At 37.1% G+C, this 288,358-nt stretch overlaps 1 protein-coding gene across 17 annotated transcripts; it reads left to right on the top strand.

Moving 5' to 3' along the window:
• Positions 1-84,889: 84,889 nt before the first annotated feature.
• Positions 84,890-240,985, top strand: HTR1F (5-hydroxytryptamine receptor 1F). Of its 17 annotated transcripts, none has more exons than XM_038581173.1 (7): positions 84,890-84,971; positions 99,222-99,316; positions 109,160-109,283; positions 140,631-140,814; positions 197,624-197,710; positions 198,482-198,655; positions 238,679-240,984. In XM_038581173.1, exon 7 carries the CDS (start codon positions 238,726-238,728, stop codon positions 239,824-239,826), a length of 1,101 nt encoding a protein of 366 aa, XP_038437101.1. In that variant the 5' UTR covers positions 84,890-84,971; positions 99,222-99,316; positions 109,160-109,283; positions 140,631-140,814; positions 197,624-197,710; positions 198,482-198,655; positions 238,679-238,725; the 3' UTR covers positions 239,827-240,984. The 17 variants fall into 17 exon arrangements, 12 of the variants coding, with proteins under 12 accessions (XP_038437101.1, XP_038437105.1, XP_038437106.1 ...); XM_038581171.1 differs by lacking the exon at positions 84,890-84,971 and adding an exon at positions 85,223-85,472; XM_038581177.1 differs by lacking the exon at positions 109,160-109,283.
• The last annotated feature ends 47,373 nt before the right edge of the window (positions 240,986-288,358 follow it).

Here is a 288,358-nt window from a genome sequence, read left to right as displayed (position 1 = left end):
TGAGGGGGAAATACATCGCAATACAAGCATCCATTCAAAAACTGGAAAGAACTCAAATACAAAAGCTAACCTTACACATGAAGGAGCTAGAGAAAAAACAGCAAATAGATCCTACACCCAGCAGAAGAAGAGAGTTAATTAAGATTCGAGCAGAACTCAACAACAATGAGACCAGAAGAACTGTGGAACAGATCAACAAAACCAGGAGTTGGTTCTTTGAAAGAATTAATAAGATAGATCAACCATTAGCCAGCCATTAGCCATTATGAAAAAGAAGAGAGAGAAGACTCAAATTTATAAAACTATGAATGAGAAAGGAGAGATCACTACCAACACCAAGGAAATACAAACGATTTTAAAAACATATTATGAACAGATATACGCCAATAAATTAGGCAATCTAGAAGAAATGGACGCATTCCTGGAAAGCCACAAACTACCAAAACTGGAACAGGAAGAAATAGAAAACCTGAACAGGCCAATAACCCGGGAGGAAATTGAAGCAGTCATCAAAAACCTCCCATGACACAAAAGTCCAGGGCCAGATGGCTTCCCTGGGGAATTCTATCAAACGTTTAAAGAAGAATCCATACCTATTCTACTAAAGCTGTCTGGAAAGATAGAAAGAGATGGAGTACTTCCAAATTCGTTCTATGAGGCCAGCATCACCTTAATTCCAAAACCAGACAAAGACCCCACCAAAAAGGAGAATTACAGACCAATATCCCTGATGAACATGGATGCAAAAATTCTCAACAAGATACTAGCCAATCGGATCCAACAGTACATTAAGAAAATTATTCACATGACCAAGTAGGATTTATCCCCGGGACACAAGGCTGGTTCAACACTCGTAAAACAATCAATGTGATTCATCATATCAGCAAGAGAAAAACCAAGAACCATATGATCCTCTCATTAGATGCAGATAAAGCATTTGGCAAAATACAGCATCCATTCCTGATCAAAACTATTCAGAGCGTAGAGATAGAGGGAACATAACTCAACATCTTAAAAGCCATCTACGAAAAGCCCACAGCAAATATCATTCTCAATGGGGAAGCACTGGGAGCCTTTCCCCTAAGATCAGGAACAAGACAGGGATGTCCACTCTCACCACTGCTATTCAACATAGTACTGGAAGTCCTGCCTCAGCGATCAGACAACAAAAAGCAATAAAGGCATTCAAATTGGCAAAGAAGAAGTCAAACTCTCCCTCTTCGCTGATGACATGATAATCGACCTAGAAACCCCAAAAGCCTCCACCCCAAGATTGCTAGAACTCATATAGCAATTCGTCAGTGTGGCAGGATACAAAATCAATGCCCAGAAATCAATGGCATTTCTCTACACTAACAATGAGCCTGAAGAAAGAGAAATTAAGGAGTCAATCCCATTTACAATTGCACCCAAAAGCATAAGATACCTAGGAATAAACCTAACCAAAGAGGTAAAGGATCTATGCCCTAAAAACTATAGAACACTTCTGAAAGAAACTGAGGAAGACAGAAAGAGATGGAAAAATATTCCATGCTCATGGATTGGCAGAATTAATATTGTGAAAATGTCAATGTTACCCAGGGCAATTTACACGTTTAATGCAATCCCTATCAAAATACCATGGACTTTCCTCAGACAGTTAGAAAAAATTATTTAAAGATTTGTGTGGAAGCAGAAAAGACCCCGAATAGCCAGGGTAATTAAAAAACAAAAAACATATCTGGGGGCCTCACACAGCTAGATTTCAGGTTGTACTACAAAGCTGTGGTCATCAAGACAGTGTGCTACTGGCACAAAAACAGACACGTAGATCAATGGAACAGAATAGAGAACCCAGAAGTGGGCCCTGAACTTTATGGTCAACTAATATTTGATAAAGGAGGAAAGACTATCCACTGGAAGAAAGTCAGTCTCTTCAATAAATGGTGCTGGGAAATAGGACATCCACATGCAGAAGAATGAAACTAGACCACTCTCTTGCACCATACACAAAGATACACTCAAAATGGATGAAAGATCTAAATGTGAGACAAGATTCCATCAAAATCCTAGAGGAGAACACAGGCAACACCCTTTTTGAACTTGGCCACAATAACTTCTTGCAAGTTACATCCACGAAGGCAAAAGAAACAAAAGCAAAAATGAACTATTGGGACTTCATCAAGAAAAGAAACTTTTGCACAGCAAAGGATACAGTCAACAAAACTAAAAGACAACCTACAGAATGGGAGAAGATACTTGCAAATGACGTATCAGATAAAGGGCTAGTTTCCCAGATCTGTAAAGAACTTCTTAAACTCAACACCAAAGAAACAAACAATCCAATCATGAAATGGGCAAAAGACATGAACAGAAATCTCACAGAGGAAGACATAGACATGGCCAACACGCACATGAGAAAATGCTCTGCATCACTTGCCATCAGGGAAATACAAATCAAAACCACAATGAGATACCACCTCACACCAATGAGAATGGGGAAAACTAACAAGGCAGGAAACCACAAATGTTGGAGAGGTTGTGGAGAAGGGGGAACCCTCTTGCACTGTTGGTGGGAATGTGAACTGGTGCAGCCACTCTGGAAAACTGTGTGGAGGTTCCTCAAAGAGTTAAAAATAGACCTGCCCTATGACCCAGCAATTGCACTGTTGGGGATTTACCCCAAAGATTCAGATGCAATGAAACGCCGGGACACCTGCACCCCAGTGTTTATAGCACCAATGTCCACAATAGCCAAACTGTGGCAGGAGCCTCGGTGTCCAACGAAAGATGAATGGATAAAGAAGATGTGGTTTATGTATACAATGGAATATTCCTCAGCCATTAGAAATGACAAATACCCACCATTTGCTTTGACGTGGATGGAACTGGAGGGTATTATGCTCAGTGAAGTAAATCAATCGGAGAAGGACAAACATTATAAGTTCTCATTCATTTGGGGAATATAAATAATAGTGAAAGGGAATATAAGGGAAGGGAGAAGAAATGTATGGGAAATATGAGAAAAGGAGACAGAACATAGAGACTCCTAACTCTGGGAAACGAACTAGGGGTGATGGAAGGGGAGGAGGGCGGGGGTGGGGGTGAATGGGTGACGGGCACTGAGGGGGGCACTTGACGGGATGAGCACTGGGTGTTATTCTGTATGTTGGTAAATTGAACACCAATAAAAAATAAATTTATTATTAAAAAAATAAAAAAATAAAATAAAATACCTAGGAATGAATTCATCCAAGTAGGTGAAAGGATTCTGCCCCAACAGAGACCTCTTATGTTCATGACTTGTAATATTTAATATTGTTAAGACATCCATACTATTCAAGCAATCTATAGATTCAATGCAATCCCTGTTAGAGTTCCAATGGTATTATTTACAAAAATAGAAACAAAGTATTAAAATTCATATAGAATAAAAGGCCCCCAAATAGCCAAAGTAATCTTAAGAATAAGACAGCTGGATGCATCATACTTTTTTATTTCAAAATATATTTTAGGGATCCCTGGGTGGCGCAGTGGTTTGACGCCTGCCTTTGGCCCAGGGCGCGATCCTGGAGATCCGGGATCGAATCCCACATCGGGCTCCCAGTGCATGGAGCCTGCTTCTCCCTCTGCCTATGTCTCTGCCTCTCTCTCTCTCTCTCTGTGTGTGTGTGACTATCATAAATAAATTTAAAAAATGTAAAAATATATATATATATTTTTTAAAGCTATAAATTAAAACAGAACAGTACTGGTATAAAAACACATAGACCATATATATGACCAAACATATATAGAACAGAAAAGATCCCAGAAATAAGTCTATACACATATAGTCAATTGATTTTTGACAAAAGTGCCAAGAATACACAATGGGTAAACTACAGTGTCTTCAAGAAATGGTAAAAAACAAAAAACAAAACAAAACAAAAAACTGTACATCCACAACCAAAAGAATCAACTTAGTCCTTCCTTATCTTTCACCATATACAAAAATCAATGCAAAATGGACTAGAGATTTAAATCTAAGACCTGGAACTGTGAAACTTTTAGAGGAAAACCAAAGAGAAAAAATTTCATGACATTGGGCTTGGCAAGGATTTCTATGATAGGATACCAAAACTACAAGCATCAGAAAGCAAGATTAGCAAGATATTATTATTTGATTAATAATATCAAATTAAAAAGTTTCTGCAGGGATCCCTGCATGGCTCAGCGGTTTAGCACCTGCCTTTGGCCCAGGGCATGATCCTGTGGTCTTGGGATCAAGTCCCACATCCGGCTCCCTGCATGGAGCCTGTCTCTCCCTCTGCCTGTGTCTCTGCCTCTCTCTGTGTGTGTCTCTCATGAATAAATAAATAAAATCTTTTTTAAAAAGTTTCTGCACCTCAAAAGGAGCCCTTCAAAAAAGTGAAAAGGCAACCTGCAGAATAGGAGAAAACATTTGCAAACTCCTGATAAGTGATTAATATCTAAGGCACAAAAGAAACTCCCACAACTCAATAGCAAAAACACAAATAATCCAATTAAAATTAAAAAGTCCAATAATCCAATTAAAAAGTGGGGAAGGACTGAAGAGACATTTCTCCAAAAATGACATACAAATGCTGGCAGGCATATGAAAAGATGCTGAACTTTACTAATCATCAGGAAAGTGCAATTCAAAACCACAATGAAATAATATTCATCTTAACATGTGTGAAGGGTTATCATATCTGATAAGGGGTTGACATGCAAAATCTGTAAAGAACATAATTTTAAAATTGTTTTAAATAAGATTCAAAATGTAAGATCTCAAAATAAAATTTTTGCCTGTAGATTTCTAGGCTCAGACGCAATCAGAAGTTAACAATTTAGATTGTATGGAAAGAGTTCTTGAGATTTGCAAACTAAGATCCTGAGAACAAAGATTTTCAACAAAATCATTATAAGCTCTGGTTTCCAGGTTTGGTAAAATTGTGCTTAATAGGCAATGTATAGATGAGGTACCTTAAGGAATCTTAGTTATCAGGTTTAGCTCTATCTCAGACCTGTAGAAATTTTTTTCCTTAGAAACATTATAGCTATGATCGTAAAATACTTATGGAATAGTCACAATATACCAGGCACTGTGCCATAAAATATACATTAATGTTTTCATTTACTCCTCAAATCAATCTTTTTATAGAGCTACTATTATTACCTCATTTTATATGTGGGGGCAAGGAGACTTTTTAAAGATTAAGTAACCCGCCCAATATCTGTTTGCAGAGTCCCCAGCCAACAACTCTTAAGAGGCAAAGTTGAGGACACAGTAGTCTTCAGCATAGTACTTTTCATTCAAATATTCAAATCTAAAATTCTAAGTAATGATCAGATATTTCTAAACTCTCACCAAGTATGAAGGCACAGAATGGTCCACCTATAGTTTCCTCCATGGTTTACTAGTACATCCTTAGAGACCACTCTAGATCATATTAGCTTTCCTTTTACATGAAAAGCCCCTGTTTATTTGCAGGCAGTGTAAATCCTCCCCATTTCTCTCTTAAAATGTGATTTCTTACCCTTCAGGAAGTCTGATTCTGATGTTTGCTAATGTCTCTAAAATGAGGCAATAAAGGTGAAAAGTAGAAAACGTTAAAGGCATCAAGATAAAGAACACCAGACCTGGGGAAGAGGTAGAGGTCAACAGAAAATGAATAAAAGCAAGGACCTAAGAAGAAAATGCGATTATTAACAAAAAATATTCTAAAATATTGGCTTAGTGCTGATCCAGGCAATGATATCTAAAATTAGGTTTATGCTTTCGTTTGTTGATCCCTGAGTCATGTACAGAATATAATTATTTATGGGGTTGGATCAGAGGTTAGCAGAGGCTCCTTAAAATGAAGTTCAAATCAGCTCTTTTTTCCTCAGACTTACCGTCCAGAAGATTATTCCTGTTTGTGAAGCTTAATATTCTTTACCTTAAGGTGTTAGGGTATTTTACAAATTTCTTTTTCTTTTCTGCTTAATGTAAAATTATAAGAGCATTTGAGGCTCTTGTTACATGAAAACGCCATCCCTAGCAAAAAACATACTATAACTTATTAATGCATTGATCTTCCTATTTTACAATAACAGCTATATATTACAGAAGACATTTCAATCTTACTTGCTTCATTAAGCCTGGAGTCCATGTTCACTGATATATTTTTTCACTCAGCTTATAATCTTAATTATTAACTTAATATTCTATATTTTTAATATCACAAATACAATAAGGTAGATGTGAATCTTTTTATTATTCAGAGAACACCTAGTTTACATAAAGATTCATTATAACTAATAGCTCTTTACAAAGGTAGTACTAATAACCTACAGCAATAGGATTTATGTTCCCTATGAAGTCACAAAGAATCCTTAGTTGTATAACAAGAATTCTTCTTAAGTTAAAAGAGTGAATGGTAGACTGGGTTTCACATGACAGCAATGACTGAGGATGTGAAAATTTCTTGAGGATGTATTAGAATTTTAGCTGTTTTTAGAAGGTTATAACCATGAGCAGTTAAAGCAAATGGAATCATTTATTCAATTAAAAAATATGGAACTCTATACTCTGTTCTAGGTACTACACAAATGGAATGATATGGAGATAAAAAAAGAATTCTTACCTGAAAATCTATGATAGAAGATAACAATTTCAGTCCAATTTGACAAATGCAATGAGTAGAATTCAAGATGCTTTGAGAGAAAAGAATTAATAAATACTGGATTCCTAATCCAGTATTTATGTTTTGGGGGGAGGTAGGGTTGGACAGGATCCACTTAAGTATGTGTGACCCTTCCTACATGTAACATTGATTGTAAGCTTCACATGTACATGGTAAATTTTTTTGGTCTGTTTTGTTCATTTATTCCCAGTGCCTACAACCGCACCTGTGTATATATCAGTTGCTCAAAACTCTATTTGGTGGAAATATATTACTTTTCCTTTTGATACTGTACTAATTCTTTTGTATGATTGAATCTACCTACTAATATTACAAACCTTGGGACCTATATATAGTTGTTCATCAGAATGGGGGAAAATATAAATATTTATACTCAACCAAGCAACCAATAACTTTTGGAAATATCTCATGAAGCAGAAAATATTCTTGAGCCATTATTATTTTAGTCCCATTCAAGAACATACTTAGAAATACAGGGGCACCTGGGTGGCACAGTTGGTTAAGCATCCAGCTCTTGGTTTCCACTCATGTCATGATCTCAGAGTCATGAGATCGAGCCCATGTCAGGCTCTGAGCTCAGTGTGGAGTCTGTTTGAGATTCTCTCTCTTTCTCCCTCTGCCTCTCCCACTCATGCTTGCTCATATTCTCTAAAATAAGTCTTTAAAAATAAATTATAAATACAAAACCAGAACTGCACAGTTTCTTTGAGGTTTGTAGATAAGATATTAGAGAAAACCTACAAAAACTGAGCTCCCCTTGCAACTACAGAGCAGAGAGTTCATAGAGGTCTCCAAAAGGAAAGGACAAAGTCATTAGCCAGGTATTTGCCACTGTTTTACATTTTTTATAGTTTTTTTCTGTTAGGTGTTAATATAAATTGGAATGGAAGAGATAGTTTTCAAAATGATCAAAACTTTCTTCCTAAATGCCAGGAGAATAATTACTATACATCCTCCTGGTCCCTATTGAAAACAAGATTCCTTAATAGAAATACATGAGGCAGGCAAGGAGGGATGAGCAAAATTGGTGAAGGAGCAGGACGTACAGGCTTCCAGTCATAGAACAAATAAATTACAAGGATGAAAGGTACAACATGGAGAATATAGTCAACAGTATCATAATAGTATCGTATGGTGACATGGTAACTACACTTGGGATGAGCATAGTATAATGTATAGACTGGTCAGATTACTGTTAAGTTGTACCCCTGAAACTAAGATAATATTGTTAAACCATACTTCAATAGAGAAATAAAAACAGAATCTAAGATATGTCTAAGTATATAACAATATAATATTATCCTTAAAAGCATTTTCATTGTGTATAAAACATCAAAAAGTTTAAAATTTCAATCTCATAATGAAACCCACTGAATGCATATTTTTAGCACATTTTAATATTACAATATATCCTGTCAAATATTTTAAAAGAACTTTTAAAGGCTGAAAATATATGAGCCCTGCTAGCATCATAGAAATATAAAGAAACATGAAATGGTTGAATATACAATGGTCAAGTAGCCTTCCCTTTTGATAACTATTTTTAGCTGTAATGGGAAATATGGTTTAAGACTACATTTCTGCTGTAGTTAGGTCATCATGGCCTTATAAAAACTGATTTTCTTTTTGAATTTAGAAATTGTAAGAGTTCTCCCTACCTACCTGGAGTTCACCTGTCATTTCTCCTGACTATCCCATTTTTATTCATGACATATATTCACTTTAGAAAGTATCAGACAAAACTGATAGTTGCCTTTTAGATAACATTTTCTAATTAAATGTTGAAATAGAATCTAAGTTGAAAAAATATTCATCTAACTAGGTATTTGGTATGCTCTTGACACTTTTGAAACTAAAGCTAGAATAACTGAAATGTCTTATCAGTCATATGCTTGGTAACACTGTTATTATGCTAATTTAAATAAAGGAAGTGAAAATAAATCTCTTATGGGTGCATATAATGTCTTCATGTAGAAGAAAAAAAACCCATATTCTTATCTGCTATATTAGACCACTGGATTTTTCATGACATCCTAGGGGCATATAAAACATAAAATGTATGATCAATGAAATTTAGCTTTATATTTTATTACATTAAAGTAGTTTTCCTGATCGCATATAAGTTTTAACAGAAAATCCTTGAGTTTAGGAATTTCAGATATTTAATCTAAATTTTTTTTAAAAAGTCCACACTTGCTATGACCTTAGTTAACTTGTAATTCTGTCCTAAAAATTCTTCAATGACTCATTAGATCTTTTCTGCTCAAATTCCACTTTACCATCTAATTAAGAAAGTCCTAACTATAGGTCATCACACCCAAGACAATAAAAACAGGTTTCTGCCATCTGTAGTTAGAAAAGTTATTTTTTTCAGTCCTTTAGTAAACCACATTTAGCAAGCAAACAATTTATGTTGATTCTATGGTCAGTAATGAGTTTCTGTTTGTATCAAAAGTCATCATCGTCCATGATGAAAAATTGCTCTTCAAGTATGCAATTCTTCAAAACATGAAGAACATAGCTGGTTTTTATAGGCTGCTCATGAAGCTCTCCGTTGGATTTCTAGTTAAGCCAGAGTAGTCTCAAAATGAATGAGGAAATCAAAAGGTAGTTCCTAGGACAAACTCCAGGCTGTATGATTTTTTTTTTATTCACTTTTTTATTCCTAGACAAGCGAGACAAACTTTTTTAACCAAGTGAACTGGAAATCAGAATCAATGGAGTAACATTTCATTGTTGCCAGCCTCTACCCTCCCATTTCTCCATTTCTCTGGCTCTCTGGATCTCAGGATTTTCCTGACTAAATATCTGTCATCCCTGACTTCACTCTGATTAAGCCAGTCTTTATCCTATGTGTGTTATTTTCTTGTACAACTCCATAATTCAGTGGTTTGATCTCATACTTCAGGTATTTTGATACATTAAAAACATTAGTTTTCTCCACACAATTTTTATCTCCTCCTTATAAGTAGAAACTGACAAAATCATAATATTAATGGAAAAGATAAGACACAAACCATTCAAGCCTACTAAATCCATTTCACTAACCAGCTGACAAAAAGTTTTCAGAAATACATAGAATGCTTTATTGGAGCACCATTTCTTATCAAAGGAAAATGGAATTTGGAATAATAGCATCCTATCCCAAAGCAATATTGAAAACTATGTGCCCTAATGTATATAGACATTTAACACAGAAATAGCATCTAAATCTCCAGCAATGTTGATATGCAAAATTTAACCTTTAAGTAATAAGCATATTAGAACCACCATCTAGGATACTAAGCTAGAGTAAATTCAAAGTTCAAATGAATTCATCACTTGTTTCTTTGTAGGAGTTAATAGCCAATTCCTTAATCTTCTGAGTAGATACTACAGCTTGTACTTTCAAAGTTCTCTTACCCTCAACACACTTACATGTAAGAGCTCAAATTCCTGTTGTATTCACTTGACATTTCCAATTGTGTGTGATTAATTATGTGTAGACAGCCTTCTTCTATCCCATCATGTTCTGTTGCTAGTTGTCAATTTTTAGTCAGTTGCTTTTCCTTGCTATTGTTGCTATTTGTTTATGGAGTACTTTTGACTTGTCTTTATCAAACCATCAAGAAATCACATCAGAAACTCTGGGAACAACTGCATAAACTCCTTATCAACATGGTAAAAATAATTAAGTTTTAGAAGTGAAGTGTTACATCATTTGTGAAATATTTTTCATCTTTACAAATCAATTTTAGGAAAACCATTATCTAAATAGATGAGAATAATTTGTTCTTCAGAGAGCTTATTTTAAAAGCAATACTAGGGATCCCTGGGTGGCGCCGCGGTTTGGCGCCTGCCTTTGGCCCAGGGCGCGATCCTGGAGACCGGGGATCGAATCCCACGTCGGGCTCCCGGTGCATGGAGCCTACTTCTCCCTCTGCCTCTGTCTGTCTCTCTCTCTCTCTCTCTCTCTGTGACTATCATAAATAAAAAAAAAAAAGAAAAGCAATACTAAATGGTACTGTAAGATATAGTAATATATATTATAAAAATGAATAGCATATGTATTCTTCAATTAATTTTTTTTTTAGTAGAAGCATTCTTCAATTAATTTCAAAATGTGCTAAGCAAACAACTTAGTCTAAAAGAGCATATAATACTGTTCAAACTAAAGTCTTCCTTCTTTCAGGCATGAACAATTTTTCAATCTATGGAAAAACAATGCATATTAAGGGATGTGTTAACAATACCAGTGATTGTTTACTCATATGTATTGGGCTACAATAATCGACAACTATTTTATCATGTTTGCTGATAGGGAAATATTTATGTATTTAAATTCTTTTCAAAAGTGTTCACTTATCTATACTTAAACTGAAAATCCTCTGTGGTTGGAGAAAGCAAAGAGGCAGAGTATAAAACCCTCCTTAAAAGGAAAGATCCAGTGGTACCAACTTGATATATTTTTCCCTGTGAGCTAGGACAAAAAAATAAATGACCAAGTTAGCTCACCAGAATTATATTGAGCATTTTTCTTCCTTTAAGTTTATTTCTCTGAAAGTAGGGGAGATTTAGGATGTCATATATGTTCTGGTTTCACGATATATTTTATTCTAAATTTATCATTTGCTTGTCATTTTACAAGTCCACATAAATTAAAACCATGATTTTGAAAGACTAAAAACTGTATACCACATTACACCACATTTCCTTTTCTTTTTCCAGCTCCTGGAGTTCATGAAATACTCCCCCATTCTAATGGCAGTTCTGTCCTCCTCCTCCTTAGAAAAACAACTACCTGTAACTCACTTCCTTCTAATCATCTACTAGAGGGAAAGAGGATCTTATGTAAATTGTTCACCCAATGACTTTACCCTTAAGAAGCTTTCCTTGCATGATGTTTAACAGGAATCAACAAAGTAAGGAAAATAGGAAGATCTTAGATTTGAGCTTTCTGTAATTCAGATTTTTTTTCTCTTGACTCTTATAGTGTCTAATAGTTCTCATTTAAAATCAGATAAGAAATTCATGTAAAGACAGTTTTGTGATCTATTACCACAACTCTTGTTACAACATGCCACTAGATAATGCAGTGCAAGTTTGTCAATTAAATAATTTCAGGTTTGACAAATATTCCCTTAGAGATATCCAATTACACCCTAATTTCACACTTATCCTTACAACTATACTTGTCCATTTTTTCATGCTATATTTACAAAGCACTATTATCTGATGAGAAACATTTAATGAAATAGACATTAAACAAGCAAGTTTCTCCAGCAAGAGATAGTATTACTTTGTTCCTGAAAAACTCAATATTCATGCAGATCTTGAGGAAATATCAAAACATTTGTACAGGGTGGACATTTTGAGATAATTCTGATGTTTCTGGAGCTAAACTGCCATGAGCACTATTGAATAAAGTAGATGAAGCCAGGGAAACTCACTTCCTAGTACTGAGCTTTTCATCCAATCTCTGTTAAACCTCAAAAGCAATATTTTATTCAAGAAACAAAGGCAGAAATTAAACTTACCAAGATTTTAAAAAGGTAAAGGGTTTCAAGGCCCTATGGTCAAAGCAGGGTCCAGACGCATGATATTAAAGATTTGAAAGCTGAACTCAAATTTTACAAATAGACTTGGAATTCAAAGTTCAAATAAGACTCACAATCTGAAAGACAGATAATGGTTTCACAGGAATTCTTTTAATAAAAACTTTTGCCTATTTGTATTTTTAAAGGCATATTAATTTGTCCTCCATTCTTTAAGATTTTTCCTCTCAGAATTATTGTGCATTCTTAGGTCTTCAAAAGTCGCTTGTTGGGATCCCAGGGTGGCTCAGCAGTTTAGCACCCGCCTCTGCCCAGGGCGTGATCCTGGAGTTCCGGGATTGAGTCCCACTCCCTGCATGGAGCCTGCTTCTCCCTCTGTCTCTGTCTCTCTCTCTCTCTGTGTCTCTCATGAATAAATAACAAAAAAAAATCAACAACAACAACAACAACAACAAAACACAGAAAGTCACTTGCTGGTGATGCTCCAACCTATTTACTGATCTAAACCACATTTTTGGAAATCTAAATGCTAAATGTTCTGTTCAATCTTTTCCATTTAATGTTTTATTATTTCAAATGCAGGATATCTAAAATAGTCACCTACTCCTCCTAATGTCTTTCTCCATTGAGATCACAAACATATTGTTACCAAAATTTAAACTTCCGGGTCATTTATAAATCAATTCACTTCTCAGTACTCAATCAATAAACTATTTCAAAAGTCCTATCAATTAGCTTCCCAACTACCTTAGGTTGATTTCCCTACAAGCAGAACCTGAGACAAATGTGGGCACATGTGGTTTATGTTGGCAGTGTTCTCAGGAGAAAGGAAGCAAAGGAAGGTGAAAAAGCTGGGGAAAGTACTAAGCAAGGAAGGCTTCAGCTAAAGTCTAGCTTCACCTTGATCTCCTGCCACCTATGGAGTCTGAATTATGGCACAGGATTGGCCCCACCTTGAAGCAAAGTTCCTGTCTTTATATCTCCAGGTCAGTCACTGGTTGTATGGAAGGCACATAACCTCTGGGAAGGAAGCTTATATTCTGCCAAGAGCAAATCTATAGAGAAGGCAGCAGCTGTGAGTCATTAGCAGCCAACACTCAACAGCTGGAGATGGATGCTCCCACCCCATAACTTGGATTTGGATGGAGCATTAGTGCCCATTACTATACTCAAGTAAATTTTTTGGATCATAATATATTTGACTCAAAACTCTGTCACTTTATATGGAAGAAATTGAGAAGATTAGTAATGGACTTAGAGGGTATTTCTCCTAATGCTCTTTCACAGTTCATAAAATTTCAGTATTTGTAAAGCTGTTTTTCCACTGTGCTGTAACATGTATAAAAATGTCAACTACAACCATAGGTATCTTTTACTAACACTTTAGAGGTCATAATGTAGGTCAAGCTACTGTTTGAATTCTGATTTTGCAGATCAAGGAATTATTGCATAAGCTCAAATGCATGCATGTATGCATGCTTATACACATATTTCAACAAGTACACATACACACAAGCTGGTTTGGATGCAACTTTTTGGGACTTCCTGCATGGCCAATAAGAGATTGGATGAAACAAAATGGAAGGGCAAAGGAGTTAGCTCTCTGTGAGGTAAATTTTGATTAATGCAAGATGGGAAAATTTGCTTCCACTCTTGTTCTAGTAGGTTACTTCTGGAGCAAGGGGTAGTACCTCCTTGAATCTCTTCTAGGATAGTACTTTGGACCAAGTGAACATGCCTGCAGAGTGACTTGCTGTAGCTCTTTGGGGCTCCTTGTGAAACAGTGTCAAATGCAATAATGTGTTACATTGCATTGCTTCTTTGCCTCACTTCTCTTTTATGCTTATCCTCACTGCCCTGGCTGTGCTCTTCCCAAATCAAGTAAGAGAATTTTATCCTGGTCTCAAGTTCTGCTTTTCTTTTTCTACTCCAAGTGTTTGTCCATAATCAGTATCAGAATGAGAAAAAAAAAATCAATACACTGCTTCCTTCTTTGAGAAATTCTTATTAAAAAAAAAAAAAGGAAAAATGTGCTCAGATCATGGTTGATATGCATTCTGGTAGAAGTTCCTTATACTATTGTAGACTGGTAACCAAGTGGCTAGTAGTCTGTGGGTTACCCTTTGAGAAGCACATGGTTTCAGAGGATAAAGATGTGAGTGAGCACACATGCGTGCACACACACAAATATGCCATACCTTACCCAACTGATAGCAAAGCAGAAGTAGCTTTACTGGAGAATTTACCTATTTATGTACCTTTTATACAAAACCTAGAAAGATCAAATATTTCACTCCAATTTAAAAATCATGTCATGTTTGAAATCCACTGCTCTTTCTTGATTTTCTGGACACATTTTTCTTATCTGCTTACCATGGGACTCCAGGGATAAATTTATTGTAGTAGGTATTCTATGGCTTTTAGGATCGTGAAATATATGGTTTTGGCATATGTTTACATAGAATCCTTCTTTAGATAGCAAAATAAGAAAACAAGGCAGTGCTCATTTACCCCTATTTGAATTTAATTGTCAAAACACTCATTTAAAAATCATATATACACCTAAGACAAAGGATTAAAATTGATTATATGCCAAAAGTTCTCCAACTATAATTATAATCACAATGATGTCAGATTTTTTAAGGTATCAATGATTTGATGTGCAATTTTCCTCCTGAACCAGCACCATTTTCACTTTCAATGTAGAAATATATGGTAATATAACAAGTAGTGATGCTGGCCAAATTAAAGATTACTTTTTGGCATACTTTAATTAAAATATTTCTACAATTACAAACACAGCTGTAACCCCAAATTTCCCTCCATAGTTTATTCCTTCTCTGTCTCCTATTTTAAGCACCAAGATTTAGATTTGTATGCAAATGGGTTTCATATGTGTTACACATATGCTTCTATGTTAGATTGTGAAGAATGAAAAATTTATATACATTTTATTGTTATTATTTTTCTACAGTCTATGTAATATTTTGGACATTCAAGATAATAAATGAATATACTATCGTTTTTAAAAAAATATAATCCCTGAGAAAACTTGGTTTCCATTTTCTCCTCTATCATAAACAATGATTCTTTAAGCATCCCTACACATGTATTCTTTGCAGAATTACTCAAAGATCCCAAAAGGTGATTTCTGTGGCAGGTGATGTGGACATTTTCAACCTAATCAAATATTACCAAGTTGCTTTCCAGAGCCCACCTACATTTAAAAGTGAAATGATCAAAATTCATCAATTCAGAGTATTTAAGACTTAAGTGATCTAGTAGTATAATTTTTTTAAGATTTTATTTGTTTATTCATGAGAGACACAGAGAGAGGCAGAGACAAAGGCAGAGGGAGAAGCAAGCTCCATGCTGGAAGGCCAATGTGGGACTCCATCTTAGGACCCCAGGATTATGACCTGAGCCAAAGGCAGACGCTCAACCGTTGAGCCACCCAGGCATCCCATAGTAGCATAATTTTTAAATCCTTATCCTATTTCGATCAATTTATACATTTTACTATTTATAAAGACTATGCCATTTCCAATGATTTCATGTAAAGAAGACCTGATCAGTATTTATAGAATTAGTATTATTTTGAGAGCCCCATTCATTTACATATCATGTCCATAAATTTCATGTGAGGATGATTATGAGAAGTTTTTCCAGTGCCCCCAACTGTTCCATGTATAGCTTTTGAAACTCTGTGTGAAAAAGTGAAGCCATTCTATTAATGCTGAGCAAAATAAGTCAGAGAAAGACAAGTAACATGAATTCATTCATATGTGGAATTTATGAAACAAAACAAACGTGCAACGGGAAAGGGAAAAAAAACTAAGGCGACCAAGAAACAGATTCTTAACTGTAGGGAACTAAGGGTTACCAGAGGGGAATGGGGGAGGGCATGGATTAGATAGGTGATGGGGATTAAGGAGAGCACTTGTGATGAGCACCGGCTGTTGTATGGAAGTAACTAATCACTATATTGCACACCTGAAATTGCTATTACTCTGTGTTAACTGGAATTTAAATAAAAAACATAAAAAAAATCAGCTGGGGGGAAAAGTTAAGCTGCTCTAAAAGTTGTAGAGCTTACGAATTTTTTAAATTTTAAAAACAATAATGATTTATTTTAGAAACGTAAAAAATAGGGGGAAGGGAGGAGGAGCAGGGCCCTCCCCTCACCCGGCCCCACCCACTCCCCCGGATCACTTCCGAACCATCCCGAACACCTAGGAATCCGACCTGAGATTTAAAGAGAGGACAGCCGGACGCTACAGAGAGAAGGGTTTTTGCTTCTAACCAGGTAGGAAGGTGGAAAAAAATATAAAAAGAATTGAGTGGGGAGAATCCCTGGGAGGAGCCGGGCTAAGGGGGGCGGGAGCCTCGGGACAGGAGAGGAGATGCGGGAACTTCAACCATCCGCGTGGATTCTCCCCCGACGGGAAGCGCTCAGCAGGGGAACGGGCAGGGGGCGGGGACCGTCCAGCCTCCGGGGTCACTGCGACAGGAGGGCGCCGGGGAGGGCGCACCCACACCGGGGACCTCGGTCGGGGCTGCAGCGCGCCGGGCGGGGCCTCGGGAGAAGCCGGTGGGTCAGGCGGGGGCTGGGGGGGGGGGGGGGCTGCGCGCTGCTGCCTTCGGGAGCCGCGGCGGTGAGCGCGATCCCAGCAGCCCAGGCCCCAGGTCTCAGGGCGGAGGCGGGGAGGGCACAGGACAGCGAGGACCCTCCTGCCGCTGGGCGCCCCCAAACTGCGCTGATCCCACCTCACACCAGTGAGAATGGGGAACATTACCAAGGCAGGAAACCACAAATGTTGGGGAGGATGCGGAGAAAGGGGAACCCTCCTGCCCTGTTGGTGGGAATGTGACCTGGTGCAGCCGCTCTGGGAAACTGTGTGGAGGCTCCTCAAAGAGTTAAAAACAGAGTTAGCCTATGACCCAGCAATTGCCCTACAGGGATTTACCCCAAAGATACAGATGCAGTGAAACGCCGGGACACCTGCACCCCGATGTTTCTAGCAGCAATGGCCACGATAGCCAAACTGTGGAAGGAGCCTCGGTGTCCAACGAAAGATGAATGGATAAAGAAGATGTGGTCTATGTATACAATGGAATATTACTCAGCTATTAGAAATGACAAATACCCACCATTTGCTTCAACGTGGATGGAACTGGAGGGTATTATGCTGAGTGAAGTCAGTCGGAGAAGGACAATCATCATATGGTTTCACTCATAGGGTGAATATAAGAAATAGTGAAAAGGATTATAGGGGAAAGGAGGGGAACAGAGTGGGAAAAATTAGAGAGGGAGACAGAACATGAGAGACTCCTAACTCTCATGTTCATGGGAAATGAACAAGGGGTAGTGGAGGGGGGGGAGGTGGGCGGGGGGATAAGGTGACTGGGTGAGGGACACTGACGGGGGCACTTGGCAGGATGAGCACTGGGTGTTATACTATATGTTGGCAAATCGAACTCCAATAAAAAAAAATATTGAAAAAAAGAAACCCAGTAGCATTTGGTAGTTTTCATGAAGAAAAGAAAGATAATTGATAGGATCTAGCTATAAAGTGACATAAATGGTGTGCGCCTGGGTGGCTCAGTGGTTGAGCCTCTGCGTTTGGCTCAGGTTGTGACCCCAGGATCCTGGGATCAAGTCCCACATCAGGCTCCCTGCAGGGAGCCTGCTTCTCCCTTTGCCTATGTCTCTGCCCCTCTCTCTCTCTCATCAATCAATAAATAAAATCTTTAAAATACAAATTGTCATAAATGGAAAAAATCATTGTTAATATAATGGAGGTGTGTGTTCCTATGTAGATTTTTTTACAGTGTGGAAATGTGTTTAATTTCAGTTGCTGATGGACTTCCAGTATAAAATAATGTTCAGATTGTAATTGCTATGCTGAAGGTCTATTTTTTCAATTTTTTTATGTTTCAAGTTTACTTAAATTCTACTTGGCATGTGGTGTAATATTGGTTTCAGGAATGAAGGTCTTTTATTTTATGTGTGGTCTCACTTCTTTGATAAAAGCTGTTTCTCCCCATTTCCTAATTAGAGTTAAAAAAAAAACTGTTGCTAATTGAGTATACATCAAATGTACAGATGCAAAATATTTTCATTCAAGAGATAACCCCTGTAAGGTTAATAAAGGGTTATCAGATCTGAGTAGCAAATTAAAGAGAAATTCATGAATAAAACTTAGTGTACTGGGCTGAATGTGGACCTCCCAAAAATATATCAATATACTAACCCCTAAAGACTGTGGGTAGGAAAAAGTATTTGCACTTGCAAGTAAGTTAAGAATTTTAAGATGAGGATGTGAGAAGATCCTGTATGATGCAGATGGGTCCTAATTCCAATGACAGATCCTTGGAAGCGATCAGAGTGGAGGCAATGTGATCATAAGTCCGTGAATATGGACAGCCACCAGAAGCTGAAAGAGGCAAGAAACAGATTGTCCTCTGTATCCTCCAGAGGAAGGGCAGCCCTACTGACTCCTTAATTTGAGGCTTTTGGCCTCCACAACTGTGAGAATAAATTTCTGTTGTAAGTGACCAAGTTTATAATAATTTGGTACCCAGTTACAGGAACTAATACATTAACCTTTCTGGGTAAAGATCTGAATATCTAAGGTCAAGATAACATTAGAATAATTATCCTGTGGCCAGTAGAAACACCAGACTTATTTTAGCAAATCAGAATTTATTGCATGTTATCTAAAGAATTGCTTTGACAAATGAGTAACTGCCTTAAGATCACACTTTGCTTAATTAAGTTGGCTCTGAATGAATGCTTCCATTTGGGATTTTTCTTATATGCCTTAACAACGTGGTTCCTCCAATGCTGGTCATGAGGGATTTTCAAGGTCAGGAGTTCTATAAAACAAAAGATTGTGCAGAAATATTCATGAAAAGTTGGCATAAAAAAGCACATGAATAATCAGAATATAAAAATGGATCTAAAAGGCAAAACAAAAACACATTTTACAGATGTTTTATTTATTTATTTTTTTTTTTTTTGGTGAAATCTTCATTTGCCAATACAATAACAGAATAGAGACTAATGAGTTATACATGTTAACTTTGGACCTGACCTAGGACCTGACCTTTTCACTTCCAAATTCAGTTCTCAATTTTTCTGGGGTTGCTTTTCAGAGTACATCATAATACTTTCTTTTGAAATCTTTAACTTCTTGTACTAGATGCCTAGGACTATTGTACCCAGTTATCACAAACCAGATGACCTAAGACAACAGAAAGGTATTATTTCACCATTCTAGAGGAACAAGAATGTTGAAACAATGGTGTTGGCAGGGTTTGCTTTTTCCCTCAAATTCTGAGAAATTCTTGCCTTTTCTTGGCTTATAGATGGATCACTCCAATCTCTACTTCCATAGTCACATGGCTTTCTCTCTGTTGTCTCTATGTACAAATTCCCCTCTTTTTATCAAAATGCAGGGCATTAGAGTAGGGCTCATCTTAATCCAGTATAAACTGCTTTTAATTTGAATATATCTGCAAAGACCTTATTTACAAATATATTAATCAGGATTCTCAGAGGAAGTGAATCAATAGAATAGGTGTATACATAGGGAAAAGATTTATTTTAAAGAATTGGCTCAGGCAGCCCCAGTGGCCCAGCGGTTTAGCGCTGCCTTCAGCCCAGGGTATGATCCTGGAGACCTGGGATCCAGTCCCACGTCAGGCTCCCTGCATGGAGCCTGCTTCTCCCTCTGCCCACCCCCCTCTCCCCCTCTCTCTGTCATGAATAAAAAAAAAAAAAAAAGAAAAGAACTGGCTCATGAGATCATAGCTAGCAAATCTAAAACCCTCAGGGTGAGCCAGCAGCCTGGAGACCAGAGAAAAACCAATACCACATTTCAAGTTAGAAGGCTGTCTTTGGCAAAATTTCCTCTTGCTCAGGAGAGTTCATTCTTTCTTCCCCGCTACTCTCCCAATTCAAGCCTTCAGGTGACTGGATTAGGCCTATCCTAATTATGGAGGGCATCTACTCAACATTCACCAATATAAGTGATGATCTCATTCAAAACAACTTCACAGAAACATTCAGAATAATGTTTGGGCCGCCTATCTTGGCCTGCGGCTCAGCCAAGTTGACACATAAAAGTAACCACAACAAATAAGGCCCCATTCCTAGGACCTGGGCATTAGGACTTGACCATATTTTTGGAGAGATGGAATTCAACTCAACACTTATGTACATATATATGTAATGTCAATAACCTTTTCTTTAATCTTGTTATAAAATATTCCTTTGCTGCTGGAAATAGAGGTAAAAGTAACCTATTTGTAACAGTCCTGGATTTATAAAAGGTAAGGAATTTAAAGGTTCTATTTATTTTAGTCTGATCTGTAATCGAGTCATTCTTACTATGGGAAGAAATTATTCACTTGCTATGTCTGTGTCCTCATTACAGCCTTATTTGAGCTTGTATTAGACTAGATTAGCCATTTACTCCATACTGATGTCCTCACTGCTTCTATACACAATCAGTTGTGTTTTGTTTCCAATCCTTCATTTATTGAACAAATCACTGGAGTGAAAAGGAAGGTATAGGACCTTGCTCTCACGGACCTTATATTCTCCTAAAGTTAGACAATAAACAGAAGATGAATAAATTCATAGTGTAATTTCTGATAGCAATTAAGAACAAGGGAAGAACAAAAAATGTGGGTTGCTAAAGAGTATATTGAAGTGGGAATCTGTAGAGCAATATTCGATTATGATATCTGGGAAAGCTTTTCTGAAATGGAGCCTGACAGTTCAGTCAAAAAATGAATGACAGGAAGGAGCACTGATCTGAATGTTTGGACATGAAGACTTTGGATAGAGAAACCAACAACTGCAGAAATCCTAAGGGTTGAAGGAGCTTGGTGAGTAGCAGGGACAGAAGGACCACAAGTATGGCTGGGACATATTGAGTGAATGGGAGAGGGGTCTGATAGGAAGCCAAATCCAGGCAAGGATAAGAGTTGGGATTTTTTTTTCTATTTTTGTTAGGATTTTATTTTAATCAAACATTACTTGATTTATGTTTTAAAAATATGTGTTCTAAAATCCCTAAACTTTTTGATGGAGGTAGGATTGAGGGGGCAACAATAGATCCAGGAAGATCCATGGCAAATGTTTTACATTAACTTGGGAATGTGCTCATGATTTGAAATACGGTGGTAACAATAGAAATGTTTGGTCATCTTAAAATAATGAAAACTTAGGAGAAAAAGCTTCATGAATCCAGATAGGTGAAAGTGGTCTCTTTCCCACAATAAACTCTATATACCTACTAACATCTTAAGTGGAAGTCTTTTGGAAATCCCAATACAGACTTTGTTTAAACTTCACAAGGGTAAAGTGTACCCAGTATTGGAGGGTAGTCCTTTGCGTTTCATTGTATGATGATTACATGTCATCTGTCAATATTTAACCTATGGATTTGACTATAAGTTTACTTGGACCTATTCTTCTTGATAGTAAAATTGTAATAAAATGTGTAATTTATCCTAAAGTGCAAATTGGGAATAATGACTTTATTTTCCAAGTGTCAATTTGAATAAGGATCCTCTAATCACAGATGTAGTCCAGTCGTTGGTTATAAACAGCTTGAAAGTTAAAAGTGAGTTTAGAATATATTGGGCCTGTCAGGTTTTCTATTTCTTTCTGTTCCACTTTTGGTTATTTGTGGTTTTCCAGAAATGCATCCATTTCTTCTAGATTGCCTAATTTATTAGCATATAGCCATTTGAAATACGTTTTTAAAATCGTTTGTATTTCCTTGGTATTGGTTGTGATCTCTCCTCTTTCATTTGTGATTTTATTTGAGTCTTTTTTCTTTTTAATAAGGCTGGCTAGATGTTCATCTATCTTATTAATTCTTTCAGAGAACCAAGCCCTGGTTTTGTCAATTTGTTCTACAGTTCTTCTGGTCTCTATTTCATTGAGTTCTGCTCAAATCTTTATTATCTCTTTTTCCACTTGCTGTAGGTTTTATTTGCTGTTCTTTCTCCAGTTCCTTTAGATATGAGGTTATTTCTGTTTTTGAGTTTTTTCCAATTTTTTGAGGGAGGCTTGTATTGGAATGTATTTCCCTCTTAGGTCCACCTTTGCTGTATCCCAAAGATTTTGAATGGTTGTATCTTCATTTTAATTAGTTTCCATGAATCTTTTTAATTCTCCTCTAATTTCCTTGTTGACCCATTTATCTTTAACTTCCATGTGTTTGAGTTTTTTCCCCAAATTTCTTCTTGTGATTGAGTTCTAGTTTCAAAGCACTGTGGTCTGAAAATATGAAGGGGACAATCCCAATCTTTTGGTATCAGTTGAGACCTGATTTGTGACCCAGTATGTGGTCTATTCTGGAGAAAGTTCCATGTGCACTTGAGAAGAATGTGTATTCAGTTGTTTGGATATAGAGTTCTGTAAATATCTATGAAATCCATCTGGTCCAGGGTACCATCAAGGCCCTTGTTCTTTGGTGATGTTCTGCTTAGAAGATCTGTCATTTGCAGAAAGTCCCATGTTGAAATCTCCCACTATTAGTGTACTATTATCCAAGTATGTCTTTACTTTGATTATTAATTGATATAATTGGCAGCTCCCACATTAGCATAAATATTCATGATTGGTAGGTCTCGTTGGATAGACTCTTTAAGTATGATATAGTGTCCCTCTTCATATCTTACTATAGTCTTTGGGATAAACTTTAAGTTATCTGATATGAGGATTGCTAACCCAGCTTTCTTTTGAGGACCATTTGAATGGTAAATTGTTCTCCAACCTTTATTTTTCAGGCTGGAGGTGTCCTTAGGTCTAAAATGAGTCTCTTGTAGACAGCAAATAGGTAGGTCTTGCTTTTTTATCCAGTCTGAAACCCTGCATATTTTGATGGGATAATTTAGACTATTCATGTTCAGAGTAGCTATTGAAATATGTGAATGTAGTGTCATTGTATTACCTATTCAGTTCCTGTTTTTGTGGATTGTTTCTTTGGGTTTATTCTTTCTTTTACAGGGTCCCCCTTAATTTCTTGCAGAGCTGTTTTAGTGTCACATATTCTTTCAGTTTCTGCCTATCTTGGAAGCTCTTTATCTCTCCTTCTATTCCGAATGACAGCTTGCTGGATAAAGTATTCTTGGATGCAGGTTCTTCTCATTTAGGACCCTGAATATATCCTGCCAGCCCGTTCTGGCCTGCCATGTCTCTGGAGAGGTCTGCTGTTAATCTGTGATTTCTCCCCATATAAGTTAAGAATCTCTTGTCTCTCACTTCTTTAAGGATCTTCTCTTTATCTTTGGAATTTGCAAGTTTTACTATTAAATGTCAAGGTGTTGAATGGTTTTTATTGATTTTGAGGGGGAACTGCTCTATCTCCTGGATCTGAATGCCTGTTTCCCTCCCCAAGTTAGGGACGTTCTCAGCTATGATTTGTTCAAATATGCTTTCTGGTCCTCTGTCCCTCTCAGTGCCCTCTGGAACCCCAATTAAACATAGATTTTTCTTTATGAGGCATCATTTATTTCCCTAACCTTTCCTCAGGGTCTTTTAATATTTTTTTCTCTTTTTTTCCCCAGCTTCCTTCCTTGCCATCAATTTGTCTTCTATGTCGCTCACTCTCTCTTCCACTTTATTAACCCTAGTCTTTGGACCTCCAGTTGGATTGCATCTCATTTAATTGATTTTTAATTTCAGCCTGATTAGATCTAAATTTTGCAGTAACAAAGTCTCTAGAGTTCCTAATGCTTTTTTCCAGAGCCACCAGTAACTTTATAATTGTGCTTCTGAATTGGCTCTGACTTCAAATTGTAATCCATATTCGTAACTCTGTGGCAGAAAGTACTGTTTCTGATTCTTCTTTTGTGGTGAGTTCTTCCTTCTAGTCATTTTGGTCAGTGCAGAGTGGTTGTATGAGTGCACTGAGTAAAAAATGTCAACTACGACCTAAGTAAATTCCACCCCAGATGATTCTGATGAGGTCAGAGACCAGAAAATGAAAAAGAAGGTCAGAACAAAATAAAAAAGGAGCACTAAAGTGAAAAACAAACTTTAAAATGAAATAGTAAAAAAGAAAAGGCCAAGAATCCCAAAGAAAAAAAAAAGAAAAGAGAAAAAAGCAAAAGGAAAAAGGAAAATAGAAAAAAAAAAAAGAAAGAAAGAAAGAAAAAAAGGGGGGGTGGGAAATGGCAGTGGTGAAGAAGTTATGGTGGAGGGAGAATGTAGTCTACCTGAGGGGTCTTAGAGGGTGATCCTCTTGGTTCTGAGTATTATAAGTTCTGTATGTTAGAAGATGCTCAGTCCCAAATTTACATAGACCAGAAATATTTATAGAGAGCCCCAACACTGACCACCAAAACATAAATGAGATTAAAGAGGGGGGCAGGAATAGAGAATATAATCTAACAGAATGAACCAGCATGGTATCCCACTTGGTTCTGGGTGCATGCTGGTCATGTTTTAGAAGGTATGACCTCCACCATTGTAGAACAAAAGGAGGCAGAGAAAACAAAAAACACAAAACCAAAGCCCATATCTCATATATCTCCCAAAATTAAATTGAGTATGTTGAAGGGAATCTAGAAGTGGAAAATATATCTAAGACCTGTAATTGTAGAAATATGAAAGTCAAAAAGGAAGAAACTTGAAGAGTTGGTAAAATATTGTAGTTAAGGTGGGGAAAAAAAGAAAACATATTACAAATCTTTAGGCTGCTATAAAAACGAGTTGTACTGGGAAAAGGGGGAAAAAGAGTGGGGTACCCTCTGGTTCTATATAGTGTAAATCCCTTGACTTCCCCTGGAGCCTTCCCAGCGCTGCGTCCAGAACTTGCTCTTCCCCTGTCCTCCAGCTGGTTTTCTGGGGAGAGGGGTCCGCTGTGCTGATTCGCAGGTGTGTGCACTGGAGGAGATGACTGCGCCCCTGGCGGGAACCAGACTCAGCGGGAGCCGTTTACCCCGTGAGGCCTCTGTCCCCTGGGGCCCCGCCCCTCCCAAGCAGGCGGTGACACAGGAGGAAAGACACCACTGATGGCGGCCAGGTCTCCAGCCCTGGGGCCAGCTCCCCCAGTAAGCACCCTCAGCTCCCAGTCTGCACTGGCCTAGGTGCTCCCGGGGTGGGGGCGCGGACCTACACAGCTTGGGCACCCAGCGGCAGGAGAGGCCTCACTGTCCCTGCCTCTGCCTGCCCGGGGGGACCTCAGGATGGGGGCTGTGTCCCCTTAGTGCCCTGGGATCTGGGGCCTGTGCTGCTGGAATCGAGCTCCCGGAGCCACAGCTCCTGAAGGGAGCAGGCGCAGCAGCCCCGCCTGTAGCCCCCCAGCCCCCGCCTGACCCACCGGCTTCTCCCGAGGCCCCGCCCGGCGCGCTGCAGCCCCGACCGAGGTCCCCGGTGTGGGTGCGCCCTCCCCGGCGCCCTCCCGTCGCAGTGACCCCGGAGGCTGGACGGTCCCCGCCCCTCCTGCGCTTCTGCCCGTTTCCCGGCTGAGCGCTTCCGTCGGGAAGGATCCACGCGGAGTTTTAAAGTTCCCGCATCTCCCGGTTGGGGCTCTCCTGTCCGGAGGCTCCTGACGCCCCCCTTAGCCAGGCTCCTCCGGGTGCCCCTACCCACTCGATTCTTCTTTATTTTATTTTTTTCTGCCTTCCTACCTTGTTAGAAGCGAAAAGCCTTCCCTCTGTAGCGTCCAACTGTTCTCACTTTAAATCTCAGGTCAAATCATAGGTGTTCGGGAAAGTTCGGAAGTTACCCGGGGGAGTGGGTGGGGCCGGGTGAGGTGAGGACCCTGCTCCTCCACCAGCTTGCCCTGCCTCCAGCAATGCTACTGGGTTTCAAATCTGTCCCTCCCATATCCTTATCTCTGTAGTGGCCTTTTCCTTAAAAACTGCAAATCTGCCATTTCATTTGCCTTCATTCCCCTGCTTCACAACCAGTCATTTATAGAGTCCTATGTCTTACCTTCTTAACGTCTCTGGAATCCGTTATATTCTCTCCAGCTGTCCTCCTTATTTTCCTGCTGCTTGATGGATTCAGATAACGGTCACCGTTTATTTGATTAATTGCAAAGGACCATCTGAGATTCCTAGTTCACATAAGGACCGAGGACTTCTTGCACACCGTCACCTTTTACTGACCCTTTTGCAAAATACTAATAAACTTACTCCATTCCCTGACTTAGAAGGCTCCTAGGGTTCCACGCCTGTAGGCTGGAGTGCAAATTATTCTTTATTAATTATTCTTCACAATCTCTTGCAAAACCTCCAAATCTCTCTGCCACCCACCACCTCCAGCTAAACAGGGGCATACACTATTGCCCAGGAATTCCAGATTATTTCACTCCCGGCTTTCCAATTTGGAATACACCACACTATCCGCTATCTGTTCTCCTTGCTTAAGGATAAACTCCTGCTCATCTTTCAGTAAACAATTCAAATATCTCTCACTCTATGACATCTGCTCCATCAGTTCTTACTGATGATGCTGAACTCTTACAAAACTGGGACTAACAATCAAATGTTTCTCATCTGCAGTTGATTCACAACTTTTGGAGTTCCAGAGGTGAAATCTGAAACTGGCCACAGCACACAGAGTTCAAAAAGAAGCTGAAGAAAGTGGTAGTTTTATAAAAAGTGAAGGAACTTACAAATACAGCTTGTCTCTCCTGACTGCAAGACCCACAAACCTGTACCCCCGCCCACCAGAATCTTGACTTTATATAGAAGGCTTTAAGGGGTTTAGTCTTGTATATAGTGCAGGTGATCTCAATAACACATTACTCTTTCAAGGCTGCATCCCCCTTGAAGTGCTCCCCACTGTGGATATGGTAGGCAGAGAGATACTTTCCAAGGAAGGGGGTGGGGGTGGGGTGGAGCCCATGATTGCCTGGGTCCAGCTCCAAGGTCAACTGGCAGTCATGTCCTCTGAATGACCTCCTCTAACACCTGTATGGCCTGTTGTTGAAGTGTTGGAAATAACTTCATTCCAGCTTTATAATTATTTAACCAATGCATGAGTCCTCAAGAATCTTCCCAATGATCGAAGATGCCAAGGTCCTTCCTAAAAGAGAAATACCTGATATTTCAGGAAGCTACAAGAATCTGCCCCAGTGCTGTGGTCAACATTAATTCTTTTTTTTTTTTTAAGATGTTATTTATTTTTTAGAGAGAGAGAGATTGAACACATTGATGTCAAGATCCATATAGAATTATTTGGTGCATTTTATTGTTTTATTCAAGACTATTTTCAATAGAAAAGGTTTTTTTCCCCCTTTGCCTCAGAGCCCTTGTCAAGTTGCTGCTACCTATTAAAGTCAAATGTAAATGCAAACACCCACTGAGTAATAATAGTGGTCTGCAGACCCAGAGAGTACTTCAAAAGCATATCAAATACAGTGAAAACATTTTTTATGAAAATATTTCATTGGGACTTCAAGTTTAAATAAGAAATCAGAGGAACCTAAGTTTGGTAGGATCCTAAAAAACTTGAAATTTAATCTTTTAACACTTAAAAGAAATAAAGGTACTTTTTTCCTTATATAGTCATGTAAGAACTAATAAAACTAAAATAATGAGAAAGATGTGTTCATATATTCTAAAACCAGTAGGTTGTATTTAACATTATGATTGAATTTTCTATACATAATTTTGCGTAAACTCAAATGAGTAATTACGAGTTGATATATTTAGGGACGCCTGGGTGGCTCATAGGTTGAATGTCTGCCTTCACCCCAGGTGTGATCCCAGGATCCTCAGATGGAGTCCCACATGGGGCTCCCTGCATGGAACCTGCTTCTCCCTCTGCCTGTGTCTCTGCCTCTTTCTCTGTGTGTCTCTCATGAATAAATAAATAAAATCTTAAAAAAAAAAAAAGAGTTGATATATTTAAAAATGAAAGAAAATTTACCTTTTGGGTTAAAAATAATGATATATGGGCAGCCCGGGTTGCTCAGCGGTTTAGCGCCGCCTTCAGCCCAGGGTGTGATTCTGGAGACCTGGGATCGAGTCCCACATCAGGCTCCTTGCATGGAGCCTACTTCTCCCTCTGCCTGTGTCTCTGCCTCTCTCTCTCTCTCTCTCTCTCTCTCAATCTCTGTGTGTCTCTCATGAATAAATAAATTTAAAATCTTTTTAAAAAATAAAAATAATGATATGTATTATATATCTGATTACATGTGTTATATGTTTATAAAATATATTTATATAAGACATAAATATGCATGCATTTTGAATACGTATAATGAATACATATTCATTTGCTGAGTTCTAAAATCCAAGGTGTTTTATATAATCTAAAATGTTCTAAAGAGATCAAATTTCTGAATTTATATTATAAAATTATTCCCATGATTGACAATGCAGACTTTAACATGTACAAGATATATTAACTCTCCTTGTAGTAGATGTTATAATAACATGGTCTATATAAAAGGACAAGATACTAATTTTTAAGCTGATACCAAATGGTATAATATTTTTGAAATGTGTGACCTGATATGAAGTCTTCATCCTCAAAAACATTTCTGAAAGACATGAATTAAATAAATAAAGAGACATTTACTTTTCTTGGTATTCATGGAACAACTGACTGGCTGGCAAGGAAGTAGGCAATGCTGTTTTCAAATCAGTTCAATCAATGAACTGATTTGAAAACAATCTTCACAGACAATGGCTATTGAGGAGATAAATTTAAAAAGGAAGTCAGAGGATGTCTGGGTGGCTCAGTGGAGTAAGTGATTAAGCATCTGTCATTGGCTCAGGTCGTGATCCAAGGGTCCTGGGATTGAGCTCCCATTGGGTTTCCCAGCTCAGTGGGGAACCTGCTTGTGTTCTCTGGCTCTCTCTCTCTGTCAAATAAATAAACAAAATCTTTTTTTTTTTTAAAAAGGAAATTAGGAAAAAAAAAAAAAACAGGATTTGAAGGTCATGGAATTTGCCAAACTTTTCTTTTTGAAGAAACATTCTACTTTGAATATTCTTTCATTCAAGTTGTAGTATGGATTGATATAGATATGTAGTTTATTTGGGCTTTCATTACTTATATATGTGCATATACATAAATATTATAAAAATAGTTTTACGGTGAATATTTCTTATTTTCACAAAGATCTTCAGGTATTAAGTATAAAACAATAGAGAAAAAAGTATGTTTTATTTTGTTTTATTTTTTATTTTTCCTCTGAAGGGAAATATTTAAAATCAGAAATACCTAAGTAAGATACGTTTTGCTGTGATAGGGAAACTCTATCTCCAGAATTAAGAAAATAAAAATTTAACTGAACAGTACATCTGGACCCTCAGAGCAACTTTGATTATTTATTATTCACAATCCCTAAATTGCAGAGGAAATAAAAATGGCAGAGACAAATTTAGCAGCTCAGTAGTTGGGATCAAGTTGCTTTGTCATCAAAATGGAATATATTGGTAGCCTGACATGAACAATAAAAATGCTCACTCCCTGGGGCACCTGGGTGGCTCAGTCGAATAACTGTCTTACTCAATTTCAGATCAAGTCATGATCTCAGGATCATGAGATCGAGTCCTGCATCTGGCTCCATGCTAAGCACACAGTCAGCTTGAGATCTTCTCTCTCCCTCTTCCATCTCTGCCCCTCCCCTCATCCCTCATTCACATTCATGCATTCTCTCTCTCTCTCTCTCTCTCTCAAATAAATAAAATCCTAAAAAAAAATATTCACCCCTTGGTGAGATTTGGCCTTCTGAGTTAAACTGGAAATTGTACGAAGCAGATAAAAATGTACTATTTGTCCAGTTAGGGTTTCAATCTAAATAACAGCAACTTTACAACTTTTACCATAGAGCTTTAGAAGTATGGGAATTTGTAATTCACATGGATATACATTATCTCATTATTCAGAAACTCACAAAGTATACCATGGAGTAATTAATCATATTCACTTATATAAATCATGTTAAATTGTCAAAATAATTCATTAATGCCTTTCTATCCCATACACCTAAGACACTGTCTCATGCCAAGAGCTGGGCCCTTCCTTTGTTCATGTGTATGGGATTTAGAACAGTAACCCCACAATTAGAAGACACCTATTATTTGTTTTGAATGAACTGGATGACTAGGAAAAATTCTAATCCCATTCTTAAGCTATATATCTCCTACTTATGCAAATGATGATGCAAGTATGGACTTTACAGAGGGGACTAAAGACTTGGAAATACAAAGAAATACTAGAAAATTACAGAGATATTCTACTAAAAGTAAAATAGATGCCTGTGTTCCACCCTGAGCATTTATGATTCAGGAAGATGGAAGAGGCAGTAAGTGCATTTTAAACAATAGTCCCACATGATTTTGAGGTCATTTTTAAGGTGATCAAAGCAAAATATTTGTTCAAAGAGGCTATACTACTGTATTCATCATTTTAATAAACAACAGAGAAGATGTGAGATACATTCAACTAAAATATTTTGGCCTTACCCAATTTGTGCGTTATCAGTTGCAGTGAACTTAAAATTCTTCTAAGTTGTGTCTAAAACAAATTTTGATAATTAAAAAATATAGACCTCTGAAAAATATATAGACCTTTAATCAAAATATGACTTATGTTTTCTAGGAGGTTTAATACTAAGAACAGTCAGTTATCCTGTTCTTTTAGGTTGGAATCTCAACCTAATAGAAAGCTGGTAATTGTAAATCAAAAGTCTGAATTGGCCAATACCTGCCAGGACTTTATCTTTCAAAAGGCCACATACATAAGAAAGTTGGGATACTCAGAATTCCTTCCTACACACTTTTGTATCCTTCTATATTAGAGATAATCTACTAAAGGGACCACAGGCATTGCCAGGATTGCCTTTGAGATTTTCAGAGGGGAGAAGGCACAGAAAGAAGGTGGAGGAAAGGAATTGCATAGCATCACCATTCCTGTTGGGTCAAAATTCTCAGACAAGTGGACTGAAAAATATTTCTTGTAATATCACTACATGTTTTATTGCAAACTTAAAGCAAGAAGACTACTAGGATCTGGCATTAAAAATTATTCTGAAAAAAAATTATTCTGGTCTTGGAGTGTCTGGGTGACTCAGTTGGTTAAGTATCTGACTTGGTTCCCCACTCACTGGGGACTCTGCTTATTCCTCTTCTTCTCTCTCTGCCCCTTCCCCTCCACTTATGCTCTCTTGCTCTCTCTCTCTCTCTCTTGCTCCCTCAAATAAGTAAATAAATAGAATCTTTTTTAAAAAAATATTCTGGGGGTGCCTGTGTGGCACAGTTGGTTAAGCATCTGACTCTTGGTTTCAGCTCAGGTCTGAACTCAGGATCTCTCTGCTCTCTCCCTTCTGTCCCTCCCCACTGCGTGCTCTCTCTCTCTTTCCCTGCCCATCCCCTTTGTGCACTCCACTCTCACCCTCTCTCTCTTTGAAATTAATTAATTAATTAAAAAAATATTCTGGTCTGAATAAGATTTCCTCCCAGCTTTGAGAAAGGAGATAAGAAGTGTTTTATGAAACAATATTACTTCTACTGAGAATTGAGAAAGAAAATTTTTAGAAAAATAATTCTATCAGAATTTAGGTTTAAAAACAAAGCTGAAAAACTTCCAGGTTTACTCCTATAGAGATGCAAAAATGATGTCTAAGAAAGGAATATAATGCGCAGGGCCAGGAAGGTGAAATCAGAGGTGTTGGAGATGGCAGAGAAATTGGGCTGATACAGCCTCAGTCCTCAATAAATACCTTCTACACACAATCCCATAGCTGCTCCCACAACTAGACGTATAACAATTTATTCCATTGCCTTCATTCCACCTATATAACAAGGAACAAGTGTTATATAAAACTGTAATAGTTTGTTTAGTAAAGGCATGATAAACCAAATAATTTCCATCCTCACATGATGAATATTAGACAAGCCTCTCTCTCAATGTGTATATTTCTGTTGTCTTAATTATACAGTTTAGGATATATCAGGAACTGTGCTCTGGTTTACAAATAGCACCTCATTAACCATGTATTTCATCTGCCATTCACCCATTATTTTTTGGTGACAACCCAATATCTACCTATGGTAATTGCATGCTGGTAATTTATTTTTAATATCTTTCAGCTGGTTTGGCTGGAATTTTAAAATAGATAATAACAGCATTGAGTCTTACAACAATGTGATTTTTTCCCTTTCTATTAGATACAAAATGACTACCTTTTGTGAAATAGAGAAATGAGAAAAAGAATTTTCTAAGACATTTGAACATATTAGAAAAAGACATTTAACAAATGATTAGCTTTTGAGTGCTAAATCTGTCACCCAGTTGTTGCCTGAATGTATGTCGTATTATTTCATCCTTCTAAGTAGAACATCAATTTAGTCCCTTTTTTCAAGTAAATGAAATATTAAATAATATTAATTTCCTAGAAAACCAACCAATTTTAACTCTTACTTTTTTTTTATTTTTATTTTCACCATTTTGGTTGCTTTCTAATATACAATGGCTAGTGTTAACTAGGAGGAAAAGGTAGTAAAACAAAGAGAAATTATTAAACTATTAAGCAGGGCTGTAAGAGACATGAGGTTGTGACAATACATGTTAGAGATCTTTTGTGTGTACCATTAACAAAAATGAAGCATATTAAATCAGAAGTTTATGGATCTATTAAAGACATCATCTTTAATATCTCCTTTTTAACCAGATTTTATTCTCTTGATCAGTGCTTTAATATCTTTAGTTAAGGGATCCCTGGGTGGCGCAGCGGTTTGGCGCCTACCTTTGGCCCAGGGCGCGATCCTGGAGACCCCGGATCGAATCCCACGTCAGGCTCCCGGTGCATGGAGCCTGCTTCTCCCTCTGCCTATGTCTCTGCCTCTCTCTCTCTCTCTCTCTCTATGTGACTATCATAAATAAATAAAATTAAAAAAAAATTTTTTTTTAAAAATAAAAATAATATCTTTAGTTAAGATCTCTCTTCAGATCTCAAAACACATATATAATCGTCTGCTAACATCTCCATGTAGACATCACAGAGGCACCTTGAATTAACACAGACACATCTAAACCAGTTATCCTCCTTCTCCTCCATTGACTTCCAAATCAGTTTGAAAAAACTTTTTTTAAGGGTGATCATCTCTAATATATTTGATTAGTCCATTTCTTTAGCAACATATTTTATTGTACTTTCTGCAATACATATTTACCATTTAAAAATGTCTTCCCTGCAAGACTATGAGCTATTAATGTAAAGTGTTGTTTTCCAAACATTGTGGAAATGTGTGCTTCATGATATGTGTTTATTAATCACATTTCATATCTTTTTGAAAATTCATCCCCAAATTATAACAACAAAATCATGGTACACTCTCTAAGTGTTGAAATGGACTTTTGTGTATGTGTGTTTGTTTTAGACATTGTGCTTATATATACATTTTCATGATATTAAAATGTTGAATTATAACATATCAAAGTCATTGGAAGTTGAAAAATAATGCTAAAAATGCTTTAATGACAATTGGTAGAATGAGTGTCTGGTTTTGTTTGTAAACTCAGCATATGGAATATAGCCTTGGGATTTTCTTGTTACCAACTTCTCTTTTTTCTTTTTGGGTTATGTTCCTATATAAATGTCATGATAATGTTCAAGGCAATTACTGTAAAGAGTATTGCCAAGATGTTTCACTATATCATAATATTTATATAAATTTGAATCCCCACACTTCTGTCTTTCATAGTTTGATTTTAGTTTGTGTGAGGGCTGCAAAATAATGTTTGTCGATCTTCTTTGAAGAAAGTATAGACTTACTATTCACAGCTAAATTTAAACAGTAGGTAAGAGCCAGCCACTTTATAAATTAAAAACAACCTTTCATTTAATAGGAATCTGTAGAAAATTGGTAGATATAAGATCTATTTGTCGTTAAGTTTCTTTTCAAAATACAATTGAGTCTATTTGCCTCATCACTCAACTTTATTAGTATTATAAGAGAATTATTAGCAATTTGTCTTTCATGTAAACACTAATATTTTTGTGATACATGAATATTTGTTTCTGGGATAGTCTACTACTGAGCTTCCTCTATACTTTAGACAATGAATGGTATTTTTTTGACTTGGTAGTTAGGCAAGAAACCTTATTTTGCAAAAAAATACCTATACCAAGAAACAACATATGCCTCAGAGAGAAGTTAATTGTATGAAAGAATTATTCTTTGACTTTCTAACAACACAAGGAGAAAACAAGACAATCAAAATTATTTTTCAGATTAATGTTTTGTACTGGTATATTTCCATTACTTCTTCAAGCATATTTCTTTTACCATTGAGATTGCTTCAAAGTTTCTTAGTACCTCTCTTAAGGATTTTATATTGTTTGGGTTTGTATTTTATATTATATTACAGAGAATTTAAACAGGTGTAGAGTAAATTAGATTGCCTAACAAATTCCTGTGTATCCTTCCCCAAAATGCAAAAATTATCTCTGTTTATAATTCTTGTTCCTCTGTAAATCCTTCCACTTCCTACTTCCTAACATGGCAACAATGGTAATGACGATGATGATTATAGTGATTTGGGGGGGACTAGCATGTATACCTATTGAAATGCACCAATTGTAAATGTACAATTTTGAAAAATGGATGCCCCTGTAAAGGACATAGGTCTATCACATTTCTGTCTTCCTAGAAATTTTCCCCATCCTTTTACAGCCAATCTAGCCATCAGAGGCAACCACTCTTCAAATTTTCCAATCAGATTACTATTGTCTGTTCCAGGACTTCACATAAATGTAATTATATATTATGTATCCTTTTGTCTATGGCTTTTTTTCTTTAGTATTTTTTCTGTGAGATTCTATGTTGATGTGTATTACTAGTTCATTCTTTGTCATTGCTGAGTAGTGTTCCATTTTATAAATATGCAAAAATGTATTTAATTCCTTCCTTTATTGATGATTGTTTGGGTTGTTTCCTGTTTTCATCTATGTATAAAACCACAAGTTTCATTCTTGAGCAAGACTTGCTGTGGACACATGTTTTTATTTTTCTTGGATAGACAATTAAAAATGAAATTGTGGGGTCAAAAGTAGGTGTGTATTTAACTTATCATGAAACTACCAAATCATTTTTTCAAATCACTATGTCATTTTATTTTCAAAGCATGAGACACTGGTTCTCCACATTTCCACCAGCATTTCATGTGGTTAGTCTTTTTACTTTTAGCCATTTTGATAGGTGTGTAATGGGATTTCATGGTGATCTTAGTTTACATTTTCTTAACCAATGGTATGCAATTTTTCTCGTGCTTTTTGGCTATTTTTATCTTCCTTTGGGAAATATCTGTTCGAATATTTGCCCATTTTTATTTGTATTTTTCTATTACAATATTATTGAGCTAAAGAAGTTTTTGATACATATATTATAGATACAGGTCCTTTGTCAGATATGTTTTGCAAATATTTCCTGTCAGTCTTTAACTAGCCTATTCATTTTTCTCTTACTGGTGTCTTTTAACAATCTGACATAATGTTAAGTAAATGGTTTTTTTTTTTTAATTTTTTCAGTGTGTTTAAGAAATCTTTACCAAATTAAAAAAGAAAAAGAAAGAAAATCTCCTATGTTTCCCTCTAAAAGCTTTATAATTTTGGCTTTTATGGGATGCCTGGCTGGCTCAGCAATTGAGCTTCTATAATTTTGGCTTTTATGGAATGCCCGGGTGGCTCAGCAGTTGAGTTGGTACCTTCAGCTCAGAGCGTGATCCCAGATTCTGGGATTGAGTCCTACATCAGCTCCCTGCGAGGAGCCTGCTTCTCCCTCTGCCTATGTCTCTGCCCCTCCCTCTCTGTCTCTCATGAATAAATAAATAAATAAATAAATCTTTTAAAAAAATGGCTTTTATATTTTTTTCATTTTTCAATTGCTTCCTTCTCATATATGGAAATATACTTGATTTTATATATTCATCTTATATCTTGAGACCTTGCTAAATATTTATCAGTTCTAAAAATTGCTCATATTTAATTTTTTATTGCTATGTAAACAATCTTATATGTGACAGAGACAATTTTATATTTTCTTTCAAATCTGTATGCCCTCTATTTATATATATGAGCACTATTTAATGTTATTCAGTTTACTTATAGAAAATATTTGATAACAGTTTTAAACAAATGTAAATCTATAAAAATTCTGAAAGCTATCTTGGAGCTATCCGTAGAATTCTAGTATTCCAACTTTGTCCAATCATTCCTTTGAAGCTCTATAGGCACATTAAGTACTAAATAATAGTGAAATATTGATTGAATAATGTTATTTTATTTGCACACAAAAATCAAAGTGTTTTTAAATTCAATCTATTAGGCCAGCATTTAGGACATATAGTTCAGAGTACCATTTTATTTTTTGGAACTTGCTTCAGCAGATGAAATTGATCCACTTTATTCTTTCCCAAAGTTGTTCCCCACAGATACAGCTTCTGTGGGAATAAAGAATTTAGTAATCTTAAATCTTAGGAATCCAAAATGCCAATAGTATCGAAGTTGAGAAGCTCTGCTGTAATGGAAGTTATCCAGAGGCTTAAGGAGATTAGGATGTTAGACACTGGATTTATCATGGAAGGCTGTTCACCCATTCACTAAGTCTATGCCCTGGAAGGGTTTAGAAGAAACTCTTTTTACTGCTTATAACAATGAGAAATACATTTGTGAGGGAAACCACAGTATCCTTGTAAATCTCCATGGTGACTATTCTCTGTATACCAGAAAGGACAAAGGGAGCTGCTATTATCAAAATACTCTCCCTGAATTCAGGGAGAATGATGAAATTCCAGAATGGCAAGAACTTAGTGGTAACACTTAACTGCCAAAAAAAAAAAAAAAAAGAACATGGTTATCATAATAAGCACCAGAATTAAGGACAGCATCAGAATATTTTGACCTGCATAGATCTTTAGCTTTGACCAATTTATCATGTCTCTAGAACTGAAATAGGTGGGCACTCCACTAAAGTCTTATTTAATTTATATATAGAAAAGGTCTAGGATAGCCTGGGTAGCTCAGTGGTTTCGCACGGCCTTCAGCCCAGGGCCTAATCCTGGGGACCTGGGATGGGGTCCCACGTTGGGCTCCCTGCATGGAGCCTGCTTCTCCCTCTGCCTGTGTCTCTGCCTCTCTTTCTGTGTATGGCATGAATAAATAAATAAAATCTTAAAATAAAAAATAAATTATTAAAAAAAAAGGTCTAGATCTGGCGAACAACTTGTATTACCACACGAGATAGTCATAGCCCTTCCAGAATCCCCACAGACTTTAGTAGTTTACATACCTAGAGCCCATTAAATGAAAGAGAATTAGGGGGGATGCCTGGATGGCTCAGCGGTTGAGCATCTGCCTTTGGCTCAGGGCATGATCCTGGGGTCCGGGATCAAGTCCTGCATGGAACCTGCTTCTCTCATTTCCCTTTCTGCCTCACTCTGTGTGTCTCTCATGAATAAATAAATAAAATCTTTAAAAAAGAAAAAAAAAGGAAGAAAGAAAGAGAATTAGGATCCACTTGAGGATATCCTAATACAAATCCAAAAATTTGTACTGCAAATTTTCTTTTTTGCCTCTCCAAGTTTACTGAGGTAGCTGCACATTAGAGAGATGGACTAATCAGCATTTCAGTTTACTGGTCATTGGTTCTGAACTGACACTAATTCCTCGGGGACTCAAAATGGTATTATGGTCCAACAGTCAAAATAAGGACTGACAGACATCAGGTGATCAATGGGAATTTTTCACTCAACTGCAGAGTGTTTTACTGTTTCTTATATCATGCATTCTTAACAGTTAGGTTTTTCCTACCATTCAATTTTCCAGTTAAATGTCTATCTTATGAATATTATCTTCCACAATATCAATATTACAACTATTTCCCACAGGCATCAATGTTGAATTGATAATTTTAAAATGATATCCTCCTCCACAACTATGAACATACATGCTCACTCATAGCAGATTCATCTTAAGAACACAAAGTGTTGTCAAAAGTAATTCTATTTGCTTGAAACAAACAAGCAGCAAATAACCTCCCTTCAGATTTTATTTTCTTTTAGATGTTTCAAGAGTAATAATTATTAACATAGATCCTCTGTTGAATCCTCAGATGATTTGTTTTGTTGGTTCCCAAGTGTAAATAGAATAAAAGAATAGCTAAAGCATGAATCTTTAGAGTCTCAAAAAATTGTCTTTTATCTAATGACACATGCTTTAAAAATTCATCTAGTGTCCTAAAACTATAAATATTATCTTGCTTTCTTTGATATAAGGGAAAACTTCTATATGGAGCATATATTTCTGTTTGGTATTTTTCCAAATCATAGTTAAACTGTTGCATTGTAGCTACTGGTTTTATATTCCATCCTAATAAATGCAACCACAGAAGCATCAAGTGTGTAGAAAATATGGCTGCTTTTCCACAGTTAATGATATCAGTAGAAGTAAGTGAGTCCTCTGGGGAGAAGCAGGCAATCCACTCCCAGGTTTCAGAGATAGATTATTGAACAAAGAAGCCAGTCGTGAGATAAGAATAGAGAAGCACTAGTTAGTTCAGTCTCTAAATCTACTCAATTCCGGTAACAAGGCTTTTTATTTGGCATGAAGAGAAGGATATCCTACAATACTACTAATCATGTTAAATCACAAGTATCTATTCACATCTTAGACAACTTGGTTCAGAAAGCAGTTTTCCTGCCATTTACCACTGCAGAGAAGCAAGTGTTCATGACTTGAGAGGGGCTAAGACCAAAAAGTGGCCAGACAGAGGAAGGATTGGGGCCAGGGCCTCTTGGAGCACCTTGATTCCAGCAGGCAGATTGCCACATGTCAGAGAGGAACATGAGAAAAGAGTGGGGGGAACAAAACACACTGGACTTCTTCAACTTTGCCGAGGGCTCATTACATGTCTTTGACTGTAGTGATAGAATACACTTACCTGGGAAGCTTTGTGTCCCATCTCACAGAATTATTGTTATTTTTTTAAAGATTTTACTTATTTATTCATAAGAGACAGAAAGAGAGGGCGGGGGGGCAGAGACACAGGCAGAGAGAGAAGCAGGCTCCATACAGGGAGCCTGATGTGGGACTTGATCCCCGGCCCCCAGGATCAGGCCCTGGGCTAAAGGTGGCGCTAAACCGCTGAGCCACCAGGGCTGCCCTCATTTCAGAGAATTAAATCAGAATCTCTACAAGCAAGGCCCAGTCATTAGGATTTTTAAAAGCTCCTTGGTGAACCTAAAGCACAGCTTGGCTTAAGAGCTCCTGGGCCCAGTTGTGGTCATGTTACCCTTAGAGACTTGTCCTTGAGAGAGTAAGTGCAACAAATGACAGCTACCACTAGAACATTTGGATAATTGTGTCTCCTCCTCCCTCTAGATTAGGATTGGCTTGTCTCTCAAAGAAGCAAATTTTGGCCTGGAGCTAAGGGTTTTAGGCTTTCTTAATTGTTCTAAGGTGAGCCTCACTTTTCTGTTTCAATATTTCATCTCACTATGCAGTACTACCTTTAAAATACATAGTGGATCCAGTTTGACTTTTTTTTTTTTTTTTTACCATCCAGCTTTCTGAGTATATTTTCTAGTATTTTCTGAAATCAAAACTAATAATAGAAGATACCACTATATCCTCTAATTTATTAGTTAGCCACCTTATGGACCAATAGTAAACATAACATGGCAGACAACATGCAACAAGACCTCAAGGGTGGTTTAGGATAACAGCGGAAATCCAACCAGACCAATGCCAGTATCCAAGGCATTTGGAAAAGTCTAAGACAAAAAATTCTCCAAGCGAATGTCTGGTAGGAAGGAAAAAAGAGAGAAAGATGAGCTATTGCAGCCACAGAACACAAGGAGCATAAGAAGGATGGGGGATTTAGGACTGTGACATTTGTATGTGTAGATATAGCAGAAGCCAAGCTACCAGGGCTACATAAGACAGGTGCTGCATCCCAGGAAGTAGTTCTAAAGGAGACAGATTACTAAAATAGGCCTTTAGAGTAGGCAAGGAGATAGATTTGGGGTAGAGCAGTATGTTAATCAGGCAAAGGTATTGTCTGCAATGGAGTAATCCAAAATTAAAATAAAATCCAGAGTTTGAAGAATTCCACTAAAAACATAGCCTTGATTTTTTTTGTAGTTTTAGCCATTTTGTAATTTTGGCCATAATGTAGAACCTAAGAGTACAATCTCTGGAGCCCAGAATACCTGAATTTAAATTCCAGAACTGCTTTTTTTTTTTTAACTCATTTTAATTTATTCCTTATCTGTAAAATGAATGAAGCAACATACCAATCTCCTGTTATTTTTTTTAATTTTTATTTATTTATGATAGTCACACAGAGAGAGAGAGAGAGAGGCAGAGACACAGGAAGAGGGAGAAGCAGGCTCCAGGCACCGGGATCCCAGGTCTCCAGGATCGCACCCTGGGCCAAAGGCAGGCGCCAAACCGCTGCGCCACCCAGGGATCCCAATCTCCTGTTATTTTGACATAAATAACATTTTAAAATTTAAGCATATCTGAGGATTAAAATGGTCTAAAGACATGGTACCAATCTCCTTTTATTATCTTTAACATGTCTCTAAGTTTTTCCCTTCCCTGGGGACAAAAAGACCAAAAAAAAGAAAAAAGAAAGAAAGGAAGGAGAAAGAAAGAAAGAAAGAAAGAAAGAAAGAAAGAAAGAAAGAAAGAAAGAAAGAAAGAAAGAAAGAGAAGAAAAAAGAAAGAAAGAACAAGAAAGAAAGAAAGAAAGAAAGAAAGAAAGAAAGAAGAAAAAAGAAAGACAAAGAAAGAAAGAAAGAAAGAAAGAAAGAAAGAAAGAAAGAAAGAAGCTTTTTTAAAAATTGCTAACAAGTTTGAAATTCTATACTATATTGCCCAATTCAGGGCTCTCAGGCATTAAAGACACTTTGGTTGCTGTGATCTATTTTTCCATAGGCAGGGTCCATAGGGAGTTCATCTTCAGGTTTTATTATTTCTTACGAAAAAAATACAGGCTCAGTCTTTAGTATCTAATGTAATCATAGATTTGTCTATATCTTGGAGCAAATATATGAAGAATATTTTAGATAGGAGAAGAATTTGCTATCTTATTTTGCTCAAACTAAAAAAATAAAAATAAGTGGCAGGCTCTTTCCATTCTGAAAACAAATCCTACAGTTTGCCTTTTAGTCACATTTAGTGAACAGAGATATATGCAGAACATTCTGTCCTTCAAGCTCAAATGGCCTATTTCAATTTGTATAGATCTACTTTGGTTACAAAATTAGCATTCACTCCTCACAGGCACACACACACTTTTTCTTAAAACATGAGGATAAAATCTCAGGAACCTAGCTGTATGATCCTGTATTGCAAATTGTTAAAACTTCATATTACACAATGTCTCAACATCCCCACACGCAGCCTGTGAGCAAACCCCACCCAGGTGACCGGTGGTAGTGAAGTGATAAGGCTTGACCCTGCCACAAGTTTCCCTTCTTGCTCTCCCCTGTGTCCTAGGGACATTCAAATATACCAACAAAATCCCTTCATGCATTTTGCTTTTGTACTCCCCCCTGACTGCCACAACACCACTTGCCCATGGGTCCCAATTCTTTTTTGGGCTCCTTGAATTTCCTCCTATGTGGCCCCTCTCCACGGTGTGCTATTCCTTTCTCTTCTAGAACCCTGAGTATAATAAATCTCTTTCACTTTCATAGCTTCTCCACGGTATTATTTCATGTCTGCATCAAACTAATCATCAAACAACCCTGTGATTAAGTAACATTATTATTCCTCACCACACCGATCCCCACCCTCCGCTTCATCGAGGAGCTGAGTCCATCTGGTGAACACCCCTTCCCTGCATTCCTTTCCTACAGGTCCTCTCCAGCTGTCTACTGTTATTCCATGGTTTCCAGTTTCAAGAGATGAGATAAAGCAACAGTGGCCAACAGTGAATTCATCAGCTTGGCTCTAAGTTCAGTATCTCCAGAATCTCTTTTGCCCTGTATAATATGACTCTTTCTTGCAGAATTACTGTAAATTATTATGCTAAAAGAACATCTCATTTCTCCACTGTGAGTTGAATTTAAAACAAGTCATTTCTTTTATTTTAACTTAGTGTCCCGCCCTGGAAAGCAAAATAAAAACCCTGGCCTGTTACATGAAACAGGGGATTCAATCATTTATTCATTTATTTTTGTTAGAACACAATAAATAATGAAATACTCTAACACATTTTGCCTCATGTCATAAATATTAATAGTGCACATTCCAAGGAGTCAGATAAACATAGATACATAATAAACAACTTATGATCTTAATACTTTAATAGCAGAAATTATTTCTGTCGTTTTTAGTGTATTGATTGACATTCTGAACTCATTAACAAAATGTTTTGTGCTCTGAACTCATGTTTCCATCAAAAATGAAAACAAAATATAACAATATGAGAGCAAAAGCTTGGGGCACATTTAGATGTGAAGAGTTACTTAATAGCTCATCTAAAGTTCAGTACTAGTATATACTGCTTCCTTCTATGAGAAAAAAATGGAGGAAAATAAGTAATATTTTATTTTTTTATAAAGAAAGACATAAAGGAGAAAAAATTAGCTAGAATTTTAGAAGTACCCATTTTTTTAGCATTATTTTCCAGCTATAAATTGTTCAAACAAAATTTCTTCAAGACTGGGTTTTTTTATAGATCATTCACACTGGACAAATAATAGGCTGTGTTAACAATTTTAATCTATAAGGCATTAATTTTTTATTTTAACATACTGTGCCTTTTCAAGTACTTTGAAATAAACCATTACTATAAAAAATTTTTTAACAGCCATATTCTATGGCCTTTATTTAATCTAATAAACTAGATCAACTCATTTATTCATTCAACAAATAATTACAAATCATCTGCTGCTATGCCTGGTATTATCCTTTATCTAATACTTCAATGATGCATTATTGGGCTTCAAGATGCTGCCTGGGGCTAACCCAAAAAATCGTAAATTGATAGATAAATCCAAATTTTCAATCAACAATTTAAAATGAGATGAAAGACCGTGCATTTGTGCTGCCCTGATAGCACTCCCTAGATAAGTTTACAGAGTTCAATCAGGTAGACCCAAAAATTTCTGTTATAGCCTATCAGAGTAAGTCCTTCGATTGATCATAGGGCAGAGCTGTATACAGACTCTTTATTTCAAGCTCAAATTGCTTCTTTCAAACCACACATTAGAGGAGGAAAACAGGGAATGTTTGATAGATCTACTTTAAGTCATTTTCCCCACCCACCTGTAAAAACCCACAACTTCGCAAAGTGTACTTCTGTGATCTCTTCCTTTTCTCTTATTCCACAGCTGTCCACATTCCTTACTGGTGACACATTACTTCTATAGATTACTTAATATTTCCATTGGATCCTCATCCTAGGAATCATGCTGTTTTCATAAGATGACTTTGTCAATTGCTATTCTGATCTATTATGTGGTTATTTTACATGTGTCTCATACTTTTTTTTGAGTGACAGAGGGATTCATAGTAAGGTATATTTCATTTATTTTTTGCTCCAAAGAACTACATACAACCCCTATTTTCTAAATGTGGTAGCTGAAAATCAGAGGGATTAATAAGACTAACACACAGATGTTAGTAAAATGAAGTGGAATTAGACTCAAATTATCCTTATTTGAGTTTAATTATTTCTCTTTACTTCTTGATGCTTCTTCTACAGTATGGTGGGTATGTGAAAACCCATAGAATAAATGATATGTAGAGATGAGAAAGAACCCAAATAGAATAGCAAAGTGAGAGTTCATCACTAGCAGCATGAGCCACCCCAGGCCAGCACACCTGCTAAGGAGGAGTAAAAGATCAAAGACCCCCTACCTTTTTTGGCCTGCAGGCTCATAAAATTTCTCCACAATAGAGCCTATGTTTCTTTTCAGGCGTATTGGTCATTTTAATTCAACCTCTACAGGGGTATTGGGAAGCAGCTGATCTCCAAGGTATTGAAGCTTTTAGAAATTCAAAAACTCCATTGCCAGTTTGGATGGTTGGCAAGTTCTGAGTAAGAACTAGCTCACTCCCGACAATTTATCAATCATGTAAACTAACGGCACACCTTATGCTAAGAGCAGGACAATAATAAATCAATGGGAAGGACATTACCAAGAGCAGGTTCTGCTTCTGCAAATATATGTTATGCTTACTACAAATCTATACAAAAAAGATTTACAACCACTTTGTATATTTTAGGAAATTCTAAAGAAATGTGACAATACAACCTAAAGTTTAGATGTTGCTTTGCTTTCTGTCTTTATTCTCAAGTTATTTATTTAATTTAAAACAATGTTTTTGGCTAGAGCTTCATGTTTCAGAAGCTTTGTGTAATGTACAAAGGCATTATTTTTTTGGCAAAAAATAAAAATGGAGAAGAATTGTTTAGGAATGAATATTGTAGTTATTCCAAAGAAAGTACAAATTAATTTATAACTTAAGAATTTTTAATTTGCAGATTCTTAATACTCACTATCTTGCAGAGTCATAAATGTATTAGTAGTAAAAAACAGTTGAGCCAGATTAGCAAAGAAATTTGGCTGCAGTAAAAATTTGATGCTCACAGAGGATCTGCTGTTGTTTAGATTTCAACAAAATATCACTCTGTTTCACAAAAGGACAGTCTCTTTCTATCATGGAACCTTGACTTATGTGAAAAATAAATTTTACCCCAATACAGAAATTTATAATAAATGTTAATTATGTGGTAGTATAGTTTTTGATAAATTATAAATGATGTATAGAAATTACAGAACTTGTTTTTAGTAAATATAGCAAGAACTTAAACACCTCTCTTCCATATCAAGGTCAGGTAAGAAAAAGAAAGGAAAGGAAGGAGTAATGGGCTGAAAGATGGGGAGATAAAGTTGAAAAACAAAGCATAAGATGTTAAAAAAGAGAGAGAAAAAATGAGAGAAGGAAAATAATCAGATGACTGGAAGGAAAAAGGACTATATATAAAGAGTCCCATGTTTGAGGAGAGGAAGATAAATACCACCACTAGAAAAATCATGACTCCCCCAGGTATCTGGGCCAGGGCAGGTTTACTAATCTTCTTGCCCTGGTCCATCAAAGAAGACTGGTCTTCTTCTCATATCATTCATCAAAATCTCCTGACTCTAGCCAGATTTCTTCAATTTCCAAATCTAGATATTTTCCTTGAGATTCTCTTCGTTGCCTGTTTGGACAAAAATGCTTATTTCCTCTCCAGTGATGACAATTTGTCAAGCTCAGGAGCCAAAAAAATATGACTCCCAACTTTAATTTGCTGTAACCCCAAATACTGTTACATTGTAAGCCACTCCACTGCCTCTACTGATAAAAGTGATTCCTAGAAAATATCATCTATGATTGGCTTTTTCTGCTGCATGTGACCTACAGAGAGCATCAGATCCCCATTGGGACACTCCTATCATGAAACAAATGCTTATACGTGTATAGATCACTAAAGTAGGATCATCCTCAATGACTGAATCTTTGCTTCTGAAAACTCCCTGTGATACTAGAATATAGTTCAAGATGTTTGGAATGCACAGTCTTGGAATAGGATTACTGGGAGGAGAAAAGATGGAGAGTAAGCATAGGTTGGTCACATTTTTTTTTTTTTTTTTTTTTTTGCCAATTGAGATATTTTATTTTCAAGAATGTAAATTTTTCTTTTTTTTTTTTTTCAAGAATGTAAATTTTTCATTGCATACTCCTGCTTATTGGCATCCAGTCCTCTAAGGTGAAGTCTCAAATACTCATATACTTAATATGAGTCTCAAATACTCATATACTTAATATGACCTCACAGGCCCCGCAGGATGTGGCCCTTGGTTGACATCCCAGACCATTTCTATCTGTACAATACATTGTTCTCTTCATTTCTGTCTAGGATCTGTGCACATACATGCTGAGTCCTTCACATGAAAATGTGCTTCCCTTCTTTTGCCACATTCTCCAGAGTCCAGTTTAAATATCACTTCTTCACAGAGCTAAAATATCACTTCTAGACATTACCTCATCTCTGTTCAGATTAGTCAGGCTTCCTTTATTACATATTGTGATAGAACCATGTACTTTTCCTTCATAGCATTTTGAAACAGTACAGTGTGTGTGTGTGTGTGTGTATGCATGAGAAATTAGATAATGTCTGTTTCTTACTTAAATTACACGCTCCATGAAGAAAGAAATCAAGTCTGATATCTTCATCATTGTACTCCTATTGTCTTGGGAATAATTCACATATGGTAGATGCTAAAAATAACTTGTTGAATGACCAAAGCAGTGAATTAATTCTTTACAGATTAACCATTACTGCCACTTTCAACTCCTTATAAAAGCTCATTTAGCACCAAGTAATAAATAAGAACTTAATCCTAGCACAAAAGAGTTTAAAACTAAAATTCAAACAGCTCAACAAAAAAATTTATTTATATTTTTCATCCTATTAACTAGGGAAATCTTAATTATGTACTTGAAATTAATCTAATATCTATTTTTTTCTGCACTTAGGGATTGATTGTTCCAGATACAAGATGTAGTCCTTTCAAAAGAATATACAATTCTTCGGACATTGGCTGTAAATATCCCGAAATGGCATAGGAACCAGTTTTCATTAGGCCAGGATCCTGCTTCCTAGTGATAAGAACTGTATGTAAAAGGAATCAATCCTGTCATAAATTTCTAATAGTAGATAAAAGAAGTTTTGATTTTATACTGCAAATTTGTTACTTCCTCAGATTGCGTCCATAATTTCCCTAGGCCTGTTTTGTCTTGTTACTTGACACCAAAAGTTAGAGTGTGTGTTATTTATTTATTTATTTATTTATTTATTTATTTATTTATTTATTTGTTCATTTATTTGGGTGGGTGTAATGGACACTGGAAAACTAAGATGTTAAGCCTCAAGCATGGATTTCTACAGTAAAATTTAATTAAACTTTCAGATTGAACATGATGTAGGAAATATCATATGCCAGGCTGTATACCCCAATAAAATGACAAAAAACATGCATTTGGTGTGGTTATTGAGCTACTGTATCATTACGTCTTTTGTGGTTCTACTGTTAAGAAGTAGAATGAATATTTGACGGTTTTAGCCAACTGGCACTACCTTCCAATGATGTAGTTTATTTTCAATTGACATCCAATCTGTCATGGTCAAAGAAGTTCAGACATCATACAACAACAATTAAACTCAAGAAAATATAAGCTACACATACTTAAAAATACAATCAGCCATTTATGTCATGTTTAAATATTACTATAAACATGTAAACCAGAGCATTGTTATAAACATTAATATTAATCAATCTATCTTTCCCACATTAAAAAAAAATAACACTTTATGGGCAGCCTGGGTGGCTCAGTGATTTAGCGCCGCCTTAGGCCCAGGGCGCGATCCTGGAGACCCCGATCTAGTTGCGAGTTGGGCTCCCTGCATGGAGCCTGCTTCTCCCTCTGCCGGTGTCCCTGCCTCTCTCTCTCTCTCTCTCTCTCTCATGAATAAACAAATAAAATCTTTTAAAAAACCCAAAACACTTTATGTTTTAATTTATTCTTGTAACATGATACTATTTTGGGGATTCGCAATAACGATTTCAGAAGATCGTTCATATATTTAGATAATAACCAAAAAGGGAGTGAAAGATGCCTAATATTTAAAGCTTTAGAACACTTATGTCTTAAATATCCTGACATATAATCTATCACAATGCAAGTAGCTTACCAATTGCTAAAAGCTCACCAATGCTAAAAAGGACCAAGATAATAAAGGAATTCTAAAATCTATCCACTCATCACATAAAAGGATCTCTAATCTATTTGGATGTTGTACCCCCACGAACAGATAATTATTTTTAATAGAAGTGGTTCTATGGACTCTAAGAACTAGTGAGCTGACAACAGTGATAGTACTGTGCTAATAACCTGCCCTCAAATTTGTATTTTAGATTACTGGAATGAGCAGTATTTCTCTCTCCTGGGATTTAACATTCGGTTCTTGTGCTGATGCTGTGGGTTTTGCTATAACTTTTGTTTCCCATTTGGTATGAGTCTAATTACAAGAGAACTCACAAAAATAATTTTACTGAAGAGAAGACACTGATCATAGCAACCTAAATATGAGATCATTTTATTCAGGCATTTATAAATCATCTCTTGAATGACTGCAGGGTTAAGAGCAGAATGCATTTGCTGATTGTGGTTAATGGTCAATCCATATTTGTCATGTCTGTGTTCTCATCGTATGCCTTTGGATCTAAAGCCCGAAGTACGTTGAAATGTTTCAAATTACGTACATTAATGTATTTTAAATCCATATTCTTATCAGTAAATGCACAGAAATTCTAGCAGCAGTCTCCCTGATGATAAACATAGAAATAATCTAATGAAATTCTACCAAAATAGGAGTTTCAACAAACAAATGAGTTTAGAATTAATACTATGTTGCTGAGGAAGAATTGGAACATTAAACTATTAATTTAATTTTTGGACACTGATGAACAATTTCATTATGTAATCATTAAGAAAGAATAAAATTAAATTAAAATTAATGACTGTTTAAAGATTTAAATTAAGAGGTACAGTTAAAAAGATGTCAAACAAAATATTTAAGCAAATAATACTAGCCAGTGAAAAAAATTTCCTAAAAACATCAAAAATGCATTCAGAGAAATTAAAAAATAAACATTAAAACAAGCCTAATTGCTAAGCTAATTTATGTTTTGAAAATTGTTTTCAATTTCAGTATTATTTTAGAAAAACAACAAATGAATGTTAATTACCTGTAAGAATAAGGAAATTGTCACATTGATTTATTCTCATATATCATTCCCTAAAACATTATTTTCTGAAAGCAAGGGTGTTTTAATATTCATTATTTGTATCTTTGCCTCCCATAATAACTGAGGTATAATTGAAAATATTTTTGCTATTTTTTTAACACTATTGGAAACAGACTGGCTAACTAGCCTCTCTGAAATCAACATTTTGAGTCATGCATATCCCAGTTTCTCTTGAATGACATTCTTTTAAAGTCAAGTTATTCTTTCTCTTTACTCCATTTTTTGGAAAAATTATTAATCCATTCCACGAATTTGCATTTCCATTTTGGTTGGTTAACTTGTCTTTGAAAGTTGAATGAAACCTTTATTCTACTGTTTAGAGATTAGATTTATTCTTCTTAGACAGGTTTTCTTTTGTTTTGTTCTTAATACACCTTTCATGACTCTTATTCTAAATCAAAGATTCCTTATCATTCATCTATAAACTTATAGTAATGTCTTCTTCACTCCAATTATCCTTATTTGCCTTTCTCTGATATTACTTTGCTACTAATATATTCTGGGCAAAATAGTTAAACTACATTTTATTAAAAAGTGGAACATAAATTTCTTTTTGTTTCAATATCCTTCTGGTTTATTCCCAAATATTGTTGTGGCATATCAATGTATTTAATTAATAAAAATTGCAGGGTGAATCTGGTTTTTAAAACAGTCATCATTTTCTTGTGCGCTCACACCTGTGCATTTGTGTGTGTACCACATCTCTATCAGTGGACACTTAGGTTGCTTCCATGACTTGGGTATTGTAAATAATGCTGCAACAAACATAGGGGTGCATATATCTTTTTGAATTAGTGTTTTCATTTTCTTTGGGTGAATATCCAGCAGTGGAATTACTGGATTGTGTGGTATTTTTATTTTAACTTTTTGAGGAACCCCCACACTATTTTTCACAGTGATTGAACCAATTTACATTCCCACCAATAGTGCATGAGGGTTCCTTTTTCTCCACATCTTCACCAACGTTTTTATCTCTTGTCTTTCATGTTAGCAATTCTGACAGGTATAGGGTGATATCTCACTGTGGTTTTGATTTGCATTTCCCTGATGATGAATGATGTTGTGCATCTTTTCATTTGGCCATCTGTAGGTCTTCTCTGGAGAAATGCCTATCTAGGTCCTCTGGATTTTTAAATAAGATATATATATATATATATTGGTGTTGGGTTGTAGAAGTTCTTAACACATTTTGGAACCTAACTCCTTATCAGATAGGTCATTTGCAAATATATTCTCCCATTCAGTAGGTTGCCTTTTAGTTTTGTTGATTATTTCCTTGCTATGCAGAAGTTCTTTACTTTTATGTAGCCCCAAGAGTTTATTTTTGCTTCTGTTTCTCTTGCCTTAGGACCCATATCTAGAGGAGATCTTGCCATTTTTTTACAGGAATGGATCTAGAGGGTATTAATGTTAAATGGAATAAGTTAGATGAAAAGACAAATACTATATGATTTCACCTCATATGCAGAATCTTAAAAAACAAAACGAATAAACGAACTATTAAAAGGCAGAATCACACCTATATATACAGAGAACAAATTAATGGTTGCCAGAGGAAAGGGGGATGAAATGCACAAGACTAGAGATCCCTGGGTGGCACAGCGGTTTAGCGTCTGCCTTTGGCCCAGGCGCGATCCTGGAGTCCCCGGATCGAGTCCCGTATCGCGTTCCCGGCATGGAGCCTGCTTCTCCCTCCTCCTGTGTCTCTGCCTCTTTCTCTCTCTATATATATGTCTATCATGAATAAATAAGTCTTTTAAAAATCAATCTTTAAAAAAAAAAAGAAATGCACAAGACTGTATGAAAAAGAGTGGAAGATACAGCTTTCCAGTTATACAATGATAGGTCATAGGAACAAAAGGGACAGCACGGAAAATATAATCAATGATACTGTAACAGCATTTTATGGGGACAGATGGTAAATACACTTGTGAGCAAAGCATAATGTCTATGTTGAATCACTACATTGTATATCTGAAGCTAATGTAACATTGTATGTCAATCATGTAATCAAAAAATTATGGTAGTATAAAAAAGGAAGAATTAGGAAAGCTTCCTGGTGGAGGTGGCTACTAATTGGAGTTTTTAATTACAAGAGTGGTATGCATTGTGCTTGAAGCATTCATTTTGTAAAATGGTAATAATACCTACATCAGAGACTTGTTTTGAGGATTAAAACAAGATAATATCTGTGGAGTGCTTTGCTCACTGCCTAGCCTATTGGTCCCAAAAACAGTACCTGGCACATGCATGGAAAGTATGGGATATGATACTTATGGTGGCAATGGCAATAGTCAGATTTGGAGAAGAGGATTCCAGATGTTGGAAAAAACCTAAGGAAACATTTTGAAAACTGCAAAGTGTTTCAGTTAAGGATTAGAGAAATTTGTTGTAGCTAGACCATACTATAGAAGAAACTGATTAATTCAATCATATTTAGTAAAGTAATAACATCATGTTATAATGTTTCAGAAGTGGCACATTATGGAGAAAAAGATCAATAGATATTCAAGGAAAAGAAAATTTATTGGAACCAAACTTAAATCCACAAAAAAATAGTAAAATACTTTTAATATTACTAATACTTTTTAAGTCAATACTTTTAATTCCGGTCCACAGTCTCATTTATTTTTTTCATAAATGAGCAGTTAAGAATTATAAGGTTAAGTTACAAAAGAAATTGTGTATGGACATGTATGTGTACATTCTGCAAAATGGGAACATAACAGTACCTACTTCATATGTTTATTATAGAGATTAAGTAAGTTAATCACCATAAAGTACTCAAAACAGTGTTGGACACATAGTAACTTTTTCCATAAACATTAGCTACAATTTATAATGGTGCATTAAATATTCATTAAATTATCCCAAACTTCCATATTATGAAATGCATATAAGCAATTATATAGACTTTTCATTGAAATATTTGTAATTATTTTGTGGCCCATCAGCTTCACAGAATTTTTGCTTTGCTTTCCATGCTATGAGTATTTCTATGATATCTGGTTTCATTAAGACATGATCTGTGCCTATTTAAACCCCACGTACTCTTCAAGGTACATCTAAATGCTACTTCTTCCATGAGTTTTTATGCTTTCAACCCCAACATCCTCCTCAACCACTATCAGTAGCACAATGTCATTCCTAACCCATTAGGAAAAAATATATTCATTAGATGGTCTCATTCAGTTTTCTCTTCCCTTTTAGCTCCTAATTTGATTAGAAAATTCCTTGGGATCAATAGTCACTTCCTATCTCATTTTTGTATTTCTGATAATAATGAGCTGTCCTTTGGTGGACAAAATCTTGTAAATAAGACTGTTTTATGTTTAGTATAATTAACATGATTGACTTTCAGGAAGAGCAGCTGAAAACAACAAAGCAGAACCAAATTTTAACTGGAAGGGAGCAGGTTTTCATTCTGTAAAGAAAAACACACACACACACACACACACAAACATGTCAGGCCATCTGTTGAGGACTGAATCATTTTCCCCCAACATTCATATGTTGAAGTGCTATTCCTCAATGCCTCAGAGTGGGACTGTGTTTCAAGGTACGGCCTTTAAAGAGATAATTAAGGTTAAATGAAGTCACAAAGGTGAGCTCTACTCTAATATGGCTGGTGTTTTTAGAAGTGAAAGAGACACAAGTGATGTGTGCACACAAAGGTACAACCATGTAAGGACAAAGCAGTTAGAAGGCAGCTCTCTGAAAGCCATGGGGAGAGGCCTCACAGGAAGCTAATCTTGTCAGCTCCTTGAGGTAAGACTTCCTTTATTGGTTGTGCCTCCTCCCCCAAATCCATACAATAAAGTCCTAACCCTCAGCACCTTAGAACGTGGCCTTATTTGGAAACAGGGCCCTGGCAAATATAATTAGCTAAGATGAGGTCTTCCTGGAGAAGGGTGGACCTCTAATCTGATATGACTTGCCATCCCTGTAAAAAGGGAAACAGGCACAGAGAGATATACAGATGGAGGAAAATCTTCCATGTGGAAAAAAATTCTTAGGGAGAGTTGTGCCACCAAAAGCCAAGGAACCACCAGAAGGTGGTAGAGCCTCAGAAAGAGCCAACCTTGCTTTTAGCTCAGATTTATGGCCTCTAGAACTCAGGGACAATAAATTTCTGTTGCTTCAGCCTTTCAGTTTTGTCATTTTGTTACAATGGCCAGAGCAAACAAAAGCACAACTTGTAGTCATCTTTATATAAGAAGAACATTTATTGTAAAGCACTTTGCTGCTGATAATCTGTGGAAGCCTAGTCTGAAATTGACTGTTGAATCTAATATACAACAATGGAGCCAGAGAAGAAATTAGTATTCTAAGAGAAAAAGAAAAAAGTGAGTGTGAAGTTTCTCAGGAGTTCAAAATAAGGACGATTAATCCCTCATTTCTCTAGTTTCCCTTCCATTAGTTTGAGATGTTCCTTTATGATTAGAAATGGTAGAGTAACAACTGCAAAAACCATACAACTGAAGGAGCTGGGATTTAGATATTCCTCTGTCCCACTTTTAACCTTCCATATTGCCTTCATGCCACTGGAAGCATGCTTGAGAACTCACTGGTAGATGTGGCATTGCAACATAAGATAAAGGAAAAGCAAAATTTACTGAATTGGCTTTTGCTGAGGAATTTCAAAGAGCATAGTTGTAACTGGTTGTAGGGAATCTACATAATAATTTAACTTTTAATCTTAGAAGAGGCATTTGCCTACCCATTGACTCAACATTGAACTAATGGGTAAATAAGTGGATGAATGAGTAGATGCCTAACTATAAATTGTATTTATGAAGTCAGGCTGGCCAACCAGAGACCATCAGATAATATTTGGGTATTCTTTTTGAGATAGTCAGAATCAGGAATTCTGTTTTCTATTCACTTCCTCCAAAATTATTTACAGTGAAGCTAACAAAGCTTATGATGACTTGGGGCTCTTTATCTGTAACAGCCCCTTAGGAGAGACCCTAACAATGTGTTCCTTTGGTCAAATGCTTTTTTGAATATGTGGGGGGGGGGTTGTATTATTTTTGTCTTAAAGAAGGTCCTCAAAATTGTGTATGTTTCTGAATCCATCTCTGCCTCTCAGACAGCACATTCATACTCTCTGTCAAGAATGAGGGCTTAGACCTTCCTGGTTGTAGCTTCAGGGAAATGAAGGTGCAGAACCTACCTGAGCAAAGCTAAATCTTGGTCCATTAAATAGCTGATGGGCTCACTCATGGGTGACAGAGAGCTAAAAGAAGTGCCAGTCTATCAAGCACTGCCCCAGAAACTGCCAGTGAACTCTTTGACTACGTTAAAAGTTGTTCGGCACCCAAGCCACATACTCTTTCCCTTGGTAATTTAGTCAGTGATGTTTCTTCACTTCTGCTAATAGGAATTATATGTCAGAAAAGTTGAGTTGAGGATAGAGAGGAAAGATTAGGGGAGAGAGTTAGGGAGAGAATAAAAGGTAAGGAAATGCTCTAGGGTAAGACTGTCTTAATTAAACCTAACATCAAGATTTAATTATTAATAACAGTGTATGTTCTCATTCATTTGGGGAATATAAAAAATAATGAAAGGGAATAAAGGGGAAAGGAGAAAAAATGAGTGGGAAATATCAGAAAGGGAGACAGAACATGAGAGACTCCTAACTCTGGGAAACCAACAAGGGGTGGTAGAAAGGGAGGTGGGTGGGGGGTGGGGGTGACTGGGTGACGGGCACTGAGGGGGGCACTTGGGATGAGCACTGGCTGTTATGCTATATGTTGGCAAATTGAACTCCAATAAAAAATAAAAAATAAAAAATAAGAAAATAACTTTTAATAGAAAAACAAATTTAAAATCTCACAATAAAAATCTAGAAACTTCAATACATACTCAAAGCATTCCATAATAATCAGTGAAAATTTGACTACGAGTATCAAACCTAAAATCACTTTTTAAATTCTATTTATCCTGTTTCTAAACCCCATCCATACCCCAAATCCAGAAAACTGTATTGTTTCCCTATTCTTTCTACATTTCCATAAAATAAGATCACATTAGATGACTCATCTTTCCTTAAATATTTAATACAATGTCTTTCAAATTAGCTTTGGGGATAAGTCTATTCTTCTTTGGACCTGAAGCATATATTTTTTGATGAATCACTGTAGCTTAAATTGGGTATTTATCTGTTATATTTAAATATCTATAATTTTCTAAAGAGCTCCTTAGGATATAATCTAACTTGACAACCATTCAGAAATTCATCACTATGATTCATTAACTCTCCTTCAGTGAAAAATAGATTTATTCCTTTTGATTTTACAAACTGAAAAGTCTGTCCTATTAAGCTTTAAATTTAAATAACTAGTTTTTCAATAGTATGCTAACTAGTATGTGCAATAAGTGTGCCAAACTTCGACTAATGCCTAATACTAAGAGAAATTTCTTGACAATAGATTTCTTATTTAAATCTCAATTACTAACCTTCATGTGCAACAAGATAGATATACCCTTATGGAAAAAAATGTCCTTACGTATACAACAAAGAAATCAAAATGTTTCTTTCAATGGGTTGTAGCTTTCTTTGTTTCTATTAGGAATAACTGATCATCAGGGTGGTGCCAGAAGAAGGGCTCAATTTTCAGGAAATTGCACCTGTGATTTCAGCTGCTGCAGGTCAGTGGCAAACACTCCAGCTGAAATTGCAGAAGCTATAAAACTGTTGACAGCAGAACTCAATTTTATTGCTTTCACATTCCAGAGTGAGCATCACAGGAATAGGGTTTAACTGATTGCAACTCAGGCTGTAGACACTACTATCAGAGGGAGCCATAATATTTTGATATTCCTTTTCGGTTTTGTCATTAATTTTTATTTGAATAATAATCATTACCTTTTTTGAGGTCTTACTGTGTATCAGGAATCATACTAGAGGTTTTACATGTTATTTATGATTCATAGATGAATAAAGTGAAGCCAATAGGAGATAAATAATCTACCCAAATCATCAAGCCTTTTCCCATCTACATGGTGATTTAAATCAGCCGGCTAAATGGGAAATCCTATTATACTATAACCATTTCCATATAAGATGGTCCCTGGACCAGCAGCAATGACTTCACTTGGAAGCTTATAAATCTCAGACACTATCCTAGACCCATTGGATCAAACCTTCATTTTAACATGTTCCTCACATGAGTCATGCCCATCCAATTCACAAAGCACTACACAAGATTCTATGTCATTGAAAAAAAAATTCAAGAAACCCTTTCGGATATCCTTTAACTCTACAGCAAATTAAAATTAGTGGCTTACTTGTAAACATTTACAAAAACATTCTAGCATTCCTACCTTCAGGTGTATACATAATGGAAAAATTAAAAGAAAGTGCTTGAGAGAAGGAGCATATTGGAGAGCATTGCTAGGAAGTAAGGCATATCAGATCTGTCCTAGTCAAAATTCAAAGATGTTGCATAGCATAGTATCCAAATCTCAGCAGCATGCATTTACCAGCAGAAATAGTTATATAATTGTCAGATGTTTTATTTAAAGATCAACTAAATGTGTTGACATTTGTTTATTCATTCATCTGTTTAACAAGCGTCTGCTGAAGGCATGTAAGAGTGAGTGCAAAATTTCACCAGCATTAGAATCACCTGGAGGACTTGTTAAAACAAATTGCTAGGCCCCACCCCCAGAGTTTCTTTTCCTTTTTCTTTTTTTAAGACTTTATTTATTTATTTGACAGAGAGAGTGAGTGCACAAGCAGGGGAAGGAGCAGAGGGAGAAGGAGAAGCAGGCTCCCCCTGAGCAGGAGCCTGAGATGGGCTGGATCCAGGACCCTGGGATCATGACATGAGCAGAAGGCAGACACAATCTGCTGAGCCCCCAGGCGCCCCAAGAGTTCCTGATGCTGTACTCAGGTGATGCTGGTGCTGCTTAGCCAGAACCTGCACTTTGAGAACTACTGACTTCAAAGCGTCAAGCATTTTACTAGGGATTCGGATGATTATAATGATGAATAACATACTGTTCTTTCTTCTAGAAACCTAAACTTATGTTGGGCAGCTATAATGACTACACAAATATGTGTAAAGTACAAAGTGATCATCGAAGATGAGTGAGTGACAAAATAAATACTACCAGTATTAAAGAAAAAGATATACTTACTACCAGCCAGAAGATTGAAGTGGGATTTGGAGAGGAACCAATACGCTTGTAACAAACTGTGGGTAGAACTTGGACTACTAGAATTTTGGGGGAAAGGAATTCTTGGGGTAAAGAATTTTTGAATATTTCTATGAAGATACATAATTATAAGACAATAAAACAGAGAATAGTTTAATTCTCCATTGTAGTTTTGAGAATGGAAAATAAGAAAACAAGATTGGAAAAATATGCTACAGAGAATTAGTGACCAGTGAAACTAAATGCACTGGACATTTATTATAAGACGTGCAGTGCAAATTAATAGTTAACAGAGTAGAAATATAATAATTTCTGTGTCTTGGGAAGTACAATCCAAAAGCCATCTTGCCTAAATTCTTACAGCTAAAATTTGTCAGAGGTGGGATTCTAAACAGTGGTCCTCCTGACTTTAAAATTTTTCTTTCTGTTCTTCCACTTTCTAAATGTTTTAGGAGAAGGGGGAAAAAGAAGGATACAGTGGTAACTAAATGTAGCAAGTTCAAGGGCAGGGTGCATAGAAATATTTAGATAGGCAGATGGATGAGAAGAGACAGGAAACTGCTTGTAAACTGAAGGAGAAAGAAAAGGAAAAGATGAGAACTTAATGGCAAGTAGTACTCAAAAAGACAGGAAAGAAGATAAGTGACACAAGTGGCTGGCTGACCTATGGAAAGGAAGGCAGCTTATGGTCCCACAGTAATAGAAGGAAAGCAGAAGTGAAGATGCAGATCATCTTTACCATGTAACAAATACAGATGAAAAAGATACACAGAAACTTCCAATAAGATTGTTTATCTGAAAGGGTCTCCCATTCTTAACAAAGTGCAACAGGAGGACATTTGGAAAGGATAAAGATGAAAAAGTAAACATTACAAGGTTGAGGAATTTAGAGAATTTAAAATAGAGATGTTTGCAATAGAAGGGGCCAATTGTGATTCGTTTGCATTATTTTTTTTTTTACTCCAAAGAAATTATGTTCCTATAATTCAACTACTAGTTTAAAATATCCTACATTCCATGCTCACCACCCCATCACCCTGATTTCCATCACCCTGCTCTGTATTTGGATTTATCCTGTTAATTCACTTGTTTCCTATCTGTCCACCATCACTAATTCATATAATTTAAGAAAGTAGATACCTCGTCTCTTTCCCACCATGTATCCCCAGTGCCAAAAACAAAATTTAGTACATGCTATAAGCTCAAACAAACAATACTTGTTAGATGAATAAATGTTATTTATTTATCCTAATAAAGCATTCTCGGATGTTGGAGATTGGTATAACCCACTATTAAAATGGTGGAGAGTCTGATTAAAGGGAAAAAAGGAAGGAGGAGGAGAAGATAATGGGTAAATTATTTAAAGTACAACAGATATATCATGGGAAAGTCTGATGAGGGAGACAGAAGAATTTAATGCGGAAGTTACTTTCAGATAACTTTGATAGTGATTATCAAAATCTAGTCCAGTGCCAGCAGGATCAGCATCACCTGGGTGCTTGTTAGAAATTCAAATTATCAGCCCCACTTGAGCACTACTGAATCAGAAACATTGAGACTGAATATTTTAGGTGGTTTGCAATTGCTTCTCAGCCTTCTGGCTAAGTTAAGTATCTGTTGCAAAATAAAGTTTGAGAACCATACCTTTACCATGATGATAGTGCCTAATGACAAGCTTGCATTTCAAAGAAATTGTACGTATATCATGAATAATATTCTATAAAAAGCATGCATTTCACAAGTCTCCCTCTGCTGAAGGTACTCAAGACAAAACTAGATGACTACTTTCTGAGTTTGTTGAAGACAGAGTTAATGAACCTACAAGTCGGGCTCTGAGTATGTCAGTGGGAGTTTTACATTACTGAATAACCTTCCAGTTTTGAAAGTCAGTGATTCTAAAAGCTTTTACCCTACATTTAGTGAACCATAGATAAGCACTTTAAATGGAACTTCTTCAAATCTGCTCTTTTTACTTGAAAACTCATTTCTCTACAAATTATAGTCATCTCCATTAGCTGAGAACTCACAATTGAGCTGAACTAAACTGATTTCATTACATTTATATAGAGATAAAATTATCACATATGTCATATATCTCAGTATATTCCCCAGTTCAAGGAAAATGTGTGCGGTGCCTCCAATTTTTCCACTTAAACATTGCCAATCAGGACAACAAAATACCCCACCCTGTAATATTCTTTGAGAAGAGGTGGAACTAAGTAAATGCAAGAATGTCAATCTCATACCTGGAAATCAGAAACAAATCTCCAGGACCTCATCTAACAGGTATTGGGAGTTTGATTAGATTCCTGTGCCAATGAAGTATGGCTTTGCTATCCAAAAAAAAAGAAAAATGTCTGTTTAAGATTTTTAACAGCTTATCAAAAGATCTACATTCCACCACAGATGAAATATCTGCCAGACACATCAGACTGATCGAAAAAATAAAATAAACAAGTGCCACATTGTATTCTCTAATGAATTATCTTAGCAAAGAAATCCAGAGAGTAGCAAAGTGAAATTTAATTTGATGTCATGGGGCAGCCCGGGTGGCTCAGCAGTTTAGCGCTGCCTTTGGCCCAGGGGATGATCCTGGAGACCCAGAATCGAGTCCCACGTTGGGCTCCCTGCGTGAAGCCTGCTTCTCCCTTTGCCTGTGTCTGTGTCTCTGCCTCTCTCTCTCTCTCTCTCTCTCTCTCTCTGTCTCTCTCTCTCATGAATAAATAAGTAAAATATTAAAAAATAAATAAATTGGTGTCATGACTGAGGCAGATTATGAAAGGACTCGGAATTAGAGGTTGGAGGTGTTAGGGAGAGAAACGGGAAGAGTGTTCTAATGAATGATCTCATGAGAGAAGACTAAATTGAGTCACAGATAAGAGGCCAAAAACTTGGGGCACCCAGGGTGGCTCAGTGGTGATTCTCTGCCTTTGGCTCAGGTCATGATCCTGGGGTCCTGGGATCAAGTCTCACATCGGGCTCCCTGCATGGAGCCTGCTTCTTCTTCTGCCTATGTCTCTGCCTCTCTCTATGTCTCTCATGAATAAATAAAATCTTAAATAAATAAATAAATAAATAAATACATACATACAAGCCAAAAACCAGACAGAAAAAGCTTCATTTGGTGTAAATAGTTGGGACTAGTAGGAGCCACCTGGGTGGCTTCGTTGGTTAAGCATCCAACTTTTCATTTCAGATCAGGTCATGATCCCAGGGTCAGGAGATTAAGCCCCACATCTGGCTCTATGCTCAGCAGGGAGTCTGCTTGAGATTCTCTCTCTAATAATAAAATAAATCCTTAAAAAATAGTTGGGACAAACAGTAATACTTCTATGAAGTTTCACAATCAGATACTTTTAGTCTGGTTGTTCTGTCCTGTGTGTTTCTGAAAAGAACTACATGATCCTGAAAGGCTATGGTTATAGCAACTCAGATTTACAAAATAAAAGTAATCCAAATTATCTGGGACTTCCTCTATCTATATTTGAGGGAAGAACTATATCCTCATATTGTGCTTGGGGTTAGGAGGATTCACTTACACAGAAGAGGGTTTGAGTTCATCAGAGATAGTCTCACAGCTCTTGTCTAGAAAGTGTTAGAAAATTTAAATCAACAAGGTGCTCAGAATATGCTGGCCTGAGCTGAAAGGAGGGTAAAATGTAAGATGCACTATTTTGTACTCTTGAGTCCACTCCATAAAACTGGATTTAATATACATTTGCTAGAAAGTTTAATAGGTACAAATTGTAACATTTTTATTCTACAAATGATTATAGTAAAAACTCAAGTAAGTTATCTATGACCTGTCATTTAGCTATGCAGAAGAAAGAAAACCAACGTATTCTATATATGCATTCCAAACTATTTAAAGTGAAAATTGGTTAATCACCCAGTCACCAAACATGAGGTTTACAATGTACTTAGTGTGCCTTGTGTACTTACACCCACACACAGTGGGATTCCTCAATATTTACTTCTTTTTTTTTATCAGTATACCTGTCTGTAATAAAAATATGTGATTGCTTTTCCAATATAATTCTCTTTAAAGAACATCCACTCTTCTAAATTTATCTCTCAAAAACCTAAAAGAACTTAAAACTGAAAGTATGAAATGCTGTTATTTTGCATTTATGAGATATTCTTCACATGTTGTGGTCCTAACTGTTATGACAATTTGTAGTCCTCACTATTTGCTTATGCTCAGACCTTAAGAGAAAAAAGATCTGGATATTGAATTTGTCTGGTAGGCTTACAATAGCCACAGATGTTGGTACTAATCATATAACAGTATAGCACGGTTAGTCATCTCAATGAAATAACAAAAATATTATTTTGTTTTCCAAGTAAAATTAAGTGCAATTATATAGTGATATAGAACTAATATAGGATTGATACGGAATATGATTGAATAACACTTTTCCTGCTTCCTCTTGTGCTTCCTCTTTCAAGTTTAAGTAATGAATTAGTACCTTTTAAATAGTGTTTTCTTCATTGTTGATAAAGTATTCCTGAAATAAAATAAAACTTCCAGAATTCTAACCAACCAAAGAAATTATACATTATGAATTTAACTGTCAGTGGAATTTTTCATCATTTTGTTTCTCTTTTAGATAACTTTTTCTCATCCCCAAAGTAATACATACACTTATTTGGAAAACTTAGGGCAAAGCCTCAAGAGTAAATAATATTTAAATCAAGAAGTAAGGAAAAAAATAAAAAAAAAATAAAAAAAAATTAAAAAAAATCAAGAAGTAAGGAAATAATCCCACATAGAAAGGAAACAATTGCTTAATCACTTCAGTCCTGCTCACAGGCCGTTAGCTTAGAAACTGCTGGGAAAGGATGTGTTTATTAGGCTGAAGAACTGAGCTGAGCAGCAAATAATGTATCTGATTATTAAAAGTAAAACTTTAACATGTATGTTGTAAATTTCTCTTATTTTAATTGTCAAATAATATACAGCATTAGACAGTTTCTACAGAATTTCCCAAATTAGTCAAATATAGAGTTCATAACTTCTCATAACAGGAGACTCCAGGTAGAAAAATCACTAGGAATTGCTGGTTTTTTAAGCCACACTACATTTTTTAAAGATTAAAAGAATGACCATTTCAAAACTATATCAAAGCAAATATGAATCTAGCATAAGCAGCTGAGTTACTATCTACATGGCAAATACAATAATAATGTTTCTATGCCTCTAGAGAGAAGTATATCAAGGATACCATTGGAAGTTGATGTAGGTTCAAAGATACATACATATACATATACATATGCATGCAGATACATATATAAATATACACGCAGACAGACAAATCACACTCTGATAACTTCTCTCATCTTGATGGTCAGTTTGTGCTCTGCCTTGGGTACCTGATTGATAGAGAACTTGGAGATTCGAAGGGGGAGTCCAGGGTGTCAGGATATTTATTTGTGTGGGAAGGAAAAGGAACAATGACGACAATGTGAAGAGAACTTTTTAAGTGTTCAAATATATGTTCAGTATTCAAATACTACAGCAGCACAAAGCAGCTTCTCAGAGAAAAATCTTGGAGAATGAGTTGCTAATTTTTTTCTTCTACTTACTTTAGGATTATTTGGGTCTTCATTTTTTGTTTATGTACAGTGGAAGCCTAGAACATTAAGATTACATTAAAAAATTAGAACATAGACTTTAATTTTTTCAGTAATGTTTTCTCTGTAGAATTTTTGTTACATTTTATTAGATTTCCTCTCAGTTAATATTTTTCATGTAACTACAAATAGCATCTTTAACATTTTATTTTTAACTTGTATTTTAGTTAGAGAATAGTTATTTAGCTATTTTATACTTCTTACTATAATCCTATGAAGAATTTTCTAATAAATACTCTTAGGCAGTGATAAAATTAAAGTACAAGAGAAAAATTAAAGTGAAACTTTACTAAAAGAACTCCCCCTCAATAGAGAAAAAAAATTGTTTGTAAACCCTAGAGTATGATACCTTATTTGTAAGATACTCTCTTTGAAAGAATTTTTGTCATCCAGAGAAAAAGGTTCTTATAACTAATAAGCATATTCCCCGTTAGCATAACTGGAACATCCTCGACCTATTCATATGGATGACATTACGTTTCTAATAGTAATTCTAATTTCACTGGTTCTTTCCCCTATCTTGTAATATGAGAATTTCAACAATTTGAAAATGGCTCATCCCACATTCCCTCCCTCCAGCTCAGTTATTCTGCTGTGTCCAGAGGGCTCACAGTTATTATGCAGTCCAGCCAGTTCCTGCTAGATGCTGCCATTGCCCTCCCTCGGTGTGCTACAGGTCTGCAAGGACACTTCCAGACACCAAGAAGATTTTGTGCACAGTCTTGGGAGAACTCCTCTCTGACCTGTGTTTTCCACTCTGGTAACATCTCAAAACCTTCATGCTTATGCATCAACATTTTTGAGAGCTTTAGTTGTAACTCCTCTGTACTTCATAGAACTCAGCAGGGAGTGAGTCAAAAAAGAAGTCTAAATAATAGCAACGACAATAGTCCCAACTAACTATTGAGATACATGCTAATAATCACCCCAATTTCCCTATTTATGTCCAAGTGATCAGGTATTTTATATAAATACACATGATATTATCTATGATATAAAATGTGTGTGTTTGTATGAGACATGGTATTGCATGAAACTAAAACAGCAGATTTTTTTTTAAACTAACAAATTTGTATTGAAATCCAAAAGCTCATGCAAGAAAAAAGGGAAACCTCCCACTTAGGCAAAGATTTACACACTGCATATACACACATTACACACATGTGCAAAACAGACATTCTTATCACTTGTATTCCATAATTTGAAAGATATTGCTATGACTTTACCTCATAATTTCCATCAAATTAATGTCTGAAGTTCTAACATTTAGATTTATCTGTCCGAAGCTTGTACACTCATGTTACACTGAAAATGAAACGATTGGTTACAAGCACCCTGAGCTACTGTGGTAGGAGGGATATTGAAAAGACTGACAGAGGAAGAGTGTTGCCAGCCATATGGTAGCTCAAAGAGGGATTCTTCTGCTCTGCTGAGTCAGGGTCTCTTCTTGAACGGTAGTGCAGAAGTCTAAGGGTTGTGCCAACTCCACCACGTGAGTAGAATGCAGCGGCAGTTCCAGGGTCACTGAGTGCTTATATGAAGTGAAAAGAGAACACTCTTAACATGCGTAAGCAGAAATAAAGTCAACACTGTGAAACATGCAGCAGGCATTTTTCAGAGCAAATTGGAGGGAACTAATGTCCTCTAGATTTCCTTGGATAGCACTCTGGCATTTACATTGAACTTTTAATTTCTGCACTAACTGGCAATATAAGGGCACTTTCTCCTGAAAATCCGTTAAAACTACAGTAAAGAGATTTTTAAAGACATAAATAACCTGATAAGCATGGAGGGACAGCAAAGGATACAGCAAAGACAAAGGTGAGAACAGATGATTGGATACAGAGTATCTAAGAAAGCTAAACTTTAATTGACAAGTGAAGAAAGTTTACACCACTGAGTGCTCAAACATGTCATGGGTCTATAGCACTAGATACCTCAGCAACTAGGGGGGCAGGGAAGCAAAATGTCAGGAGGATTAGGTGAAAGTTGTTTGAGTAGCATTTAGATGAGCATTTCATATTTCTGGATAAGACTCCCTCCCTCAATTCTTCACCCTCACTATTTTTTTCTGGAATATATTCACTAGAGAAGATAGAATGAAGAGTCCGTGTAGTAAATTATGCTAGATACAGTTGAGGCTCTGTATTCTATCCAAAAATAGAATTAGTGAATATAGGAAATTTGACCCTAAATCCCTTCTACAACCTGACTCTCAAAAGGTTGATGTCCAAACAGCCTCCACATAGAATAATGGGAAAATTTTCACAGGCAAATCTGACAAACCTAAGAGATAGTACCTAAAAAGGCAGATATAAAGAGTTTCCAACAAATTTCTCATCTAGATTACTTAGAATAAGTTTTTCTCAATATGCCCATTATTTGAAAAATAAAAGATAATGGGTGTTGACAAGGATGTGAAGAAGTTGAAACTCTTGTGTACTACTGGTGGCAATGTAAAATGGTGCAGCCATTATGGAAAACACTATGGCGTTTCCTTAATGGATTACAAATGGAATTACCACATGATCTGGCAATCCTACTTCTGGGTAATTATTTTTGCAAAGAATAATGTTCCATTTTATGTGAATAGACTACATTTTGTTTCACTCACCAAGGGAAAAAATAATGAAATATTAGCAAAGTACTTAGACATTAAGGAACATTTTCTTAAAAACCAGTATTAATAAGAAAAAATCAAACTGATATTATGATTTATCTATAAAGAGAATAGGCCACTTAAGAAATAAAAATCCAAACAACTAATGATAAACATAGAGGAAGATGTTCCACTTTGGTATTATTCAAGGAAATGCAAATTAAAACAACAAATGTATATAGTATTTCAGTTATCAACTTAGAAAAATGAAAGTGCAATTGCATTAACGCTGACAAATGAAAGGGATGAAAATGTCTTAGATCTTGTTGGTGGTACTCCAAATTGATATACTTTTTTTTTTTTTGGAGAATATATAGTATCCCTCTAATAAAACAACTCAAAAATAAAAATAAGTGCTTAAGAATATATTTACAAAGGTGTTTGCAGAAATATTTCTGAGGTGACAAAAAATTCTTGACAGCCCATCAATTAGATAATAATTATACAATTATATAATAGTTATTCTATACACTATTATGGGCTTATAACAAGGTATCTTTGGGAAAAGAACTTTATTTTTTATTTAGAGGAATATTGATATCAACACTGATTCAGAGCAAAGAATATTACCAGAGTCAAGGGAGTCATTTCAGAATCATAAGCAATTGATTGATCAGTAGTATATAATATTTCTATACATCTATGTGCCTAATAATAATGCTCCAAAATACAGAAGCAAAAACTGGTAAAACTTCAAAGGAAAAGAGATAAATCCGTAACTGTAGCCAGAGATGTCAATATTCCTTTTTCAATAGTTGAAATGACAAGTAAGCAGAAAAATCAATAAGTTACAGAAGACTTGAACAATATTAATAATGAACCTAACTTAGTGATATAACTAAGAATGTTCCATCCAACAATAGAAGAATACACATTTTTTTAAGTGTATATGGAACATTTACCAAGATACACTATGTTCTAAACCATAAACTAGTCTCAAAAATTTAAAGAGATTCAAATTATGTAAATATTGTATTATAACAGTGTAATTAAATCAATAGTACAAACATATCTGGAAAATCACCAAATATTTGAAAATGAAATAATATATTTATAAATAGACCTTAAGTAGAGAAGAAATCAAAAGCTAAGTGAGGAAGTATGTTGAACTGAATGAAAATGAAAATACAACATACCAAAATATGTGAAATGCCACTAAAGCAGTACTTGGGAGGAGGGGGAATTTATAGCACTAAATGGTATATTTATTTAAAAAGAAGGAAGGTCACATGTCAATGATTGTAACAACCACTTTGGGAAACTAGAAGCTGAAGAGGAAATATCCAAAATGAGAAAAGTAGCAATAATGAAAATTGAAGCAGATATCAATGAAATAGTAAACAGAAAAACAATACAGAAAATGATGAACCCCAAAACTGGTTCTTTGAGATTAATAAGATAGGTAAACTATTCACCAGACTTGTTAGAAACAAAAGAGACTTAACAATAACCAGAAGTAGGAGACTTATCATTACTTCACAATCTACAGAGGCTAAAGTGATAAAAGAAATATTTTGAACAAATTTATGTCAATAAATTTGACATTTTAGATGAAATGGAACAATTCCTTAAAAGACAAAAGTTAGCATGGCTAATTGAAGAAGAAATAGAGGGCAGCCCCAGTGGCACAGCGGTTTAGCGTTACCTGCAGCCCAGGGCGTGATCCTGGAGACCCTGGATCGAGTCCCATGTCAGGCTCTCTGTATGATGCCTGCTTCTCCCTCTGCCTGTGTCTCTGCTCCCCTCTCTCTCTCTGTCTCTATGAATAAATAAATAAAATCTTTAAAAAAAATGAAGAAATAGATAAACTAAACCTGTATCAAACAAATAAATGCAAAATTAAGCCAAGGTGAGATACCACTGCACAGCTGTTTAAAAAGCCAGCTGTTATCAATTCTTATGAGGATGTGGAGCAACAGGTACTTTCATACCCTGCTGTTAGGAATATTAAATGGTACACTCACTTTGAAAAACAATGTGGCAGTTCTGTAAAGAGTTCAAAAACATACCTAATGTAATGATTCAACCTTTCAGGTATTTATCATAGAAGAGAAATGAAAGCATCATATGGCTACATAAAGACTTTCACATGAATATTCAGGGGAGCTTTATTTTTGATAGCCCAAAACTGGAAACAATTCAAACATTTATCAACATTTGAATGAGCAAAGAATAACAAACTGTGGTATATATAATAGAATGCTATTTAGCAATAAAGTGAATGAACTTTATTCACACACACTACAACATGATATATCCTGAAATAATTATGCTGAGTGAAATAAGCCAGACAAAACAGTATATTGTTTTGTAGGAAATGGAAGTGACAGAAAGGAGATTTATGATAGCCAGAGAAAGGAGCAGAGAGGAGGATAGGATAAAAATTACCAAGGAGAAGGAGAAAATTTTTAGGGGCCAGAGAACATTACTTTGTTTGTGAGTTTCACAGGCATATACATAATATCAAAACTTATCACTTTGTACACCTTGAATATGTGCAGTTCATTATGTGTTAATTATAGCTTAAAAGTGTGTCTGCATGAGTGTGAGTGTCACTCGTGAAGCTATGACACTGTTGTCATAAATATGTGGTTTATATACACATGAAGGTCATATATACACATTCCACATGTATGTATGTATATTCCTACATATGATAAACATATATAATTTACGGGATGTGATATATATGTTGTTTATATATGGACACCATGCCACAGCTCAGTGGATACCATGACAGAAAGGCCAGTTGGGACTATGATATCAAGAGATATTCCTTGCCGTCATCTTTGGAGATCTTGCCTCAAAAAAATACTTTCTCGGGATCCCTGGGTGGCGCAGCGGTTTGGCGCCTGCCTTTGGCCCAGGGCGTGATCCTGGAGACCCGGGATCGAATCCCACATCAGGCTCCCGGTGCATGGAGCCTGCTTCTCCCTCTGCCTATGTCTCTGCCTCTCTCTCCTTCTCTCTCTGTGACTATCATAAATAAATAAAAATTAAAAAAAAAAAAAATACTTTCTCTCTTCAAAGATTTGTTTATCCTGGAAACCATGATATCCAAAACAGCTAAAGCCAGACTTCAAGCTAGTGGACGTGGAGAATAACTCTATATGTGATAGGAAAGAAGGAATTCTCCCCTCTGAATAGACAGTGGAAATTCCTGAATAAAATATCAGAACCACATGCAAGGTTTCCAATTGTGTTAAGCTGAAGTCAAAATTCTAAATACGGCCGAATTATTATACTACCGCAATTCTGTGTTGAAAGTCCTATTTCAGGTTTTAGCCTTATAGAATAATATGAATACATTATATACATGAATCCAGAGCCTCAGAAGACATCAAAAAAAAAAAAAAAGAAAAATAAACCTTCCTGATATGCTTAGAAAGAAAATCAGTACCATTAAAAATTATGTATAATTTACATAGCCAAGGGCAAGGCAAAATGGTGGAGGAGCAGGGTCCCCAAGTCACCTGTCCTTACTAACTTATCTAGATAACTTTCAAATCATCCTGAATACCTACAAATTCGACCTGAGATTTAAAGAGAGAACAGCTGGAACACTACAGAGAGAAGAGTTTTTGCTTCTAACAAGTACAATTCGTTTTTAGCCACTCTGCTCTGAGCAAAATGACCAGAAAGAAAAACTCACCACAAAAGAAAAAATCAGAAACACTACTCTCTGCCACAGAGTTACAGAATTTGAATTACAATTCGATGTCAGAAAACCAATTTAGAAGGACAATTATAAAGCCACTGGAGACTCTAGAAAAAAGCATAAAGGATTCAAGAGACTTCAACTGCAGAATTTAGATCTAATCAGGCCGAAATTAAAAATCAATTAAATGAGATGTAAACCAAACTGGAGTTCCTAACAATGAGGATTAATGAGGTAAAAGAAAGAGTGAGTGACATAGAAAACAAGTTGATGGCAAAGAAGGAAGCTGAGGACAAAAGAGAAAAACAATTAGAAGACCATTTGGAAAGGTTAAGGGAAATAAATGACAGCCTCAGAAGGAAAAAATCTACATTTAATTGGGGTTCCAGAGGGTACCAAGAGGGACAGAGGTCCAGAAAGCATATTTGAACAAATCATAGAAGAGAATTCCCCTAATTTGGGGAGGGAAACACAGTAATGGAAGTTCTAGCCACAGCAATCAGGCAAGAAAAATAAATAAAAGGCATCCAAATTGGTAAGAAAGAAGTAAATTTTTCACAACTTTCAGATGACATCATACTACATATAAAAACCCCCTAGATTCCACCAAAAAAACTGCTAGAACTGGGATGTCTGGGTGGCTCAGTGATTGAGCATCTACCTTTAGCTCAGAGCATGATCCCAGTTCCAGGGATCAAGTCCCACATCGGGCTCCCTGCAGGGAGCCTTCTTCTCCCTCTGTCTATGTTTTTGCCTCTCTCTGTGAGTCTCTTATGAAAAAATAAATAAAATATATTTTTTAAAAACCACTAGAACTGATAAATGAATTCAGGTAAGGTTGCAGGATACAATATTAATATACAGAAATCTGCTGCATTTTGGTACACTAATAATAAAGAAGCAGAAAGAGAAATTAAGAAAATAATCCCATTTATAATTGTCCCAATAATAACGAAATGCCTATGAATAATCTTACCCAAGGAGGTGAAAGACCTGTACTCTGAAAACTATAAAACATTGATAAGAGAAATTGAAGATGACACAATTATATAGATATTCCATGCTTATGGATTGGTTTAACAAATATTATGAAGATGTCCATATTACCCTAAGCAATTTTCAGATTTGATGCAATCCTACCAAAATATAAATAACACTTTTCACAAAACTAGAAAGAGTAAGCCTAAAATTTGTATGGAACTACAAATGACCCTGAATAGCCAGAGCACCCTTGAAAAAGGAGAACAAAGCTGCAGGTATTACAATACCAGATTTCCAGATATATTACAAAGCTGTAATAATCAAAACAGTATGGTAGTGGCACAAAAATAGACAGATGTACAGAACAAAATAGAAAACCCAGAAATAAACCCACAGTTACACGGTCAATTAATTTATTACAAAGGGGGTAAGGATATGTAATGGGAAAAAGATAGTCTCTTCAACAAATTGTGCTGGGAAAACTGAACATTTATATGCAGAAGAATGAAACTAGACCACTTTCTTACACCATACTCAAAAATAAACTCAAACTAGATTGAGAACTTAAATGTAATTCCTGAAGCCATAAAAATCCTAGGAGAGAGAACAGGCAATAAATTCCCTGACAGTGACATTTTTAAAAATTTATTTATATATTCATAGAGACATAGAGAGAGGCAGAGACATAGGCAGATGGAGAAGCAGGCTCCCCATGGGGAGCCCAGTGCAGGACTTGATCCTGGACCCCGGAATCACGACCTGAGCCAAAGGCTGATCCTCAACTACTGAGCCACCCAGGCATCCCCATAATAACATTTCTCTATACATGTCTCCTGAGGCAAGGGAAACAAAAGCAAAAATAAACAATTGGGACTACATCAAATAAAAAGTTTCTGCACATCAAAGGAAAACAACAAAACTAAAAGGCAACCTACTGAATGGGAGAAGGCATTTGCAAATGAAACATTTGATAAAAGGTTAGTATCCCAAATTTATAAAGAATTCAACACTAATCCGATTAAAAATGGTCAGAAGACATAAACCGACATTTCTTCAAAGAAGTCATCCAGATAGCCAACAGACACATGAAAAAATGCTCAGCATCACTCATCATCAGGGAAATGCAAATCAAAACCACAATGAGATATCACCTCACGCCTGTCAGAATGGCTAAAATTGAAAACACAAGAAACAATAGGTGTTGCCAAGAATGTGGAGAAAAATGAACCCTCATGTACTGTTGGCAGGAATGTAAACTGGTGCAGCCACTGTGGAAAACAGTATAAATGTTCTTCAAAAAATTAAAAATAGGGATCCCTGGGTGGCTCAGTGGTTTGGCACCTGCTTTTGGCCCAGGGCACGATCCTGGAGTCCCGGGATCGAGTCCCATGTCGGGCTCCCTGTATGGAGCCTGCTTCTCCCTCTGCCTGTGTCTCTGCCTCTCTCTCTCTTTCTGTGTCTATTATGAATAAATAAATAAATAAATAAATAAATAAATAAATAAATAAATAAATCTTTTTTAAAAAATTAAAAATAGAATTATCATTTGATCCAGTAATTCCATTACTGTATATTTACCCAAAGAAAATGAAAAAGATATATGCACCCTATGTTTAATGCATCATTATTTACAATAGCCAAATAATAGAAGCAGCCCAACTGTCCACTGATAGATGAATGGATAAAGAAGTGGCCCATATTTATATATATTGGATATTAGCCATAAAAAAGAATGAAATCTCACCATTTGAGACAACATGGATGAGGGTATAATGTTAAGTGAATAAGTCAGAGAAAGACAATTACCACATTATTTCATTTATACATTGAATTTAAGAAAGAAAATGAACAAAGAAAAAAGACAAAAAACAGACCCTTAACTATAGAAAACAAACTGGTGGTTACCTGAGGGGAAATGGGTGGGGAGATGGGTGAAATAGGTGAAGGGGATTAAGAGTACACTTACCATGTTGAACACTTAGCAATGTATAAAATTGTTGAATCACTATATTGTATATCATACTGGAATTTAGATAGATGTATGATAGGTAATAATAATTAGTAAGGGGGAGGAGGAAGAGGAGGATGAAGAGGAAAGGAAGGAAGGGAGGGAAGGAGGAAAGGGAAATTTAAAAAAAAGCAGAGAGGGAAAGAATGACCAAAAGAAAATGAGAGAGGTGTTGAAAATACCACAGAAAGTAAGAAAAGATATCATTCATTCATTCATTTACAAATGTTATCACAGTCTGACTTTGTGCCAGGTGGGGTTCTGAGTGCTGAGCTGCACCATGCAGCCAGCAGATAAAACACACACTTTCATGGAGTTTACAGTCTCTGTGAGTCATTTCTCACCTTGGACAAAGCAGTTTCAAATCAGTGGTCAGCACAAAATTCAAATTGCACATGTGGAACGCTGAGTGGAATGAAAAGAAGCTAATCCCTTTGTAGGCCGAAGTGTTGAGAAGCATCATCTTGAAGCAGGCAGAGAGTAGCTAGTTGTGGAGGGTCCAATCACAGGCCGTCTTTGATTTGTAAGATGCTAATGATCATTTTTAGGCTGTGGGACAAGAGAACACAAGAAAGAAACATTTAAAAATACAGGCAAGGAAAGGGGACAGAAATTATTGCTTGGAGTTCCTAGAAGAGGTGGGATAAGTTTGATTCAAGAGCACAAATGGAGAAGTCTGCCTTGAATAAGAAGAGGATGTGAAAACAAGGAGGTGGTTGGCAAGGTGGAGTATGGGGATCTGTTCCATGGTCTTGCAGAGCCATGCTCACATGTATATTTTACTGTTGTGATTATTTTTAAGTGCTTTTCTCCATGATGAGCGTGAGCTGTGTGCAACCAGCAGTGGTGCATATCATCTGTCCAATAATGAGAGCGGCGCCTGGAACATAGTACATGCTTAACAAATATGCATCGATAACAGAATGCTCCCAAAGCAAGAGTAAGTACTCCTGACTTACAGGACTATATTCTAAAGATAAAGGACTTTCCAAATAACTTCAATTAGTTCTAACTTTCTTTCTTTCTTTTTTTTAAGATTTTATTTTATTTATTCATAGAGACAGAGAGAGAGAGAGTGAGGCAGAGACACTGGCAGAGGGAGAAGCAGGCACCACACAGAGAGCCTGAGTGGGACTCGATCCCGGGTCTCCAGGATCACGCCCTGGGCTGCAGGCGGCGCTAAACCGCTGCGCCACCGGGGCTGCCCCAGTTCTAACTTTATTTCCATGAGGCTTCAGGAGTTAGTAAATAAATAAAATACTTCAGAGTTATTGTGGGATTTTCTTTCTAGATCTTATTAAGCTTTCTTGCCATCATAGCTGTAAATAAATATACACAGAACTCTATTTGCATTCAACCTTCACCCATGATAATTATCATCTGTCTTCACTAATGGTCCCTCCAAATGGGAACAGCTTATCTGCAGTTACCTCTCTCAATAATGTGAAAGTATTTATGTTATGAGACTTCAGGATTAACAGTACAACTTAGGCCACTAATAGGCCACTAATCTTCCCAAAGCATACATAAATACAGAAATCTCATAGAGTCCTTTGTATTGATGATAAATCAGAACTGTCATTTAGTTAAGAGTTCTCTAGTGACTCACATAATCAATATTGTCTATGAAAGAATGAGATTAAAAATGCAAATCAAGTCTTTCCCTTTATATAACTAAGCACACTATTGCAATTACCATTCCTGCCCTTTCTTCCCCAAACGTCTCTAATCATATCAACAAAGAATAGTTCATGACTCAATGAATAAGAATAAAATGCCTTACTTTTGGAAATCCTATTTCAGAGAGACCTCAAACAGCTTCAAAGTTTAAGTGACTGAACTTTTTTTCATCCTTAGTTGAAAACTTTGTTTTCAGTTCTGAAGGAGGGGACAATAAGAAATAAAACGTGAATGTGTAGTCACTACCATTGACCTCTACGGAAGAGATTATACCCTTTAGTAAGAATAAATTCTTGACATTTTGTACCACATTTTAAATCCAATTACAACAAAATATTAATGTTATGATGGTTTCTAAGTTCTTACCAATGACTCACTTAATTCACATGGTTGTTAGGAATACAAAATTTGCTCTGTGACTGTTGGCTCTAAAATATGTTATTCTGTTACATCCCCAATTGATCCTTTTGTATATATGTATCTATTAGGAATTTGTTCCACTGTGACAGAAAACCCAATTTATAATGATTTATACTAACAAGGGTTTATTTTTATCACATAAGGAGTTTGAAAGTAGGATAGCTGTAGAGGGTTCAGCTGCTAAGTAACATTGTCAGGGAATTGCTCTATCTCTCTGCTGTGCCATCTATAGTGTATTGATTTGTTTCTCATTAATCATAGATTATGATCACAATATACCCGCTGCAGGTCTGTCTATTTTCAAGGTAGAAAAAATGAGGACCAAATATGTAGGGCACCACTGTTCCTTATTTTAAGAAAGGAAAAGCCTTTGCAGAAGTCCCTCCATATACTATCATTTTGGTTTCACTGGCCACTCTTAGCTGCAAGACAAACCAGGAAAGCAGAGAACGGTATTCTAGAAATTGGATTAAACCAAACATTATGCATTGCCAAGGGTTGTGTTCATTGCTGTCTCAGACAAAATAAGAGAACAATCACAGAAAAAAAAGAAGATGGGTTTGGGGTAGACAATTAATAACGTCTGTCACAATACATAATAAAGTCTATTGTCTAGAATGTTTAGACAATATGATTTGACTTTTCCTTACTTTTTCTAGTTAAAAAAAGAGTTTAGGTAGTAACAGCTCTACTATAATCTCAAAAGCAAGGACTGTGAATTCCTCCATTTTGCTACAACACAGATACAATAACTGACATAGCAGATATCCAAAACACATTGGATGGATGAATGGATAAATAAATGAATGGATGAGTAAATCCATTTGTGAGTTACTGATTTCCAAAAACTTGAATGCCATGACATCATTTGGTACCAAAATTATACTGAATAATAGATGCTTTATGATATATTGTGTAGTTGTGATCCCCTCATGTCTTTAACTTCTCTTTTATTTATTGTATTTTTCCAGCTTTCTTGTGATGTAACTGATATGTAACACTGTGTAAGTTTAAGGTGTGCAACATGTTGATCTAAGACACTTATATATGGCAAAGTGATTGCTGCTACAGTATTAGCTAATACCTCCATCATGTCACACAGCTACCATTTCTTTTATGTAGTGAGAACATTTAGGATTACTCTCTTAACAACTTGCAAGTATATATTAAGTTTTCTTAACTACAACTGTGTTGCACATTAGATCCTCAGAACTTATTTAACTTATTCAAAATGTTGTACTCTTTGATCAACGTCTCTCCATTTCCCCCAGTCTATAATCTCTGATAACTATCATTCTAGTCTTTTTCTATGAGTTCAGCTTTTTCAGATTCCACAAATAAGTGAAATCATGTGGTATTTGTCTTTCTCTGTTTGACTTATTTCACTTAGCATAAGGCTGTTAAGGTCCATCCATGTTGTTGCAAATGGCAAGATTTCCTTCTTTGTTATGGCTGAATAATATTTCATTGCGTATAGATCATAATTTCTTTATCCATTCATCCATCCAGATACTTAGGTTGTTTTCATATCAACATTATTGTTGTGAATAATGCTACAATAAACATAAGAGTGCAGCTATCCCTTCAATATCCTATTTTCATTTCCTTTAGATATATACCCAGACATGGGATTGCTGGATAATATGGTAGTTTTATTTTGAATTTTTTGAGGAACCTCCACATCATTTTCCATAGTGTCTGTAACAGTTTTACATCCTCACCAATGCACAAGTTTTTCCTTTGCTCTACATTCTTGTCAACACTTCCTTTCCTTTTTCATACCATTCTAACAGGTGGTTTTGATTTGCATTTGCTTGATGATTAGTGATGTTGAAAGTCTTTTCATGTCCTGATGACCATTTGTATAAGACATCTGCCCATTTTTTAATCACATCATTTGAGTTTTTACTAATGAGTTATGTGATTTCCTTATATATTTTGGACATTAACCTCTTATCAAATATATAATTTGCAAATATTTTCTCTCATTCTATAGATTCCTTTTCATTTTGTTGATGGTCTTCTTTGCTGTGCAGAACCTTTTAGTTTGATGTTGTCTCATTTGTTTATTTTTGCTTTTGTTCCCTTTCCTTTGGGGGTCCAATCGCCTCCCCCAAAAAAATCATTGCCAAGAGCCATGTCAAGAAACTTAGACCCTATGCTTTCTTCTAGGAGTTTTATGGTTTCAAGTCTTTAACCCATTTTGAGTTGAGTTATGTGTATGTTGTAAGACAGGAGTCTCGTTTCATTCTTTTGTATGTTGCTATCTTGTTTTTCCAGCACTGTTTAGTGAAGAGATTATCTTTTCCCCATTTTATATTCTGGCTCATCATAAATTAATCTGATCTTTATTTTCTTCCCTTTACTAACTTTGGACTGAGTTTGTTCTTCTTGCATATTTTTAACTTCTGCAAAGCCACGTGAAATTTAAAGGCAGTGTCTTTTCTCAAAAGGGAAAAGCTGAGTTATTTGGATATTAAATGTATTAAGGATGAACCATGAAGTAAGTGTTCACAGTAAATGGAAGGAAATGAGGAAAGATAAGAGGGGTGGGGATGCAAGGGGCTGTGTGGGGAAGGAAAGTAACAGAAAGGAAGCACTCAAGCTATCAAAAGATTGTCAGAGTTTGAATGGCAGCCAGAGGTCCAAAAGTGAAAGGCAACATCATCCAAAGTCCTGGAAAAAAACAAAAAATTTAAGTTAATTTAGATGTGTCTTCTTCAGTTTAAAAACAAAACCAGAATTCTATTAGTCTTTGATAATAAAGTATAATGGAAAAGGATCTTAATTATACAAGGGCATTAGAGCTCTTTAAATAATACTCAGAATGATTTTCTATCTTTTTAAACAGTACCAAATAGCATGAAGCAGGTAAAGATTTTCTTTTCCCTGTAAGTCCTTTTCTTTATTGACCAATCCCCTTAACCTTCCAGCTTTGCCAAAGGGAGTCATTGGTTAGATTGAGAAAAGGCCCCGAGATTGCCTAGTATCAAACTAAGAAAATCTCAATAGGAAAAGTAAGGAAAGTTTTGCACCATCTTCTGAACTCCATAGGAGCCTATGATAGATAAAAATAAATGTATTCTTTCTGGAAACAGCTACTTCCACAAGTTGGCCAACAGTGCAAATGAGAAGCGTTTTTTTGTTTTTGTTTTTGTTTGTTTGTTTGTTTTTTTTTTGGCAGTAATTTTTCAGAGATTTTAATTTTTAGAGGAAAAAAAGAAAGTTGAAAAGAATCCCATAATCTATTGCTCTTGACCACACAAGAAAAGACTTGTTAAACTGATGGGACAGTGCCCTCCTAGTGTGCAGTTGTTTTAATTTCAAGGCAAATATTAGGAGAAAACAAACAGCACCATAAATATCATAGTTCTTTGCAAATACAAACCAGTCAAGTAATGGCAAATTCAATGAAATCATAAAAATTTAAAGCAGAATGAGACCTTAGAGACCAATAAATCTACCTTCCTCATTTTAATGGAGACTAAACTCATATTTAAAGCTACATTTAAAGCCCCGGTGGCGCAGCGGTTGGGCGCCGCCTGAAGCCTGGGGTGTGATCCTGAGGACCAGGGATCGAGTCCCACGTCAGGCTCCCTGCATGGAGCCTGCTTCTTCCTCTGCCTGTGTCTCTGTCACTCTCTCTGTGTGTCTATGAATAAATAAATAAAATCTTTTAAAAAAATAAAAATAAAAATAAATAAAGCTACATTAACTGAATGGCAGAGGTCAAACTAAACTCAGATATCCATTGGCATGTGATTAATCCAATTCATCATGTTGTAAATTTTTGGAAAGTATGACTACCCTTGAGTTTATCATCATGATCATCAGACACATATGCAAATTGATATGTAAATAGTTTAGTTAATCCAAAAGTTTGACAGATTTTCATGGACTACTTTGATTTGCCAAATGGCTAACATGATTATGAATTTTAAAACTGTCCAAATTAAATGGGTGTTCTTGGCTTTTATTATGCATAAATTATAATGAATATAAAAAATTAATGTGTGGAAGTTTATGTATATACTTGCCTCTTAAATTCTAATATGCATAATATAGACATTAAACCTAGGGTGAAGTCTGTCAGAGCCATGCTGCGGTTGGTGAATATCAAAGATATGGCTATTTGCTTTCGAGTTAATTGCAAATAACTTTTGTATGAAATAGAAAAGCATTGCTAAATTTTTGCATTCATTTAAAATCAGTCCAAATTGGGTATGTAGTTGCCACAGACTAGATTTTAAAAGTTGATATTTCCATTGAAATGCTATGCGCTAATTATCTGAAATGGTATGTGCTAATCACATGCATTGTCCTACAATATCAACTTCTCTAATTGTGTATCAAATGTTTCCTAATTATATGGTATTATATGAAGGATGGTATGATAAATATTATGGCTATGTTTTTATTTAATTAGTAATATGCAATTCCTGGAAATTAGTGGGGTGTTTGCTCTTTAAAAGAGTTTCTCTGTATATTTTATTCAGAAAATTAGCTGAATGTTATCTTATTGAACATAGCAAAGCATGTCTGAAATTTTTTATTTTATTTTATTTTATTTTTTTTTTTTGAAATTTTTTATTTTAATGAAACTATAGCTATCTCATTTGTGAAGTTATAATCATGTTTTCCAAAATTTCAACATTATATACTTTTATATTCTTTGGTAACCTGTTGTAATTCTTAAATAATTAATATTTAAACAACAATAATATACTTATTTTAATGCTTTTCTGCTTCAAAAATAAGTTTAATATTCATTTTGAATGAGACAAGAAGATGTGCTCTTTTCTCACACCATATACAAAGACATATCAAAATGGATTAAATACCTAAAAATAAGAGCTACAAATCTAAAACTTTCTTAGAAGAAAATAGAAGCCTTCTTGGATATGACATCAAAAGCAAGAGTTTTTTGCTTGTTTGTTTTACTGCAATACACAATTTATTGGAGAGTTAAATTGCTCATCTGGATTAGTGTCACATGGTGTTTTAATTTTGACTTTATCAAAATTTTAAACATTAAGGAATACCAACCAAGAAAGTTTTTTTTTTTTTTTTAAGATTTTATTTATTTATTCATAGAGACAGAGAGAGAGTCAGAAACACAGGCAGAGGGAGAAGCAGGCATCATACAGAGAACCTGACGTGGGACTCGATCCAGGGTCTTCAGGATCACGCCCTGGGCTGCAGGCGGCGCTAAACCGCTGCGCCACTGGGGCTGCCCCCAACCAAGAAAGTTTAATAAGCAACCCAAAGAATGGGAAAAAAATTAGGAATATTAGGAAATATTAGTTTTTATACATAAAATATATTAGTTAATACTAATGTTAGTATAAATATTAGTTTATATATAGAGAAACTCTTACAACTCAATAATAAAAAGACCAAATAATACAACTAAAAATTGTTGTAAAGGAACATAAAAATTGGCAAAAGAACTGAATGAATACTTCCCCAAAGATATACAAATGGCTAGTAAGCACATGAAAATATGCTCAGCATCATTAATCATTAGGAAATTACAACAAATTACAATGAAGTATAATAAATGATAACAGGATAGACACTGTCTGAGGCATCATACAAGAAAAATAATTAAATGTTTGGGAGAGTATCCCTCCCAGTATAAAGACATACTGTAAAACAAATTCATAAATACTATTACGTATATAAATATATGCTTTTTAAAGGCAATATAAGGAAGTATTTATAATTAAAAATGATTAAAAGTTTTTCTCTCCTTGAAAATTAAAAGCTTTATCGGTGCACCCAATTTCAAAGAAACTTGGCTACTTTACCAGATATTTTTTAGTAGGACTCCAGTTATAACAGCAGGCTTACTCATAGTAATCAACTACTGCACTGGGTTTTCTAATTTGACCTTTGGACTATTACTACCAAGGCACATTAAATGGTTATAGAACTGACATGGAGCTTTGAGCAAATGGTATTAAAATCCTTTGAGAATTGTGCTTAATTAAGCAATAATACTTTATCAACAGCTTTACCAAGCTGTTAGCCAGTTCATCTAATTTCACATTCATACGAAGCATACATACAAAAATAATAAACATATTAATTTTTAAGTAATCACAATTTGTTCTCCATCAAGGACACATATTAATCAATCTCCTAAATACTAATGTTTTGGGGTAATTTTGTTCTATTTTGAACACATGGAGTCTACATTTTTGTCTTAGTAAATTTCCAATAGTAGATATTAATTACAGTAGAGCCTGTTTTACATATATGATTACAGGCATCTGGGTGGCACAGTCAGTTAAGCATCTGACTCTTGGTTTTGTCTCAGGTCGTGGTCTCATGGTTCTGAGATAGAGCCCCGTGTGGGGCTTCATGCTAGTCTGCTTGAGATGCTCTCACTCTCTCCCTCTCCCTCTGCCCCTCCTGCTCCTGCTCTCTCTTTCTCTCTCAAATAAATAAATAAATCTTACATACACACACATGCACATACACAAATATTTGTTAGGAAAAAAAATAACTGGCAACAATCTAGCATAGGGTTTTACCTTGATTTTTCAAAAGCATCCTTATTTTTACTAGCATCATCTCTATCACTCCATCTATGTAAAAATAACCAGCAGGACATTGTGGGGACAAGAGAGGACGCCATGTTTATCTCAAGTACACACTGGTTTTTGCTCAGTGTTGCCATTCAATACTCCAGTTGACTGAGTTGTCACTGCTACAGATGCATGTAAAGCACCCTTTCTGGCCGACCAGAAGCTGTATATGCAAATTACATTTCTATGAAATATCTTCACTTTAAAATTTGGTTTATATGTGTTGACATGATAAGATTCTGATCAAAAGATTCGTAACCTTGAAGATATTTCATAACATGCGAAAACCTGTTTTTTTTTTCTAATTTCCTTGATAATTTTCTTCACCTAAATTTTATCTTCTGCTGTGCAATACTTTACTCTTTCTGTGAAAGTTTATATAGTATATCCCAGTATACTCAGGATAACTTCTAGAGTTAGATAGATTCAGCATTAATCCCACTGGGACTTCTAGGAAGCTGAAATTGGGAGAAATTAAATTAGGTCATCAAACTGGTTAATGGCTAGAAGAAACTGAGTCAGGTTAGTTGAGCTCTAGTGCAAGGCTCCTTCATGATTCTTATGTGTAGTTTTCTCATGAATACAGAGAGATAACTACCATTTTCCTGTTGCCTTAACAAATACAGACTAAATGAGAAATTGTGAAATGGTATTGAAAAGAATAAGACTAATATAAATAATGGTTTAAAGATAAAACACAATTATAAAATAACTGAGAATGGCACCAAAATCATTAAGAAACATAGATGTATTCGTATTATCTCTTAGTTGGAGGCGTAGAATATATAGCAATTTCATGTTGCTCCTATCTCTTTAACTAAATGTGACCAAGTTATTCTTCCACCAAACCATCATAGTAGACTAATAACTACTTGTTTTTATACTCACACACTCTTCAACTTTTTTGCCCATTCATATAACACATAGTATGCAAAGCACCATGCTGCTATTCTTTCAGTTGTAGAACCAAAGAACAATTTGGCAATGGATATCATTTAAGTGTTTATGTTTAACTTGTTCACTACTCTTCTGTCAATAAACTAACTGTGCCCAATTTACTTATGGTAAGATTGTTCCATAGGGACAGACCTGCAACCTTTTGGTTACGTGGTCTTCCTGCCATATCATATTGCACCTGTTTGGAAAATAACTCATGAATTTAGCTAACTAGAATGAGGATTTTAATGATTTATGTATAAAAGAACCAATCTAAACTATAAACCCACTTTTTCTGTTGGTGTTTTAGGTATTACAGTATTCTCCTGAGAGTTGCTTAGGCACATTTTCTACTTATAAGAAAATAAGCATTATTTTATGATAGGGATTATTTCCCAATCCATTCTTCTCCTGCATGTTACAGAGTTTTTCAATTATACATATTCAACCTCTTCAATAAATGCCTTTTTATTTGACTACTTTCCAAATGAACTGAGCAATTATCTTATTAATTTAATGAATGAATGGAGTCAATCTAAATTATTATGCAAAAAATAAAATACTTTCCCCATAAACTCAGAGAGAGTTTGCTTATTTGATTGCTTTAATTTATATTATAAGTTTTCACTTTATCAGCAATATTTTTTCCAAAATAGAAAAAAAAAAAACAGTACTTAAAATAATGCTCCTAAAAAGTGGCCTTCTGATGTGATGGAATGAGTCAGTGGATCTTACTTGTGAGGTTTATGAGGTCAGGTTTATCTTCTGTAGCAAGCCAAATAACTGTAGGTTATTTGTAGGTAGCCAAATAACGAAGGAAAATATAAGCCATTAAAGGCAGGTTACATTATGTAAGCCTGCGCTATTTGTGTTAATTCTGCCTACACTACTTATATGTTTTTACAACTTCTCAGCTTTTTCCTTAATTTTACACTTTAAGTCTGGCTTTTGTAGTCATTGGAACTGCAGTCAGTTTAATTGAAAGGAATAAGGGAGCTTCAACTTAGTCTTAAACTGAGACCAATCAATATTATCAAAATAGTGCAATCTGTCCCTAATGAAAATCTCCTTTCCAGAAAAATCTCAAGAAATAGACTGTTAGTGTCTTGCCTATTAATACATGCCCCTGCATATTTAAGGTTAAAAACAAACAAGGCTTTTACGCACTGACAATTTCTGGATCGTTCATCTAAGCTTTTGAAAAGAACCTGTCTGTGATGATTTAATTCATCTTAACCTGAAAGCAGGAACTTAATAACTGACTGAGTTTCTGGTCTTTTGCCCACTGAAGCAAAGAGCATAGATACCCATCCTCTAGTTATTCAGAGTAACACTCACTGAGTGCTGTGATTGTGTCTTGCCTACTTGGGGTAAGTATCTGTGAACTGAATAGCAAATGGAGTAGCTCTGGGGCACAACATCCTGTTGCAAGGTGCATTTTAATCACTAATACCTAAGCAAGTTTGTTTGCTGCAGTAGCAATAGCAGAAACATCTGCAACTTTAGATTCCCCTTTGTATCAATGGTAAGGTCTTTCCCACATCTTCACTTAATACGTATCATTTACTCCTCCGGTAAACTTTAGAGTTGGTAGCTCCAATTGCACAAATCCCTCCGCATCTGGAAACATCTCTCTGTGTAGAAGGTGGGTACATTCCCCATCTGTTTGTTGAGTGGCTTAACCTTAGACTCTTCCCATGGCTGTCATCTACAAGATTTGTTACAAATTACCCTGGATACAAGTGTAAAATCAAGGTGGTCAATATTGTATCTCCTGGGGAAATTACTGTGTTCTATTAGGAAAGCTATAAATCTTAACTTCTTCTATGATTATTATCACTCTGCTTTCCTAAATGAGTAGCCATTACCACAGAGTCATTTATTTATAGGGACAAGGGCTGAAACTGTGCAAATCATGGCACAGAGAATCCAGTTCCCTTGTTTCAGAATTATGTGACATAATAAAAACATAAAATAAATGCCACTGATAATGTGAAATCATTACCCACAATGATTTGGCTAACATTTCTTGACTATTAAGTGCCAAGCACTACGTTTATTTTTTTTATACAGCATCTCATTTAAATATGTGATTCCAAAGAACAAAGATGACTTCACCAATGGAAGAAAGATGGGCTGGAAAGCAGGTTTTATCTATAAGGAAGATGATCTACGGAAGGCGGAAAGTATTGAGAAGTGGGAGAGCAAAAAGGATCTTCAGTAACAGGAGTTCCTTTCTGGGGGAAAAGGATATAGAAGTCCAGGGTGAACCAGTCCAGGGAGGGGCAACCAGTGAACTGCGGGGGTGGTGCTCTCTACAAAGCATGGATCCTTCCTTGCACTGGAGATCCCTTCTAGTGCTGGAGAACTGCCTCCTCCGAGAAGCATTCAAGTTTCTAAGGGAGTTCCTGGTAGGCAACAGCTGAAGAGACTGTCTCCCGGGCTATAAAACATCAATCTGGAAAAATGACCGAAGACCAGCCACAGGAAAGGGCAAGATTTTTTCTCAAGGTCACATCCAGATTGAAACACTAGAAATGTATTCTAAGGCACTTGGAGAATAAACCCCAGTGGATGCCTTAGAATAAAATCTGGAATACACTCAGGTCCCCATTACCCTGCCTATCTCCTTTGTCACCCTTCCCCACCCCAATTATTTTTGAGGAAATGCCTGCTTTGTGAAATTGCGGGGAAACAGATCTCAAAGGGTGGTTCTCCATCCCAGTCCTGAAGACGCCTGCCTCTAACTCCCCCTTCTTTCCCGATCTGACCTCACCTCATTCCTAGCCACTCGATCAAAGGAGAGAGAGAGCGCGAGAGACTTGGAAGGAGAACCAACCACCAGGAAAAGCCAAGACTAAAGTCGTTGGCTGTTCACGTCATTTCCAGATTCCGTGAAGAGATCACCTCCAAGGTATCGCACAAGTTAGAGACGGCACTTTGCCCTCCCCGCGCCCTCCGCCAAGCACCGGTGGAAGACGAGGGAGGAGACGGCTGGGAGGAGAGGGAGGAAAGGGCTACAGCGCGGGAAGCACGACGAGAGCGGGCGCTGGGGGCGGGGACGGAGGCGGGGACGGAGGCGGGGACGGAGGCCGGGACAGAGGAGCCGCGCGACCGGACGCGGTGCCTCCCGGCTCGGGCCTGCGGCGGGGCGGCGCTCCGGGTGAGTGAGCGGCCCAGCGGGGCGGCGGCGCGGGGAGCCCGGGCAGGGTCGGCCCCCGCGGGAGGCCCGGGCAGCCCTGCGGGGCTGGAGCGCGACTCCTTCCCGACTCCTGTTTGGGGCGAACGCGGCGCGGGACGGCCACGGCGGCCTCGGCGCGCTCCGCCCGAGCCCCTGCGCTCCGGGGGCGAAGTTGCGGGGAGCGGTGCGGGCCCGGGCGGAGCTGCCGCTGCAGGCTGGGCGCGAGGGGCGCGACCCGGCCCAGGGGCGCCGGGGGAGGGTCCGAGGGCGCGACACCCCGCTTCGGGGCGTACTTCCGGCTCGTGAGGACCGGCCGCCGCCGGAATCCAGCCCCGCGAGGGCAGTGGAGTCCTCGAACCTGTCCGCGGGTGGGATGGCTCCGGGGAAACGGTCAGACAAACGTGAGGACCCGGGAGGAGGCGTAGGTCGGAAAGAAGGGCTGCAGTTTTCGAACTTGATTTCCCGCAGGTACAAACCACTGAGGTAAGGAGCAGGAGAGGGCTTCCACCTGGCGTCCGGCAAGGTGCTGGGGGGGCGGGGGGGCGGGGGGTGCAGGTCCTCCCCTACGGCCCGAGGCGCCTGGGGGGAGCGGGGGGTGCAGGTCCTCCCCTACGGCCCGAGGCGCCTGGGGGGAGCGGGGGGTGCAGGTCCTCCCCTACGGCCCGAGGCGCCTGGGGGGAGCGGGGGGTGCAGGTCCTCCCCTACGGCCCGAGGCGCCTGGGGGGGAGCGAGGGGAGGGCAGTGGAGCGAAGGAGAAAGGGGATCTGAGTGAGGATTGATATTCAAGGGTTCTGGTCCCCGGAGAGGCCAGGAGAGCGGATCTGTGAGCCTGGAAAGTTAGGAAATGAAACGCAGGAGATGGGAGAATATACACAGGGTGCCTCAAATGCTGAATTGGGGTTTGGGGTTTATTTACACTTTCACGAAAGAGGCGGCCCCTGATAGCGCACTGGCTGAGAGCTAATCCACGCACTTTGGAAGGAACCTTGAGACTTCATTTTCTGCATGTATTTTCCTGGCACTTTGACGATTGTAATGTAATTAAGCTGATTTGTTTACTGGACATTTAAGATGTCATAAGCAGGAAGAGTCACCAGCCACTCACATCAATTTTTCTGGAATATCTATGTAATCATTTCAGTTTGACGAAATTTTAGTGGGTGTGTTATACCAAAAGCCAGGAAAATGAAACAGATTCGAGATGGATTTCACTCTGGTTCCATTTATACACAGATCTTGAATTTGATGTGGCGATCAAAAATCTAACTCCTTAAGTTTGAATTGCCCCTTTTGTCAATGTATTTGTTGAGGAAGGAGTCCAGAAAACTGCCGGTTTTCACTGTGATGTGGGAGTGTCAAGAGCTAGAACAAACCGGAGGAAGATTTTCCATCCCCCTGGGCTTCCATTGCTGTTCCTCCTTCTCTGTCCCTTTCTCCTCTCCAAACTCATAAGCAGGTTTGAGCATCATCAGTATGTGTCTCCTCCGAAGCAAGTATAGCTCTTGCTCGTCTCCACCCCATTCAAATCTGTGTATCAGAGTTGGTCTTGACAATGAAAACAGTTATTCACTGTTTCCAATCAGAAGTGTTTTTCTATGCTTTGGGTATGGTTCATTATGCTCAGATATTTATAGAACAAATTTTATACTTCCTGGTATCCGCTTAGAAGTTCTCAGATGCGAAAATTAACTTATTTTTGTCCAAAAAATTTTAATGTATTTTTCCACACCTTCTTTAGTCAGTATGAATCATTTGTCAAGCCTGGTCCACTGAGGCTTATTACAGAGCTAATGAGCTTAGTTGTATCAAGGGTTTGTTCCCTTTCAACAGTTTATAAAGAACTCTAAGAATGGCACTTTTGAGTGCAAAAATTTGCACTCAATGCAAGTTTTGAGACTTTAATTCATTAGGCAAGTTTTATAGATGCGTGGAATTGAGCAATAGCACATTTGTAAAAGCAGCTTTTTGAGTTTTAAATAAATGTACTACTTCATTTTACTTCATTTTACTTCATTCTACTACTTCACTCGTTTTATAAAGTTCTTAAGCATATTGTTCTTTTAGAGATTATCAGAAAGCTGCTAATAAAAATAATACACCACAACTTTCTTAGCATTTTTTTTTGTTTTTAGTCAAAACTTGGGTACATATCTCTTTTAAAAGACTTACAAAATTATAATTCTTAACTGGAAATTAGAGGAGTGATTGTTTGAATTTTCTTATCTAGGAAGTGTGATCCCTTTTAATGAACTATTACTGAAATCACTTCAAAGATTTTTAAAGGGCACTTTCCAGGATATTAGTAATAAATGGCTAGTGTAAAGCAACACAGATATGGTAATATTTGAAAGGCCATGGCAGGATTCTTTTTTTTCAATATGAATTTAGGAAGTGGGAGTAAACAAGATGTAGTGTGTTGCTTTCTTATTGCTATTAATTGAAAGCACTAACAATCTTTAGGTGATGGAGTCCTGAGACCCATGGGGAAGCATCTGTAGTGATCTGATATAGAACCACAGTGCCTGTACCCCACCATGAGAAACCTTGCTTTTTTCTACCCCCTCAGCCTTAAATTATACAGGCAAGAGATACTCATGTCTGGTCTGAAAGTGATGAGCTTTTGAAGTGCTGTAGGGAAACTCATAATTGGCATCTGTAACAGAAATTATTATGTCCACTTAAGAGGTGCCTGGGTGGTGCTGTCGTTAAGCTCCTATCTCTTGATTTCAGCTGGGGTTGTGATCTCAGGGTCATGATCTCTGGGTGAGATCTAGCCCGGTGTGGGGTTCCATGCTCAGCACAGAATCTGCTTGAGATTCTCTTCTCCTCTCCCTCTATCCCTGCCCCACCTCAAATAAATTAATTAATTAATTAATTAATTAATTATTACTTCCACTTGAAAAGGTGCAAAAAGAAATGTCAGAACCTAGGACCAAACATAAATAAGCAAAAATTATATCAGTGAGTGAAGTAAGGTAGGGAGGGGGGAGGGGCTGTATTGATCTGATAATTTTTCCAATTTCTTGATGGTGTTTCCAGCTCTCAGAAGTAATAGATGACCTTTTAACTCATGACGTGGCATTTCTGTTTTCTTCTATGTACAGTAGGAGGCCATTAAAGCATTTCTAATGAGGAACAGTTTTACCAGGATCTTCTTGGTATTGTGTTGAAATAATTTGTTTAAGGACAAGAGGGAAAGGCCATTAGGAAGCTACTAGTTTCCTAGCCTTGTCTTTGACCAGAGTGATAGCAATGGATATACCAAATCCTGGATATATTTGAAGGTAAAGGTGACAAGACTTCATAATGTATGAGACGTGATCTCTGACAGAAGGAAAGGAATCAAGCTGATGCATAGATGTATGACCAGAACAGTGGAAAGAATGCAACTGTCACTAACTAATATGGGAAGCATAAAGAGAAGCAGTTAAGTTTTGAGCAGCCTGTTAGATCTTCAGATGCAGGTTCACAAGAGTAGTTGGGACAGAGCTCCGGGAAAAAGTCAGAGTTGGAGATAAAAAATGTCTAAATCACTACTGTGTAAATGATATTTAGAACAATGAGACTTTATAAAATGATTTAAGGAGAGAATTATTTAAAGCATCAGACTGAGGAAAGAGCTCTAGAACAATCCAAAATATGAGCACTGAAAAGAGTAGGAGCCAGAAAAGTAACTCAGAAGGAGCAGTCTGAAATAGGGGGAAACCCAGAAGAGGGTAGTATCAGGGAAGCCAGAAGAAGAAAGTATCTTAAGAAGAAATGAGATCACCTATATCCAGGATGCTGAAGAGTTAAATTATGTGAAGACACAGAATTACTTTGAAATTTTATTTGGTCTTGGTAAGAGCTATTTCAGCTGAAATGGTGGTGATAAAAGATTGACCGATAAGGATTGAACAAAGACTGGTGATTCCAGTCCAAGGAATTTATCTTACAAATATATTTGCACTTAGGAAAGATAATTTATGTTCCAAGAAACTCCCCGTAGATTTTTATACAGGTCAACAATTGAAAACAATAAATACCTGTAAATGGAAAACAAGTCAGATAAACTATGTACATTCATTCGATGGAATACTGTCCAGCTGTTAAAATTATTAAGGCAGCTTTCTATGTCCTAACATGAAAAGATTTTTAAAGTATATTGAAGAGAAAAAATTGCAATCTGGTGTGCATGGTATATTATCATTCGTTAAAGAACAAAGAAAAATAAACCTGTGTATGAAATAATATATTTAAAAAATGGGTACTAGTTGTTGCTTATAGGGAGGAAAACTGAGCAGTAGGGTACAATAACAGGAGGGAGATGAAGTCTTCTGTATACTTTAATATCTTTGTTATGTGCACACAGTTATTCAAAATACCAAATCAAATTTTATATACAAATCTGAAAAAATATGTAATTTAAAGTAATAAAGAGAAAAAAGAAGAACGGGAGGTGAGAAGTGAAAAATCTATAAAATAGCTCTTTCAGATAAGAGGATTAAAAGTAGCTAGAGCAGGCCATGGAGATTTTGTTTTTAAAACAGGAAATTTAATGTTGGAAATAGACCAATGAGAATGAACCAGCAGAAGAAAGAGATTATTTAAAAAAGAGAGCGAGAACAATTATGGGAGTAAAGTCAATTATTTGTAGTGTATAAAATATAGAATTCCAGACCTAGTGAGGGAGAGAACTAGTGAGACTAGGAATAGGGATAGTGCCTTTTCCTACAAAACCCCCGTTCTGTATCAGTCCTTTGGTCATCCTCTTATATTGCTAGAGCTAAGTGCTGCCTTGGACATTTGTATAAACTCTCCAAATTGATTCTACCATAAAGTCTTAGTTCTAATGTCATTTGGACACTTAGCCTCTCATCAAAACTTTTTTCTTAACTATTGGTTGGCATTTTTTTTTAACCATTGGTTGGCATTCTCTCCAGTTCTCTAAGGCAGCCTGAGCCCAGCTTGCCACCTGTCTCTGCCCCTGCCCTCTTTGCTCTCAGAATGATTCTTCTTGAGGAATTCAGACGCTCCCAGAAATGAAGCTCCCTCCCCTCTTCTAACTCTTGTATATTTAGCTGCTTAGCTAACTCTCCTCTGCTCCAATCCTAATAGTCAAGCTGACCTCCTTCTCTGCTCTGGATTCTACAATCCAGGATTGTGGAGCAATCCAATCCAGAGCAATGGATTCCCCCATTGCATCTGAACCTTGCTTCAATAACCATTCTTTTTATCACCTGCAGCTTTAACTTCTTCTTCATGTAATGACTCCATCTATTACATTTATTAAAATCATATTACTCCCAGGACGCCTGGGTGGCCCAGAGGTTGAGTGTCTGCCTTGGGCTCAAGGCATGATCCCCAGAGATCGGGTCCCACATCGGGTTCCCTGCAAGGAGCCTTCTTCTCCCTCTGCCTGTGTCTGCCTCTCTCTGTGTGTGTGTCTCTCATGAATAAATAAAGTCTTTTTAAAAAATCATATCACTCTCATCCTTACAGCAAGCATACAGAAAAGACTGTCATGATCCTGAATAATCCCTATATTTAGTCCTATTGACTCCTTTTCTCAGCCAGCTTCTAGAAAAAAAACTTATTTTTATTTCTTGCCACAATCCCCTCCACTCCCACTAACTCCTTCCCACCATGCTGACTTCCACTCCCACCACCCCATGAAGCTCCTGTGGCCACTGTCACCATATTTTTAAACCATGGGCTACTGATCACTGAAACCTTAGCTTGCTAGGCTCCGTAGGAGTAGTTGACAAAGTTAGTCATTTTTTTTTTAAGATTTTATTTATTCATGAGAGACACACAGAGAGAGAGGCAGAGACAAAGGCAGAGGGAGAAGCAGGCTCCATGCAGGAAGCCCGACGTGGGACTTGATCCCGAGTCTCCAGGATCAGGCCCTGGACTGAAGGCAACGCTAAACCGCTGAGCCACCCGGGCTGCCCCATAAAGTTAGTCATTAAACATTCATGTCTTCCCTTCCATTAGAGTCAAAGTTAACTTTCTTGCTCTTAAAGTTAGTGACAGCACTTTCTTGGTCCAGTTTGTCTTTGAATTTTACTTCTTCATTCATTTGGTGATCCTCTTCCACTGTCTATCCTTCGTTCTCTTCTCCATTCACTGCCATTTTTCTTATTCTCCTTTGGTCAAAGATCCCTTTGAGAATCTAAAAACAAAAAGGAACAAACTACTATGGCATAATAATGCATGTAGATACAAATATTTACAGATAATTTTGAGGTATTAGGAATCCTTCCTAAATTTTTTGATAAAATATCAATACCTACTGTGATTTCATTTACCTCCAAATGAGATGATGGGTCCTGGTTATTTCAAATGTGAGGACGAATTTCAGTTTTAACATTGCCTAATGGTTCTCTTTTGCTGTATCCACATCCGAACACATACTACCTTCATGAGTTTTTGATACCTTCACACTACATGATTTCTTCACATAATTTCTCTTTAATTTGAATCACATCTTAAGATATAAATAATGTTCTTATCACTGTTGTTAGTGTAAAATCAATATTACTGCCACAAATAACAGGCAATAATTTAAAAATGATATGGAAAAAAAGTAGTGATCTTATTAAATTTTAATCAGGTACTTATTGCCAGCTAAAAGCTTTGAGCCTGAGGCCAGCATATAAGGGAGATAGCAAAAGTTAATAACAAATCTTCAACAAACTGCCACTCTCTCAAGGGCTTAATCCAAAGTGAAAGAACACTGAAAAGGAAATAAATTCCTTACTTTGTGATACAGTGTTATTTAATGCCATGATCTAGTGCAAGTAAAGTCATGTTATACAGCACCCATGGGACTTGTACTTGGGACAATTTCCCTTTCTTCTACATATGCAACCCAAACCTCCTCATTAAGCTACAGACCTGGAGATCACCATATGGACAGATAAATGACCTCAGGGTCCAGCTAACAGGTGCACAATTAAACTCATCTTCTTTCTCCCCTAAATGTATAAATCTCTTATATTCTATATCCCATCAGAGAAACTTTTGGATTCCTTTTTTAAAGTTTTTCTGAAAAAAAAATTTAAAAAAATAAAGTTTTTCTGCATACCCAGCCAAATCCAATCAATCTGATGGGTCTCTTGAATCTAATTTCCTGATCATCCATTAACTTACTTTAACTTGATATGCCTGGCCTGGACCTTTTTAAGTACCTTTAACCCCATATCCCTGGACTAAGCTTTGTCCCCATGAGTCATTTGTCCCATACGGTCACCAAATTAATTTTAGAGATTGGCTGTCCGATGCTTAAAATCCTTTGGTGGCTTCCCATTTTCTTCTTCTAGAGCTCACTCTCCTAACCCTCCTTTACCTGGATTGCTGCTCCAGCTCCCTTCCTACCACTCTTCCTTGCCAACCTCTGGTTCAGCAGTAGGGAACCTCTCAGACTCATCTGACATATGAGGTTTTTCCACTCTGTTCCTTACTTAGCTCTGGATGTCCTTCCTTCTACCTGGAAAATTTTTAGTCATTTGCCAAAATCCACATTTATTTCTTTTCCTTTCCAGACGCTTACTTTAGCCAGAAAACAACGTACCCCTGAACCCTGGTTATGAACCTTTAGCAACGAACCTACAGCTTCTGTGCTGCACTCACCAGGGTATTTGTATTTTATTTATTTACATATGTCTTCTCTCCAATTAGACCAGTGAGTCCTCGAATGCCAGAAATCAGTCTTTTTTCATCTGTTTCTGCTGACTTAATGAACCCTCATGTTTGGCACAAGGGGCATCAAAGACAAACTTCTCTGACTCCCTTGTTGCTTGTGGTGGAAGTGGTTGTAAACAAGCCATGGCACTGAACACTTCACAGATCCCCTTGGGTGGGAGAGATTTTCGAAAAATCATTTCAAAAACGTCTCTTTCTCTATACAGTGGTGTCTCTAAGATATTTCACTCTTTTGAACTATTTAATTAAATTAATTAGATTAAATTGCCAAAAAAGTCAGAGAAGCTTCCAACATAATCTGCTATACCCACAATCTCCAAAACAGATGGCTGTTTTTCTCATATAATGAAACCTCAAGGGAAGAATATTATATAATCTCACTCAATAGCCTGCTTTAGTGTTCAACTATTTTTAGTTTTTTAGACAATATAAATTTATGTTGCTATAGTTGCTCTACTTTTTATAAAGTGGACAGTATGTGGTTGCATTTTCCTCATATCAAATTTTCATCTATTTCAAAACAATGTCAACTAATATTGAAGGAAAGTATCTCAATTAAATCAGGATTCATTGATACTTATTCTTTTTTTGCAAAAGTCTGCCTCTTAGCTATTTAAGAGGTCTTTGGCTCCAGTTCAACTTGTATCTTTCCTCTCTTTTTATTTCTCCATCTTGTAACTAATATATATCAGTGTATTCACATGCTCATAGTGAGAACTGATGGAATAAAATCATCCATGAGATAGAGATTTATATAAATAGAAACCAGTATCTACACTAAAATAGTCAAGGTCATGTGCAAATACTCAGCTATCAAAAGTCCTAATTTTAGAATCATGTTTTTTAATCTTGCAACGCTTCACTTTTTGAGGCATTTGTCATATTTTTAAAAGTCTGTTTCTACAGATTTATATTCTTATGATTTTGTCTTCTGATTGCCACAGCAAGCACAATTCCTGACTACTGCATTAATAGCTAACACAATTTCAGGAAAAGCCTGATCTGGCTCATGCTTACAAGCACAGGTGGTTTAGTCATATGATACAAGTAATAATTAATATGTTAGTTGTATATTTTCATAACTTCTTATTAAATAGTGTTTGAAATAATGAGCTCCAGATTTGGAAAGTGGTCATTTCAACACTCTGCGTGTCATTCGGTGCAGCCACTGCCACACAACACTAATAACTCCAGGCATCTTGTAGCTGTTCTTTGGCATCTTGGCAACTGTGCTTGACAAAGCAAGGACCCATCAATCTTGACAATTCTAGTTGAAGTAAAAGCAATGGAGCTCTCTATTCTTACCTTGCATAACTAAAGTCTAGATTGTGATTTTGACCCTTCCTGTTTTAAGAAAAAATAGCTTGAATTTTAAATGCTCAAAGAACCATTTTCTCTCAAATTCATCTAGGGATCTTCCTTACCCCTCTTTGCTGATTACTTCCAATTAGCCACATTGTTCGTCCAAAAACAGAAGAGAGAAACTAATATTCCTCCCTTCATAGGCATAATCCTGGAAAGGGCTTTCAAATGAATGGGTTAAAGTTCTGATAAACTTCATTTTTTGTCCTCAAGAAGGTTACCAAGGTTTAGCAAAAATCTATGCAAGTTTCCTTCCAATGCTTATTGTCTCTATATATTCTGTCACTTAAAAGCATTTGCAACCTTTCATTAAACATTCTTGCTACCTCAGGACCTAAGTGGAGAAAAGTCTGTCAAGACTGTTGCACTTTTTAAAAAGTATCACGTGTATAGTATAAAAGTATATATATATATATATATATATATATATATATATATATAGTATAAAAGTATCAAGTGTTTCACACCATTGTAAACTTGTAGACAGGCAGAAATTCTGCAGTGGCTAAGGAAATTGGATTAAAACCACTATCACATGTTGGAACATTAGAGCTTTTGGAAAAGCATCTAATTTAATGTAAGATACACATATGCAGAATTCACAGTAAAACAGTAGGGAAGTGTTTTCTGAACGGATAAATATATGATTGTCTGTAGCATAAAAATGGTATTGGACTCACAAAATGAAAATGTCAAGTAGAAGGAATGCTCTTGCCCTGGACACAAATTCATTGAGTAGAAGAAAAATCAACAAAATCAGAACTATATATAATTCCATGAGTGTAATCAAAATGGCTTGCAAACTAACTGTTTGATAGTTTTTATAGTTGCTTTCCAATGTTTTATTGTATATTATTTTCATATCCAGGCAGGAATGATTATGCCCATTTTACAGAAGAAATAAGTGATACCCAGAGACTTTAAATATTTTGTCCTAAATTCTGGGACTGGCTCGGTGGGGGGAAACAAATCCACATTTCACTTTAATCCAATCATCTCTCAACTGTAGAATATGTTGCCCTTTGACCCTAAAGTATTTGAGAAAAAACTGCATCCTCCTCTGAATTCTTTTTTAAGGTACATTTTATCATTTTCATTGTTAGGTTTAAAACAAAAATGAATTGCAAAAAATTTTTTTTTAAAGATTTTATTTATTTATTCATGAGAGACACACAGAGAGAGAGAGGGGCAGAGACACACGCAGAGTGAGAAGCAGGCTCCATGCAGGCAGCCCAACGCAGGACTCGATCCTGGGTCTCCAGGATCAGGCCCTGTGCTAAAGGCAGTGCTACACCACTGAGCCACCCCGGCTGCCCTGAATTGCAAAATCTACACTTAAAACTGAAAAGTATTTTCTCTCATACTACATTCTTTACAGATGCTTCCAATATATAAAAATATGATATTATTCTAATTATATTTTCATCATTATTGAAAACATGAATATATAAAACTAAAGAAAAAGAGTAAAAAGAAAAAGAAAAAAAAACAAAAGTCTCTGTAATTATATTTTCACAAGAATTGAGTATTACAGCTTAGTTTTTTACAAACTTTTGCTGAATTGATAGCCAAAATTATATATCTCTTGTTGATATTGGTGTATTTTTCCTTTGATTACTTATAAGATTGAATCTAATTTTTTAAATTTTTATGGTCATTTGAATTTCTACTTTTTGAATTATCCGTGCTTTTTTTGCTTTTACTATGGATATGTTTATGTTTTTCCAAAGCTTTGTTTGTCATATGCTATAAATTTTCCCTTTTGTTGGTACCTTTGAACTTGTTCCATGGTAATTACTGATGGCACTTAGGTTTAAATTTTATGTAGTTTGACATTTCAGTTTTTTGCCTTGGTTTGGTTTAGCTTCCTGAAACCAGAAGTAAGTTTACAACTTTCCATTCCAAGATCAGTTGGATATACATTGATATTTTCCAATATTTTTTATCTTATTTTCTAGTTAGCTCTTTGATCAACCCTTAATTCATTTTTATTTATCATGTATGACCTTTTCTTCCTAAAGATTTACCCTGTTGCCTCAATACCATCTTTTAAAAAGTCATTTTATCTTCATTGGTATGAAATATTAAATCTGTCACCTACTAGATGCTTCTCTTTGCAGTGATCAGTTGTGTCTAGTTGCTGTCTCTCATTGTTACAACACCTGCATTACTTTTAGTTATTGTGAATTGTGCATTATTTTAGCAAATGTATGGCAAAGGTTTTCTATCATTCTTCCTCACAATTTTACATATTTTTCCTTAGTGAGCATGGCCAATTTTCTGAGATATCAAATAAGTTAAGATTTTTATTGGAATAAGCATTTTAAATACATTTAGTGGGGAAAGACTAACTGGATTTCCCATGAAAGAATATGATATCTCTCCATTTACTTAAGACTGATTTCATATTGTGAATAAAGTTTTATAATAGACTTCTCATGAGTTCTACACATTTCTTATTTGGATTTTTCCTAAGTATTTTATGTTATGGAATAGTAAGATGACATGATTATTTCTTATCACATCTTCATGTGGTTATTAAGGTTAGTTCACAGAAAAGTGCTAAAACAAATGCTCATTTATTTTTATTCATTTATCTTTAATCTATTTAATTTTCTAAGTTTTTTGTTAAATAAATAGACTTTTTATTCTCTTGGCTATTTAAAATAGGCAGTAATATATTCAGAATCCAGAAATTTTGTCTGGTTTATGTTTTAAGCAAAAACAATAGTATATAATTCATAAATCTATTCCATTAGAACTACTAAATATCATTCTCGATAGTACAAACCAAATAGTGTACCATTGAATTCTAATGTTCTTCTTTAATTTATAAGTTATTTTGAAGAAGCAATTATGAGTGACAAAGTTTTAGGTTTTTGTGTTTAAAATTTTCAATTCATGGTTATTCTTAGTATTATATTGTGTCAGAAAATGTGGCCAGCATGATTTCTATTTGAGATGCTTATGTAAGGTCTTGGGGATTTTTGGTTTATATATGTTTAGCTTGTGTAAAATATCACTGCACACTTGAAAGAATGAATTATGTGCTATATATGGCACTAAAATTTAGCACTATTTATATCACTTCTCTTGTTATTTTATATGATTAATCTGTTACTTGTTTATAGAGATCCATTAAAGTTTCCTTCTACAATTGTAGTTGTCTATTTGCCAGTGGACACTAAACTTACTATTTGGATATTGTGGTGCTTGATTATTGGGCACTTAAAGATATATGGTTGTCTAGTTTTCCTACATGAAATTTACTTTCTCTTTTTCCTTCATTGAATTCATCTTGTTTAATATTAGCCTTATTGTCTTTCTTTTCTTTAGGTTTGCCTCAAGTTGTTGGCCTGAATCATTTTAAATTGAATTTTTCTTACAAGGAAAATATTATTAGCTTTTATTTTTACCCAATCTGGACATTCAATCTGGATACTTTTCCCCTTTTAATAGATGAGCTTACCTTACATTTGTGATTAGCTACTTTAAATATAACATTCCATTGTACCTAGACCAAAAAAATTTCAGCGTTTCCTTCTTTCTTCTTTTGTCACAATCTTTTGATATTGATGGATAATTTCTTAATTAGTTTATTCTTTTCAGTATCATGGCCAAGTGGAGTTGATATGCAATCTATTAGAAATTGATATAAATCACTGTTTAAATTTCTTATCATTTCTAAGATTGTGTAGCCTGATAGAAGTGAAGGGAACAAATGGTTTGATTATTTTCAGGACATTTGATAGAGATGTGTTGTGAAAAGAAGCATTCCTACAAAGTGCTCAAACTGCTTGATTCAATAGCTCTTGGCACAACTAAACATTTAAGTTGCAATTTTAAAAGGGGGCATGGTAGGACTATGAATACATTAGAGGAAAAAAGGAAATTGATGGGTTTTATTTTGTAATAGTGGGAAGTCTTTGAAGCATGAAGGACATGACAATAATGTTTCAAATGTCAACAGATGAAAACTCAGTTCTGGAAGATATATAATAGTAAAGGAAAGAGATTAATGTTAAAATTATTTCTAACAATGCTTTTGGATGAAAATGTTTTGAAACTAGTGGTATTCTGGTAAATGTTTATCAACCAACAAGGAGGGAGAGCAAGAGCCCACATTTGTAGAGTTTTCATAGTGCCAACAGTATAGATGCTTCTGACATAATCAGTTCCAAATTACCAAAGTGAACTCACTGAACACAGTTGGGAAGAAATGTACCTGATGACTTACAGCCAGTGGGGACTAACTCCAGCATACCTCTAGTGTAATCTTAGTAACATTTCTAAAAATGATTACCAGGCTATGAAAGACCTAACTGGTAAAAAAATAAAGGGTATTTTGTACCTGGTGGTAGGTAGTTTCATATATAAAGTATTGAAGAGTGATGCAATCCAAGACCATTGAAACCATTAGAATCAGAAGCTGATGGGCTTCAATCCCAGCGTCACCACCTAGTGTGTGATTTTATGCAAAATAACCTAATTTATCTAAGCCTTACTATATTCATCTGTAAAATTCTGAATAATGAAAGCTATTTCGCAGGCATCTTGTGATGACTAAAAGATACAATAACTAAGAATGTAGCTGATATATAAGTAAATAATAATAATTTTTTCTCCATCTTCTGTGCTACTCATTTCCTTTTTCCTGTCCTTACTCATTGGAATGTAGTAAAATGAGGTCAGAGTTGATGCAATATAATTAGTAAGGAAATGGGTCATGTCTCTAGTGTTGGCACACCTAACACCTATGTAGCAACCTGAAAAATGGCTTTTAGAAGCACCTGGGTGGTGCAGTTGGTTAAGTGTCTGACTCTTGGTTTCATTTCATCTCAGGCCATTATGTCAGGGTCATGAGATTGAGCCCCATGTCTAGCTCCATGTTCTGCTTGAGACTCTTTCCCTCTCCCTTTGCCCTTCCCCCTACACTGCTGTCTCCCTCTCTCTCTCTCTTAAATAAGTAAAATAATCTTTTCAAAAAAATGGCTTTTATATAGGAAGGAGAATTCTTGAGAAATGCAGACACCACAGGAAGAATTCAAGAAGATTTACCTACATTTGTTTTCTTTTCCATATTTGAAGTGTTAAAATAAGCACAAGACTTTGAAGAAGCAAGGGGACGGGACAATAGCACATGGATAAGGTTTATGACTCAGTGCTGTTGCTTATCATTTGCAGCCTCTATGGTGAAGGAAAAGGAGACAAAGAATGTGGAAAGGGTATTGAGTGGATCAACCTATTGTATTTGCCACAAAAATACAATTCTGCAAAAGGTAAAAATAATATGTTATGGGAATGCATGGGAGAAAATAAATTTTGGCTATAATAAACAGGAAAAGACTTAAAAGCCTGACATTTAAAATGATACTTGCAGGATTTTGATCAATGGAAATTGTCAGATTTGGGGTATTTTCAGTGAATCAAATAACAAAAAAATGAATTAACACAAAAGTATAAGATTTCTTTTAATGAAAAAGCAAGTAACCTAATATATTTCAAATACAAACTAGACCCAGGGTAGGATTAGGAAATATACTTCAAAAATAGCTTGGTATGTGATCAACAAATGAGCCTATGGCAGAGTTTCTATTTTGTAGAAATATAACTGTAGAAATAAATATAATTCTATTTTGCAGAAATATAATTCTATTTTGCTGCTTTATATATGTTTCTATTTAATTCCCAAATCAATACTAAAAAGAAAACATCATCTCATTTTATGGAAAAGGAAACTACTGACAATTATACATGGATGGTATAGGGATACAACTTATCAGCAGAGAGACATTGAAATGTTTTTCATTTCAATGGTGCTTTTGCCCTTTCTGCTATATAAAACAAAAGTTATCTAGGTAGGTATTTCAGGACTATTATCCAAGCTTTCATTGAGGAATAAGTTAGCCAACCTACTCTCTTTCAGTGATTAGCTTGGATTAATTTTTTGAGTTTCATTTGCAGAGAACCATGCCTTGAGGTATTTGAAGCATGACAAGAGAATGGGATTAAGCAAAAGACATGTGCAAATATGATTCTAGTGGAGAAGAAGGACTTAGCTGAGTGGCTAGGGAGATATCATTCTCTTCTAATTGTTCTTATTGAAATCATCAGGGACCTCCAAATTGATAAATTCAGAAAACAGCCTTCAATTTTCATCCTATCTTATTGCTTGGCAGTAGTTGCTATAATTTATAGAAGTTCTCTTTTTTAAAAAACCACTTTACTGGGGTGCAATTGGCATATAAAAAGCTGTATTTAGGTATGTATACAACGTGATATGTTTTAAGATAAGTACATGTGTGAAAACATCACCACAATCTATGCCATAAACATATCCATCAATTCCAAAAGTTTTATCTTGCCCTCTTTATTTTTTTTGGTAATAAGGACGCTTAACAAAATATTCAGAAATAAACCTAACTGGGGCACCTGGGTGGCTCAGTCACGTAAGTGGCTGGCTCTTGATTTTGGCTCAGGTCATGATCTCAGGGTGATTGGCATACGAAAACACATTTAATTTTTGTATGCTGATTTTGTATTCCGCAACTTTGCTGAATTCATTTTTTAGTTCTAATAGGGGTTTTGTTGTATGTGTGTGAAATCCTTAGGATTTTCTACATATAAGATTGTGTCATCTGCAAACAGAGGTAATTTTACTTCTTCTTCTCAGCTTTGGATTCCTTTCTTTTTCTTGCCTGATTGTCCCGGCTAAGACTTCTAGTACTATGTTGAATAGAAACGACAAGAGCAGGCATCCTAGTCTTGCTCCAGATTTTAGAGGAAAAGCTTTCGGTTTGTCACCATTGAGTATGATGTTAGCTGTGAGTTTTTTGTATAAGACCTTTATTGTGTTGAGGTAAATTCCTTTTATACCTAATTTGTTGAGAGTTTTTATCATGAAAGTGTATTGATTTTGTCAAATGCTTTTTCTGCATCTGTTGAGATGATTATGTAATTTTTAGCCTTCATTCTTCTAATATAGTATCACACTGATTCATTGGCATATGTTAAACCATCTTTGTATCTCAGGTATAAACCCCACTTGGTCCATGTATATGATCCTTATAATGTACTGTTGAATTTGATTTGTGAATATTTTGTTGAAGAATTTTGCATCTACATTCATCAGAGAAATTGGCAAATTTTCTTTCTTTATGGTATCTTTTATTAGGCTTTGATATCAGGGTGATGCTGGCCTCATAAAATGAGTCTGGAAGTGTTTCCTCTTCTATTTTTAGCAGAGTTTAAGAAAGATTGGTATTAATTTTTTTAATGTTTGGTAGCATTAACTAGGGAAGTCATCTGGTCCTGGGCTTTTTCTTTGATAGAATATTTTTTATTTCTTATTCCATTTCCTTATTTGTTATTCATCTATTCATGCTATTTCTTTTTTTTTTTAGCATTTTTTTTATTGGTGTTCAATTTACAAACATACAGAATAACCCCCAGTACCCGTCACCCAAACACTCCCACCCCCCACCCTCCTCCCCTTCTACCACCCCTAGTTCATTTCCCAGAGTTAGCAGTCTTTACGTTATGTCTCCCTTTCTGATATTTCCCACACATTTCTTCTCCCTTCCCTTATATTCCCTTTCACTATTATTTATATTCCCCACATGAATGAGAATATATAATGTTTGTCCTTCTCCGACTGACTTACTTCACTCAGCATAATCCCCTCCAGTTCCATCTATTTCTTTTTTTTTTTTTTTTAATTTTTATTTATTTATGATAGTCACAGAGAGAGAGAGAGAGAGGCAGAGACACAGGCAGAGGGAGAAGCAGGCTCCATGCACCGGGAGCCCGACGTGGGATTCGATCCCGGGTCTCCAGGATCGCGCCCTGGGCCAAAGGCAGGCGCCAAACCGCTGCGCCACCCAGGGATCCCCCATCTATTTCTTTTTGATTCAGTCTTGTTCTATTACAGGTCTTTATGAATTTATCCATTTATTTTACATTTCTAATTCATTGGTTATAATTATTCACAGTAGCCTCTTATGATCATTTTTTTTTAATTTCTGGGGCATCACTTGTAATATCTCTTTTGTTTTTTATTTTATTTAAGAGTCTTCTCTCTTTTTTCTTGATTGGTCTAACTAAAGATTTGTCAGTTTGTTGATCTTTTCATAAAAACCAACTCAGTGATTTTTTTCTATTTTTTTTTACTATTTATTTCATTTATTATTGCTCTAACCTTTTTATTTATTTATTCTGCTAACTTTAGGATGTTTGTTCTATCTTTTTTAATTCCTTGAGAAGTAGAGTTAAATTGTTTAAGATCTTTTTTATTTTTTAATATAGACATTTATTACTATATAATTCTCTCTTCCTACTGCTTTGCTGTACTCTATGATTTTGGTATATTGTGTTTTTATTTTCATTTGTTTCAAGATAGTTTCTAAGTTTCCCTTTGATTTCATTTTTGACTCAATGGTTGTTTAAGAGTGTATTAACTTCCATGCATTTGTGGATTTTCTCATTTTCCTTTTGTTATTGTAGTCTTCTGATATTATGGCTGGAAAAGATACTTAGAATGATTTTACCCTTCTTAAATTTGTTGAGATTTGTTTTATGACCTAGCATGTAATCTGTCCTGGAAGCTATTCTACATGCACTCAAGAAGAATGTTTATTCTGCTGTTGGGTAAAACATTTTGTACATGTCCATTAGTTCCATTTATTCTAATGTTGTTCAAATGATGTTTTACCTTACTGATTGTCTCCGTTATTGATTGTGGAGTACTGAAGTCTTCTACTATCATTATATCATATTATATTATATATCTTTAATCAAATTTTTGTGGTTATAGTTATCCTTTGTGCTCTTATTTTTTTATTGGAGTTCGATGTGCCAACTATATGTATAACACCCATTTCTCATCCGGCCAGGGACACTATATCATACCTAAAGGGTCTATGCAACAAGAAGACCTAACAAACATGAATATTCATGCCCCTAATGTAGGAGCTGCCAAGTATATCAATCAATTAATATTCAAAGTAAAGACCTACTTAGATAATAATACACTAATAGTAGGAGATTTCAACATGGTACTTTCTGCAAATGACAGATATTCTAGGCAGAACATCACTAAAGAAACAAGGGCCTTAAATGATACACTGGACCGGATGGATTTCACAGATATCTACAGAACTTTACATCAGAACACAACTGAATACACATTCGTCTTTTCCTTGACTTTTAACTGTTCTTTCTATAGAATTTGTTTTTTTTTTTTTTTTTAATTTTTGAAGGGTAATTCTTGAAAGGCAATAGGTTTGGCAAAAGCAAGGAGGAAGAGGAGTGATAAAATCAAGTACCTTGGGCAGCCCGGGTAGCTCAGCGGTTTAGCGCCGCCTTCAGCCGATGGTGTGATCCTGGAGACCTGGAATCGAGTTCCATGTCAGGTTCCCTGCATGGAGCCTGCTTCTCCCTCTGCCTGTGTCTCTGCCTCTCTTTTTCTCTCTGTGTGTGTCTCTTATGAATAAATAAATAAAATCTTAAAAAAAAAAATCTGCCAGTCTGAATTTCTCAACTGAGAACAACCTAGCAATCACATTTTCAACAAAATCTTCCTAGAATCTCTCTACAAATTGTTTTTCAACTTACTGGCCTTTCACCACTCCTATTTGTATATATTTATATTTGAACTTATTACTATTTAGGTGTAGATTATATATAAAAATATCTCTCCCACCCTCATTATGCCATGGTCTTCTGAAAGGCAAGGAATATGTCTTTAATTATGGTGTACTCAGTAACTACTAACTAAAATAAGGTATAAAAAAGCATCATATGCATATTTAATAAGCAAATGAAAATTCAGTGAATTAATACTCCCTGGGCGTCTTATTAATAGTATCACTCTATTAAAGTCTGTAAACATTTTGCATCTCTGTTTAATTTACCAGCAAAGAGCTCTAATTTTTAGCTTCCTTAAAATCTCAAAATTGTATCAAAATAATAAAATGAATTACAGAAATGTTTTGTAAACAAAAAGTATTATATGCACAAAGTAGACCAGTTTGAATGTTATGAGTCCATAATTTTTCTGAAGTTCCAAATAGCTACACAAATGCATGCAGGCACATTCACGTCTATACACAAATGAAATTAAATGCTGCCAGATTCATCATCCTTACTGATTCCTACATTTCCCAATGTATAGGAAAAGTATTGGTTTTGCTGATTTGGTAGCCCTGCAACTGAATACTACCAGAGGACGTATTAACTTCATTCAACTAGCTTTCTTAATTTTCTTATACTACATCATTATTGTCCTCTTAGACTTTAGGTTCCTGAATATGGAAAGTGCATCTTTATATGATACATATCATTATATACAAATAGTCAATAAAAGTCATCTTTAGTAGTGATAATGATTTTCTGAATGGTTATAAACAGGATTGGAAGTAATAAAAAAAAAAACTGATACACAGCAAGAAGAGTCAAGCAGTAGTCCTTTATCATCCATATCCATTACAAAACTACTATGCAAAATAGTATGCATTTTAGCTAGCAAAACATTTACAACTCCTTGAAACTATATTAGGTGGGAGTGCTACACTTGTTGAATTGCTGAGAGCTCTGGCTTTTTGTGTTCTGTTCTATATGAGCTAAGCAATGCTTTTGACATCATGCAAACTGTTAAATTTTACAAATGAGATGCACAGCTGGAATGTGACTCAACCTCTGCTCTGGCAATCTTTGGATACCTTCACTCCAAGTGACCTAAAGGAAATTTTAATCTAAAAAGTTAAAGAAGGACAACCCAGGTGGCTCAGCAGTTTAGCGCCGCCTTCAGCCTGGGGCCTGATCCTGGGGACCTGGGATCGAGTCCCACCTCAGGTTCCCAGCACGGAACCTCTTCTCCCTCTGCCTATGTCTCTGCCTCTCTCTCTCTGTGTCTCTCATGAATAAATAAATAAAATCTTTAAAAAACAAAAATAAAAATAAAAAGCATAAAAAATAATAAGTTAAAGAAGACAAAGGGTAAGATTTCTAAGGTGTTTCAAAATATACGTCAAATTTTTCATCATTCATTGCGTTTGCAGATGCTGCTTCGGTACTACTGCTCATGTTGCTGATGAAGCCATGCTATATAAAGCACAGCTCTGTCAAATCCAGGAGAACTAATAGAAAGATATTCTTTGTCAGACAAGGGATTGACAAGCATTTTTTCTCTGAAAACTCTCTGATAACCTTGAGAATGGCACCCTGCTTTTATAGGATCCCAAAGAGACACCAGTATCAGGAAGGAAAACAAGAGTTTTTGTGATTTACTTTTGGTTGCTTTAAAGAATTATACAAATGGCAGTGTAACTCTGGGAATTCTGTACATATTTATTTGCTTCATGTTTGAAGAGCTCTCAACAGAGAAACCTTAGCTGAGATGTAAATGAATGAATCAGAGAATCTGTAAAGAGCTGTACTAAGTACATGCATATGTAAGACACATCTTCAGACTTTTTTCCACATATTGACAGTACTGATACCAAATGACAGAGTCCAGAGAGTTTGTGATAGGAACTTTAAAAATAATCCATGTACAAGGCAATAGGACTGATGGCAGAATGACAGTGAAGAGTCAACCCACTGTTTAACACAACAAGGTTGCATATTTCCTGTATGTTGAAGGAAAATCTGGACAATTCTGTATTTGAAACATCCTGTCAGTACTGCACCATGAAGGCTGCTCACAGAGTAAGGCAACTCCAGAAGCAGAAGGATCTGTGGAACACAAGAAATTTTGGAAGATGACAGCATAGACTTAAATGTCATCCCAGATCTCCACAGGAGACCTGAAACCCCACCATGCCAAATAATGGGCTCTTAGGCTCCTCCACTACCAGTCCTCCTTCAGCCCCCTCTTCCCTACTCCCCTTTCTCTTCCTCACTCTAGTTATGCTTTCCCATGTTTGTGTATCCCACAGACATTCCATGGAGTCTATAAGCTAAACCAATAATCAACTAGTGAAGAAGTCTAGAGCAAAATATTTAAGGAGGCATTTACTCTCAGGACTCTGTATGTACCTCCTTAAGTTTTGCTCACTAGGAACCTTATTGTTTCATCTCACTTCCATATGCGAGGAAAGGATATAATGGAATGTCTTAGTTCAAGATGCTATAACAACATACCATAGACGTGGTGGTTTACAAGCAACAGAAATTTATTTCTAACAATTCTAGAGGCAAGGAAGTCTCAGATCAAAGTAGTCACAGATTCAGTATCTAGAGCTTGTTTCCTGGTTTACAGATGGTTGTCTTCCTTCTTCTAATCCTCTCAGGGAAGAGGAGAAGAGGGAGCTTTCTGGGCTCTTTTTTAAAGGACACTAATCTCATTCATGAGGGTTCCACCCTCATACCTAATCACTTCCCAAAGGCCCCACCTTCTAATACCATCACATTGAGGATCAGGTTTCAACATAATGAATTTGGGGGAGACATAAATATTCAGTCTTTAGCACGGAGTAACTTTGGAATCCTCTCTGTATGCACTGCAGGAATTTGACTAGCTTTAACAATTTATTGAAACTTATAGAACCTTATCATCAGATTTATTGGTTTTTGTTGCTTTCTGGCTTCAATCTTGGCCTAATATTCGAAGGAACAAGAAAAATATCCTTTAACTTCTTGTTCCCGATAGAACAACATAGAGAGTTTAATTCAGGTTTTTCACTGTTATAAACAGCTCAGTCTCATATGCATACTATTTTACTTCATTTAAATTATTTCTGCATGATAAATATCCAGCAGTAGTATTACTAGTCAAATAATATGAACATTATTGGGACATGTTGCTTATTGCCAAGATTCTTTTGAAAAGAATTTGACAAATTGTTATTGTAAATTTGTATGGTTGTATTCATTTCTCCACAACCTGATTCACATAAAAGAATTTAATTGCTAATCCAATTGGCATAAGACAATAAGATTTTATTCTCAACCCTTGAATATTTTTATATATTTGTGTCAATTGGTTTATCTTTTGGCTTATTTTCATAGGGCAGTTTTATTTTTCATCCAGATTTGTGAGTTTGGATCTTTTAGGTTCATAGAAGGATGCTAGAATTTTAGTAAATTATCTCATTAACTAGACTCTTATTTTTCTTCTTTTTTTCCTTTGAAATCACTATTATAGTGTTATTCCTTTTCAAAGTATCTTCTGGTTTTGTTTTGTTTTTTTTTTCCCTGCTCATGCTGGTTATGGCAAATTGTAGAAAGAAATATAACTGGAAAATTAAATAATTTATTTATTAATAAAAAAACTTTATGATTAACCAGTATCCCCATCATGCCAACATATAAGATCATAAAGTTTTAATGTTTGTAATAATAAAAGAACATTAGCTCTATGAAGTAAAATGTTTTTATATTTTATAAATATCCTAAAATGAGATTCAGTATTAATTACTGTTTCTACCAAAATCCATGCTTAAGATTGACAAACTACAGACTTTAGTAAAATTAAGACAAATTTAATATTGAATGTGAAAAACTTAATTCAAATTTATTGGACCTCTTTTCAAGGATATTGCACTGAAAATTTTAATTTTTAACTTTAATATTCTGCTTTTTTTACATTTCTGTATAGATATTTTAATTTCCTTTTGAGCAGTAGAAATACTTCAACCCAACTTTGGGAAGTAATAATAATGAGCAAGACTAAATCTTAAAATCTGATAGACAAAAGTGAAATAAATAGACATGAATAGATATTTTAATAACATTAGTTTCCTAGAATTATGAACCATTTTACCATGATTTATAATTAAATTCAGAGAATGGGATGTATTGCTTACTGCTATTTCCAAGATGTTGAGAAATATGCATTAAGATAGTCACATATCATCAAAGGTGCAATTAGATATTTGGAAATAGAGTAATATGTTGCTTTAGAATAGTTACTTAATAGCACTTCATAAAAAGATGGATAAAAAAGATGGATCATATTTTTACATTGTTTAAATTTAAGAAGTAAAATGTAAGGAATAAGTTTGAGAGTTGATACTGGTACACTTGGTTTAAATGAACCTCATAAATGTGTTATTATTTTTAGTTACTATTAATGTTACTAGTTTCTATCTTAAAGGCAAAGGAATAAACCCAGAATAAAGTGGCTAAGATTTACAAATTTGACCAGCAGTAGTATTTATTACCCTATTTGTGTTTTGTAAGTTTTGCATGACCATTTGAATACTAATTCAGGTAAAACTAATAAATTTATCTTGAATGATACTAAATATGACCAAATCAAAAGTCAGTGTAAGCACTCTGGAACATGCCAAATAAAACAATTTTTTTTAAATCAAAGGTTATATTCATTGATTTCCTGATTAATACAAGCAATAATAGGATTGCCAATTTTAAAACAAAGGCTTAAAATAAGTTATATTTATACAATCCTTATATTTTTCAAGTTACTTCCAAAGATTTTATCAACTCTGTGAATTAGGAAAGACCAAAATTATTGGCTACTTTTTTTTTCCCATGAGAAATTGACCCCAGCTGACATAGCTAGCAACCTTATGGTATTCTATCCTTAATCCCACAAAGCGTGAATGTAGTATGCTATTAACTCATTCTGTATTAAATGTTAATGATTTGATGTCCCACACCTGCTAGAAAAGAGCCCTCCCATAATCCCAAAAATCTCAAATATTTGTGATTGCCTTTCCGTTTTTGATAGCACTAGTCTTGCTCCCCTGTGTAGAATAGTTTCATAAGGAGCAGGTCAATGAATTCATTCTCTCAAATGTCATAATTAAATTTGTTCCCAGTTCTCTATCTTATCCAATGTCTGGTAAATATTGTTATAAATGTTCATTACAAAAAGAATAGCCAAATATCCTTATTTAGTATGCATTGCATAACACAGCTATTACAGTTTATATTTTCTCTCTCTCTCACCACACACACATACACACACACACACACACACATACACACACACCTTTTTCTCTTCTTTGATTTCTAAACCTGATGTTTCACTTTTAAAAGTGGCTATTGGTGGGGGAGGAAGTGGAAGGACTACATCAGTACATCAGAGACAGGGTATATTTTGGCTGGAAAAGTTTTGGGAGAATATAAAAGAAATAATTTCATTTATTTTTTTTAAGGAGAAGCTAAGAAGAGAGGGTGAGATTAAGTGGACTGTGAGCCTCTCGCTGACTTCTCACAAGAGCAGGAACGTGAGGAGGCAGAGTGGTGATAAAAACCAGTGATTCAATCTATCACAATATGGTGAGCATTCTCAGATTTAAATGATGAAGAAAAATAAGTTGTGAATTAAGGAGAATATGATTTAAAAAACAATGTAGTAAATCAAAGAACTAAAAGCAGAAGTGACAATGGGGATTATGAGAGTCATGAATACTGTTTCTAGGAAGGGCCACCACCACTGACTAATTGGTTCACTAATGGTGAGTAGTGTTTAAAGGTGCAAGGAAGATAGCCCCAAGAATCTACTGGAAGCAGCTAGAACTTAGGATGTTGCTAAGAGAACATTTGAGTGAGTGAACATGAATGAAAGAAAAAGTAAATTAAGAAAAATTCTTCTAGAAAATGAAAAAGACACAAAATACAGTATCAGAAAGAAAACCAAAGAATATCAGATTCTTAATAATTTTAATAATCATCATCACTTTGAAGATCCGATTTTTCATTTGGAGAGATGAAGTTCTCATTAATAGAATAACAAGTCGGTTTTAACTCTTACCTCTCCATATTTCTGAGACTATTAGATGTCATGGTCAAAGTATTTTAATCACACCCCCTGCTTATCTTACTCAGACTGCTTACTGCCCAGTGTGACGGGACCATTCATAGCTTACCTATGCAATACACAGTCTGCACAACCCATACACATACCTCTGATCCTAAGCATAAATGAGAAATCAAACCACACAACACATGGTGTGGTCTCACCACACAACAAATGGTGTGGTCTCAGGAAAAGCAATGGATTAAGAGTCATAAGATCTTAGATCTATATACCTAGCTGGCTGACATTATTCAAATCAGTCTCTCTGAATCCCTGTGTGTTTATTAGCAAAATGATCATAATAACATTTACCTTCCAAACCTTACACAGTTGTCTGAGTTAATCAAATAATATTTCATAAAATTTCAAGTTTTAAAGAAATACATGTTATTATTTAGGATATATTTTTTTAAGACTGTATTTATTTATCATGAGAGACACACAGAGAGGCAGAGACACAGGCAGAGGGAGAATCAGTCTCCACGCAGGAAGCCCGATGAGGGACTTGATCCCAGGACCCCAGGATCATGCCCTGAGCCAAAGGCAGATGCTCAACCATTGAGCCACCCAGGCGTCCCTATTATTTAGGATATTAATGCACTATTAGATAACTCTGTTGCCATATATATATGGATTTTAATAGTTGTTAACAAACAGTCTGGCATACTATATCATGTAAGCTACAATTCCAAACTAGAAGTATTTATTTAATAAATGAACAATTTTTTTTTGCTAAATGGATAGCCAAAATATTACTGTCTATGAAATTACTTTAAAGTTTATACTAATTTGTAATTCTATATATTAGATTTTTAAAGCCCAGTGGTTCCCAGTTTCCTTAATATTCTTTTAAAAAGTTTTTTATTTTCCCAGGGTATTGATTCTCAGTGTTGATAGAGAATATCAACAATTTATAGGCCCATGCAGTCTACTTTGCAGTTTATTGTCCTTTTCAGGACCTCAAGATGTAGGAAATGCTCTTGGAATCTCAGTCCTTTTCCCTTCTTTACCTACATTCATATTATCTCAACTTTTCCCATGGCTTAAAAAATTTACATATACAGAGGTTTTCCAAATTTATAGCCTCAGTTCTGAATTCTCCATGACCTCTAGACTTAGACACCACATGGCCCTGCACCATCTTTGTATATCCAGTCTATATCTCCAGATAACTTCTCAGTGTTCTATCTAAAATTGTTTCTCCCAATTTTCCCTATTTTTCTTAGAGTGTCACTAAATCCTCAGTTGCTTAAGTCAAAAATATGGGTGTCATTCGTGACCCCTTCCTTTCCCTCTCATCCTCATTCAATCCATCATCAAGTCCTACTGATTCTACTATAATATATATCCCTTATCATGTCCTATAAAATCTACATGATCATATTCCTGGCCACTATTTTAAGCTCATCTATGTAAAATAGGCCTTTTTACTTGGCACTCTTCATAGCACAAAGTCTTCTTGGATATTATATTTCTATTTATGTGGGTTTCTTATTGTCTCTCTCCCCTATTAGGAAAGGACTTGTCCAGTTTTATTCTCAGGTCCATACATACAGTACTGCCTGGCACAATAATACTTGTGAATGAATTAATTCAATTGTATGAATTCATCAGTGGAAACAGTCTTGGAATCTATGGGAATCAGATTAAACAGCTGTATATGATCATCAGTGTGCTAGGTGTGCTTCCATAAATCTAGTCTTTGTTTACAAAATACATCCTTGGCATCCCTTTTGAATACAGAGAACCAAAAATATATTGATTCAAAGATATAATTCTGCCTATTTTCAGCTCAGGTTAATTCTGTATGGAAGCTCTCAAAAACTAAAAAAGGGAAAGCCATTTTTGTTTCTGTTTGAATTCTTCATCTCTCCAACTTCCATCCCTACCTCCTGAATATTTATACTTAGGAACAATATACTTCTTTCCTTTCATAGCCAAAAATGATGTTTAGACTTGATGATATGATCATAAAAAGTAATGTTATGCCAAATCCTTTCAAATTGTGCAATAGCTAAAGCACATAAAAATATGTCATGATGGAAAAATCTGTTCTCCTACTCTTCAAATCTCTTATTTGCCCCAACAACTTTTCAGACAAGAGCCATAATAAATTAACTTTGCAGTGGATTCACATCCACAAAAGTAGTGTCTGCTTCAAAGCTTTAAGTTGTATTTGATATATTTAAATAATCCCAAATAATAACCCCCAGAGTTGTCTGGACCTGACTGATAATGAATTTTATAGCTTAGTATATATAGTGTTCATTTGCTTGGGCTTGCAATAAATTAACTACCAATAAATGTATGAAATGTGGTATGGTAAAATCTCTGGTTTCTCTCTTCTGAATTTATATGAGTAATTACTAAAGCATGTCTCATTGTTTTCAGGTCAAACTTAACCTCCTGATCATGGTACTTGTACCTCCACCCATATCCTATATGTTGGTTGATGGTATCTTTTATATTCAGTCTCCCAAACCAGAAGATTCATTTCTTAATGCCCAGCTTTCCTTCATTTCATATACCTATTGGGTCACCATATCCTCTCAGTTCTACTTACAAAATATCTCTGGCATCTCTTCCCTTTTCTCCAGCACTGTGACTTCTTCAAAAGATTGACCATTCTAGTCTCACAGAGGTGTTTTTACCTGGTGTCTGACTGTACCACACCTTCCCTGTAAAACCAGAGAGGGGTCATCTCAGAATCATGTCCCTAAGAAGCAGTAAGGTTTGGAAATGGTAGGTGGAGAGATGCTACTTTGAGATAGGAAATTCTACCAAAAAAAAAAAAAAAAAAACGTAAGTAATGATAGGAGACAGGCAGAGTTTCAGATCCTATCTTTGTCTCTACCAGTGGCCATCCCAGGCAAGCCCCTCTCTGGAACTTAATATAACCATATTTGACTTTGAGATGATAATTCACACTTCATAGGATTATTGTAAAAATTATATAAGATCGTGTTACTAAAAGATATTCATTGACATGTATTCTATGTTTCTGCAAATTCTCTTCTAGAATAGCTGGAAGCTATATCCCTTCATGCTGTTGTCTTGCTCTGTATATATCAGTGATTCTTTCTCAGGATGCCTTGGGTGGCTCAGGAATCAAGTCCTGCATTGGGCTTCCTAAGAGGAACCTCCTGTGCCTATGTCTCTGCCTCTCTCTCTCTCTCTGTCTCTCATGAATAATAAATAAAATATTTTTTAAAATGTCTCTCTAGGTGAGAAACAAAAATACACATTTTTTTCAGCATTCTCTCCCCTAGCCTTGCATATTTTTCCAAGCTCACTTCTGACACTTTTTCTTAGCTGCTTGACTTTCTTTTTTCACTCCTTTGTACCCACATGACCAGTCTCTCCAATTAGAATGCCTCTCACCACTTTCTGCTTTATGTCCAGTGAATGCCCAGTAGTTTCAGATAAAGTTCTTTATAAAGTTTTGTCAGCCTAGGCCTCATCCCAGTTAGTTTTTCTCAGCTAGTATTCCCCTTACACTTTGATATGTCTCTATAAGCATATATCTTGTCATATTGATACTGTTTATATACTCTTTGTCTTACCCACTATCAAATAAATTCTTTGAATGGATGACAGTACCACACCACCTAAAATATGCTTGAGGTTCATAAATAATGAATGGCCAATGGAAGGTGTTATTATCATTATTCCTGTTCCCTCTATCTATTGAAAAATTTATTTCCAAGATTTTGTCAAACCATACTACCTATTTTAACTCTATATCATAAACAAATATTATTTTTATGTAAAGCTATTTTCATGTAATTCTGAACATCAAGATTTAAAAGCCTAAACAAATACTCAAATACTCACTCTGGTATGTCTGGGTTTCTCATTTGCATAAAAATAATGTTCTGCAATGAGATTTTAAGATTAGAAATTTCCGAGGGGGCAGGGCAAGCTGGCGCAGGAGTAGGGTCCTCACCTGACCCGGCCCTGCCCACTCACCTAGATAACTTCCAAACATCCCGAACACCTATGAATTCGACCTGAGATTTAAAGAGAGAATGGTTGGACGCTACAGAGGGAAGGCTTTTCGCTTCTAACAAGATAGGAAGGCAGAAAAAAATAAAATAAAGAAGAATCGAGTGGGGGAGGGGCATCACGAGGAGCCGGGCTAAGGGGGGTGGCAGGAGCCTCGGGACAGGAGAGCCCCGCCCGGAGATGCGGGAACTTTAAAAATCCACACGGATCCTTCCCGGGGGGAAAGTGCTCAGCAGAGAAATAGGGCAGAAGCGCAGGAGGGGCGGGGATGCCTCCAGTCTCCCGGGGTCACTGGGAGAGGAGGGCGCCGGGGAGAGCGCACCCACACTGTAGCCAATCTCGGGAAAGGGCTGGACCGCTGCCAGGCAGGTCCTGGGGTGAAGCCGGTCAGTCAGTGGGGGGCTCTGGGCAGAGGGGTCTATGCCCTGCTGCCTTTGGGAGCTGCGCCCGGGAGAGCAATTCCAGTAGTGCAGGCTCTGGATCCCAAGGCGCCAGGGACACAGACCCTGAGCCTGCGCTACCCCTGGGACAAGTGGAGGTGGGGAGGGCCCAGGACAGCAAGGACTCTCCTGCCACTGGGCACCCCCGAGCTGTACAGGTCAGCGCCCCCACTTGGGGAGCACGTAGAGCAGTGTGGACTGGGAGCTGCGGGTGCTTACTGGGGGAGCTGACTTCAGGGCTAGAGACCTGGATTCCACCAGTGTTGTTGATCCTCCTTGTGTCACCCTGTGCCTGGGGCGAGGGGGGGCGGCGAGGGGACAGGGGCCTCACCGGATAAACAGCTCCAACTGAGCCCCCGGCAGAGGGGCAGTCATCTCCACCCCCCCACCCCGTGCATACACCTGAGAGCACAGCAGGCCCCTCCCCTCAGAAAACCAGCTGGAAGGACAGAGGAAGAGCAAGTTCTCGACCAAGCAGCGCTGGAAGGCTCCAGGGGAAATCAAGGGATTTACACTATATAGAACCAGAAGGTACCCCCATCCCCCTCTTTTTTCATTTTTATAGCAGCCTAAAAATTTCCAATATTTTTTCTCTTTTCCCACCTTAACTACAATATTTTACCAACTCTTCATTTTTAAGTTTCTTCCTTTTTGACTTTCATATTTCTACAATTACAGGTCTTAGATATATTTTCCACTTCTAGATTCCCTTCAACATAATTTAATTTTGGGAGATATATGAGATACAGGCTTTGGTTTTGTGTTTTTTGTTTTCTCTGCCTCCTTTTGTTCTACAATGGTGGAGGTCATACCTTCTAAAACATGACCAGCATGCACCCAGAACCAAGTGGGATACCATGCTGGTTCATTCTGTTAGATTATATTCTCTATTCCTGCCCCCCTCTTTAATCTCATTTATGTTTTGGTGGTCAGTGTTGGGGCTCTCTATAAATATTTCTGGTCTATGTAAATTTGGGACTGAGCATCTTCTAATATGCTTAGAACTTAATATACTCAGAACCAAGAGGATAGCCCTTTAGGACCTCTCAGGTAGACTACATTCTCCCTCCACTATAACTTCTTCACCACTGCCATTTCCTGGTCCGTCCCACCCCCCACCCCCACCCCCCGCCCTTTATCTCCTCTTTTTTTTTCTCTCTTTTTTTTTCCTCTTTATTTGTGCTTTTTCTCTTCTCTTTTTCTTTTCTCTTTTTTTTTTCTCCCTTGGGATTCTTGGCCTTTTCTTTTTTGCTATTTTCTTTTAAAGTTTGTTTTTCACTTTAGTGCTCCTTTTGTTTTATTCTGTTATGACCTTCTTTTTCATTTTCTGGTCTCTGACCTCATCAGAGTAATCTAGGGTGGAATTTAACTTAGGTCGTAGTTGACATTTTTAACTCACCGCACTCATACAACCACTCTGCACTGACCAAAATGACTAGAAGGAAGAACTAACCAGAAAAGAAAGAATCAGAACCAGTACTCTCTGCCCCAGAGTTACGAATATGGATTACAATTCGAAGTCAGAGCCAATTCAGAAGCACAATTATAAAGTTACTGGTGGCTCTGGAAAAAAGCATTAAGAACTCTAGAGACTTTGTTACTGCAGAATTTAGATCTAATCAGGCTGAAATTAAAAATCAATTAAATGAGATGCAATCCAACTGGAGGTCTGAATGACTAGGGTTAATTACGTGGAAGAGAGAATGAGTGACATAGAAAACAAGTTGATGGCAAGGAAGGAAGCTGGGGAAAAAGAGAAAAAAAAAATTAAAAGACCCTGAGGAAAGGTTAAGGGAAATAAATGACAGCCTCAGAAGGAAAAATCTACGTTTAATTGGGGTTCCAGAGGGCGCTGAAAGGGACAGAGGACCAGAAAGCATATTTGAACAAATCATAGCTGAGAATGTCCCTTACCTGGGGAAGGAAACAGGCATTCAGATCCAGGAGATAGAGCAGTTCCCCCCCAAAATCAATAAAAACCATTCAACACCTCAATATTTAATAGTGAAATTTGCAAATTCCAAAGATAAAGAGAAAAGCCTTAAAGCAGTGAGGGACAAGAGATTCTTAACTTATATGGGGAGAAATCCCAGATTAATAGCAGACTTCTCCACAGAGACATGGCAGGCCAGAATGGGCTGACAGCATATATTCAGGGTACTAAATGAGAAGAACATGCAGCCAGGAATACTTTATCCAGCAAGCTGTCATTCAGAATAGAAGGAGAAATAAAGAGCTTCCAGGATAGGCAGAAACTGAAAGAATATGTGACCACCAAACTGGCTCTGCAAGAAATATTAAGGAGGACCCTATAAAAGACAGAAGAAGCCCAAAGAAACAGTTCTCAGAAACAGGGACTGAATAGGTATTATGATGACAGTACATTCATATCTTTCAATAGTTACTCTGAATATGAATGGGTTAAATGATCCCATCAAAAGACACAGGGTTTCAGACTGGATAAAAAAAGCAAGACCTATCTATTTGCTGTCTACAAGAGACTCATTTTAGACCTAAGGACACCTAGAGCCTGAAAATGAAAAGGTGGAGAACCATTTACCATTCAAGTGGTCCTCAAAAGAAAGCAGGGGTAGCCATCCTCATATCCGATAAATTAAGTTTATCCCAAAGACTGTAGTAAGAGATGGAGAGGGACACTATATCATACCTAAAGGGTCTATCCAACAAGAAGACCTAACAAACATGAATATTTATCCCCCAAATGTGGGAGCTGCCAAGTATATCAATTAATATTCAAAGTAAAGGCATACTTAGATAATAACACACTAATAGTAGGAGATTTCAACATGGTACTTTCTGCAAATGACAGATGTTCTAAGCAGAACATGAACCAAAGAAACAAGGGCCTTAAAGATACCCTGGACCAGATGGATTTCACAGATATTTACAGAACTTTCCACCGAATGCTACTGAATACACATTCTTCTCAAGTGCACATGGAACTTTCTCAGAATAGACCACGTATTGGGTCACAAATCACTCTCAACTGATACCAAAAGATTGGGTTGTCCCCTGCATATTTTCAGACCACAATGCTTTGAAACTAGAACTCAATGATAAGAATAAATTTGGAAGAAATTCAAACACATATATTTAAAGAGCATCTTACTAAAAGATGAATGGGCCAATCAGGAAATTAGATAAGAATTAAAAAGATTCATGGAAACTAATGAAGATACAGCCATTCAAAGTCTTTGGGATACAGCTAAAGCAGTCCTAAGAGGGAAATAAATCAAAATACAAGCCTCCCTCAAAAACTTGGAAAAAACTCAAATACACAAGGTATTTGGAATGCATTTGGAGAAAGAACAGCACATAAAGCCTACACCAACCAGAAGAAGAGCGATAATAAAGATTCGAGCAGAAATCAATGATATAGAGACCAGAACTACAGAGCAGATCAACAAAACCAGGAGTTGGTTCTTTGAAAGAATTAATAAGATAGATAAACATCTAGCCAGCCTTATTAAAAAGAAAAAAGACTCAAATTAATAAAATAATGAATGACAAGGAATAGATCACAACCAATACCAAGGAAATTTAAACAATTTTAAAAATGTATTATGAGCTATAAGCCAACAAATTAGGCAATCTAGAAGAAATGGAGGCGTTTCTGGAAAACTACAAATAACCAAACAGAAACAGAATCATCTTTCTTGAACAGAAAGATAAAGAAAACCTGCACAGGCCAATAACCAGTGAGGAAGTTGAAGCAGTCATCAAAAACCTCCCAAAACACAAAAGTCCAGGGCTAGATGGTAAACATTAACAAGACAGGAAACAACAAATGTTGGAGAGGATGTGGAGGAAGAGGAACCCTCTTGCACTGTTGGGAATGTGAACTGGTGCAGGCACTCTGGAAAACTGTGTGGAGGTTCCTCAAAGAATTAAAAATAGAGCTGCACTATGACCCAGCAATTGCCCTGCTGGGGATTTACCCCAAAGATGCAGATGCAGTGAAATGCTGGGACACCTGCACCCTGATGTTTATAGCAGCGATGTCCACAATAGCCAAACTGTGGAAGGAATTTGGTGTCCATCGACAGGTGAATGGATAAAGAAGATGTGGTCTATATATACAATGGAATATTACTCAGCCATCAGAAATGATGAGTACCCACCATTTGCTTCGACGTGGATGGAACTGGAGGATTTTATGCTGAGTGAAGTAAGTCAATCGGAGAATGACAAACATTACATGGTTTCACTCATATGGGGAATATAAAAAATAATGAAAGGGATTATAGGGGAAAGTAGAGAAATTAGTGTGAAATATCAGAGAGGGTGGACAAAACATGAGAGACTCCTAACCCTGGGAAACTAACAAGGGGTAGTGGAAGGGGAGGTGGGCAGGGGGATGAGGTGACTTGTGAAGGGCACTGAGGGGGGCACTTGATGCGATGAGTACTGGGTATTATACTATGTGTTGGAAAATCGAACTTCAGTTTAAAAATTAAAAAAATAGAAATTTCAAAGTCCTGGTTTTTTTTAAAAAATCGCCCTTAGTAAAAATTAATCATATTTTAGGCACTTTATTTAAATAAATTAGAAAACATTAAAGCATAATTTCATCAACCTTCAAAATAATCCCTCACCTTTTATTCCCAAATTTCTTTCATATTACAAATTGGTGCTGAAAGAGGTATCTTCCTTTATAGCCTTGAGAAATACTTCTTCCTTGGAAAAGGATGAGGTGATGTGGGAATAACCAGCATCCCCCTATTGTACCACATTTAGCCTCAAGGCCAAAGGTGACCACACACATCCACAATCTGTATCTTTCTCTCCTAGGATAACTTAATGAACTTCTATGGTTCCCTGCACTGGGTCTTCATCACTAAGGAAAAGGTCAGAGAGAGAAAAGTATTTGAGCCTCTAGCCAGCAAGCCTAATATATGGTAGATCTAGACCATAATGTTTGAAGAATTTTTATAATATTATATGGGGAGGAGTAGGGTAATTGTACGGTCTCTTCCCATACATGTGATGTGTTTATATTTTTACATTATTTTAAGATCTTTTTATAAATCTTGCCGTATCTCCTAAGAAATTTGGTAGGTTATCTATGTTTTTACATTCTTCGGTTTGTGTATGAAAATTTTCAAGAACCCACTCTATAAAATAAACGACAAAGTGAGGAACTTGTACTTTGTACTTCCTGACAGAACATGAGTTGAGTGTCATTCAAGTTCAATTAGTGAATCATTAAAAATATTAGTCTCATGCCTGGGGAAGATAAGAATATCTTTAGCTCCTTTTCATTACTTTAAAAGGAATTTTCTAACAAAGTTTAAGTATAAATATGACTCTTAATTATCTATAGCAATGGGGAATGGAAAATTTAAACCTATAGATAATCAAAAATTTTATTTAATGAGCACATTACACATTTCTTCCCAATGAGCTTCTTAATGCTGCTCAGGGTTGAGAATTAACTAGTGTGAATTCTATCTTTTTGTATTTGACACTTCACCCATGGAGGATGAAGTCATCAGTGGTAAATTAGGCACTCAATAGAGAGTAGACAGAAAAGATTGAAACCAGAAACCAAAGGACTTAAATCACCCAGAAAATTCACATCTAGTCCCTGAAATTTTAAAATAAAATAATTTTTCATTTTGGTTTTATTACAGCAATGAACATTCTAAGAAGTAAATACAAAACATTTTGAGTGTGTGGATTTTCTATAAAAGATTATCTCTTATCATTTGAAAGTATAGATTAGTATCTTTGATTCAACTTTCTGAATCAAACAGTGAAAAAACTATTTCATACTGTCTGAGGTCCATTCCTTCCTGAGCAACAAAACAGAGAAAAAGAAAAAGAAATTTTCTGTTTTCCTTTTGGTTTTTTCAGGTGCTTTTCATCAACAGAAAACCATTTGTAGGTATGGTCCCATTTCAAAGGTAGACAAGTAACAGTTTTTATTTGTGGTGTAAAGTCAGCATGCAAAAAAAAGTTGATAAGATCTTTCCAGATGATATCTTTGGTTCTACCCATCCCTTTGAAAAGACTCACCACCCAGCCAGCCGGTAAAGTCCAGGAAACCTGCAACCACACATAGCTTCCTCCACAGACTCCCCAACACTTCCTACTGCCTATTGCACAACTTCAGTTGTGTCTTGAAACTCTGATAATTTGGTTGGGTGACTTCATGAGAATTAGCCACTAATTTCTGAAGGGGTATTCATTTTCATTTACTATCATTTGAGGATAAGTAATATTCTATATTTGCATGTAACATGCAGAATCTGAAATATTTTCAACAGAACTGTAAATATAATCTCAGCGAAAAGATTAACTATTCCTAGTTTAATATTTGTAACCCCAAAATAGTAGTCTAACATATATAATAGTATTCCCCTAATTTAAACACACTTAACTTTTAATCTTATTTATAAAATAAATCAAGTCATATTAAAAGATTTTAAAAATGAATTTTAAATTTTAAAGTGAAAATAATTTGGCAGAACATATTTTTTTAAAAAAACTCTCCCTGGTCATTTAAATATTTAATATAGACACAAGTTTTTTGTAGTGTTTTACTCTAGAAAATGATTCTAGAGGTATTATAAGCCCCTTAAATCATGTGCAAAAATGTGCATATCCTTGCAGATAATATTTTTGGGGAAAATATAAAATAGCTTACCTCAGAACCATGGCATAAAGTCCGTTTATTATTTCTAAACTCCTCTATGTGTGCAGGTTTTTAAATATAAAAATTATCCATGTGTATGGACTCAATGAAATGTATAAGAATATCAAAGAGTCTATCAGCATATGCTCATAGATATGTTTTCAGAACAGCAGGAATACTCTTGGCCATAAGAGTATAAGAGTATTTACATAAGGTAAATGATATGTATTATAATGATACAATTTTATTACTCATTAGCTCATTTTATTATGCTCAGGTTTATCATTATAACAATATTAATTACTCATGACTTCTCTTGTCCACTTTATGGAAAGAAATTCCTATTTATTGAGAATCCAAATATCTTGAAATTAATAGTAGTAGTAAAATAGATTTGAGAGGATCCATTTAATGAGTATTTAGTGATATCTCACTAAATTTTGGTTGCTTTATTTTAAAATACCCAAAAATATCTTGAGGTTTAAAAAGTGAATGTGCAGTAGAGCTACAAATGTGAGCACCAGCATTATATTGCCACCTATGTCTTGAATTAGGAGACTGATGGACTTGCTCCAGATAATTTGTATGAAAAAGTTTGGGGATAAAAATTAGATCATGTAGCAAAAATGCTTTTCCATGTTTCTTTTTCTAGTTGGTGTTTATGGCACATTTGAAGTAGAAATGGGTCTTAAACATGAGATAAAGTTTCATAAAAGAAAAGGACTGTATCCTATTTGGTGCAGTATTCTCAGAATCTGACATTCAACAAATAATTGGTTAATGAGAAAACAATCAATTGGACAATATATACAGTAAATCAATAGTTATCCTTCTGATTCCTGCACACAGTAGGCACATTGTGTGACCTAAGAAGAGCCTAAATAACTAGATGTTCTTATATAAATGAGAGGAATTTGCTGTTATGATGGACAAATATCATGATACAGAAAAGTGAAACCTAGTTGGAATGCACAAATATTTTGGCCTACCAAGTACCAGTAGTGATAAAAATATTAGTAACTAAGTTTTATAGGGTCCTTGTACTTTAAAGGATATTAAGAAAAATTATATAAACAAAGCAAGGGAGCATGATTTTAATATCTAACAGGCACACTCCAAATTATTTAATAATCTAGAGAATGCGCTTTGTCAAAACGCTGCTGTTCATGAAAATTCCAGATTTGGTTACATGTTAACTTGCAGATGTTTTTCCAACAGAGAAATAATTTCTGTTTTCTGAAGAAAAACAAACCAAACTGTAATGGATTATTACCCAATAGGACATTAATCAGTGTTGAATCCTACCTAGATCTTGTCCTAATAATGTTTCAAATACCCAGATCCTCAAAATGCTGTGAGTCAGCCCTGCCATCTGATTGGTTTATCCATTAATTAGCATGTTGATTAAAATCTTGGACCTATATTTAACTTAAATTTGTAAATGAGTCACGTTGTTAACTTCTAAAAAACTATACTTACACTGTGGATTATTGTACTATTCACCACCACATGAAAATAGGTACTAAAATCATCCACATGCACTATTATTATAACTAACAGCATGATAGGAACTGTCAACACCCCCATAGGAAAACTGAAAATTAGGGAGGTTACATGACTTTCCCAAGGTCACACAATCAGTATGAATTGCAGACTCTAATGCCACAAGCCTGTGGTCTTAACCAGTACGCTGTGACACCTGCCCCAAGGCTAGAAGAAAACTCACAGTGAATAAACTGAACTAAAATCCATGTCTTGTGTGAGTCTGAAAAACATTGTTAAAGGCAAAGTGAATTTATATAAGTACTTCCTTCATTAAATGAATGTGATGATAGATACAATTAATAATTCATATAATGCTAGAACATGTATGATGTATATGTAGACAGACATGTACATACATGCACAGAAATACTCTTTCTTGAAGGAAATGATCATGAGAGTGTATACTCTGCAAATGAAGTCATAATAGAGGCAAAAATCTTTGTCACTCTCACAGAATAAAGCTCAACCTTTTTCAGATCACCCAAAGGTTTCACATTTGACGTTATCAAGAGTTCATATTATAGCAAAATAATGTTTGAAAGTTATATTTGAGATACTCAAAACTTGTATCAAAATACCAGTAATAAAAAGCCTTTGAATGATGGATGAGTAGAAAAAAATATTTGCAAGGTTTTGGTTTCTTTGTTTACTGTTTTGTTTGGTTTTGCCTTCAAACTGGCAAACTTCAGCCTTGTATGACAGTTTAAGTGTCTTGAAATCACCATTTCTTACTTGAAGTTTCTTCTTTAGGGTGTGAGAGTCTGAATCAAGAACCCCTTTTCTTTAACTGTTAAGGAAAGGCCATTGAATGAGAGATTTTTGCATCTTGTTTAGACTGAAGTTGCAAAGGATAATACTATCTGTCTTTGTGGTGTTCTTTATCCTGGCTATAAATTGCTTGGAAAATTGCCATTATTTACACTGTTGGACTCTGATTACTTGAAAATCGTTTATAAATAAAAGCATTTAAGAGCAAACAGACTTCTGTCTCTTTTAAGTGCCTAGAATGTTCCCAAACTGGAACTTGGAAAAATAAAAATAAAAGCATTAACTGTTTTCCTCTTAAAGCTGTTTCCCAAATGTTGCCCCTGTGCTTACTATATCAAAACAACCTAATCCACCTGTTAAAAAAAAAAAAAAGTATAATTCTTGGCTTTGTTCCTGACCTCATGGATCAGAACTTCTGAGTTGGGAACTACTGAGTTGGGACAGTATTACAACGAGGACTTAAAAAAAAAAGTCCTCTCTATATTCATACAACTTGGACTTCTACACAGATTCTTAACTTTTCACTCTGAAAAAGCATCCACTTACATTTTAAATAAGCAACTTAGGAATAGGAGTTCACATGCTAAATTCTATTAACTTTAGGAATGCCTGATTGGCTCAGCGGTAGAGCATCTGCCTTTGGCTCAGGGCGTGATCCCAGAATGCCTGGATCAAGTCCAGCATCGGGCCCCCTGCGGAGAGCCTGCTTCTCCCTCAGCCTCTCTCTGTGTGTCTCATGAATAAATAAATAAAGTCTTTTTAAAAAATAAAAAATAAATTCTATTAATTTTAATTTTAAAGGAAAGTTATTTTGTTCTATCTTTAAAAAATATATAGATTAGACACTTAACTCGGGAGAACATTTTGTTTTTATGTATGGCAAGAAACTACTTAGTAAAGGAGGAGGAGTCAGGATGGTGGAAGAGTAGGGTCCCCAATCACCTGTCCCCACCAAAGTACCTAGATAACCTTCAAATCATCCTGAAAATCTACGAATTCGTCCTGAGATTTAAAGAGAGACCAGCTGGAATGCTGCACTGAGTAGAGTTCGCGCTTCTATCAAGGTAGGAAGACGGGGAAAAAGAAATAAAGACACAAAAGGCCTCCGAGGGGGAGGGGCCCGCGAGGAGCCGGGCTGAGGCCGGGGCGAGTGTCCCCAGGACAGGAGAGCCCCGTCCCGGAGGAGCAGGAGCTGCACCGACCTTCCCGGGGGAAAGGGGCTCCAGGGAGGTGGAGCAGGACCCGGGAGGGCGGGGATGCCCTCGGGCTCCGGGGACACTAACAGACACCTGCGCCCCGGGAGAGTGCGCGGAGCTCCCTAAGGGCTGCAGCGCGCACGGGGGACCCGGAGCAGCTCGGGGGGCTCGGGGGCGGCTCCGCGGAGGGGGCTGCGGGGCGGGAGCAGCTCGGGGGGGGCTCGGGGGCGGCTCCTCGGAGGGGGCTGCGGGGCGGGAGCAGCTGGGGGGGCTCGGGGGGCTCGGGGGCGGCTCCGCGGAGGGGGCTGCGGGGCGGGAGCAGCTGGGGGGGCTCGGGGGCGGCTCCGCGGAGGGGGCTGCGGGGGGGAGCAGCTCGGGGGGCTCGGGGGCGGCTCCGCGGAGGGGGCTGCGGGGGGGAGCAGCTCGGGGGGCTCGGGGGCGGCTCCGCGGAGGGGGCTGCGGGGCAGGAGCAGCTCGGGGGGCTCGGGGGCGGCTCCGCGGAGGGGGCTGCGGGGCAGGAGCAGCTCGGGGGGCTCGGGGGCGGCTCCGCGGAGGAGGCTGCGGGGCAGGAGCAGCTCGGGGGGCTCGGGGGCGGCTCCGCGGAGGGGGCTGCGGGGCGGGAGCAGCTCGGGGGGCTCGGGGGCGGCACCGCGGAGGGGGCTGCAGGGCCGGAGCGCGAATCCAACAGCGCAGGCCCCGGAGCACTCGGCGCCAGGACCCAGCCCAGGATCCGGCCTCCCCCGGGACAGGCAGAGGCCGGGAGGGCCCAGGACAGCGAGGACGCTCCTGCCCCAGCTGAGCAGATCAGCGGCCCCGCCCCGAGCCTCCAGGCCCTGCAGACGGAGAGCTGCGGAGCTACTGCCGGGGCTGACTCCAGGGCTGCAGAGCTGGCCCCGCCACTGCGGTTGTTCCTCCTGGGGCCTCACGGGGTGAACAACCCCCACTGAGCCCTGCACCAGGCAGGGGCAGAGCAGCTCCCCCAAGTGCTAACACCTGAAAATCAGCACAGCAGGCCCCTCCCCCAGAAGACCAGCTAGAATGACAAGGTCCAGGGGAGGTCAAGGGACTTAAAGTATACAGAATCAGAAGATACTCCCCCATGGGTTTTTTTTTTTTCTTTTTGATTTCTGATTGCTTCCCCCACCCTTTTTTTCCTTTCTTTCTTTTTCTTTTTTCCTCTTTTTTTCTTTTATTCATCCCTTTTTCTTTTTTCTTTTTCTCTTTTCTTTCCTTCTTTCACTCCTCGCTTTTTCTCCTTTTCCCAATACAACTTGTTTTTGACCACTCTGCACTGAGCAAAATGACTAGAAGGAAAACCTCACCTCAAAAGAAAGAATCAGAAACAGTCCTCTCTCCCACAGAGTTACAAAATCTGGATTACAATTCAATGTCAGAAAGCCGATTCAGAAGCACTATTATACAGCTACTGGTGGCTCTAGAAAAAAGCCTAAAGGACTCAAGAGACTTCATGACTGCAGAATTTAGATCCAATAAGGCAGATATTAAAAATCAATTGAATGAGATGCAATCCAAACTAGAAGTCCTAACGATGAGGGTTAACGAGGTGGAAGAACGAGTGAGTGACATAGAAGACAAGTTGTTGGCAAAGAGGGAAACAGAAAAAAAGAGATAAACAAAAGACCATGAAGATAGATTAAGGGAAATAGACGACAGCCTGAGGAAGAAAAACCTGCGTTTAATTGGGGTTCCCGAGGGTGCCGAAAGGGACAAAGGGCCAGAATATGTATTTGAACAAATCATAGCTGAAAACTTTCTTAATTTGGAAAGGGAAACAGCCATTCAGATCCAAGAAATAGAGATATTTTCCCCCTAAAATCAATAAAAACCATTCAACACCTCGACATCTAATAGTGAAGCTTGAAAATTCCAAAGATAAAGAGAAGATCCTTAAAGCAGCAAGAGATAAGAAATCCCTGACTTTTATGGGGAGGAGTATTAGGGTAACAGCAGACCTCTCCACAGAGACCTGGCAGGCCAGAAAGGGCTGGCAGGATATTTTCAGGGTCGTAAATGAGAAGAACATGCAACCAAGAATACTTTATCCAGCAAGGCTCTCATTCAAAATGGAAGGAGAGATAAAGAGCTTCCAAGACAGGCAGGGACTGAAAGAATATGTGACCTCCAAACCAGCTCTGCAAGAAATTTTAAGGGGGACTCTTAAAATTCCCCTTTAAGAAGAAGTCCAGTGGAACAATCCACAAAAACAATGACTGAATAGATATCATGATAACACTAAACTCATATCTTTCAATAGTAACTCTGAATGTGAACGGGCTTAATGACCCCATCAAAGGCGCAGGGTTTCAGACTGGATGAAAAAGCAGAACCCATCTATTTGCTATCTACAAGAGACTCATTTTAGACAGAAGGACACCTACAGCCTGAAAATAAAAGGTTGGAGAACCATTTACCATTCAAATGGTCCTCAAAAGAAAGCAGGGGTAACCATCCTTATATCAGATAAACTAAAATTTACCCCGAAGACTGTAGTGAGAGATGAAGAGGGACACTATCTCATACTTAAAGGATCTATCCAACAAGAGGACTTAAAAATCCTCAATATATATGCCCCAAATGTGGGAGCTGCCAAATATTTAAACCAATTAATAACCAAAGTGAAGAAATACTTAGATAATAATACACTTATACTTGGTGACTTCAATCTAGCTCTTTCTACCCTTGATAGGTCTTCTAAGCACAACATCTCCAAAGAAATGAGAGCTTTAAATGATACACTGGACCAGATGGATTTCACAGATATCTACAGAACTTTACATCCAAACGCAACTGAATACCCATTCTTCTCAAGTGCACATGGAACTTTCTCCAGAATAGACCACAGGCTGGGTCACAAATCAGGTCTGAACTGATACCAAAAGCTTGGGATCGTCCCCTGCATATTCTCAGACCATAATGACTTGAAATTAGAACTAAGTCACAACAAGAAGTTTGGAAGGACCTCAAACATGTGGAATTTAAGGACCATTCTGCTAAAAGATGAAAGGGTCAACCAGGAAATTAAGGAAGAATTAAAAAGATTCATGGAAACTAATGAGAATGAAGATACAACCATTCAAAATCTTTGGGATGCAGCAAAAGCAGTCCTGAGGGGGACATACATCGCAATACAAGCATCCATTCAAAAACTGGAAAGAACTCAAATACAAAAGCTAACCTTACACATAAAGGAGCTAGAGAAAAAACAGCAAATAGATCCTACACCCAGCAGAAGAAGAGAGTTAATAAAGATTCGAGCAGAACTCAATTAAATAGAGACCAGAAGAACTGTGGAACAGATAAACAAAACCAGGAGTTGGTTCTTTGAAAGAATTAATAAGATAGATCAACCATTAGCCAGCCTTATTAAGAAGAAGAGAGAGAAGACTCAAATTAATAAAATCATGAATGAGAAAGGAGAGATCACTACCAACACCAAGGAAATACAAACGATTTTAAAAACATATTATGAACAGCTATACGCCTATAAATTAGGCAATCTAGAAGAAATGGACGCATTCCTAGAAAGCCACAAACTACCAAAACTGGAACAGGAAGAAATAGAAAACCTGAACAGGCCAATAACCAGGGAGGAAATTGAAGCAGTCATCAAAACCTTCCAAGACACAAGAGTCCAGGGCCAGATGGCTTCCCAGGGGAATTCTATCAACCGTGTAAAGAAGAAACCATACCTATCCTACTAAAGCTGTTTGGAAAGAGAAAGAGATGGAGTACTTCCAAATTCGTTTTATGAGGCCAGCATCACCTTAATTCCAAACCAAAGATACCACCGAAAAGGAGAATTACAGACCAATATCCCTGATGAACATGGATGCAAAAATTCTCAACAAGATACTAGCCAATAGGATCCAACAATACATTAAGAAAATTATTCACCATGACCAAGTAGGATTTATCCCCCGGACACAAGGCTGGTTCACCACTCGTAGAATAATCAACGTGATTCATCATATCAGCAAGGGAAAAACCAAGAACCATATGATCCTCTCATTAGATGCAGAGAAAGCATTTGACAAAATACAGCATCCATTCCTGATCAAAACCCTTCAGAGTGTAGGGATAGATGGAAGTTTCCTCAACATCTTAAAAGCCATCTACGAAAAGCGCACAGCAAATATCATTCTCAATGGGGAAGCACTGGGAGCCTTTCCCCTAAGATCAGGAACAAGACAGGGATGTCCACTCTCACCACTGCTATTCAACATAGTACTGGAAGTCCTAGCCTCAGCAATCAGACAACAAAAAGACATTAAAGGCATTCAAATTGGCAAAGAAGAAGTCAAACTCTCCCTCTTCACCGATGACATGATACTCTACATAGAAAACCCAAAAGCCTCCCCCCCAGACTGCTAGAACTCATACAGCAATTTGGTAGCATGGCAGGATACAAAATCAATGCCCAGAAATCAGTGGCATTTCTATACACTCACAATGAGACTGAAGAAAGAGAAATTAAGGAGTCAATCCCGTTTACAATTGCACCAAAAGCATAAGATACCTAGGAATAAACCTAACCAAAGAGGTAAAGGATCTATACCCTAAAAACTAGAGAACACTTCTGAAAGAAATTGAGGAAGACACAAAGAGATGGAAAAATATTCCATGCTCATGGATTGGCAGAATTAATATTGTGAAAATGTCAATGTTACCCAGGGCAATTTACACATTTAATGCAATCCCTATCAAAATACCATGGACTTTCTTCAGAGAGTTAGAACAAATTATTTTAAGATTTGTGTGGAATCAGAAAAGACCCCGAATAGCCAGGGGAATTTTAAAAAAGAAAACCATATCTGGGGGCATCACAATGCCAGATTTCAGGTTGTACTACAAAGCTGTGGTCATCAAGACAGTGTGGTACTGGCACAAAAACAGACACATAGATCAATGGAACAGAATCCAGAAGTGGACCTTTATGGTTAACTAATATTCAACAAAGCAGGAAATACTATCCACTGGAAAAAAGAGAGTCTCTTCAATAAATGGTGCTGGGAAAATTGGACATCCACATGCAGATGAATGAAACTAGACCACTCTCTTTCACCATACACAAGGATAAACTCAAAATGGATGAAAGATCTAAATGTGAGACAAGATTCCATCAAAATCCTAAAGGAGAACACAGTCAACACCCTTTTTGAACTCAGCCACAGTAACTTCTTGCAAGATACATCCACGAAGGCAAAAGAAACAAAAGCAAAAATGAACTATTGGGACTTCATCAAGATAAGAAGCTTTTGCACAGCAAAGGATACAGTCAACAGAACTAAAAGACAACCTACAGAATGGGAGAAGATATTTGCAAATGACCTATCAGATAAAGGGCTAGTTTCCAAGATCTATAAAGAACTTATTAAACTTAACAGCAAAGAAACGAACAATCCAATCATGAAATGGGCAAAAGACATGAAGAGAAATCTCACAGAGGAAGACATAGACATGGCCAACACGCACATGAGAAAATGCTCCGCATCACTTGCCATCAGGGAAATACAAATCAAAACCACAATGAGATCCCACCTCACACCAGTGAGAATGGGGAAAATTAACAAGGCAGGAAACCACAAATGTTGGAGATGTTGGAGCGAATGTGGAGAAAAGGGAACCCTCTTGCACTGTTGGTGGGAATGTGAACTGGTGCAGCCACTGTGGAAAACTGTGTGGAGGTTCCTCAAAGAGTTAAAAATAGACCTGCCCTACGACCCAGCAATTGCACTGTTGGGGATTTGCCCCAAATATTCAGATGCAATGAAACGCCGGGACACCTGCACCCCGATGTTTATAGCAGCGATGGCCACGATAGCCAAACTGTGGAAGGAGCCTCGGTGTCCATCGAAAGATGAATGGATAAAGAAGCTGTGGTCTATGTATACAATGGAATATTCCTCAGCCATTAGAAACGACAAATACCCACCATTTGCTTCAATATGGATGGAACTGGAGGGTATTATGCTGAGTGAAGTAAGTCAATCGGAGAAGGACAAACATTATATGTTCTCATTCATTTGGGGAATATAAATAATAGTGAAAGTGAATAGAAGGGAAGGGAGAAGAAATGTGTGGGAAATATCAGAAAGAGAGACAGAACATAAAGACTCCTAACTCTGGGAAACGAACTAGGTGTGGTGGAAGGGGAGGAGGGTGAGGGGTGGGGTTGAATGGGTGATGGGCACTGAAAGGGTCACTTGACGGGAGGGGCACTGGGTGTTATTCTGTATGTTGGCAAATTGAACACCAATGAAAAATAAATTTATTATAAAAAAATAATAAAAAAATTTTAAAAAAAGAAGCTACTTAGTAAGATGAATATCCTAACTGTTGCAAATTAGCTGATAATCATGTTCCTAATTCACTTATTGTATTTCTGGGGCAGAGGTAGTATATTTGGATATAAAGCCCAAGATGAGAGTACTCTTAATCAGTAAACTACATGTGATATGTAATTGAATTTCTAAATTAGAACTGTAAGGTGTCCTGTGTGTGTGTGTGTGTGCAGAAACACACACACAATATACTGTTACTCTAGCACATAACCAGGTATGATACTTTCTCAAGTTAAAGAATCTATATGTGCCCAATTTATATAGTAATGCAGTATTTGGTATCTACTTCAAAAAACTTGAAAGAAGACCATGCATATAAGGCAATTAGCAATTCTCTCAGCTATTTATTTTTCAATTTTCTGTACTTCCTTCCAGGACTAATTCAAGAAGTATTATACCTATCATAAAAGACTAAATGCCATTTCCCAGTTCTTATACTGAAACCAAATTCCTTCCTAACATGAACTTCATCTATGACAGATCATACATTCTCCTAAAGAAATTTCCAAATTAGGAGTAAATTGAACCATTAGTTGGATACATTTTGATTCCTTGTGAAGAAATCTTTCCCAGAACGCTTGTTAACTAATCTGTACTCTTTGAGTACACACTTTCTAAAACCAATTGGAAACATTCGTCAGGGCACTCTCAGTCCTTTGCGTTAGTTGTAGTGCACCAGAGCAAATAATCCTAGCTTGATAGTTTTAGGATCAGAAGCATTAAACCTAAACCAATACCTTCACTGTCTATCCTGATTGTTCTTCATGGTACTACCAGGCTAAAAAGGAAATATTTTTCATTCCCTTTACTATCAGCAGAGCAGTCGACATATATTTTATTGTCTGCCAGTGGATATACAGCCCCTCTGGTCAAATGGATTCCATACTAGTGCTTAGCTTCTTTTGGAATTCTTCGTGATTCTATGCAACCAACTCACAGCTTTAGGAAGAAAGCAGTAATTCTGTTGTTCCCACAGAGAACTAAAATTGTGAATTAACTCAGTATACTCATAAAAGTACCATTAGCAAAAAGATTGTCTCTCCCATTGAGATGATTGTTTTCAATATAAGGAAGGCCATTTCTTCTTCTAGTTTTTGGTTTTTTTGTGCTGAGTCACACAATAATATGTCTGAATAATTGCTCAGATTTTATTTGTTCTTCATAGAGTCACACAACTTTTATTTGGAAAATATTTTGTTATCTACCACTGATTTTTCCCCCCATTAAAACAAGTCATTGCTTTTGGATAATAGAAATATTCAGCAAGTGTTGACTTAAGAGAAGCTGTAGAATTCCTTAATGCTTTAATTTTTTAGAATTACTTAATACTTTAAATTTAATGTTTTCAACTTACTAAGGACTGATATTTATTGATATGTTAATATAGCCTATCAAATTATAACTTCAAGTTATATTTGTTATGCCCCCAACTCTGAGAAGCTGACAGCACTGCATACAAGTAAATCACAGTCTTTTGTACTCCAATATCTACTCATTCCTATCCTTAGTTCTATAATTATCAATTAATGGTAATGACTTTTAACTTTGAACTATTAATATAGTATCATTACACCAAAATAATACTGTGTAGATTATAGGGAAAGCATTTCATACAGTTAATATCAATGCATTCATCACACCTTTTTTAAACTTTTTATGCTATTTCTTTCTTTCACTTCAAGTATAATTAACATAGAATGTTATATTAGTTTCAGTTTATCCATATAATGATTCAACAGTTGTATACATTTTCTCATCAAGAGGTGTACTCTTAAACCCCTTTGTCTATTGCACCCATGCCCCACCCATCTCCCCTCTTGCAACCACCAGTTTGTTCTCGGTATTTAAGAGCCTGGATTTTTCAGTGTTACTCTTAATTAAACCCCTTTGTCTATTGCACCCATCCCCCACCCATCTCCCCTCTTGCAACCACCAGTTTGTCTCGGTATTTAAGAGCCTGGGTTTTTCAGTGTCTCTTTTTTTTCCTTTCTTGTTTGGATCTTTTTCTTAAATTTCACATATGAGTGAAATCATATGGCATTTGTCTTTCGCTGACTTATTTTATTAGCATTTATTTCTTATTTTTTAGCATCCCATGGATGGAGCCCTTAGCCCAGCTAAGCAGGGAGCCTGCCTCTACCTCTCACTTCTGCTTCTCCCCCTGCTTGTGCTCTCTGGCTTTCTGTCTCTCAAATAAATAAATTAAATCTTTTAAACAAAGAATTTGACTCAAATAACTGAACAGGCCATAAGTTCAAAGTCACACACAATAAAGGTTCAATTTTTCTCCATATTCTCATCTCTACTTTACCCTGATAGCTTCATTAATCAGCCTTCATTATCTTTTAGAAATAGTCATAGCAACTCCAAGTTCATCATTTGCTAGCCTAGCAATACCAACAGAATAGAAAACCTCTTTTCCAGGAGTTCCAGAAAAAGTCCTGAGATAGAGCATCATTGTAATTTTTTAAATATTTTTAAAATTTATTTATTCATGAGAGACACACACAGAGAGAGAGAGAGAGGCAGAGACACAGGCAGAAGGAGAAGCAGGATCCATGCAGGGATGGATCCCTCCCGATGCAGGACTCAATCCCGGGACTCCAGGATCATGCCCTGAGCCAAAGGCAGATGCTCAACCACTGACGTTGAGAAGATTTTTTACAAAGAAGGTAAACTCTAAACCTGAAAGCATCCTTGAAACCATGCTTGAATATTGCTTTGATAGCTGCTATTATCACCCATTTTAAAGTTTACACCTCCATTAATAGCTGGAAAGTATACAGTAAGACAAATTAAAATTTTTATCTTCAATTTTTTTTCGTCACAGGAGTAGACAGTGAATTTGGGTGCATCTTCATCTTAGCTCTATGGTGCACACAAACAAAGAAAGAGAGCAGCTAGTTCTTTGTTTTTACTCAAAAAGCATATCCTTTCATAGTTTGTGCCTTCTGTAAGCAAAACATTTGAGTATGTATGTACGCCCCATTAGTAATTACAACATGTTATAATTAGGGATTCCTCACTTATCTTAGGCTTCGTTTTATTACAAATTCTACAAAGTTGTGTGACAGGGCATCTTTGTTGCTTCTGGAGATGGGAATGTTCTCAGAGCCTGGGAGAATTGTCAGCTTTATTCTGACATAAATCTGAGGGTAGGAGGCAAGGATCACATCTAATGACATGTGTTCCTGTGCCCTGTTACATATTATTATTAACAATTTAACTGATTTTAACAAAATTCCTAGTATGGAATCTTGAAGTGCATGTAATAGGTTTATGGTAAAATAATTTGGTTAGCATTTTAGTATCACTTCATTCAGAGTTTGTTTGTTTTCTAGATTAAATGTAGGGTTGGTATAAAATAAATCTAATGATTAAATTTCTCATCTATATTTTGCTTTCTTGAATACTTTTTTTCAGTGATTTGTTTAAGGATATTTAAAAATCATTGCATTTTGGTCAGAAAAATAACAAATGTATCTTATAAATGTTAAAAAAGAAATAGATGAATCTTAAAGACTTCAAAAGCTTCTTGATAATTTATTATTAGATTATTTTGAAAGCATATTATATATTGGCTAATAATTTTCTAAATTCTTGCCTCATAGTCTCTTTTGTAAAAACGACATATTTTTTAAAAAATAAATGGTACTTAACCTATTACCCTGGATTAAGTTACACTGAATGTGTTTACCTCCTCCCTTGAGTTAAGGCAGATAAAATGTTTTTATAATTGAAGAATATTTTATCAAAAATCAGTTTGTTATATTTCTATTTACTTGATATTTTTCTAGAATTTATTTTATCTGTGAGAATACTATCTGGAAATACTAACTGTGATTGATTGTTGATCAATTTCTTTCAGAAAGCAAAGGTATTTATTTTGAGATTCTGGAAAGAAACCAGAATTAAGCCTCCAAAAAGGCTGACTCCAAAGGAATCTTAATAATATAATAATTCCTGATAGGAACAGACCCATTAGGGAAGAGAGATGTTAAGGGCTGAGTTAGCTGGGGTTGAAGGAAGCCACTACAATCAAAACACCAAAGCTATAATTTTCTATCTCCTCTCAATGGAAGAATGACCATTTAAGAGCCAGGATAAAGATTTTCCCTTTATTCTAAATTCCATACCTTCCAACCACTTTAGAGACTTCAATCCAGTAACTATCCCCCGTCTCTTTATCTTTGATCTCTCTCCATGATCTTTTCTCTTTTGTGCATAAGCTTTCCCTCTGTGTTCCTGGTTTATTTGTTTCTAACTATTGCCCATCCCTCTCTTTCCTTGGCATCTGTAATCCTAAGACTGATTTCGTGTGCTATTTTCCACTTTTTCATCTTTTATTTATTCCTCATCTATTACTACCATTAAACTCAAACTGCTTTTATCACAATTGCCATGGCCAGGCATCTGCCTCAGAGCATCAGCTGCTGTGATCTTCACACTGTTTGAACTCATCAGATGCTGGCTTGTTAGATTGACTACTCACTTATTCTTGAATCCTTTTCACCTCTCCACCCCCCGCTCCCTGCACACACACAGAATTTAACTATCCCTCTGATTCCATTCCCTTTTTTTCTCCATTTACCACTCAATCCACTTTGAAGTGACTTTTTCCCTATCTCTTTTTTATTGTAACCAATGAAATCACCATGCTAGCAAATCATACAGCTAGAAATTGAACACAGTTTCCCTGGTCCCAAACCCATGCTGTTTCTGTTATATGACTCTGTAAAAAATGTAATGTCACATTCATCATTTTAAATTCTCAATCTATATAGGGAATTTAATATAGACTATAAATTACTGTAGCCCTTTTTATTGATACAAAGGCAATTTTTAGAAGTCGATGCATATAAACCCAGTAAAAATCAATAAAACTACTGTAATCCTTTCTCCCTTCTTACTCTGAGACTTCCTACATGATTTTGGCTGGCACATTTATTAAAATCAATTTTATTGAGTTCTAATTCTTGCTTTTACATTTTGAAATTTTTAATTTGTTACTAAAATATAATATGCAGGGGAGGTAATTGAATGCAAAAGACTATTTTATAAAAGACTTCAAATTTGGGTTTATTTGATATCTCTAATATTTGATAGGGTATTATAAACCTATCTTAAAAATGAAACTCATAGGTAAAAGTTTCAAGTGATGAAAAGACCTTAATTAGGGCAGCCCGGGTGGTTCAGCAGTTTAGCGCCACCTTCAGCCCAGGGCGTGATCCTGGAGACCTGGGATAGAGTCCCACATCAGGTTCCCTACATGGAGCCTGCTTCTCCCTCTGCCTCTGTGTGTGTGTGTGTCTCTCATGAATACATAAATGAAAATCTTTAAATCTAAAAAAAAAAAAAAGACCTTAATTATTTGCTAATAACCATGGCCTTTAAATTTTTATTTTTAAATAAAATATTTATTAATTTTTATTAATTTTATTTAATTAATAGAGTCACAAGAAGTTGCCAAATAGAACAAAGGGGTCCCAGGTACCCTGTCAACTTGGTAGTTATATTTTACAAAACTGAAATACATTATCAAAATCAGGAAACTAGTTTTGATAAAATTCGCTTACATATTTCTTTGCCATTTTATCGAATGTGTATATTTGTGTAACTACCACCACAAACAGGATACAGAACTGTTCCAACACCATGGAGTTTCTCTCATGCTACTCCCAACTCTCCCACAACTCCTAGCTCCTGATCACCACGAGTATGTTTTCCATCTCTATAATTTTGTCATTTTGAAAGTTTATATAAATGGACTCATGTAGTATGTAAAATTTTAAGATTGGCTTTATTCACTCAACATAATGTCTTGCGATCCATTCAAATTACTGTATGTCAGTTGGGTTATTCCCTTTTATTCCTGTGAACACCCTTCATACTTTGTAGTTGAAGCATTTTAAATTGATGCACTCGATGCACTGAAATGAAAAAAAATTGAACTATGCACACATATTATGGAAATAATATATAAGGAAAGGAAACAAAATTAGGATGACTCCACCTACTTAAAACCCAAGGGTCTCTTCAGTAGGAAATTCTAGAAAGGACCTAAACCGTGCCTTAAGTAGAGTGGGTGACCTGCTGCAATGTATAATCTGAGTGGGTCTGGAAGCTTTCTTCCTAAAAAAAGAAAAAAAAACTCCTCTATGTTTGCCTTAGTCTCTGAAATCCCTATTACTAATGAATCCTTTTGAATATAGGCAATGAAAACTCTTCTTCACTTATAATTGCATTTTTTCAAAGGGCAGAGATGAACTAAAATATTAATTCATTATCCCATTAATTGTTATAGAAAATATATGAGAATACAGGTGGAGTTAAGAACTCAGTGGAACTACTAGTTTAAAGAAAATCCATTTTTTTCTATATTATTTGGAATTCTAGACTTCTATGAAACTCAATAACCTAAAAAACTAAAATGAAATAAATTTCATGTTTTGAAGATTTCCCGAGAATTTCTGCTCATACCTCACTCCTAATCATTTATTTTTCTCCTTTTAAAAATTAAAAGTTGATTAGATTATGAAAAATTCTCTTCATTACCACTAAGATTACATTGTATACTCACTTTTGGAAAGTCAAAGAATATTTTAATATTAACAATTCAATAATCCAAAAAAACAATAGCTTTCATAAAGAGACCCAATACATTGAAATGGGTTATAAAACATCATTTGAGCTATAGCAAAATTTCAAATATTTAGGATTTTGTATCAGTAAAATAGTTTCCTGGAAAACAAGCTCTAAAATAATGGCAATTTCTATGTTATTAAACTCAGAGAAATTGTAATGAAATATCACTGCATATGCGATGGCTCTAAAATTTTTGTACCCAACAGTACCCAAATTCTTTCTGGAAGAACAAGAAGCTAGAATCTCTACAGATTACAAATCAAAAAACTTTGTAATTCTCAGTCCTTATAAAACAAACTTGTGGCACTTAGTCTGTGGTGTATCAGGATATGTCTGCCTAAGGAAGAAATATATTTCCCTCCACCAGGGACCATAGTCAAGTAATTTTTAAAAGGGGATATATTCCTCTAAGAACCACACAACAGGCACACATTCAACTACAGGATTGAAAGGACATGCTGGATAGATGCTATAGTTGGGTCTTTGTAAACCTAAGTGTCATGATCAAGGTTTCCAAGTTCAGGCAAGTTTTCATGACCCTTTAACTCTGAAGCATGGCTGGCAGACTCCATTATTCAGGTGGACCTGTATAATTGAAGCCCCTGAGGTGGTTATTTCCACCTGTGTACTTGGAATGATGCCAGAAGTTTCCTGCAAGTAGTGATAATTTATATTCATTCAAGAACAACCTCAGAAATAAAAACATTAATAAAAGCAAAAGTGAAGATAACTTGTAAAACCTTTCTGTTTATGTTAGTGGTATCAATAATACAAGCCAAAATTATTTTAACTTCTTGAGGTAGCCTGCATATGCAACTCATTGATATGTTTAGCAGGATTATGTTTATGAAGTTATTTCTTGAATATTTTATATTTTTCATCCTAAAATATTAAATGTGAACAGTGCTCCTCCTGAGTGTACTTTATAGTTCTGTTTGATGTTGACACCATATCCTGTGACCAAACACAATACATTTATCGATATCACATAAGCTTATTGCTAACCCTTCACTATCTGACTTTCTTTCTCAAACAAAGGCAAGGCCTGGCATAAGTTCTACTTACAAAAGAAAAGGAAAAAGGAAATCTATTTCCATGCATTCCTCATGTTCTTATTATCTGATTTAAGTGAATATACTTGTCAGATAATTTGGACTTTTTACATATTATATTTCCCATTTTTAAGTTCTAATTTCTTTTTTAGAGATAGAATATGTTCTTTTCTCTGAAAAGATTATTTTGGCATTTTCACTCAGAAATTCATCCACTGGATTATAAATTCTAAGCATGGGTTTTAGTCATCATCAAATCCCTAGCATTTAGCACACAACAGGCAGCCAGTTCTTTTGACATTTTTTATTGGAGCACTCACTGTGTGTCTGCACTCTTGTAGGTGCTAGGAATAGGCAGTAACTCAAAGACCTCACTCTTGTGGGGTTTGATATTCCGGGCGGGTGGGGGGGGGGGTGCAAAGATAGACAGTAAATATGATCAAATAAACACACAGTGAATTATATAAAGGTGAAATAAAGACAAAGCAGGAGAAGTGAGAGAGAATGACAACTTTATAATTTATAATCTAATAAATGGGAAAAATAGGCTCATAAAAGGTCAAATGACTTTTCCAAACCAATCAGCTACATAGTAACATAGTCAGGATCCCCCTTTTTTTTAATTACTATTCCAACTTTATTATCATCACTGAATGCTGTCTTTCTACATTTGAGTGGGAGGCTCCTGTTGAGCATGAAGTTTGAATGAAAATCTTCCCGGTTAAATACAAATTCTTCATGGATAAGAATGTAATTATAATTTAACTGCATAAGAGAATATTAACTTTTGAGATAGAAATTCCAAGTTTTTCACACTAGGGTTCAATTTTATAGGAGTCTTACAGGAATTTTCTAGTGAACAGTTAAATGTTATTTTGTGGCTAATTACCCTGTTAATTTGCCTCAATTAAAAGTAAAATAAGCACATGGTAATTGTATACAGAAATGTCCATTTTTCTCAGTAAGTGAGAAAATTAATTTATTTATTTGAGAGAGAACACAAGGGGGAGGGGCAAAGGGGGATGGAGAGAGAAAATCTCAAGCAGACTCACCGCTGAGCACAGAGCCTGATGCATTGCTCTATCTCAGGAAAATGAGATCACGACCCTGAGATCATGACCTGAGCCAAAATCAAGAGTTGGATACTTAACCAAATGAACCACCCAGGTGCCCCAAGTATATAATTCCTTTTTAAAGTATGTAGTACACACACACACACACACAAACATCTAAATCCAAAATGGAGGGAAAAACTGAAAAGAAATATAAATTAAAAGATTAATGAAATACTTTTGGGGGGTTTAAGCTTTTAAATTAACAGATACTTGTAAATAGTAATAATGGTGATTGGAAAGAGGCACTTTCATCATATACTTTTGACAGGAGAGTTAATTGGCACAGATTTACCGTACTTCTATTTGACAGTAAGTATCACGTATCTAGAGCTTGTATGGAAGAATTCCACTTCTGGAAATTTATTCTTAGGAAAAAAATCTTTTAAAATCTAAGATCTTTCATAACTCATTGCAATGTACTGAGTTACAATACATTGTTTTGTTTTGGGGTTTTGAATAGTTAATATTCAAAGTTCCTTATTTTCAAGAAGAGGGAGTATCCAAGTAATCTGAATGGGAATAGAGAAATTCTTTCTCAATCTAATCAACATCTAACTTTAGAAGGGGGTGGGGAAGTGACCAGGAATGAGGCATGAGCAGAAGTTCTTGGGAAATCTTCCAAGAAATAAAATTTGTTTGGGGCATCTAGGTGGAGCAGTTGGTCATAAAATGACTAGCAGTGTTACTCATCTACCTTAATTTCCTTTGGCATATAATTTAGCATATTGACTAATACGTAATTTAACATATTGACCAAGGATTAGGACATGAACATCTTTGGGAGGCTATTTTTGGCCTGCCATATATAGCCAGCTTATACCTGAAACTATCTTTCTTGCAATGGCAGCAATCCAAATGTCAGTTCATTTTCGTAGCCTTAGCTGTGCGAGTCTATCCCACATATATATGTCATTCAGAGCAGCTGAAGAACTGGTTAGAGTTGATACATGAAATTCAGGGCTCCTCCTCTTACGTTCTCTCATTTTGGGAATCTCACCTACATAACTCAGTGATTATGGTTGACCCAAATTCTGTCCTCAGGTTCTTCAAGCCAATAAGATTGTGGATTTTGTATTGAAGTTTTAACTACCCTACATGATGAAGACCTGTGCTTGCAGTTGAAAAGTCATATACATGGGAAGCCCACTCTATGTAACTCCACTCTACCAAGTGTTGATTTCTCCCCAGTGTCTGCCTACTTTGAGGTGCCATATAGTACCTTCAGGTAGGATTTCTTTTTGCTTCAGACATAAAATATAGTTATTATCTGTGTAAAGGCTGGTATGAAAGTTAGCTTCTACCATACCAGAAGCTTTGATATTCATTTTTTAAACTGCTAATGACCAGGCAATTTCTCAATAAAATGAGGACTAAACAATTTATAAAAATAACTTCAATAAGTCAATACTCCAGTGTTCTAAAAGAACTTCAATTGACTGTCCACTGCTTCTACCTAGAATATTCAAAATAAGAGCCTCAAATGCAAAAGCAAATATTGTGTACTGAGGTGTTATCAATATATGTTCAATCTGAGGTAGTATCTGAATATGTATGTAGTTGGATAGAGATTTAAAGCTGGTAGTCAGAACATGACTTTAGATTCAGAGTCTTGCTGGAAAGAGACTAGTGATGGCAATTAATTTTGTTTATAATGCACCCATAAGCAAAATCATAAATACTTCGAATAAAAAACAGCCAGTTGCTTCAGAATGTCCTTTGAACATATTAAAACACGGCCTCATCTATACTACAGGGCACCACCAGATTTTAGCCTATGCTATAACCTTCACATTATAAGGGAATTTAGAAATTGACCTAAAGGGACACCTCAAAAAAACAGGATATTTGTTGGTTTCACTAAGCTTTCTACTATTTTGTTTCTTGTACATAAGATTTTTTTCTACTTATAAAAAGAAACAAAAACAAAAAAAAGCTTCTAATGTTATTTCCTAAAATACGGGGATTTGATTCCTTACAGTTATTCACCAGAATTTCTTAGGCCAGTGATTTCCACAAGAAAGGGAAATTGTTTGGGTTGGGATTATTTCAGGGGCATGCATGTATAAAGACAAAATGTTGATACAATATGATTGTTGGAAGAAATTAACTACTTTATAAGAAGTGTTTTGATATAGAATACAACAAAAACAACTCAGTACTAGCTTGTAATATGTCAAAAAATATTTTTCTAAACACTAGGCCATGGAATCTTTCATACCACAAAAGGAAATATCTTTGTTTGAGCTCATTTCAACCTGTGGCAGCACTTTTTCTGTGGGCCAGTGATGCTGGCTTAAAATACTTTATCATTTTCCCCTCTGATGAGAATGTGGTAGTAAAACAGCAAGTTCTTAGGAAACAGAGAGAGGTATCAAATTTTTAAATCTCTCACTGCACATTAAAACTTTCTATCTTCCTCCTTCTTTCCCTCATGTTCTCTGTTTTTTCATACACCCACACAGAAATCTTCACAACAGTTAAAATGGGAGGGGAAAATGAAACACATATTTTATTTGCTCTAACATTGAATAAAATCTTTAAGGGGAAATTTTTTTAACTTTTATTCAGTCTCTAAGTAAAATAGATTTTCCAGAAAGATGAGTTATATCCTATATCTTTGAGTCACCTCCAACAAACCAATTTACTTATGTTCCATGGACTATGCATTTCTCATTATAAGAGTTGAACATGTATGATGCAGTGAAAAATCTGTTAATTCCTTTAATACAACTTGGAGTTTCTTTGCTTAAAAAATATCAAATTCCATTTCATTCACATTACCATAGCTGTTCTCATTTTACTCACTAGAGAAAATGCAGTCTGGTTGAAATTTAAAATGGTACCTCTTTATCCAAATAATAAGGACTTTGCAATATAATTTCATTAGAAAACTTTTCCACATCTGGATTTGACTTCATAGCCTCAATTACGGGTGCCTGGATGACTCAGTGGTTGAGCGTGCCTTTGGCTCGGGTTGTGATCCTGGGGTCCTGGGATAAAGTCCCAAATCAGGCTGCCTGCGGAGAGCCTGCTTCTCCCGCTGCCTGTGTCTACCACTCTCTCTGTGTCTCCTGTGAATGAATAAATAAAATCTTTTTAAAATAAATAAATAAATCATTATTTAAAGACTTACATCTAAATATTGTCTCTGTCAGACTAACAAGATAAATGACAAGTCAAAGTAAATATAGATGTTTTGCTATGGTTTATGATTTGGTTTCTTTTTTAAACTTTCATTAGTTATGTTTCCTTTTAGTATTTTCCTCTCTGGTGTTCCATATAGCACTGCTACAGTTTGCTCTCCTCTCATCTTACAGGGTTAACTGGCCACATCATTTCATCAAATAAGATGTGTACAATTTCTGACACTTTAGAAGATGATTTTGTTGCACAGTGGTTTTTAGCTTGGAGGTTTCTCGCATTTGTTGGATCTCATTGTTTCTTCTAGCTCTTTTTCTTTTTTTGTAATAAAGTAAATGAGTTTTGCTCAGATTAACATTTAATAAATTTATAAACAATTATGAAGAACTAATTAAGTTAATTCTATAGTCTTTCTTTTCTTGTTGAGATTTAGGTTAGTATGTGATTTTCTTTTACTGTGGTGGATAAGTAACACTTGTGAAAAGATCTGCTTAGAAAAGGGAAAAGAAACAGATGGCTCATGAAGATATATTTCGATAAGAGTCAGTGCAACACAAATGTTGGTAGCAGGCTTTCTTAAAATATTTTTTTTTCTTTTACTGATTTTGATGCTTATGATTATATTTTGTTTTCTTACCTGTCTTGTTATAAAGCGGTTAACGTATCTCAAAGCATCAGGGAAAATAATTTATATAAGGAGTAGATAAAATTGAACTCCAAAATAGATTGCCTTATCAGAGAATTATAGAAAAACGTCCATCTGGTTTTAAACCTTTGTCTAAAAATACAAAGATTTTATTTATTAGTAGTACTTTCTACTCTATAGAGTACAGACTTCAATTAAGTGCATTTAAAGATCTAGCATTCTCTATGGAATTAGCATTGTTGCATTAAATATCAGTGTACATTTACTTGCAACAAACATTCTAATCCATCATCTGAACCCTATACGTATGTCTTGCCTTTTTAAACTATTACAAAATCAGGATAAATAATTCATACAGGTATATCCAGCAAACTATTGTCCAAAATGAGGGAGAAATAAAGACTTTTACAGATAAACAAAGGCTGAGTTCATTATTACACTTGTCTTACAAGAAATGTTAAAAGGAATGATTGAATTCAAATGAAAGGATGCTAGACAAAGCAGCCCCGCGGGCTCAGCGGTTTAGCGCCACCTTCAGTCGGGGCCTGATTCTGGAGACCCGGGATCGAGTCCCCACATCAGGCTCCCTACATGAAGCCTGCTTCTCTGTCGGCCTGTCTCTGCCTCCCTGTGTGTGTGTGTGTGTGTCATGAATAAATAAATAAACTCTTAAAAAGAAAAGATGCTAGGCAGCAACATGAAAGCATGTAAAAATACAAGGCTCTCTGGCAAAGGTAAATATATATAGACAAAAACCGAATCCTATAACATTGTAATAGTAAACCATAATTCACCTTAATTGTAGCATAGAATTGAAAAGATAAAAGCATTAAAATAATTGCAGCTATATTATTAGATTAATGGATACAAAATGTAAAAATATCTAATTTGTGACATTAATGACATATTATAGGGAGGATGCAAAAGAGTAGAGTTTTCACCTAACACTAGAGCATTCAAATGTATGAAACAAACATTGACAGAATTGAGAGAAGAAATAGAAAGCAATACATTAATAGCAGAAGACTTCAAAACCCCATTTTCAATAATGGATGGATCATCCAGATAAAAGCAATAAGAACACAGAGAACTTGAACAACACTATAGACCAAATGGACCTAACAGACGTATACAGACCATTCCATCCATAGTTGCAGAGTACAGATTAGTTTCAAGCATACATGGAACATTCTCCAGGATAGATCATATGTTAGGCCACAAAACAAATCTTAAAGAATTTAATATTAAGATTAAATCAAGTATCTTTTCCAACCACAATGGAATGAAACTAGAAATCAACAGCAGAAGGAAAAAGCAAAATTCACAAAGTGGAAATTAAAGAACACACTCTTGAACAACTAATGGATCAAAGAAGAAACCATAGGAAAATTTTAAAACATATTGAAACAAAATTAAAAACCCAATATACTAAAACATAGGTTGTTGCAAACGTGGTACTAATAGGCAAGTTAGTAGTGATAAACATGTAACTAGAAAAGGAGAAAGATCCCAAACTAAGAACCCAATTTTATATTTCCAGGAATTAAAAAAAGAAAAACAAACTAAGCCCAAGTTAGCATAAGGGAGGAAATAATATTCAAGCAGAAATAAATGAACTAAAGAATAGAAAAGAATAGAAAAAAGTCAACAAACTCAAACCTGATTTCCTGAAAAGATTAGCAAAATTTATAGACCCTTACCTAAGCAAACTAAGAAAAAACAAAAAAGAAAACCAAAGATAATATTAAAAAACTACAGACCAATATTACTGGTGAATATTGGTGTAAAAGTTGTCAAAAAAATCAAATTGAATTCAACATCACATTAAAAGGATTAAAACACCATAACCAAGTAGAATTTATTTTTGGAATGCAAGGATGTTTCAAAATATGAAAATCAATCAGTATAATACACCAGATTAACAGAATGATGAAACCACATGATCATCTGAACTAATGCAGAAAAAATATTTTACTAATTCAACACTCTTTCATTGCAATAATAAAAACAGGCAACAAACTAGGAAATGAAGGAAATTACCTCAGTATAATAGAGGCCACATATGAAAAGCCCATAGATATCACACTCAACAGTGAAAATCTGAAAGGTTTTCCTTTAAGATCAGAAACAAGGCAAAGATGTCCACTCTGCCACTCTATTTCATATAGTATGAGAAAATGTAGCCTGAGGAATTAGGTAAGAAAAAGAAATAAAAGACATCCAAATCAGAAAAAAGTAAAATTATCTTTGTTCGCAGATGACATAATCCTTTTGTGGAAAACCCTTTGTGGAAAAAGATTCCACCAAAAACTAAGCAAATTCCAAAAAGTTCCAGGACACAGTCAACATACACACACACACACAATTGGCTTTCTATATACTAATAATCAATAGTCTGAAAATTAAGAAAACAATGTAATTTCCAGTAGCATTAAAAAGAATAAAATATTTAGGAATAAACTTACCTTAGGAAATTAAAGACTTGAACACTGAAAATTACCAAATGTTGAAAGAAATGGAAGACACAATAAATGTAAAAATATCCATGTTCATGCATGGATTGGAAGACTTAACATTGTTAAAATGTCCATACTACCCAAAGCAAAGATTTGGTGCAATTCTTATCAAAATCCCAGTGGCAATTTCTTTCATAAATAGAACAATCTTAAAATTTATGTAGAATTTTAAGAGCCTTGAACAGCCAAAACAATCTTTAAATTTTTTTTTATTTATTTACCTGAGAGAGGGAACGAGAGAGAGAGAGAGAGAGAGAGAAAGATCAAGCACATGAGTTGAGGGGAGGGTCAGAGGGAGGAGAATCAGACTCCTCACTAAGCAGGGAGACTGATGCAGGGTTTGATCCCAGGACCTTGGGATTATGATCTGAGCTGAAGGCAGAGACTTAACTGATGGAACCACCCAGCCACTGCCAGCCAAAACAATCTTGAGAAAGAAAAACAAAGCTGGAGTTCTCACACTTCCTGATTTAAAAAAGTTTTACAAAGTACAGTAATCAAAACAATATGATACTGGCATAAAGACAGACATAGAGACCAATGGAACAGAATAGAGAGCTCAAAAGTAAACCTTCACCTACATGGACAAATGACCTTTCACTAGAGTGCAAGACTGCATAATGGGGAAGGGATAATCACTTCAACAGATGCATTGGGAAAACTGGATATTCCAAATGTGGAAAAAAGTAAAGTTAGACTTTACACCCTATACAAAAATTAAAATGAATTAAAGACCTACCTATAAGACCTAAACTCTATTTATTAGGAGATGATATAGATGAAAACTTCATGATGTTGGATTTGACCATGATTTCTTGGATGTGACAATGGCACAAGTAGTAAAAACAAAAGACTAAGCAAATGGGACGATGTAAAACTTTAAAAGTTCTATTACAAGCAAAAGAAGCAATCAACACCTCTTTTCAACAATTGAAAAGGCAATCTATGGAATGGAAAAAAATATTTTGCAAACTATATATTTGACAGGGGGTTGATAGTCAACACATATAAGGAATTCCTACAACTCAACAGCAACAACAAAATAAAACAAAGAAAAAAAACTTGAGGGGATCCCTGGGTTATTCAGTGGTTTAGTGCTTGCCTTTGGCCCAGGGTGTGATCCTGGAGACCAGGGATCAAGTCCCGCATCAGGCTCCCTGCATGGAGCCTGCTTTTCCCTCTTTCTCTCCCTCTCTCTCTCTCTCTCTCTCTCTCTCCCCTCTGTGTGTGTGTGTGTCTCATGAATAAATAAATAAAATCTTTAAAAGAAAAAAGAAAAAAACTTGATATAAAAATGAGTAAAGGATTTAAATAGGCATTTTCTTTTCTTTTTTTTTAAGTAAACTCACACCATTGTGGGGCTTAAACTTGAGACCCTGAGATCAAGAGATGGGTGCTGGACTGACTGAGCCACCCAGACACCCCTTAAATAGACATTTTCTTAAAGAACTTATACACATGGCCAATAAGTATGTGGAAAGATGCCCAATATCACTAATCATTAGGTATTTTATGAAATAAAAAATAAATATCATATTGATGAAGATGCGGAGATAATGGAACTCTTGTATACTGATGATGGGAATGTGAATGGTGTAGCTGCTATGGAAAGAGGTATGAAGATTCCTCTGAAAATTATAAATAGAACTGCCATATGATCCCACAATCTCACTTCTCAGTATTCATTCAAAAAATTTTAAAACAGGATCTTGAGATATTTGCATTTCCATGTTCATTGCAGCATTATTTATAATAGCCAAGAGCTGGAAACAATCTACATACATGTCATGGGTGGATTGATGGATAAAGAAAATGTGATATATATATATTATATTATATATATTATATATTATATAATATTATATATTATAATATATATTATATATATAATATTATATATATTATATATTATATAATATAATATATATGGAATATTATTCAACCTTTTAAAAAAAGGAAATCCTGTCATAGCTACAACATGTATGAATGATAAGGACAGTATACTAAGTGAAATAAGATAATCACAAAAAAAACCACTGTGTGATTCCAATTACATGATGTATCTTGAATTAGTAAGACTCAGAAACATGAAGTAGAATGATGGTTGCCAGAAGCTGAGGTTAGGAGGAAAGTAGAGTTGTTGTTCAATGGCTATAGACTTTCCGTTTTGCAAGGTGAAAAAGTTCTAGAGATCTGTTGCAAAACAATACACATATAGTTAACACTACTGCGGAGCGCAGTTAAAATGGTTAAGGAGAAAAATTTTATGTTTTTTATCATAATAAAAAAAATCAAACTTTCAAAAAGTAATTTTAGGCCTAGGAATATTAAATATAATGTCTAAAAAGTAAATGAGAAAACATCATTTTTTGGGGGGGGTCAGTCCATTGATTTCAGTTGAAATAGAAAAACTGATAAAGTAGAAAGAATAAAACATCTGCAATGAATTAAAATCTCTGGAAAGTAACCATAGTTTTGCCCTTTACAAATTCTAAGACATTAGCCAAACTATATTCTCTCTGCAACATGTTTTTCTTCTTTGTAATAAAAGTAAATAGGATAATGTGACTACATAGTATATTATAAGGACTGAATGAGCTAATGTGCCTGACTTATTTAGCCTAGTGCCTGTCCAGAGTAGATAATGAATTTTCTCACTCCTTCCCTTTTCTTTCCAATTCACTAAATATTTATTGGGTGTCCACTGATGCATGGCACTAGAAAACCATTCCAAAAAGATAGATAAAAGATTTTTAAATTATGTGGCAAATTATTTAAGAAAGTATTAATTTTGGGCAGCCCTGGTGGCTCAGCGGTTTAGCACAGCCTTCAGTGCAGGGTGTGATCCTGGAGACCCAGGATCCAGTCCCACACTGGGCTCCCTGCATGGAGCTTGCTTCTCCCTCTGCCTTTGTCTCTGCCTCTCTCTGTGTGTCTCTGTGTGTCTCTCATGAATAAATAAAATCTTTAAAAAAAAGAATGTTAATTTTAATGTAAAATATTGATATAAAATTATTATAAATTAATAATATAAAACAATATTAAGTTATTGCAATGTGCCAGTCACCATAAATGCATGATTGCCTTATGTCTTATCATTCTGACAACAAACATGAGGAAGACACTATTATTATTCTCATTTTACCAATAAGGAACCTAAGGTTTAGAGAATTTAACCTGTCCAAAGCTCTACCTAGTATGAGCAGAGCATCATTCTATGTCTGACTCTAAAGTTCAAGCTCCCAGCTGCCACTATACTGTATTGCTTATGGAGAGTGGGCTCAAGTGTTTAACAGCCTTACCTAGAAATATAAACCAACCAAAATGTAGCAGTCTTTATCTAAGGTAAGGATAAGGAAAAGGGGAGATAAATAAGCAAACTTCCTTCCTTCCTATTATACTTCCAAATTTCCACCTCTTTCCAGACCTCAAGTAAAATGAATTTTATGGTTTCCCCAATTTCTTTCTCAAGGAATAATTGAATCAGAAATGTTAACAAAAATGATTCCCCATAGGACAGGGATATAACAAAAGAGGATTTTGCCTTCCTCATCAGGATCAGATTTTCTATTGCTCATACTTTTGCTTCACTTAGAAGTATAGGATGAGGCAGAGACAGTATCTTTTTAAGCTTGCACATTGTATCACTGAGTAAAAATGAGGCATTTTGCTCTCAGATCTACTGTTTTGTATTGGTCTTGGTCATTACATACACACACACATATGAATATACACACAGATTTTTTTCTAATGAGGATACAGAGAAAAATAAAAATGAGGAAAATATTTGTAGGCTCTTTCTAGACATTATATAAAATTATTTATTGATAGTTGTATATATCTTTCCCTAAGTCTTTGCTTGAACTTGAATTTTATTAAAAATCTATTGTATAAGTGTCATATTGTAGTTGAGAAAAGCAACATCCAGTTTGTTAAAGCTATGAAACACAGTAGGAAGTCTGTTATTCTTTTCATCTTTCAGTTTAAAAAAATGTAATTAACACCCCCCCAAATGTTACATGAATATAGATATATAAATATTTTTAAGTAGAGAGTGGGAAACGAATTTGGATTTGTGTTTCTTAAGTATGTATGCAGTAATCATATAGAATCTTTGGAAATCAAATATGCTATGAATCTGTTCTTGGTTACCTATAGACTTCAACAAAGTTGTTCCTTTTTTTTAAATTTAGAAGTATGGTGACATTATCTGCAGTCTAAGTGGGAATGTACTGCATATCTTTTATTGTTTATCAGAGTTAAAATCATTTACCACAGTAAACCTTTTCTCAAATTTTCAATTAAAAGATTCACCTTGTGTTATTTTTAATCATATTTCAATACCTATTTTTATTTATACAACATAATTCTTAACACCAATGTATAAAATATCATTAATGTTCTGTTATTTCACTGAGTATTAACCCATAACCCTCCATAACTTCAGAGTTGCCTTACCAGTGAAATTATTTTATTTCGTGACAAGCTAATAGTTCATTAGCCAATCATGGCCCCCAACACATAGACAATACAGACACACACACAAACACACACACACACTCCTCCATGGATGCTATATTTAATTAGGTTTTTCTGTAACAGTGTCATAACAACATTCCAGCATATGTAGAATCATTCATTCATTAAAGAAAAAGATGCCAATTTCCCAAGATTCTTAAAATTTCAGTAAAAGAAACATTTCTCATGATTTTCTTCTAATGTAAAGTATTGCCAAAATTTCCATAAAATGAATTATTCAATTTTTATAAAGCTTAGCCAATATATTTATGTGTAAGTAAAATTTAGTTAGATAAGCAAGGTTTATTTAATCTCCATACTTAAAACATCAGCCTGCCTTATTTCTCACACTATTAATAACACATACATTTTAATGACAATATTTTTGTTATCTATCCATAATTTTAATATATACAGAACTTTAGGAATTTCCTTTCCAGTGATTCTAATATATTCCCTTATATTTAAAATATATACAAAATTTTACATTTAAAAATATTTTTCATATAACTAGAAGATGAAGATGTGAATACAATCTGAGGGTTAATTCCTAATAAAAATAACTTGATTACATCTGTGTTTTAAATGATTTCTGTCATATTTCAAGAAATATTAATAGATTTGCAATCTTAATCATAAAATCACTTCATTCAAAACAAATGTGTATTCTGCAACCTATTTTCATATAAAACTTTAATCAAAAGCCACTTAAATATACCTTCACTCTAAGTTGCAAAAGTGCTAACATAAACACAATTATACTCAAATAGTGGTGTTCACATACAAGATTTTTGCTTCAATAACTGTATAAGAGGAAGGTTCTTTAAAGATTCACACTCCTGCATATAACAACTCTAAACCCTGGACAAAAGAAAACAATAACAAAACTAACAACAAAATTAACCTGAAAGCTCTGGAGTATGAAAGAAGGCATGTAGACCCCAGTAGGAAAGCTAAAATGTGAAAGTTTCCATAATGGTTTGAATTCCCCATTATTGTAGATTTGGTCCAAGAGCTGGCCACAGTTATACAAGCAGCCAAGAAAAGTGACCCACTCACAAGAAATAAACAATCAACAGAAGCCAGTTCTAAGATGTATCAAAAGGGAAAATTATCAGAAAAGGAGATCTAAGAAGCTATTATAACTATATTTAATACAACAAAGGAAAATATACTCATATTGAAAACCAAGATAGAAAATCTCAGTGGAAATATGGAAAATGTTTTTAAAATCCAAATAGAAATTTTAGATTTGAAAAATAATGTCAAAAGTTAAAAATTCAATGGAAGTCCCTAATAGAATAATTGAGATGACAAAAAATAATGTAAGCTTCAAAAATAGATGGTAAATCATATCCAGTATAAAGAAAGAGGGGGAAAAATAGAAAAACACTAAATTTTCAAGAACCTGAGGAGAAAAAAACAATTAAAATAGTAAATTAATGTGCAATTAGAGTCCCAGAAGAGAGTGAAGTAGAAAAATTATATGACAAAATTATGACTGATATTCTCCCTAAAGACACAGATTTATTTATTTTATTTATTTATTTTTATTTTTTATTGGAGTTCAATTTGCCAACATATAGCAAAACACCCAGTGCTCATCCCGTCAAGTGCCCCCCTCAGTGCCCATCACCCAGTCACCCCAAACCCCCGACAGCTTCCCTTTCCACTATCCCTTGTTCATTTCCCAGTGTTAGGTGTCTCCCATGTTTTGTCACCCTCACTGATATTTTCACTCATTTTCTCTCCTTCCCTTTATTCCCTTTCACTAATTTTTATATTCCCCAAATGAATGAGTCCTTTTCCGATTGACTTATTTAACTCAGCATAATACCCTCCAGGTCCCTCCAAGTCGAAGCAAATGGTGCGAGTTTCTTGTTTCTAATGGCTGAGTAATATTCCATCGTATACATACACCACATCTTCTTTATCTATTCATATTTCAATGGACACAGAGGCTCCTTCCACAGTTTCGCTATTGCGGACATTGCTGCCCTAAACATTGGGGTGGAGGTGTCCCGGCGTTTCACTGCATCTGTATCTCTAGGGTAAATCTCCAGCAGTGCAATTACTGGGTCATAGGACAGATCTATTTTTAACTCTTTGAAGAACCTCCACACAGTTCTCCAGAGTGGCTGCACCAGTTCACATTCCCACCAAAAGTGCAAGACGGTTCCCCTTTCTCCACATCCTCTCCAACATTTGTTGTTTCCTGTCTCATTAATTTTCCCCATTCTCACAGGTGTGAGGTGGTATCTCATTGTGGTTTTGATTTGTATTTCCCTGATGGCAAGTGATGCAGAGAATTTTCCCATGTGCTTGTTGGCCATGTCTATGTCTTCCTCTGTGAGATTTCTGTTCATGTCTTTTGCCCATTTCATGATTGGATTGTTTGTTTCTTGGCTGTTGAGTTTAATAAGTTCTTTGTAGATCTTGGATACTAGCCCTTTATCTGATAGGTCATTTGCAAATATCTTCTCCCATTCTGTAGGTTGTCTTTTAGTTTGGTTGACTGTTTCTTTTGCTGTGCAGAAGCTTCTTATCTGGATGAAGTACCAATAGTTCATTTTTGCTTTTGTTTCTCTTTCCTTCATGGATGTATCTTGCAAGAAGTTACTGTGGCCAAGTTCAAAAAGGGTGTTGCCTGTGTTCTCCTCTAGGATTTTGATGGAATCTTGTCTCACATTTAGATCTTTCATCCATTTTGAGTTTATCTTTGTGTATGGTGTCAGAGAATGGTCTAGTTTCTTCTGCATTCTTCTGCATGAGGATGTCCAATTAATTTTCCCACCACCATTTACTGAAGACACTGTCTTTTTTCCAGTGGATAGTCTTTCCTGCTTTGTCGAATATTAGTTGCCCATAAAGTTAAGGGTCCACTTCTGGAATCTCTATTCTGTTCCATTGATCTATGTGTCTGTTTTTGTGCCAGTACCACGCTGTCCTGATGACCACACCTTTGTAGTACAACCTGAAATATGGCATTGTGATGCCCCCAGCTATGGTTTTCTTTTTTAATATTCCCCTGTCTATTCGGGGTCTTTTCTGATTCCACACAAATCTTAAGATGATTTGTTCCAACTCTCTGAAGAAAGTCCATGGTATTTGATAGGGATTGCATTAAATGTGTAAATTGCCCTAGGTAGCATCGACATTTTCACACTATTAATTCTTCCAATCCATGAGGATGGAATATTTTTCCATCTCTTTGTGTCTTCCTCAATTTCTTTGAGAAGTATTCTTTAGTTTTTAGGGTATAGAACCTTTACTTTTTTGGTGAGGTTTATTCCTAGGTATCATATACTATGATATGGGTGCAATTGTAAATGGGATTGACTCCTTCATTTCTCTTTATTCAGTCTCATTGTGAGTGTATAGAAATGCCACTGATTTCTGGGCATTGATTTTGTATCCTGCCACACTGCCGAATTCCTGTACGAGTTCCAGCAATCTTGGGGTGGAGTCTTTTAGGTTTTCTATGTACAGTATCAGGTCATCGGCGAAGAGGGAGAGTTTGACTTCTTCTTTGCAATTTGAATGCCTTTGATTTCTTTTTGTTACCTGATTGCTGAGGCTAGGACTTCTAGTACTATGTTGAATAGCAGTGGTGAGAGTGGACATCCCTGACTTGTCCCTGATCTTAGAGGAGAGGCTCTCAGTGCTTCCCCATTGAGAATATTTGCTGTGGGCTTTTTGTAGATGGCTTTTAAGATGCTGAGGAATGTTCCCTCTATCCCTACACTCTGAAGAGTTTTGATCAGGAATGGATGCTGTATTTTTCAAATGCTTTCTCTGCATCTATTGAGAGGATTCGATGGCTCTTGTTTCTTCTCTTGCTGATATGATCAATCACATTGATTGCTTTACGAGTGTGGAACCAGCCTTGCATTCCAGGCATAAATCCCACTTGGTCATGGTGAATAATCTTCTTAATGTATTGTTGGATCCTACTGGCTAGTATCTTGTTGAGAATTTTTGCATCCATGTTCATCAGGGATATTGGTCTATAATTCTACTTTTTGGTGGGGTCTTTGTCTGGTTTTGGAATTAAGGTGATGCTGGCCTCATAGGATGAGTTTGGAAGTACTCCATCCCTTTCTATCTTTTGGAACAGCTTTAGTAGAATAGGTATGGTTTCTTACTTAAACGTTTGATAGAATACCCCTAGGAAGCCATCTGATCCTGGACTTTTGTGTCTTCGGAGGTTTTTTGATAATGGCTTCAATTTCCTCCCTGATTATTGGCCTGTTCAGGTTTTCTATTTCTTCCTGTTCCAGTTTTGGTAGTTTGTGGCTTTCCAGGAATGCGTCCATTTCTTCTAGATTGCCTAATTTATTGGTGTATAGCTGCTCCTAATAAGTTTTTAAAATTGTTTGGATTTCCTTGGTATTTGTGGTGATCTCTCTTTTCTCATTCATGATTTTATTATTAAGTCTTTTTACTCTTCTTTTTCATAAGGCTGGCTAATGGTTTATCTATCTTATTAATTCTTTCTTATCTGATATAAGGATGGCTACCCCTGCTTTCTTTTGTGGACCATTTGAATGTTAGATCGTTCTCCAATCTTTTATTTCAGACTTTAGGTGTCCTTATGTATACAATGAGTCTATGTAAACAGTAAATAGATGGGTCTTGCTTTTTTATCCAGTCTGAAACCCTGCGCCTTTTGATGGGGTCATTAAGCCCATTCACGTTCAGAGTTACTATTGAAAGATACGAATTTAGTGTCATCATAATACCTATTCAGTCCCTGTGCTTGTGGATTATTTATTTAGGCTTCCTCTTTCTTTGAGAGTCCTCCTTCATATTTCTTGCAGAGCTGGTTTGGTGGTCACATATTCTTTCAGTTTCTGCCTATCGTGGAAGTTATTTATCTCTCTTTCTATTCTGAATGACAGCCTTGCTGGATAAAGTATTTTTGGTTGCATATTCTTCTAATTTAGGACCCTGAATATATCTTGCCAGCCCTTTCTGGCCTGCCAGGTCTCTGTGGAGAGGTGTGTTGTTATTATTATACTTCTCCCCAGAAATGTTAGGGATCTCGTGTCTCTTGCTACTTTAGGGATCTTCTCTTTATCTTTGGAATTTGCAAGTTTCACTATTAAATTCAGGTGTTGAACGGTTTTTATTGATTTTAGGGGGGGAACTCTCTATCTCCTGGATCTGAATTCTCCTGGATCTGAATGCCTGTTTCCCTCCCCAAGTTAGGGAGCTATGGACCTCTGTCCCTTTCGGCACCCTCAGGAACCCCAACTGAACGTAGATTTTTCCTTCTGAGGTTGTCATTTATTTCCCTTAACCTATCCTCATGATTTTTTCATTGTTTGTCTCTTTTTTCCTCAGCTTCCTTCCTTGCCATCAACTTGTCATCTATGTTGCTCACTCATTCTTCTACCTCGTTAACTCTCATCGTTAGGACCTCCCGTTTGGATTGCATCTCATTTAATTGATTTTTAATTTTGGCCTGATTAGATCTAAATTATGCAGTCATGAAGTCTCTTGAATCCTTTATGCTTTTTTCTAGAGCCTCCAGTAGCTTCATAATTGTGCTTCTGAATTGGCGTTCTGACATTGAATTGTAATCCAAAGTTTGTAACTCTGTGGGAGAGAGGACTGTTTCTGATTCTTTCTTTTGTGGTGAGTTTTTCCTTCTAGTCATTTTGCTCAGTGCAGAGTGGCCAAAAACAAGTTGTACTGGAAAAGGGAGAAAAAGAGAGAGAAAAGAAATAAAAGGGTGGGGGCCAAACAAACAGAAAAAAAAGAAACAAGGGGGAGTATCCTCTGAGTCTATATACTGTGAATCCCTCGACTTCCCCTGGAACTTTCTAGTGCTGCTTGGTCAAGAACTTGCTCTTCTCCTGTCCTTCTAGGTGGTCTTCTGGGGGAGGGGCCTTCTGATTCTCAGGTGTGTGCCCCTGGAGAAGCTGCCCAGCCCCCTGCCAGGTGCACGGCTCAGTGGGAGCTGTTTATCCTGTGAGGCCCCTGCTCAGTCCCAGGTACAAGGTGACACCAGGAGGAACAACAACAGTGGTGGCGGCCAGCTCTCCAGCCCTGGTGTCAGCTCCCGCAGTAACTACCGCAGCTCCCAGTCCCCAGGGGCTGGATGCTCCAGCGGCAGAAAGCACCAATCTGCATAGCTCAGCCGACCGGTGGCAGGAGCGTCCTTGCTGTCCTGTGTCCTCCCGGCTTCTGCCTGTCTCGGGGGGAGCGCAGGATCTTGGGCTGTGTCCCCCAGTGCCCTGGGCTCCGGGGCCTGCGTTGCTGGAATTGGGCTCCTGGGGCCGCGCAGCCCCCTCCGTGTGGAGCCGCTGTTGGAGCCGCCGCTGGAGATCCGGGGGCTCCAGCCCTTTCGGGCGCTAGACCCGCGGTGTGTGGTGCTCTTTCCCCAGGGCGCAGTTTCTCTGTTAGTGCCCCTGGGAGCCTGAGGGCATCCCTACCCCTCCTGGGATCCTGCCCGAGGTCCGTGCAAGCGCCTTTCCATTTGGGAGGATTGGTGAAGCTCCTGCTTCTCCGGGCCTGGGCTTTCTTGTCCTCGGGGCACTCGACGGTCGGCCTTAGCCCGGCTGCTCATGGGGCCCCTCCCCCTTGGATGCTTTTTTATAACTTTTTTTTTTTCGTCTTCCTACCTTGATAGAAGCGAACTCTTCTCACTGTTGCATTCCAGCTGTTCTCTCTTTAAATCTCAGACTGAATTCGTCAAGTTATAGATTTAGAAATCCTCAAAGCACAGTAGACTTCAGGAAATATAAATGCAAGGAAAATCATGCCTAGGAACAACATATTTGAACTCCTGAAAGCCAAAGATAAAGAGAAAATCTTGAAAGTAACCAGAGTAAACATATTACATATAAGGAAACAGTGATTGAAATACTCTAGCTTTCTTATTGAAATCTAGAGGCCAGGAATTAGGGGACAGAGAGGGATTATTTAAGAGCTGATATTAAAAAAGAAAAACAATAATAAACAACATTTAACTCACAAGTTCTATTTTCAGTGAAAACATCCTCTGAGTACAAAAGTAAAAAAGAAAAGTTTAGATAAAAGGATTTGTTGTCAGCAAACCTGTACTATAAGGAATGCTAAAGGATGTTTTCAGGCTGAAGGGAAATATTTTTGAAGAAGTGAACAGCACTGGAAATGATAAGTATCTGGATAAAATAAAAGAATATTTTTCTTCTGAAGCAAAAATGAATGTTATAATGCAGATATAACATGTATAATTGTGTCTACAAAATCCTTGTATGACTAATGATCACATTTTAAAAATACCAAGATGGTATACCTAAATCTATATAAATAACCATAATCAATGGATTAAACAGTCTGATTAAGAGGTGAAAAATGTTCACAATACATGTGAAAGAAATACCCAAATATATTCTGAGAGATACACTTTAAATATAAAAACAAAGAGAGGTACCTGGGTGGCTCAGTCAGTGAAGTGTCCAACTCTTGGCTTCAGCTCAGGTCATGATCTCAGAATCATGATTTCAGGGTCATAAGGTCAAGCCCTGTAACTGGCTCTGAACTCACTTGAGATTCTCTGCCTCTCGAGCTGCCCCTCCCCCTGATTCTGTGTTCTCTCTCTCTAAAATAAATTGGCAAATAAAATATTTTAAATAAAGAGATAAATAGAAAACCAAAGATATTTGAAAGTAAATAGAAGGAAAAAGATCTGCCATTTGCATAAGAAGTTTGGAAATACTATATTAATATTAGATAAACTAGGCTGTAAGATAAAAAATACTGCCTGAGGTAAAGAACATTTCATAATGATAGAAAAGATCATTTCATCAGAAATACATAATAATCATAAAGTATACAATAATAAGAAAGCAACAGATTACATAAAACAAATAATGGCACAATTAAAACGAGAAATAAACAGTTCTACAATCTTTGTAAAAGATTTTAAGACTCTATTCAGCAATCACTAGAACTAGAAAAAAATACTGATTAAGACATAGACAGTCTGAACAATATTACAGGACCTTGACATCACTGATATGTATAGATTATTATATACAACTGCAGAATACACAGGTTTCATTCACAGAGATATACCATAAAACAGAAAACACAACTCTCATTACACTTAAAAGGATTGAATGCATAAGGATTTGTGCTGTGATTACAATGATTAAATAACCCAATAAACAATAGGGAAAATATTGAGAGAACACTGTGCAAGAGAAGATGGTTGACAAGTTAGCACAATATTCATTAGCATTAAGAAACTGCCATTAAAATTCACAAGGAGATAACACCACACACTTATAAGGATCCTAAAATTAATTAATTATTGTATGCTGACAATACCAAGTTCTGGGGAGCATGTGGAGCAACTAGAATTTGCAAACACTGGAGTTATACAGGTAAAATGATACGATAACTGGAAAATTGTTTTACAATTTTTTAAAACATTAAAGATATACTTATTTTTCTACCTAACCATTACACTCTTATCCAAAATAGTGAAATCAGAGTCTGGTACATGAATGTTCAAGTATTTTTTTATTCACAATAGCCAAAACATGGACATGATTCAAATGTCCGTCAACAAATGGATAAACAAGAAAACAAGATATTGTATAGCCATACAGTGGAATATTACTCAGGAATAAAAAGGAGAGACTAGAAATACATTCAACAACATGGATGAATCTTGAAATTATTATGCTGAGTGTAAGAATCCAGGCTAAAAAAAATACACAACACAAGATTCCATTAATATACAATTCTAAGATATGCACACTATAGTGACAAATAAGTAAGTGGGGCACCTGGGTGGCTCAGTTGGTTAAGCATCTGCCTTCAGCTCAGGTCATGATCCCAAGGTCCTGGGAAGAGCTCCACATAGCTCCTGTTCAGTGGAGAGTCTGCTTCTCCCTCTGTCCCTCCCATGACTCATGCTCATGTGCATTCTCTCTCTCTTTCTTTCTCTCACTCTCTCTCTCTCTCTAAATGATACTTTTTTTAAATGAAAATTATAGATACCTTTTTAAATGAAAAAAAATTTTAAGTGGCTGTCTAGTCTCAGAGCAAAGGGAATTATGGACTACAAAGAAACACAAAAAAACATTGAGGAGTAATAAAAAAGTTCCATATCATGTTGATTGTTTTACAAGTGTTGAACCAACCTTGCATCCTGAGGATAAATCCCACGTGGCCATTGTGAATGATCTTCTTAATGTATTGTTAGTTCCTATTGGCTAGTACCTTGTTGAGAATTTTTACATCTGTGTTCATCAGGGATATTGGTCTATTATTCTCCTTTTTGGTGGGGTCTTTGCCTGGTTTTGGAATTAAGGTGATGCTGCCTCATAAAACAAGTTTGGAAGTATTCCATCCCTTTCTATCCTTTGGAACAGCTTTAGTAGAATAGGTATTACTTCTTCTTTAAACATTCGATAGAATTCCCCTGGGAAGCCATCTGGCCCTGGACTTTTGTGTCTTGGGAGGTTTTTGATGACTGCTTCAATTTCCTCCCTGGGTATTGGCCTGTGCAGGTTTTCTATTTCTTCTTGTTCCAGTTTCAGTAATTTGTGGTTTTCCAGAAATGCATCCATTTCTTCTAGATTGGCTAATTTATTGTGATATAGCTGCTCATAATACATTTTTAAAATCGTTTGTATTACCATTGTACTGGTTGTGATCTCTCCTCTTTCATTTGTGATTTTATTAATTTGAGCCTTTTTTGTTTTTAATAAGGCTGGCTAATGGTTTATATATCTTATTAATTCTTTCAAAGAACCAACTCCTGGTTTTATAGAACTGTTCTACAGTTCTTCTGGTCTCTATTTCATTGAGGTCCCCTCAAATCTTTATTATCTCTCTTCTTCTGCTTGGTGTAGGTTTTTCTTTTTTTTTTAATTTATGATAGTCACACAGAGAGAGACAGAGAGAGAGGCAGAGACACAGGCAGAGGGAGAAGCAGGCTCCATGCACTGGGAGCCCGACGTGGGATTCGATCCCGGGTCTCCAGGATCGCGCCCTGGGCCAAAGGCAGGTGCCAAACCACTGCGCCACCCAGGGATCCCTGCTTGGTGTAGGTTTTACTTGTTGTTCTTTCTCCAGTTCAATTAGGTGCAAGGTTACCTTGTGTATTTGAGGTTTTGCCAATTTTTTGAGGGAGGCTTGTATTGCGATGTATTTCCCTCTGAGCATCCCTTTGATATATCCCAAAGATTTTGAACAGTTGTATCTTCATTTTCATTAGTTTCCATGAATCTTTTGAATTCTTCTCTAATTCCCTGGTTGACCCATTCATCTTTACTAGGATGCTCTTTAACCTTTGTTTGAGTTTCTTCCAAATCTCTTCTTGTGATTGAATTCTAGTTTCAAAGCATTGTGGTCTGAAAATATGAAGGGGACAATCCCAATCTTTTGGTATCGGTTGAGACCTGATTTGTGACCCAGTATGTGCTCAATTCTGGAGAAAGTTCCATGTGCACCTGAGAAGAATGTGTATTCAGTTGTGTTCTGATGTAAAGTTCTGTAAATATCTGTGAAATCCATCTGGTCCAGTGTATCATTTAAGGCCCTTGTTTCTGTGGAGATGTTGTGCTTAGAACACCTGTCATTTGCAGAAAGTGTCGTGTTAAAGCCCCCAACGATTAGTGTATTATTATCTAAGTATGTCTTTACTTTGGCTATTAATTGATTGATATACTTGGCAGCTCCCACATTTGGGGCATAAATATTCATGATTGTTAGGTTCCCTTGTTGGATAGATCCTTTAAGTATGATATAGTGTCCCTCTTCATCTCTTACTACAGTCTTTGGGATAAACTTTAATTTATCTGATATAAGGATGGCTACCCCGGCTTTCTTTTGAGGACCATTTGAATGGTAAATTGTTCTCCAACCTTTCATTTTCAGGCTAGAGGTGTCCTTACATCTAAAATGAGTCTCTTGTAGACAGCAAATAGATGGGTCCTGCTTTTTAATCCAGTGAAACCCTGTGTCTTTTGATGGGATCATTTAGCACATTCAAGTTCAGAGTAACTATTGAAAGATATGAATTTAGTGTCATCATAATACCTATTCAGTCCCTGTTCTTATGGATTATTTATTTAGGCTTCCTCTTTCTTTTATAGGGTCCCCTTTAATAATTCTTCCAGAGCTAGTTTGGAGGTCAAATATTCTTCCAGTTTCTGCATGTCTTGGAAGCTCTTTATCTCTCCTTCTATTCTGAATGACAGCCTTGCTGGATAAAGTATTCTTGGCTGCAGGTTCTTCTCATTTAAGACCCTGACTATATCCTGCCAGCCCTTTCTAGCCTGCCAGGTCTCTGTGGAGGGGTCTGCTATTAATCTGATATCTTTCCCCATATAAGCTAGGGATCTCTTGTCTCCTGTTGCTTTAAGGATTTTCTCTTTATCTTTGGAATTTGCAAGTTTCACTATTAAATGCCGAGATGTTGAACAGTTTTTAATGATTTTGGGGGGTTCTTCTCTATCTCTTGGATCTGAATGCCTGTCTCCCTCCTCAAATTAGAAAAGTTATCAGTTATGATTTCTTCAAATATACTTTCTGGTCCTCTCTCCCTCTCAGCCTCTTCTGGAATCGCAATTATTTGTAAATTCTTCCTTCTGAGGGTATCATTTATTTCCTTACGCCTTTCCTCATGATCTCTTAATTGTTTTTTTCTCTTTTGTCCTCAGTTTCTTTCCTTACCATTAACTTCTCCTCCATGATGCTCACTCTTTATTCCACCTAATTAACCCTCGTCATTAGGACATCCAGTTTGGACTGCATCTCATTTAAATAATTTTTAATTTTGGCATGATTAGATCTAAATTCTGCAGTAACGGGGCAGCCCCAGTGGCACAGTGGTTTGGTGCCACCTGCAGCCTGGGGTGTGATCCTGGAGACCCGGGATCGAGTCCCACATCAGGCTCCCTGCATGGAGCCTGCTTCTCCCTCTGCCTGTGTCTCTGCCTCTCTCTCTGTGTCTATGAATAAATAAATAAAATCTTTTAAATAAATAAATAAATAAATAAATAAATAAATAAATAAATAAATTCTGCTGTAACAAAGCCTCTAGAGTCCTTTACGCTTTTTTTCCAGAGCCACCAGTAACTTTATAATTGTGCTTCTGAATTGGCTCTGACATCAAATTGTAATCCATATTCACAACTCCGTGGCAGAGAGTACTGTTTCTGCTTCTTTCTTATGTGGTGAATTCTTCCTTCTTGATTTTGGTCAGTGCAGAGTGGCTGTATGAGCAGGCCGAGTAAAAATATGTCAACTACGACATAAGTAAATTCCACCCTAGATGATTTTGATGAGGTCAGAGACCTGTAAATGAAAAAGAAGATTAGAACAAAATAAAACAAAAGGAGCACGAAAGTGAAAAACAAATCTTAAAACAAAGTAGTAAAAAGTAAAATGCCAAAAGCCCCAAAGAAGAAAAAAAAAAAAAAGAAAAAGAAAAAAGTAAAGAGGAAGGAGAGGGGATAAAAGGCGGCAGGGGGCAGGGACTGGGAGATGGTGATGGTGAAGAAGTTGTACTGGAGCTAGAATGTAGTCTACCTGAGGGGTCCTAGAGGGTGATTTTCTTGGTTCTGAGTATATTAAGTTCTATATGTTAGAAGATACTCAGTCCCAAATCTATATAAACCAGCAATGCTTGTAGAAGGTCCCAACATTGACCACCAAAACATAAACTAGATAAAAGAGGGGGGCAGAATGGGAAGGAAGAGAGAATATAATAGCACAGACTGAACCAGCATGGTATACCACTTGGTTCTGGGTGCATGTTGGTCATGTTCTAGAAGGTATTAACTTCTGCCATTGTAGAACAAAAGGAGGCACAGAAAACAAAAAAACACAAAATAAAAACCCATATCTGGTATATCTCCCAAAATTAAATTGAATATGTTGAAGGGTAGACAGAAGTGAAAAATACATCTAAGACATGTAATTTTAGAAATATAAAAGTCAAAAAGGAAAAAAAAAACTTAAAAATGAAGAGCTGGTAAAATATTGTAGTTAACGTGGGAAAAGAGAAAAAATATTGGAAATTTTTAGTCTGATATAAAAACGAATCAAAATGGAAAAAGAAAGAAAAAAGAAAAGAAAAAAAGAAAAGGACCCTCTAGTTCTACATACTATTTTCACTCAGTCCTGGAACTTTCCATCACTGCTTGGTCGAGACCTTACTTTTCCCCTGTCCTTCCAGCTGGTCTTCTGAGGGAGGGGCCTGCTGTGCTGATTCTCAGGTGTGAGCACCTGGGGAGATGCCCCCACCCCCACTGGGTACCAGGCTCAGTTTACCCCATGAGGCCCCTGTCCCCTGGCGGCCCCAAGTCTCCCAGGCACACGGTGACACCAGGAGGAATGACACCACTGGCGGTGGCCAGGTCTCCATCTGCGGCTTCAGCTCCCCCAGTAAGCACCCACAGCTCCCAATCTGCACTGGCCTAGATGCTTCCGGGGCGGGTGCACTAATATGCACAGCTCGGGGGCACCCAGCAGCAGGAGTGTCCTCGCTGTCCTGTGCCCTACCCGCCTGTGCCTGTCCCGGGGGGACCACAGGATCATGGGCTTTTTTCACTTGGAGCCCTTGGATCTGGGGCCTGAGCTGCTGGAATCACGCTCCTGGGACCCCGGCTCCTGAAGGCAACGGGGCTCAGCCACCTCGGTCTGGAGCCACCCACCTAACCCCCTGGCTTCTCCCAAATGCACCAAGGGCTGCGCTCTAGCCCTTTACCAAGATTGGCCCTCGGTGTGAGCTGCACTTTCCCCTGGGCACCCCTCCTCTCCTAGTGATCCCAGGGGACTGCAGGCATCCCTGCTTCTCTTGAGCTTCTGCCTGATTTCCCTGCTGAGTGCTTTCCATCCAGGAAAAATCCGAGAAGATTTTTAAAGTTCCTATGTCTCTGGGGTGGGGCTTTCCTGTCCTGGAGTCTCTTGCTGCCCCCATTAGCCCGGCTTCTTGCAGGGCCCCTCCCCCACTCAATCTTGTTTATATATTTTTTTCTGCCTTCCTACCTTGTTTGAAACTAAAGCTTTTCTCTCTATAGAGTTCCAGCTGTTCTCTCCTTTAATCTCAAGTCAAATCTGTAGGTGTTCAGGATGGTTTCAAAGTTATCCAGGTGAGTTTGTGGGGCCAGATGAGTTGAGAACACCTACTCCCAATGTACACGTTCAATGCAATCCCTATCAAAATACCATAGACTTTATCCACAGAGTTGGGACCAATAATCTTGAGATCTGTGGGGAATCAGAAAAGACCCCGAATAGCCAGGGAATATTGAAAAAGACCACCAGAGCTGTGGGCATCACAATGCCGGATTTCAAGCTGTGATCATCAAGACAGTATGGTACTGGCACAAAAACATACACGTAGCTCCATGGAACAGAATAGAGAACCCAGAAATGGGCCCACAATTCTATGGTCAACTAATATTCCACAAAGCAGGAAAGACTGTCCACCGGAAAAGGGACAGTCTCTTCAATAAATGGTGCTGGGAAAATTGGACATCCACATGCAGAAGAATGAAACTGGACATTCTCTGACACCACACACAAAGATACACTCAAGATGGATGAAAGTTCTAAGTGTGAGACAACAGTCCATCAAAATCCTAGAGGAGAACACAGGCAACACCCTTTTTGAACTTGGCCAGAGCAACTTCTTCCAAGATACATCTATGAAGGCAAAGGAAACAAAAGCAAAAATGAACTATTGGGACTTCATCCAGATAAAAAGCTTCTGCACAGCAAAAGGAACAGTCAACAAAACTAAAAGACAACCTACAGAATGGGAGAAGATATTTGCAAATGACCTATCAGATAAAGGGTTAGTATCCAAGATCTATAAAGAACTTAGTAAACTCAACAGCAAAGAAACCAACGATCCAATCATGAAATGGGCAAAAGATACGAATAGAAATTTCACCAAGGAAAACAGAAATGACCCACAAGCGCAGGAGAAAATGCTCCGCATCACTTACTATCAGGAAAATACAAATCAAAACCACAATGAGATACCACCTCACACAGTGAGAATGGTGAAAATTAATGAGACAGGAAACAACAAATGTTGGAGAGGATGTGGAGAAAGGGAAACCCTCTTGCACTGTTGGTGGGAATGTGAACTGGTGCAGCCACTCTGGAAAACTGTGTGGAGGTTCCTCAAAGACTTAAGAATAGAGCTATCCCTACGACCCAGCAATTGTACCACTGGGGATTTACCCCACAGATACAGATGCAGTGAAACACCAGGGACATCTGCACCTGAATATTTATAGCAACAATGTCCACAATAGCCAAACTGTGGATGGAGCCTTGGTGTCCATCAACAGGTGAATGGATAAAGAAGGTGTGGTCTATATATACAATGGAATATTACTCAGCCATCAGAAATGATGAATAACCATCATTTGCTTCAAGTGGATGGAACTGGAGGGTATTATGCTGAGGGAAGTAAGTCAATCAGAAAAGGAGAATCATCATATGGTTTCACTCATATGGGGAATATAAAAAATAGTGAAAGGGATTATAAAGGAAAGAAGGGGAACTGAGTGGGAAAAATTAGGGAGACAAAACCTGAAAGATTCCTAACTCTGGGAAATAAAGAGTTGCAGAAGGGGAGGTGGGTGGCGGATTGGGGTGACTGGGTGACGGGCACTGAGGGGGCACTTGATGGGATAAGCACTAGGTGTTATACATATGTTGGCAAATTGAATTTAAATTAAAAGAAAAGCTAAAAAAGAAAAAAGTTCCATATCTTGTAGTGTGGTTTTCAGTTGTCTAAGTCTATCAAAAATGTATCAAATTATATATTTTAAGTGGACACAGCTTACTATACATAGATTACACCTCAATAAAGTTGATTTTAGAAGAAATACACTTTTCACCAAAATTAGAATTCTTGAAAAGACACATCCCCAAAAAAAGCAAACAGAATATATCAAAAATTTAAGTTGAATTAATAAAAATTAATTTTCTTTTGATAAATTGTGGTTTTGAAAACTTCTTAAGAGTTAAATTTTGATTTAGAAATGTTAAGTGGATTATTCCATTTACATTCTTAGTGCAAAATGAACAGATCTTGTTTAAAATTTTAAGGAGAAAGGAGAAGAGTTTTACTCAAGCCAAGTTAAGACAGCAGTCCAGAATTCACAATCTTTACAAAGAAGAAAATACTCTGGGGAAGGAACATTTTGTGCAAGGCTGTATATTTTTTTCCATAAAAAGTTACAAATCATCAAGATGAAGGACATTCCAGAAAGTTACAGATTGTACCTTATAGTTTTAGAATGTGCAAGGTTGTATGACTTTGGTCTTATGGGAATGAGGGAGGGGTTTTTTGTTTTGTTTTGTTTTTATCTTTGTATTTAGAATGCTCCCTATTGGCTATTTATTTTTAATAAGGCAGATGTACATTTCTCAGGACATTTCTGTGTCCAGAGCCCATGCTCTGAGGTTTTGTGGAGTCATTTTCACCTTCACAAATATAAGTATAGCTTCCCTGGGAGCATAGGAGCAGGGCCACAAATGTGGAAAGTTGAAAATTTCCTTTATCAACAAGAATATATATTTTTAAAATATTTCTCATATTTATTCATTGGTACCTAAAATTAAAATTTGTACTAACTCTTAAAATGGTTCAGCCAAAAAAGTGTATGTGTATGTATATACATGCATTGAGGAGCATCTCCACACATGTATCAGAGAGCGAGAGAGACTGCAAAAGAGAGAGAATATATCAAAATGTTAATAATTTGTATATATAGGTGAGCTTATGTGGGTTCTCATGTTACTGTTTTTTTCATTTTTCCTCTAGTTTTGAAATTTTCAAAGTAAACAATTGAAGTAAAATATAATCATATTATATGATTATATTATAATCATATAATATTAATGAGTCTGTGCACTGAAATTTTAATACCCAGGAAACTATTTTTTTATTTTCCTTTTTTCCCCCCAGTAAATTTTAATAACCCAGGAAGTGATATGAATATATATTTCATAAAGCATGAAATTACTAAATGAATTGAGGATGAGAAAAAAATCACTGTAAGATAAAGAACATGGACTTTATGAATTTCAAAAAAATCCACATAATCCAGGCAATTTTTATATCAAGAACTCTGATTATTTAATTATTTGGGGAGTATAAAATAATGAATGGCTATGAGCATAGGCTCTGCAGCCTATTCCTTCTTGATCCCTTACTAACTATATAACTGTTTTTTAAGATTTTATTTATTTATTCATGAGGAACAGAAAGGGAGAGAATCAGAGGCAGAGGGAGAAGCAGGCTCCCCACTGAGCAAGGAGTCTGATGTGGAACTGATCCCTGGGACCATGACCTGAGCTGAAGACAGATGCTTAACCGACTGTACCACTCAGGTGCCGTTTATATAACTTTTTTTAAAACTCGGCATTCTCATATGTAAAAATGAAGAAAATAAAAGTATTTCCTCAAGGATGTTGTAAAAATTAAATGAGTTTAAAGTGTTTAACACAATTCTCTGTACAAAGTAAAAACTCAAGAAATGTTAGCATCTATAATTCCTATTATTTTAGGAGGAACTAAAGGAGATACGTTCATAAAATTGTGAATTACTAAACTTACTATACAAAAAAAAAACTATTTTTATCCTACCACATGCCATTCCCCAGTTATTTTGGAAGACTATTTCATTTTTAGATTTTAGGCTGTTCCAAAAGACTTTAGATTTCTTTTTAAGATTTTATTTTAATTCCAATTAACATAGAGTGTCATATTAATTTTGGGTGTGCAGTATAGTAATTCAACACATCCATACATCACCCTATGCTCATCACAAGTACACTCTTTTTTTTTTTTTACAAGTACACTCCTTAATCCCCATCACCTACTTAACATATCCCTCCATCACCTCCCTTCTGGTAATCATCAGTTTGTTTTCTATAATTAAGAGTTGGTTTCTTGATTTCTCTCTCTCTCTCTCTCTCTCTCTCTCATTTTTTGCCTTTGCTTGTTTTGTGTCTTAAATTCCAAAAATAAGTGAAATCATGTGGTATTTGTCTTTGACTGATTTATTTCACTTAGCATTATATTCTCTCACTCCATCTATGCCATTTCAAATAGTAAGATTTCATTCTTTTTATGGCTGAATAATATTCCATTGTTTACACACACACACACATACACACATATATATATACAATGAAATACACTTCTTTATCCATTCATCAATTGATGGACATTTAGGCTGCTGCTATATCTTGACTATTGTAAATAATGCTGCTATAAATTGGGGGGCATGTATCCCTTTGAATTAGTGATCTTGTATTCTTTGGGTAAATACTCAGTAGTGTGATTTCTGGATCATAGGGTAACTCTATTTTTAACTTTTTGAGGAACCTCCTTGCTGTTTTTCACAGTAGTTGTACCACTTTGCATTCCCACCATCAGTGCATGAGTGTTACTTTATCTCCACATCCAAGCCAATTCCAGTTATTTCTTGTGTTGTTGATTTTAGCCATTCTGACAAGTGTGAGGTGATATCTCATTATGGTTTTGATTTACAATTTCCCTGATGATCAGTGATTATGAGCATCTTTTCACTTGTTGGCCATATAGATGTCTTCTTTGAAGAAATGTCTGTTCATACCTTCTGCCCATTTTTAGTTGGATTATTTTTTGGGGGGTGTTCTTTATATATTTTGGATACTAACCCTTTATCTGATATATTATTTGCAAATATCTCTTCCCCTTCAGTAAGTTGCCTATTAGTTTTGCTGATTGTTTCCTTTGTTGTACAGAAGCTTTTTATTTTGATGAAGTCCCAATAGTTTTTGTTTTTTGTGGGTTTTTTTTTGTTTTGTTTTGTTTTGTTTTGTTTTTTTGCTTTTGATTCCCTTGCCTCAGGAGACATATCTAGAAAGAAGTTGCTCCAGCTGATGTCAAAGAAGTTTCTGTCTGTGTTGTCCTCACGGATTTTTATAGCTTCAGATTGACAGTTATTAATTTAATTAATTAATTAATTAATTAAATACCTATAGTTAGGTATTTAATCTATCGTTAGTTTATTTTTGTGTATGGTATTAGAGAATGATCCGGTTTCATTCTTTTGCATGTTGCTGTCCAGTCTTCCAAACATCATTTGTTGAAAAAAATGTTATCTTCCCATTGTATATTCTCTCCTGCTTTGTCAAAGAGTAATTGACCAGGGGGTTCCTGGGTGGCTCGGTGGTTGAGTACCTGCCTTCGGCCCAAGGCCTGATCCTGGAGACCCGGGATTGAGTCCCACGTCAGGCTCCCTGCATGGAGCTTGCTTCTTCTTCCTCTGCCTGTGTCTCTGCCTCTCTCTGTGTGTGTCTGTCATAAATAAATAAATAAAATCTTAAAAATAAAAAAAGATCAATTGACCATATAGTTGTGAGTTTATTTCTGAGTTTTCTATTCTGCTCTATGTTCTGATCTATGTGTCTATTTTTGTGCCAGGACCATACTGTTTTGATCGCTGCAGCTTTATAACTTAAAATCTGGAATTATGATTCCTCCAGATTTGCTTTTATTTTTTAAGATTGCTTTTGGCTACATGGGATCCTTTGTGGTTCCATAAAAATTTTAGGGTTTTTTGTTCTAGTTCCATGAAAAATGATGATTTTTTTATAGGGATTGTAGTAAATGTCTACATTGTTTTGGGTAGTATAGACATTTTAACAATATTTATCCTTCCAATCCATGAGCATGGAATGTCTTCTTCATTTCTTTGTATTGTCTTCATTTTCTTTCATAAGTATTTTATAGTCTTTAGAGTATAGGTCTTTCACCTATTTGGTTAGGTTTATTGTTAGGACTCTTATTATTTTTGGTACAAGTGTAAATGGGATTGTTTTCTTAATTTCCCTTTCTGATGCTTTATTATTGATGTGTAGACATGATGGATTTCTGTACTTTGATTTTGTATCCTGCAACCTTACCAAATTAATCTATTAGTTCTAGCAGGGTTTTTTGTGGAGTCTTTAGGGTTTGCTATAGGTAGTATCATGTCATCTGCAAATAGTGAAAATTTGACTTCTTCCTTACCAATTTGGATACCTTTTCTTTTGTTATCTGATTGCTGTACTAGGACTTCCAACTATGTTAAATAGCAGTGGTGAGAGTCGACATCCTGTCTTGTTCCTGATTCCTGACCTTAGGAGAAAAGCTCTGTTTTTCCCTATTAAGGATAATGTTACCTGTTTTTCATGTATGGCCTTTATTTTTTTATTTTTATTTTTTATGTATGGCCTTTATTATGTTGAGGTATGTTCCCTCTAAACCTAGTTTGTTGAGGGATTTTATCATGAGTGGGTGTTGTACTCTGTCAAATGCTTTTTCCACCTTTTTCTTATTGATGTGATGGATCACTGATTCATTTGTGAATATTGAACCAGCCTTATCTCCCAGGAATAAATCCCATTTGGTCACGGTGAATGATTTTTTTAATGTATTGCTGAATTCATTTTACTAGTATTTTGTTGAGAATTTGGGGTTTTTTTTATTCGCATGTACTGTATTTATTCATAGTTCACTCTCTAATTCAAATACAGAGCTTTTCTTAGTGGGAATTAGACAATAAGCAAGAAAATCAATGTTCAATAATTCCAGAGTGTGATGAACCCCCGAAGGAAATAAACAGGGTCTTATCATAGAAGAATACAGAGAATGTTCTTTATTTTCTTTTTTACACTTTTTTAATTTAAATTCAATTTGCCAACATATAATACCTGAGAATTTCTTGATGATAAGGTTTTTAAAACACAAAAGATCTAAGTTTATCAATGTATGCCTAGAGAACATTCTTTTCCCTCCAAATTCGAACAAATTTTCTGAGAAGATTTAGAGGTGAAAAAATGCAATATATGTAGGTTGGAGATGCTACAAGAAAATTGTTACACAGCTAAAAGAAGCTTTTGAAATAAGGAAGGTCTGTCTGAATATCCAGACTACAGCAAATTGATTGTTTTCTTGTTTCCTTTAAATGAGCTCATGTTTAAAAAAAATAAAAAATAAAAAAAATAAATGAGCTCATGTTTGATCATTTGACATTTACTATTTGATTAATAACTGAAAACTTATTGCACTCAGTAATTGCCAGCCTGATGAGTCTGACAAGTAAAATTCTGATATGAAAATGAGATTAATAATTTAAATGTGATTTAGACATGATAGCCTTTGAATTTAGATTGAAAGTCTTACATTCAGGACCTCTGTTGAAAATATAATTTAGATTTAATTAAAATAATAAAAGTGTTTTACATTTTTATTAATATATTTTATCATTCTTTTCCTGGTATCAGATTGTCAAAAGACAACTAAAACAAAGGTGATCTTATGATTTTAATGGGAAGTTTAGAACTCTGTGTTATATATGTGTTTCTCACCTTATACATACCTTTTATACTGAACTGCCTAGTGCAGACCCAGATAATATAATGTAATCATGAATAACACCTATGCTCCTTTTAAAGAGTTTGTATTATCCAGTCAATTGCCTGTAATCTCTTCATTGATGGAGTTTGTTCTTTGTGGCATCTTGAAGAAGCAAAAACAATTCAAGATAATATTCAATACATTAATACATTTGGATAATATGCATTCCTATTTTAAAATATATACTTTAAAACTTAACTTCAAAAATATACCTGAGTAAACATACATACTTGCTCGAAACTTTTCTGTTTTCACCGAACTTCATATCTACTCATATCTATTATGGATCCTCTTAGCAATCCTTTAAGGTGTAACAGGTAATTTCAGAGATTGGAGTTTTCAAGAGGCTGATGAAATTGGGAGAGAAGAAACAAAAATTCCTTAGAGAAGGATTCTAAATAATATATGCAGATAGCTCTCCCTCCAAGAGGTGTAGCTTAGCTCCTAGTAACTTGACAGTGGAGAAACCTGGCAATACCTTAACTAAGTGACCAAGATTAAATAACTAGTAGTGTCATATGGATATCACAGACCCTCTGATATGATGGGATGAAAAGGGAACTTTTCATTATTCCAAATTATTCAAAATAAAATGGGGGGGTTGTTTTGTTTTTTGAAAAAAAGTACTCACATATTGATACCAGTGCTAGGACTGAAATAGTTCCTGATGAATGTGTTCCCCCACTCTACCTCAAAGCAATAATTTCTTAATGTACAGGAAGAAAATTGGGGGCATATATATAAAAAGAATGCTGACAGTGGTGTGTATTTTAATTTACATTCAAGTTAATAAAATGACTATTTAAATTAAATCTTCAAAAAGAAGTCCTATCTAATAAACACACATATAAATCTACTGTTTTTATTAAATTAAAAATATGCAAAAAAAATTAAAAATATGCAATTCTCCCTTGTTCTTTGATCAATGCTCAATTGACTTATAAATTTGGTAGATTAATTTCCCCTAAACATTTACCAGTATTTATGAGCCTGATTAATTCAATTTCCTTAGGTTTTTTTTTTAAGATTTTATTTATTTATTCATGAGAGACACAGAGACAGACAGAGAGGCAGAGACACAGGTACAGGGAGAAGCAGGCTCCATGCAGGGAGCCTGACGGGGGACTCATCCCAGGTCTCCAGGTTCACGCCCCGGGCTGAAGGTGACACTAAACCGCTGAGACACTGGGGCTGCCCTCCTTAGATATTTTAAATTACAGTTACAAATTTTAACACATCCAAGTCTCTCCAGCATTTCTTTTTTTTTTTTTCTCTCCAGCATTTCTAACACCTAACAAGATATTTGCAAATCTAATAAACAACCTCTTAAACACTTAACTACTACTTACAAACCTAAAATGTCTAAATTTCTAAAGTATCAAATATGTAATCAATCAAATATCATATACAAATATCTTTTTTCTTACAATTATCAATTTAAAATCATAAGTACAAAATACACATCTTTTAATTATTATTTCTTGAAATCAAAATTATAACATCAAATAATCTTGAAAAACCCCAATTAAAAACCATGAGTTTAGGAGTTCCTGGTTGGCTCAATTGGTACAGTATGTGACTCTTAACCTCAGGGCTGTGAGTTCAAGCCCCATGCTGGATGTGGAGCCTATTTTAAATTGTTTTCAAAAAATTAAAAACCATAAGCTTAATATTTCAATCACATTTTTTTAAACATTTAAATTAAAACAATAGATCCAACATAACAGATTCTTTAATGTCAAATTATCTTCAACATTTACAAACTTAATAAATAAAACACACACAAGTTACATGAGGATTAGAAAACTATTCCTAAACTTAGCATAAATGTATTATAAATGTATTACTTCCATATTTTCCCTATATGTTGTAAACATTTACATACTTGTAAACATAAGATAAACATTTTCACTGATGTAAATGACCTGCGGGGTCATTTGCAGACCACAGGGGGAAAAGGCCATCCAGGCCAGATTACAGGTGTTGGTAAACCAGGACACCAGTTTATGGGAATTTGGGTTCACCTTTCAAGATGATTTAGCAGGACCTTTTTTTATAAAGGTCTTTTCTTATAAAAAATGGAACTTTCCAAATGCTCTCCTTTTCTTGCAGACACTCTACATTATTTTTAATTTTGGTGGTCCTATGCATGCTGCAAATAATCTGCTTACACCCTGTTGGTTTCTGAACCCTTGTTATGTCTTACTTCTTATCTGTCAGGCTTATGATCATTTAAGGTCATTTTATTGATACACTGCTACATCTCATTATATGTCACCTTTTTAGCTCTTCATGGATGAATGACCTTAAAATTATTTCTTCCAGTCTCCAATTTGTTATCAGATCCTTTCATTAAGATTCACTCACTAAGACAATTATTTCAGGGAATTTTTTCAACTCAGCCACTACCTTCATAACTGCTCTCATTTGTACTTAATCTCTTTGGCTACCAAACAATGCCAGGGTAGGGGGTGGAAGAAACACAGAAAATTTAAGTCAAGGTCATGTTTCTATTGAACTGCCAATCCAACACTTATTTTCCCTCTCCCATGGGATGTCTTCTCCTCTTCCCCATATCTTGTAGAAACCTAAAGGGAAAGAACTACATTAAAATCACATTAGTGTTGCAACCCCATTTCTGATATCAGCATCCTTGTTTCTTATCAGACTCCATCAATACTTCTGTGGTTTCATTTTAATATCCAGATTCACTATAATGTTTGCATGCTTTAGGATTGCCACAAAGGCAGCAAGACATTTTATTTTATTTTATTTTATTTTATTTTATTTATGTATGTATTTATTCATTCATTCATTCATTCATTCATGAGAAACAGAGAGAGAGGCAGAGACATAGGCAGAGGGAGAAACAGGCTCCATGCAGGGAGCCCGATGTGGGACTCGATCCCGGGTCTCCAGGAGAGACCTGAGCTGAAGGCAGCGCTAAACTGCTGAGCCACCCAGGCTACCCTCAGATTATTTTTATTAATTTAATCCCTTGACTTAACATGTGAACTATGTATTGATCACTTTTTTTTAAGATTTTTATTGTATTTATTCATGAGAGAGAGAAAGGTAGAGACACAGCCTCTGAGAGAGGCTCAGACACAGGCACTGAGCCACCCAGGATCCCCTGTATGAATCACTTTGTATAATTCTCTCATTTTAAATCACCTTTACTCTCATTTTTTTTAGAGTTTTATTTTTAAGTAATCTCTACACGCAACATGGGACTTGAACTCACAACCCTAAGATCAAGAGTCATATTCTCTACTGACTACACTAACTAGGCATCCCTAAATAACTTCTTCAATTACAGACTACCTATCAATTCAACGTTGTCAAACAGGAAAGCTTATTCAATTTAATTTGACAGTAAAAAAAAATTTTTTTTTTAGTTTCTTAATAGATATAATGATCCCATGGTAATATTAGTTCTTTGAACCTATGAACTCATACCTACCCTATAAAGACTTTATCTTAATGCAATAGTACCCAATTTAGTATATAGAAACCTTTGAGATCTGATGACACCACCAGTCCAGCCTCAATTCTTATTAGCCCCCTATTGCCTGCCCTCCCCTGGACACACACATACATACTCTCACAGAAGCAACAAATTTGCTTTATCCATTTTCATATTCTTTCACAACTCTACACAAGTCATTTCTTCCATTCTATCTTCCCACTTTATCCTGACGCTGCTAATTTTTGCTATTCTCGACCAACTTTGTGATGCATATTTATGCAACCCATTTATTATACTTACCTCAGTATGTTACAGTTGGATTAAAGGCATGTCTCTCCAACATTGTAAGCCTGGCATAAACTAAGTGTTCAATAATTAGTTGATAAACCAAGTGAGTGGATGGATAGATCCATATACGGATATATGGCTGGGTAAATGAATAGATGAATAAAAAAACAGATGACTGTATGACAAGATGCATATTTGAGTGGGTATAAGTAAGACAGAATAGAATTTCCTGAGACAGACTAATATTGGGAGGAGGGGCAAGACGGCGGGAGAGCAGGGTCCCCAATCACCTGTCCCCACCAAATTACCTAGATAACCTTCAAATCATCCTGAAAATCTACGAATTCGGCCTGAGATTTAAAGAGAGACCAGCTGGAATGCTACAGTGAGAAGAGTTCGCGCTTCTATCAAGGTAGGAAGACGGGGAAAAAGAAATAAAGACACAAAAGGCCTCCAAGGGGGAGGGGCCCGCGAGGAGCCGGGCTGAGGCCGGGGCGAGTGTCCCCAGGACAGGAGAGCCGCGACCCGGAGACGCAGGAGCTGCACCAACCTTCCCGGGGGAAAGGGGCTCGCGGGGAGGTGGAGCAGGACCCAGGAGGGCGGGGATGCCCTCGGGCTCCCGGGGACACTAACAGACACCTGCGCCCCAGGAGATGCGCCGAGCTCCCTAAGGGCTGCAGCGCGCACGGGGGACCCGGAGCAGCTCCGGGGGCTCGGGGGCGGCTCCGCGGAGGGGGCTGCGGGGCGGGAGCAGCTCGGGGGGCTTGGAGGCGGCTCCGCGGAGGGGGCTGCGGGGCAGGAGCAGCTCGGGGGGCTCGGGGGCGGCTCCGCGGAGGGGGCTGCGGGGCAGGAGCAGCTCGGGGGGCTCAGGGGCGGCTCCGCGGAGGGGGCTGCGGGGCGGGAGTGCGAATCCACCAGCGCAGGCCCCGGAGCACAGGGCGCCGGGACACAGCCCAGGACCCGGCCTACCCCCAGGACAGGCAGAGGCCGGGAGGGCCCAGGACAGCGAGGACGCTCCTGCCCCGAGCTGAGCAGATCAGCGGCCCCGCCCGGAGCCTCCAGGCCCTGCAGACGGAGAGCTGCGGAGCTACTGCGGGGGCTGACTCCAGGGCTCCAGAGCTGCCCCGCCACTGCGGTTGTTCCTCCTGGGGCCTCACGGGGTGAACAACCCCCACTGAGCCCTGCACCAGGCAGGGGCAGAGCAGCTCCCCCAAGTGCAAACACCTGAAAATCAGCACAGCAGGCCCCTCCCTCAGAAGACCAGCTAGACGGACAAGTTCCAGGGGAAGTCAAGGGACTTAAAGTACACAGAATCAGAAGATACTCCTCCGTGGGTTTTTCTTTTCTTTTCTTTTCTTTTTTTCTTTTTTCTTTTCTTTTTTTTTTTTTTTTTTTTTTTTTTTAATTTTTATTTATTTATGATAGTCACACAGAGAGAGAGAGAGGGAGAGACATAGGCAGAGGGAGAAGCAGGCTCCATGCACCGGGAGCCTGATGTGGGATTCGATCCCGGGTCTCCAGGATCGCGCCCTGGGCCAAAGGCAGGCGCCAAACCGCTGCGCCACCCAGGGATCCCTTTTCTTTTCTTTTCTTTTCTTTTTGATTTCTGTTTGCTTCCCCCGCCCTTTTTTCCTTTCTTTCTTTTTCTTTCTCTTTTTCTTCTCTTTTTTCTTTTTTTTCCTTCCTTTTTTTTCTCTTTTCTTTCCTTCTTTCTCTCTCTTTTTCTCCTTTTCCCAATACAACTTGTTTTTGGCCACTCTGCACTGAGCAAAATGACTAGAAGGAAAACCTCACCTCAAAAGAAAGAAACAGTCCTCTCTCCCACATAGTTACAAAATATGGATTACAATTCAATGTCAGAAAGCCAATTCAGAAGCACTATCATAAAGCTACTGGTGGCTCTAGAAAAAAGCATAAAGGACTCAAGAGACTTCATGACTGCAGAATTTAGATACAATCAGGCAGAAATTAAAAATCAATTGAATGAGATGCAATCCAAACTAGAAGTCCTAACGACGAGGGTTAACGAGGTGGAAGAACGAGTGAGTGACATAGAAGACAAGTTGATGGCAAGGAAGGAATCTGAGGAAAAAAGAGACAGACAATTAAAAGACCATGAAGACAGATTAAGGGAAATAAACGACAGCCTGAGGAAGAAAAACCTACGTTTAATTGGGATTCCCAAGGGCGCCAAAAGGGACAGAGGGCCAGAATATGTATTTGAACAAATCCTAGCTGAAAAACTCCTAATCTGGGAAGGGAAACAGGCATTCATATCCAGGAAATAGAGAGATCCCCCCCTAAAATCAATAAAAACCATTCAACACCTTGACATTAAATAGTGAAGCTTGCAAATTCCAAAGATAGAGAGAAGATCCTTAAAGCAGCAAGACACAAGAAATCCCTGACTTTTATGGGGAGGAATATTAGGGTAACAGCAGACCTCTCCACAGAGACCTGGCAGGCCAGAAAGGGCTGGCAGGATATATTCTGGGTCCTAAATGAGAAGAACATGCAACCAAGAATACTTTATCCAGCAAGGCTCTCATTCAAAATGGAAGGAGAGATAAAGAGCTTCCAAGACAGGCAGGAACTGAAAGAATATGTGACCTCCAAACCAGCTCTGCAAGAAACATTAAGGGGGACTCTTAAAATTCCCCTTTAAGAAGAAGTTCAGTGGAACAATCCACAAAAACAAGGACTGAATAGATATCATGGTGACACTAAACTCATATCTCTCAATAGTAACTCTGAACGTGAACAGGCTTAATGACCCCATCAAAAGGCGCAGGGTTTCAGACTGGATAAAAAAGCAGGACCCATCTATTTGCTGTCTACAAGAGACTCATTTTAGACATAAGGACACCTACAGCCTGAAAATAAGAGGTTGGAGAACCATTTACCATTCAAATGGTCCTCAAAAGAAAGCAGGGGTAGCCATCCTCATGTCAGATAAACTAAAATTTACCCTGGAGACTGTAGTGAGAGATGAAGAGGGACACTATCTCATACTTAAAGGATCTATCCAACAAGAGGACTTAACAATCCTCAATATATATGCCCCGAATGTGGGAGCTGCCAAATATTTAAACCAATTAATAACCAAAGTGAAGAAATACTTAGATAATAATACACTTATACTTGGTGACTTCAATCTAGCTCTTTCTATACTAGATAGGTCTTCTAAGCACAACATCTCCAAAGAAACGAGAGCTTTAAATGATACACTGGATCAGATGGATTTCACAGATATCTACAGAACTTTACATCCAAATTCAACTGAATACACATTCTTCTCAAGTGCACATGGAACTTTCTCCAGAATAGACCACATACTGGGTCACAAATCGGGTCTGAACCAATACCAAAAGATTGGGATCGTCCCCTGCATATTCTCAGACCATAAAGCCTTGAAATTAGAACTAAATCACAACAAGAAGTTTGGAAGGACCTCAAACATCATTAGTTTCCATGAATCTTTTAATTCTTCCTTAATTTCCTGGTTGTGCCTTTCATCTTTTAGCAAGATGGTCCTTAACCTCCGCATAAGAAACAAACAATCCAATCACGAAATGGGCAAAATACATGAAGAGAAATCTCACAGAGGAAGACATAGACATGGCCAACATGCACATGAGAAAATGCTCCGCATCACTTGCCATCAGGGAAATACAAATCAAAACCACAATGAGATACCACCTCACACCAGTGAGAATGGGGAAAATTAACAAGGCTTGAAACCACAAATGTTGGAGAGGATGCGGAGAAAGGGGAACCCTCTTGCATTGTTGGTGGGAATGTGAACTGGTACAGCCACTCTGGAAAACTGTGTGGAGGTTCCTCAAAGAGTTAAAAATAGACCTGCCCTACGACCCAGCAATTGCACTGTTGGGGATTTACCCCAAAGATTCAGATGCAATGAAACGCCGGGACACCTGCACCCCGATGTTTCTAGCAGCAATGGCCACTATAGCCAAACTGTGGAAGGAGCCACGGTGTCCATCGAAAGATGAATGGATAAAGAAGATGTGGTTTATGTGTACAATGGAATATTACTCAGCCATAGGAAATGACAAATACCTACCATTTGCTTCAACATGGATGGAACTGGAGGGTATTATGCTGAGTGAAGTAATTCAGTCGGAGAAGGACAAACATTATATGTTCTCATTCATTTGGGGAATATAAATAATAGTGAAAGGGAATATAAGGGAAGGGAGAATAAATGTGTGGAAAATATCAGAAAGGGAGACAGAACATAAAGACTACTAACTCTGGGAAACGAACTAGGGGTGGTGGAAGGGGAGGATGGCGGGGGCTGGGGGTGAGTGGGTGATGGGCGCTGAGGGTGACACTTGATGGGATGAGCACTGGGTGTTATTCTGTATGTTGGTAAATTGAACACCAATAAAAATTAATTTATTTAAAAAAAAGAATTTCCTGAGACAAAGGAACCCCATTTATTCTGATGACCCAAGGTTATCTAAAATGAGAGGCAGCATGTAGAACATGTAGAAGTTTCCATGAGGACCAAACATTTAATAATATCAGAATAGGAGGTATTTGCTCCCTAACTGTATTCAAACTGTATTACAAAGCTATAGTTATAAAAATAGTGTGGTCCTGGCACAAAAACAGACACATAGAACAATATAACAGAATAAAGACCCCCAAAAGAAATGCAACCTATGTGGTCAATTAATCTACAACAAAGGAGATGAGAACAATGGTGATAAGACCATCTCTTTCAAAAATAAAAAAATAGTATTGGAAAACTGGACATCTAGATGCAAAGGAGTGAAACTGGACCACTTTCTTATACCATATATGAAAATAAACTCAAAATAGGTTAAAGATTTAAATGTAAGACCAGAACTTCTAGATGAAAACAGACAGTAAACTCTTAGACATTGGTCTGAGCAATACTTTTTTTAGATCTATCTTCTCAGGTAAGGGCAACAAAAGCAAAAATTATAAATAGGACTACATCAAACTAGAAAACTTTTGCATGGTGAGGGAAACCATCAATAAGGCAAAAAGGGAATCTACTGAATGGGAGAAGATATTAGCAAATGATATAACTGATAAGAAGTAAATATCCAAAATATATAAAGAGCTCACACAACTCAAAACTTAAAAAAAAAAACGAGCAATCCAATTAAAAAATGGGCAGAGGATCAGAAATGATATTTCTCCAAAAAAGACATACAAGTGGTCAAGAGACAATGAAAAGATGCTTAACATCACTAATCACCAGAGATATGCAGATCAAAACCACCATAAGATATTTCCTCACACCTGTCAGAATGGCTATTATAAAAAATAATTAGAAATAGCAAGTGTTGGGAAGTATGTCAAGAAGAGAGAACCCTCATGCATTGTTGGTGGGAATGCAAAATACTATAGCAAATATGGAAAACAGTATGGAGTTTCCTCAAAAAGTTAAAAATAGAACTATCATACAATCCAGCAATTCCACTACTGGACATTTATCTGAAAAAAATGAAAACACTAACTCGAAAAGATACAGACACCCCTATGTTCATTGTAGCATTATGCACAATAGCCAATCTATGAAAATAATCTAACTGTCCATTAATAGATGAATGGGAAAAGAATATGCGGGATATATATATATATATATATAAAATGGAACATTATTCAGCCATAAAGAAGAATGAAATCTTGCCATTTGCAACAACATGGATGGACCTAGGGGAAGTTATGTTAAGTGAATAGGTCAGAAAAATAACAATAATGTATGAATTCACTTATATGTGGAATCTAAAAATAAAACAAATAAACAAGCCAAACAGAAACAGATTCATAGACACAGAAAACAATCTGATAGTTGCCAATGGGGAGGATTATAGGTAGGGATAAAATAAGGGAAGAGTATTAAAAGGTACAAACTTGCAGTGATAAAATGAATAAGACACAAAGATACAATGTGCCACACAGGGAATATAGTTAATAATGTGTAACAACTTTGTATGCTGACAGATAGTAGCTAGATTTATCTTGGTGATCATTTTGTAAAGTATAAAAATGTTGAGAGTGTACTATGTTGTATACCTGAAATTAACATAATATTGTATGCCAGTTGCACTTCAAATAAATAAATAACATGAAAGGTCAATATTGATACTAATTTTATGCCTAGAAAAAAAATTTATGTATTTATTCTCTTATTTTTACATTTTTATTGTTTTTAGAGGAGGGGAGGGGCAGAGAGAAAGGGAAAGAGAGAATCTTAAGTAGGCTCCATGCCCAGTACAGAGCCTGACTGAGGGCTCAATCTCCCAACCCTGAGATCATGATCTGGGCTGAAATCAAGAGTCAATGCTTAACCAACAGGGACACCTGGGCACCTGAAAATTTTTTGAAAAGAAAAAATGTTCTAATTATAGTTCTTTATATGAACTACTTATACTTGTATCTAATTATCATTCAAGAATAAATTACTGAGGTGCCTGAATGGCTCAGTTAAGCATCTGCCTTTGGCTCAGGTCATGATCTCAGGGTCCTGGGACATATCCCCATATCAGGCTCCCTGCTCAGCAGGGAGTCTGCTTCTCCCTCTCTCTCTGCCCCTCCTCGCACCCGTGTTTTCTCCCTCTCTCTTCTTTCTCTCTCTCTCTCTCTTAAAATAAAATTTTAAAAATCTTTTTAAACATAATTTTTATTTTAGGTAAATTACTGGGACACCTGGGTGGCTCAGCTGTTAAGCATCTGCCTTCAGCTCAAGGTGTGATCCTGGGGTTCTGGGATCGAGTTCCACATCGGGCTTGGTGCGTAGAGTCTGCTTCTACCTCTGCCTGTGTCTCTGCCTCTCTCTCCCCCCCTCTCTCTCTCTCTGTTGCTCATGAATAAATAAATTAAAAAATCTTTTATAAATAAATAAATTCTATATATCATTAAATTTATGTCAGATGAACTGTTTTGCTAGAATTAAAAACAATATGCTCATGTCTCCAAGTACTTATAATTCCCATTATGTTACACTATATTTTATATTATTAGTATTACCTATGAATATGATCCATGCCTCATATTATCCTCAATGGAATACTTGTGTTTCTAGAATTGGTAACTACCTATAGCCAATCTGAACACTTCAACATATCAGGAGACCGCATTTATCATTCTCTCATTGTTACTCTGCACATGGCAATGTTGAAATCTTCCCTAAAATACCTAGTAAAATACTACTTTCTAATGATGCCTCATATGTTTAAGGCAAAAAAAAAAATCATAAAGATGTTAGGAGATTAACCAACCCTGATACTACTGGGGGTCATTGACTAATACCTCTTATGTACCAGGTAAGGTAAGGTGTCAAGCAGAGGAAACCAACATCAGACATGGCTCTTACCTTCCAGGCACTGTTTCAAGAAGAATTAGACAAAATAGCTGCTTTACATTCTTACCAGGAACCGAAATGGGCTAAAAATGAAATAATAAGTGAAAAAGCCCAAATTATAACCCAGTGTGATAGGACTTCAAAGAGAGGTCAATGCAAATATGTACCAGGTGGGCTAATTGTGTAGTCTTAGCTTTTGGAACGGTAGAGCCCAAAATTCATCTTCAGTTTCCTAGTCCTAGCCTTGTTTTCATTTTAATACATAGAAATGAGGCCCAGCAATAATAAATCACTTGAAGACGTAAGGAAGTTACTTAGCCTTCATACGTTTTGTCTCATGCTGATGCTTTTCCTATAAGCACAGAGACAATGAGTAACAATCAGTTGGCATATGTCATAAAGCTAAATCATAATTCAGGCCTTAGGAGGTTAACTACTAGTAAGATTAATGTAATATATTATTGCAATATGATTCCGTTCTCTAATATTCTAGTTATTTCGAAAAAAATAAGGTGGGCAGCCCAGGTGGCTCAGCGGTTTAGCGCCGCCTTCTGTCCAGAGTGTGATCCTGGAGTCCCACATTGGGCTCCCTGCATGGAGCCGGCTTCTCCCTCTGCCTGTCTCTCTCTCTCTCAATCCCTCTCTCTCTCTCTCATTGTCTCTCATGAATAAATAAATAAATAATCTTAAAAAAAATAATAAGGTACCTACCATGTGCTAGTTTGGCTGGTGTAACTACAGAGATAGGGTAGCTGACCACTCCCCCGCCCCTTTGTGGATTCTGTATTTCATTTTACCTGTTTTTTTTAATACTTTTGATTTATACACATATTTTTATTCATTAATCTGATTTACTTACCTGCTGAAATTCTTTTTATAAAAATGTCAATTAATAACTCAGAGAAAGTCAAATTGTATTTTAAAAATAGATGTTTGAAAGGCTAATTTAGCAGTTATTTCTGTGGCAAAGCCTTGGTTTACTGTGTGTGTTTTCCCTCCTTAAGAAATAACATCAGTCCCTTTACAAGAGAACTATTTCCCTTTTTGTTCTGAAATTGTAACAAGATTTTGCTGTGAGAAACAAAACATGAAATACACTGAATATGCTTCAGGAAGTACGTACTGACATTAAATTTTCTGTAACAGAGCTAATTGCTATCATCTGTGGTCCACTTTTAGCCTTATGAATTTTTCATTCATCAAAATTAATATAAATAACACAAGAAACATTGCCTTTGACAATGCTTGCCAAGCCAAATAAAATATTAAGGAAACCAAATCAACTTATCTTCTCAGACTCAGTAACAAAGGAAAAAATGCCCTAAGTATTTTTATGTTATCAACATTGTAATATATGCATATTTTAGGTGCACTTTCCTTTGACCACAATAAATACTATCAGAATTCTATCATTAATACAGCTTTTTAAAAATGTTCACACTTGTCTATTCTTGGTGGCCAATTCCTTGGTTTTTGTCTTATTTGTAACAAAATGGAAACCTGTTAATTTACAAAGGACCTAGTTGTACATTATAAAAATTAAAACTCATCCAGGAAAGTTATACATTCAATACTCTTTTACTAAGTAAATTTTATTGTTAGCTATTTGCTCAACGGATATACTCAATATATACACCCTTGTATTCTCCAAAGGAAAAATAGGAGAAGGCCCTCAGCAGCTTTATTTGTAATAAATCAAAACTGAAAACAGCCCATGTCCATCAATAGTAGAATGGATTACTTGTGGTATATTCATATAATATACAGCAGTAAAAAAAAAACTACCATTGCATGCAATCATATGTATATCACAATTATAATGTGGAGCAAAAGAAGCCAAGTACAATAGAATACATACATGCATATCACATGTTTCCATTTATATAAAATTCAAACACCAGCAAGCTAGTACAGTGATGGAATGAGAACAGTGATTACCTTTAGTAAGGGGGAGTGATAATGTCTGGGAGGACATAGGGAACCTTTTCAGGTGCTTACAGTGTTGTTCTACAGCCTGATCTGAGAAGTGGTTTATGATATGTTTATTTTATAAAAATCCATAAAGCTGTACACTGATAATTTGTTTAATTTTTAATTAGTTATTTCATAAAAATATTTGTCCAAAAAAAAAAGAAAAGGAAATTGGTGCCATTTACATTAAGTATAATGTAATGTAATGGTCTAGACTTACCTAACATTCCCTACTCAAAACCTGACTTTTTTCTCTTTTGTCCACTGTCTCTTGATTTTTAAAACATACCTTTCTTTTCTCTCATGGGGATATAGGTTGAGATCATAGGCTGTGACAAAAATTTTGTGTGGCCCTCACAAATAAAAGTGTTATAAAACAGATTGTACAAAGATTGGATTCCTTCCATGACAATATTGACTATCATCAAAAATTCCTTAGATGGATTTCTTCTAAAGAGTGCTATAATTGTGGCTATTTTGAACAAGTAGGAGAGCAATGCAAATCCCATTCAAGAACTTGGAGGCATAACCTTTTCTATTTTTAAAGACTTTATAAGCTCAACTGTGGATTTAAGGATGCACAGTTGGGTGATAAACCACAAAGAACTACAGGGATTTGATATCTGTGGAAGTCAACAAACTGGAAGGAGAATAAGAGCCATAATTGTGATTGGGAGCAAAGAGGGGCTTCTAGGATGGATGGCAAAATCCTCTTTCTTGACCTAGATGAGGGATACAAGAGTGGTCACCTTAAAACATTGAATGGGACACCTGGGCGGCTCAGTGGTTGAGCCTCTGCCTTTGGATCAGGGTGTGATCCGGGAGAGATGGAGTCCTACATCGGGCTCCCCACAGGGAGCCTGCTTCTCCTTCTGCCTGTGTCTCTGCCTCTCTCTGTCTCTTATGAATGAATAAATAAATAAAATTTTTAAAGAACAACTCATTGAAGTATATATTTGTTTTGTGTTTGACAATAAAAATTTTAAAATAAAGTAAAATGCTTACGTTTTCACTTGAAAAAAAAAAAGTATCCTGATATAAGATTCAGGGGAAAAAGTACCAAAGACTATAGTGGCAGACTAACTTTTCAAAACTGGTCTTCTGTAACTCAGACTCATTTAAGCTGTTTATTATAGGGTCTCATGAAGCTTATTTGTCCTTTTCTATCTGTATTGATAGCAAACTATATGTTGTGTTTACTAGAAATAACACTAATTGAACAAGTCATGATAGGACTGCTATGCCAAAATTGTCTACTCACATTCAGCATTGAAAAAATCCTTTTCTGTTGACAGTCTACTGATAATGTTGCTCAGTGAGCTGTTTTAGTTTTAATTAGTAGGAATGAAGAGTTAATGACATTTTTAATCAAATGATTTGAACATAAGATTTAAGTAGCTATGTTTTCATAATAAAAAATAATAAGTTGTCCAAAACAAAATTGATTTGCAAGATCTTTTTAAGCCATAGCAAATTTTTCAGATGCTTTGAAGGTAAAAATAACCATCATGACCATTTATTCTAAAAACAACTGTTACATATCCATCATGAGAATGCACTAGTCTAGGTTAAAAGGTATGCGAGAAAGAAGGAAGAAGTAAAGTAAATAAATAACTATATTGGAAGCAAGGGAATAAAGCAAACCATAATACTAGCAGTAAACCTAGGTAAATAACAATGTGGTTTCTGAAAGACTGTTAGCATAAAAGAGGTGGAATTCAGGCACCTAGGTGGCTCAGTCTGTTAAGCATCTAACTTCGGCTGAGGTCTTGATCCCAGGGCCTGGGATGGAGCCCTGAGTGGTGGGCTCCCTGCTCAGGGGGGGACCCTGCCTCTCCTTCTCTCTCTATCTGCCACTCTCCCTGCTTGTGTTCTCTCTCTCTCTCTCTCTCTCTCTGTAAAATAAATAAATAACCTACAAAAAAAAGCAGTGGAATAAATAGCAAAGAAATAGATCATTTTTAATATGATTTTTAAATCAAAATATAGAGTCATAAATAGCCTGACTAAATATTGAGGTATAAATTAGTGTAGGTTTCTGGAAGCAATTTGAATGTGTTTTAAATTGCTTCTTTTAAGTTTGCTCTCATACACTTTTTTTTTTTTTAGGGACAGGATATCTATACATTTTTTAAAAGAATTTTTTATTGTAGTTAAATTTGCAAACATACAGCATAACACCCAGTGCTCATCCCACCAAGTGCCCCCCTCACTGCCCATCACCCAGTTACCCCAACCCCCGAACCACTTTCCCTTAAACTACCCCTTGTTCATTTCCCAGAGTTAGGTGTCTCTCATGTCCTGTCACCCTCACTGATATTTTCACTCATTTTCTCTCCTTCCCCTTTATTCCCTTTCACTATTTTTTATATTCCCCAAATGAATGAGACCATATAATGTTTGTCCTTTTCCGATTGACATATTTCACTCAGCATAATACCCTCCAGGTCCATCCACGTTGAAGCAAATGGTGGGTATTTGTCGTTTCTAATGGCTGAGTAAGATTCCATTGTATACATAAACCACATCTTCATTATCCATTCATCTTTCGATGGAAACCGAGGCTCCTTCCACAGTTTGGCTACTGTGGACATTGCTGCTAAAACATCGGGGTGCAGGTGTCCTGGCATTTTACTGCATCTGTATATTTGGGGTAAATCCCCAGCACTGCAATTGCTGGGTCATAGGGCAGTTCTAGTGTTAACTCTTTGAGGAACCTCTGCACAGTTCTCCAGAGTGGCTGCACCAGTTCACATTCCCACCAACAGTGCAAGAGGGTTCCCCTTTCTCCACTTCCTCTGCAACATTTGCTGTTTCTTGTCTTGTTAATTTTCCCCATTCTCACTGGTGTGAGGTGGGATCTCATTGTGGTTTTGATTTGTATTTCCCTGATGGCAAGTGATGCAGAGCATTTTCTCACGTGCGTGTTGGCCATGTCTATGTCTTCCTCTGTGAGATTTCTCTTCATGTCTTTTGCCCATTTCATGATTGGATTGTTTGTTTCTTTGGTGTTGAGTTTAATAAGTTCTTTATAGATCTTGGAAACTAGCCCTTTATCTGATAGGTCATTTGCAAATATCTTCTCCCATTCTGTAGGTTGTCTTTGAGTTTTGTTGACTGTATCCTTTGCTGTGCAGAAGCTTTTTATCTTGATGAAGTCCCAATAATTCATTTTTGCTTTTGTTTCTCTTGCCTTTGTAGATGTGTCTTGCAAGAGGTTGCTGTGGCCAAGTTCAAAAATGGTGTTGCCTGAGTTCTCCTCTAGGATTTTGATGGAATCTTGTCTCACATTTAGATCTTTTATGCATTTTGAGTTTATCTTTGTGTATGGTGTAAGAGAATGGTCTAGTTTCATTCTTCTGCATGAGGATGTCCAATTCTCCCACCACCATTAATTGAAGAGACTCTCTTTTTTCCAGTGGATAGTATTTCCTGCTTTGTTGAATATTAGTTAACCATAAAGGTCCACTTCTGGATTCTGTTCCATTGATCTATGTGTCTGTTTTTGTGCCAGTACCATACTGTCTTGATGATCACAGCTTTGTAGTACAACTTGAAATCTGGGATTGTGATGCCCCTGGCACTGGTTTTCTTTTTCAATATTCCCCTGGCCTTCAGGGTCTTTTCTGATTGCACACAAATTTTAAGATGATTTGTTCCAACTCTGAAGAAAGTCCATGGTATTTTGACAGTGATTGCATTAAATGTGTAAATTGCTCTGGGTAGCATTGACATTTTCACACTATTAATTCTTCCAATCCATGAGCATGGAATATTTTTCCATCTCTTTGTGTCTTCCTCAATTTCTTTCAGAAGTGTTCTGTAGTTTTTAGGGTATAGATCCTTTCCCTCTTTGGTTAGGTTTATTCCTAGGTATCATATGCTTTTGGGTGCAATTGTAAATGGGGTTGCCTCCTTAATTTCTCTTTCTTCAGTCTCATTGTGAGTGTATAGAAATGCCACTGATTTCTGGGCACTGATTTTGTACCCTGCCGCACTGCCGAATTACTGTATGAGTTCTAGCAATCTTGGGGTGGAGTCTTTTGTGTCTTCTATGTACAGTATCACGTCATCGGCGAAGAGGGAGAGTTTGACTTCTTCTTTGCCAATTTGAATGCCTTTGATTTCTTTTTGTTGCCCGATTGCTGAGGCTAGGACTTCCAGTACTATGTTGAATAGCAGTGGTGAGAGTGGACATCCCTGTCGTGTTCCTGAACTTAGGGGAAGGCTCCCAGTGTTTCCCCATGAAGAATGATATTTGCTATGGGATTTTTGTAGATGGCTTTTAAGATGCTGAAGAATATTCCCTCTATCCCTACACTCTGAAGAGTTTTGATCAGGAATGGATGCTGTATTTTGTCAAATGCTTTCTCTCTATCTATTGAAAGGATATCATTCTCGTTTTTTATCTTGTTGATATGTCTATCACGTTGATTGCTTTACGAGTGTTGAACCAGCCTTGCATCCCGGGGATAAATCCCACTTGGTCATGGTGAATAATCTTCTTAATGTATTGTTGGATCCTACTGGCTAGTATCTTGTTGAAAATTTTTGCATCTGTGTTCATCGGGGATATTGGTCTATAATTCTCCTTTTTGGTGGGGTCTTTGTCTGGTTTTGGAATTAAAGTGATGCTGGCCTCATAAAACAAGTTTGGAAGTATTCCGTCCCTTTCTATCTTTTGGAAAGCTTTAGTAAATAGGTATTGTTTCTTCTCTAAACGTTTGATAGAATTCCCCTGGGAAGCCATCTGGCCCTGGACTTTTGTATCTTGGGAGGTTTTTGATGACTGTTTCAAATACCCCCCTGGTTATCGGCCTGTTAAGGTTTTTTATTTCTTCCTGTTCCAGTTTTGATAGTTTGTGGTTTTCCAGAAATGTGTCCATTTCTTCTAGATTGCCTAATTTATTGGCATATAGCTGCTCATAATATGTTTTTAAAATCATTTGTATTTCCTTGGTATTGGTGGTGATCTCTCCTTTTTCGTTCATGATTTTATTAATTTGAGTCTTTTCTTTTTAATAAGGCTGGCTAATGGTTTATCTATCTTATTACTTCTTTCAAAGAACCAACTCCTGGTTTTGTTGATCTGTTCTACAGTTCTTCTGGTCTCTATTTCATTGAGTTCTGCTCAAATCCTTATTAAATCTCCTCTTCTGCTTAGTGTAGGTTTTTTTTTTGTTTTTTTTTTTGTTTGTTTGTTTTGTTTTTAGTGTAGGTTTTATTTGCTGTTCTTTCTCCGGTTTCTTTACTGTGAGGTTAGCTTGTGTATTTGAGTTTTTTCCAATTTTTTGACAGATGCTTGTATTGGCATGTATTTCCATCTTAGGACCACCTTTGTTGTATTCCAAAGATTTTGAATGGTTGTATCTTCATATCCATTAGTTTCCATGAATCTCTTTTATTCTTCTCTAATTTCCTGATTGGCCCATTCATCTTTTAGTAGGATACTCTTTAACCTCCATGTGTCTGAGTTTCTTCCAAATTTCTTCTTGTGGTTGCGTTCTAGTTCCAAAGCATTGTGGTCTGAAAATATGAAGGGAACAATCCCAATCATTTGGTATCAATTGAGACCTGATTTGTGACCCAGTATGTAGTCTATTCTGGAGAAAGTTCCATGTGCACTGAGAAGAATGTGTATTCAGTTGTGTTCTGATGGAAATTTCTGTAGATATCTGTGAAATCCATCCGGTCCAGTGTATCATTTAAAGCTCTTGTTTCTTTGGAGATGTTGTGCTCAGAAAATCTGTCATTTGCAGAAAGTGCTGTGTTGCAGTCTCCCAGTATTAGGTCATTATTATTTAAGTATGTCTTTACTTTGAATATTAATTGATTGATATACCTGACAGCTCCCACATTAGGGGAATAAATATTCATGATTATTAGGTCTTCTTGTTGGATAGATCCTTTAAGTATGATACAGTGTCCCTCTTCATCTCTTACTACAGTCTTTGGGATAAACTTTAATTTATCTGATATAAGGATGGCTACCCCTGCTTTCTTTTGTGGACCATTTGAATGTTAGATCGTTCTCCAATCTTTTATTTCAGACTGTAGGTGTCCTTATGTATACAATGAGTCTATGTAAACAGTAAATAGATGGGTCTTGCTTTTTTATCCAGTCTGAAACCCTACGCCTTTTGATCAGGTCATTAAGCCCATTCAAGTTCAGAGTAACTATTGAAAGATATGAATTTACGGTCATCATAATACCTATTCAGTCCCTGTGCTTGTGGATTATTTATTTAGGCTTCCTCTTTCTTTGAGAGTCCTCCTTCATATTTCTTGCAGAGCTGGTTTGATGGTCACATATTCTTTCAGTTTCTGCCTATCTTGGAAGTTCTTTATCTCTCTTTCTATTCTGAATGACAGCCTTGCTGGATAAAATATTCTTGGTTGCATATTCTTCTTATTTAGGACCCTGAATATATCTTGCCAGCCCTTTCTGGCCTGCCAGGTCTCTGTGGAGAGGTCTGTTGTTATTCTGATACTTCTCCCCATAAATGTTAAGGATCTCGTGTCTCTTGCTACTTTAGGGATCTTCTCTTTATCTTTGGAATTTGCAAGTTTCACTATTAAATTCGAGGTGTTTGACGGTTTTTATTGATTTTAGGGGGGGAACTCTCTATCTCCTGGATCTGAATGCCTGTTTCCCTTCCCAAGTTAGGGAAGTTCTCAGCTATGATTTGTTCAAATACAGTTTCTGGACCTCTGTCCCTTTCGGCGCCCTCGGGAACCCCAACTGAACGTATATTTTTCCTTCTGAGGTTGTCATTTATTTCCCTTAACCTATCCTCATGATCTTTTCATTGTTTGTCTCTTTTTTCCTCAGCTTCCTTCCTTGCCATCAACTTGTCTTCTATGTTGCTCACTCATTCTTCTACCTCTTTAATTCTCATCGTTTGGATTGCATCTCATTTAATTGATTTTTAATTTTGGCCTGATTAGATCTAAATTATGCAGTCATGAAGTCTCTTGAATCCTTTATGCTTTTTTCTAGAGCCTCCAGTAGCTTCATAATTGTGCTTCTGAATTGGCGTTCTGACATTGAATTGTAATCCAAAGTTTGTAACTCTGTGGGAGAGAGGACTGTTTCTGATTCTTTCTTTTGTGGTGAGTTTTTCCTTCTAGTTATTTTGCTCAGTGCAGGGTGGCCAAAAACAAGTTGTACTGGAAAGAGGAGAAAAAGAGAGAAAAAAGAAATAAAGGGGTGGGGGCCGAACAAACAGAAAAAAAAAAAAGACATGGGGGAGTATCCTCTGATTCTATATACTGTAAATCCCTTGACTTCCCCTGGAACTTTCCAGTGCTGCTTGGTCAATAACTTGCTTTTCCCCTGTCCTTCTAGGTGGTCTTCTGGGGGAGGGGCCTTCTGTGATGATTCTCAGGTGTGTGCCCCTGGAGGAGCTGCCCAGCCCCCTGCCAGGTGCACAGCTCAGTGGGAGCTGTTTATCCTGTGAGGCCCCTCTTCCCTGGGGCCTCACTCTGTCCCAGGCACAGGGTGACACCAGGAGGAACCACACCACGGGTGGAGGCCAGGTCTCTAGCCCTGGGGGCAGCTCTCGCAGTAACTATCGCTGTGTACTGCTTGGGATTGCCGGGTGGCAGGACAGTCCTCACCATCCTGGGCCCTCCCTGCCTCCGCCTTTCCTGGGGGAGTGAAGGATCACCTGCTGTGTCTCCTAGTGCCCTGGGATCTGGGGCCTGTTCTGCTGCAATAGCGCTCCGGGCGCGGCTCCCCAAGGCAGCAGGGCACCGCCCCCTCGGCCCGGAGCCCGCACCTGCCCCACCGGCTTCTCCCGAGGCCCCGCCGGCCGCGTGCTCCAGCCCTTCACTGAGATTTCCCGCAGCGTGGGGCGTGCTTTCTCCCCGGGGCACTTCCTCTATTAGTGACTCCGGGAAACTGGAGGCTTCACTGACCCTCCTGCCATTCGGCTCAATTTCCCTGCTAAGCGCCTTTCAGTCCAGGAAGAAACCGGTGTGGATTTTTTTAAAGTTCCTGCTTCTCTGGGGCTGGGCTCTCCGGTCCCGGAGCCTCTCGCCACCCCGCCTTAGCCCGGCCTCGTGGGGGCCTTCCCCCACTTGATTCTTTTTTTAAAAAAATATTTTATTTATTTATTAATGAAAGACAGAGGAGAGAGAAAGAGAGAGAGAGAGAGAGAGAGGGAGAAGCAGGCTCCATGCAGTGGCCTGACGTGGGACTCCATCCGGGACCCCAGGATCATGCCCTGGGCCGAAGGCGGGGGCTAAACCGCTGAGCCACCCAGGGATCCCCCCTTGATTCTTTTTTATTTTATTTTTTTTCCACCTTGTTAGAAGTGAAAACCCTTCTCTCTGTAGCGTTCCAGCTGTTCTCTCTTTAAATCTCAGGTCGAATTCATAGGTTTTCAGTATGATTTGAAAGTAATCTAGGTAAGTTGGTGGAGCCAGGTGAGTTGAGGCACCTACTCCTCTGCCATCTTACCACCATTTATATGTTTTGTGGATTGTTTCTCATACTGTGGCTTGTAATTTTACTCTGTAAGTATAAAGCCATTATCACAACTGGAGAAAATTAGCAATATATTTATATTCTTATCTAATATGCACAACAAATTTAAATCTCTCCAATTGTCAGATAAGTGCTATTTGCACCTTTAAAAAATTTTTTTGTAGTTCACTATCCAATGAGTTCAGGCATAGCATTTAACTGTTATTAGTTTTTTTTTTTCAAATAAACTTTTCATCTCTTGAAATACCTTCTATTTTTCACTCAAAGGAATTCTTGTATAGTGATCACTAACTGTGGATTAATTCAAGTTAATTGGATTAACTCAAATCTGGAATATTTTGAGTTGAGAAGGCAATTATGGTTATTCCTTCTAATTTTGATATTTTAATTTGTTAAATATTGTTATGTCTTTTAACACATGCACTGGTTTCTATGGACACCAGAAATAGTTATTCAACACATAAAATTAACTCAGTCTACCAGATGGTTACAGAAGTACAAAGTCAATTTTTTTTTTAGTACAAAGTCAATTTAAGGTAAGACTGTAAAGTACAAGGACTTTCAAAATTGATATTAGCACAGTGCTTTAGAACTTAAAATGTTCTTTGATATGTTATCTCATTTGAATCCTCAGTAGGGGATTTTAAAAATCTCTATTTTTTTAAAGGTTTTATTTATTTATTCATGAGAGAGAGAGAGAGAGAGGCAGAGACACAGGTAGAGAGAGAAGCAGGCTCCATGCAGGGAGCCTGATGTGGGACTCCATCCTAGGTCTCCCAGGATTATACCCCGGAGCCAAAAGTTGAGCTAAATTGCTGAGACATCCGGGCTGCCCTAAAAATCCCTATCTTAAACAAAAGAAGAAACTGAGCTTCAAGAGAGTTTTTTTTTTAAGATTTTATTTATTTATTCATGAGAGACACAGAGAGAAAGAGAGAGAGGTAGAGACACAGGGAGAAACAGGCTCCATGGAGGGAGCCCAACGTGGGACTCAATCCTGGGTCTCCAGGATCAGGCCCTGGGCTGAAGGCGGCGCTAAACCGCTGAGCCACCAGGGCTGCCTAGCTTCAAGAGAGTTAAAAGAATTACCAATATCTTACAGTTGGTAGGTGCATTGCGCTTGGCTTATAACATTATAAATACCTGCGGAATATTTAATTAAAGTGGGAAAATATAATACATTTTCTGACTGCAAAACCTTACTTTGGTAAGGGATTTGGTTTTATTTTTGGAAAATAACTTCTCACTACTTTTCCTTCATTTTATAATTAATTAAATTATTTATATTTCCACTGCTTTTATTTTCAAGATCTAGATTTACTGTTGGTATACCAATAAGACTTGGCTTTTCCTTATTGTTGCATTCATTGTAGCTACCAACATGGTCTGAATGGCAAATACCTTAACTATTGAACCTTGCTTTCAGGCATAGCTGATTTTTGTTAGCCTAATTTTCATTCCTAAAATCTAAATCCATCATGTCCCTGTTTACCTCTGGTCAACAAACTAATATAAAAAATAAGACATCTTATATTTCTGAACTCACACATTGCATTATTGCAATAAAAATGGATGTACCTTCACTACATTATTCCCGATAGAGCTGCTCTGGGGAGCTGTTAGACTGGGATGGTTCTTTTTCACTGCCCGCTTTCTTGGCACCTGGAAGTGATAAATACACAAAATGTGTATTTCCTTCTCCCTCTTCACAAGTCACGGTTTTCTGTTTCTTCTCCTGATGAACAGTGGTCTTGCCTATTATCTCACAGGAGGAAAAGATAAATGGGCAAATGAAGAACGAAAGGGCTAAAACCAAAGCACAAAGTGAGGAGAATCAAAACCCATGGAAGGCAGTTAATTTCAGCAGTGTTTTTAGTGGGGAGCAAGCTTACATATGCGCTATGGTAAACAGCAAGATTTATTTCCGGTATATGAATCTACTGTATAAGTGAGTTGTATCCGTCCAAGTGGAAATAGTCATTTTTAGTGATATAAGAAATCATTTAATCATGAAATTTAAAAAAGTATATAAATAAGTGATCCAAAGTCTTCTAAAATTATGATTTGGAACTGTTATAGCCATCCAAATAAAGCATATTCTATTTACAAATTTCACCATATAGCTGAAGAAAGCATTTATGTATTTTTCAATTAGAAGCAAATGAAGATTATCTAACTACAGATATGTGTATATACAATTTAAGACACAGAAAATGATTATACAAAATTATTTACTAAAGCACTAGAGGAGATTATTTACACATTGCATGAGTACCTCTGATGCAAAATTTAAAAAATCCTTTAAAATTAATGCACTGTAGAATTACCATCTGTAAAATTAACTGACATTAATGTGTATTCAAGTCATTGAGGGCTTATTTTCTCTGCACTGTTCCTGGTCTTATTTACTTTTGTATCTCCAGTATCCAGCACTATGATCCGCTTAGGTAGACATCAATAAATATCTGTTGCAAAATAAATGAATAAATGCAACAATTCAGTTGAAGTATTTGCAAATCCTGATTGGTATGTGTACAAATAGAAGGGAAAATCTGAATAAATTTGCACCATAAAGGCTCATATTCATTTTTTCTTTATTTTTTCAAAGAGCAAGTAGTTTTACAAAATATACTATTTGATATTTCCAAATGTAATATAGCATTTGGGGTTTCCAAATAGTCTAGAATACAAAGATTAATGATCAATGTTTCATAACAAGAGGCCCACAGAATAGGAGACATTTAAGTAAACTAATAATTAGAATATTATGAGTGTCTGATAGACCAAATGGGGGTGCTATGGGAACATATAAAAAAGATACATAGCTGAGACTGTGCTGAGAAATGGCAGACAGGAAAAATAATGTTCCAAGAAGTTTTGTCTATATACATATCCTAAGTTGATCTACTGTCTAAAGTAAAGTACCTGGTTTATCTAAAGTCCCTATTCAACTTAACAGTTACCACTCACTTGCAGAGAGTACCTTATAAGGGACTCATAGACATAAACGCCAAGGGTCAACTTCATGTTGAAAATCTATCAATAACCAACTTTATCCACTTAGGTACTCTCATTCCAGTAATGCCAAAGAAATATGAATATATGAATGTGATTATATTGCTGTGAAATGGACTCATATAAGCTCATGCCTTAAAATGTGAAATGAATATATCTTCTTTTTGAAAAAGCAAAGAGTAAATAATATTTTTCAAGTTAAAGTATTCATGACCTTGTAGAACTTGCATTACATATAAGTTAAGCCAGTATTATTACTTAATACCTTGCTTTGAGGCAGAGCTCCAAAAAAACCATAATTCTTAAGATAAATTATAATCTCCTCACATAAAAGAATATAAGTTATATCCAATCAATATACTTAAACAATAGGTGCTTTGTCATTTTCAATTTTGTTTTAGGCTGTTTTGCTGTCACCAACAAATTATGGTGTTCTCATATGTCATATTTTTTCCTTAATTTTAACGATTCCTCTGAACATCCAGCAGTAAATATCTATTAGTGAATTTTCTTCAAATAAGAAAGATAAGCTTACTTTGTCAGTGATAAGGAAAAGTTCAGGTGTGTATATATGTAGAATTATATTAAAAGCCAAGTATTGAACTATGGAGGATATCATGTGATATAGTAAATTAAAAACATAAGGAAAGGAATAATCAAAGATGGAAAAGGGGAAGCAAGAGAGAGTAGTAGTATTTCAACTTGTAAGAGTTCCAAGTTATAATAGGTGTCAACAGGATTTGAAATAAAAAAAGGATCATTTTAAGTTGTCAAGAAAAGAGAAAAAAGCATAATACTTGAGAGTGATGTCATTACGTATTTGGAGGATGAGTAGGGGTAGTAGATTTTAAGGGCTTAAAATAATTTTTTAAAAAGATTTACTTATTTATTTATTCGTGATAGACAGAGAGAGAGTGAGAGAGAGAGAGAGGCAGAGACAAAGACAGAGGGAGAAGCAGGCTTCATGCCAGGAATCTGACGCCCGACTCAATCCCGGGACTCCAGGATCGCGCCCTGGGCCAAAGGCAGGCACTAAGCCACTGAGCCACCCAGGGTTCCCCTAAAAGAATTTTTATATAGAGGTATAAAAGGAAGTGTAGAGAATTTCCAGGAAGAATCATGAAGGCTGCTTAGAGAAAGCTGAATAGGACATTCTTTTCTCATTTTCTTCTTTCTCTTACTGCAGGCCTGGATGACAGTGCAATAGCTGGAGCTGTGGTTGCTATCTTAGACCAAAGAGTAACGTTGAAGATAAAACCAAGAACTAAGGAAGGTAGAACAGAAAGATAAAGCTTGGATTTTTGGAGGCGCTGTGGTTCTACTCTATGGGCCCTAGATTTCAAGCTCAGCTTCTTTTATGTAAAAGAAAATTTAATTGTCATGTTTAAGGAAATATTTTTTTATTTATCTTTTACACCTGAACTTAACCATCTCACAGAGACTGATGCTCTATCTCTAGGGCTCTTAAATTTCTAGAGCATCAATAGTGAACTTCTAAAAGGAAAGACATAGGGAAACTACACTTTGATGATTTGATGATTTTTTTCTTTCACTGTTAGTGAAAGAAAAAATATATATATATGTGGTCTTGAAGAAAGATTGTATGTGAAGACAGACTGGTGATATTCTGAAGCACATGAGCTAGGTTACATGTGGCAACAAACACCACAATTTCAGTGACTTAAAATCAACATGGATGATTGGGTGCTCTTTTCCAGGTAGTCTCTCCATATCATACGATGTCTGCTTTGCACAGAAGGGAAAGAATGGGCTAGACAGTTGGGCACCAGTGTTTATTGCTGATGACACATAATCTCCCCTCACATTTCATTTGTCAGACCATGACTGACCTTAAGGGGTAGGAAAATATAGTCTTCATCATACCCAGAAGTAGAAGAGAAGTAGAGATTGGGATTAGCTATATCTACTACCCTATGAAAATGTAAAAGAATCTATGTGAAAACATTTAATGCACAATAAAAATGCTTTTACCTTTCAGTTACAAAATTTGCCTATAATTACAGCAGTGTCTCCTTATCTGCAGTTTTGCTTTCCACAGTTTCAGTTACCACAATTGACCACAGTCTTGAAGCAGATCATCCTTCTGATGTATCCCCAGAAGATCAGTAGTGGTCTAATGCTACATCATACCCATGCTAATCACCTCACTTCACCTCATCATGTAGGCATGTTACTATCTCACATCAGCATAAGAAAGGTGAGTATAGTACAATAAGATATTTTGAGAGACAGAAACCACATTCATGTAACTTTTATTACAGTATGTTGCTATAAGTTTTTCCATTTTATTTTTGTTGGCCTCTTACTGTACCTAATTTATAAAGTACACTTTATCATAGATGTGTATGTATGGGAAGAATTATAGCATATATAGGGTTTGGTACGATTTGTGTTTTCAGGCATCCACTGGGGGTCTTGCAATGTGTCCCCTACAGATATGGGGGGTTACTGTAATTAAATTTTTTAAGAAAGGTTTTCTGCCATAAAGAAAAAGATAAAAGATTTCCAGATAAGAATTTTTACAGGACTAATCTCTCTTGGCAGGTATAAGGCAATTTGAGGAATAACAAGTCTCTTTGCCTGAGAAGAAGATGAGCATTAAATTCTAAGGATTCACAGGGACCTATGTGTTTTGTTCTTTCATTCATTTAGCAGACATGGATTTGGCATCTTTAAGTACAGTTCACATAAGACTTATGGAAACTAGAGCATAGGGAAAAGGACACAGGGTATGAGAAGGGAAATGGACATAACTCTAAATATTTCTAGAATTCTCTCATAATTTCATTCAGAATATAGCAACTATATTACAGCCTTCAAATACATTTAAGCTATCCGATGCTTCTTGGAAACTAATTACATCATCATGACTAAAATATTGCAGTTCCCATTTGGGGAATTTTTAAAGTAATATTTAAATAAACAAATTAGAGTTCTCTGTGGATGGGATCCTGAGAAGACTTCCCTGACCAGATGATGCTAGTTAACTACATAAACATTTCAAACATTTCCTAGCAATAACACAACAATGTGGCTATTTTTCACAAAACACAAGATTCACTGGCATTTTAATCCAAGAGTCATCAATTTCATTCCTTTTGTTTCCTGAAAATGGTAGTTATTGAATTGCTCTAAGTAGCAGAATCTCTTATGACAGAATCAGAGCATCTTTTAAAAGAATAAATTGAGGGATCCCTGGGTGGTGCAGCGGTTTGGCGCCTGCCTTTGGCCCAGGGCACGATCCTGGAGACCCGGGATCGAATCCCACATCAGGCTCCCGGTGCATGAAGCCTGCTTCTCCCTCTGCCTATGTCTCTGCCTCTCTCTCTCTCTGTGACTATCATAAATAAATAAAATAAATAAAAGTTAAAAAAAATAAAGCTACTGGAGGCTCTAGAAAAAAGCATAAAGGATTCAAGAGACTTCATGACTGCATAATTTAGATCTAATCAGGCCAAAATTAAAAATCAATTAAATGATTTGCAATCCAAACGGGAGGTCCTAACGATGAGAATTAACAAGGTAGAAGAATGAGTGAGCAACATAGAAGACAAGTTGATGGCAAGGAAGGAATCTGAGGAAAAAAGAGACAATTAAAAGATCATGAGGATAGGTTAAGGGAAATAAATGACAGCCTCAGGAGGAAAAATCTACCTTCAATTGGGGTTCCCGAGGGCGCCGAAAGGGACAGAGGTCCAGAAACTGTATTTGAACAAATCATAGCTGAGAACTTCCCTAATCTGGGAGAGGAAACAGGCATTCAGATCCAGGAGATAGAGAGGTTGCCCCCTAAAATCAATAAAAACCGTTCAACACCTGAATTTAATAGTGAAACTTGCAAATTCCAAAGATAAAGAGAAAATCCTAAAAGCAGCAAGAGACACGAGATCCTTAACATTTATGGGGAGAAGTATCAGAATAACAACAGACCTCTCCACAGAGACCTGGCAGGCCAGAAAGGGCTGGCAGGATATATTCAGGGTCCTAAATAAGAAGAACATGCAACCAAGAATATTTTATCCAGCAAGGCTGTCATTCAGAATAGAAAGAGAGATAAAGAGCTTCCAAGATAGGCAGAAACTGAAAGAATATGTGACCACCAAACCAGCTCTGCAAGAAATATGAAGGAGAACTCTCAAAGAAAGAGGAAGCCTAAATAAATAATCCACAAGAACAGGGACTGAATAGGTAATATGATGACACTAAATTCATATCTTTCAATAGTAACTCTGAACGTGAATGGACTTAATGACCTGATCAAAAGGCGCAGGGTTTCAGACTGGATAAAAAAGCAAGACACATCTATTTGCTGTCTACAAGAGACTCATTTTAGTTGTAAGGACATCTACAGCCTGAAAATAAATGGTTGGAGAACCATTTACCATTCAAATGGTCCTCAAAAGAAAGCAGGGGTAGCCATCCTTACATCAGATAAATTAAAGTTTATCCCAAAGACTGTAGTAAGAGATGAAGAGGGACATTATATCATACTTAAAGGATCTATCCAACAAGAAGACCTAACAATCATGAATATATATGCCCCGAGTGTGGGAGCTGCCAAGTATATCAATCAATTAATTACCAAAGTTAAGACTTACTTAGATAATAACACACTTCTACTTGGTGGTTTGAACACAGCGCTTTATATAATCGACAGATCTTCTAAGCACATTTCCAAAGAAACAAGAGCTTTAAATGATACACTGGGCCAGATGGATTTCGCAGGTATCTACAGAACTTTACATCCAAACGCAACTGAATACACATTCTTCTCAAGTACACATGGGACTTTCTCTGGAATACACTACCTACTGGGTCAGAAATCAGGTCTCAACTGTTACCAAAAGATTGGGATTGTCCCCTGCATATTTTCAGACCATAATGCTTTGAAACTAGAACTAAATCACAAGAAGTTTTGGATTGACTCTCTTTGAGTGACAGTAAGACAGGGCATCTGCCAACTCAAGTTTTAAAGGATTTCAAACACATGTAGGTTAAGGACCATCCTGCTAAAAGATGAAAGGGTCAACCAGGAAATTAGAGAAGAATTAAAAAGATTCATGGAAACTAATGAGAATGAAGATACAACTGTTCAAAATCTTTGGGATACAGCAAAAGAAGTCCTGAGGGGGAAATACATCCCAAAACAAGCATCCATCCACAAATTGGAAAGAACTCAAATACAAAAGCTAACCTTCCACCTAAGGGTGCTGGAGAAACAGCAAATAGATCCTACACCTAGCAGAGGAAGAGAATTAATAAAGATTCAGCAGAACTCAATGAAATAGAGACCAGAAGAACTGTAGAACAGATCAACAAAACCAGGAGTTGGTTCTTTGAAAGAATTAATAAGCCAGGCTTATTAAAAAAATGAGAGAAAAGACTCAAATTAATAAAATCATGAATGAAAAAGGAGAGATCACCAACAATACCAAGGAAATAAAATGATCTTAAAAACATATTATGAGCAGCTATATGCCAATAAATTAGGCAATCTAGAAGAAATGGACACATTTCTGGAAAACCACAAACTATCAAAACTGGAACAGGAAGAAATAAAAAACCTTAACAGGCCGATAACCAGGGGGGTATTTGAAACAGTCATCAAAAACCTCCCAAGATACAAAAGTCCAGGGCCAGATGGCTTCCCAGGGGAATTCTATCAAACGTTTAGAGAAGAAACAATACCTATTTACTAAAGCTTTCCAAAAGATAGAAAGGGACGGAATACTTCCAAACTTGTTTTATGAGGCCAGCATCACTTTAATTCCAAAACCAGACAAAGACCCCACCAAAAAGGAGAATTATAGACCAATATCCCCGATGAACACAGATGCAAAAATTTTCAACAAGATACTAGCCAGTAGGATCCAACAATACATTAAGAAGATTATTCACCATGACCAAGTGGGATTTATCCCCGGGATGCAAGGCTGGTTCAACACTCGTAAAGCAATCAACGTGATAGACATATCAACAAGATAAAAAACGAGAATGATATCCTTTCAATAGATAGAGAGAAAGCATTTGACAAAATACAGCATCCATTCCTGATCAAAACTCTTCAGAGTGTAGGGATAGAGGGAATATTCTTCAGCATCTTAAAAGCCATCTACAAAAATCCCATAGCAAATATCATTCTTCATGGGGAAACACTGGGAGCCTTCCCCTAAGTTCAGGAACACGACAGGGATGTCCACTCTCACCACTGCTATTCAACATAGTACTGGAAGTCCTAGCCTCAGCAATCGGGCAACAAAAAGAAATCAAAGGCATTCAAATTGGCAAAGAAGAAGTCAAACTCTCCCTCTTCGCCGATGACGTGATACTGTACATAGAAGACACAAAAGACTCCACCCCAAGATTGCTAGAACTCATACAGTAATTCGGCAGTGCGGCAGGGTACAAAATCAGTGCCCAGAAATCAGTGGCATTTCTATACACTCACAATGAGACTGAAGAAAGAGAAATTAAGGAGGCAACCCCATTTACAATTGCACCCAAAAGCATATGATACCTAGGAATAAACCTAACCAAAGAGGGAAAGGATCTATACCCTAAAAACTACAGAACACTTCTGAAAGAAATTGAGGAAGACACAAAGAGATGGAAAAATATTCCATGCTCATGGATTGGAAGAATTAATAGTGTGAAAATGTCAATGCTACCCAGAGCAATTTACACATTTAATGCAATCACTGTCAAAATACCATGGACTTTCTTCAGAGTTGGAACAAATCATCTTAAAATTTGTGTGCAATCAGAAAAGACCCTGAAGGCCAGGGGAATATTGAAAAAGAAAACCAGTGCCAGGGGCATCACAATCCCAGATTTCAAGTTGTACTACAAAGCTGTGATCATCAAGACAGTATGGTACTGGCACAAAAACAGACACATAGATCAATGGAACAGAATCCAGAAGTGGACCTTTATGGTTAACTAATATTCAACAAAGCAGGAAATACTATCCACTGGAAAAAAGAGAGTCTCTTCAATTAATGGTGGTGGGAGAATTGGACATCCTCATGCAGAAGAATGAAACTAGACCATTCTCTTACACCATACACAAAGATAAACTCAAAATGCATAAAAGATCTAAATGTGAGACAAGATTCCATCAAAATCCTAGAGGAGAACTCAGGCAACACCATTTTTGAACTTGGCCACAGCAACCTCTTGCAAGACACATCTACAAAGGCAAGAGAAACAAAAGCAAAAATGAATTATTGGGACTTCATCAAGATAAAAAGCTTCTGCACAGCAAAGGATACAGTCAACAAAACTCAAAGACAACCTACAGAATGGGAGAAGATATTTGCAAATGACCTATCAGATAAAGGGCTAGTTTCCAAGATCTATAAAGAACTTATTAAACTCAACACCAAAGAAACAAACAATCCAATCATGAAATGGGCAAAAGACATGAAGAGAAATCTCACAGAGGAAGACATAGACATGGCCAACACGCACATGAGAAAATTCTCTGCATCACTTGCCATCAGGGAAATACAAATCAAAACCACAATGAGATCCCACCTCACACCAGTGAGAATGGGGAAAATTAACAAGACAAGAAACAGCAAATGTTGCAGAGGAAGTGGAGAAAGGGGAACCCTCTTGCACTGTTGGTGGGAATGTGAACTGGTGCAGCCACTCTGGAGAACTGTGCAGAGGTTCTTCAAAGAGTTAAACTAGAACTGCCCTATGACCCAGCAATTGCAGTGCTGGGGATTTACCCCAAATATACAGATGCAGTGATTCGGCTGGACATCTGTCCCCCAGTGTATATAGCAGTAATGTCCACAATAGCAAAACTGTGGAAGGAGCCTCAGTGTCCATAGAAAGATGAATGGATAAAGTAGATGTGGTATATATACAATGGAATATTACTCAGCCATTAGAAACGACAAAGAACCACCATTTTCTTCAACATGGATGGAACTAGGGGGTACCATGCTGAGTGAAGTAAGTCAGAGAAGGACAAACATATGGTCTCATTCATTTGGGGAATATAAAAAATAGTGAAAGGGAATAAAGGGGAAGGAGAGAAAATGAGTGAAAATATCAGTGAGGGTGACAAAACATGAGAGACACCTAACTCTGGGAAATGAACAAGGGGTGGTGGAAGGGGAGGTGAGCAGAGGGTGGGGTGACTGGGTGAAGGGCACCGATGAGGGCACTTGACGGGATGAACACTGGGTGTTATGCTGTATGTTGGCTAATCGAACTCCAATAAAAAAAATACACACAAAAAAACATATAAATGGTAAAATATTTGTATCCAGAATATAGAAATAGCATAGTAACCATAACAAAAAATGAATGGAAGTTGAGATAATATGAGGAGTGTAACAAAGAAGCTAACTTTTGAGATCTTTCATTTGCCAAACAATGCTATGCCATGTTGTAGCAGAAACTGTTGGTGCTCCACCTGGATCCCCTCAGATCTCTAATGTTTTTTCCGTGAAATAACACCCTCGATCCTCTACCTGCAGCATCCCTTGAGCGGAGGACTCCCCTTGAGCTCCTGGCATTGCTCTGTCCCCTGTGTAGAGAGCTAGAAGTACCTGCGAGTTTATGGCCCCATTCCCCATACCCCAAAGTGAAAGCCAGTGACTGGTGCCCGGACATGCAACCTGTGCCTTGATCAGGACAACTCTGAGGTGATATGTACACCCCAGCTTGTGAAATCAGGCTGAGGCTACCCTCAGTGAGTAGACTTTGCATTTTGGCTTCTTTCCCCAAGTCTCTTGTTGGTTTCTCCCAGGATATAACCTCCTCAGTAATCTCTTGCACAAAAATCTTCATCTCAGGGTCTGTTTCTGAGAAATCCAGTAAAAGACAAAGACTGATCAGAGAATAGAAGAAAAATATGTGATATTTCTAACCAAATGATGCAGCAAAACTTCTGAAAATAGTAAGTTATAAAACATAAGAGTTAGAGTGAATTACACAGCACAAAAATAAATAATTTAAAGTTGATTTATGCATGAAGTCATGGAACATAACAACTGAAATAAGTTTTGTTTATGGTTCAGAGCAGCTGATCCTCTTAATAATGAACTTGTTTTATGACCCACTAGAAAATACGTAAGTCCATTTGTTTGACTGATATAGATACTCATTTTATCTCAAAATCACAATGTTGATTATAGGAAATTTAGCTCTTCTTTCCCTTTATCTGTGGCCTCCATACTTTTTGTAATAAAAGTATCTTAAATAACAAGAAAAAATACTTCATAAAACTGTAGTGGTGTCTGGGTGGCACAGTTGGTTGTCTGCCTTAGGCTCAGGTCATGACCTGGGTTCGAACCACACGTCCAGCTCCCTATTCAGTGGGGAGCCTGCTTCTCCCCCTGTCCCTCTCCCTGCTATGCTCTTTTTCTCTGTCAAATAAATAAATAAAATCCTTTTAAAAAATGATAAAATATTATTTCACAAAGTTAATGGAACCTTAATTTATTCATATTTGAGAAAATGCTGGCATATATTCATATAAACTCTTAAGTGTTGGCACTTGTGTAGTATTTGAATAAAAACCAAGAAGGAGCTTGGCAAAGGAGAATTCAGTATAGAATTGGGGCAAAAGTTATCCTAAATTGACAGAATCTAGTTGACTGAAGTCCTGAGGGCCAGCAAGGGTCAGCAGCATCAGTTCTCTGGCTTCAGCTAGTCTGGTGTTTAAGTGCTTAAAGGGGATTGAATCCTGCAAAGATGACTCAAGAATGTGTGCTAGGTCAATCTCTACTTTTGAAATAGCACCGAGTCTCACTATTGATGTAGTTAAGCTATTTCTTGGCCTGATAGAGATTGCTAGTTTTCACATCCCTTTGTTTCCTTAAAATCCTTAGCTACTGAATTTTTTGCATTTCTTTATAATTCCAATGCCTCTAGTAAGTTCTGCAAGAAATTTTCTTGGGCAGATAGAGCCAGTGGGTATAGACCATGAAGATAACTGGGGCCTTAAAAATGGTTTTTCTTGTGTCCTGGAAGCTATGTTTCTTTTTTGGGGGGGACCCCTAACTACTCTTAGAGAAATGCTTACTTACCTTTACCAGTTTATTAAAAATATAACAATACAAAGATGAAGAAATACCACAGGCAAGGTCTGGGAAGGTCTTAGGTCAGGAACTTCTGTCCCTGTGGAATTAGGGTGTGCCACCTCTGGTATGGATGTGTTCACCAGCCTGGAAACTCACCATAGGGTCTCTATACTACTGAGGTTTTTATGGAGGCTTCTTCACATAGACATAATTAATTATTAACTTCATTTCTAGCCTCCTCCCTTCTGTGGAGGATGAGGGGTGGAACTCAAAGAGCCAAGTTCCTAATCAGGGCTTGGTCTTTCTGGTGACCAGCCCTCATCCAGGAACCCACCCAGTTACCTCAATAGAACAAAAGATGCTCCTAGGACTTAGGAATTTACAAGAGTCTTAGGAGCCCTGTGTCAGGAACTGGGGCAGAGACCAATATAAATATTCTCTAGTATCTCATAGTGTTCTTCAAGAAATTTGTCTATTGTATCTAAGGTGTCTAATTTGTTGGCATTATTATTCCTAATATTCTCTTAATTATCCTTTCAATATCTGTACGATTTGTATGGAAAACTTTTCTTTCAGTTCTGATATTGCTAATTTGGATTTAATCTTTTATTTTTCTTAATTAATCCAGAATTTCATCACTTGTTATCTTTTCAAAAAATCATTTTTGACTGTTAATTTTCTTTATTTTTATCTTTTTTTATGTCATTGATTTCTGCTCTTTATTATTTCCTTTTGTCCAATACTTGGATTAAGTTTGCTCTTCTTTTTCTAGTTTATTGAGTTGTAGTCCTTTTTTCCCAAGCTTTCATTTAAATTCCAGTTAGGTAACATACAGTGTAATATTAACTTCACTAGAATTTAGTGTTTCATCACTTAGATACAATACCCAGTGTTCATCATGAGTGCCTCCTTAATCCCCCTCACCTATTTCACCCATTCCCCTGCCCGGCTCCTCTCCACTAACCCTCAGTTTTCTCTCTATAGTTAAGAGTCTGATTTCTGGTTTGCCTCTCTCTTCCCCCCTCACCACCACCCCCTAAGCAAAGTAAGTCAGAGAAAGACAAATACTACATGATTTCACTCATATGTGAAATTTGAGTTGCAGTCTTAAGTCATTGATTTCTAATACAGGCAATAAGATTTAAATTTTCCTCTAAGAACTATTTAATTGTCTCCTGAAATTTTTATATATAGTATTTTTATTATCATTCATTTCAAAATATTTATACTTCCCTTACAATTCCTTATCTGACCCATGGATTATTTAGAAATGTGTTGTTCAATTTCCAAATACTTAGGGTTTTTACTAAATATCTCATGTATACTTCACAGTTGTCAGGTGTTCTGTAAATATAAATTAGACCATGGTAGAAGATTGTGTTGTTTAGATTTTCTATGTTCTTACTTTTTCTTTCTGTTTCTTTCTTTCTCTCTCTCTCTCTCTCTTTTGATTTAAATGTTTTATCATTTCCTGAGAGAAGTGTTTGTAAGTTTTTTGTATTTTTTAAGATTTATTTATTTTAGAGAGGGGGCAGTGAGTGAGCAGGGGGAAGAGGCAAAGGGAAGGGAGAGAGAGAATCTCAAGCAGACTCCCCACTGAGTGCAGAGTTTGAGGCCGGGCTCCATCTTATGTCCCTGAGATCATGACCTGAGCTGAAACCAAGAGTCCCCCACAACCAACTGAGCCACCCAAGTGCCCCAGTTTTGAGGTTTTCTAACTTTGACTATGTTGTCTATTTCTCTCTTTACACCTATAATTCTGTGTGCCTTTGAGCACACAGAATCCCCAAATAGGGTTATTGGGGACCCCTGGGTAGCTCAGCGGTTAAGCATCTGCCTTTGGCCCAGGTATAATCCTGGGGTCCTGGGATCGAGTCCCACATCAGGCTCCCTGCATGGAGCCTGCTTCTCCCTCTGCCTGTGTCTCTGCCACTCTCTCTGTGTCTCTTGTGAACAAATAAATAAAATCTTAAAAAAAAATAAAAAGAAAATACTACAGTAATAGTAATGATAATAACAACGAGTATTTATTGAAAAGACAAAAAGCTCAAATTGCCAAGCTGTGGCACTGAATCAGTATAGGAAGCATGGGAAAATTCAGAGATAATAACGCTGGCAAGTCTATGGTGCACTGATTGCATTATAGTCATGAGCTCAGGTAACCTTTCCAACAAAACAAAGATTTAGGAACTATTACTATCCCAACTATATAGATGGGGGAATTGAATTTAAAGAGCAGTTTTGAACTCAGATTTTGGCTATAGAGCCTATAGTCCTAACCACTGTATGTTCTTGCCTTCCTCAACTTGAGCTTGAGTGACTGAAAGATTGATTATGTCAAATAACATAGATGTATAATTCAAGCCAGTTAATAGTTTTGGGTGGTTGTCAAAGTCAAGAGTTTGTATTTAGACATATGTAATCTGGGTTGCATACAAAGAGAAAGGCAGAGGCATAGGAAGAGGGAGAAGCAGGCTCCATGCAGGGAGCCTGACATGGGACTCAATCCCGGGTCTCCAGAATCATGCCCTGGGCCAAAGGTGGCACTAAACCACTGAGCCACCTGGGCTGCCCAGCATTTTCTTATAAATTAAAATTATACTATACTAGAATAAATCTAATAAAGTCTTCTTCAATTTTCTTCAGCTTTGCAAATTAGAAAAAAATTAATATCGAAAATTAAAGAATTTGAAAATGTTTCAGTTACAGCGAGAAAGTGGTAGTTTGCCTAAATTCATTCTATGAGACTTCAGACAATGTTAGTATGAGAGACACAAATGTGAGATGTAAAAAGTGCATTAGCAAAAGCATTTAAGACATTGCTATGGGGATATTTCATGCTGTTTTGATAATGGGATTTTCTTAGTACGATAATTAAATTTACACTGAGATGTGATGTGAGACCACCATGGTTTAGGGAGGATTATGAGTTTTACAGATTAAATAGAAATGACTCAGTAACCTAACTAATGAAATAAGTACATATTTTGCACCACAGTACCCCAACTGAATATAAATATCATTTAAATAAGAAAAGATACCAAGTTGCAACTTGCTCGTTTTCCATCTGAAAAAATTGGCTGGGCAGCTATTTTTTTTAAAAAAAATGAGTTTGTTAAACAAAAAGTAACATTGATGTATTTCCTTTATTTCTTTATGAAAGTACTTATAAGTTCATCTTGGTCACCTAAAAACAGTGATTCTCAAGGCCTGCCTGCACATAACAATTACCTAGATAGTGTTTTAAAATCCAAGTGCCACACCCCAGATCAATTAAATCAGGATTTCTGGGACTGAGACATAGGCATCAAGATTTTTAAAAGTCCCCAGGTGATTTCAAAATGGCAGCCAGCAAATTAACAGCTGCCTTTTCAGTACCTTATGAGCCTTCTTTTACCCTTGTGAGTGGTTACTGATCTGCAATTTGGAAAATATCCTAGATGAATCACAAAAAGAAGTAGTCATTGTAAATTACCAAAAAATAGTAGCTGTCAAGGTGATTAATTTAAAAAAGAAGAAGAGAACAGCTGCTTTAAGTGGTAATTATCAAAACTGAAGTAGTCTGGATAATTCTTGGGAAAGCAAAAGTCAAAAGAAATTGACTTTAAGTGGATTTCTATGAATAAGGAAAGAGTACATGTTTGATGCATAAAGGACTTGTATCAAATTCCAGTTGTGCCACCTTAACTGTAAATAAGACAAATCACTAGACTTCTGAGCCTCCATTTCTTCATCTATGAAAGAGTCTCTTGTTTTCTTATGGGGATTTTATGAAAATAGGCACCTTGGATTCTTGTACTATAGTGGATACTCAACAAAGGTGATTTCCAATTTTTCTTTTATTCCACACCTGTGCCCTCCCTATATTCTATTCCCTGTTACTTGTTAATTGAGTATATTCAATTTAAACTAACCCACCAATGATCAGAGTGGGCCATTTGAAATCTGTCCCTTAGATGCAGCCTGACTGATAACTATGGGAGACTGGTTTCTGATGGCCATCTCTAATATTCAAGCCACCTATGCCACCTATGATCTGGAAATCAGATGAAAACCAGCTGAGACTTTCTTCAGAATTCCCAAAGTGTGTTCTTAGAACTCTAATGTCTCACAAAATGTACTTGGTGTACCACACACACACAAAACGTTTATAATAAAAATTTTAAAAAGCTAAGGAAGCAATATACTGTGGTCCCCTCTTACAGCTGCCCAACAAAACGTAGCATACTAAAGCTTCAGAGAAGTTCTATAGTAGAGATATGCTTTTAACCCATAATATCCTAAATTTGTTGACTACCCTCCCTGCAGAAGCATCAAATAACTAAAGCTGTTATTTATAAAGCCAAGTCCAAGGAGCACAACCTGAGAAATACTGCTTAATAAAAATTATTGATGACTAGTCAAAAGCCAGAAAACTCATTTTAACTTGCTCCCTCATGTCATTAGAGAATAGCCCATCCCCAGCCAACTCCAATGAAGGGACAAAGTCTAAAAGCTGTGGGGGAAGTTTTAAAGTAGATTCTGAGATGAAATGTTAAAGTAGAGATTCAGTTAGAGTTAAAGTGTAATCAAGACTGTGGCTACTTGTGCTATTGAATTTTTCTTATGACTTTAAAGTATCACAGGTAAATATAGGATCTAGTGTGTTACACAGCGTGACAACTCCTATATGGCAAAAATTATACAACTGAATTCACTGTTTTCTCATTTTGAATCTAAAAATAAATACAAAACACAGTGTAAAAGAGAGGAGATAGGATCTAAAAAGGAATGGAATGTTTACACAAATCCTACCAAATATGATAAAATGTGTTAGGGTTGCCAGACAAAATGCAGGACACCAATTTAAATTTTAGATAAACAATGAATATTTTTGTCAAAATATGCATTCCAGACATACTAAAAAAGTATTCATTGTTTATCTGAAATTCAGATTTAACTAGGCGTTCTCTTTTTTTTTTACTTGTTAAATCTGGCAACCTGAGTGTGCTAAATATCTAAACTGCGTTGAAAATAACATACATGGAATATAAGCAATGAAAATCAATGATTTTTTGGCTTTCAAATATTGACACGCCACAATTAAAAAGGGAAAGAAACTTTGATTTTTTTGCAAACAGATAATAAAAATGAGGATATGTGTAGGAATTTAAAATAGTTTATTTGGCAATGACTTAGGATGGCAATACTTACGGACAAAAATGTACAACTCATCAGCAAATAAATTTTGCAGGAACTGTTTTGAGAAATGAAGACTAATACTATGAGAAATAGCTACAAAGGCCTACTTTAAACTGCATTTTTTAAAAATCATAAACCTATAAACAGCTTTTATTTGAATGAATGCAAAATACCTGAGCATAAAACTAAAGACAAGTCAAGGAAGGCTTTCACATTAAAAAAGAAAACATGAACTTCATTATAATTGAGTCAACATTTGAGAATTGCCCTGTCAAAAAGATGCTTTTAAAAATAAAAAAGGAGTGGAGGCAGGAGGGTGGCTCAGTCAAGCATCGACTTTTGATTTCAGCTCAGGTCATGATCTGAGTCATGAGATCTCTTCCTCTGCCCTTCTGCACCCCCCTATCCCCCAACTGGCACACACTCTGTAAATAAAAAATAAATAGGGATCCCTGGGTGGCGCAGCGGTTTGGCGCCTGCCTTTGGCCCAGGGCGCGATCCTGGAGACCGGAATCGAATCCCACGTCAGGCTCCCAGTGCATGGAGCCTGCTTCTCCCTCTGCCTATGTCTCTGCCTCTCTCTCTCTCTCTGTGACTATCATAAATAAATTAAAAAATAAATAAATAAAAATAAAAAATAAATAAATAAAATCTTAAAATATAAAATAAAATTTAAAAATAAAAATAAAAAGGAGCTAAATGTATACCTGCATTGTGAATTAATTCATTATAAACATAACAGATTTTTTCCTTTTATTAAATTAGCAAGATATAAAGTAATGAGAAATTTTTTGAAAACTAAATTATATCAATTGCAGTGATTGGCATTTTATATCAATATTTATATTCAGATTTATACCAACAAAATTTTATAATATCTAATTAATGGGGGAAAACAGAAATGCAGAATATAACTGACGATTTGTTTTGTCCTTGTTAGAAAAGATCATTTTTAAATAATCAAAATTAAATTGTTTCTTAATAGTTCTTAAGCAAATGCCTCCTCCACATACACCACCACCACCAAGTTCTTTCTCCTTTTGGTTCCACAGTTAAACCTAATGATCCTTATGTACAATAAATATCACCTTAATAAAACCAACAAATGTGTTTCATTTTTTTTACTTTTTTCATAAATTCACTAGATCAAATAACTGTGATTTCATCTTTTTCAGTAGTTTGCTCAAGATTAAATACCAATTTTATATTCTAATAATGATATTTTACTAAATTTTTCAATAAATAGAGAAGATTAGCAAAAGATTTTTAACCTTTCTAACCACATAAATCTATCAAATGTGAATGATTGGTCTTCTTATTCATTGAACCATCTTTTTTTTTTTTTTTTATGATAGTTACACAGAGAGAGGCAGAGACAGGCAGAGGGAGAAGCAGGCTCCATGCACCGGGAGCCCGACATGGGATTCAATCCCAGGTCTCCAGGATCGCACCCTGGGCCAAAGGCCGGCGCCAAACCGCTGCGCCACCCAGGGATCCTGAACCATCTTTGTTTTATTTGTTTTTCATAGTTGATTATTTAATGAATAAGCTAAATTTACCCTAAGAACATTTTCTTTTGCTTCAAACATCTTTTTTGAACCAACATGCAGTGCTTCTCAATAAGGATTGCTTTTGGACATTAATCAGAAACATTTATACCATTTCTGAAAAAGTTTCATATTATAGAAATCAGTTCTTGCCACATCTCCAGAAAAGCTTCTTATAGTATATAAGAATATGAGGTAAGAAGGAGGTGTTGAGTTGTCCTGATCTGCCTAATTGCCTAAGTGGGAAGAATTTAATAAACCCAGAGTTATCCTACTAAATTTCATTTGTTCTTACAGTAAAGGCTACAGGAAGAAGATGGGACTTTTGCCATGTGTTGTGTACTCCACGGTGACACAAAACTACAGCCTGCCCCTGGCCAGGTTGCAACCCTCATTTTTGACATTTTTGTTGGCCTCAGAGTATTACCTGCAACATTTGTTCCTGTGTTGGAAATCCATGATTTTGTAGCTCAGAACTAAAAAGTGGGTTTTTGACTCCTCAAACTCATAGATTGGAAGCATTCAGGAGAGATCACTTATGCTACCGCCTCAGGGCCTGAGAACCTAATTTATCATAAATTCATGGTGTATCTGATCCAAGCCTATTTAACAATACATGTGCTTTGTCATTCTGTCTGAGTTGTAGACTCTTTGAAATCAAGGTCTGCAAATGGTTCTTATTTTTCATAGCCCCAGAGCAACTGACTTCATAGTTGTTAGGAACTCAGTAAACATTCAGAGACGAAGATTAAGAAATTAAACACATCTTTCTTCTGTTTAGCACTAGGATCTTCTTCCAGCCCTGGCCATTTTCCTGGGCTTTCCTTCCCTCCTTGCAACAGGATCCAGGAATTCAAACTACTTTCTTTTTCTTTTTTTTAATTTTTATTTATTTATGATAGTCACAGAGAGAGAGAGAGAGAGAGAGAGAGAGGCAGAGACAGGAGGAGGGAGAAGTAGGCTCCATGCCGGGAGTCCAAAGCGGGACTGATCCTGGGACTCGGATGGCTCCCTAGGCCAAAGGCAGGTGCCAAACCGCTGAGCCACCCAGGGATCCCGGGAATAGAGAATCTTAAGCAGACTCCATGCTGAACACAGAGATCTATGATCTTGAGATCATGACATGAGCAAACACCAAGAGTTGGATGTTAAACTGACTACACCACCCAGGTGCCCCAGTGACCTACATTTTATGCAAACTATAAGCTACATAATATGGTCTCCAAAAAAGATGTTCCAAATGACATTTCCTGTCATTTTTTGCACTATTCACTTTTTCACACATATTATAAAAGTAAACTTCAGTCAAAAGAGGTAGCTAGGGAATCCCTGGGTGGCTCAGCGGTTTAGCGCCTGCCTTTGGCCCAGGGCGCAATCCTGGAGTCCTGGGATCGAGTCCCACATCGGGCTCCTGGCATGGAGCCTGCTTCTCCCTCCTCCTGTGTCTCTGCCTCTCTCTCTCTCTCTGTCTACAACAAATAAATAAATCTTAAAAAAAAAAAAGAGTCTCTAAAAAAAAAAAAGAGGTAGCTAATGTCAAATTATGAAATAGAAGAATGGAAGTTGTACAGATGAGCTGGACCATACAAAGCCAAAGCAAAATGTGGGAGAGGATTCCACTTCATTCTGGACCTTCTATACAGACAAAAAAGCATTCTGATTGTTAGCTGCCTTCTTAAAAGTAAAGTCAATAGACATATTCCAAGGATAATAGATAATAATGATGTCTTGAGGAGATAACTGGAAACAATCTCTGAGTAATACAAGTTTTGCAAGACATTTTGAAGATACTAAACAAACAAATGCCAAATGTTATACCTGCAAAACACTAATTGTAAATAGCCTGTAAAAATACTAATTGTAAATAGCCTATAAAATTTAATTTAAAAATTTATCCAAGAGAGATCAAGGCAAGGAATATCCATGTATCCATTAAGTGTTCTTCAAGTCAATACCCAAAGATTATTGACTAAGGGAAGGGTAGACCTACTCAGGTTAGAGCCACATCAGCTGAAACTGCTAACACTCTATTTTCCCTTAGCTCTCCTGCATCACAGATGACCTTTTGAATTGTCTACTAAAATTTCCTTTAGGGAATTCATATTATGCCCTCCCCTTCTTAGAGTAGGACACAAAGACAGGTTTCAGAACTTCTGCATAATTAACTTCTGAATCATTTTTTCTCACACTTTTGTGAGCTTTTTTCTATTCAAAGGAGAAAATTGATTGCTACTATGGCATTTTGTTTCGATTATATGTTAAACTTCAGCTTTGATAGAAAAATAATGGTCTGTCATATGGACATTTTTTGCACTGTAATTTTTTTCATCATTTTATGACAATTGACATCTGACAGAAAATGGTAAATAAGTTAAATTTTAAGTTTAAGATAACTTAAAAGGCAAAAAAAGGCCCACTTCATTAGTAATCTAAGAATTAAAGTATTAATTGATTACTTAGATTATTTTACATGCTTTTTAAAATTCATAAGATTAAGACAAGTCTGCTTTAACAGGGTTTAGAAAATCTTTCAAATACATTAACTCATATACTCTTTTTTTGAAAGATTTTATTTATTTATTTGAAGGAAAGAGAGCATGAGCAAAGAAGGGCAGAGGAAGAGGAAAGAGAGAATCTGAAGCAGACTCTGCACTGGGCACAAAGCCCAATGGAGGTGGGGGCTTATACCCATAACTGTGAGATTATGACCTGAGCCAAAACCAAGAGACAGACACTTAATTGACTGAGCCACCCAGGTGCCCCTAACTCATATACTATTAATTTTCTGTTCATTCAATCTGTAAACAGGGTTTGCTTCCAGAATTATTTACATGATTTGTTGACTTTAAAAACTCCTATTACAGTACAGATCATTAAAATATTAACCTATGTCTATTCAAGCAATAATAAAATTTAAATAGAAATGGGTTAAATCATGTTTGTTAATTCTTCTGTTTATTATACATGTTTATGGTTTTCAAGCCCTTTTTGAGCAAAAAAGATCAATACTTTAAGAGTCAAGTATGCTAGAAACAATGTATGAGAAGAAATTTTATTTATACTTAGTTTTCTGAGTATTATTATAGACTTTCTACCATAGTAGAATACCATCATCACGTGATACCACTCAATTTTGTTTTAGAAAAGCTGTTATACTTTAGATATGTAGATCTATGCAAAGTAAGCAGTGACAGAGGTGGACAGATTCTGTAAGAAAAGTCCAAGGGGGCTCCCTTTCAACGTCAAGTTCTCAGACAGTGTAAAAGCACCAAAAATGAAAGAAAAGTTCACCCATGCCTACTACCCAACCACCACCCTCCCCCTGTGCCCCTATGTCTTTCCATCCCTCATTCAGCTCTACATGAACAGTCAGGAAACAGTCTGTGCATTTTGAAATCCTATCTCATACCCCCTGACACCCCTGTTCCCACTACTAGTTCTCTACTCCCATAGAACCCCTTACACTTTGATTTTATCTACATTTATTATACCACATGAAAAGTTGGCTCTTTTTTGTCTCTTTCATACTGTAACTGAAAGTCTCTTAAGGACAGGGACTAAAAAATTTTTTTTCTTAAGATTTTTTATTTATTCATGAGAGACAGAAAGAAAGAGAGGTAAAGACACAGACAGAGTGAGAAGCAGGCTCCCTGCAGGGAGCCCGATGCCGGACTCAATCCCAGGACCCCAGGATCACCACCTGAGCTGAAGGCAGAGGCTCAACCACTGAGCCACCTGGGTGTCCCTTTTAATCAAAATGGTCCTACCAGCATAGGGCCTAGCATGTGGGAGGCATACAGTAAAATGTTTGATTTATTGAAATCTTACATAGTAGATATGTTCTTGGCAGTGAGATTGCAGCACTGAACCAAAAAGCCTAGATCCTTGTTTTTATGAATCTCACATTCTAACAGGGGAAACAGATAATACACAGTAGAAAACTGTAAAAATTTTAAACAGGAATAAATACTATGAAGAAAAATAATGTAGTATAATGAAATAATGTGTCTAAAACTTTAATGAGGAAAAAACAGTTCTCTAGGAGGGAAACTTCCAAGCAGAGGGAACAGCAAGTCGAAAGGCCATAACCTAGGAAGGAGTTTGATTTTATCAAGTAGCAAAACTACGAAGGCCCAGGGCACCTGACTGGCTCAGCTGGTGAAGGTTGCATCTCTTGATCTTAGGGTTGTGGGTTTGAGCCCTATGTTGGGTGTAGAGATTACTTAAAAATAGAATCTTTGTTTTAAAAAAGTTTTAAAAAGGGCTGTGGCCTCAGGAATAGTAAACACACAGAAGTGACACCATAGGAGACTGAAAATGTGAGCAAGAACCAATTCATAAGGGCCATCAGGGCAATATTAAGGATCTAGACTTTATTTTAAGTGTAATGGGGAGTCAAAAATTTTGAAGAGCAGAAAAGAATCACTTAGTCATGTTTTTATTTTATTCTTTTTAAGATTTTATTTATTTACTCATGAGACACACAGAGAGAGGCAGAGACATATCCAGGGAGAAAAGCAGGCTCCTTGCAGGGAGCCTGATGTGGGACTCGATCCCAGGACCCCAGGACCACACCATGAGCCAAAGGCAGACGCTCAACCACTGAGCCATCTAGGTGCCTCTAGTCATGTTTTTAAAGACTTACTTTGCCTACAATATAAAGAATGGACTAAAAAGGCCAGGAGGACCACCTAGTATAAATAATAAAATATAAACATTCTAATTTGGGCTGACATTTACAAAAACAGATAGGAACTACCATATTCCAGTACAAGATGCTATACCAAATTCTGCCCTGTTCAGAATGGAGACAGCAGTAGGGAAACCAAGCTTTATATATCTTAGTCTTCACTACCTCAAGATTATTGCAGTGGTAAAGCTGAAGAGGGTAAGAATTAGAAAGTAAGGATAATATTTGAAGAAAATCATAGATTTGCTGAGAGCTTGCCCCTCCCCCCTTTCTATAAGGAAGTGTGTCTGGAGGTGAGGGAGGTGTAAGGGTGAGGGTGGAGGTCTCATCACCAACTGAGAGAGAAGAATTCTAAGGAGACTGCCAGGGAAACAGCCTGGAAAACCTCAACTGGAAACCCATACCTGGGAAAGCCTCAGGCTGAGAGACTCTTGTTGGACAATTGCTTCACCACAAATTAAACAAAGGTGACTGCTTTGGACATGGCTCTTCATTAGACAGTGGACAAAGAATCATTTTACAAATATCAGTTAAGGTCCTATTATATACATCAGGCACTGTTCTGGGAACTTGGAAGAGATCATTATCAACAAAACAAAGATCCCTGCACTCAAATCAATTAGACAAAAACATTTATACGAAGTAAATATATACTACAGGAAATTATAAAAGCTAAGGAAAAAGAATAAAGCTGATGAGAAAGATGAAGGGGAAAAGGTAATATAAGAAGGATGAAGAGTAAAGGTGGTTTGAAATATTAAGACATCTGGGGGCAGCCTGGGTTTAGCTCCACCTTCGGCCCAGGGCATGATCCCAGAGACACGGGATTGAGTCCCACATCGCGCTCCCTGCATGGAGCCTGCTTCTCCCTCTGCCTGTGACTCTGCCTCTCTCTTTCTCTCTGTGTCTGTCATGAATAAATAAATAAAATCTTTTTTTAAAAAAAGACATCTGGAATTAATGGTGTAGTATATATTGGCTTATTGAATTTAAATTTAAAAATAATTAAAAAAAAGAAATATTAAGTAGAGTAGTGAGACTTTAAAGCAAAGACTTAAAGGAGGTGATGGATGGGGATCCCTGGGTGGCTCAGCGGTTTAGCGCCTGCCTTTGGCCACGGGCATGATCCTGGAGGCCTGGGATTGAGTCCCACATCAGGTTCCCTGCACAGAGCCTGCTTCTCCCTCTGCCTGTGTCTGTTCCTCTCTCTCCCTCTCTCCAGGTATCTCATGAGTAAGTAAATAAAATCTTTTTTAAAAAATAAGTAAAGGAGGTGATGGGGTTAATTAACCAAGTGGTTATCTCAGGTGAGAGAAAACAGCTAGAGCAGTTGGTTCTAACTTGAGCATGTGTCCAAAACCTCTAGAGGCTTTAATATCATCCCCAAGTTTCTGATTCAGTGCCAGGGGAGGGGATGAGAATATGCATTTCTGTAAGTTCTCACTTGATGTGGATGCTGCTGGTCCAGGACCTACACTTTGAGAATAATTAACTGAGTTAGACCTAGAACAAGTCCCCTGGGTAATAACATGCCAGAAGTGTTCAGATGCTTCCTTGTAAGGATTGCTCAGTGGAAAGCTGGCCAGCTGGAGACATCCTGAAAAGATTTTTACCCTGAGGGCTGCCTTTCCAGGCTGTGGCCTGAGCAACAGAAAACCACAGGTGAAGAGAGAAATTTTGTGACCAACTGGACAAGATCACAGCTCAGCCTTGAAATTCTCACTTGACTCATTAAATTCACCCCTTTCTTCAGGTGCTACCTTCAGCTGCTACCTCCTCCAGTTATAAACTTATTTTCTGATTGGTGTTGTTATCATTTGACTTTAGCTATTTTTCTGTGAATTTCTTCATTGTTCTTCTCCCACAAAAAAAGTATATAATCCAACATTTATTTTCCTCTCTCATACCAGGGGTATAGAGCATTTGCAAATTAAAGTTGGACTGTGGCATCTGGGCAGCCCAGTCATTTAAGCATCTGACTCTCAATTTAAGCTCAGGTCATGAACTCATGAGTGGTAGGATCAAGCCCCACCTTGGGCCAGGCTCCATGCTCAGTGGAGAGTCTGCCTGAAGATTCTCTCCCTCTGCCCCTCCTCCCACTCGTGCACATGCACACCCTCTCTCACTCTAAAATAAATAAATAAATCTTTTTATTTAAAAAATAAAATTGCGCTATAATAAAAATTATGCCAAAACAGCTTAAACAATACAAAGAATCTTTTCCTGCCTTTGATCATTCCCTTCCTACTCTCTATAACTGTGCCAAATGTTCTTCTCACCCTTCATGATCCCTACCTCCTCCCCCTCAACAGATGACAATGTCTCCTCTTCAGAGAGAAGATACAGTCTATGACATATGAAAATCTTCAAGTTCCTCCCACTTTCCACCCTCCCCCAATGTGCTCACATATTCACAAGCTACACATTTATCTCCTTCACTTATCTTTGTTCCTCTGGTTTCAAATAAGATCATACAAAGTACTTAGGAAGATGTTTGACGGGATCCCTGGGTGGCGCAGTGGTTTGGCGCCTGCCTTTGGCCCAGGGCGTGATCCTGGAGACCCGGGATCGAATCCCACATCAGGCTCCCGGTGCATGGAACCTGCTTCTCCCTCTGCCTCTCTCTCTCTCTCTCTCTCTCTCTCTCTGTGTGACTATCATAAATAAATAAAAATTTAAAAAAAATTTTAAAAAAAGGAAGATGTTTGACATAAATTAATGTGCTCAGGGCCATCCAGGTGGTTCAGTTGGTTAAGGTTCTGCCTTTGGATCAGGTCATAATCTCAGGGTCCTGGGATGGAGCCCCACATAGGGCTCCTTGCTGGGTAAGGAGGCTGCTTCTCCCTCTCCCATTCCTCCTGCTTGTGCTCTCTCTCTCTCTCTGTGTCAAATAAATAAATAAGATCTTTAAAACAAAACTGATGTATGTGCTCAAATAAGTTTGCTTTTTTTTCTTTGTTAATTACTTTTGAAAAATAGGTAAATGTGGGACACCTGGGTGGCTCAGTGGTTAAGCGTCTGCCTTCAGCTCAGGTCATGACCCTGGAGTCCCAGGATCCAGTTCCACATCAGGCTACCTGCATGGAGTCTGCTTCTCCCTCTGCCTGTGTCTCTGCCTCTCTCTCTGTCTCTCATGAATAAATAAATGAAATGAATACATAAATAAAATCTTTTTTAAAAAAAGAAAAGTAGATAAATGCATCATGAGTATAAAATTTTAGGATCTCTTTCCAAATGCTTTTCCCTATTTCTATTCCCAGAGATAACCACAGTTATCAGTTTCTTGTGTATTTTTCCAGAGATACTGGATGTATAAATAAGCAACTGTACTCATACATATTCTTTATGTTTTAAAAAGAGTAAAATACCATACATACTTGTTTACCCTCTGATTTTTCCCTTTAAAATATGTTTTAGAAATCTTATGTCAGAATATAAAGAGTTTATTTGTTCATTATAAGTATGCACAATAATTTATTTATCTATATGTATTGACGGACATATTCATTTCTTATACATGAAAATATATTCATAAGATAAATTCTTAGAAATAGAATGATTGTATCAAACGTTACCACCACATTGTCTCCATGGGGTTGTACCAGTTTATGTAAGCAATGTATAAAAGAACATAATACTTTCCTCACTCTCAATCAACACAGAGTATTTTTCATTCATTATTCACTCAAATTTTTTTGACCATTATGAGCCAAATTTTGCACTAGGGCCAGGAGTTAAAGTTTCTGCTCTTACATAGCTTATATTCTAATGAGGAAAGGTGTAATAAACAAATAAATGACAATTAAGTTTATAGTTTAACTGTTCACTTTGCCTGAGAGCTTTAGTTCCCATGCTGCATAAGTACACCAGATTATGTTTGTTTTTAAAAAAATCAAATCTCTCAACCCAGACTTTCCATTTTTTTTACCTTTTGAAAAGCTTCTAAATTTTAAGTTTTTCATTAATAATCAAACCTCTTAAAGAAACACTTCATACTGACTTTCTCCAATTCTTCATCTTCTATTCATTCTTCAGTGCATTGCCTTCACCAATCCCTAGTGATTTTATAGATACACAGGGATTCAGCTAATAATAGATGAATTAAATTTCCAATCCAGATCTGCCTTCTAGATAATCCCATATCGGTTGTCTTATATGTTAGTCTCAGTGTGTTTGAAACTATTACTTTCACCGTGACCCTATCCTTTTCCCTCCCCACCAAACCTTTTCTTGTGTTTCCTCCATGTATACGATATCACCATCCAACTAGTTGCCCCTCATGGAACACAGGAATCATTCTAGCTGCTCCTTCTCCCTCAAACTTCACCACCCCCCAAATTAAGCTTTCAAACCCTATCATACACTAAAAAGGGTTTAAAACTGTTTTCTCTCCTCATCCCTTTGTTTCATTCCTTGGCTGGAGACTCATTGTCTTTCACCTAGCCTACTTAATAATCTCCTATCCTAGCCTCTACCCTTTACCTAATTCTGCTTCACATTCTCCAATGGCTCTGCATGGCCTTCAGCATTATGGTATATAAAACTCCAACTTCCTATCCAAGTTTTCAACCTAAACTGTTATATCCATTCAAACCATTCTCCTACCATACTTCTCCAGATATTGTATCTTTGCATATTGTTTCCTCTCTCAAAAGGCCTTCACAGCAACCTACTCCCCTCCACCAACTACTGACCCAGGAAACTCTTCAAGCCTTAGTTTAAATTTAAATTCCAGTGTAAGGTCTTTTCTGGTCTTCTCTGGCAGAATTGCTGCAACCTTCCATGAATGATCATGGCTTTTTTCTTACATATTTACCAATGCATGTATCACATAGTACATTTCAGGTTATAAGTACTGGCTTCATCCTCAGGCTTCATGTGGTGGCAAAGGCATTTTAAGAGACCTAAACTTAAATAATCATGGCTTAATGTTCGGTGGAAAAAATAAAAAATTCCCCTTCTTGGGAACTCCTACAAAATTACTAAGATTCACTTGTCTTTGGATGCATGCTTACTACCAAACTCATCAATGTTAGTTACAATCATTGCCAAGGAGTTACAATTTTTATTATCAGTCAAGTTCTCAACAGGAAATAGATGATAAACTCAAATTAGGAGTAATTCAAAAAGAAATGATATACAAATGGATGAATTATAAAGCTGTGATGTGGGTAGGGGAACCATACTATATACTGCTAGACACACTGTGTGTGCATCATGGCCAGGGAGGAACCTAGATGTCAGAGTCCCACGTGACCTGAATCCAGAAACAGTTCTCAATAACAATTTTCACCAATGCCACCTTGGCACACTGCACTGCTGTTGAGCAGCAGGCAGCTATTGCTCCTGTCTTGGTCACCACTTTCTGCTCAGCAGCCAGCCAGGGAAACTAGCTGCCATGTAGGAACCACAACCAGGCCCTGTAACCACCTCAGTGGGATCAATGGGCAACATCTTTGCAGAACTTGTGGTCTCAAGAAGGAGATATTTTTTAATAGCAGCAATATTGTTCATCATACTGAAACCTCCCTCAACCTCTACAGAACTAACAGCAATTATATTCAAAATTCTGCCTGAGATTTTTCCATAGTCGATATTTCTATTATCAATTCTCAGTAAATAAGAGGACAATTTTCAATAGTTGTCTTGATTGACTTGAGTTAATTTACTTATTTTAGAATGTATATTTTTAGATATAACACTTAATATAGTTTTTAATATTTTATTTGCCAACTGGTAGAGAACTTCAATATCAATATTTTTAATAATGAATATCCAATAAATATGGCTGTTAATGTCCCTACTATTATAAGAAAGAAAAGGTTTGGATACTTGGAAATTTTTTTTAAATGGCTACCATAATGCACTTATCTCATCATAGTGCAATGATCTGTATAACCTGATAGTGAGCTCTTTGAGAAAATGTTTAATGATATATTCATTTGTTTTAAATATTTATTTATTTAATTATTTATTTATTTTAGAGAGAGAAAGGGAGAGAAGCAACTCCCCCCACCCAAGCATGGAGCCCAACATGGGGCTCCATCTCATGACCCTGAGATCATGACCTGAGCTGAAATCAAGAGTTGGGTGCTTAACCAACTGAGCCACCCAGGCACCCCAAGATATTCGTCTTTATATCCAGAGTGCCAACTATAATGCTGAAACTAAATTAATTTTTGTCTTTTTTCCCCAACTACTGAGAAACAAGATAGTCCTTGATGGGATGGGCTGCATCTTTTATGCATATGTAACACATGTAGAACCTAACACACATTTCATTGCTTAATAAATTTTATCAACTGATGCTCAAAACATAGGAAACAAACCAGGAGGTTCAAGCATTGTGTTCTCCAATATTTTGTCATTCTGTTCAGATGACATTTCAAATGTGTTCTATGCTAAGTCACATCTAGGTAATATACACAAATCATCATTTAACCATGCCATATCCAAAATACCCAACAAACTCCTAATTTGTTTATAATGTTCTCCAGAATACATGACTTTATTAGTGTCAATTCCAAGTATATGCATTAAAATACTTCTAATCAGAGATAATAATAGCCACTTCTATTGTAGTAATCACATTAGGAGAAGAGTAGAAGTGTTTCAAGTTACTAAGAACTTGTAAGTCATATAAAGGGACACCTAAAAAAATAAAAAATAAAAAAATAAAAAAAATAAAAAATAAAGGGACACCTGAGTGGCTCAGTGGTTGAGCGTCTGCCTTTGGCTCAGGGTGTGATCCCAGAGTCCCAGAATCGAGCCCCGCATCAGGGTCTCTGCATGAAGCCTGCTTCTCCCTCTTCCTATGCCTCTGCCTTTCTCTTTGTATTTCTCATGAATAAATAAATAAATTCTTTTTTAAAAAGTCATATAAAAAGCTAGCCCAAAAATCTTGGAGAAGAGAAAAACTATTTGGTAGCAATTTCAGTATTCTTAGATGGAAGTTAAGTCAAAATATATGAAGAGAAGTTCTCCTTTCTTGTTATTCAGATATAGACAATTCTCATAATTATTTTCAGATTGAGTCTTAAGATGTTACTATCTTAACTCTGTGCTTCAATCTGTATCTTGGCATTTTAGGATAATTTACTGTGTAAAAGAAAGAAATATAAGACATAGCATTATGTAAAGCCAACTAAATAAAATGAAAATAGAAAGATACCCGTCTCATCTAACATTGTGACTACTTTATACCATATATTCACATAAGGCCAGTATATATTTAAGCTTAACATGTTTCAGTCAATTCCTGCCTATCTTATGCAAATTTAAAAGTTATGCTTTTCTTCATATTATGGTCAATACCCAGCAGACTGGAAGACCATATTGTGCTTAAGCAAAGCTCCAAGTCATGGCTCTATTCTATCTGTCTTGCGTTTCAGTGCTGAACATTCTATAATATTTTTTTCTATAATATTATTAATTGAAGATGACAAATCAATTACTCTCCACTGACAGCAATTAAGCACTACAATTAATCACTACACTATGTTACTAGATATACCGCTTTGTATATCAGCCCTAGCAAGCCAATGGTATCCAATCAGTGTCAGTATTAATCATTTGTTTTATTTATGATACTCAGTTAATCAAGGTAGCACTTACTATAAAGCTGTACTTTATAAAGTTTATAAAGCCTAAGTAAGGGAAGTCAAAAGAGAGAAAGTGAATTGAAGATGACAAGAGAAGAGAAATACTTCCAATTAAACATATTTACAAAAGAAAAATAGAATTAAGTGGAGAGGCATACATCCTAATCAAGTGAAATACCTTTCATCCCACCAGTTAAATTTGCTTAAAATATAAAATATAATTGATGGTTTTCAAGTGCTGGCTTAAAAAAATAAATAGTTAATTTTTTAAAAAGCAGAGGGAAAAAAAAAGAGATTGTAGTGCTTGAAATTGCTTAAACCTTTCCAGCTTGGTGTGGATAACTAGTTATTATGCATCAAAAAGACTGAAGTTGTCAAATCAAAAATCATCACTAAAATTAGAACTCTTTTAAAAAAATTTTTATATAACAACAACATAAGCAAAATTAGAACTCTTAACCTCACAATAGCTTTCACTGAGTTTTAACACATTCCAACCATGTGATTTTTTTTTTTTAGAAAATAATTTACTATGGCATTTTTATTCATGTTCAGGTAAACTTAGCCATTGTCTCCGCAAACTTTGAGAAAGACTTGTCCAATCTATTATTTTATTCTAGATTAGGAATACAAAATTAAGTATCTAAGTTAAGATATTTACCAGATAGCTAATAATTAATTTGAGAAAGAAATTTTTTAGGGGTGCCCAGGTGGTTCAGTTGGCTGGGGTGTGAGTTCTGATTTTGGCTCAGGTCATGGTCTCAAGGTCATGGGGTCAAGCCCCACACTGAGCTCCATGCTCAGTGGGGTGTCTGCTTAAGATCCTCTCTCTCCTTCACCCTCTGCCCTCCCCCATCCTATACACACTCTCTCTCTCTCTCAAAATAAATAAATGTTTTTTAAAAAGAAATTTTTAAAAATATTCTTCATATCTAGCATATAGTTAAAATTCAACTTTTCAGTAACCTTCCAGTAAAGGTACAGAATTTCTAGATTCTTTGTCTAGTTGCTGGTAATAAACACTTACATAAGACATTATTATATCCAGTGTCAATATGGAGTGAACTATTTGCCTTACTGAATACTCAAGATGAGGTAATGCTAGGCAAGGAGGAAAGAAAGATCATGAACATGTATTTCAAAATTTGATCTCTAGCTTGCTAACATATTGTTTTCCATTTTTAACTCAAATATTAAAAGAGTACATCATTTCTCAGTTATGGTAATTGCACATTGTTTCCTCCCACCACCACCTTCTTATTGTGGAATTAGAAAACTTGGCGGGATCCCTGGGTGGCGCAGCGGTTTAGCGCCTGCCTTTGGCCCGGGGCGCGATCTTGGAGACCCGGGATCGAATCCCACGTCGGGCTCCCGGTGCATGGAGCTTGCTTCTCCCTCTGCCTATGTCTCTTCCTCTCTCCTCTCTCTCTGTGTGACTATCATAAAAAAAAAAAAAAAAAAACACTTGGCATTAGAAAACGGCATTAGACAATTACTATAGATACCATAAAAAGAAGACTGAGGTAAAAATAAAAATACTGTAATATTTTTTACCCTGTAGATGCATTTAATGCTTTCACTAATGCTAATGACAATACTGAAGGAAGAGGTTGCTAGCCCCTCTAAAGGACAAATATAAATATTGAGTTTATTAGGTGCCAGGACCTAATGGATTTATATTTAATCTTCAATAACACTTTAAAAGTTTTGACTCTAGGGACGCCTGGTGGCTCAGCAGTTGAGCGTCTGTCTTTGGCTCAGGGCATGATCCTGGAGTCTTATGATCGAGTCCCACATCGAGCTCCCTATAGGGAGCCTGCTTCTCCCCCTGCCTGTGTCTCTGCCTCTCTGTATGTGTCTCTCATAAATAAATAAATAAATCCTTAAAAAAGAAAAAAAACATTCTCAAGTAAGGAAATAAAGACTATTGGTCTAAAAATAAATAAATAAAAGGTTTGACTCTTATCATCTTCACTTCACCAAAGAAGGTGAGTGTTTGAAAGCTAAAATGACTTTTTGAGCTCATACCGGTGAGGAGACAAGCTTCAAATGAAGATTTATTTAACTCAAGCAGTGTGGCCTTTATTCACAATATATGATAGTCTCTTAATAAACTGAAGCCCCAGTATCAGGAATAAACACCAGTTCTTACTACCTTCACAACCCCACCCCTTCCATATTCTCCATCCTTCTTCTGCTCATACACATATACACATTCAGCTTCTTCTATGCTAGGTTTCAGCAACAAATAAAGGAAGTAGTATAACATATTGAGTTTGTGCAGTATTTTCTTCCTTTTCCATAACAGGTGCTTCTATAGATAGTTTCACAGTTCACTGAATGTACTGTAACCTTCCATAAGATTTTTCATTGTTGTGGGACACCTGGGTGGCTCAGTGGTTGAGCATCTGCCTTTGGCTCAGGGCATGATCCCAGGGTCCTGGAATCAAGTCCCACATCAGGACCCCTGCAGGGAGCCTGCTTTTCCCTCTGCCTGTGTCTCTGCCTCTCTCTGTGTGTCTCTCATGAATAAATAAATAAAATATTTTTAAAAATGGGTGGGGGGGGGGAATCCGTGTGTGGCTCAGCAGTTTGGTGCCTGCCTTTGGCCCAGGGCGCGATCCTGGAGTCCCGGGATCAAGTCTTGCGTTGGGCTCCTGGCATGGAGCCTGCTTCTCCCTCTGCCTGTGTCTCTGCCTCTCTCTCTCTCTCTGTCTCTCTCTCTCTCTCTGTCTCTCATGAATAAATAAATAAAATCTTTAAAAAAAAAAAAAGATCTTTCATTGTTGCAATTTGTTTTCCCAGCTTTAGCAGACTACCATGCAGGTATCTCTTGAAAACAATAAACAGAATCATTCATGCAATGAAATATGTGAATATGTAAATTTCATCTAACATCAGAATTGCTCTCTTCTTTCTAAACATTTTTAAGATTTAGTTAAAGCTGGTTAACTTTTCCATGGTTAAAACTGCTTTCAGGGGCACCTGGGTGGCTCAGTGGCTCAGGTCATGATCTTAGGATCCTGGGATTGAGTCCCGCATCCAGTTCCCCATTGGGAACCTGCTTCTTTCTCTGCCTGTGGCTCTGGGTCTCTCATGAATAAATAAATAAAATCTTTTTTAAAAACTGTTTTCATTAAAGGTCTTAATGAAAATATTGCTTCATATTTTCAGTACTCTGTTAAAGCTGCTTTGGTTATTAATTTCCAACAATCACTTAGCAGTGTATCCGCATGTATTATTCTGGGACTGGTCAGGAAACTGAGTCACTAAAATATAATAAAGTGTTTAATGAAGATATTGGAGTTATGTTGATGTTGAACACCAAGGGGGGAAAGATTAGGAAAGTTAAAATGTAATTCAATCCAATTGTTGCCTACAGCACCTTAACCTAAAGTCCCTAAGTAGATAGTTCTCAAAGACTTTCTTGGAAACTATTGTAGTTCTCAAAATATCTGAGAAAATTTCCAACAACTATTTATAAGAGTACACAGAAGCTGCTGTCAATGTTTGACCATGTATCTGGCTGCAACCACCTTCAGAGAGTCATTAACCAGCCTTCTCTTCTACTCACCAAACTTCGTGGGAATTCCTCTCACTATCAAACTCTAAAGCCAGATTTAGAGAAGGATATTCTGGGTAATGTAGTTCCCTACTTCTCCTTTACATTGAAGGTATTGGAAGTTCATAGGGATGCCAAAATGACAACCAACACTCAAGCACAGTCCATCTTTGTAAACTCAGATCAAAATACATGACATTGGCTTTGGAACAAGGCAATATACTGAAAAAACAGTGAGAAGACTATAAGTGAACAAATTTTACTGGGGCTGGAAGGAGGTGGTGAAAGCATCTTGGAAACTAGGAAAAGGGCAGCCCATGTTATGTAGTAACAAAATAATTTGTAAAAGTGTGGTCTCCAGTGACTTGAAAGATAAAATGTGCTTGATGAACTTATGGATCTAGGCAAAATGTTTAAAGTGCCAACTGACAGTTTTTTAGCTGTGTATAATAAGGTGTGGAAAGAAAAAAATAAACTGAAGTTTGCAAGTAAAATTTAGAAGAAATATATGAGTCAGGACTTGCCAAGATAGGAAAACAAAACATATTTCATATCATTGATCTGTCTAGACAGCAAAAGATTCTCGAAGTAAAAGTGGCCTCAGGACAAAGAATAGATCAAGGGTATGGTTGTAATATCATTTATTAAGACTTCAGAAAGCCTTGGGCAGCCCTGGTGGCTCAGCGGTTTAGCGCTGCCTTCAGCCCAGGTGTGATCCTGGAGCCCCGGGATCGAGTCCCACGTTGGGCTCCTGGCATGGAGCCTGCTTCTCCCTCTGCCTGTGTCTCTGCCTCTCTCTATGTCTATCATGAATAAATAAATAAATAAATCTTAAAAAAAAAAAAAAAAGATTTTTCAGGGCAGCCCAGGTGGCTCAGCGGTTTAGCGCTGCCTTCAGTCCAGGGCGTGATTCCGGAGACCCTGGATCAAGTTCCACAGGCTCCCTGCATGGAGCCTGCTTCTCCCTCCTCCCTCTGCCTGTGTCTCTGCCTCTCCCTCCCTCTGTGTGTGTGTGTGTGTGTGTGTGTGTGTGTGTGTCTCATGAATAAATCAATAAAATCTTAAAAAAAAAAAAATAAATAAAAGACTTCAGAAAGGCTTAAGGGAATACCTAGTAGAGCCCTCAGCTAGTGAAAGGGCTTCTGAGAATCTTAAGGATGTTGTCCCACAGTTCCAATATTCTAAGCAAACCAAAGAGAAGTCTACCTTGTAAAACTATGCATGTGGCATCTGGGGGCCTGTCATGACTTCCAATCAGATTCATAGGGAAACAAAGTTTCTAAAATGAAAAGATTTTCTATAGGCAGAAAATGGGCGGTGAAATTTACTTAACTGTAAATGCAAACTATTTCTCATAAAAATAAAAAAATAAAAAAAATAAAAAAAAAAAAAAACAGGATCTCTCTGAGAGCAGAGTCAAGAGCCCAGAGAAAGGATTCAAGAGCCACAGAGAATTAGGGAACCAGATTAACAAGTAGAAGTGGATCTAATGAGGGTACATTTCTAACCCTCAGAACAGAGCACGTTGACAGCATTTGCCCAGATGGATTCAAATCAGTGTCTGCTATATGCCTCGCATTTCCTCATCTTTTTGAGAGAGAGAGATATGTATGTGTGTGTGTTTTAAGTTTATATAAACTTAAATCTGAACACATTCCAAAACTCTACATTTTTGTTCCCTCCCATGTGATATATTTTTGAAGTCACACTTTACATCTTTTTATTGTTTCCCTTAACTAATTATATTTTAGTTAATTTTACTAATTTTGTCTTTTAACCTTCACAATAACTTTGTTATTAATCCAGTACCTTTACTCTGTATTTACCATTTCCAGTAAGATTTTTACTCTCATGTACTTTCTTGCTGTTAATTAGTACTATTTATTTTCAGCTTAAAGAAGTTCCTTTAATATTTCTTATAAAAATGATCTAGTAGCAATGAACTCCTTTGGCTCTTACTTGTCTGGAAAACTCTTTATATCTCCTTCAATTCTAAATGGTAGTCTTGTGAGGTACAATATTCTTGGTTTTCCAACCAAGTCTTTTCCTTCTAGAACTTTGAATATGTCAGGCCAGTATTTTCTGACCTGCAAAGTTTCTTCTGAGAAACCTGCTGATGGTTTTATTGGGGTTCCCTTTTATGCAAACAATTTGTTTTTCTCTTGCTACTTTTAAGATTCTCTCTTTATATTCAACTTGCATCATTTTAACTCTAATGTGTCTTGATGTGGTTTATCTCTTTGGGTTCATCTTATTTGGAACTTTCTGGGCTTATGGAGCTAGATGTCAGTTTCCTGCCATAGGTTATGGAAGTTTTCAGCCACAATTTCTTCATATAAGTTTTCTGCCCATTTATTTCTCTCTCTTCTCCTTCTGGGACCCCTATAATGCAAATTATATTCCACTTGATGTTCCCATAGGTCACTTAGGTTATCTTCATCCTCATAAGTTGTTTGTTTTTGTTTTGCTGCTCTGTCTGGGTGAGTTCCATTGCTTTGTCTTCCAGCTCACTGATCTGTTCTTCTACTTCATCTAGTCTGCTGTGGACCCCTTTAGTTTATTTTTCAGTTCATTTATTGTATTCTTCAGATCTGGGACTTCTGTTTGATATTTTCTATCTTTGAATTTTTCATTGTGTACATCCATTTTTATCCCCAGTTCAGTGACCATTCTTATAACCATTACTTTGAATTCTTTACCAGGTAGATTACTTATCTTCTTATCACTATGGCCTTTTTCTGAGGTTTTGTCTTGTTCTTTCATTTGGAACATATTTCTTTGTTTCCTCATTTTGCCTGACTCTGTGTTTCTTCTATGTATTAGGTGAAACAGTTCTCTCCTTCTCGTTCTTTAAGGAGTGTCCTTGTATAGGTGATGATCCTTCTTATTCAACCTAGCTTTTGGTTGTCTCTCAAACCTTTGTGATTATTTAAACCACCTGATTTATTCTTGATGTGCCCTAGTTGTGGACAGTGTGCCAAGACCTGTCTGTGAGCCAAGGGGAGGAATCTCATTTAGCACCTAGTTTCAGGCTGATTGGAAGTTAGACCCTGAGGCAATAGCTTTTAAATTATGCAGATATATACAGTCATGTGGGACCTCAATCAAAATCCCTTCTAGCCTCTGGACCAGGGGATCTGGAGGTATCCTGTAAGTGATAGTCCCAAAAATTGGGGCTCCAGAGGAGTGTGAAGCTCCAGAGAGGTCTCATCAAGCACTGGAAGGCTATGGGGGAGGGGCAGTGCACAAGGATGATTTCTCCCTGCTTATGTTTTGGGAAACCCTCCTTAACTTCTAGTCGTATGGGAAACCTGAAGCCTGTCCCTTAGGCTGAAGTTCCAGGCTAAGAAAACTGATCTTTTTCACAGGAAGCCTTGAGTTGTATTTCAGTCTGCTGTCTATATAGTTCCCTGAGAGAGGTGGCCTGCCAAGAGCTGTCTTCTGATTGTTACATTATTGGGAGCTCAGGAATCCCAGCCCCCTCAATCATGAGGGCCTGGCAGTTAAAGGATCCCCTCTGTATGTACTGCATGTGCCTGCTGGCCTTAGCTAGGAAACCAGAGTGCAGAAGGTGGGGCACTCTTCCAGGTTTCAGAATAGCAGCAGAGAAATGTTTTGACTGCAGGCATGCACGGGCTTCAGGAATGCAGTGGGAAAGTGTCTTGTCTGTATGTGTGCTGACTTTAAGCTGGGAGCAGGAGAATGCTGTGACATTCTGCAGCATCTGTTGCTCACCAGCCCCAGTTAGTCGGGGGCTGGATGTTATAACCACCCAATGTTTTAACCCGGGAACTGGAGAACACTACAACCACTCATGCTCACCTGACCCCACCAGGGAACAGGGAAGTGCTGCAAACATCTGGGCTCTCCAACTTCTAGAAGGCAGCATGACAGCACTGCAACCACTCACCCTACTTGTCTTAGCAATATAGCAGAAGGATGCGATGTCTAAGCTCACCTACCTTCACAGGGTAGGTGAAATGTGCAAAGATGGTGAAATGTGCAAAAATGGTGTCCACCAGTGCCTCTGTATCCAGGGAGAGTTTCAACTACCTTAAGCCCCTCCAGAAGATGCTTTTAGATTAGCAAATGAATCTCCTTCACATATAGTCTAGGCACTTTTCAAATTGCTTTTCTCTTGCTGGGTCTCAGGACAAGTGAGACCACACCTGAGCCCACTCAAAGGGAAATCTCAGATTTCTACATCACTTTGGGTCCCTTAGATGTCTAAGTCAGAAGTTTAGAGGCTTATCTCTCCAGTACAGATCCTATGGGTTAGGTACCTAATGTGGAGCACCAACACATTTCTCCTCCAGAGGAAGAACCAGACTGGTGAGATCCCCACCCTTTTGTGTATCACCACACCAGGGATGGCTTTTTGGTGAAACAGTATCTCTGCCTCTTCTACTTGTCTGGATGTGGTCTTTTTTAATTCTTTGGTTTTTTTAAAGATTTTATTTATTTATTCATAGAGATGCAGAGAGAGAGAGAGAGAGAGAGAGAGGCAGAGACACAGGCAGAGGGAGAAGCAGACTTCATGCAGGGAGCCTGACTTAGGACTCAATCCAGGGTCTCCAGGATCACGCCCTGGGCGCCGCTGCGCCACTGGGGCTGCCCTTTTTTAATTCTTTGTTGTGGAGAAGCAGTTTTTCTAATTTTCAGATCTTTTTCAGAGGGAAATGATCCATATATAGCTGTAAATTTGGTGTGTCCATGGGAGGAGGTAAATTCAGTCTTTCTATGCTGCCATTTTGCAGAAGTTCACACCCTGTGTTTATACACCTCTGCTTTCCCCTGTACCTTAAAAGGCTTTCACTGGTATCATTAATCACATGGTATGATTAATTCTCCCTCATTTGTTTTTCTAGGACACTATATACACCTCTATTATGCCCTTATTGTATTGTTTTGTTGTATTACAATTATATGTTTGGCTGTTTCATTATTGTGTTAGATTCTTAAGAACAATGTGTTGGGCACCTGGGTGGCTGAGTCAGTTAAGTGTCTGCCTTTGGGGATGCCTGGGTGGCTCAGCAGTTAAGCACCTGCCTTCAGCTCAGGGTGTGATCCTGAAGTCCTGAGATCGAGTCCCACATCCACTCCCTAAGAGGAGCCTGCTTCTCCCTCTGTCTATGTCTCTGCCTCTGTGTGTGTGTGTGTCTCATGAATAAATAAATAAAATCTTAAGAAAAAAAAAAAAAGAGTGTCTGCCTTCGGCTCAGGGCACATAAGGCTCCCTGCTCAGCGGGGAGCCTGCTTCTCCCTCTGCCACTCCCTCCCCCTCAGCCCCACTTGTGTTCTCACTGTGTTAAGTAAATACATAAAGTCTTAAAAAAAAAAAAAAGGACAACGTGTTGTTTGCTGTTTTGTTTTGTTCAGGGATATGTTTGTTTCTTGCCATATTTTATACCTAACAGATTAATCAGCACATAAATAGAACTCAGTAAATATCTCTTAAAGAAATATAATGAGAACACAAAGTATCTAAATTAGAAAGGCAGTAAAAAAAATTTTTGAAAACACTATGAATACATTTCTATTGCAATTTACATATTTAGACATAGTCACTATCCTAAACATCCTTATCAAGAAATAAGAGGTTCATTGTACTGGATATTTGCCTGCATTTGAAGATGGTTGTTACTCTATAACAAAATCTTTACTTTACAAAAAAAAAGTAGTTACTTTGTAGATCTCATTACTAGAACAGAGTTTTTAAGTAAAATAATAAATTTTTCACTGACAGGAAAATGGTGATTAAGGGAATGGGTTTGTCCTAACAATTATTTATGTTGTCATCATAGAGAAATTTGTTAAACTTTGGTACCTCAGTTTCCTTATATATGAAATGAGAAATAATAATTGCTCCTAACTTGTGGCACCTGGGTGGCGCAGTCAGTTGAGCCTTGGATTCTTGGTTTTGACTTAGGTCTGATCTCAGGATCGTGAGACCTAGCCCCACATTTAAGATGTAAAAAAATAGGAATCTGATTGGAGGTCATGTATGAATTAATGAAGGTATATGGCTTACTGAAATTTTAATTATAAGTGGCAAGGAAAATAAAACAAAAAGAAAAAGAAACCCAATTGTGATTGTTTACATTTGTTTTCCCTTTTTTGTTGTTGTTGTTTTTGACAAAAACAACTATCAGAAGATTAGTTTTCTAAATTTAATAATGGGAAGATTTCTTAGAAACCACAATAAATTTTATATAATACATTTTTATTTTTTCTTTAGCATTAACTACCATTTTATTGAGCTTAATTTAGATGCTATGATATGATTCTTAGAGGATTCAGCTGAATTATTAAATAATCCACCTGCTAATTTTAAGTTGGTTTATTTACCAATAGAATTCATTTTTATTATGAAACCACATATAACTATTTCCAAACAGTTTCTCTTTTTCAATATTCTATTCAAAATGTTATTTCAGAATTATTTCTGGAAAGACTTTTATGTCAAAACTCTTTATCAGGCAAATTAAAGTGGAAAGTTATTTTTGCTTATAATATGGAAAATGTCATCACTTTTAAATCAACTCCTATAATACTAAATAAACACAAGATAAATTCCCTTGGTACTAAATAATAAACTAATTAATTAAACAGTAAATAAACACTGTTGGAAAGAATTAACTGATCAGGAAAATATTTAGTTTTTAATTGACTACTTGGTACAAGTTTTATGATGAGAGAATGGCAGCGGGGCAGGGGAGAATTAGACGGAAGGTAGAAACTAATTAATCTACCATGTTTCTAATATGTCTAACTGGCTTGGAGTAAACATTTCATCTGTAACCATTGACTGCCTAAATGTATTTCAAGATAAAATAGCTAAAGACTATGAGATCCATTGATATAGCAAGGATTTTCATAACAATCCCAATGGTACAGCTAACCATACCATTATGCCTCAGGCCCTATGACCCAGTATGGGTTTAGGAAATATGGTCATATGACCTAACTCATATAGCAGAAATTTCAGAACTACTCTCAATTGAGAGGAACTCATAGATGGAATAGCAGTAAAAGAATTAGACAAACAGTGAGTAACAGCCATGTTGGGTTCTCCCAAAAAACCTCACTCCCTGGACCAACAGCAGCAGCAACACCAACACCTGGGACCTTGTTAGAAATGCAAGTTTGAGGGGTGCCTGGTGGTTCAGTGGTTGAGCATCTGCCTTTGCCTAGGTCATGATCCTGGGGTCTCATCAGGCTCTCTGAGGCAAGCCTGCTTCTCCCTCTGCCTATATCTCTACCTCTCTCTCTGTGTGTGTCTCTCATGAATAAATAAAATTAAAAAAAAAAAAAGAAATGCAAGTTTGAGGTCCCAGTTTTACTGAATAGCTAGCTCCAAAGAAGGGGAGAGGCAGTAATCTGTGTTTTTTCACAGTCTTCTTGATGGTACTGAGGAAAACAAAAGCAGAGAACCATGGGTTTAGAATTTCTAAGGAAACTTTAGCTTCCACTCTTTGGAGCTTAGTTGCCCTTCACAAACAGGTAAGTGTTGATACAAATAATGTAGATATATAATGCCTTCTCAATTACACACAGGACAATGACTCATTTTCTGAGTAGTAGGTGTTCACATTTCTTGTGCCACTCAATTTGCTTAGGAGCAAGCCATCAGCATCTGCCTTCAATGAATATTGGAAAATAAAAATTAAATTTAGTACTGATAACCAAACACAGGTAGAATACTAGATATGCTGTACCTCAAGGCTTTATTGTACACACACACACACACTTCATAGGAAGCGATATAATAATGTCAAGTATTTTAAAGTATTGTTTTATGGTTTTTAAAGTATTGTTCCAACAAATGAAACATAATCACTTTAAAGTAAAAATAGGGATCCCTGGGTGGCGCAGCGGTTTGGCGCCTGCCTTTGCCCCAGGGAGTGATCCTGGAGACCCGGAATCGAGTCCCACATCGGGCTCCCGGTGCATGGAGCCTGCTTCTCCCTCTGCCTGTGTCTCTGCCTCTCTCTCTCTCTCTGTATCTGTCATAAATAAATAAAATATTTTAAAAAAATAAAAATAAAAAAAAAATAAAAATAATTTAAGTAATATGGAAGTACAATAATAGTTATAACTAAGAATAAAGTTTCAGATTTCTGTCTTCTCTATCTTTTCTTAAGAAATACTTAGCTGCTGGGCAGCCCAGGTAGCTCAGCGGTTTAGCGCTGCCTTCAGCCAAGGGCGTGATCCTGGAGACCCGGGATCGAGTTCCGCATCAGGCTCCCTGCGTGGAATGGAGCCTGGTTCTCCCTCTGCCTGTGTCTCTGCCTCTCTCTCTCTCTCTCTGTCTCATGAATAAAAAAATTAAATCTTAAAAAAAAAAAAGAAATACTTAGCTGCTAAAGAATTATTTAAAAAGAGGGATGCCTGGGGTGGCTCAGCAGTTGGGTGCTTGCCTTTGGCTCAAATCGTGATCCCGGGATCCGGGAGGGATCAGGTCTCACACTGAGCTCCCTGCATGGAGCCTGCTTCTCCCTCTATGTCTCTGCCTCTCTCTCAATCTGCGTCTCTCATGAATGAATAAATAAATTAAAAAAAGAAAGAAAGAAAGAAAGAAAGAAAGAAAGAAAGAAAGAAAGAAAGAAAGACTGATGTAAAACAACACAAACTTTAAAATACTATCTTATAAAAAAAGATTAATCCTATTTCATTACGCTCCAATTGCTCTTGTTTGACTTATAATTAAGCAATAGCATGGACGGAAGCAAAAATTATAAGACATGTTTGCGTGTCCTCTTTCAGAAGTAGTTATATGGTCTAAGCTCACAATGGTGACTTGTAAAGAAAATAATTTCCATTTCAGAGTGGGTGCCATTGTAAGCTCTCCAAGCTGGCAAGTTCACCCTGTTAAGTGAGTTACTTGGTCATATATGTCACTGTATTAGTGAGCAGTGTTTCATGGCTATTTGACTCCAACTAACTTTATTTCATCTTTTTAAACCAAATGAACTACTTATATTCACAAAGACTTCTAAACACTTTGACATTTTTCTAATTTCATAAAATGATCATAGAACGCTAGGGATATACCAAAGATATTTTTAATTATTTCCCCTTTACAAAAATTCCTTTAGTCTCCATGAGCCCAATGATAATGTCTGCAACACAACTGAATTAAGTACAGAACTGTTTATGATTTTTGAATACTGCCTTTACTATGATATTTTCTTATATTATATTACATAATGCATACATATATACTAATGGTATGTGCTATTAAACTTTTTCTGAAGAGATAAGGGAAAACATAGCTAGGATTAATACAGCTTTTAAATGCAATTCTGTGATGGTAAAAATTTTACTGAATAATAGGTTAAGTTTTCTCATAAAAATTGTTTAATTTGAGCTGTATTTGAAGAAATGTTTTGAAAGTTACTGTTTGTTACTGTTCTCATTGGAATTTTTTAATCAAATGAAAAGAAAAGAAAATCTATAATCTTAACTCCCATTTCTTTTAATCCATAGAATATTCTAGGAAAATATATACATATACTTTTTAAACATTTATTCTGAAAGGGAGAGAAAAAATTTTGAACACTTCTCTGAATTGATTTTCTCTTCCTTTGTTACAGGTATCCATTTTTTCAGCTATATTAATCTTTTAATAAAAACCCCAAAAATGGATTTCTTAAACTCATCTGATCAAAACTTGACCTCAGAAGAACTGTTAAACAGAATGCCATCCAAAATTCTGGTGTCCCTCACTCTCTCTGGGCTTGCATTGATGACAACGACCATCAACTCCCTTGTGATTGCTGCAATTATTGTGACCCGGAAGCTGCACCACCCAGCCAACTATTTAATTTGCTCCCTCGCAGTCACAGATTTTCTTGTAGCTGTCCTGGTGATGCCTTTCAGCATTGTGTACATTGCCAGAGAAAGCTGGATTATGGGACAGGTGGCCTGTGACATTTGGCTGAGTGTTGACATTACATGCTGCACGTGTTCCATCTTACATCTCTCTGCTATAGCTTTGGATCGGTATCGGGCGATCACAGATGCTGTGAAGTACTCCAGGAAAAGGACTCCCAAGCATGCTGGCATTATGATTATAATTGTTTGGATTATATCTATTTTTATTTCTATGCCTCCTTTATTCTGGAGGCACCAAGGAACTAGCCGAGATGATGAGTGCATCATAAAACATGACCACATTGTTTCCACTATTTACTCAACATTTGGAGCTTTCTACATCCCATTAACATTGATTTTGATCCTCTACTACAAAATATATAAAGCAGCAAAAACATTATACCACAAGAGACAAGCAAGCAGGATTGCCAAGGAGGAGGTGAATGGCCAAGTCCTTTTCGGGAGTGGTGAGAAAAGCACTAGACTAGTCTCCACACCCTACCTGCTAGAAAAATCTTTATCTGATCCATCAACAGACTTTGATAAAATTCATAGCACAGTGAAAAACCTGAGGTCTGAATTCAAGCATGAGAAATCTTGGAGAAGACAAAAGATCTTAGGCACAAGAGAACACAAAGCAGCCACTACCTTGGGATTAATCTTGGGTGCATTTGTAATATGTTGGCTTCCATTCTTTGTAAAAGAATTGGTTGTTAATATCTGTGAAAAGTGTAAAATTTCTGAAGAAATGTCCAATTTTTTGACATGGCTTGGATATCTCAATTCTCTTATAAATCCACTGATTTATACAATCTTTAATGAAGACTTCAAGAAAGCATTCCAAAAACTTGTACGATGCCGATGTTAAAGAAGTTTATCATTAAAAGGTTGGGATTTCTTGAGAGGAATACCTAAATGAATGCTGAGTGATAAAACATTTCACCTTTTAGAAGGAAATACAAACTGCTAAAATTATAAGAATATAATTCATACTTTAATAGCAACATGAATATAAACTTATTGAGTAAAACATGTTTCTTTTGACCATTATTCTAGAGTACTCAAATGAGAAGATAACTTCTCTCAAATGAGAAGATAACAATATTTCGCCTATGCAATGTCCCTAAAAGGCTAACTAGAAGTATATAATTATTAGTAGTAGCAGTAGTGATTTTCCAGGTTTATGGCTTATAATAATTACAGAAGAGTGTTAATTAATAACACCTATAATTTCTATATCATCCTATGGTTTCATTATACAATTCTATTATTCTGTAGAGAAGATGATTCACCACAAAGCAAACATTTCTCTACCTAACTACTTCTGTCCCCTCTTCATATTATCCTGGGAAAGAAAGGAGGTGGAAAGGAGCAAACAAGAATTTCTGTGGCGCCTGGCCAGCTCAGTCAGGAGAGCAGAAGACAGTGTGATTTGTGATCTCAGAGTTGTGAGTTTGAGCCCCATGTTGGGTGTAGTGATTACTTAAAAATAAAAATTCAAAACAACTAAACAAAAACAAGGACTCCTAATATGACTGGAGGGAATGTCAAAGTCAGAGATTGATATTGTCTTTGTATTTAGATAGTAAAGAGTAATCATAAAATGAGTTAGGCACTGCAAAATAATTCTGAATACAGAACTTGTGCACATTTAACATATTCTTTGTTCAAAATGAATTCCTAGAATGATATTTTCTTAACCATGTATTACCAACATTTGAAATCAAAACATCACCCTAGTAACAGTAACTCAAGAGGATTCCAGAGGAGATGTTCTAATTGCCCCATGTTTACGTAGGAATCAAATTTAAGGCACTAAGTACCCTAGGTTACTCACCATATTATATTCCTAATATCTTTTTTTAAATGTAAAAGAGATTTCATTTCTGTTAATGTTACAAAGCTCAGTTGCTGGGCAGCCCTGGTGGCTCAGCGGTTTAGTGCTGCCTTCAGTCCAGGGCCTGATCCTAGAAACCAGGGATAGAGTCCGGCGTCAGGCTCCCTGCAGGGAGCCTGCTTCTCTCCCTCTGCCTGTGTCTCTGCCTCTCTCTCTCTCTCTCTCTCTGTCATGAATAAATAAATAAAATCTTTAAAAAATAATAATAATAATAAATAAAATGTCAGTGATATTTTACACTTCAGAAGTTTCATACCTTCAGTTTAAACATATATCCCTTTTACTAGAGTGAATGTTATAGGAATTCTTAGAACTTTCCTCTGACTTTCAAAACATCTCTAGTTTTTCAATTGATAGAAATCAACAGCAAAGATTCATATTATGCTAATTATAAATATATGTTTTGTATATCTCCCGATCTCTTCACTAGTTCAGTAAGCCAAAACAGTTCATAAGTTTCCCTATTTATTATCTTACTTATAGAAGAATTAAAAAATAAAATAACCATGTTTCTGAGATTTCATTTCATTTGAACCAGCAAGTTGATAGATTGCCTTTTGGAAGGCATAACATCAGCCAAGATCATTTCAAAAACAATACACTCCTTTTTTAAGCTACACTTTTGTATTTTTTTTATTTTATTTAAATTCAAGTAATTAACATATAATGTATTATTGGTTCCAGAGGTAGAGTTCCATGACTCATCAGTCTTATATAACACTGAGTGATCATTATATCACGTGCTTCCTTAATGTCCATCACCCAGTTACTCCATCCTCCCACTCCCCTTCCAACAACTCTCAGTTTGTTTCTTATACTTAAGAGTTTCTTATGATTTGTCTATGTGTATTTTAAATAGTCTTTCCTTGTCAGGTACTTAAGAATACATTACATTAATTTTTTTTATGTATCTATGACACATTACTTCAACCTAACAAATATTTACAGAGTTCTCATTCTGTATAAGGCATTGCGATATACTATATGGAAGGTACAGAAAATAATGAAATAGTCTCTCACCCTTAACACATTTACAATTTAAAAGGTGAAACACAACAGGGAGCCTGGCTGCCTCAGTCAGTAGAGCATGCAACTCTTGATCTTAGGGTCATGCATTCGAACCCCACACTGGGCATAGAGCTTACTTAAAAAAATAAAAAGATGAAACAAAGAGACAAATGAACACTATAATAGAAAAAAAAAACAAAGATCTGGATTGGAAGTTGTTTGCATAATCATGATGATTGAAAGGAAAAGTTAATCATATCTCATTGAGAAAAATCAACAAAATTTCATAAAGAATGTATCTAAAATAGATAATAAATAGCGTTTGAGTAAGAGAAGTGGAAAAGCATCATCAGGAGTGAATCCTGCCAGTATTTCATGAGTCTTGTTCATGAAATAGCATGGCAGCTATTTAGGACAAAAGAAGAAATCAAAAGAGAAATTGGCCATTATTGTGGCTGACTTTGAATGTCAGAAAAAGAAGTTTATAGTCAATTTGGTTGTCTGTCAATGAGTGGTTATCGGTGCTTTTTATTTTTTTTTTTTTGGTGCTTTTTAATAAATAGAAATATCACAGGTGTAGATTAATTCTTTTAAAAGTATGTATACTTGAATTGATTTGAGCAGAGAGGGTACCAGTGATTATGACTTCTTGTTAGTAAGCAAACCAGTAATTGAAGCAAGGGGTGAAGTTCTGAACTTAATCCTGGCAGTGGGAATGTAAAGAAAAACAGAAGAGACAGAAGGAAACAGAATCTACAGGATATAGCAAATTTTTTTCTTGACCTTTCTCACTTAAATTTGATCCTGTGACTTATTTATTCAAAGACCTGGTAAAGAAGAAATAATCTGTTGAATTAATATATTTACACCCACCTCAGAAACATATTTAGTTTATACTGGGAGACACAGCCTATTAATCCAAAGGAGTACATGTCCAGCAGAGTAAGGCTCACCCAAATATACATACCACCCTCTACTCTGAGCTGGACTAAAGCTCAAATCCAGGGAAATAATGCTATCAAGTGATAGGGAAGTTAAATCTTCCCTCAGAGCTCAGGGAGTATCAAGTTTATTATTTCTGTGTGTATGAAATCATCTTTAATCCAAAAGAGCCATAACACATTATAGTACTTATCACTTCATCTTTGCATCTCCCCCCATGCTGAAGGTACAGATCATGCTATCCCTCATGAACAAATGTAAGTGATTTCTCTTTGATCTTTACATGGTAGGTAATATCAGGGCTAATAACCTGCCATTTTCTCATTAAAAAGAAAAATGAAGACCCCAAATGGCATCACTTAGGCCAAGTCACCTAACTGAGGTGTAATACCTAATCTAATTGCAGGTTCAACCTTAATCAGAAATGTTAAATATTAACTCTTCAATCAGGAATTTTCTGATAAGCACCAATGAGGTAATCTGTCACCTGGGCCCTCTATGACCCCTAAAGGAATATAAAGTCATCTGCACGGTAAGGCCCCTTCTCTTCCCCTAAAGTAAAGTGACCTAGCCTGCTACAATCCTTTTCTTTTACTAATAACTTCCTTTCCCCACTTTTCTTCCTATGAAAAACTTCCATTTTGTACAATTCCTCAGAGCTCCCAATTCATGAATCACTTAATAAAGCCAATGTGATCTTCAAATTTACTCAGTTGAATTTTTGTTTTTTAACAGTACTTTCTTTGAAATTTATGAAGAACAGATGACACATAACATGATGTACTTCCCTGAATGTATAGAATTTATTCTCTGTGAAAATTTCTCAAGTAATTGAAAGCTAAAGATTTTCACAGAAAAAGAATATTTTTCACATCTATAACAAATATAACAATATAATAATGCATATATTTAACTGATAAGGTAGAGAAAGAAAATATAAATATGATAGAAAGTGGCTTACCATATTAGATAATATGGTAAAATTCCTGCTACAATTTCAAACATACCAGCACTAGAGACATAAGTGGAGGTGCTATTGCTGTTCTGCTTTTTCTAAATATTTTCAAATAAAGGACATATATAAAAGGCAAGGACAAAACATCAAAGGAAGATAGGAAGTCAAACTACTAGATACTAAATTCAGTTCAGTACATCACTATGTACAAATCATGTTTGAAAACCCACTCCTGCTTATGAAGCACCATCTTCACTTTACTCATATAGGAATATGGATGGCATGGCCTACCTTAATAGTATCTTGCTGTTTTGTTTCACAATAGGTACACAGGATCAAATTTAAAGTACAATCAGTTTATCCAAGCACTGGCAGTTGATGGGTCAATCTTTAATGTAGGACCTATTTCCATTTTGTATCTCTAAAACCGAATTTCCTTGCCCTTTTCTGATGAAACTAACTTTCCTGCCCACCCCGATTCCTGTGCTTCATGGTGTGCATGTTACCTGCTTACAGTTATGTCAGTTCCCTTAGTAGAGCATAATCTTCATATTCTTTAGCTCAATCCTAAACTTGTCCTTCTGTATACAAGAGTTGTGTGTCAGAAAAACAAAAAAATGGAGAATTAATTGGAAGCCAATTCCTGGAAAATGTCTTGCTCTACCAAATATTGATGTGAAATGTAGGGGTTCAAGAGTGAATGATCAAGAAAGAATTCTTGAAAAAAAAAAAAGAAAGAAAGAAAGAATTCTTGAGATGTCTTTGGTGCATAAAAGGTGGTTTTGTAAAAGCATGAGGATGGGACCCATGAGCAGAAAGAGCTGCACTGGGGTTGTGAGGGGCCGCTGATTATATAATCAGTTTCAAGTTGGGAAGGGGTTAGGGATAGTGTACGTTTCAAGTGTAAGGAATTTGGAAGAAATTTCCAGGACTCTGAGGGGCTAGCTATTATTAGGATAAGGTCTTTTACTAGTGTCTAGTAAAACCTTAGTCATGAGACCCTTCAGATGTGTATCAGTGGGCCATACGTTTGGAGAATGATTGCTAACAAATATCTTGGAGGATGTAGAGATAAAGGAAGTTTTCAAAGGGATTTTTATATGTTAAATAAGATTTACATGATCCTGGAGGTCAGGCTAATGCCAAGCTAAGGCTGCCTTTTGCCTCTAGGAAAGTATTAACATTGAGGCAGCTGAGTTCCTAGAGGAAGGTCACTCTTCCTGTCTCGACTACTTGTCAATGAGCTGTTAAGTTGTAAGGAAATTTAATTTTTTTCTATATTTTATTTCTTTTGCCTTTATTCTCCACTTCAAAAATGAAAGCAGAGGTGCTCATATGCTTCTTGCTGACATGTTTTCCTCTACATCAAGGAATGAACGGTTTCCTCACAAATTTAAACAAGAGCTTTTTTGACTTACAGTCAGAGAATCAGATTTGCTGTATTGCGGTAGCAAGGACTGAAGGATTTTTCCTTGTTATACTCTAAAGTCCTTCAAAAATAATCATGTTCAATTCAGAATGTGTCCACATTCTTTTGTTTCAGAAAATTTGTGTCTAATATCCTCCAATAACTCAAATGATTACATTCAGGTCTTTATTCATCAGAAAATATTTCTAAAGGCAAGTTAGTATTTCTGTCACGAATAAAGTGAATATTTTCTTACGACACCGTGGTAATTTTTCTTAGTCTTATGAATCAAAATGCTTTCTCCATTATTTAAAATGAAGTCATTGTTGAGAGAAATATTTTCCAATATTATAAGAAAAGTGTGGTTATTGATATAGAATGTCTTCTTAAAAAAAAAAAAAAAAAGAATGTCTTCTCTGTATAAAACATGGCAGTAGTACTTGAAACCCACCTGGGAAGGATAACAATTTTTCAGAATTTATACTGTTTAGGCCAGAAATCATAAAAATTCTGAGGAAAAAAATGCTGCATATTATCTTCATCAATAATAACAACAATGTCTTGTCCAAGCAGCCTTTCAGTAAAGCTGGCATTTAGTCACAAGTCTGATTTCTGCCTTGGAGAGTTTCCATCTCTGCAAGGGCAGCTAAAGGACCTTATTGCTTTATGTCTACACAGCAAAGCTTGCTATGTCTTTCTTCCTATGCTCACCAATATCTTTTTCATTATGTTCTATTAATAGTCCTCATTTATATGTAATTAATATTCACTCTTAAAAAGTTACTTATTATATCACCATACTTTTATATTAAATCATTAATTATTATAATCTATTATATTGCTGGGTCTGCTGCCTTGGGATTTCCTCTACCCCAACCCATTTAATAAAGAAAAATTTTACTCATCCCCACACCCCTCCACAAACATACATATCAACAATTTCCTCCTTGTGTAGGTTGTCTTGGCTAGGACTCAAGTGGATCTGTGACCCTATTAGAAAGAGAAAGAGAGAGAGAGAAAGAGTGTGTGTGTGTGTGTGTGTGTGTGTGTGTGTGTGAGAAGGAGACTCTGCAGATGTTAAGAAGTACTAAACTGAAAAAAAATGTTCTCCTTAGCACAGCACATGTTGAACTTGAAGATGGAGGAGGAAGAGGAGGAAAGGGAGATTTTTTTAACAGAAAGGCAGAAGAGGGGATCCCTGGGTGGCGCAGCGGTTCGGCGCCTGCCTTTGGCCCAGGGCACGATCCTGGAGACTCGGGATCGAATCCCACGTCGGGCTCCCGGTGCATGGAGCCTGCTTCTCCCTCTGCCTATGTCTCTGCCTCTCTATCTCTCTGTGTGACTATCATGAATAAATAAAAATTTTTAAAAAATCTTTAAAAAAAAAAAAAGGCAGAAGAGTACTACTAATACCAGATTTATAAAACCAGTGTTCATAAGAATCACCTGAGAGGGATTCCTGGGTGGCTCAGTGGTTGAGCATCTGCGTTTGGCTCAGGGCATGATCCCAGGATCCAGGATCAAGTCCTGCATCGGGCTCTGTACGTGGAGCCTGCTTCTCTCTCTTCCTCTACCTCTCCCTCTGCCTCTCTCTCTCTCTCTCTCTCTCTCTCCTCTCTCTCAGTCTCTCTCTCTCTCTCATGAATAAATAATAAATTCTTTAAAAAAAAATCACCTGAGATGCTGATGGCAGAGTCCAAATATTCTAAGTGTGTGAGTCCAGAGTAGAGCTGCCAAAACCTGAGTAAGATTCTCAGTCTAACAAAAGTGGGGCTAGAGCTTTCCTAGAAACCACTGCTTGAAAGCCCCTAGCTAACTGTTTTGTGGAACAGAGTTAATAACTCAAAATGAAATCTCACCACCATTTCACTAGCAGAGGGCCCATCAGAATCCAGAAAATGACTTTGCTACTACATGAGAAGAGCCTAATCCAAAGCTGATCAGAAGTAAAGTCACATCAACATTGCTGGGTGTACTGTAAAGCATTCATTTAGGAGGTAAGGAAACCTATTAAAATCTATTTTTAATCAGTATGTTATTTAAATTTTGTGAGGGCAAACATACAAGCTCTTTGTCACATATGAAGCAGCGATTTAGAGGAGTAGAAAACTCTAGATTTGAAATCAGAAAGGGCTAAAATGGAAGTCCTGATTCTGTTCATCATTACCTTGATGCTGGGCAAGTTTCATTTATCCTTCTTGTCTCATGATAGAGTTAAAGGCTAAGGAGACAGAGTAAAATAAAGCCAACACTCCTGAAAAATGCTGATGGACTACAAAATGCAAATTAGCATTATTCTTCTCCTCCATGGGAGGTCTGGAATGAGTCAAAGCACATTTGACATGGCACACCTACATTGTCCACTGCCTTTTTCTGAGTCTGGGGAGAATCAAGTACTTGATGGCCTCCTGTTCCTGACTCTCCCTGGAAGCTCTATCCTGAGTATAGCAGTAACTCCCAACAGCCCTATCTGTAGCTCTAGAAATGCTGCCTTGCAGGGCCCCCACCTTCTTTGCTCTTTCCCGGCATTCCTCTTACCAAAAGCCTGGCATCATCAAAAACGTTTTGAACTTTCTAAAAGGATGCAATACAATCCTTCTGCCCTATTAAAATTGTAACTACAATTATTCCAGCATTAATTTTCAGGATTAGAGTTTTATTCTAATCCTTTAAACACTACAGGAGAAATTTTAATTTGAAACGAGAATTCTAAGTTGATGAAAACAAGACTGGAGGCTTAATTTTTGGCTCTATTGAGTATAAGAAAAAATTACTAATTTATAATAAGAATATTAAAATTTAAACTACTCAATAATGGCTTCCTATGGTTTATTACACTGCATTCAGACTCTCTTGCTTGGCTTTTTAGGCCTGAATATTAATAACAAAGATACTCTCTAGAAAACCTTATTTCTGCTTATCCTACTGAGCCCCAATAAATGCTCTCTTCTTAACCTGGGCCTCCTTTCTTCCCTGTCCTCACAATGTGTCTGCTCATTCTTGCCTCCATTGCTTTTTTAGGGGTTTTTTTCCCCCCTCACACCTGAAGTGCTCTCTACTTCCTTGATGTTTAAACAGCTTATCATTCAAAGCACAGAATAAATTCCATTTCCTCCTTAGACTGAATTTGTATTCAGTTTCAATATTGTAAAGACACAGTATTAGGGCACCTGGATGGCTCAGGGGTTGAGCGTCTGCCTTCGGCTCAGGTCATGATCCTTGGGTCCCGGGATCGAGTCCCACATCAAGCTTCCCACAGAGAGCCTGCTTCTCCCTCTGCCTGTGTCTCTGCCTTCTCTCTCTGTTTCTCATGAATAAAAAAAATAAAATAAAATAAAATAAAATAAAATAAAATAAAATAAAATAAAAGACACAGCATTGTCTTCACTAATTCCTTATTTGTCTTTAATATCACTAATTTCTTCATGAGTGTTTGATTTTTATATCAACTGAATGTAGCAGGTTACTTAAAGGACAGATGTTTATTTCTTTATATTCCTTCTATACTTGGGTCAAGTATTTTTAAATGCTGATCTTTTCTAAGTAAATCCAGTCCATTTCACTGTGTACTAGTAACTGAAATGTAATTAACAATTGATTTATCTTTATTTCTAAAGTTAACAAAAAGAAATCCCAGTGGATTTCTATTAACAGGAAACTGAGAGGTAATGTGTGTTTTGTTAAAAATAGAAAACTAATCCTTGTTTTTCAATTATTAGGTTGTATATTACTGACAATAAAATAATGAAATACATAAAATTCATAGAACACTGATTTTTTGGAAATATCTATGCATAATGATAATTTCAATAAGCTGTTTGGTAATGATACATTTTAAATCATATATGCACTATACAAAAATGCTTTAAATTACCTCTTTCAAAAGAATATTTTTTTAAAGATTTTATTTATTTATTCATGAGGGACAGAGAAGCAGAAACACAGGCAGAGGGAGAAGCAGGCTCCATGCAACGTGGGACTCGATCCCGGGTCTCCAGGATCACACCCTGGGCCGAAGGCGGCGCTACACTGCTGGGCCACCGGGGCTGCCCTCGAAAGACAATATTTCAATTGCTATTCTAAAACACATACAAATAAATACACTTAATCATATTCAAGTTCAGTTATCAGCTTTCAGCCTGCCTGAAGTGAAATCATTCTTCTTCATATACCCTCCTGGGCGCCAGCCCCATTCTGTCTCACAATTTGTATGTGGATGAAAAGAGGATAGTATTTCAGAAAAGAAAATATCTCTCAGTGAAGTAGAAAATGTAATATAATCTTCAGCTCAAAAAGAACAATTCTTACTTCCTAGAGAATTCTAGAAATCATTCTGTATATTTTTAAAAGCTGGAGAAACAACATTTCTTCAGTTTCACTTAGCTCAAGCATCCTAAAGGAGGTAATAAGTAATTGGGGCTCACACCCACCTCACCATCCTGTATCTGGCATGGCTGTCCTTGGATTCACAAACTCTCGTTTTAATTACATACTGCTTAAAAAGGGGATAAAAGGTGAATTATAAGTTCATATTTCTATCTCTTGTGCTTTCATTTGTGCTGACATTTCAAAATATAAAACAACACAACAATGATGTTTTGTGTTAGGCTTGATTTTCATTTCTATTATATGTTCCTATTAATCTAAAAGTTTAAATTCTATTTACTCTACTTGTCATACAAAATAACCAATTATAAATACATGTGTACACTAGCAATTTTCTGTTATTTTCCCTGTTCTCACAGTATGTCATAAGCAAAATATCTGGGGTCTCAGATTGGATAATTGACATGTTTGTATTTTCTGTAGAGGAATGGCTGACCTAGAGTTGTGTATGTTCACTATTAAACTTGAGCCAACACTTTATTTTTTTTTTTGAGCCAACACTTTAAATGCATTTTCTTTCCCCCAAATCTTCCCACTGATGAAAAATAATATATAGTAGTTATTTTCTTTAGTACCAAAATATGACATGAAAAACCACTTAAGTTTAACAGTTTTTTTTTAATATTTTATTTATGATAGTCACAGAGAGAGAGAGAATGAGGCAGAGACATAGGAAGAGGGAGAAGCAGGCTCCATGCACCGGGAGCCCGACGTGGGATTCGATCCCGGGTCTCCAGGATCGCGCCCTGGGCCAAAGGCAGGCGCCAAACCGCTGCGCCACCCAGGGATCCCTAAGTTTAACAGTTTTAATAGCAAATGCCCAAACTATAAAAAAATGTTCAAACATGAATTTTAATAGTCTATGAAATATGAAAGTCTACTCAGTTTGTTGCTGTTAAGAAGGTCATAAAAATAAATGTATGCTGGAATTTGATGTTGCTTAGCCTAAAAACATAATAAAATGTGAAATAAACTATATTCTCCAAACAGTGGGTATTGGTTTTCACTGTCATTTCAAAATATCCAATAGCATTCTATTTAAGAAAAACTACAAAAGAAGAATAAAAAAGTATGCTGCAGACATGGAGTTTTAAGTGTTCGAATGTTTTTCACGGTGTTTGTAGAAGCCTGAGTTATAAAGTGAGTCTCTCTTACTTGACCATATAACCTCGAATAATTTCCCTTACAGTTCTTCACCTCACTTCAAAGAATTGACATTCTCATTTCTTTTTTTTTTTTTTTTTTTTAAATATACGTCTTCTTTCATGTGAAATGAGATCAGATGCTGCCATTTATTTATTTATTTTTTTTATGATAGTCATAGAGAGAGAGAGAGAGAGAGAGGCAGAGGGAGAAGCAGGCTCCATGCACCGGGAGCCCGACGTGGGATTCGATCCCGGGTCTCCAGGATCGCGCCCTGGGCCAAAGGCAGGCGCCAAACCACTGCGCCACCCAGGGATCCCTGCAACTGTAGTTAATATGGTTTTGTATACTTGAAATTCACTGAGTAAATATTATGCATTCTTACCAAACACACACATGCACACACGCACACACACATTAACTGAATGAGCTAAATGACATGTTAATTATCTTAATCTTGGTAATCATTCTCTCTCTCTCTCTCTCTATATATATATATATATGTGTGTGTGTGTGTGTGTGTGTATACACATACACATATATAAAACCATTACAGTGTACACTTTAAATATATACACTTCTATTTGTCACTTATTCCTCAATAAAGTTGGGGAGGAAATAAAAATAAAGCCTCTGCTGAGAAAACAGGTCTGCAGATGTGCTTCCCTTAGAACAGAATCTCCTCATTATTGGGCAAACATCCTTAAGTTCCTGTGTGCTATATGACTGAGGAGCAGCTGATTGAATATTGTGCCCTTTTCTATGACCTCTATGTTCAAAACATTTTTTTTATGCTAGCAAAAACAAAAATCACCCTTTTCATTACTAGTTTTGGGCCAACAAGTTTGTTAGTTTCTAATGAAAATGTCTTATCTACCAAGAATTTTGTTTTTTTCTTTTTGGGGATCTGGGACAGTCCATTATTCATTTGCATATGTTGAAGATTGTTTCAAATATTTAATATTTTAAAAACAAATTTTTTTTTAATTTTTATTTATTTATGATAGTCACAGAGAGAGAGAGAGAGAGAGGCAGAGACATAGGCAGAGGGAGAAGCAGGCTCCATGCACCGGGAGCCCGACGTGGGATTCGATCCCGGGTCTCCAGGATCGCGCCCTGGGCCAAAGGCAGGCGCCAAACCGCTGCGCCACCCAGGGATCCCGACATTCTCATTTCTTAAACTCTGTTTGGAACAAAGACAATTCCTTTTACTTCCCTGAATTCAAAAAATAAAAATCAGTAAAAAGTAGTTCCCAAGATACTGTTAGTAAATAGCGTTCGAGTGGATGGAAAAGAACAATGGGAGTTTTTTTTTTCTCATCTCTGCATTGTATTTTATTTTGAGATCCAATCTTTGGAGAACAGCTTTGAGTGTAATCACGTTGAATTACGTATTAGGTTTTGAGAATACCCTCTTTCAACTTTTCCCTCTCAAAATAATGGACGAAGTGAAGGAAGTAGTGACACTTACAGAGGACTTAAGGGAACAAAGGTCATAACGCCAGTCAAAGAAAATGCACATACTCCACCGTCAAAGACGTAGGTCTTCCTTAGTCACTAAGCGAACCGTGTCAGAAACACACAAGAGCGGGGAAAGGCGGACACACACTGCACCTGTTCCGCAGTAGTTGATACTGGTAGGGATGTGTGGTTGGTTCGGTTTTATTCGGGGTCTGTTTCTTCTTCCCCTCTCCCCTCGCCCATCCTCTTCCTTCTTTCTCTTTTACAGCATCAAGCTAACGGCCGCAGCGGCGACTTAGAGAGCCGAGGCCTGCAGCGACCTGACGCGGGAGGCCCGGGAGGCCGCTCCGGGCTCCGCACGCCCCCGGCCCACGCCCGCGTCTGCCCCCTGGCGCTCGCTTCGGGCGCGGCGCCCTGCCAGCCCGCCGGGGCCTGGGACGCGGAGCATGCGCACTGGCGGGGCCGCGCGGGGCGGGGGGCGGGGGGGGCGGCCCGGGGCGGCCTGCGGGTCGCCGGCAGCGCGGCGGGGGGCGCGGCGGGGGGCGCGGCGGTCGCCCGCGGGGTCGCCCTGCGCCGGCGCACCCTGCACGTCTCGGCTGGGCCTTCATCTCGGCGCTTCGCCGGTGGAAGGCGGCTGAGCGTCCGGGAGCGGCGGCCCCACGGCGGTACCGCGCTTGCGCACTCGGGACGTGGGGCTCCTGCCGCGACCGCCGCGCCCCCGCCGGCTGAGGAGAGCCGCGCGTCACGTGCCCCCGGAACGCGAACCTTCCGGGCGGCGAAGCGGCGACGCCGAGAAGCCTGGCGCCGGGTTCGGACGCGGGGCCTGGCGCCGCTCGGCCTCCGCAGACCCGCGGACGTGGACGGGGACTGGGTTCGGACGTCGCCTCCCACGAGGGCCGCCGCAGGACCTCAGGCCCTTCTCCGTGCGTCTAAGGGACCCGCGCCTCAAGCACGCGGATCCCGACCGGGGTCTGAGCGGCCCTCCTCGGACTTCGTCGAGATCCCCGGGTCCGGTGCTTTCTCTCAAGAGCTTCTAGAAAGGCCGAAGCGAGCAGCATTCCCGGACACAGCCCCGAGCCCAGCCCCCAGCCGCGTCCTCGGGGGCCCCGGGCCGGGAGCCGGGTCCGCGCCGCAGCCGCCCGCGCCCTGCAGCCTCCGCCCGCCTCCTGCCCTGCGGCGCCGGGGCCTCGGCCGGGCTGTCGGCTCGACGGCCACTGCGGTTTCGTTTCTGGTTTCTGGAAGCACTGAAGTTTTTTGCACATCGGTTCATTCCTTACTTGTGATTTTACGCTTTTTTTTTATTGTTTGAGACATTTTACAAAAACTTATTTTTATTTTTTCCATCTGAGAATTCCTGTATCTGGAGACTTTTAACCTTTATGTTGTTTACGCTCGCCCTCGTTCACGGCGCCTTGTTTTTCTGTGGGTGTTGATGTTTTCTCTCTCTCCTGACCTTGAGCTCTCACTTTCATTTGAACTTTATCACTGGAAATGATTGAGGCCTCGGAGGATTTCTCTCTGGGAGGATTAGCACTTGCTTCTGTTAAGCATCCAGAGGCATTAGTGGTATAAACTGTGCTGTTTTGGTATAAACTGAATTATTGACTTGAGGTTTTTACGTGTGTGTGTGTGTGTTTCTGTGTGTGTTTCATAGTACCAGATGGTGTGAATTCAGGGTGCAAACTTAAATGGAAGCCAGATGCTGGTTATGATTCTTTAGGAGAAATCCTTTTCTACCTCGGATCAGTATCAAGGTTCAGTGTTCAAGTTTCAAGATGAGCAGGGTGTTTTTGGTCAGCTCCACGCTGCTGTCACAGTGAATTTTCTAGTTCATTCTCAAAGTGGAAGTATGACACTTTGGGGTTCCAGTTTTATTTTTAAAAGGGTCCCCTAATAGAATCCCTGACTTGGCTGAGCACTGGGTTTTGTCTCCCATCTTTGTGTGTGGTTTTTTTTTGTTGTTTTTGTTTTGTTGTTGTTGTTGTTTTATGATAGTCGCACAGAGAGAGAGAGAGAGAGAGAGAGGCAGAGACACAGGCCAGAGGGAGAAGCAGGCTCCATGCACCGGGAGCCCGATGTGGGAATCGATCCCGGGTCTCCAGGATCGCGCCCTGGGCCAAAGGCAGGCGCCAAACCGCTGCGCCACCCAGGGATCCCTGCCTCCCATCTTTGAAAACTTAAAAATTTATACGTGAGATCATCTGAGTTCAGCAAATAACAGTAAGGCAAAAGCCAACGTCGGTGCCTTACTTAAACCTCAGAGTTCCTGCCTTTAACTTATTTTTGGCCTAAGCAGAATTTACCTTTTTTGCCAGCATTTGCACACATTTAAATTTTTTAGAAATATTTTTGTTCAGCAGTTGTAGTTGTTTTCAGCAATACGATCAGTTCAGGTACTCAGTTTACCACATAACCAGTAATAGAGACAAATGTGTTTTAAACGTGGGTTTTCTACTGCATTCATTAGAATTCTTAAGCCCTTATTCCATTTTATTATCATTTTTCCCTTGCTGTTTCTGATAGTATGATTTATTTGATAGATTGACAATTATGGGTTGTTTTCTTGTCTCTAAAATCTGCTTTTAACCCATTAACTCTAATCATCTTAGGCTTTAGGTCTTCTTTTATTGGGTTGTATTCCGTTATTGTATAATTGCTATCATAGCATAAAACACTCATGGGGATTCTGCTTCTGTAGTGTGGGTTATGCCTACTTCCAGACTTTTGTATAATATAAACCATAAGTCTCTTTCTTTCTGGTTTCCTCCCTCCCTTCCTTTCTTCATTTTTGTTTTTCTTTCCTTCCCTTCTATTTTTTCTTTTTTATTGTCCTATGATTTTGTTAATTGTCATGTAATTTATTTTTACCTTAATCACATTTTTTTGTCAGGTATTACTGCCCAGTTCAAAACAGAATAGATCATTTTCCTTGATTCACTTGGCATCTGATTTAAAACCAGCTGGTCTTTACTTCAAGCATTTGAGCATGCAGGGACGGCAAGGATACAGGCATGGTGGGGAGGGGTGCAGGCTGAGCATGCAAGGGTGACAGGGTGAGCCCTGGTTTAGAGAAGTTACACTTGCTAGAGATGTGGCATCTGAGTTCTAAGACTGAGTGATAAGTGGATTCTTGGATTGGCTGCCATCACAGTGTTACACAGTTCCGTTAAGCCTACTGACCCTTAGGGGAGCACTTGACGGGATGAGCACTGGGTGTTATTCTGTATGTTGGCAAATTGAACACCAATAAAAAATAAATTTATTATTTAAAAAAAAGCCTATTGGCCCTTCCTATCTATGATGAATCCTCCAAGATTTAGTTAGGATTGAATTTTTGCAGATCTCACCTTCATTTTTGTTCGTCTGCATATTTCCAAATTAAGTAACATTAGTGACAATTTTCAGGATACTCTGGACTCATTTTTCCCACTAATTCTTCAGGGAAGTGAATGACAGGAGATCTAACATAATATGACAATATTTTCTGTTTCTTGCTTTGATCCTGTTTTTTTTTTTTTTTTTCATTTATGGTTATTAGGTTATGACCTTTTATTTGTTTTGTTGCTGGTGCCCCCCCCCTTTTGTAAGTTTTTTGTAATTATTTGGTCATTGACCTATATTTTGGGGAATCTTGCTTCATTTTTACTGTCGTTAGCCAAGCAAAACTTACTTTAAAATACTATCCTAAAATAAAAAGAGTTCTTAAAAAATAAATAAATAAAATAAAATAAAATAAAAAGTGTTCTTTTTATGATGAGTTTGAGTTTAGATGATTAGGTCTCAATAATATATATCTGTGAGGAATACTGTGCATATAACAAGGGTAGTTATTCTTTATAAATTATCACTATCCATAAAAGAAAACAAATGTAGGAATGAAATACAAGATAATTTTTTGTTGGAGGGGTTGTAATTCTGGGTCCTGGAACTATATGGTAGCCCACTGGGAGTTCTCAGTATCTAGAGGCAGTAAATAGATCTGGTTGTCTTGAAAAAGGATCTTGAAGTACCAGAGGAATAAAAAGCTACCAAAAATAAATTTGACTGCTTTTTCACTAACAGCCAGGCTGGCACTTAATTTTTTTTAAATTATCCACAAAAGTCTTCTGTATGTCAAGAAAAATTTTTAGTGTTGATTTTAAATAATGCGAACTAACATTCATTCTTTATTCATAATCAACTGCTTCTACAAGGCAAGTTTCAAGCACAGGGTTTTTTTCACTACTATCTGCTGCCCTCTGCAGGCTAATTTTAAACTTAAGATATATTGGAAGTCTAGAAGAAACAACCTTCCCTATATTCCAATGTAAATCTGAAACAAGAATGCTCATATTATCTCAAAGTTTTATTTCTATTGCATAGATGCCATGTGACTCTGAACTGTTACTGAACTGTTACTTGTTAGATACCTGAGAAATGGAGACTTCTCTTTGGAGTATAGCAATGAAAGGAAAAGAGAAATGTGCTTGGGATAGAAGTTATGTGTCATTTGGTTTTGATTCTTAAGTAACAAGTAGTTGAACATTTGGTCAATGTGAAACATTACTTGCTACATTATTTCCCCCTGTATTTTCTTTTTCTTTCTTTTTTTTTTTTTTTTTGTATTTTCTTTTCATGAGTGGATTCTCCTGCAAGGCAGTTTCTCTGGAATAAATAATAAATAGTGACCCTCAAGTTCAGAAGCCTTGATACAAGTATATCATAAAAGAATTTTTTTTACTTTATTTATTTTACAGAGAAACAGAGAGCACATGCATAAGGGGACCAGAGTAAGGAGAGTCTCAAGCAGACTCTGTGCTACTTCAGTCTGACACTGGGCTCAATCTTATGAGCCTGATATCGTGACCCTGAGATCATTACCTGAGCCAAAACCAAGAATCTATCACTTAACCAAATGCACCCCTAACACAGAAAAAATTTTAGGGGATCCATGGGTGGCTCAGTGGTTTGGTGCCTGCCTTGGGCCCAGGGCGTGATCCTGGAGTCCCGGTATCAAGTCCCACATCAGGCTTCCTGCATATAGCCTGCTTCTCCTATGTCTGTGTCTCTGCCTGTCTGCCTGTGTGTGTGTGTGTGTGTGTGTGTGTGTGTGTGTGTTTGTGATGAATAAATAAATAAAATCATTTAAAAAATTCTTCCTATTAAAAAAAGAAAAAATGTATTTATTTATTTATAAAGATTTTATTTATTTATTCATGAGAGACACACAGAAAGAGAGAGGAGAGAGAGGCAGAGACACAGGCAGAAGGAGAAGTAGGCTCCATGCAGGGAGCCCAACGTGGGACTTGATCCGGGTCTCCAGGATCAGGCCCTGGGCCGAAGGCAGGTGCTAAACTGCTGAGCCACCCGGGCTGCCCAAAGAAAAAATTTTAAAAGATGTTTGTCTCATTCAGTCCTATCAGTGATTGAGTTACTTTGTAATAGTAACCCCAGAATTTATTCAGGGGACTCTGAAAGTGAGTTATTTCTTAGCTTACTTTCTTTCTGAGAGCTTTAACAGCTAGGAGTTCCCAGAGAATTTTCCATTCCAGTAAAGTGCAATGGGAATCTCTTTAATATAGTTGCATAGGATATAGGAGTAGAAAACAGACTGATGCAGGCCCAAGGAGCATCCTATGGCCAGTGGTAACATGAGAGTTCTCTCCAAAAATCCAAGGCAGGAGATGGGTCTCAGAAGTGAGAAAGAGAGAGAGCCAACCAGCTGCCCTGAGGGGGCACTTAGGCCCACTTAGATCACATCTTGAAAATTATGTCAGCATAGAGAGAATGTAAGAATACCATAGAAAATGGACTGCATTTCAAAGATTATAACACAGCATTGAGACCAAACAAGAAAAATACATGTACTTTCCCAAACTTGGGAAGAAAAAATGTGGTGGATGGCAGATTCTGAATTTGAGTAAAATGTGAAATGTGCAGATATCCATGGAGTAATTAAATTTACTTGGAAATAATTAAGCTTTATCCTTCAGACAGAATAGGGTCTTAAGATACAGATTTTTTTCCAGGTATTTTTTAAAAAATAAAATGTTTCTTGCTAGCATCTGTGATTGGGGAAAAAAACAGTGAAAGATTCAAAAGAGATTTCTGAAAATGTCTCTTACCACGTGCTAGAACTTGGCATCTGTCCACCCCTTTGCTAGCATCTTCCTCTCTGTTCGGAATGTCTCCAAACCCTTCTTAGTTTGGCGAACTGTCCCCAACCTAAAAGAAAGCACCAGGAGGACAGGTGTTCTGTTGGTTTTGTTTATTATTTGTCTTCAGTACCTAAAATGGCTCCTGGCTAATGGTACATACTCAATAAATACTCGTTAAAATGAAATAATTAAAAGAAAACTAGATGACTAAAGCTTAGAGGAGAAACGAGTCTTTTGTAAGATATACAAAAAAAAAAAAAAAAGCAAGATATTACCTTCACCCTCTCTTTCCCATTGATGGACTGTGTGTAATTTTTGTGGCAGTCACTTGGTATCCAACTTAGAAATAATAAGAGATTCACCATTTGTCAACACAAAGGACTGGCAGGGTGTTATCCTTTTCTTAGAATTGTATTTTAAATGTTATTCTTTTTCCCTTTTGGATGTCCCACTACCCCTCAGTCCTTCTGGCTCAGCATCACTAAGAGGAGAGGAAAAAGAGTCAGAGATGTATTCATAAAGCAAAAGAATGAGAGGACAGGTCTAATAATGCAAGGTATTTCAAACAAACATTGTTGTCTGCTGCCCCTTACTGGTAAGATAATAAAATTGCTAAATTACATTTTAAAAGTGTAGTTCTTGGCACTAAAATCCTATTTTACAGGAAATTGCTCCTTTACCACACAAAAATTATATAAGTGAATCATATCAACTACCAAACACCATATGAGGCAATTCACTTCAATGAAGGCAGTTCTCTGGCCTTCAATTTCAACAAAAAGAAAAGTTAAGGGGATCCCTGGGTGGCGCAGCGGTTTGGCGCCTGCCTTTGGCCCAGGGCATGATCCTGGAGACCCGGGATCGAATCCCACGTCGGGCTCCCGGTGCATGGAGCCTGCTTCTCCCTCTGCCTGTGTCTCTGCCTCTCTCTCTCTGTGACTATCATGAATAAATAAATAAAATCTTTAAAAAAAAAAAAAAGAAAAGTTAAGTAGGAAAAATACTAAAACAAACCCTTGTGTAAAAAAGTGTTCTCCCTTGCTTGAAAACTGGAAAGTTATCATTGGCAAAAAATGCTCTCAGTTAATTTCTCTGAACTGACAATCTCATTTAATTTATTTTTAAGAAAATATCTGCCAAATGCCCACATCTGAATAACCATGGTCTGCCTGCCAGTCACCCTTTCCAATAAAAATGGCATTCCACAAAAGGCAGCAGCTAATTCAGGTTGCAATTGAAGGCACTTGACGGGAAATCGAACTTCAATAAAATATACATATTTTGTGTGTGTGTGTGTGTGTGTGTGTATATATGCACATATATATAAAGAAATATATATTTTTAAATATATAAATATATTTAAATATTTTATGTATAAAGAAATATATATAAAATATATATTTATTTATATATATATAAAGAAACTAGAGCCCAACTGCTTTCCTCAAGATCCTTTCCTCAAGATCACCATCATAATACTTAATTATTTGGCAAATTGGTTAGAAATGAGCAGGCTCTGGGATCCCTGGGTGGCTCAGTGGTTGAGCACCTGCTCAGGGCATGATCCTGGAGTCCTGGAATCAAGTCCCACCTCAGGCTCCCTGCATGGAGCCTGCTTCTCCCTCTGCTTGTGCCTGTGCCTCTCTCTCTCTCTCTCTCTCTCTCTCTCTCTCATAAATAAATAAAATCTTTAAAAAGAAAAAAAGAAAAAGAAAGGAGCAAGCTCAAACCACTGGGAAAAGCACCTTTAGCAGGTGCTTTAGAGTAAACCATTGAATTCTGAGGGCTTGCAAAACCGTGAGGGTTGGACCTCTGAATGCAGAGCCAGCAATTCTTCCCTGGTCTCTGATAATGGCTAATGAGCCCAGAGATTCCAATTACTAGAGTAATGTTCTACCTCTTGTACCAGGTTGGCTTTCCATGGAGGATTTTGGCATGAAATGACCATGGCTTTGCCAAGGGAGTGATCCAGAACTGTAGATTAACAATCTAATGTGTGGTTTCACTGCTGTATCTTCAGTAAACAGCATTGGTCCTGGGGTTGGATTGAGATAAGCACCCCAAGGCAATGTACAGAAAGGACCTCATTCTTGGTCTGCAAGGAGCCACAATTATGAATTAAGAATGCAATACTAAAAATTTAGTCTGGGGATCCCTGGGTGGCGCAGCGGTTTAGCGCCTGCCTTTGGCCCAGGGCGCGATCCTGGAGACCCGGGATCGAGTCCCACGTCGGGCTCCCGGTGCATGGAGCCTGCTTCTCCCTCTGCCTGTGTCTCTGCCTCTCTCTCTCTCTCTGTGACTATCATAAATAAATAAAAATTAAAAAAAAAAAAAACAAAAAAACAAAAAAAAAAATAAAAATTTAGTCTGAAAGTCAAGGCAAAGTTGAAAATGGAAAGTGCACAACGAAGTCGCAAGTGGAGATTGGGGGACAGACAGAAGGAGGAAGCAATCAAAGAATCAATTTGGCCAAAGTGAAGAAATAAAAGCCTCCAACAGCACAAGAGTTCTGGCCATCCCCTTTCTGCGGTACCTAGTAGATGACATGGGACTTGTCAGATCCCAAAGGAATTGTGCAGCGCCATCAAGGACAGATGGACAGGGAAAGAACTACCTGAAGCCAAAGAAAACAGGATCTGAAATGGAGACCCCAGGAGGAGAGGTAATGTCAGATGGTAATTCCAAGCAGAGACATGGCAAATGGCATATTGTATCTGATCAGCAGAGTGTCCTCTTCTGCTCCAGGTAGAAACTACTGTCTCTCCTCTTCCCTTTGTAGTAAGTGCCGGGGAAAGAATAATCCTGTCTCCCCTCTCTCATTTACAGCTGGGGTACTTAAACTTCACAAGCCACATTCTGCTCAAATGATAAAGGTCATCAGTGGCTTCCTAACTGAAAAATCATATAGACGGTTTTCATCATCATTTGCTACTTCATTTCCATCAAACTTCTCAAAAGTCTCCCGATCTCCCTAATAAAGCAGTGCCCATTATCACACAGTTGCTTTCCCCGATATTGTCCTCTTTTTATTTTTATTATAGAAAATTTCAAATATGGGAAAGTGCACACAATCATATCAACAATTACCAAACTCATGGGTAAACTTGTTATATCCAGATCCAAATTCACATTCCTCTCACATACTATTTTGAAGTAATTCCCAGACATTCTTATCTTTCTATCCATAAATATTTCATATGTATCTCCATATGTTAAAGACTCTTTTTGTTAAGCAATCAACATATCATGACTGAAAACAAGGCAATAATTCTGTAATATACCAAATATCTACTGTTCAAATTTTCAATTTACTCCTGAGTGTCATTTTCCCTAATTTGAATCAATATTTAAATAAGACATAGAATTGTGATTGGTTCTTAAGTTTCTTAAGTCTCTTTTAACCTATAGGTTCCCTCTCTATCTCTCCCCTCCTTTTCCCACGCAACCTCTTTATTGAAAAAAACTAATTATTTGCCCTGTAACATTTCCCACAGTCTGTTGTTGTTGTTTTGTTTTGTTTTGTTTTTTTTACAATTTTGTTTATTTATTCATGAGAGACAGAGAGTGAGAGAGAGAGGCAGAGACACAGGCAGAGGGAGAAGCAGGCTCCATGCAGGGAGCCTGACATGGGATTCGATCCCTAGTCTCCAGGATCACACCCGGGGCTGAAGGCAGTGCTAAACCGCTGGGCCACGGGGGCTGCCCCTGATTGAATTTTATTACTATATTCCCCTACCTCTCATGTTTCCTGTGCAATGGTGGCTGGATCATATGAAGTTTTCTTGGTGAAACCACTTCACAGTGGGTATGGTATTCTTCCAAAAGAAAATACGCTATTTGCTTTTGTAGACAGACATTGTGGGCATTGCCTAGATCTCTTAATGCATTAGCAGTTGCAAAATGATAAAGTCCAAATCTGTTGTTCCATCTTAATTCATTAACTGGAGTATTTATATAAAGAGAAACCCCCCCCCCCCCCCATCAACAGTTTGGTCATTACGTTATAGAGTTCACATAGGAAACACAGGATAAATGCTTGATTGGCTCCTTTTTAAAAATTATTTCAAAATAATGTGTTCACTAGCATTCTGCAACAGTTACCAATCAGTGTTGTTATTTGTCTCAGTTAGCTATTATTAGGTTAAAAAAAACTTGGGATGCCTGGGTGGCTCGGCGGTTGAGCATCTGCCTTCAGCTCAGGGTGTAATCCTGGAGTCCCGGGATCAAGTCCCATATCAGGCTCCCTGCATGCAGCCTGCTTCTCCCTCTGCCTGTGTCTCTGCCTCTCTCTGTGTCTCTCATAAATAAATAAATAAAATCTTTAAAAAAAAAAACCTCTCTCATCTCCCATCATTATAAACTCAGTTGTTTACAACAATAAAGCACTTCTGCTTCTGGCCAAGATAGAGAAACCCTCCTGCCTAAAATAATTTTTTTAAAATATACAAAATACATGAAAGAACTGTTTGCAAGACAGTGGATGTTAGGCAACAAACATCTTAGGTATCCCTGAGAGATGGAAAACAAACAAGATAAGCCCAATGAGTGTCCCCACCATCCTGACCTGAGGCAATGTATAGACCATGACACAGGAAGAGAGAATTGAGGCAGACCCCAGAGTACTTCCTGAGTTGAGGAGATAGAGTGAAGATTCTAGAGAATACAAAAAATGAGAGTTCACTGGACAGGGTACCAAAAAAGGAGAGAATTGTTCATAGAGCTCTAGAGATAGGCAAGGGTACTTCCTTAAGTATTAGCTGAGTGCTGATCAGCAAATGCATGTGAGGAAACTACATGAGATTGGAGGAAGAATCATCTGAAAGAATGAGAGGCAACCGTGCCTGCCACTCACATAGGGCCAGAAATGGTGTTTACCCTCTACCAGCCAGTCTAGAAAACCCTATGATTCATTAAGCATTAGGAATAGTACATGAAAGAGTCTTATCTCAACAGTAGGGATTAATTAGTACTGGACTAAGTACTGAACTGGTTTCACCTAAGGATCTTACATTTAAGAGTCAAAGGTCAGGTGCACCTGAGTGGCTCAATTGGTTGAGCGTCTGTCTTCGGTTCAAGTCATGATCTCAGCGTCCTTGGGTCAAGCCCTACATCAGGCTCCCTGCTCAGTGGGGAGTCTACTTCTCCCTCTCCCTCTGCCCTTCTCCCACCAGGCACATCAACATGTGCTTTCTCTCTTGCAAAATCTTTTTTTAAAAAGAGTCAAAAGTCAAACTGTTTTGAGCTAATATAATTATAACCCAGAACAAAGCTCAAAAATCTTCTTAGGAATGTAAAACTATCTAACATCCAACAGGGTAAAATTTACATTCTTTGGCATCCAATAAAAAATTATTAGGTATGGGGGCTCAGTCAGTTAAGCATCAGACTCTGGATTTCAGCTCAAGTCATGATCTCAGGCTCCTGAGATTGAGCTCCATAGTGGGCTCCACACTGGACATGGAACCTGCCTAATAAAATTCTCTCTCCTTCTCCCTTCTCCCTCTGCCCCTCTGTGTATCTCTCATGATAATAAATAATAAATAAATAAATAAAATCTGAAAAAATAAATAAATCAAACCTCAACTCTGTGCTGCCTACAAAAAACACACTTATAAAGTATAAATTTAATGAATTGGCTGAAAGTGAAAAGTATGAAAAGAGATATATCATGCTGTTACTAATCAAAGTTGTATAAATACCATACAAACTAGATTTCAGAGTAAAGAATTTTATGAGAGTAAAGAATATCATTTCACAATGATAAAATTGTCAATTTATCAAGAGGACAAAACATTCCTAAATGTTTATTTGCCTAACAGATCTTCAAAATACATGAAGCAAAAATTTATAGAACTGTAAGGAGAAATAAGCAAAGCCAAAAGTACATTTAGGGAATTCAATACCATTCTCTCAATAATTGATGGAACAAGTAGATAGAAAGTCTAATGATCTTTGTCCTCAGAGGTCAGCAATCTATGGCCTAAGAGCTAAATCCATTCACCTCCCTGCCTCACCTGTTTTTGTAAATTATATTTTATTGTGTTAGAGACAAACTCATGCATTTATGTATTGTCTATGGCTGCTTTCACATTACAACACAAGATATAAATGGCTGCTTTTACTGTAGCAGAAGAGTAGTATTTAGGGGGAAATTTATAGTATTAGGTGCCAATATTATGTACAGAATGAAATTAAAAACCAACATAACAAACTTTGTGAAACTAAAGCATTACTTAGAAATTTATAGCACTAAGTCCCAATATAAGAAAAACTATCTCAAATAAATGACTTCAATCTCCGCCTCAAAAGCAGCATAATTGTGACAGAGATTCTATGGCCTGCAAAGCCAAAATATTTACTATCTTTTTCTTTAAAAAAAAAAAAAAAAAAAAAGCTTACTGATGCATGACATACAAAGAATACAATCAGTTTGACCTAATAGACATTTATAGAGTACTCCATTCAACAAAGCAAATATGGGATACCTGGGTGCCTCAGTGGTTAATTATCTGCCTTGGGCTCAGGGCGTGATCCTGGGATCCTGGATCAAGTCCCACATTGGGCTCCCTGCAGGGAGGCTGCTTCTCCCTCTGGCTGTGACTCTGCCTCTCTTTCTGTGTCTCTCATGAATAAATAAATAAAATCTTTAAAAAAAAATGTTCTCTGATCACAATAGAATTAAATGGAGATGATAGATATATCTGTCAAAGCTTCATGATGATGGTTTCATGTGTGTATACATATGCCAAAACTTACCAAGTTATATATGTGAAACATGTATAGCTTATTAACATGTTTGTTATACTTCAGTAAAATCTTTTTAAAAAAATAAGGATCAAAAATAAGCTTAGGCAGGAGTACCCGAGTGGCTCAATTTGTTAAGCATCCAACTTTTGATTTCTGCTCTGGTCGTGATCTCAGGGTTATGATATCAGACTCTACTGGTTGTGGAGACTGCTTGGGATTCTCTTTTTCCCTCTGCTCCTCCCCAACCTCTGAAAAATAAAAAATAAAAAATAAAAAAATAAGCTTAGGCAGTTCAGCTTCCCAAGTCTGACCTTTTTGGTCACCAGGTGGCCTCAGCTGAGATGACTTAATTCTGTTCCAGGTTATCTCTCATTGTCCAGTAGGCTAGCCTGGGCTTCTTTGCTGTGTGGTGGCAGGGTTCCAAAAATGAGAAAGCACAATTATATACAGTAGCAAGCAGAAGCATGTAAGGCTTCTTGAGGACTAGCTTGAGAACTGGCACATTGTCGCTTCTGCTGCATTCAAGTAAGTTACAGGACCAGTTCAGATTCAAGGGTTGGGAAAATACCCTACCTCTTGATGGGAAGAGCTGCAGTCACAGTTGTAAGAGGCAGAGATACAGAAAAGGGAATAATTGAGGTTATTTTTATAGTCAGTCTAAGAATTATTATTGACTTACAGATTCAATTATATTTGATGTATTTTAGTCGATCGCAACTATCCTTATTGATAATTACGTTGTCCATGTTAAGACATGAATGCTGGTGTTTATTTGGAAAGCTTGTAATTTCAGTCTGGTAACTGAATTTCCCAAAATCACCTTTCCTATTTAGGTCAGATTTTGTCAATTACAGGAACTTGGGTAAATTTGGAAGTTGAAAGTGGAAGCAGAAGTGAAAGCCATTATTCTCAAGAGTTTACTATGACCAGATTCAATCTCTTCACAGACCTATGAGCTCCTACTTCCAAGACACTGTAAGTAAATTGACAGCTTCTCAAACTGCTCTAAAATTCCTACCTTTCGGGCAGCCCGGGTGGCTCAGCAGTTTAGCGCTGCCTTTGGCCCAGGTTGTGATCCTGGAGACCCGGAATCGAGTCCCACGTCCGCCTCCCTGCAGCTCTCTGCCTCTCCCCCTCTCTCTTGCTCTGTGTCTCTCATGAATAAATAAAATCTTTTTTTTTTTTTAATAAAATCTTTAAAAAAAACTCTTACCTTTCAAACTAAGCTCCAAGCCTCAGGCTGAAAACAATAATGATGTGATATTGTGGTTTCTTTCCCAGCTTTTCCACACTCGTGTAAATTTAGATTCTTGTAATAAACCAGTTTATTCCCAAAATAGTTATGGTGGCTCTTCTTTTGTTGAATATGGGCTGACGAAGAGTTTCTTCAAGTTGGTTCCTGAGTCCTTTTGACACAATATCATGTAGTCTTTGATAATTCATTTACCTCCTGGTATAAGAAGATATTCTAAGATTTTTTTGTACAATTACTGCCCAAGGACTAGAATCAACCATTTCTTCAGGGATGTCCTGTTTGTTTAAAGTTACTTGGAATATTCCTCTCTACCTGAGTACATGATTTATTAATAATAGTTCCTATCACTATCTCATCTTCTCTTTTAGAATACAAGTCTAATGAGAGCAAGGACTTTGTTTCATATACCATCATATCCCTAGTACATTTCTAGCTACTAAATACTTTTGTTTTTTCACTCTCATCAAGAGGTTTCTTATCATTTCTGTTTCAGTACTAATAGCTTGAGTCCCTTTAATGCAAAATTCCTCCAACAGAAATTGAAGACATTATGTTCTTACCTTGTTTTTTTTTTTTTAAGATTTTATTTATTTATTCATAGACACAGAGAGAGAGAGGCAGAGACACAGGCAGAGGGAGAGGGAGAAGCAGGGTCCATGCAGGGAGCCCCATATGGGACTCGATCCCAGGTCTCCAGGATCACACCCCAGGCTGCAGGCGGCGCCAAACCGCTGCGCCACCAGGGCTACCCATTACCTTGTTTATTTATAAATTACGTCCCACAGACTTCTGTCTTTTTTTTTCTTATGGCTTTTTTTTATGCAATGAAGAAAATGTTGGTAAAATAAATAAGTATAAACCTTTTATGTTAAAATTATGCAAGGTGACAAGTTATTTTTTTCAAATATATTATACTAAAATTAAATTCAACAATTTTTTAAGATTTTATTTATTTAAGAGAGGAAGGGCAGAGCAAGAGCAAAGTAGAGAGACAGAGGGAGAAGCAGACTCACTGCTGAGCAGGGAGCCCCCTGTGGGGCTCTATCCCAGAACCCTGGGATCATGACATAAGCTGATGGCAGATGGTTAACCAACTGAGTCATCCAGGCACCCCTTAAATTCAACATTTAACAATTTTTTTAAGTGTTCAGAAAAGTGCCTATAATGCCAAATATTTTTCTTCCAGAGACAAGTCTTAGAATACATATAGTAATCCACTACACTGGGGCAAAAGTAAATGTGGTTTTGAGCAAAAATTTGCTGCAGTGCAGCTGCTATGTGACACCTAGTAGCTCTGTGGTTTTGTGCACACAAAAAATAAGTAGTGAACTCTAAAAAGTATAACCATAGTAGTCTATTCTATACAAATACACTGATGCCAAACATTTGATGCTAACCACAGAGTGAAAAAGTCAGTATGCAGACTAATACATGGTAAAAATTGAACTGTAAATAATCATAATCACACTACTACAAACCACATGTTTTTCATAAAATGCTGTTGGCAAGCTGAGTACTGTAATTGGAGGAAGGCTTCAGACTAAAGTAATATAATCTTTCTACTATAAACTTTAGTGATTGGAATTGATTGAGTTAGAGGAGTAGCTATAAATTTTTTGGTGTCTTAACAAATCCAAATTACCACAGCTAAACTAGGAATGTAGCTAAAGAGGTTCTTTATGTTTTATTAAATCAATGTACTTTAATATAAAAATGTACATATTAAAATTGTATTTGTAAAAATTGTTTCTAAAATCAAGGTTTTAAAATCACTCGTATCTTTATATGGTAAGCATGCATTCTTTTGTTTTCTTTATGAACTTGCCTATATAACTTACAAAGATATTTTAAGTTCTTGGTGTTGGAATTCTTAAGTTTTAGTGTTTTATAAAGCAGCAACACATCAAAGATGAAAAACATTAACTCTAAATGAGTCAGAAACCACTCAACAGATTTCTTTTTTTTCTTTTTTTTTTTAAGATTTTATTTATTTATTTATTCACAAAAGACTGAGAGACAGAGAGAGAGAGAGCGCCAGAGACAAAGGCAGAGGGAGAAGCAGGCTCCATGCACCAGGAGCCCGATGTGGGATTCGATCCCGGGTCTCCAGGATCGCACCCTGGGCCAAAGGCAGGCACTAAACCGCTGTGCCACCCAGGGATCCCACTCAACAGATTTCTTAAAGCCAGAAAAGTAAATATGAATGATCTAACAAGTACTGCCAAACCAATATCCAAGTTGTGATCTACTGTGGCAAAATGAGTCTGGCAATCGAGAATGGGTTAAGGAGATAATAGTAAACATTTATATTCTCTTTATACCATAAATATAAAATATGTCATGTCAAGCCACAGAATGCTATAATGAAAAGAGCCTATTGATTTATAATAAAAATGTATCAGTTTTTGATAACCCAAAATTTATTTCATTGCAAGCCTTGATAGGGTGAGGAACAAAAAAAAGCAGAGCTTGCTTGGTAACAAAAATACAGCTCCAATGGTAGCATACAGAAAATGATCAGGTTTCAAGTCTTCTGGCCTGGGCTTTCTTAAATAACATACACACACTCATTTTTTTCCTCTCAGTCTGGGTGTCCCGGAAGCAGACACCAAGATGAAGTTAGAAATACAAGAACTATAGTGGAGGTAACACCTGTGAAAGACAAAGAGCAGAGGCAGCAAAAGTGGGCGTCTGCCACGATGCAAGTCTGACATCTGTGAAAGTGAAAGGGGAAGAAAGAGGGACTGACCAAGAAAAGCCGCAGACTATGGTGGTATATGTTGCTCTGAGAAAGTCTCAAGCAGCCCAATGGGGAGCGATGGTGCAAAGATTTCCCATAGAGGATTTTCAGAATGGGAGGAAATTGCCAGTAGCCCTGCTGTGCTGTGTCATCTCTCTGGGGAAATGTTTGGAGAGAGCCTGGTCTTGAAGTGAACACTGGGCAGATCCTGAAGGCTCTGCAGTTGGAGGCTGTCAGCTCACTGCAGCTTCTCCCTTGAGGGGAGATCTAAGTGGTTCACCTGCATGACTGCCACATTTCCCATTCAAATTATAGTGATCCATAAAGCTTTTTTTTTTTGAAATGATAAGATAGTTTTTAAATACCAATGTCATATGGACTATTCATTCAGTTATTGTGAAAATAAATATGTACAGGAAAAATAGAAGGTTTCAGAGAAATGCAACAGGACATCTACAGTAGAACAAAATTTAAAATGACTTCAGGCTTTTCGAGAACAACAATAGAGGGGCACCTGGCTGGCTCATTTGGAGGAGGCTGCAACTTGATCCCCAGGTATAAGATCACCCATGTTGGGTGTAGCCGTTACTTCAAAATAAAAATCGAAAGAGAAAGAAAGAAAAGAAAGAAGAAAAGAAAAGGAAAGAAAAGGAAAGAAAAGAAAAAAGAAAAGAAGAAAAGAAAAGAAAGAAAAGAAAAGAGAAGAGAAGAAAAGAAAAAAAAAGAAAAGAGCAGCAACAGAAATAAGGGCCAAAATAGAGTACTCATTTGGAAATCCTGAAGGAATGTTGAATTGAAGTTTTGTATCTAGGTGATATGAGGGTAAGGTGAAGATGTTCTCAGGCATACAAGGTTTTGGAAACTTTATTACACAGAGTTATTGTCAAATACACGGAATAAGCATTCCAAAAAGAAAAGACCTTAACAATAACACGGTTGTTTATATGATCACTACCAAAAAAAGAATAAGAAAAAGGGAAAAAAGATGCATCAATAGGATTCTGTAATAAATGAATAACAAAGTCAACACCCTTGAAGGGTACTAAAAAGACTAGTGGGAGTGGAGAGAGGGCTAAGATATTTATCGTCTTTAAAGGGAACATGTCAATCTTGTTTTAGGCTGGATTTTCCCAGGATCAGACCCTGAGCCAAAGATTTGAGTGCAAACATTTTATTTTGGTGATGACCCCAAAAAGCACCAATAGGGAAATGCAAAAGGAAGACATGGAAGGGAAGAAAGCCAATGCAGGGCATGTTAGTGAGCAGGGCTTCACTTTGGTCAAACTAAATCCCATCTCCCCTTCTGAGAGATGTAAAACAGACTTCAGATTTGTCCCATTCAAAGAGCAAAAAACCAGGTGTTACCCACCAACTCCTATCCTTCATCGGCTAAGGGCCCTTTCCATGGGCATTAGCTCCCTGCACATCTCATTCTGCCCCATAGATGGCCACTCTCCTGAGACCCAGGAAACTTCCACCTGAAGGTCATAGTACTTGAAGTAAGAAGCTACTGGCATGCGTGAGAAACATAATGGCGTAGGGGCGATGGCATGGACACCAACAGCATCTAACTAGTGTCTATCCCTGCACTGCACAGATCTACCTATGTCCCACATTAAATTTCTTCTGTCTAGTCACTGGTCTTCAACTGAATGGCCAGTCACAATTTTAAAAGAAAGTGAAATATTAACCATAGGAAGCTATTGGGACAAATGCAATCTCTGCAGCTGCAGTTGATCCCACGGCTCTGCTTGCTACTCATTGCCTTAGTCCATTAACAGCCATTTTATATTCCATTCATCCTTGGCTGGCATTTCTGCTAGTCTAGCTTGCTTCATTTCAGTGAAACACAGACCCTCATTCTTGAGGTGTCTAATCTTCTTTTTACTGTTTTCTACCCAATCCATGGATGGTGCAATTGGCTTCTCAGTGTTATCTCAGATGAAGAAGCACCAAGAGGCACCCAGAGAATCCCCTAAGTTCCAGACATACTTTTCCTTGGCCCTAGAAGCCCAAAATGACCAGGTGGCATCCATAGCTTCAGGTTCAATAGAACTTTACTGGCCCACTATAGTCCAGCATAATCCAGGTTTTGCAGATAAAATCACAAACATCCAAATCACATCCATCCTTCATCCAAGGTGGTCCATTGTAAATAATATGAGCCACTCCTACTTCTATCCTTTGATTCCAGGATTTATGTGTTCCAGCAGTCACAGTCATAACACATATAATAAATGTTGAAAGACAGCACATCTTGAAGGATAGCACTTCACTGCCATAGAATGTCATCCATAAGCTAATGACTTAGGTCATTTCAACATTGTATCACACTGGCAGACTTGGGCAATGTAATATAGGATCAGTGGTTCCTGGTCATCTGCTCATTGTCATACCTCCTTTGTTGGTAAAGGGGTCTTAAAGCAATCAAATGGCCTCAAAGTTGTTGATTGAGCTCCTTGAGTGACTGTACCATTTGGGGGCTCAGCATCAGTCTCTGCTATGGCAGATCTGACATTCAACAGCAGCCATAGTTAATTAGCATTGGTAAGAGGAAGCTATGCTGTTGAGCCCTTGTACAACCTTCATCTCCACTATCATGACTACCCTCTTTATGCATGTTGTGAGCACTGGCTGAAGGCAGAAGCTAGTTAACCTCCATGGTTGTGTTATTCTGTACACTTAGTTGTTTAATCCTTCCTCTTCCATTTCATGTTTATTCCAAAAATTTATTCACATATCTGTTGCTCAGTCTTCCTTAATTCTGATCTTTCAATCTTGCTCTTTCTCGGCTCCTGACCCACCAGCCAAGGTACATGGCATGTCTCAAGATTTAATGTAGAGTCTTCTTTCATACTACTTTTATGTCCACACAAAGGTGGTGACCATCCATGTGTGCTGCTTGAAATATGTCCTCTGGGAGGATTTCTCTTCATCATTGTCTTTCAGTGCCACATCTGAGTAGATCCATAATTTGCAATGGTTCATTTTTGGCTCATTCCAACATACTGAGCCAACTCATCCATAGAATCAGGCATAAAAGAATGACTTAAGAAAAATAAAAGATTTTTTTTAAACTGTGTTTAGAGATTTTATTTTTTATTTTTTTTAAGAGAGGGGAAGGGGCAGAAGGAGAGAGAATCTTCTTGAGACTTGAAGCAGGGGTTAATCTCACAACCCTCAGGTCATGAACTGAACCAAAATCAAGAGTCAGATGCTTAACAGACTGAGCCACCCAGGTGCCCCTGTTTGGAGATTTTAAATAGCATTCTACTAAATGACCTCTGGTCAAACAGAGAAAAATAAGAGAAACTTGTGAAGTACTTAAAACTAAAAAACAATGTACTGTGTATCAAGTGTAAGGTACATTACCAAAGCATTGCTTAACAGAAACATAGTTTTGAATGTATTTATAAAAAAAAAAACTACAACAATTAAAAACAAGTGAGTTAGGCGTTCAACCCAAGAAGATAGAAAGGGAACAACAGAGTAAAACTGGTAGGGGAAAAAGAAAAAGGAAGAAGGAAATAATAAAGACAGAGGAAGAGTCAATAAAATAGAGAGTAACCAATAATAATAATGATAATAATAAAGTAAAAAGAGAGATTAATAATAAAGTAAAAAGAGAGATTAATAAAACCAAGAACTATTCTTTTAAAAATCAAATAAGATAGACAAGTAAATATGCGTGTAATCTATGACTCAGAAACCCCAGTTCTGGTAATGTGCCCAAAGATAATCTTGCACAAACCTCTAAAAGAACAGATACTAGATAGTTTATCTCAGCATTATTTGTGAAAGTGAGCATTTGAAGGAATCTTAGTTATCCATCACTGAGACAATGGATAGATAAAATGATGATGCATATCATAGAATGCTATGAAGTACTCAAAAATAATGAACTAGAAATAATCAAAGCCACATGGATAATCTTGAAAACATAAGAAGTGAAAAAAAATACATAGTCTAATATCATTTGTGTAAATTAAAAACACATGAATACAAAAGAAATACTATATGCTTTAGGGATACGAAAATTTTCTAGGACCTAAAACACATTAGCATATACCCCGGGGGGTAGGAAAACAGATATGAGTTGGAGTAAGATCTGAAGAGAAAATATAATACAATTAAATAAGACAAATCAACAAAGAGAAAGCTGTGCTAATGATAGTGTACTATGGACCAAGAAATGAGACTGGCGACTATTTGTACCTGAGGTTAAAAAAGATATTATGTCTCTACTAACTACTAATTACATGACATGGAAAATTTTATTTTATATGATGTAGAGATCACATTTTCTCATAAAGCCAAATAAATAGACACCAGATTTGATTTCTGATTCAGGTTTCCCCTGGGTTTTATTGTGCTTTTTCTGTGAGCAAACTTTGACCATAGTTTTCTCAATCCCTAAGGAATTCAAGTATTTATCCAACTTAAAACTGCATAGAATATTATCATTCCAGATGAGTTCATTAAAATAATAAATAAAATAATAAAATAATAAATATTCAGTGAAAAAAGGTCAATAATATGACTTACAAATAGAAAATTCTGAAAATGTCTTACACTTAAAGATATCTAAACAAAATGCATTTCTTCCTATGTATCAAATGTTCTGGACAGAAATTTCTCTATTTCTAAATTCTCAACATTTATTTGCATAATCTGAGAGGAAACATTGTCCTAGTAAACATCAAAATTAAAATCTAAAAGTAAGGGGCAGCCCAGGTAGCTCAGTGGTTTAGTGCTGCCTTCAGCCCAGGGACTGATCCTGGAGACCTGGGATCGAGTCCCACATCAGGTGCCCTGCATGGAGCCTGCCTCTGACTCTGTATCTATGCCTCTCTCTCCCTCTCTCTCTCTGTCTGTCATAAATAAATAAAATCTTTTATTTTTAATCTAAAAATAAATTCTTAACAGAATAAAACATTCCCTAAATTACATCAGAATCAATTGTATCTTTAAAAAAAAAGATTCAGGGCAGCCCTGGTGGCACAGCGGTTTAGCACCACCTGCAGCCTAGGGTACGATCCAGGAGACCCTGGATGGAGTCCCAAGTCGGGCTCTCTGCATGGAGCCTGCTTCTCCCTCTGCCTGTGTCTCTGCCTCTCTCTCTCTCTGTGTCTCTATGAATAAATAAATAAATAATCTCTAAAAAAAAAATAAAAATAAAAATAAAGATTCATACCTAAATAGGAAAGTTGGAAATCAAGGAAAAATATATAATCAAATTTCAAAACATCCTGAAAATAATAAATTGTATTATCTGATCCTAAAATCCTAGTTTTAGATCTACATTTTTAATGTTTCAATTCCCCTTTCTTAACCTGAAAATTTTTTTTAAGATTTTATTTACTTATTTAAGGGGATCCCTGGGTGGCGCAGCAGTTTAGCGCCTGCCTTTGGCCCAGGGCGCAATCCTGGAGACCGGGGATCGAATCCCACATCGGGCTCTCAGTGCATGGAGCCTGCTTCTCCCTCTGCCTGTGTCTCTGCCTCTCTCTCTCTCTCTGTGATTATCATAAATAAATAAAATTTAAAAAAATGTTTTATTTATTTAAAAGAGAGCATGAGGTGGGGCAGAGAGAGAGTGAGAAGCAGACTCCCCACTGAGCTCAATGAGGGCTCTATCCCAGGACCTCAGGATCCCAGGATCATGACCTGAGGGGAAGGCAGACACTTAACCAGTTGAGCCACCCAGGCATCCCAATCTTAAAATATTTTCATGATTTTTAAAGTTGATGCACCTGAAGGCATCCTTAGGTCAAATCTAAATATTATTTATTTATGTTATAAAATATACATTTTGTGCATTTTAAAGTGTATGTTTTATGATTGTAAGATCTTTCCCAATGATATCAATTTATCTTTGTTTTGGATACTTACAGAATAACCAAAGTCGTTCATGTATTTTCCAATATTTTAAATACTGATAATAGCTTTGTCCTATGCCAAACATGGTTTTATCCAAAAACAGACATATTTAAGTTTGGTGATTAGTTTTGGAGTGGATATTGAATAAAGTTCTCCCTTAGACAAAAATAATCCAAAGAAAACTTGGCTCCAGGGTTAAGGCTGAAAGAGACCTTAAAATAGCTCATAAAAACTATAACTAAAAGTATCACTTGTGTTTAAAATAAAATTTACATGATTTAGTATACTGGAAATGTAGCTGATATTCAATTAAAACTTTTTTTTAAAAGATTTTATTTATTTTTGGGGATCCCTGCGTGGCTCAGCGGTTTCGCGCCTGCCTTTGGCCCAGGGCGCAATCCTGGAGTCCCAGGATCGAGTCCCGCATCGGGCTCCTGGCATGGAGCCTGCTTCTCCCTCTCCTCTGCCTGTGTCTCTGCCTCTCTCTCTCTCTATGTCTATCATAAATAAATAAAAATAAGTTTAAAAAAAAGATTTTATTTATTTTTTATTTATTCATAGAGACACACGGGGGTGGGGTGGGGACAGAGGCACAGGCAGAGAGAGAAGCAGGCTCATGCAGGGAGCTCGAAGTGGGACTCGATCCAGGGTCCCCAGGATCAAACCCCGGGCTGCAGGCAGCACTAAACCGCTGCGCCACCAGGGCTGCCCCAATTAAAACTTTTGAATGAATGAAAGGCCAACACATCTTATGACAGAACATCATTTCCTTTTAAATATCCTTCACTGAGTACTTTGTCTGGAGAAGTATTAGGAAGGTTCAAAAAGTAGGACATAGGGCCTGGAGGGTAGTGCAGTTGAGGCTGAGTGAAAGTTTTGTCTGTACTTCTAAAATTTTTTCTACTATTGCTCCTCATGTTACCTATAATAGGCCTCTGGCTAAATATGTACAGGAGGTGTTGATGTCCTTGAGGGTATAGACTTCATGATATTTAGTGCTGTTGTAGATCAGATGCAAATATACATATGTATGCATTGATGTAAATAAGCTACTGAGAATTTATTCCAATTAGTTTCACTTTCCATTTCTCACAGGGTAATGGTTCGGTTTGGCAATGTGTGTTGCCCTACTGGCACCAACTATTTAAACTTCCCTTCCTGTAAACCTCTGTAACAAAGAACAGCATCCTATATGAAACTTTTTATAAAATTCCATTGGGAGACTTATGTTTTTCTGCATATTTAATTTACTTGGGTTTTGTTGCCCAGCTTTTGTTTAACAATGTTTTTCTTGTTCTCAACTTGTACTCTGTGATTTTAAGAACATGATTTGTCCCTTGTCTCACTTGGTGCTTGCACAGAATCTCTCCTGCTCAGTTTCACATTGATGCCCTGGATTTTGTGTTTTGTTCTTATATGTAAATGAGCCCTTACAACTCTTCAGATGTGAGCTATGTGGTTTTACATATCTGATTGAATTTTCAAATTCCTCCTTGATCTCTGAACTCCTCCTCAAGGCCAGAAGCTGTGACTTACTCATCTTTGTATATCCAGTATCAAGATTAGAGCCTGCATTATGGCAGGTACTTAGTAATTGTTGAACAGAAAGAGCAGCAGATTTGAGATTGGAATCTAGAAAAAAACTTATTCTAAACACCAAATTTGTTCTATGTTCAGTGTCATATTACGTGGCCCAGTTATTTTATGGTGGATGCTTTTTATATATATGCTGCCACCAACTTCACAATAAAGTAGGAATTATTACCCTCGCTTTATTAAAAACAAAACAGAAAATAGCAAATGCAGTGTTCAGAGGGTTTGAGTAACTTGCCTAAGGTGAAACAGGATTAGAATAAGTAGTAAAAAAAAAAAAAAAATCTCTTTGAAAAACTGCAACTCTTTTATCTAATTCCAGCTGATAGAAGACAGATATGGAATTTCTCTCAATCCTGGCATGGTGTCAACCATAGAAGTCAGGGATATTTGGGGGGAAAATTGACTGCTTAGAACAGGAGGTGGTTGGATCTTACTTAATGGAATTTGGATTACCAGGTGACAGACCTAAGGGAATTCTGGTCCTTTAATTGGCATTCAACCACCCAAAAACAGAAAGGAGCAGGAGCAAAAAGGAGTGTAGAATTAATGCAATTTTCTATCTGAATATTAACATTCAAGTCAGCAAACAAAACCCAAGATTAGAAGGTCTGATTTTATAAACTGCCTTCCCAGCATACCATAAACCAAATAAAACTTCAGGGGAAAAATGACCTACTCCTAACAGTTGTTTGTCAGTTATCTATTGCTGCGGAACAAATTACCCCAATATTTAGCAGTTCAAACAATAATTTTGCTGTATCTCACAATTTTGTGGGCAAGAAGTTGAGCAGGAATCAGCTGAGCGACTCTTCTGCTCCATTTGAGATTGATTGTGATCACTGGGTTATATAAATTGGTAGGTGAGATGGTCTGGAAGGTCTAAGGCCTTCCACCCACATAACTAATACCTTGATGGAAAAATCTAGAAGGCTGAGTTCAGCTGTAACTGTTGCCTAGAGTACCTGTTTATGGCCTTTCTAGCATGACTGTTACAAGGTAATCAGATCTCTTACATGACAGTCCAAGGTCCCAAAAAAAGTTTTTCAAGAACCAGAAAGTATAAGCTGCCAGTTTCTTATGGTCTGGTCCTGGAAATTGGCACAATGTTTTCTCTGCCATGATTTATTGGTCAAATCAGGCATAGAACCCACAATGACTTAAGATGAGGGGACATAGACTTTCATTTCTAGATGACAGGAATGTCAAAGCATTTGGGGCCATTTTTAATCCACTATACAGCCCAATTAATTTTCAGTAATTCTTGCTTATAAATTATATCCTTCAATAAATACATTTTTTAAACTAAAAAGAAAGGAAACTTTGTTCCTCTTTGTTCTCAGGTTGCTACTCCTGTAGCCATATGATATCGTACCTTGTATTATGGCTGTTGTATATATATTATCACTGCTTCTTAAGTTGACACCGAGGTATTTTTACATTTATGCCCCCATGTTGTTTATATCCCAATATGAATGGACAGTTCATGCAGAAATTTCATAGTGCTTATTTTTGTTCCCACTCCATTCTGCTTTTTTTTTTTAATGCTTTTTTTTTTTTATGATAGTCTCAGAGAGAGAGAGAGAGAGAGAGGCAGAGACACAGGCAGAGGGAGAAGCAGGCAGAGGGAGAAGCAGGCTCCATGCACTGGGAGCCCGACGTGGGATTCGATCCCGGGTCTCCAGGATCGCAACCTGGGCCAAAGGCAGGCGCTAAACCGCTGTGCCACCCAGGGATCCCTCCATTCTGCTTTTCTAAGAGGAGTCTGATTGTGCTGCCATTACTAGCATCTCAGTGTACACAGAATTTTTCTCATTATCATTAACCAGTAAAGTATAAAGCCAAAAAGCATTTTGGGGACTGCATAGACTAGACTTGACATTTCACAGAAATAAAAAAAAACTGTGGTTCAGAGAACTTTACATTAACTTGTCCAAATCATGCAAATAATTTATAGGTCAGCTGGAACTAGCATCTAGGTGCTGGTGCTCTTCAGTTGTACTGATGGTATACGTATTTTGTGTTGGTATTTTTTTCAAAGGGAATTTCATTTGAAAACTAAAAAGGAAAAGCTATTTTTAAAATGCCAAATTAGGGATCCCTGGGTGGCGCAGCGGTTTGGCGCCTGCCTTTGGCCCAGGGCGCGATCCTGGAGACCCGGGATCGAATCCCACGTCGGGCTCCCGGTGCATGGAGCCTGCTTCTCCCTCTGCCTGTGTCTCCGCCTCTCTCTCTCTCTCTCTCTCTGTAACTATCATAAATAAATAAAAAAAAAATTAAAAAAAATAAAAAATAAAAAAATAAAAAAATAAAATGCCAAATTAATCAAACAGAATACCAAACCATAGAAAATAGTGAATGTCCTGAAGGCAGATTTAAAACAAAAACAAAAACAAAAACAAAAACAAAAACAGGGGTTCCTGGACGGCTCAGCCTATTGAGCATCTGACTCTTGATTTCTGTTCAGGTCATGAGTGCTCGCTTCAGCATCACATATACTAAAACTGTTCAGGTCATGATCTCAGGGTCGTGAGATCAAGACCTGTGTTGGGCTCCATGCTCAGCATGAAGTCGGCTTGGAATTCTCTCTCTCCCTCTGCAACCCCACCTCTGCTTGCATGTTCAGGTGCCCATACATGCTGTCTTTCTTTCTCTCTCAAAATAAATAAATAAAATCTTTAAAAAAAAAAAAAACCCAAAACACTTAAGACTATTGGTCAATCAATAGGTGTCACAAGACTCAGTCTAAATGCTATTCATGGTCTTCATATCTCTCTTTCTCTCTCTCTGTCTCTCTCTGTGTGTGTCTCTCTCTTTAAACTAACATCCGCTTGTCTCCTTTCCCTTCTTCAAAGGTATCTGCCCAACCATTTGTCCTTCTTCTGGTTACCTCTTAGGTCCTTCCTGTCTCCAAGACAGTTCTGGTCACTTTAGCCAAATGGGACCACTGGCTCCTAACTGTTTTCAAGATAATTTCTTGTAAAAACATAATGTATTTTCCTTCTATAGGAACGTGCTACCATAATCAATCCATACCTCAAATATCTAGTAGAAAACCTATAAAAGGCAAATCAACTTCAGATTCCATCTCAACTTATTGGCAACATAGTTTCTTGAACTTCCTCAGACTGCTTGCCTGATAGTGAAGATAGATGAGGGACACCTGGGTGGCTCAGTGGTTGAGCATCTGCCTTCAGCTCAGAGCATGATCCTGCAGTCCCTGGATCGAGTCCTACATCGGGCTCCCTGCATGGAGCCTGCTTCTCCCTCTGCCTGTGTCTCTGCCTCTCTCTGTGTCTCTCATGAATAAATAAATAAAATCTTTAAAAAAAAAAAGATATAGGTGATAAGTGCACTCAAGTAAATAAAATTATAATGTCAACATTTGTAATTAATGCTAATAATTGATTTTACAAATAACTAGAAGAAATAATAGTCATTGTAAGAAATCTTACTCCAAGGACATTATAAATCTCATCCACTCAAGATGACAACCAACCCTCTCAAACCACACAAGTTAATTGAAATTTTTTTTTACTATACTTTTCCTATAGCCTATTCTCCCCACGGAGGAAATAACATTGACTTTATGGGAATCACTATCAATAAGCTCTAGCTATTGTAATGCTGAAAATAAAGACAAAACTTTAAATAAACCAATAAACACACTACTCCACCTGACAGGGCTATGAAGCACCATTTGTAGGAGCAGTTGGATAAAGAAAGAGGATGCCAGCCAGAATGTTATATATCCTGAGTTATTAGAGTAACAGGCATACGATGAAACTTTTGACACCTGCTACACAGATCCTTAAGACTGTAATTCTGAATTTTTATGACCAACATATCATGAGGCCCTCTCACAGCCAAACAGCAGCACGTACATAACTGAATATCTTTGTAACAAATTTGATAGGCTCCCATTTCCCACTGGTCAGCTGTTTGCTGCAGGGACATTATTAACTGCCTCACATTTCCAGGTTAGAAACCATGAATATGCATCTACAAGAAAATAAAAATTCCTGTGTTTCTACTCTTACCCAAAGACAAATGTGAATACCTCAGGATGAATTTTTTAATTTATTTTTTCATTTAATATAAAAATAGAATGTGAACATTTTTTCATGTCTAAATCCTCTTCTGCAGCATCTTTTTCTAAGAGTTGTGTAGCATTCTACCCTATTACTGGTTCATAAAAATGTACTAATTATTGGTCATTTAAATCTACTTCTTTGGGGTAGCCCGGGGGGCTCAGCAGTTTAGAGTCACCTTCGGTCCAGGGCGTGATCCTGAAGACCTGGGATGGAGTCCTGCGTCGGGCTCCCTGCATGGAGCCTGCTTCTTCCTCTGCCTGTGTCTCTGCCTCTCTCTCTCTCTCTCTCTGTCTCTCATGAATAAATAAATAAAATCTTTAAAAAATAATAAATCTACTTCTTTGTTCTTAAAAAAAAATGCTGTCATGAGTCTACTAGAAGCATATTCATTATATACGTTCATGACTATTTTTCATGACAGAATCAAAGAAGTGGAATCTCTGAACCAAAACATTTGCACATTTTAAGGCTTCTACTGTGTATTCTCAAATTATATCTAGAATCTACCATTTTTTATCCTATTTTCTTTTTTTAAGATTTAATTTAATTTATTTATTTATTAGAGAAAGTGTATGTACACACAGGCACAAGGAGAGACAAAAGTAGAGCGAGAGGGACAAGCAGACTCTCCACTGAGTGGGGAGCTTGATGTGCGGCTCAATCTCAGAACCCTGAGATTATGACCTGAGCCAAAAACAAGAGTTGGATGTTTTCCATACTGAGCCACTCAGGCTCCCCTCTCATTTTTTATTATCTTAACATTATATGAGATATCTATCTTTCCCATATGCTGATAACATTTTAAAAATAACAGTCATCTTTACAAGCCAATTTTCTTACCTCACTGGTACTTCAATTTTCATTTATTTAAATAGATATATCCAATATCTATATTATTGATATATTATGCTTGTACTGGGATTTTTTCCCTCAATTCTTACCCTATTAGAGTTTCTTGAGCTTGTTATCAACTGAATCTTGTGTTCCTCAAGTCTAGAGTAGCGTGTCTCTTACAATATCCAGAGCAGAGTTTGTACCTAGTAATGTTTGTTGATTAAATGATGGTGACATCAGAAAAAATTAGGCCAGAAACTTAAAGACAGTGAGCAGAGGTCACCCATAATTAGGAATTGGTTATATGCTCACACACAAATATACAATGGAATAATTCACACATAAATAACAGTAATAATTCATTCTTTCAAAAGTATAATAGAAGAACTCTTTGGGACTAACAGATAAAAGATCATTCTAGAGGATCCCTGGGTGGCGCAGCGGTTTAGCGCCTGTCTTTGGCCCAGGGCGCAATCCTGGAGACCTGGGATCGAATCCCACATCGGGCTCCCGGTGCATGGAGCCTGCTTCTCCCTCTGCCTGTGTCTCTGCCTCTCTCTCTCTCTCTCTCTCTCTATCATAAATAAATAAAAATAAAAATAAAAGATCATTCTAATGTAGTTAAAATCCTTAACAGTATAATTTTTAAATGTAGTTTTACTAATTTATGAATATACCCCCACAACTTGAAGCAGGAGCTTCTAAATTCCTTTCTAAGCCTATTTATGGGCCTGCTGCAATGAACAGATGAGATGCATATATAATTAGAGCTTTCCCTTGCATATATTAAATTCATTGCTAAAACCTCAAAAAGTGTATTCTCTTAAGTAATACAGTTAATTCTGTTGATTATTGAAATGCTGATAAAAAAAAAAAAATGGTAGGGATGCCTGAGTGGCTCAGCAGTTAAAGCATCTGCCTTTGGCTCAGGGCATGATCCAGGATCCTGGGATCGAGTTCAGCATCGGGCTCCCTGCATGGAGCCTGCTTCTCCCTCTGCCTCTGTCTCTGCCTCTGTCTCTCATGAATAAATAAATAATTTAAACAAAACAAAAATATGGTAATCATATATAATATAATAAAAGCCTCAGTTAGATGAAGGAATTTAATGCAAACCAGCAGAATACAAGGCATAACTGTGCAGAGTGAGTTGGTGTATAACTGTGTGTGTGTGTCTCTCCATGATACCACAACCCAGCTGAAGGAAAGAAAAAGTTCACTGTTCTGACGAACTTCCAGAGGGTGAACTTCCTTGATGATGAGGCAGTGTCAACGTTTGATGTTACCTCTACGAGAACACAGTTCAACTTCCCAAGCTCCTTTTGTTTTGTCAGTTCTTCCTTTAGGTTCAGCCAGCAGAGGAGAAAGAGAATGAGAAAGGTTAATATGGTGTCTCTCCCAATTGGATGGGGGCTCCCAAATATGGGGCCACCCGGCTAGGTGGAAGCTGGTAGCAGGGGCAAAGGATTTACCCAAGGCAGAACAAAGGAGTTAGAAGTTTATTGGAGGCCAGACAGCAGAAGAGAGGCTGTTTGCCACAAGGCAATGAGTGTATTTAAAGTGGGAAGGTCTTCACCTTCCTGATGTGGGACTCAATTCCTGAACCCCGGGATCACACCCTGGGCCAAAGGCAGACACTTATCCGCGGAGCCACCCACTCTTCCCTAAGGGTTTATTTTAGAAGAAAACTAACAAAACTATAATTGGAAAGCCAAAGTGAAATATCCATAAATAGAACATAACTAGAAAAACTAAAAAAAAGAAAAACTAATGTACTAAAAACAAAACAATGTTATAAATTCTATGCCTCTGAGCTGAGGTTGGCTCTTTCTTTGATGAAAAGGAAGAATAGAGGGACGCCTGGGTAGCTCAGTGGTTGAGCCTCTGCCTTGGGATGGGGCCTCACATCAGGCTCTCCATAGGGAGCCTGCTTCTCCTTCTGCCTGTGTCTCTGCCTCTCTCTGTGTCTCTAATGAATAAATAAATCTTTTTTAAAAAGGAGAGAGAGAAAAGGAAGAGTAGAGAGCTAGAAAGAGACACAGTATTTATTTTGTCAATATCAAAAAACTATTCTTTTCCATTTTACAATTATGAATTCTATTTGTTCTTATTTTAATATTGTCAAAAATGTTCTTGTTTTCCTAGCCTCTCATTAATATATCATTTTTAAACTTTTGGTGCAGTTTTAATTCAAAATTTCAGTGAAGTTCAAAGTTACTTTTTAAAAATCCAGTATTCTTTCAATAACAAACTTTTCTATATGATAATGACAGATAAATTTGGAAGCATTCCTGTCACCTCACATTTTATCTTTTGCAGTGCTTTCTTCTTTTTTATTCCTTTCTTGATTTGTTTGAATGGTTTTCTTTTTTTTAAATTTCATTTCTATTAAGGGATTGGAAGTTACACAGACAGTTCCTGCTCTTTCATTAATATGCAAATTTACATTTTAAGCAATACCTATAGTCAATTATAGCAACATCTAAAAAGTTCTAATTTTAGCACTAACTAGCATTGATCTTTGTATGGTTTTAGGTTTTATTTACTTTGATTTTTACTCTAACCCTTCATCCCAGTCTTTAAATGTTGCCATCAAGAATTTTAGAACCATATTTTTAACTGTTTTTATTAAAATTTGTGTATTGATGTGCTGCTCTTGTATATCACATCTTCTATTATATTCATTTAAAATATTTTGTTATGTGTTCTCATGTAATTATTTCAGAAAGGTTCTGTGGGTGATAACTTTTGGAGCTTTTGCAGGTCAGAATGTTCATTTTGATCTCACATGTAAATTCTAGTTTGGACAGGGGTGCCTGGCTGGCTCAGTCAGTAGAGCATGTGACCCTTGATCTGAAGGTTATGGACTCAAGCCTCACATTGGATATAGAGATTACTTTCAATAAATAAACAAACAAATGAACAAATTCTAGTTGGACAGGTACATATTTGTGTTTTCAGAATAATTCATACTCAGCAGTTGGAAAGTATTGCTGGAGTATTTTCCAACAACCGCCAAGCAATTCTCCAGTTCTCAGTGGATACCAGCTGGGTGTCCTACAAACAACTCAATTCTGACACTACCTGGAGATAGCATTAGATCCCACAAGTTAAGGACTCGGTCCTACAAAACTGACCTCATGTCAGATGCCAATCACAAGTTCAGGCTGATAGACTAGTTATAAATGGAGGTTCCCATAAGCCTGTCCTCGATTCTGTTAATTTGCTAGAGGAGCTCACCAAACTCAGAGAAACATTTACTTATGTTTATCAGTTTATTATAAAGGATATTGATAAATAGCCAGATGAAGAGGTACATAGGTGAAGTCCAGAGGGCTCTCATGGGCTGGATCTTCTGTCCCCAAAGAACTGGGATGCAACACCCTCCCAGCATTTGGATGCCTTCACCAACCTGGAAGCTCATCACATCTCAATGTCCAAGATTTGTATAGAGCTCAATTTGCAGCACCATTCTTCTGCTTTCCAGCCTTCTAATCACTTGGTCTTTCCAGTGACCAGCCCCACCCTAAGTCACCTCATTAACATAAGCTCTGGTATGCTTAAAAGGGCTAGACATGAATAACAAAAGATGCTCCTATCTCTTAGGAAATTATAGGAGTTTTAGGAGCTTTGTGCTATGAACCAGGGATAAAGACCAAATATAGTTCTCATTATACCACAGTATTGATCTATTGACTTCTGTTACCCAGTTTTTAGTATTACATGGTACTAAAGTATTGCTCAGCTCTTGGAGGCATTTTCACACCTTGGGACACAATCCCAGGGAATGTCATGATGCCCTGAGAGTTTGCAATGTATCGCTTCCTGTTTGAATAGTAGTTTTTCTTTTAGGTAGCTTTCAGCAATTTCTCTGAGTCCTAAGAGTCCTGAAATTTCACAAGTAATTGTCTAAGGCAAAGATTTTTATGATGTTAACATTTGAAAAAAAAAAAAAAACATTTGAGCACTTTTATAAATCTCAACATTTGTGGCTTTGGGCATTATGGAAAGTTTCCTTCAGTTGCATATTTGATTATTTGTTCCTTTCAGATTCCCTTATTCTGTCTTTCTGGAACTTTTATTTGATAGACAAAATATATACTAACTACTCTTTCACGCTTCTAATTTTATTTTCTCAGGGCACCTCTCTCTTTGCCTTTTGCTCTTCAATTGTGGAGAGTTCTGTGACTTTATCTCCCAAATCAAACATGTAGTATTGATTGTCTATGTGATGAAGTTTTGGAATATAGTTGAGGTCCCGAGACAACGATCAAGAAAGAATTCTTGAGATGTCTTTGGTACAAAATGGTGATTTTATTAAAACAGGGGGACAGGATCCATGGGCAGGAAGAGCTCCTGCCCTGGGCCTATGAGGGAAGGATGATTATATACCCAGGTTTTGGGGGAAGTAAGCAAAAGGGAAATCCCAAAAGGATTTTCATATGCTAAGGAAGACCTACAAGATATTGGAGGCCGTGTCATTGTCAAGTTAAAGATTGCTTTTCCCCTCTAGCAAGGCATTAACATTAAGACAATTGGAAGCTTCCTGAAGAAGTCACACACATCCCACCCTGAGGGATATCACCTGTGGTTTGTCCTCAGCTAGCCTTGCTCCCTCATCACATGTATTAAATTTTATTAATTTTAATTTGGAAGAATTATGTTTTCCTTAGATTGCAATATTTTTGTTACAGGCTATAGTTTTGTGAATACAGTGTTCTCTTGTATGATATCCAGTCTGAAGAGAATTAGTTCATTTTTTAAATGTTCTCTTTTGGGGATCCCTGGGTGGTGCAGCGGTTTGGCGTCTGCCTTTGGCCCAGGGCGCGATCCTGGAGACTCGGGATCAAATCCCACATCGGGCTCCTGGTGCATGGAGCCTGCTTCTCCCTCTGCCTATGTCTCTGCCTCTCTCTCTCTCTCTCTCTCTCTGTGTGTGTGTGACTATAATAAATAAATAAAAATTTAAAAAAATAAAAATAAAAAAATAAATGTTCTCTTTTGGTGTTTTGAATCATCTGATGGACCTTTGGTTTTGTCAAATAACTGGTAATTTTTTTTTAAGATTTTATTTATTTATTTATTTATTTTTAATTAATTAAATTTTTTTTTTAGATTTTATTTATTTATTCATGAGAGACACAGAGAGAGAGAGGCAGAGACACAAGCAAAGGGAGGAAGGAGCCCCCATGTAGGGAGCCTGAAGTGGGACTCGGATCCTGGCACTCCAGGGTCATGCCCCTGGGCCAAAGGCAGGCCCTAAACCGGTGAACCACCCAGGCATCCTTATTTATTTAAGGGGGGGGGGGGGTGGTTATGGGGAGGGGCAAGGTGAGGGGAGAGAGAGAGAAGCCGATTCCCGCTTAGTAGAAAGCTTGGGACAGGGAGCTTGATCCCAAGACCCTAGGATCATGACCTGTGCTAAAGGCAGACACTTAACTGACTGAGCCACCCAGGCATCCTCCTGTTAAACTTTTTGACCAATGCACTAAGTTAATGAGTAAGTTGTTCTTATGAGTTGAATTGTGTCCTCCAAAAAGACATGTTGAAGCCCTATTCTCAATACCTGTGAATGTGACTTTATGTAGGAATAGTCTTTGCAGATATAATCAATTTAAGATGAAATCACTATAGCATAGGCCCTGATCCATGACTGTATCTTGATAAGAGGAAAATTTAGAGGCTCCTGGGTGGTTCCTTTGGTTAAGTACCTGGCTTTTGATTTTGGCTCAGGTCATGATCTCAGGGTCCTGAAATCAAGCCACATTGGACTCTGTGCTGGGCTTGGAGCCTGCTTAAGATTTTCTCTTCAACTCCTGCCCCTCCCCTCTTTTAAAAAAGAAAAGGAAATTTAAGTGCAAGCACACTGGAAGAATGACAGAATGTGACAACAGAGGCAGAGACTGAAGTGTTGCTGCTGCTGGAAGTCAAAGATGGCTTGTAAGCCACCAGAAGTTAGGAAGAGGCAAAGAAGGATTCTCCCCGATAGGCTTCAGAGGGAATATGGCCTAGCTGACAGGCTTGAGTTCAAAAGTGTAGCCTCCGAAACTGTGAGAGAATACACTCCTGTTTTCATGTATGTATGTATGTATGTATGTATGTATGTATGTATGATAGATAGATAGATAGATAGATAGATAGATAGATAGATGATAGATAGATAGATAGATAGATAATAGATAGATTGATAGATAGATTTATTATAAGGAATTGGCTCATTTAAGTCCTAAGAACTGCAGCTGGTAAGCTGTAGATCTGAGCGCCAATGTTCTAGTTCCAATGTGAATATCGACAGACTTGAGACCCAGGAAAAGCTGATGTCCCAGCTCAAAGCAGCCAGGCAAGAAGAAATCTCCCCTCAATTGAGGTAGTGTTAGCTCTTTTGTTCTATTCAGGCCTTCAACTGATTGGATGAGAGGGACAATCCGTTTTATTCAGTCCACTGATTCAAAAGTTAACCTCCAAAAACACCCTCCCAGACACATCCAGAGTAATGTTTGACTAAATATCTGGGCATTCCATGATCCAATAAAGTTGACACATTAAATTGACCATCACAAATCTGCCCTTGGTCAACTTGGCGCCCATACACAGCTCATTAAACCATACTTAATCCTCAAATAAAGATAATAATAAGGTCATAATTCCATCTAACATGACACAACTATCCCGTGTACAACCAAAAACATAGTAACCCTTTCTTAGAAGAAAAGGTTAAAACTTGGAGTGAGGTTTACTCTTCTCTTTAATATCCTTTAACTTAAATTCTGTGATGTAAAATTAATACATAAATAGTATAATATAAAGTTAATACATTTATGTGCCATGATAAGGGAAAAGGAGAAGAAAAAAAAAACAAAGAAATAGATATAGATATACAAACACACAAATGTATTTGTAGCAAAATAAAGAGGAAATAC

This window comes from Canis lupus, chromosome 31 (assembly GCF_011100685.1).
Source record: "Canis lupus familiaris isolate Mischka breed German Shepherd chromosome 31, alternate assembly UU_Cfam_GSD_1.0, whole genome shotgun sequence".
NCBI lineage: Eukaryota > Metazoa > Chordata > Mammalia > Carnivora > Canidae > Canis > Canis lupus.
This window is presented reverse-complemented; position numbering and strand designations above follow the sequence as displayed.

Bases quoted from the DNA above. Each gene is read 5' to 3' on its own strand.
- HTR1F (XM_038581181.1), top strand. From the start codon at position 238,726: ATGGATTTCTTAAACTCATCTGATCAAAACTTGACCTCAGAAGAACTG.